Source organism: Eutrigla gurnardus, assembly GCF_963514095.1.
Source record: "Eutrigla gurnardus genome assembly, chromosome: 10".
NCBI lineage: Eukaryota > Metazoa > Chordata > Actinopteri > Perciformes > Triglidae > Eutrigla > Eutrigla gurnardus.
This window is the reverse complement of record NC_139924.1, coordinates 26,505,043-26,770,479: the sequence shown is the minus strand read 5'-3', so window position 1 is coordinate 26,770,479 and position 265,437 is coordinate 26,505,043. Positions and strand designations below refer to the sequence as shown.

The window sequence follows — 265,437 nt, the reverse complement described above, 5'->3', positions numbered from 1 at the left end:
CTCGTCTCTGGTTGTATAGAAGTCTATGAGAAAATGGTCCTACTTCTCTCTGCTGGCCACCAGGGGGCGACTCCTCTCTGATCGTATAGAAGTCTATGAGAAAATGGTCCTACTTCTCTCTGCTGGCCACCAGGGGGCGACTCCTCTCTGGTTGTATAGAAGTCTATGAGAAAATGGTCCTACTTCTCTCTTGATGTATTATCTCAGTAAACATTGTAAACATGAGTTTATGGTCTCAATCTCTAGTTTCAAGTCTTCTTCAATCCAGCATGATGTTCATTTAGTACATTATGGTCCATTTAGAGTCCACCAGACCAGAAAGCAGGGGATGCTTTAGGGGGCGGGGCTTACCTGCTGATTGACAGGTCGATACCACGCTACCAGTTAGCTACTAAGATGACTTATGTGACTTATAAGCATGTTTGAAAGGACACTCAGCTTTCATATAGAATCTATAGGCATCTATATTCTCCTCCCCGTCTGGCATCAATTACTCCTCATACAGAGTCGGTGTGTGTGTGTGTGTGTGTGTGTGTGTGTGTGTGTGGGGGGGGGGGGGGGGGGCTGAAAACCACAGAACAAACAAACCTCTTGTCTGCTACAAGAATCATCAAAGCCTGGCTGACATGCAATTTTGAAAGCTTTCACATTTCTGCTCCGTCTCTAAACGAGAGACTTGTTTGTTGTCTCGGATGTTTTTTTTCCTCAGAAGTTAGTGGAGCGTGATCTCTAATATCAGCAGGGCTGTAGCCGGTATTTTAAAAAATAGAGGTCATGATTCCAAAACTCCTGACCTGATATCACATCTTCACATACAAGCATCTATTTGAATGCCTGCAGGGACCCGAGGGATCAGGCTGCAGGTCTTAAACTTGTAAAAAAAGCAAACTCAGAGTTAGAGATGCAACGTAGAATAGAACATTCCAGTTTAAATCCCACTCAAATGCACACATTGGCCATTTAAATGCTGCCCTGACCTGGTGGGCTACAGGTGCAGACATGCAGTCTGGTCTGCAGGTTGCTTCAAATCTAATTATGTGCTGCCCGGGAGGAAACAGCTTGATATCCCCACAGACCTCCACACACGTGGACGTTACATATCGCAGCATTGAGACCTTCCAGGACTCTCCGTGCAGCTCTTCCCGACTACTTCTGTGTACAAAAACATAATTAGACATGCCTTCCAAAAGTCAATCCTATTTCAAAGGGCTCCTGGGGGAAGATATTAGACTATCCATTCACCGCATGGCCTCAGAGACACTCCTCATTACACTGCAAATTCAATCAGGTGGAAACAAACCACAGCGGTGCAAACTGGTGCAAAAGGTGGAGGTTTCTGCAACAATGAAAAAAAAAAGTTCTATGCAGAGATAATGTTGATTAAAATTCACCTGATGAATGTTTAAAAAGGCGACATGAAATGTGTGAACTGAATGAGCAAGAAGTAAAAAAAAAAAAGAGGTAGACGTTTAAAAAAAAAGAGGTAACCTTGAATTTGAACAGTGAGATGAAAGAGGAGGATGGATGAGATGGATGGAGAGATAAGAGGGAGAGAGAGAGAGCTGCAGGCTGGAGGAGGAGGAGAGACGACTGGGGTTCAGAGTGAAATGTCAGATGAGTCAGAGGCATTCTGGGAAGACGCTCCTGTTTAATATGGCTGCCGTGGAAGGCTGGAAAATTTACAATGACACCATCACCATAATAACAAGCACCTGAAGCTGCATCCTGACAGAGGCTGTCTGCTCCCAATGAAGTGGTGGGAGTGACATTGATTAACCCTGACCAGCCTGTAACACCTCATAACTGATCGGCTCGACGGTTGCCGTGGTGATTTAACCGTGAAATCCGTTTTTGTTTTTTTTTGCACATCCCTCAAAAGACTGTACGAACGCTCAATAACTTTTCAGGTTATGGCACTTTCTGCTCAGATTTATAGAGCGTGACGGTAAATTATGAGCATAGACAGAAATCATTCAGGGACGATGACAGGAGCCGGGGGTCCGATGAGGGTCGTCCGCTCACGAGTTGATGGATGATTATCCCGGAGAAAAGTAAACCAAAGATGCAGCGTAAATCTCCAGGAGGATGCCAGCTGGCTCGTAACGCCGGAGATGTTTATTTCAGTCTGTGCTGGTGTGTGTGTGTGTGTGTGTGTGTGTGTGTGTGTGTGTGTGTGTGTGAGACAGGCCGGTGGATGGTAAGATGAGGACGGGGAGTGTGTGTTTGCTGGTCAGCAGCAGTGGAGATGCTACCAGGCATGCAGTAGGTGTGTGTGTGTGTGTGTGTGTGTGTGTGTGTCTATATAAAGATCCCACAGGTGCCCACATGGCTCCAGCTGTGACGGCTGTAAATAGAAACGGGATCGGAGGGTTTTGCTGTGGCAACATGTGGGGGGGGGGGGGGGGGGGGGGATCAAACACATTCGCTGCTGTGCAAAAGGACGAGACACACACACACACACACACACACACACACACACACACACACACACACACACTGGTTGCACACAAAGAAGAAATAAAGCAGCGGAGGCTTTTCTAACGTCTTATTGCGTTTATTTGCTCCCTTTCTTTCAGTGAGTCTGTGACAGGAAGCACGTACACAGATGGGTGAGGTGGGGGGGAGACGAGGGGGCGGGGGCATGGGGGGAGACGGGGGGGGGGAGGCTCTGGTTAGTCACGACTCCTCTGCCCAAGCACGAGCATCAGGGTGACTGTCTGCCCCCTGCCTCCCCACCCTCTTCACCGCCGCTCCCATACTTCAGCGTGCCACAGCCCTGGTTGCCACGGTAACCTCTTGTATTGATGGGTTCATCACCACCTTGCGATAATGGCAAACTAGAGCACACAGGTGGCTCGTACAGAATTTGTCCCCTTAAAAAAAAACACAAGGCAGAGAGGTGTTGGAGAAAAGCAGCGAAGTAAAACATCAATAAGAGGTGAATATGTTCTTTCCTTTTAAATTCAGCTCACTTTCCCTGTGAAGAGAGATCACACCATCGTGTTCCTTCTTCTCTCTGAAATGTGTTTTTTTTTAATTAAACTACTCCCGGAGATAATTATAACAGACAATAAATACAAATTCTATCATTTACAAACCCTGCAAACCTAAAAGCAGTTTAACAAACACCGTAAACATCCTGAAGAAGTCGCTTAGTGACATCTACATTATATAATTTCCAAAAGCTTGTGATTTATGTTACTAAAGGAAAGTTTCACTCCATTTAACTAAGGCTTTAATAACACATCATATGCTACATGGGTTCTGACCTCATTTATTTAACAAATGTATACAAAACAAGTCAAGAAAACACAGCAAGTACACAGTAATGAGCTCCTTAAATCATTTTTATTTAATCATTTTTGATTAAATGCTGTTAAAATTCATATTTAAACAAACGTTAACATGATTTTGTCAAATTCATTATATTATTAATAACATGTAGTTTAATTAGTCTGGGTTCTTATGGGTCAAATCAAGTAGTATTATTGTTAATGGGACTTTTATTTTTAAGTATTTCTATTATTTACTTATTGTACTATTTCTTTATCATTGTTATACCCAGCTGCTGTTATCTTTAGCGGTAATCACGTTCTACTGGTTATTGTGTCTCCCATTACTGTATATTACTAAAATGTAATTGGAAAACCACACTCCAGCAGCAACATGAGGACGGAAGTTAAATAAAATCGTTGTATATTCCCTCATCTCATTACAAAAACAACCTCCATCCGATAAGCGTTTGTGATGTTAGAGTAAAGAGTCAAGATTATCGTTTGATCCTAAATATCCATCTTGTGAAATGTGGAAAAAATGTGAAAAAAAAAATAGCACCACCAAGTTTTTGCCGTTTCCATTTGGTGGAAACGTGAGTTTCCTTCTTGAAAGGAAGTCGGCGGGGAGTCTGTGACCAGGAGGCGAATAAAGGCGATGGCGTCTGAGGAAGGAGAGCGTGTGGGTGGGGTGAGAAACGTTGCATCTGTGAACGCATGCAGAGCGTTGACACTAACATCTGCTCCACCTGCTCCACCGCCCCTCCCCCGACACCACAGCAGACTCGACAGTGACGGAGACAGAACATGTGCTGGGTCAAACAGGTCTGCTCCTCCTGTCTGCTAATAAAACACATGTATGTGTGGGGAATAGATATGTGGAGGAAACAAAAAGGCTAATTAACTTGTGACGTGATCTCCTTTTATTCCACGGCGTTTGATAGATGGGTTTATCTTCGTTGGCATCCTTCACCTCGAGTCAGAGGAGACACGAAGTGAGTCTCAGACGGGCGTCCTTGAAGAAGGAAATAAAGCTGTCGCATCGGATAGAACACTCGGCTCAACTTGGCGTCCGCCGCTGCAGAAGCTGAGCTCAATGGGGGCAAAAAATAAATAAAAAATCTCAAGCAATGTGTAATAACCGCTATTTGAAATTAATCCTGAAATTTTAAAAAGTAGCGTTTACTTTGTGGGGTGGATCCATGGACGTCATGGTGAAGCATCGAGTTCGGCATTTTTGGCTGTCGCCATCTTTTTTGCACCCGGTGAAAGGAAGTGACCATATTTGGACTGTTTAGGAGCGACGGGTGGATCCGATGAAGATGTCTGATGTTAACGATGTTTACTGAGGTAATAAATCAAGAGAGAAGTAGAGTTTTCTTATAGACTTCCATGCAATCGGACTTCTTTTTACAACCAGAGGAGTCGCCCCCTGCTGGCCAGCAGAGAGAATGCACGTTTAAAGCAACTTCAGCTTTGGCTTCACTTTTTCAGAACTGGAGGTTGCCGCATGCTTGAAATGCATTTATTTGTTTTCTATTCAATGTAAAAACACAAAAATCCCACAAATATATATATTAAAATGTCTTTTGAACTTTCGCAACCAGTGAAGGAAGCGACCATATTTGGAGCTCGAGTGGATCCGATGAACACAAGATGTTAAAATTTGTTTTGGCTCTAATGATGCAGAAATGTAATTAGTTATTATTTATCCTCATATGTTGAATTGTACGTTTGCCGCTAGAAAACACTCAGTTGAAGACTGAATAAAAGATTATCTGACTGGACTATTAATTAACTGGAATTAATTACGGTGCCAGCTGAACCGTTTGCCTGATAATTAGAGCAAAATTACAGTTTTCTCCTTTTCATTACAGGAAACAACGGCCTGTGAAATAAAGGGTTACCAGACAAAGGAGGCGAATCCATTTGGGTGTTTTTGCATAAACATTTTATAACAGGAGAAATAAATACATTTTAGTATGAGAACGTGTTCTTCTGGTGTATTATTATACAAATATTTCAATTTTAGACTAAAAAACACACATAAAAAAAAAAAAGAAGGGAGCAGCAACAATCTATTCAAACAAAAAAACAACAACAGTACCCACAATGCAATCTCCTCCTAGGCCTTGGTGATGTAGCCCTCCTTGATTAGGAAGTCATAGATTTTGCGTGTCTTGTTGACGTCGATCTTAATCAGCGCTCGGGCCTGTGCCAGCCGCAGCCCTCCCTGCCGTCTGCACTCGTTCAGCAGGGCCTGCTTGTACTCCAGGTAGGCGCCCGGCACCAGACGCACAACCTGGCACAGCTGCAAACACCAAACACGGGTTAGTCAGAGAAACACTCACACTGTGTCTTCATTTAAAGTACTCGTCAAATCATCGGAAAGCGTCCGCAAACCTTCCGACTCTGACAATCACAGAAAAACATCAGGTCACTGACGTTTTTATGTCTGGATGGTTTTATTTTAAGGGGTGAGTATTGGCAAGAACCTCACGATACGATACGTATCACGATATCATGATATCACGATATAAATAAAGATGAAAACACAAGTACCTGTATATGTACATCAGATGATATTGATCAAATTGAGTCAAAACTATTTCATTCAAAACAGCCTCTCCATTTTATTAATTCCCAAGAAATTAACTGGAATAAATATGGAAAATAAAATTTAAAAAGGAAAAAGTACTGCATTCACAACACGTCTAAACATGAATCTTGATGTGAAAGAACATGAAAAATCGATACTGTATTGGGAAGCAAAGTATCGCGATATATTGCCGTATCGATATTTTTACCCACCCCTATTTTTAAGTGTTCATGGAGCGGCTAGATGTGAGCATAGAGTAGCACCCATCAATCCAGACTCCATTCAGAAAACACACATTTTAATAGTTATTTGTTTATAGTTTTGTGTACAGACCTAACAAACCATGACTTTGGACTTTTGATAAATTGTCATCATTATGTAGTTATTTCAGCATCCCTTTTTATACATTTATTGCATTAAAAATCACAACGAAACTGTTCATACAGCTGTAATAAACCAGCCGATGTGTGTCTATTGTGCTATTCTCAGTGAATTCACCCAGCACCTCAGGGATTTTGGTTTCCTGGTGTATCTGAGACTCTTTGACGTGTAAACGTAATATAAAACACACCTCTGTGAGCCCTCTAGGACAGACAGAAACAGAGCTGTACCTCTTTCTCCCTCTCGTTGAGTTTCTCCGTCCCCGGCAGCCCGGTCAGGTTCAGAGGAGGGGCGCTCCGCCTACCTGTTGCTGTGGAGCAGAAACCCAACAACAGTCACACAGTGTTGTGCTGCTACGCTACAAATAACTTAATAGCAGGCAGTTAATTCCTCTGCTTGGAAGAGACAAGGGGGGAAATATTTACAATGTGCAAGTAGTGTAAATATAGCTGTGAGGGGAGCGTTTGTCCCGGTGGTTTTCTAGAGGTTAAGGCAGCTCATTTAGAAGGGAAAAAAAGCAAGATTAATATGCATGTAGGGGTCTATTTTCTCAAGTGTAATCACCGAGGCGACAGGAAGGAGGGACGACAGAGGGAAGCTGCGTACCTGACACTGTGATTGTTGTGACAGCTGGCGTGATGCCAGCATCTCTGTAATCAGAAAGACGAGTGTTAGGATCTCTAGCAGTGCATTTATACACACAGCATCTCTGGGCTTTGTTAGTCTCTCCACTCGCTTGGATAGTCGTCCAAAAAAACATGAATCACGGCATTGAAGATTTTTGAAGGTGGACTAATTAGAGGAATTGGATGCCACCCGAAGAGGAACAATCATTAAAAAAAAAAAAGGCTAAAAATACCGGAGAGACTGAAACGTCTGCTCGTGTGCGTGAGTGTGATGACGAAGGTCATCTTTCTATGACACACACTGGATAACGAGCGGGAAGCCTCACATTGAAGCCTGTTTGCTGAGCCACTGCTGGCAGGCTCGGCCGTCCTGGATGTACTGCAGCACGTCACACAGCATGGTCCGCTTCCTCCGCTCCTCCTCCCGCAGCCGCTTCACCCGCTCGTACACCTTGGCACCTTGGGGGAGGCGTTCGCCCAGAGGAGGTCGGCAAGGACGAGGAAAAAGGGACGTGGTGTTAGATGCAGGGTTGCTACACCTTTACAAGTCAAATTCAAGCACTTTTCAAGCATTTCCAGGTGCATTTCCATGCTTTTCCAGCCCCTTCCAGCTGTGGTAAACTCCATCTTTGTACCAATCCAATGGTCAGTATTCAGTCTACTTATTCTGTCACTTGTTCATCACATTAAATTAGATGTTATTGTCCTCTAAACGACCAACATGATGTTTTGGAGAGCTTTTTACAGAAGGACCACAAATGAAAGGAAAACTAATTCCACTAACAGATCCACAGAAATATAATCACCAACTATTTTCATCATCTGTTCATCATCAAAAGTCATTTTTCATAAAGAAATGTCAGAAAATGCTGTTTTCAGTCCCTCAAATATGGAGATCTTCTTTTCTCTGTTCTATCATAGATGTCTCAATCTGCGATAAAATCCTATAACGTCCCATCAATAATGTGCAGTTTCAAGGTGAATAAAGACTTTGAATCACATCTGAATGAATAGAAATACATTTTCCCTGCTTAGGCATGCAGCAATTAAAATGTAGTTGTGTTGAAGTGAGGGGTGAAAAGGTGAAACTAGACTCACTGCAGAAAGACTTGATTCCTGCCTTTCTGTATTCCTGCAGCCTGCGGATCTCTCTCCTCAGCTCGAACTCCACTGCAAAGACAAGGAGACGAAGAGCATACCAACTCACAAAGCTGCTTGAACTCCGACTCCCACGGTCAACGCACAAGTCAGAAAAAACTTTTGTCTAATAAGATAAAGCTTTTCCTCGGTTGACAAATCATTTTTTGTTGCAGGAAAAAAAATGTGTTTGTCAGTCTAGCAGAGAGATGATGCTGTCATGAATAAAGGCACCTGACAAACTGAAATCTTTGGATTAAGTCTGAAAAAGCTGAATCTCGCTGACTCCCCCCCCACGAATGCACATCTGGGGTCATCTAGTCACGACTGGCTCCGTTGTAGTGATGAAAATCAGAGCATTTCCCACCAAAATCCATTTTTTGACCAGATGAAGCCTTATATTTAAATCGACAGATTGGTAGTCATCCAACTCTCCACGAGAAAACAAACAAAGCATAGATCAAAGCAGCATCAAAACTCCAAATTAAGGAATATTAATAGTTTGGAGAAACCTGTTTTGAAAGATTATAGTGGAACAACGTCTCACTTTCCATTTAATTTGTACGTAAAAATATATTCTAGGAATCTATGAAGAAAAAGGAGGGCTCGTCTGACATTAACATGCCACAAAAAAACTAAACAAAAACAGAAAAACCTCCCTTCGGGCCTCAATAATGTCGAGGCAGTTTGGCCAGATCTGCTTGAATTAATCCTCTGTGTCGTGCCTCCCGGAGCCCGTTCATGTGTGCTCAGCCGGATACATACGTGCGTGACTTTCGATGAATTTGTCGTGTTCAATCGGTCCAGCCACTCTGGCAAACCGTCTCATGACATCATACAGCTCCTGCACCTCCTTGGGATAACATCGCTCCAGCACTGAGACACGAGGAGAGGAGAAAGATACAGACATAACACATTAAATATGAAGGAAACATCCACCTCCTCGGGAATGTTACACATCAGTGGCTGAGGGGATTTGTGGCAGCAATTTAGTTGCTTTTTGTTTGCCTGATCTCAACATAAACTGCATTGTGAACTTCATCGCCGGCTCTTAATCAACACTGGGTTTATGTGCGTGTAAATAATATATTGCTAGGATCTATTATCATAGTCATTATATGGCTGCACTACATTATGGTCCTGAGGGGAGTTACAGCACATTTTTAGTTGAGTGATGCTCTGACACGAGAGCCAATCAGCGTCGAGGTTCTCACTGAATCAGAAATGGAGACAAAACGTCATAGTGGTCTGTGGTCTCCCAGAGGTCTACGAGAGACCCTCACATGAGTCCAGAGACCAGACCAGACTATGTGGAGAAACCAGAGACCGTCTGTGGTCCAAACAACAAGGTCGCTGCCGTATTTCCGTCTGAATGATGTTGTTTTAAGTGCTGATGGAGCAGCTACGGTGTTAGCATAACCTCCCTCCGATCGAGCCCAACTCCATTCAGAAAACAAGCATTTTAAAAGTGGTTTGCTTGCCGTCTTGACTTTTTACAAGTTGTCGTTATTATGTTGTTACTTCGGCATCCTTTTTAATCTGTTTATTGCAATTAGAGGACAGGAAAGTGGGGGGAAAACAGACTTGAATCTGTATGGGTGATGATGATGAAGTTATCCAACGTCCCTAATGGGCCCAGAGATTCAGGATTCATTGCTAATTGCAGGCATTTTAGCCAGAGTGTAAATCAGAGCCAAATGTTCTAACTTTATTTTAGTTTTTCCTTTTGCTAATTCAGAGGCTGGTTTACGACGAGGACATTTTATAAAACCATCAGATGGAGCAACGTCGCCACCTGTAAGCTCTTAACTCTGCAAGCAAACACACCCTGAAGAGCTCGCTGCGTTCCTCTCAAAGCATCGCCCGTGTTGCCGAGTAACAGACGAGTGTCAAAGCCAGAGAGGAAATCTGTTGTGTGGGCGTGAGTGTGTGTGTGTGTGTGTGTCACTCAAGTTCCTTCATCAGACTCCCAGGCATGCAGGCGTTAATGAGCAGCTGCCATCTCAGGCTAAACACATGAAGTCACGCTCTAAAACAAATCAGTGGACACACAGAACGACGTTGTCTCTATGGAAACACCAACAACCGGACTTCTACGTGGTCTACGTGGTCGCCCCCCCCCCAAACAAAACAACACCTGAATCGTTAAACGTAACGAGCCCTGAAAGGCTTTCACACAAACAACAACGACGCTGGTCAATCTGCCTCCAGCTCCGACTGAGACATGATACCGTGAGCCTCCCGGTGCTCGCATACTGCCTCCATTATGGCGTGTGCAACACACACACACAGTACAGACACAGTCTTTGACAGTCTCCATGACAACCAGTCTGCAGCACTACCACTACTCCAAGTTCCCTTTTGTCTCGAAAGACTGTGGAGATAAGGGGATGGAGGGGCAAAAGGGAGGAGGGCTAACCGGAGGCTGCATAAATAAAACACGAGGGGAGAGAACTCTTCAACTCCCAAACCACAGACGTTTACAGAAGGAGCACGTGGAGATGTAAAGAAAGGCTGGGTGGTTGGACGTAGAGGAAAAAACGCTCCCCCAAAAGATGCAGAAGCATTCCTCGGCTCTTGGCTCACATCCAACCTGTGACAGGTGGATCAATAAACGAAGCCGCCTGCGCTTCAGTCAGCAGAGCTCATCGCACGGAGATCTATTCGCAGCGAGGCAATTACACCCCGTGGCACACTCTGGCAAACAGACAATTCGCAGCCTCTACTGTAAATGTGAGCTCCATCATCAGTCGCCACGCTCCAGCCACCCGAGGGGGCCGCAGAGGTTAACGGCGGGTTATGACACGCATCCGTGGAAACCCCTCGGCAGCGACTTTTGGCTGCTGGATATCAGATGCCTCCCTGAGTCGCTGAGAATACTGTCTGCGGCCGAGCCCGTGTGGAGTTTCACTGGAGGACTCACTCTGGAATTTGCGCAGGTTGATCAGTCCGTGGTCTCGGATCACCCTGAAAAAGAAATCAAGACTTATTAGTATGCAAGTTAATATTCTGATAGCGGTGTCTCTGCAACAACAAGTTACCCATATTATTGGCGGGACTATAAAAGGCACTACAGGGTTGAAAAACAATGCATACACGTCTGTCTTGAACATAGCAGATAAATAATTGGATTTGAGTGGGATCCCTTTAACCCTCTGAGACCCGCATCTTTAAAAACACGAGAAGGGTGCTGAATGACTCTCCAAAGTTAGGCTACATTTTGAAGGGTTAAAAAGTGCAATTTGAGGTTCAGGGGTCAAATCTGAGGGGTCCCACCCTGTGTCTGCAAGCTTGGAAGCCTCGCCGACTGAGCTACAAGCTAACAGAGATCAAATAAGGATCACGGGAAGAGGAGGGGAGCTAGAAGCCTCCAGACATGCCATCCAGCATGCTTGGAGAGCACAGCCTCGTTAAAGTGGATTTACTGATGGATCCATTACAGCGAGGACTGACTGCGGGTGTCCAAGAGTGACAGCTAACAGGCTGAAGGTGGAGGATGTTCTTCAAACGCAAATTATCTATTTTTTAGATTATCCAACTACTTTGATCCCTGTCTTTACCTGCCTAAAACTGGTAAAATGTCACAGTTTGGCAGAGGCAGCGTTCACTGGGAAACAGACACATTTCCAAAAATCTATTCATGGTTTGAATCGAGGTTCTTGTGAGTTGCACCTGAATGACTCACGGTTTGTAATGAGTCTAAAAAAAAAAGGCTTAAATATGCAATTATAATCTGAACATTCTCCGCTCTCCCAGGACTTGTGTCATTAAAGAGCTTATAACAAAAACGATAATACAGTTTAGATTAGAAACTATAAATATATTAGCATTTGAATTTGAATTGATTAATATCAAGAAGGTACAGACGGGGGTTTAAAATAGTTTACCTTATAAATATTAATTGAGTATTAAATGCATTTGTTCAACCTGAAAGCATAAAAAGTATCTGCGGGACCATGAGGCTCCAAAAAGGTCAATGAAGAAGCTTACAGTGCCATCTAGTGGCCGACAGCCTTCCCTACATTATATATTACATGGAGAAAGAATGAAAGGACCTACTTTTTCCTCCGCTGTCTCTCTCTTAGTCTTGAATGATAAATATCAACAACTGAAAGCTTGAGTGCTGAAACAGAAGAAGAAACACGAGTTAATGTTTAAAACCATCTTCCATTAAATGTTACAGAAAGTCCATTAAGAGTCTACACACCACGTAGGATGTCCGAATCATCGTCCACAAAGTCGATGTCTTTCAAATCCCATTCTGCATAGTTGTCAAATTCCTAGAGAGACGATGAAAATACATTTCATACTAACATGTGCATTAGTGATAACATTTAATAACGAGCCTCCTCGTGGTGATTCTGTTTCTTTCTTCGTGTTGAAGACGTATGAATCCTCTCACCTCCATGAAGTCTGCTCGGGCTGGCATGTATCCGGCCATATCTCGGGACAGCACGGAGTCGAATGTGGGCCGAGGGGGATCATCGGTGGCTGTGAAATCAGAGAAGTACAGCATATGCACAATATTTAAGTATGAAATTAAAACCTAAGATTCCTTCCAAGCGGTCACAAGAAATATCAGAAATGAAAAGTCTCTGGTTTCCGCTGCGTGAACATGAGAGCAAAATGTTTTGAGCTCTCAGACGCTGCGACAGATGGAGACCTGAAAAAGTTCCCGACTCACCAACTGCTTCTCACCAACTGGTCACACAGATTTTTTAATTGTAAATCTTTCTTCTGGCTGCTCTGAAGGCTCATAATAAAACACCACCATCATTTTCAGAATTTAAATCTGAAGAGTGTTTAATATTATAATAGACGGACGATGAAGGAGACAGATGATGATGATACTGACGTTTGAAAGGAATGGCCGTCTCTGCAAAGCGAGAGTCTTTAGTTTTCTGGAGGCTGAGCAACGTGGAAGAGAAGAGCGGGTTGTTGATGAAATTCTTCATGTAGTGGCTCTCGCATTCCTCTTTGGTTTTAGTGCGCATCTGATACGCCACATCCTGCCTGCAGAGGCAAAATGACACAAATACAAAAATCAGTGTGCAACAATCGCTCAAGGAAAGGTGTGTGAATGAATCCATGTTGTAAACAATCGTAAAAACACATCAAGCTTAAAAAAGGCCTAAAAAAGGCCTTTATCTCAAGGTTACCAAGGATTGAATCAAGCCCACTAAATGATTTGCTCTAATCAAGAACTTACAGCAAAAACAAAGATCATTATTATAATGAAAGAGCAAAGAGTTCTTCATAAATCATGATAAACCGCAACCATTTATTCCCAAGAAACTCTCAATTCTCAAGGAGTGATGATTACTTAGTTTTCAGGCAGGAGCAGCACGCTGAATACATTTATAAAATTCACATTCAGGCCAATAAACCAAACATTTTGTATTTCATGTCAGCAAAAATCGGCTCACATGCAAGTGGTTGTGTTCATGAGGAAATACTGTATTAATCAAACACATAATAATAACACAACACATCAGTTTTGAAAGCATCCCAGTCTACAGTCCAAAAGGAAGGAATGTAAAATCCAGATAAACGTGGATTATTGGGTGAACATATTCCAGCCTCAACAAGCCTTTATCTGGAGGAATGGACACTTTGATGAAAACCACATTTTTTTGAGACCGTCTGCCCGAGCGACTGACTCACCAGTTCCCAAAACCACAGTCCATGACGGCCTCCAACAGAGCCATCTCCTCCTGCGCTGTCCACCCGGGCTCCAGCACGGGGAAGTCCGACGTCTGGAATAACAGTAAAGAGTGAGGGTGAATGGTGAGAGCCTGTGTGTGCAATATAATTCATTTAAATGTATTTTAACTTACCATGATTTCATATTTGTGATCACTCTCGTGCTTCTTGTATTCAAATCCTCTGGTGTAACACTGGAATAATAACAACAATAACTTCAGTCTGGGAACAAACATGAGCTCTAATAACATTTGCATACGTGTGTGACGTACTCACCTGCAGGCAGAGCAGAAAAGGTGAGGGTCCACATTCTGCACACTTGATGTAAGGCTCGGTGAGGTACGAGGAGCAGCCTCTGCATGGAGGTTTATCAAAGGGATCATCTGAAATGGACACGATGTGTGTTTTAATCACTACCCACTAATATGACAAATCATCACAATAACATTAGCTGACCTGTGAAAGAAAAAACACACACTGGTCTGTCAAAGCAGCCCAGTTAAAAAACAATCTTCGGCTGTAAACAAATCACTGTATTTAACGTTAGCCTTGAAGCTAACTATGCTAGCGCTGCTTGTGAACGCTACACTAACGTTAGGTTACACTATCTCGGCTATTTAAAAGGTTTTCCAACAATAAACAACGGCGTGTTTCTTTTAGCAACAGCGTTTTTTAAAAGGCTGACAAATGTGTAGAAATGTAAATATAGCTAGTGTCATATGCTAACTCTAGCCGAGCATAATGCTAGCTGCAGTGGAGCTAATGTGACGAGCCGGTGAAAACCTGAGAGGAGGAGCGATGTGTTCGTTTAAAGCTGCAGTTTAAGCCACACTTTACTTTAATAATACTACTTTAAACTTACTTCCAAAAGAAGCAAGACGATCCATCAGAAAACAAAAGTAATTTCAGAAACAGAACGGATGTGGATTTTCTTCTTCTTCTTCTCTCAGATTAACGGTAGCGCAGCTGGTGTCCTCGGTGTTGCATTACTGCCACCTGGTGGAGGATATTCAGATTACTGCGTCCCAGACATTAAAACTCCTCTTTTCTATTTTCTCCCCTATTCCTCCTCAAAGTGTCCACTCTATTTTGACAATAGCTATTGTTTACAATAGTAAAAGTCAAGTTTCACGTTTCTTTATTATACAATTAAGGTGAAAAAATAGTTGTTGGCAATGAAATTTTTAGTTCTAAATCTACCTCCACCAATGCTCATACAAATATATATAAAAAGAAAATCATGCAAGTAACAGTGGTAATCCAAAACCTGAAATAGAACCGAAGTAAAATAGTATAGCAGTAATATATATACACAGTAAAAAATCAACTTATACACAGAAAATTATATTTAAACCACCGAGTAGTTTTTGCTGCAGGTCCATAAACTATATTCCCATAATTTAACGTTGGTATCATGATGTAACAGATAGACCGTTCCGGCTACAATGACATATTTCAAGGATGCAATTGTACAAGTTTTACACTTATCCACAATATTTATATTGTGTTCTCTTCATCTTCATCTTCATCTTCATCATTTTCTTTCAGTATTTCACTATAGAAAAAAAAACACTGAAATTACTTGAACTTTAAAAATCAAACAGACAATCGTCATTGTATTTTTGTTTATTATTTTCATCATACTCCAAGGAATAAAGTGGTAATTCTCCATTCTACCACAAGGTGTCGATATTGCACCGTTTCTGTTAAGAAAACAATAAAGGGTCTTTCTCTTTGTCTTTCTCTGTGCACACACCAACACCTGGGTCTTGTAAAGGCCAATATGTATTAGGTTGGATAATGGACACACACACACACACACACACACACACACACACACACACACACACACACACACACACACACACACACACACACACACACACACATATATTTATTTTATTTGCCCTGAAAACAGTTCTCTCTAATGCAATAAATATCTATGATTCCTGATATTTTCCAGTGCCTGCATGTGTGGAGGTTTGGTCCTTGAATCAAATACAACTCCTGCTACTCAAGGACACCCCTGGTGACTGCACACCAGGGATCTGGCAAAACAAATATCTGAAAACCTTGATACCTAAAACTGCAACACTGCCCAAAACCCAATAAAAAATAAGTGAGAAAGTATGTTTTTTTTCCTTGTATGATTTGGATGAAAAGACCTTTTGATTCAGTGCAGATGTGACATCAGCAGCTTTGCTGGAAACCATCTCACATGACGACAATGTCAAACTGCTCCCGTTACTTTACAACCAAAAAAGGTGCAACTTACGACATTCAGGGAGGAATTAAATTTCTCTGGCTTTCAAATTTGATTAAAAATGATGCCCAGAATGTGTGAAGTACCCTTTATTTATTTTTTTGCAAACCCTCTCAGCGAGAGCTGTAAACCCATAAAGGGGCTCAGTGTGGCTACTAAACCACACTTTGGGTCAAAACTGACAGTTCTCCTTTAATGTTTTTACTCTGAGCCATCTCTGTGAGGATGATCCACGATGACAAGTGAGTCCAGAACCCCGTCTCTGGACCCTCTGGGGTTCCCTTAGACCTCTGGGGAGAGTCTCAGTCAGTGTAAGTTACGACATCGGCTTCCTGGCAGACGGGGCACAATGAAGGAACGTTGCCTTTTTTCCTCTCGGTGGAATTTCCAGCTAACTGCCACAACGCAGTTTGTTGATTTATTTATCTTTAAAAGAGGAACTCTTTTCTGTGACAGTTGGAAGTTTCACCTTGAACGACCCTCACCGAACCAAGATAGTCGGCGCTAACATGCTGCTAGTACAGCCTTTCCTGTTGACTGTGGCGGACCATTGGCGCCCTAAAGGCGAGCTTCCCCCGGCTAACTGCAGGTTTATTCGTCACAAACAAGAACAAGAGAATAGAAAGAACAAGCTGATAAGAAATAACTTAGCTATCAACAAACAATAATAATAAAAAGAAAAAGCGCAAGTGTTTTTTGACCACTAGGTGGAACCATAACACTCAAACCGGTTTTAGTTAAAATTCACACAAATTCAGCTTATAACTGATAGAAACCTGAAAAAAAAGGACAAATTCACTGTCTCATAAACAAGTACAAACAATATACAATAAGTATATTTGATTTTAAGAAAAAAGAACAGGCTTCAAATGTGTTAAATAATCATAATATAGTAAAATATGATTGCCAGCATAGAGAATGCAAGTTTAAGGCACTTCAGCCTCGGCTTCACTTTTCACTGAGGTTGTCATCTGAGTGGTTAATTAATTGATGTTCCCACACAAAGAGCTGTTCCAATTACTGGCACGGTGGTGTTGTGGTGCGCCCGTGGTCGAGGAAACACCCTACGGGTTGTGACCTTTATGTCGCTGGTTCAAACCCGAGGACTCATCACTCTCTCCCGTCAACAATAAACATAAAAATACCAAAAATCTGATCATTTGAAAGCAAAGGAAGGACACTGTAGCCTCTATTATGCCTCTAAAAATCACTGCAAGGCCCGTTTGAAAAGCATATGTGTTCGTCTAAAATCACATCCTGGCAGCGAATGAGTCCATTTTCAACATGGAGACCAAACAAAGAAAGTAACGGAGTGACATGTGCGCCGCCATACGACGGCTGCAGCATTGCCGCCGCCTGTGGGCAGTAAACCTGCTGTCTCTCCAGCCACATGCCACCCCCGCCTACTCACAGTGCCCCCCCCCCCCCCCCCACACACACAGCAAAAGACCAGGCAACCCCCAGCCTGCAGGCCTCACGCTGCTAATGTGGATCAAAGACTGAGGAACCTTGGGGTTTCTCTGTTATAGGCGTGTGCCAGATTATACACCGGCCAAACAAACGCACCCCCCCATCCCCGTTACATCTTTAAAAACTCCCCCAGTCTCTGCCCACTCCTTTGCCTCTTACCAAAGCACTTCCCAGCTGCTGTGATTTGAATACGAGGGCCCCTACGAAGAAAAGAGGGCATCTGGCACACGCCTTAGAGGCGAAGGAGGGGAAAAAAGAAAGGAGGTAAACTGCTCCTGTCATGGAAATGTTCTGAAAGAAGATTAAGCCTCTTTAAAGAGCTAAAATGGACACAAGCGCTTAAATGAGTTCAGACAAAAGGCGACGTGAGGAGACACCTGGGGAACGTCGATGTCCTCACAATGAGAGGTCGTTCAGTCGAGAGCTTTGCTTTGCAAAAACTGTGTTATTGTTGTTGTGAGGAACGTTCAAGAGCAGAAAACCATATTTCTTCAGTTTGACTTGAAGAACACTTGAGCCGCTATAAAGGATGCTTTCAGGTCAGATTTATGAGGCTACCTGCCCCCCCCCCCCCCCCCCCCCCCCCATCTGGGCAACAACTGCTCATTAACATACAGTTGCTGTGTTCCCACAAAAAATACTTTATTAAACATTGAGAAAAATAAGTCTGTTTTGTTTTATTATATATTTGTGGGATTTTTTTATGCATTAAATAACAATTAAATGCGTTTCAAGCAGGCGGCAACCTCTAATTCTGAAAGAGTGAAGCCAACGCTAAAGTTGCTTTAAATTTGCATTCTATCTTCTGGCCATCAGGGGGCGACTCGTCTGATTGCAAATAGAAGTCTGATTGCATGGAAGTCAACGAGAAAATTACCCTACTTCTCACTTGATTTATTACCTTAGATTGTTTCATCAAACGTCTTCATCAGATCCACCCGTCGCTCCTCCACAGTCCAAATATGGTCACTGGTATATATATATATATATATATACAGTGAATTTAATAGAGATTCATGAAACCTCAATAAACAGCATACATATCTCATCAAAATGTTAATTTAATCTAGTTTTCTTCACTAAAATGTCACACATTTAAATATATGAGGGAGCAGAGTGTGCAGATTTATGTGGAATTAATTCTAACTTTTTCTTCGTTAATCTACATAAATTCCTCGTCCCGCCCTCCTGCAAGGCAGCTGCAGAGCAGTTGATAGATGATAGCAATGCAACGCGTTGCATACGGGAGTATTTTAACCATTTTGGTTAACATTAGAGCAACCCTCCATTTATAAAAAAAAGGGGGCACTCCTCCTCCCACTTGGTGTTTAATCATAGTGGCTTAAAAAAAACAAGCAAACATGTAATTTTATCCCAAATGAACATGTATGTCATGCTAGATGCAGTTGTGATGCATTATGGGAAAAGAATCCAGAGGAGTCAGGATCATTGAAACATTTCTATTGAAAATGCCACAACTTAAACAACAAAAACACTCGAGCATCTCTTTAATATGTGGTTTGGACTCCAGGGAATGAAATTGACCCTGTGACCTTTCACTTCCTTTCGGCCTCGTTTCCTCGACTTCTGCTGTGACAAAAAACAAAAAATAAAATCACCAGGCAGTTACATTTTATTACCAGTCACGGAGATCACACACACTTGGCTGCCGTTAATCATAAACTTATCTTTACTGTGTGAGGGCTGATTTTTATGAACGTGAGTCACACGGCGGGAAACGTTACCAACGTTCATGATCCTCACGCGGTGCGAAGGTGAGTCAGGGCAGAGCGACTTTAAACAGAGAGCTCATGTGTTGACGAAACTCGCCTCGATCATTTGTCACGCTCGTGTTTCTAATGATCCAGAATGACTTCCTTCCTTATCTCCAAAAGTACTTAGATGTGAATACATTAATGAAAACCGATGCCTCCCACATAAATGTGTCATCAGTTTATTTCTCACATATGTTCCTCCTCCCCGTGAGCTCGGTGGACATCCTCTCCCCACGGCCAAGGTAACGCCGAGGAGGTCAGGGAGGTCAACAAGTGGGTGTGGAATGTAAGTGTTTCCCACGCGGCGCGACCTCGACACACACAGTCCTGAGAAAAACGCCATCGCCAGGCCTCAAAAAACCTGGAAATCCACGAAAACCAGTTTCATCCCAAGTGTCTGAGGAGCCATCTGGTTAATTCAAACACTATGGGGAGCAGAACCGCAGCGGCGGAGGAAGCACTCAGATCCTTTACTGATATTAACTTAACAAAGTACCACAGTGCAAGTAAAAAACATGGAGCCAGATGTACTTTAAGCATCAAAAGTTACGCTCAAAAGACAATTTTACCAAAAGTTTTACGTCAAATTTTATTATACAAGTTCAAAGGGTCACATTTAACGCAGTGCTTTGTGTCACGTTGAGTCAGTGTGAATGAATTAAATAACTTTAATTACATTTACACAAACCATATGTGTTTATTTAAGTAGTTTATATATATTTTAATTAAACAAAAATAAACACATCAAAGCAAAGAGCGAAGCACATAGCTTCCTCCAGGAATCTCCGTAACTAAGCATATTCATTTTTTTGATTTTATATAATTTAGGAAGATTTCACTTAAAAATATAGTTTCATATTAATGAGAAAGAATTATGTTCACCTATTTAACAACGTATGCAGAAAAAATTAAATTCAAAACGCAATATTTTTTCTTCTTCCTGGAAAGCAAAAATATGACGGGTGAACCAATAATACGATTACATCCATCAATCAATCTGCATCCTTTAACAGAGCGGAGCTTTAATATTTGGGATGATTCCTTCCCAACGTTTATGTCCGGCCTCCGGTTTCATTGGAAATACGACACCGCAGGGATAATAAATACTCTTTAAATGAAGTTTAATGTGTGTATGAGCACAAAAGTAACTCAACACAGCAAAAGTACCAACGATGTGGGAAAATGAAGATGTGGTGAAATGTCCAGGGATCTGAGAGTCCTGTGGCAGAAATGTGGAAATGTTGCCTTCAACACCCAGACAGAGGACGGCCCCGCCGAGGCCGAGCCCCCCGTGTGAACCGCACCGTGTTTCTTATGTTCCTCTTACGGCAGAGCGGCTTTACCACAACACTGTCACAACACATCAGCCGCGGCGGCCATGACGGCTTACACACTCGTTCTCTCCCAGTGGCGCCCTGGAGGGACACCACAGGGCCTGTTGCTTTAGTCCTGCTCCGAGCAGACCCCTTCCAGCCCGCCTGGGTCTCGGTGCATTGCAGAGGGCTCCCTAACACAATATTCCCCGCCCTCGGCTTGATGTGGTGGCGGGGGAAGAATGGCAACGTGCATTATCTAGGGTGGCGTTTGGGAGAATGGACAGAAATAACAGGGGTCACGAGGGACAATGTGTAAAAAAAAAAAAATGTTTTCTTTATAAAAGGCTGATCTGTTGTAGCTGGAACATAAATGGCCTTGAGCCCTAGAGCTTATATGAGAAGAATAATATCCCCAGAGCGTGACCGGATGATCGCCTTTAATCTACAGGGTGGCTACAATGTGTGATGTCATCACCACAGACTGTATATAAGACGTGGATGTAGCCCACAGGTTTGTGGTCTACAGTTTTAAGCCTCGAGTTCGACACTGGAATCTTTGCAACCAGTGAAGGAAGTGACCATATTTGGAACGGTGGAGGAGCGACGGGTGGATCTGATCAACAGCAAACTTACTTGATCTGGATCCATCAATGTTAGCTTCATAATTCAAGGGTCAATTTTACAGCTAAGTGTTGCAGACATCTTAGTAGCTAATTAGCATTGTTGGCGACCTGTCAATCAGCAGGTAAGCCCCGCCCCCTAAAGCATCCCCTGCTTTCTGGTCTGGTGGACTCTAAATGGACCATAATGTACTAAATGAACATCATGCTGGATTGAAGAAGACTTGAAACTAGAGATTGAGACCATAAACTCATGTTTACAATGTTTACTGAGATAATACATCAAGAGAGAAGTAGGACCATTTTCTCATAGACTTCTATACAACCAGAGAGGAGTCGCCCCCTGGTGGCCAGCAGAGAGAAGTAGGACCATTTTCTCATAGACTTCTATACAACCAGAGAGGAGTCGCCCCCTGGTGGCCAGCAGAGAGAAGTAGGACCATTTTCTCATAGACTTCTATACAACCAGAGATGAGTCGCCCCCTGGTGGCCAGCAGAGAGAAGTAGGACCATTTTCTCATAGACTTCTATACAACCAGAGAGGAGTCGCCCCCTGGTGGCCAACAGAGAGAATGACAGTTTAAGGCACTTCAGCCTTGGCTTCACTTTTCCAGACTTTCCAGGTTGCTGCCTGGTCATCACTACATTCTCCTCACAGCGGCTGCCTGTGGATAGAGTGAGAGTATTCCTGGTTGTCACCTGCTCTCTCAGAAGTGAGCGGCCGTCGGGGTCGGAGCAGGAATGCAACGACAACAGCACAAAGACAGACAGTTTTTCGACATGTGCATGTTGGTTGAGACGTCACCAGTCTTCCCACTACAGTGACCTGTCTGCTTTCCACTACACAGCAGATATATGTATAAATATATCTCCACGAGCTCTTCCTGTGTGTCCACTGTGGGTTTTCTGCAGGACCAGATCACTGGAGGGGGGGGATTAGCCAGCTGTTGGGTGGGGGGATTTTCCCCAGAGTTCACAGTTCACGAGAGAGCAAAGTGTGTCTGATTCAGTGGACGAACGACACCAAACAGCAGAGGGACACGGATGACATGCTGCCGCCAAGTCGCAGAACAAAACATTTTACAATTTACAAGTACATCCTAGTGGGGCAGTTAGTGAGGAGGTGTGATACGTCCGGGAAGCGACTGAAAAAGATATAATGAAGAGGTTTTTGTATATAAACTAAATTAAACACAATGTTTTTGCATGTGTTTCATCATAATATGTTATTAAAAATAAGAATAAAATGTGATCTCTGGCTCTATTTTAATCATATTACTTTAGTTATCTCTTCAATGCTCTTTCTTGTCTACTGCAGCTGGTTGCTAGGTGACGGGAGGGGCAAAGGTGACGCAAACAGGAAATCCTCTGTAGAGTGCAAAGTCTCATTTTGGCCTTCAAAAGGAACCCGGCCCGACATGGACCCGTCCTATCTGAAGGACGCGGACACAACAGTCATCCTTAAACAGTTTAATATGAAGCACAATAACAGATCTAAAAGAAGACTCGACCTGCAAACACAGGAAGCTGGAATTTGGCTTCAACATCCAGTTTTCCACTTTTACGTGACTCTGGAAAAATAATATTATTCCTGTCAGACTCGCGTGTGCATGTGTGTGTGTGTGTGTGTGTGTATTCTGTTCTCTTCACTGAAATATAGTCGATGTTAAAGAGTAAATATTCAAAGCCAAGAGTCTATGTTTTTTCTTCTTTTATGACGGAAATATTCCAGATGTCTTGTGCATCATATCGTAAACACATTCCTAAAAAAATCAGTGCGATGCATTTTGGTATCTGTAGGAACTCCGGGAGAATTTTAAAAGAAACGTGTGTGTGTTTAAAGCATCTATAATCAATATGTTTTATATAACATGGAAAACTGCAGCTCCTCTGGGAGTTACGGAGCTTTATAGAAAACCTCACCGTTTTTGGTTCTCATATAGTGTCATTTTCAGGAAAAATGCTGTAAAAACTCACCGTACACAGCAGCAAACAGCAGCAAACAGCAGCGAGACCCAGTCAGCGACTGGCTGGTGAACATAATGGAGCATTTAACAAATATCGCCCCCTCAGGAGCTGGTGGAGACCAAAAACAGAGCAAAAAAAGAGAGTAAAGACCTACATTTACCAGGTGGAAACAGCAACATGACTCTAAGTGAACGATGCCTTATCTCATATTCCCAACATACGCAGGCAAAACTCATTAAAGCTGATTAACATCCAATCAAAAGATGTGGTGACAGACAAATAAGACAACTATTTAACACATCAGCCGATATAATCCGGTATCGCAGGAGACGCTCATCAACCGACTTGGAGAAAGTATGAATACGGAGCCATTGTTTGTGATCTTTAAGGACAAGACATGACTGAAAACAGGGGGGGCATTGAGGTTTTTATAAACCTGGCATGTGGTTCTCATTGCTGCAGCGGAGTCAGGGATGGCTGTGTTACCGGGGCTTTAACTGGCCTCGGCCTCACACGTGAGGCGATGAGAACCACATGTTCCAGTGTGATTGTGTCGGTGGGCTCGTAAAGATGGAGCTCTGGCTGAACGAGCTGCTCCCGGCTCACAGAGACCCTTTTTTTTCCCCTTCTTCCCTCCACTCTTGGCTGATGCAACGTAGAGTACCACTCCCACACGGAGTGTATTTTCACTGACTAAGGGGTCTGGAAAGCTGATTTAAAGTACAGTACATGAACACGCAAGTTATTAAGTAATCTGAGCTATGAGGAAAGATAAAAGATGCTTTAAAGAATAGTCAGTGTGGTGTCATTGGTAGTGACACATCTGGTTTATATTTCCTCAATGTTTCGCTGACTATAGATGATTTTTTAGTGGACTCCGTTTGCCCTCCACGTGATGTCTGGTGACAGAACGCCCTAAATAATAAGACAAAGGTGTATAAGGAAGGACAGGAAGCTCAGCGTAACATAATGTGACATGAAAACTTAAATCTTCATGTCTGGTGTGATGGATGGTGATTAATGAGATTCTGGTGAGAGGGGGAAACGGGATAAAACAAATCCTGGCGTCTCCAAGTTTGACTGACAGGAATAATTAAAAGAAAAAAGGAGCAACCGAGATCAGATTGCCGACCTTCTTGGTCAACTTTATACCCATCAGTCATATAAGACGACCTCAACTAACCTCCGTACATGAGTTGATTTGCTATGGATTATATCAGAGTGGACATAGTTTTACATAGTGGAACTTCAAATGAGAATTTAGGTCATTTTAGTTTAGGTCATTTCTGTCATTGCCATCTTAGTTTTTGCGAACTAAACCTCCAAATAAGACAATTAGGCGGCTAAAAATAACTTTCATGAAGTGAAAACACACAGTGAAAGGGTTTGAGACGTGGTAGCGACCTGTCAATCACAAGGTAGCCCGGCCCCTAAAGCATAACCTGCTTAATATCGTCTCTTCCACTCTAAAATGGGATCATCACTTACAAATCAGACTAAGGAAACTGAAGTCAGAAAGCCAGTCTCCACCGGGCCTTATCTCCGGCAACCAGGATGCTGATTACAGGGAGGCTGTGCACAGGCACGCACACACACACACACACACACACACACACACACACACACACACACACACACACACACACCCTGCTGTGTCAGAGCCAGCGTGGCTGTGCATCTATACCGCCACGGCACCACAGATATGCCTCAAAGTCATTATTATGTCACTCGCCGTAACTGGAGAGCACAATATATACGGCCGTCCTGGATAATTATAGCACCATGTCAACAAAAAGTTATATTTCTATCTTAAATTGTGTGTTTATATCTCAATCTCAAACGGTCTGTCGGGGGTCAAGGCTTCGGAAGAGTCATCTTTTTGTACTTTGGCGTGTATTTGTGACCCTCTGCAGCTGTGGCAGGAAAGCGTCAAGAAAGTGAGTCCATCTTTTGTGTCAGCTGTATCAGTTTCAGGGGAATGTGACACCAGAGGCAGAGTAAGTGAAAAAGAGGCATGAATGTGACCTTTGAACTCCAGTTCATCAGCTAGATGGACCAAACTCTCTCTCACACAGGTGTCTGCCTGACTGTGCAGTATGCAGCGCTCCCTTCCAGACAAATGTCCAGGTTCAGAAGTGTAAATACTGAAATAAAACGGCCGTCACGGGTTAAAGAAACGTGCATTTGATATAAAACTCGGCTGCTGTCGAGAGCCTTCAGCAACGTTCAGACTGTTTGTTTCATCTCATTCCACTCATTTGTTGATCCTCTGAAACAGTTTTATAACCCTGAGAGTAACTGTTCACAATCACAGCTCTACTTTCAAGATCACAGAAGACAAATTTAATTGTGTCCTGAATGAATCACGAAACGATCAACTCTGGCATCGTGTGTTTGTTTGTTTGGAAAAACAAAAGCAGGAGTGGATGAGGAAGCGGAGGGGAGTAGCTACATCCAACTGCATGATGTTAATGATTAAACAGATTTCTTCCCAGAGGATCACAAACAGGGAGCGGTTAGTTTAGTGTTTTCATTTTAATATAGTCTGCATTCAATATAATGGAGATATGGAGGAAGTTCGATTTTGCTATTAAACTAAAATATTCTGTCACAATTTGTAAAATGTGCGGTTTTATTGATCTATATTTTGACATTTAAGTGATTGTGGACCAATATTTAAAAATCTTACTGGCGAGTTTTTCAATCATTTTTTTCTTGTCAGGAAAGTTTTAACCTTGTGAGAATGTGTAGAAACGTTCAGTCACACAATGAGGACGGCTTGAAGACGGCTGTCTGCAGCAGATGCAGCCGGATGACAAAAAATGTGGCAGCACCTGTCGCTGCAGGGAGGTCAGGACCCCGAGACCACCGAGGCCACCGAGACCACCAAGACCACCAAGAACCGCAAGCACTCCTCTTCTATCAGTTATCTTAGTGCTAAAATCCCAGCCGTCTTTATCTCTTCTTTAAAAAGTAATGCCTGAAAAACACACTTAAAGTCCAATCAGTTAAAAACAACACCACCATATGACCCCTGACCTCTTAAATCAACCGCACAACCGTCCTCTTCCTGCATTGCGACAACTTGAGCGGCTTTCTAACAACTCGGCCATGTGCTGGAGCGATTGAGGAGCGTTTCCTCCGTCACTGGCTTCCTGTTTGCACTCGAGCTTCCTGTATAAGCCGGAGAGACTTTCCTCCACGGCGCTCACAAAAAGAAAACGGAGTCTCTCGACGGCCTCCTTATCTGCTCGGCACACGGTCTTGAGATCCGCTGGTGCACGTGCACAAACAAACACACGGCGCCAATAAAGCCTCCTGTGGATCATTAACCAAATAAATGGACAACTTTGACAGTTATTTATAACATATCACATGTCTCTCTCTTGTCTGAACCAAATCTCCCTGAAACGACGACACCTGGTCCAGAACCGAACCAGAACTAGATGTAGGAGCACTACATGTAGCTTCTTTTCATTGGCTTCCTGTTTGTTTTAGGATTGATTGTAAGATTTTATTGATGATTTGAAGGCTCTTCGTGGCCTGGATCCAGACAGTTCAGACCGTTAAATCCCTTATGAGCCTTTATATTATCCGAGCTCCTCGGGCTGTGGTCTACTGGCTGTTCTCAGAGTCCAGGATGAGAACTAAAGGGGGACAGAGCTTCCGAGATGAAGACCCCGAGGGTCTAGAACGACCCACCTGAGGTAATAAGGCCGGCTGAGTCAGTGTCTTCTTTTAAGTCTCTAATTTTATCGCAAAGCGTGTCCTGATTTTATCTGCTTATTTTATTTTATTCCATTTAATTTCTTGTTTATTATTTCAACTTTCTACAATCGTGCAACATGTGTTGGAGTCGGAGTGGAAAGATTAATTCATGAAGATTGTGTGTAGTTTTGAAAAAACGAAAAAAGATTGGTTTATAAGTGTAAAGCTGGAGTTTTAGCAGAATGATTTAGGGGTTTGTTACTTGTATTACTCGTGTAGATGCTATGAATTTATGAAAAATGACAAAATAACATTATTAATTGATGAACAAACCCGTGCACCATCTTCTGCTGCCTTTTACGTCGAGCATTTCTTTCACACTCGTCGTTCTTCGCCACCGTCTGAGCAGCTCGGTATCCGATGACGCTGACATTTTACCGCCGCGCTGACAGAGCTCACCCTGTTTGGACTGCTGAGTCGCCTCTTGTTTACTTCTCCTCAGGGTTCTCGTGGTTTTGGGGACCAGGACCACCAGGGAAGGGGGGGGGGGACCTCCACCACAGCTAACTCACACTGCAAGTTACATAGAAAGAAAAGAGAAGTTAGTGTGTGGTAATTAAAAAGTGCTGATCTCGTGTGTTAATCAGGGGTGAAGAAGTGCTGAGGCTGCATAACGCCTAATGTTTCCAATCAGCCTTAGGATGCACTACAGTGGGTTATAAATACTAAAGTCAGCGAGATGATGCAACTAAAGTGCTATGTGTGACTTTTAAGTTTTGGAGAGCGTCGTACGGATGGAGCCGGCGCTGTTAGCAACGTAGCGCTCCCTCTGGGCTTCATGGCAGCGTGTTTAATTCATGACGAGGCCGCGACTCACACGACGCGAATGTATCGCAGGAGCAAAAGCGAATCCCCGGCTGCACGAATAACACGCGGAAATGTGTCCGCCTTCATTATTTAGACGCCGGAGGGCGGTGACATAAGTGCAGAGCAGAAAAGCTGCACTTTGGCTGAGTGCACGTGAAGTGGTGCTTCTTCCTGAGAGATCGTGCAGCAGCTTCAGGGCGGTTTAGTGACCGGATGTGTTTCAGCATCCAGGAGCTTCTGCAACTCCATCAGTTTGGTTTTAAACTTCCTACACAGGTAGGATCGGGATTTAAAAAACACAATAAACTGATTCTGGTGAATTTGCATCATCGGGTTAAACAGGAATATCTTTATGGGTGAATTGAAAAAGCCGTCTTGCTCGCTATGATGAAAAATCAAAGAGTTTAATATCATATGTACAGTAAAGAAACGTGTTTCTCTGTATAATTAAATTTGCTGAATTCCAAACATTTTAACATCTAAGTATAAAAATAGATAAATACTACAAAAACAAAGTCATTTAAAAGGCGACGTGTGACACAAATAAAACAATAAAAACATGTGCAAACTTTGCAGTTTTTCACTAAAAAGAGATAAAGAGAAAAGTTTTCTCTTTATGTCTTATTAATAACTTGATCCTCAACATCATGATCATAGCATCATAGCTCTTCTGTGATTTTCATCATAGAAGTATTGAGCTGCTGCAACACACAGTAAGCGTACCGAAGATCGCTTTTTTAATCCGATGTTTTTTATCTTCGCTAAAATGCAACGACGTGTTCCCAGAAATCCTGTATCGCAGGCTGATGACGGGACTCTGTAATGATTACACCTATAGCAGATAGCAAGGGGTTTGATGTGCTCACGTGAAACTGCAGCGCCGCACTTTACCCAGGATTACATCGAGTGGATTTCAAAATCGCAGGTGGGGGATTAAGGCCGTTATCTCCTCAATCCCGACCCCGTTGTTCAATATTTCACCCTCAGATTAGCGGGGACGGCCTGGCCCACGTGAGTCCGGGAAAACGTATTCGTCAGCAGCCGCCGGACCGCCCCTCCAGTAAATCTTTTTCACATTTGACACATGATGTAAATCTCTGCAGACGATCAATAATGTCCTGACTGAAGCAAGATGAAGATGTGAGGTGCGTTTTTGGGCGGGCGGGGCGGGGGGGAGGTTAGAAGACATATGGCTGTTTCCCCTGATGAAAGGCTTTTTCCTTACGTTGTTAAAACAGCAGCAGCACACCGGCAGCAGGGAGAACTCCCCCCCTCCTCTCCCTTACAAGAACAGGCAGCTGGGGTCAAAGGTCAGGGCCCTCCCCGCCAGTCAGTTAACAGAGGACTGTGTCCATCTGCAAGATGAAACTAAACCTTCAGGTTTCATCCTCCATCACAGGTTTCTATTGTGTTGTTCTCGTGGTATTATTATTTTTTTCCATGCATCAGCTCTCGTCTTCACGGTGCGTTCTGATGACGGCGACAGGAGACGGATTGACTCGCGGAGCAGTGAGGCACTTCTCCTGCCTATCATCGATCTTTATTTAATCTGTCAGCACAAAGCTCATAAAAGACGGTTCGTGACCTTCCCGCCTCGACTCCTTCATCCTCCGATGTCTTGAAAGGCTCAGTGGACTGAGATTTATTCCCACTCAAGGCCATTACAATGTTATCGATCTCATTTCTCACCACCTTTTTGACGTATATACACTTGTACGCTTGGTGAGCGTGTGGCGGCGTCGCCCGTCTTCCACCACAAACTGCTTTAGAGACTTGAAGTAGATTCCCTGTTTGGGTTGGAGATCCTTTTTTCCTTTGGGGCTTCTGGACAATATATGTGTAAGAGGAGGCCTTCCTCTTTTTGTCTCCCATTGGTTTGTGGATTAATTACGAGTAAAGCGTGGCTTATATGTTAAGCTTTAGCATCCAGTGAAGGAAGTGACCATATTTGGACTGTGGAGGAGCGACGGGTGGATCTGATGAACACAAGCAGCAGAGCAGCATAAAGTCATCTTAGTAGCTAGCATTGGTAGCATGGTAGCGACCTATCAATCAGCAGGTAGCCCCGCCCCCTAAAGCATCCCCTGCTTTCTGGTCTATTTGACTCTAAATGGACCTGTCAATCAGCAGGTAAGCCCCCTAAAGCATCCCCTGCTTTCTGGTCTGGTGGACTCTAAATGGACCATAATGATCAAATGAACATCATGCTGGATTGAAGAAGACTTGAAACTATGTTTACAATGTTTACTGAGATAATACATCAAGAGAGAAGTAGGACCATTTTCTCATAGACTTCTATACAACCAGAGAGGAGTCGCCCCCTGGTGGCCAGCAGAGAGAAGTAGGACCATTTTCTCATAGACTTCTATACAACCAGAGAGAAGTCGCCCCCTGGTGACCAGCAGAGAGAAGGCAAGTGTAAGGCATTTCAGCCTTGGCTTCACTTTTCAGAACCAGAGGTTGCTGCCTGATGGCAAAACAGTCTGTGGTTGTTGTGAGAGATTCAAATTCATGTTATATCTGTACGAAGACAATAAAATTCAGACATTTTATGTCGAAGTTTTGACTATTTTAAACAAGTGATTAACTAAAGAAAATACATCATATTTTTGTTTTAATGGTAGGAAATCATAATAATAAGCTCCTCTCTGTTGAATATAAAACCTGTAATCGATGTAAAACTAAAATAATAAAAATGTATAAGTTGTGGATTTAGTACATCTTTACACATCTGTATGACGACATGTGGTTGAACCGACCCTTTGTTGCAGAAGAAACGACCTCATCTCCATGTTAACTTTTCCAGACTAAAGATAACCATCTCTGACTCACTCGTACGGATGCTTCAAAGCTTCCCACGCCAGCCAAACATTAGCCGCGTCCTCCTTCCCATGCGCAACCTGCACGGCGTGACACCGTCACGGACGCTCCTGACTCGACAAGAGGGCGCTAATATTACCCGAGCAGAGTGGAGCTGCATCTAAAGGAACATGATGGTGATGTGCGACATCCATCGCTGACGTTTCTTCGTGGGGGGAACCGGCGGTGTCACATAGAGTGACTGAGATAACACATCATTATCTATTTTCAGTCGGCTTAACTGACTCGAGGGCTGTTATTATGTATGCAGCGTGGAGACGTGGAGGAGAGAGGTTATAGACAGGAAGGTGACGAAGACCTGATTTTCATCATTTAGGTGCTACAGAATGTAAAAACTCCACTAATTTCAAATATTTATTGTGGGTGTAAACTGTAACAAACTGCTCTTTTGACCCATTTGGTTTTCATCCTGCAAAAAACTTGGGAAACTTTGCTCATATGGTTTTGAAATAATAATTCACACATATATCCTAGTCAAGAAAAAATCTGGCATTAAACACCATGATTTTATACTTTGCTTTGTTATTAATCATTGAGCTTCAGAGATGTTTAAGCAGATTTAGTTCAACCCATTTCCAGTCTTTATGCAAAACAGGTTGCTGGTTTTAGCTTCATATTTTACCATGCTGACACCAGAGTGGGAAAAGCAATGCAATTATTTCTAAAAACTGTCAAACTATTCCTCTCTGCTTCGGACGCCAGAATACAATGGAGGTTAATATGACCTTGTTTGTTAACTGATCTGCATTGCCACAAGAGATAGATATTTCATTTTTTGTAATTTGGGTGAACTGACCCTTTAAGTTATTTGAAAGTCGTTTGTGCTGTTTTTTTCTTCTCTGATTCAAACCCAAGCAAAGAGTTCAGTGTGTTAAATAGCTTGCAATTGGACACCAGGCGTTACACTTTTGTCCTCCGACACTCAAAAGCTCTCACGGCTTCATCAACTCCCCCTTTCGTCATGGGAGTTTTGCAGAAACCCTTGTTTCATCTTTTTTTTTTTTTGCAGTAAGAAGCAGGAGAGCACCTTGTAGTTTCAGCTTCATTGTGTCCAAAAGCTTCCGGGACGGCAGCCAAGTATTCTTTGAAAGGGAGATGTTGTGCTAATAAATGGTTTATCACCGGTGGCTCCTTGTGATTCCTGAAAAAGTCCCTGAGCTGTTCGACTGTTGAACATGGTTTAATGTTTCACTCGCCCGGCTGTAAAAAAAAAAAAAAAAAGTCTGCGTCCGTCCAACAGGAATGCATGATTCATGCTTTGACACAAAAGGACGCTGAAGTCACTGAAGTAAAAAAGTAAAAAAAAAAAGCAAGGAATGTTGTGTGTGCTGTCCAAACTGGAGGTTGTGTGCAATGTACACACCGGCTGAATAAAGCCTCACAGGATTACTGAAGTGTCCTTGAGCAAAACACACAAAGTCCTGGACCACTTCACTGTCACTGACTCTATACTTCAACTCTGAAAGGTTTCCCTTTGGAGGGAACAATAGTGTGTAACACCTCACATAAGTACTGTGCCGAGAGCTTTTTAGAAAATGTACTTTTGCTATGAAGCAAATTCAAGATATATGGTTTCATAAAATTATGTAATTTCAGTAAAAACAGTCAAAATGGTGGCGTTAAAGCTATAATTATAAAATATGTATATATTAACAATGGATACAACTACTGTGTGTACCATTCAAGGGGTTATTTATAGTGAAATCACAGAGATCTATCACTATTTTACCCTCAGAGCATTTTAGAAGAGACATATTTCCCTCGGGAAGTGGAGGAGACCAAAAACAGAGCTAAAAATTGGATATGCATTCTTCAGTTGGCTGGACAAATGACGCCACATAAATGCTAATATTGCTACATGTCTGCTGGATGTGTAAATAAGCAACTGTTTGCCGATGATATGGTGTATAATATGTCAGATTTTCAGCTTGTTTAGATTTAACCCTGAGCTCAACATATTAGCCACGCTTTACTCGTAATTAAATTAAGCTTCTCGTCTACATTAGGTGCCAAATTCCAGCCGCATTCCTCCTTTACAACGGTGACCTCGGTGGCAGTAAACGGGCACCGTCCTGCAACAACAAGTCTTAAATGTACATTGTGTTGACAGAGAAAACAAAGCCGGACCTCCTAACAAAAAAACGTCCCGCTGCTTAGTCAGGTTTGTGGTGCGCGTTGCCGCGTTGCCACATGTATTTAATCCGGTCCATGTGCTTGAAACCCGACACCGCCAGCGGAGGCACAACAGAGCGGATGGCCTTGTCAGTGATGGAGGACTCCCCGGTGACCCATCAATAGAGAAAAGCGCTGCCTAATGATCATATTCTTCATCTTCCATCCACCCCCAAGACCTGCAGCCTTGGGGGGGCTGCACTCTAAGCCGGGGGCCATAAAGTGAGACCACAGGGGCCACAGTCCTGGCATCGCTAGATCGAACGTCTAAAGAGAAATATGACTGATTGAGTTCTAAACAAACATTTTCTGTCAAAGTTAGGAAAGTTATGGTTATTAAAGATGTTTTTTTCTGTGTTTTCTGGCCTTCTTCCTCACTGGTTTGAGGTGGGCGGGACTAATCATGGGAAAGTCCTATGCACCAATCAGAGTTTTGCATCATTTGAAACTCACTTCAAAACAGTCCACATGAACACAGTCCTGGCCAAAGCAGATTACTTGAGTTTTTGAGTGTTATACCTTAAATAACTAAAGATTTGGCCTTTTTTTATAAACCGAGAAACTGATTCTTCCAGTTAGTCGTGAATATTTCATGTTGACGTTTTTGAGCAAAAATATTGTAGTTTTTTGTGACACTACTGTAAAATACTAAGTTGAACACCACTCAATGTGTTTTGATGAATAATTTGTAAACTAAAGCCTAATATTAGTTTGTTTTACAGTATTTCTGCTTCACCTTTCCCTCCATCTCCGTCTTCATGCTAAAGTTAATAGTATATTGACGTGAACACAACTCGGCAAAACATGTGTTAACCATCATGCTGGACACATTTAGACACTGTCCCTGAACAATGGATTCCCATGAAAGTACAAGACTACAGTTTTATGGTTTTAGGGTGGTGTAGGATCAAAATATTCCCTAAAAAAAAAAAGGAATAATCAACCAATCCTGATCCAAACACTGCCTTTTCCACATATGTAATTACCCAGCTGTATTTGGCCCTGTATTATTTTCATTCAGCTGGGAAAATTAGCAATAATCACAACTCTGGGCATGACAGCGACATTTCAGCTGGCCAATCAAGACAATAGTTTTGGATCCCGCAAACCCGGAAAAATGCACCACAGATCTCCCTCTCGGCATCTCGCCGTCCCACGTGGCCGATTCTTAATCAGAACCAGGCAGACTGGATCGGGTCCCACATGTGGAAGACTGGATTATAAAAGCTGTGAACAATTAACATGCATGAGGGTCTGCCCTGCCTCAATGAGAAAGGAATGGTATCTGCTTATGTTAATTTCTTGGGATTAATTTAAGAGGCTTTTAAGGGCACTTCAGTGGAAGGGTTTTTTTTTTTAAAGTGGAGTGACTCTTCTTTCCTGCCGAGTCACGTGAAAACCTTCGCAGAGACAACCGGACATCAGCTTGTAGGCAGCAAACCTTCAGGCGACACCAAACAACCATGATGTCGGGACAAACAGGGATGAGTTTTTGTGGTGTTGGCTCAGCGATGGGCTGGCGCCATGTTTGGCCCCAATGGCTGCAGCTCCAGATGTGAAGGACTGCTCAACACACCCGGAGGGAGGAGGAGGAGGAGGAGGAGGAGGAGGAGGAAGAGTCCACAGCAGGATTGAGAGGGAGGAGGGATCGCTGTAGGGGAAATTGAAACGTGACCCCGTCGTCCTCAAGGTTCCCAGAGCCGCCCTGTTACGACTCAGAGGCGTTCAAGGGACTGTAGGAAAATTATTCTAGTAGGGAGGAGGGGCTGAAATGTATTGTTAATGTCACTTTTTTAAAAAGTAATGTGGCAATATTTACAATATACTTTTGATCCTCAACCGACTGAGGGCGATCACACTTCTCAGTTTTCAGAATTTAGCAGCTCCCCTCGTAAAATAATGAGTTACGAAGACTAGAACTAAAAGTGGTTTTGATATGAAAACAGGAAACTATTATAGCAAATTACACAAATTATTGTTTTAATGCAAATTCAACATCCTGCCTCACACTTTTCATACCAAAACCAAGCCAATGACATCATCTCTCCCGATAGATAAGTGATCAAACTCCACCAGTGGACGCCTGCCAGCGCTGCTGTAAAGCAACCAAATTCCTTTTCGATCTCCCTCTCTTGTTCAGGGGCCAAATATCGCTGATTTACATATGCAATTAGCGGTGCCGAAGGGGCTAAATTTCAGCCTAACAATAGCTGTCACGGTCCAAAAGAGTAATGCAATTAGAGCCAATTGTTTAAGTGCGCCCGCCTGATTCAATTACTCACGTGCACAGCTGACAAATCAGCTGTTTGAGATGCACAACTAATGAATGGCATCAGGACACGCGGCCACCTCGCGTTTCTGCACGCCCGACCGACTCCCCGCCCACGCAGTCGCCAAAACACCACACCGCTTTAAAGTAACACGCGAGGAAGATGTCTGGGACATATTCCACTAAAACAAAATAAAGATTGGTATTATTTGATGCTTGTGAGGTGAGGTCATTTTCTAATCTAGTAAATGAGATTTCATTTTACAATCAGAGGGTTTTTTTATTATCATTTCACGTTGCAAGAAGTAAATAAATAATCTGAAAGAAGGTAAAGGTGAGGAAGTATACTGCTATATGATGAGCTCATTGTTTTTCAACCTTTGCACAAAGAGCTTCAAACAGCCTGAAATCAAAGAGGGATTTTATTACATGACATCCATTTTAACTGCTCCGGTTGAACTATGTAAGTTATTCCATGGATCTGATATTACAAGCCTGAAATGTACAGAATGTAGCTCTGCTTGACATTTTCAGATGAATTTGTTCAGTAATTCTTTTATAAAGAACGTTCATTTAGTTGCCTTGAACCCAACGTTTGTTTTGTTGCCTGAACTCAATGTTTGTTTGGTTCCCTGAACCTTGTTTCATTGCCTGAACCCAACGTTTGTTTGGTTGCCTGAACCTCGTTTGGTTCCCTGAACCTCGTTTTGTTGCCTGAACCCAGCGTTTGTTTGGTTGCCTTAACTCAACATTCGTTTAGTCGCCTGCATCTAACGTTTTTTTGGTTGCATGAGCCTCACTGTACGCAATTATTTTCAGCCCCACTACTTTATTTACTGTTAATTTGTAGTATTGACACTTTTATTGAATAAATACAAAACAAATGTAACTGGATTGTCAGTGACTTAATTCAGAATTTAAAACAATGATTAGTCTTCAACCTCCAGGACTCCACATCTTTTTTTTTTTTAAGTGTCACCTTTTCAAACCTGAGCAACAACCTTTGTTGCCAATAAATGTCAGCTTTGTGTCAGGACAGCTTGGCCCGGCAACAAAACATCAATTGTTTCCAATTGGCGGGATTTCATTCCCTTCAGCCGCGGCTGCGACCAATCAGAGACCGGCTTGGTGGAAACGGAACGCCTTCACCGTGGCAACCGCTCCACTCTACCTCTGTCTCCGCTTGACCCCCCTCCACGGATGTATTACTGCTCCTCACGCCGTCAGATGGACGAAACAACAACAACACCGGGGAGCAGTGAAGTGAGACCGGCCGCTCCGGGACCAGCTGGATCCTCCGATCCGGATCCTCCGAGCAGAGAGGGACTGTGTGCCTTTTCTACCTCCCTGACAAACCTCCACATTCAGGAGGCAAGGTTATCTCAGGGGGTCGAGGGCGGTGTCTCCGAATGAGTAAGACATGAGACAATCAAGCTTGTGCAAGGCGGAGTCCTCCACTTTGAAAGGGGGGGGTGATATTTGAGCCACAGCACAGATGTGGGAATACAACTCGTGTGGGTGGTGCTGTTGTTCAGCTGGGTTAAAAGACAGACCACATGTATTTGAGTAACCCTTCCCTGACCGGCAGACACTGAACACCCCCACAGAGTGGAGAAACCTGTTTGACACAGAGACCTGAATGCTCCACCACTTCCTTGAAACGACAGCCATTAGGGGGCTCAGAGCCACTGGGAAGCCATGTTTAGAGGATAAGCTTGGGCTGGACCATCTGGTCAAGATTGTCTCTCTTTTATTCTGAATTTCATGAAAAATCATGAAGTATTTTGCAGAGTATAAAAGCAACAGAAGCGTCACATGGATTTGATTCTACTTCTTCATGAGTCGGCATTTCTAGCAGAAAAGGGGGCAAAAAAAAAAAGGCTCACCCAAGCCAGCGGTGGACTACATAATCTATACTTATGTGCCATTACTGATCACTTCCAGTTGCTTCGGCCCATCTGGATGCTTCGGCAATCCCGTTGCCCCTCCCAGTATAATCGCTGTTGACACAGGAAATTTAATCTAGATATCTTGGTGATGATGAAAGTGGTTGTAATAGGATTAAACTGGGCTTGACAGGAGTGTGACATCGCTGCTGCAGGGCATTACTCCATTAATACAACACTGAATTATACTGGTGCTTGAATGCAACCTGCTGTGTGTTGACTTTTCACTGAAGAAAATCTTTTGAGTCATGAAAAAAAAGACATTTTATTTATCTTATCTTATTTTTTTTGTTTTAGATTTTCACAGTATTTCGCCCCCCCACCCATAGCTTTCCATTAAACTCCTCACTGTTTAAATAATAATGTATAATCCAGTGATCTCAGTAATACATTTGAATTCATTTCTGATACCATTACATTATTGTTGTGATACAAAATACAATATATAGCCACACATTACTTTATAATAGCAATATTTCGGCCCATTTATTGATGCAACTTCCCTCCATCTCCCATCTTAATTTGTAGATATTTAGACTCAAAACTCACCACACATGCTGCTGATCAAAAAGGTTTTTTATTCTTATAGTTACATTTTTTACTGTAAAGAAACTAATTGCAAGTCCTGAATAAAAGACAAACACAACATTTATGCAATCTTTAAAAGTTTAGATTGTAAATAAACTGTGGGTATAGTTGGAATACTTTTATCTCTGAAGGGCTCATTATTTGAAATATAAATGTATTGATTGTTTTTGATTGTTATTGTTATTTATTGAACAAAAGCTTAAAACTTCTCGCTGTTTTTCTAATATACCAACTGAAGTTGACTCGACCGCAGACACACGACGTGTTGCTGGCGTTATCGTACGTGTGTTTAATTTCCTAATCAGACTAACGCCTCATCTATGGAGGGGGGGGGGGGGGGATAAGAGGATGAACGGATGTGCAAGACAACAACTTCATTGTGCGTCCAGAAATAACTGTTGGGCTCTTTTAGCGAGCCGATACCCGCTACTTAAACATACAATTGAAGTCCCGAAATAGGCCATAAAAAAGACTATAAAATGTCTATTTTAGTGTTCTACTCATGTATCTGCCATGTGGCCTTTTTTTTTTTTTTTTTTTTAACCATACGGCCAGATTATGGGTTACACGGTTGGGGTCACAGAAAGCCATTACTTAAGGACTAAAGGCTGGAGTTAAGATTATCAGCAGGACTTCAGGCCAAAGAGATTTGTTTCCACAACACAACACTGTTTCTCAGTGAGAGGATTCCATGGTGGCAAACGATTAAATCCAAGATTAAGCTAATTTAATTCTGCTCCATGAGCGTTTCAGTCGAGTTTCTGGGGAAATGACACTTCATCTGTGCAGCTTCGAGTTGAGAATGTGATTGTAGAAGCTTCTGGATTTGACTAATAATGAAAACTGATTGTCAAAGCAAGTGAGACATGGATGACTAATAGCTGCAGCACCTTTCAGAGTGGAAAATAGAGAAACAACCCTAATAGACTCAAATCTGCAGGGGGCTCAATCTTAAAACTAGAAAACTAGAAAACCAAAAGGATTCGATTAAAGATGGAGTCTACGATTTTTCACTTTAGCCAAACTTTAGCCAATAGTAGCCATCCGGTCCGCATGGCTACTATTGGCTAAATGTTCCGATCCAATCCTCGCTCACTCTCCTGCTCACGTCAAAACTGAGCGTTTTTTAATACCAAATAATAATGATGAAGAAATATTGCCAAGGGAAGGAGATTCTAACTCCAGAAGGACTCGTCCATGCTTTTATTTATTCAAAAACTGCTGGAAGCGCCTTTAGCTTTAATGCTCCAAGCCGCTGGATCATACTTCCCGTCGCGCTATTGTCCTTGAAAACTAAACTGAATGTGTTAATTATTATTTTATACTTATTTTTTTATGCGTTCCAACCGACGTGTCTCCTTTATTCTTTAGGTTTGTAATCCCTTGTCCCTGTGTCCGTCTGCCTTTGGTGCTGAGAGGGTAGAGCTTTTATTTTGTTAAAAAGCAAACTGCTTCCTGTCGCCATGAGAGTGAATCAACACCAACCTGCCAATTGGACTACAGTTGGAAATTAGTACTATATATCTATACTCAGTCAGTTAAATATAACTTTAAGCTGCAGAAAGTTATCTTCTATCTGTGAGAACTCAAAACCCGAATATTATAATAAGTATTGACATTGGCCAAGTTTAAGCAGAGGAGTCCATTTCACTTTGGATTTGACTGGAATTGAAGATCTGCTCGGGTCGCAGGGGGATTTGAATAAACGACGTAGAGGCCGGCGAGCCACGGGGACGCGGAGGGTTAGCGGAGGGTTTGATACGGACGAGCAGGAAGCCTCCCGAGGTTTCACACGCTGCCGGGAACGATTCGTCATCATGAACGTCGACTCATGCAACGGTCGCTGGAGGAGGCCGTTCAGGTTCAGCGACACAAAACCACAGAAACCTCCCGCGTACACGCTGAACACATGACCATGAAAGTTTAAACATGGCCCGTTTTATCTCAGAAGGTGCTTATTAAAAATGCCAAAACCTGGGAACTGAGTTTTATTCTCACATGTACAAACAGAAAATAGCTTTAAATGAAATGTGATCACACAATGCTGCAACGTTTAACACAGGTGTGTTTGTGCAGCCAGTCACACAAATAAAATAAAATTATGAAAATATCAGGTTGGAGTCTGAAGTTCTTTTGCATGTCATCTTTGCAGCTCATCTTAGTGGTTTCTTCTACTCAGATTTCAGAAAATCAGTGTATTTGTATAAAGTGTTGTCTTTAACTACAACCATCAAAAATTAACAATTTGCAAAGTAAAACAAAATAAAAATAAATTGCAAAAAGTACATTTCCTTCTGAAAGGTTAGTTGAGAAGAAGGATAAAGCAGCATGAGAAGACTCAAGTTAAGTACAAGAACCTCTAATTTGTTTCCAAGTACAGCACTTAGCTACATGACACGGTTGTTAATAACTTTGGTATTTATTGTTATTCAAAGCCACGATGGGCGTAAAAGGAGGTTTTTCTTACCGTGGATGGTTTGTGCAGCAGCAGAGTCGAATATGGAGATGATGATTTTGTTGTAATCCAGCCAAGCCAAGGCAATAAATCTTGGGGGTGAATCGATTGCACTGCTGTTGCACCTTTAATTGTCCAATATTGAAATATAAAATCATATTACATCTGTAATATTATATATTACAGGAGTAACACAAAAAAAGTTTACTCAACATTTGAAAAGGAAACGGGACTGACATTGTAGAGCAAGTTTAACAAAGAGTATCATTTATTAACATGAAAATAAAACAGAAGCAACCAACAAAAGCACCTCAATTAACTAGAAAATTACCTTTATTATCCTACTGGGATAACAGAAGAGCAGCAACAAACAGCTCAAAGGCTGCAAGAGAAGAGCAGCACCACTGATTGGTTAACGAGCTCCAGGTGTAATCAGGTGTGACGGCCCTCTTCCAACAAGAGGACCAATCAGGGGCCGGATACCGTTAATGAGGACCTCTTGTCTTTTTCTACCTTTTCCCCTTTTCTTTGGTGTGTTTACAGTTTATGTCAAAGGCTAAAGTTCATGTCCAAAGGGAAATTAGCATAATTAGTCTTCAAACAAAGCTAGTCAGAGCAGATGTCCTTATATGGACTTCTAGAGGTAGAGGAGCTGAGGAACAAAAGGCGAACATTCAATTCAATTTTATCACTATTTCTCAGCAGAAAATCTCCTGTTATCTGGTTATGGTAAGGGGGCGGGACCTGTCTGACAAACACACTAAGTAGCCGACCAATCACAACAGAGTGGGCTTTTTGGGAGGTAGGGAGGGAGGGGCAGGAGGTCAAACAGAGTGTTTCAGAGAGAGCTGCTGCAGCACAGCCAGGATGGAAAAAGAAAGTGTTTTTTGAGCATTAAAGCATATGAACATGCTGTTGTTGTAACCTGAAAATACAAGTATGAACCAGAAAAAGGAGCAGAAAAGGTCCTCTTTAATAAAAAGAAAGAAATCTTCCACTGCTGTTCAACAGAATGGACCACACACTATTTGTGGCACAAATATTACGATCAATGGGAGATTTCATTGAAGTGTGCATGTGTGAACGCCTCCGTGTTCGCTGCCCTCAGGTGCTGCTGTGTTATTCCAGTAATCCAGCCCAGTGATTGTTCCAAGCCTGGCAGCGTCGGACATGCTGGCAGGTAGCCACGGTGGGTCTGGCTGACCTTTGACCCCCCCCAGGTCACTCCCTCTGGTCTTACTCGGCTGCCTTTTTTCTAAAGCTCGCTGGTGAGACGTACATCAGAGGGAATGCATGAATCAATATGCCGCAGTGGTTGTTTTTTTTTCTTCCAATAATCATATTATATATAATAATAATAAATCATCCAGCTGTATTTTCTGACTTGTGCCAGTCAGCGAGGTCGGACAACCTCATCATGAAGGATTGTAGTCTACGACTCTTTGTCCTCCAGTCTGTGATCCAAGACAAAGGAGAAATAAGTATAAATCAAGCTTTTATCTATAACATCTGTCTACAAGCTTTATTAATGGATCTGAACATGACATCTAGAAAGTGTCAAAAAGGCCTCGTTTTTTTTTTTTTACTCTGCTGATGTCACAATAATTCATCTTTTGCAGCTGCTCCAGGTTGTTGCAGGTAAGTGGATTTATATCGGTGACTCACGGCTAATGCCTGGTGGTTTGAAGGGATGGGTGGAGCTTCCTGTGAGTAATGGAAGATTAGATTTGGGATAATCCAAGACAGGACATGCTAGAAGGTCCACAGTGTAACTAGTGCATATGTGGAGTCAATGACATACTTAGCGAGGGAGGAGGTGAGGGAATGAGAGAGGTTCAGTTAAAGGAAAGCTTTGTATCGTTAGAAGGTATTATGTTTGAACGGTCGTCATCATTCCCTCATTTCCCAGAGACGGAGATCTCCGCGTTTCTGTTCTGAAAAAGAGCCTGCTATGGTTCGAGGGGGTGAGACTACAACACTAGTTAGTTCCTTATGTTTTCAACCCGCCTGTAGGGGGCAGCACCCACTGAGACTACAGACCTGTTACAGACCAGTGATGGGACCACTTCAGATTCAGGGTGTGAGCAGCCGGTCCACTCGGATGAAGATCATGCTGGATTGAAGAAGACTTGAAACTAGAGATTGAGACCATAAACTCATGTTTACAATGTTTACTGAGATTATACATCAAGAGAGAAGTAGGACCATTTTCTCATAGACTTCTATACAACCAGAGAGGAGTCGCCCCCTGGTGGCCAGCAGAGAGAAGTAGGACCATTTTCTCATAGACTTCTATACAACCAGAGAGGAGTCGCCCCCTGATGGCCAGCAGAGAGAAGTAGGACCATTTTCTCATAGACTTCTATACAACCAGAGAGGAGTCGCCCCCTGATGGCCAGCAGAGAGAAGTAGGACCATTTTCTCATAATAATAATAATAATGGATTGGATTTATATGGCGCTTTTCAAGATACTCAAAGCGCTCTGACAGGGTTCCGGGTTCCATTCATTCACACACAGTCATACCGGTGGTAGTAAACTACGATAGTAGCCACAGCTGCCCTGGGGCAGACTGACGGAAGCGTGGCTGCCATTCAGCGCCTACGGCCCCTCCGACCCCCACCTCAAACATACAGCAGTCATACACATTCACACGAGGCAAGCTGGGTGAAGTGTCTTGCCCAAGGACACAACGACCATGACACAGTGACAAGGGCGGGGATCGAACCGCCGACCCTCCGAACATTGGCCAACCCGCTCTACCAACTGAGCCAACTGAGCCACAGTCGCCACAGACTTCTATACAACCAGACTTCTATACAACCAGAGAGGAGTCGCCCCCTGATGGCCAGCAGAGAGAATGCAAGTTTAAGGCACTTCAGCTTTGGCTTCACTTTTCAGAACCAGAGGTCGCAGCCTGGGTGCCGCTCCGGTGGTTTCCCCGCACCTGAACGTTTTTTTTTCAGTGCAGAACGCAGATTCACCGACTCACTCGAACACACCACACAGTTCAACTTCAGCACGAGGGACGACAGCACGGCTCCGCTTCATAAACCACAGCTCCTCTTTGATGTGTTTTTATGGGCGAGGAAAGCCTCATGGGTTCGGCCTTCCTCTGCCTTCTTCACCACCACCACCTCCTCCTCCCTTTAACCTAGCTGGCTTCTGACTTCCATCGCGAACGTTGGAATAGTTTGGTGAGCTCACCAAGCAGGACCAACACTGACTTGTGTGCACAACGTAGACGAGAAAGAGGCTGTACCTGCCGATCATTTACCAAGAGAGCGGAGGGTCATCTGCATGCAAGCGAGCGAAGCCAAAGGGCAGCGCTGTGTTCTGCACGTGACTCCACTCTGCATGGGAAGCTCTCTAACATGTAATTAGCTGTTACTATTTTCATTCTGCATTGCCCCAAAGCGGCAGGGCTGCTGGTTGTACACCCTGCGCCAGGAAAGTTTGAGGCCGGCTCTTCATCTGTGAACTGTCTGTATCGGTCCGAGGAGAGACAAAAGGCGACTGAAATGAATGATCCCTCTCTCACTGCGGGGGAAACTTAAAAACAGCAACGCTGAATGAAAAACAAGTTCAGGTTTTACTTCAGGGACCTTGGCAATATCCTAAAAAAAGGATTGTACAGAAGCAAAGAAAAGTCATGCTGTATTTCTAAAACACATGTTGTTTTCCGTTTTAAAGCAGAAAAAAATGTAGACGGAGAGAGTTGAGATTATACGTTTAAGCCCGGGTTTTTGGACAGCTATTGTTCGCTAAGTGGAAAACCGGACCGTCCTCCCCGAGGGCCCTCTCAGTGACTTTGACGTTAAAAGCTCATTTTCCTCTTCCCCTTAAATCCTGCCGCATCCAAAACGCTAAGAGCTCATGCAAACTCCTGGCATCGCTTCAAAGCGGGGGCTGGTGTCTGCCTTGCTTCCTCTGCTCCACATCGAGCAGCGTCGGTGCAAAGACCACTAAAGAAGCAGGAGAGAAACTGCTTTCACCTCTGACCCAGATCCCCGAGTAGGTGATGAAGGGGGAAATAAAACCAGCTGGCAAATGTGGATTCGTCAGACAGAATGTCCATATTAGAAAAGTGCAGACTCGTGCACATGTGGCAGGTAAACTGAGTGTATTATTAAGTGAATGCTGATTAACAAAATCCTGAGACAGACTTTTAAAACAAGGCAAAGAAACACAGTCCCTATGCTGAATGTGAATCTTGTTGAGTTGAGCTTTGTAGTATTTTGGTATCATTAAGAATTAATACTGACTATACATTTCATCAATAATTCAGTAGTGTTTTAAATCCATGCTCATGTTTTAAAAGCATTCAGTACTCTCTTGGTGGTCAGGATGCTAATTCAGGGAAACAATATGAGGCCAGTCCAAAACCAGATAACTATAAGGAAGCAACAATATCCACACCACCACTAATAAATACGCCAGAAATAGATTTAGTAGTACATGTAGTACGTCACATTTTGCAGTATGCAAGAAGTCCAATTGCATGGAAGTCTATGAGAAAATGGTCCTACTTCTCTCTTGATGTATTATCTCAGTAAACATTGTAAACATGAGTTTATGGTCTCAATCTCTAGTTTCAAGTCTTCTTCAATCCAGCATGATGTTCATTCAGTACATTATGGTCCATTTAGAGTCCACCAGACCAGAAAGCAGGGGATGCTTTAGGGGGCGGGGCTTACCTGCTGATTGACAGGTCTCTACCACGCTACCAATGCTAGTTAGCTACTAAGATGACTTTAACACTTTAGCTGTAAAGTTGACCTTGAATTATAGAAGCTAACTTTGTTAGCAGCTTCTCACCAGAATCCACATGGATCCAGATCCAGTAAGGATGCTGCTCTGCCGCTTGTGTTCATCAGATCCACCCCCACTGCTCCTCCACAGTCCAAATATGGTCACTTCCTTCACTGGTAGCAAAAGAATCCAAGATGGTGACAGCCAAAATGCATCAAAACTGTAGTCCACAAACCAATGGGCGACGTCACCATGACTACGTCCACTTCTTAAACAGTCTGTGGGGCAGATTTACAAACAAAACAAAAAAAGATTAAAAAAAGAGATTTGCCGATTCTTCAGCGGTTGCATAGTATGAAACACAAAGCGGTAAAACGACTATAATATATGGTATTTTATTTCAATTAAGAAATTGACAAGCACTCATCAATCAACATATGAAAACATTTGTGCCATCTGTTCAAACTCACATGACGGCTCCTTAAAATAAATACTTTTAAGAGGAAATAATACAGACAGAATATGTGAGGCTCAAACCACAAGTACAAACAAATCATCCAAATGTCCAAAGAGACGGAAAAAAGCTCTGAAAATTCCCCAAAGTCAACCCGACTCTCCAACAAAAGTGTTTGTATAAAACAGCTAAGCATCTTTAAAAATACAGAATCTTACAAAAAACGTTTTTTTTTTTTTTAATCTTCCTACTTCTTTAAATCACTGTAAAATATCAGCTGGTATTATGACAAGAAATCAGGTTTTTTTTTTTTCTTCCATGTATAATAATAAAAAGACAGAATGTGCTTCTGCATTTTTACATTAGTATTCACATAATCGTGAGTGTATTGTATCATCAAAAAGTCCTCTGACGGAGACGGAGACAGGTGTATCGAGCGTCCCCTCCAACCTCGTTGTGCCGAGCTGAAGAGACGCCGGTGACCATGGTAACAATAAAAGTCAGTCCCCGAGGCACCCACATATTTGCAGAAACCATGTCATTAACTATTTTTTTTTCAAACAGTGCACCAACCCCAGGCTATGTAAAACAATACACTTCACAGCCAAGTGTTCATTGTCTTTATAGGTTATGTTACCGACAGCGTTCACATTTTCTGTATGAAAAAAACTAAAAACTTTCTGACAATTTGTCAACTTTCAAAACAGTAAAAAAAACAAAAAAAAACAGAAAAAAAACAGCCATCAACGGGAGAGGATTTCAAGAATACAGGTACAGTACAAAAAATGTGGTCCAGGTGGTAGCACATAAAGCATGCACGTGTTTATGTCGCCCTGCTCACCCCTAAAACCCCCCATGCGAAGACATACTGTATAAAAAGGCCACATGGCTTTTTCTTCACTATTAAATGCACGTGAACTCCGACAAACTGGCCTCTTTGTCTGCTCTGCTCGTCCGAATACCGACGGAAGGTGCTTTTCTTTCCTTTTTCAACCCCCCTTCCCCGTTTGGACTCCACAACAGTGTGTTTGGTACATCGGCTCCTGAAGCTGTTCACGACAAACGATGGGAGCGGTTATTATCTAGAAGAGACGGGTCTGTAGCTTCAATGTTGTCAGGTAAAAAACTTGTCAACTAAAAAAAAATAAATAAAAATAAACAGCCTTGGTTGAGCATGATGGTTGTTTTTTTGGGCGGTTTTAAATAGTTGCAGGATTTTCTCAGCATTACGAGAGGCGTGTTTAATACTAGTTAAAGGAATAGTTTGACATTTTGGGAAATGCATTTTTTTTTTGTTGGATGAGATGATTGATACCACTATTGTATCTTTTCATAGCAGCTGGTTAGCTTAGCGTAGCATAAAGGCTATAGAGAGGCTAATTCTTCCCTTCTGGTGGACCGCCGCAGGACAGAAAATATGAAACTTGTGTCATGAATAACACGTATGAAGTTTGTCAATTTAAAAAGATAATTTCACATGTCAAGAAAGTCACGTTTTGTAGCATACAACAGTATACAACTGTGAAAATACGTAACTAGAAAGTGACGTATCTCGCAGAAGCTATGAAATTTGTGTGTTTCAACAGGTCTTGCTCTTTCTTCCGCTTCTCGGCTGATAAAAAGAGTCACTGGATAAAACGCATCGGGTATGATGATGTTACATTAGTGATGGGACATAGCTTAGTTAGCTAGCTAGCTAATGTACATCACCGTGTCGGCGAAGTACTTAGTGGTTTCAGAGAAAACAGAATAATAGTACGCCAAAGAGCGACTCTCTTAACTTGCAAATCTATCTTTTAAATGAACAAACATCATAAGTGTAATTCATGGCACAATTCAAACGGGATCAAAAAATGATTCACCGTTAAAACTAGCGCACATATTCTTTCCAACTTCTCCTCTCTATAAACAGAAGGAAACGACGAGCCTGGATCCGGACAAAGATTTTTATACAAAGGAGATATAAAGTGGTTAATGAGCTTAACAGGAGCTTGTAGGTGATTTTTTTGTTACATTTAGACAGAGCAGGCTATCGTTTCCATCCCAGTTTTTTTATGCTAAGCTAAGCTAACTAGCTGCTCGTCGTAGCCTCAAATTGACCCCAAAGCTACTCCCTTTTAAATTAAGGGGGAAAAAATGACCATGATTGTAGTTGCAAGTTTCTGACTTGAAAACATGGATGTTGATATATTGGTATGTACTGTAAGAGCATGTAAACAAAAGGCAGTTGGGCTTGCTTCTTCAAAAACGGGGCAACATCTAACTTTCTCTCTACGCCAAGTGCAGAGGCTAAGTGCAGCCCGTCACCCTCCCCCACCACCCCTTTTCTATTTTTTCATTATCTTTAACATCTGTACTGCGGAAATAACAACAAAAATATAACTTAAGATAAACTCTCTAGGCACTGTTTGATTTCCAAGGCTTTTTGTTGTAGACTGTGATAAAAGGTCAGCAAACAGATAAAAAAAAATAAAAATAATAATAAAAAGAAACACCAGAGTGATGGTTCTGCAGACCAAACACTTTCCACTCTGTGATTTTACATCAAGGTCCTCCGAGTCGGCCAAACAGACTCGCTTGGAGCTCCGCGGCTGCGAGTCTGCGAGGGCAGAAAGTATCTAAAGGGTAAGTGTGTAGAAGTTCTCACGGTTAAGTGTCAGTTTAAACCTATTTCCCCTCCTTTCAATAAAGAGAAAGTCAGATCTCAAGCCATTATCTTCTGGGGGATCTCTATCGAAGCCTTGACGAAGATGCAGTTGTCCCGGACGTAGTTCCTCTTCTTGATCTCCTCGTGGGAGATGAACTTGGGGTAGCCGAACCCCAGGGTGCTCTCGTCCAGCGAGTTGCGGCTGCTGCTGGGCTTCTGGAAGTTCTTCCAGTTGGGGTCCGGGTTGAAGGTCTCCGTGATGTGCTGGGGTTTGGAAAGCGACGGGTCGCTCTGGTCCATGATGGAGAAAGTCACCTTGTAGGAGAAGGGCCACTCCAGCAGGCTGTCGTACTCGCCGGGCAGCACGCGGATGTAGACGGAGAGGTGGGAGCCCTCGCCGCTGCCGTTGCCGTTGAGGAAGGCCGACACCTGCAGCTTGTAGCCGTAGCGGTGGGTGTAGAAGGGCGGGCTGAAGAACTCGTGGTTGCTCCGCAGCTTGGCCTCCTGGAGTTTGCGCGAGTAGTCGCTGAGCTTCCAGATGAGCACGCCGTCGTGGCTGACGGACAGCTCCTCCATCTCCCGCCGCAGCTCCAGGATCTCCTGCCGCTGGCGTCCCACCAGGTTGCACATCATGGTCAGGTGGGACTTGGTGGTGTCTTCCAGGTGACGGCCGATGGCCAGTTTGGGGCACTGATGGGAAGAAAAGCAGAGATGCAACAATTAAAAATGTGAGGAGTAATGATACGTTTATATGCTGACATCTGAACGTTTTTAGTTTACTGTGGGATTCTGACTGTTGTTGTTATTTGTATTTGTCTTTTACTTTGCTATGCTATGATAAATACAGATTTTACACACACATATATACATCTTTTACTTATTCGAAGGTCATTTATACCTGCATGTGTAGTTCAGTTGTACACAAACTACATATTTTAAAGCATGTAGCTACATCAATCTAAGCTACGGCTCACTGAATATGTGACTTCTTTTAAAACACTTCTCAAAACACATTTTTATTGACTTGCTTTTACGTGATGTCGTTGTTTTTTTTATTTAATTTGAATGAATTTTTTAAATTGTCTTTTTACTGTCTTTCTCTTACCAACTCTACCTATCGTTTCTCCCGCTCTGTTGATGTCTATATGTTTGTATATGTATTCTGTTTTTAAAGGTGCTATATAAATAAAGTTCATATTTTTATTATCTAATAATAAAGCATGATTTGCTTTTGCCTTGTTGCATCTTGTTATTTTTAGCTGTAGGTTTGTATTTAACAAGAGGAGGTTCAGATAAATTACAAACAAAAATCAGAGAAAGGACATTTTTCACGCACTTTTGAGACAGTATTTTTGATGTATGTTTGCCTTTGGGCTCAAAGTCAAAGTGTGTGATGCATCTGTTTAAGAGCCCATTATCAAAATAATGTCTTTGTTTCCATCCCTTCACAGCCACAGATAGACAAAGTTCACTGTTCTCTCTTGTTTGGGGAGACGTGTTCTTTAATAAATGTTATATAATGTTATTTTTCCAGATGCTTCGTGATTCTGAACGGAGCGGGAAAGAGCATGACGCTCATATGACGCTCTTCCTTGTGTCCACATTCAGTTTCAAAAATAGATGGAAATGCACAAGTCAGAATATAGAAGCTCTCATTAAAATAGACCCTGCAGGCACATAATGTATGTTTGTGAAACACGCAGAATGAAACATAAAACACAAACACGGAGAGGAGAGGAAGTGGTCGTTGTACCCTGTGTTTGCAGCCGGCGTCTTTGAAGGGGCAGAGGACGAGCGCGCTGCCGCAGTTGTCCTTCACGTGATTGGCCAGGTCCTCCCGGGCGATGTTGGGCGTCCCGCACTGGTTCGGGCACTGGACGGGAAACCGGGGGCAGTGGTACTGGTGGTTCTGCAGGGGGGAGTCACGTGAACATGAAGGCGTTGCACAGTGAAAAATAAATGTCCTTGAAAGTAATAAAAAAACAAGGCTGCAAAAACAGACCAGAAAATATAGAAAAAACACTGATTGTGCCACAGAAAATATTAGGCAAACAAGCTGAAACAATTAATTCACGGACAGATAATTAAGCGGCAGGTAATTTGATCATTTATTGTCTTTTGTTATGGTGATTGCTCAACTTACAGTCGGACAAAAAGAGGCACATATTTCCTATATTTTCTGATCATTTACAGACAAAATGATTAATCAGGAACATAATCCGCAGATTGATCAGTGATAAAAACATAAATCTGCATCTTACGCGTATTTTTATCATCTTCCAACATTTTATTGATTTATCAAATCTGCCAGTCTTTAAAAGTCTTTATAAAACAAAATCGGATTTGTCCGATCGACAGTCCAAAACCCAAAAGTGTTCAATTTAAAATAACATAAAACAGAGAAGAAGCATTATATCTTCATATGTTTGGTGTCAGAGGTCAGGTTATGATGTCAGAGGTCAGGTTATGATATCAGGACAGCGTGACACTCGGCTGCTCAGCCTCTGGCCAGATGTGCTTCAAAAACATCCAGCTGCCGCTGCAGAGACGCCATCTTTACCAGCATCACGCAGGATGGACGTACGATGACACACAACGTGTTCCCCTAAAGGAAAGATGGAGGTGAAACCGACCTGGATGGTGTCGAAGACGAACTCCTTGCCGCAGTACTTGCAGGGCTGCGTGCGTTTGGGACACTCGGCCAGGCCGTGCTGCGACAGCAGGCGCCGCATCATCCTGGCGCCGCACTTGTTCTCACAGTAAACGCTCTCCTGAGGACAAACGCCCTGGTGGTTCTGGGACGGAGAGCGAGACCGGATCAGGGTTAGAAAGCACTTTATTTACTGCAGATTCTCAAAATGGCATTTTAGTCAAAACAAATTTAAAAATTATTCTGAAAATAACGAGGCGGCAGGAGAAGTTGTGACTCGTCTACGATGGATGAATACAAACAGTGAGAAATCTGCAATTATAAATCATAAATTATGATGATAGTAGAGATAAATACATGTTCTTGTTTTCTTATTTTTTTAATCCAATATTACCTGATTGGAATAGAAATTTACTTCATGCTGTGTTGCTGGGAAATGTATCAAATTTACCAACTTTAATTTACTCAGATCAACTCGGATTAATTAATCCAGATCATTTTAAATGTTTTGTTTATGTTGTTTTTAGGCGTATGATTTTTATTTTGTTTTATTTGTGATGAAGAGATGCACTTTATGGTTTCCTCTATAGATCAGGATTCGCCAGATATCACGTAGCTGTTTAGTATAATAGTATTTTTAGATTTTACAAATTTCAGTTTTGTTTCAATTTGTAAAGAAATCTTAAGTAAAGCGGTAAAAGTTAGTTTACATTTTGGATTATGTTGTCATTTCAAGTGTTAATTGCCCTTCACAAGATTAAATACAGAAGCTATTTGTATTTTTTTCCAGGTGCATTGCCTCCAACATGAAGTTTTATTTTTCACTGAATTGAAAATATTTGAGTTTTGGAGGACGTCACCTTGGACTCATTTTCTAGACCAAACAAACCATCGATCAATCTGGGAACAAACATCTACAGATGAATCATTAATGAAAGATTTGAAATGATGAACATGACCGAGTGTGTGTGTGTGTGTGTGTGTGTGTGTGTGTGTGTGTGTGTGTGTGTGTGTGTGTGTGTGTGTGTGTGTGTTGGGGGGGCGACCACGTGGGCCAGAGTAAACAGAGGAGTGGTGGTGGAAATGACAGAGGTGTTAGTGAGGAGACTCGCTGCTGAAAAACACATGCAGCATGAAAGAGCCAGTCAAAGCCTTTTTTCCTCTGCTAACGCGTGTTATTTCAGAAACACATTAGTCTCTCCTGCTGCTTCTCACAAAGAACTCTTTCATATAGGCATGGAAATTATGTGCCGTCACTCTGGGTTGTTTATGTCAAGCTCTCGCCGAGTTGTCACAGGAGAAAAAAATTAATAAATAAAAAAACCAGGCTTGGAGTGTGTTTATCTTTTTACCTCGTAGGCTTCACCGGTGAACTCGCTGCCGCAGAACTCACACTTGACCTTGCGCTTGGGGCAGTCGTGCTGCAGGTGGTCGGGCAGGTCGCGGCGCGTCAGCTTGACGGAGCAGCGGTTGGGGCAGGGAATCACGTTGAAGGCGCAGGTGGAGAAGTGGCCCTGAGGGGGAAAACGATGAAACAGACACGTGTTATGTTTGATAAGGAGGCAGATATTAAAGAACAAAAAACAAAACAAGATGGACGGGCCTCTCACCTGCAGCTGCTTCATCTGGCCGGTCCAGCGGCAGCCCTCCTCGCTGTGGATGCAGCGGATGGGCAGAGCCAGGATCTGTTGCTCCAGCTCCGGGTCCGGGTAGATCTGGAGAGGACAAGCAGGAACAGGTCAGTGTAGCAGAGGGTCCTGTAACAAACCACTGTCATACTGTCGGCATTTAACCAACAATACTGGATTAGCAGGAGTATGAAGCCTTAAAGTCATCTTAGTAACTAGCTGCATTCGTAGCAAGGCCTTCACAAGGTAGCCCCGCCCCCTAAAGCATCCCCTGCTTCCTGGTCTGGTGGACTCTAAATGGACCTGTCAATCAGCAGGTAAGCCCCGCCCCCTAAAGCATCCCCTGCTTTCTGGTCTGGTGGACTCTAAATGGACCTGTCATCAGCAGGTAAGCCCCACCCCTAAAGCATCCCCTGCTTTCTGGTCTGGTGGACTCTAAATGGACCATAATGTACTAAATGAACATCATGCTGGATTGAAGAAGACTTGAAACTAGAGATTGAGAACATAAACTCATGTTTACAATGTTTACTGAGATAATACATCAAGAGAGAAGTAGGACCATTTTCTCATAGACTTCTATACAACCAGAGAGGAGTCGCCCCCTGGTGGCCAGCAGAGAGAAGTAGGACCATTTTCTCATAGACTTCTATACAACCAGAGGAAAGGGTTCAAATAGACAAATATCAATGTGGTGCAAATTCAAAATATATACAGAAAACAATAGAAACACTAAGGAATAATAAAGAAAAAAATATGTTTTCAAAAATGGTGAACCATCCCTATACATTTTGTTTTTAACCATGATGGTAACATTTCTATATCGCATCACACAAACACACTGGAGAGTGAGCTGGCGTGAGAGACGCTGCAGTGATGATGACTTAGCTTACGGGTTTACAGGACCTTTGAGGGAGGCGAGGAGCAGAGGAAAAGATTTATTTTTTCCTCAGTCACTGAGTGACAGGGATGAGTCAGTTTTCTGCCCAAACACCCCAAATCCTCCCCTACAGTTCGCTGTCCTGAGGATTTACAGCCCCCGTCACACGACCAAAGCACTGGTCCAACAAGACATGCCACTTCCTGAAAATGTCACAACAGCCCTCCAAACAAATAGCAGCCCGACCGGCTCACGTGTAGCTGCACGGAAAAAAAACCTGGGAAATAACTAAAAAGTCATCCACATTAAAAAAGACACTTATATAGCCGCGGTGTAAAGAGGGCGATCTGCCAAACTAAACATTAACCTGTTAAATACAGTTAAACATATAACATTAAAACAGACGCTGCCCTTTTTACAGCAGAAGCTATTTTGCTGCCATAATCACATTCTTTCAGGAGAGGCAAAGGGGAGGAAAAAAAAAACTCATTGTTCCAGTCTTGGAATCTGCAGGGAGACGGCAATAATGACCTTTTAATAACTTAGTCCCAGGCAGATCAGAGGGGGGGGGTTAAGCTCTTTGGAGCTCCAACTTGGGGGTTTATTCTGTCTGGTTTAGCCATTGTTAGTCCCCCATGCTACAACTACTACTACCAGTACAGCAGCAGCAGCAGAATCCTTTAATGACTGAAACACTCTCATTCTGTGAGAGCCAGGTTGTGTTTGTGCAGCGAGGGCTACAATAACCCCACCTCCCATGACGGTGGACCACCAGGACGGTGTAATCTGCAGGCGACTGGGAGCCTTGGGTAAATAACAACGTCTGACAGGTGTGTGCCATGAGCACATCCTCCACCCTGCACCGCCAAACAGGCTAATTCAGTGCTAATGCTAACCAACTGCGTGGGAGAATTACATTACAGCGGGCGTTTCGGCGGAAGCCAAAAAGCTGCTCAAACACAGGGACGATCATAAACCGTTGGTTTGGGGTTTTAAGTCTCTCGTGCACAGTTCAGATTTAAGGTCTGATCCTTTTGTCTGACTCTCGCTCTGCGACCGGATAAATGGCCTGTGACAGATTCTCTGACTCGGAATGCAGTTAGTCACTACCTTTTTTTTTTTTTTAACCCTCCTCGGGCAAATCTGATTAACAGCCTCTAAAAAAACCCACAAAGCTTGCATTTAAATACAGTTTTATTTTCTTCTGGGGGAGATTTATTGAAGGGGAAAAACTTTTGGTGGAGATTCACTCGTAAAAATGTTCATTCCGACTTCAAGTCAAAGTCGGAATGCTTTTTTTGTGTTCTAGAGATTTGCATCTCATATCCAAACTTTATCTACAGGACTTTATTTATGTTGAACTCAAGTTTTTAGAGTTATTTTAGACTGGCAGTGCTCAACCAGGGGTCCGGAGTCCCCCAGGGGTCCTCCCGGGAGTTCTTTCCATTCTTTAATTCACTATAGAAGTGAGCCAAATCATAAGAATAAACACTTCCACAGTTAGTTCAACATCCAACAACCAGAATGGGTGTTAATGTGTATAAATGTCGGCGTCCTTGACATCCAAAAGGTTGAGAGCTGCTGCTGTAGACTTTAGAGAAGTCTTTTATAAGTGTAGTTATTAGAAAATGCTGAGTGATTGAACAGAAGTGAGTTGTGAGAGTCGTACCTTGGCATAGTCCAACGGCAGCTGGTCCTCGGGACACTTGAAGACGCCCTCGCTGCAACAAAAACAACAGGGAAATATAGTTTTAAGATTGGAATCACTCCAAATAAAAGATTACTGCAGACAAAAAGACAGTTTGCAAGCATCTCAACAAGGGGCAATCGGACATTTAAAGTCGTAACTCTGACCCTGACTGTGAGCTAAAAGCTACTTCTGGAGGAGCCTTTAGTTTTTACTGCGTCTCTTCAAACGCTCTCAGTATAAGAAGCTCTCTGATCCATCACACCGCGTGACGTACAAACACACTCACTCACACACTGAGCAATAAAGTCAGAATTTTGAGCTCCTGGCTGTAATGACACTGGATCTTTCATCCTCTCCCCTCGGAGGAAAAACGTCTGCACAGATTCTTTTTATTACAACGGAGAACAAAACATTTTATTTATAAAAACGTAAAAGTAGGTGATGACTTCCCAGCTGCTTTTATAGCTTCTTCCCAGAGTGATTGTTTCATTTCTGCCCTTGTTTTGCCGTCTAGATAACAATGAGGTTCAACAGACTTTCCCTGAGAATAAAGCTGGAGGCTTCGGCTTCACGCTCGAGGCTCCTCCTCAGGAAAAAACACAGGATTTGCTGATTCGCTTGTGCTCGAGTGAAAAGAGTGTTTTAAATTTTTATCCTCCAGCAGTTTAACCCAAAAACTTTATTTCTGGCACCCCACTCAGTTTCTTCACAGAGGAGCCCACACTGGCCTGGTTTCAGGGGCCAAATGATGGCTCATTAGGACGTGCCCACCCTGATGTCATCATGAAATATTCATTATAAATAATGGAGGGGGTGAGATGCTACACAAGAATCCAAGACATGCAGCTGCACAGCTAAAACAAAAACACATCCAGACACACAAAGGTTACTTTAAAAAAACCCAGGAAATCAATCGGGTGGCGGATCTCTGGAGATGTCAGCAGCGAAACTGTCTTTAATGACGCCTCCCTGCTGTTCCCGGATCAGAGATGCTCTCGTCTCATTACACAGCAAAATCATTTAAAAAATCATTACTTCCGGCTTCTCAGATTTGCTGCTCTTTTTGGTTTATGTGACAGAAAATGAACACATTTAGGTTTAAAAGGTGAACCCTCCGTATTAGCTGTATTCACTTTGAATGGCAAGACACACATCGGCTGGTTTACTACAGCGGTATGAACCCAAAATATATGATTTATCTGTGATTTCATTGCAATAAATGGACAAAAAAAGGATGCCAAAATAATTACATAATGACGATTTTTACGTTTTTTAAATGCTTGTTTTCTGAATGGAGTCTGGTTGATGCCAGGCTATGCTAACACTGTAGCTGCTCCATCAACACTTCCAAAACAGGTCATCCAGACATAAATAGGGTTCTGGTCCCACATAGTCCGGTCTCTGTACTAATGTGAGCCTCCATCGTGGATCTCTAACCTCTGTGACTGAAACTGCAGACAACAAAGATGCACAGAAATGCGTCACGAGCCCTGAAGCCTGTTCTGACCTCCTATGCAAAGAGGCCTCTCGTCACCACGACGACGCCTAAATCATGTTTAAACTAATTAAAGGGACAACGGCGTGCAGCACACAGTGGGTGTTTGTCTCCTGCCTCCTTTAATATGCCGTGTCACCTGACCGCGGCTGCCTGAGGGCGCAGCACATGTGACTCCGTCCCCCCGTCTACCCAGCTGCTATGAAACCAGGGAGGGGAGGGGGAGCAGAGGTTAGAGGGAGGGAGGGAGGTTAATGCATGACGAGACATCAGTAATTCTCCTCCATTAGGGTCACTGTGTCAGCAGGGAGCTGGAGAGCAATTAACAAGCCACAAAGGGCCGTAAAAAAGGGTCAATCGATGAGCGGCTCCAGTCGGCGTCTCACGTGCAGCGTGAAATCATTTACTGTACTCGCCGCCGCCGCCGAGGACAGAGAGCACCACGACCACAGCGAGAGGAGATGGGAAGCGACAGGATCTCAGCCCCGTACATGGGGTGGGGGTGGGGGGTTCGAGTACATGACGCACAGAGAGCCAGACAGGCGAAAAGAGCCGAGTCACAGACTGTCAGGATGATTCCTGAGAAGCTCCCGCAGCCACACATTCATGTGTTCGGCCACTCCTCTCGGTCGCTCCAGAGTCGAAGCTCGCTGCCGCTTTGTGACAAGCGCGTTAGCGAGCGGAGAGCGACGTCGGGCCGATGTGCAACGCGCCTCGATGACGTCCGTCCTCCAGGAGAGGCCGAGAGCAGCGTGACCGAAGGATAAGTGACTATCACAAATAGTCAGGGCGTCTCTGGGTGAATGCATCAGTTACAGATGTTGTCCGGCGTTCACGGAGATTAAAAACAAAAACAGAAAAAGCTGCAAATACATGAAAAAAGAAGCTTTAGCGTTTTTAGCCGTAGCTTCAAATGTTAGCATGGATTTATCTTAAAGTGACGGAACTTTCACCACATCCTGATTTGATTGAGTTAAATGTTTAACTTAATTTTCTTACTAGTTGATTTTACTTTTACTGCTGTTCAATTTATGTTTTATTAATGTTTTGTAAGGTGTCCTGAAAGGTGCCAACAAATAAAATGTACTATTATTATTATTATTATTATTATTATTATCATTATTATTATTATTATTAAGTCCCCCCTCCCAGGACTTCCTGCATGGCTGTACACTGCATTGCTTGTCGGTTGAATTGTCAGTTCATTTTGTTGTTGATCAATCGATTGATGAGCTCATCTTTTCCACTCCGATCAGTCATATGTAATAGTTATATTAATGGCTGAAAACAATGTTGATTATTGATTCTCTCAGATTCAAACATGCTAAATGTTTAGCTTCTCAAATATACAACATTTCCTCTTTTATGGTTAAAATATTAGGTTTTTTTGGGGGTGCAGATGTCGCCTCAGGCTTTATAACATCAGTTGGCATCATCGTTAGCTACAGCCCTTAATGCAGTCATTAAATGATGAATATAACATAAACATGTGGGAACAAGTCTGTCCCGACCACAGTTCACATCGTCGTCTGGGGGGGGAAACATCGCAATGGCGAGACGCCGATAAACAAGTGTTTCAGCGGCGCGTCGGGGGAGCAGCTTAAAACCCGACAGCAGACATAATACAATCACCTCATTAAAATTTCATCGCCTCCTTCTGTCTGCTGGAAGCTGGGAGACAGAGAGAGCATCGCGATCACGCTCAAGTCGCCTCAAATTCACTGTCACGCGACGGTCGGGAACACATTCGCCGCCTCTGCAGGTGAAAAGCACCCACCGGCATCTTGACGCCCCTCCTTCTCTCCAGATCTAGATTAAACAGCCTCCCATTCACCACCAGGACCGTCACAACATGCTTCGTCACTCAGGCAGACGGTGAGACGTACAAATCCCTCAGGTTTAATCTCACGGTGCAGGAGGAGGACGAGGAGGTGGTGGGGGTTTGTTTTCTGTGTGACAGCCTGCATGGCCACACAGAGGCGGCCATGTTTGGGTGACAGTAACCTTGAAAGCCAGCAGAGAGAGACTCCTGAGCAAACGTTCCCGGTGTTTGCCGTGGAGGTTGAGGGCAGGGCTGCCGAGACTCGCTGAACAAACTCAATCAAAAGGCCTTCGGAGAGTCAGCGGCGCATTAACGCTCTAAACAGACCTCGGTCACACAAGGTCTTTATCCTCAGAGAGCATCGAGGAGCCGATTGAACCGTCCGCTTTCATGCTGAACCGCCTTTTTATGGTTAGAAACGGGATTCATACACAAACTCAGACTTCTCCTCTCAGAGAAGTTGAAGAGGAAATGGGATTTTTTTTGTTTTATCGCAGATTGAGGTCCCATAATCCCCTCAAACCCATCTGGTTTTCAGCTTGTGTGACTCCTTTTCTCAACAATGAGGTGTTATTCTTCAGTTTCCCCTGATTTCTTCTTTCCCCGACTGAAAATATCTCATTTGACTGGAGCTTCTTCTCGGCTTCTGTGCTATATTTTTACACTTATGAGTTTTGGACTGTTGATTGGACCAACTGGACCCTGAGAATTTTTTTCACCAGCAGTTACAAGGTTTTTTTCTCTATTTTCTTACATTTTATAGAGAAATGAATTTGATTAATTGATCAAGTAAACCACCATTACTTGCGATTGTATAGTTGACATGTAAAAACACCACCCGACAAACAAATTCACCCAAACCGGCAAGATTAGTGATCTTCAGAGGCTGATGTTAGCTTCAGACAGAGCCAGGCTAGCTGTTTCCCTTGGATTCCAGTCTCTATGCTAAGCTAAGCTAGCCTACCATACACACCAATTCCACACTATACATTTACAGATATATATATACTAATAAAGTAGCTTATACTCAATGCAGTTTAGTGAAGAAAGAAATATAAATATAAATATGATCTGTGACTCCGTTGCTGCCACATTAATGATTCACACATCATTGTTCCCATCCTTCTCTGGAGTCGTTTCACTTACACTTTGTTGTAATTTCTCCCAAATGAAAATTGAGGATGTCTGTAAGTTTCTGTTGCTCAAATCAAACATTCAGAGGATAGAAACTCATTCAGTACGTGCTCCGTCACCTGTGTGTGGAGTTAATGTATACAAACTATCTGACAGTCCGACCTGGGAACAACTTGTTCTCACTACTACGACTTTAAAAAGCCAGCAGAAGCTGCACGACTCGCCGGATTAGCGCTCTAATGTGAGCCGACTGAAGTGACCCCTGAACGAGGTCGAGTGACGGGGGCCGAGGCCGGCTGCTGTTTCCACCTGTGAAACCCGAGATATACGCCCACAGAGCCGCTCCGCTCGCCCTCGGCTGACTCGGCCGCCGCATACGTCTGAAAAAGGGGGGCGGAGCCAGAGCGTGATGATGACACAACCGCCCCACAGGTGGATGGACGGCTCCTGGATTTAATACCTGCGGTTTGCTGGAGATTATATTGTGTTTAAGCCCCTCTGATGGTTGGAAGGCGATGCTGATGTTCATGATGTTACGTTTTTTTACTGTTGTCCTATCGGCACCCAGCGAAACGCTTCAGGACACGGACTGTAAATCCTCCAGTTTTATGGGCCGGTGTAACCCGCCGTGCTCCCGTCATTTTATTCAGATTTATAGAGGTCATCTCGCATGCTTCATCTTCTTCCAATATGCCGTGTCCTTTCTTTGCAAAGTACAAAATTCTGTCATTAATTACACACCATATTTCACCAAACAGATTATAATGAATATTAGTCGGATCGTTTAGAAATTTAACAAGCAGCTAATTAATGGAGCTCTCCGTCGTCAAATCTGCAGATTTGAGTGAAACGCGAGAATTTATTCGTCACGTGAATTCTGCAAACAAATTCTTGAATTGACTGTTTTTTAATAAAACCATGTATTTCAGGATGTTTGGTCCAGAATACGACACCTGTAAAATCCCACCCGACTGCCTCCGCCGGTCACTAACAGCCACCGGCAGCTGGTTCATTTGAAGCAACAATGGCTGACAGTCTGAAGGTCACGGTCATCAACAAGACAGAAATAAATCACGTCCGACTCGCTGTTAGACAACCCCTAAAAAGACAGGCGGAAAATGTTACGGTTTTCAACGGTGATTACGCACGTTCGTATAAATCAGCCGAACTTTAAGGCGCGAAGAGTTTAATAATTTGTTTTATGCTTCCGTGACCAGACGGATACTATATTATACTATATTATTTTGGTGTTGCTTTGCCAAAGCAGGAAAAAAAATGATGCAAGTGAAAGAAAGGCACTACTACGAGTGTGTGTGTGTGTGTGTGTGTGTGTGTGTGTGTGTGTGTCTGTGTGTGTGTGTGTGTGTGTGTGTGTGTGTGGGTGGATGTCTGGCCTCTTTCCCTGGCTTCATCATCGAGCCCCCACGTAACACTCACTGGGCCGAGATAGAAGAACCATTAAAAAAGGTGTTTTTATTACTAGTAATGCTGCAGACACAAACACAGCCATATTTTTGATGCTTGTGTTTCGTCTCGTTTGCATAACGTTGTAGCGCGGCGTCTCTTTAACGTGAACGGACCGGGACACCTGAGGCCACGTTATGCAACGGTATTCCTCTCTCCTTGCAGTTTCGCCTCGCTGACATTTGTGAGCTCGAGCCATCAGCGAGCGAGTTCACACGCGGCTGGAAAAGCGTCCGAGAAGGTCATCAAATCCTCAGTTTGTGTTTCCTTTAAATGTCAGCTTTCGCTGCGGCTCCGAGAGAAGATAAAGAGTAGCATCGCCGATGTTTTAAGGACTCTGACGGAGAGTATCTGCATTTCAACATTAAAACAAAAAAATTTAAGGGTCATCCTTCATTTAATTTTCTCATGATGGCAAAATCCCAGATAATCTCGTGACACAAACCATATTTTGGATTTATATTTATTCAGATTCTTCTTCAGATCTTTTTTTATTATTGATAATCTTGAGTCTTTACTTTGTACAACAACTTCCTTATTCCTTATCTTAATTGGGATTAATTTCCCATTCATGATAAGGGTACCTATAAATACATATAAAGGGCAAAATTATGATCGGGTCGTTATAGTATCTTCATTTCCGTGTGATCGTAAAAAAAAAAGTAGCTATAAGAGAAGCTGCCTATTTGAATTGTGTAAGCAATTAAAACGACTCATCGAATGCCATGATAGCAAAGAGAGAGGGAGAGGAAGGAAGGAAGGAAGGAAGGAAGGAAGGAAGGAAGGAAGGAAGGAAGGAAGGAAGGATGGATGGATGATGGGAGGGTCAGGAGGAGGAGGAGCGGCCATCTGCAGGCTGAGCACAAGCCTGCGAGTTGCCTTAATCCATCCTTAAGTGTGAGAGGAGGGGAGACGGCGCTGAGAAGTATTTATAATCCCTCGTACTGTCTCCCTCCATCAGTGTGATCGGGCGTTGACATGGAGTCTTTATCAGAGAGGGGAGGGTTTTACAACATGAAATGCTAAATCCAGCTCTTACAGCAAGCCGAGTCGTGCACTTCCTCTGTAACTCGCACCGACAATATTATGAATTATGGAGGCATATAGCTCCACGTTCTGGGAAATCAATTATTTGCTGTTTTTGCAGTTGAGATGATTGCGTCTCGTGTGTCTCGTCTCGTGGCGGGTTTTTCTTATTTTATTGCCTTACAACCTGGAATCAAATCAGGTTTTTATGTTGATTTATTTATTTTTTTTGTGTGTAATGGACCAACATAAAAAAAAATAGTAAAAATTGGTGAAGTGAAATCAAAACAAATGTTTTAAAGAATTAAAACAGCCCCTTTGCTAATAAATAATACATAATGAGGGAAATATAGTCGACCTGTGTGCAGTCTAAGTGTCACATGATCTGTCACATGATCACATGAGACAAACCGGCCAATAGAGGACCAGGATGGCCAGAAAAAAACATGTTTTAAGCCACTTATACACACACATAAAACAGCAAATATAATAGAATGTTGCAGGATCTTTTGTTTCCCGGTCAATTTCATCCCCCAGAGTATATGATGTCTGCAGGAAGTGACAGGAAAACACACCTTCACACTCAGATTCCACAACACTGCCTCCGTACCGTGTCTAGGTTGGTGGTCGAGAGAGAGACAGAGAGACAGAGAGAGAGAGAGAGAGAGAGAGAGAGAGAGAGAGAGACAGAGAGAGAGTCTGCTGGCCCATCAATCGTAATCGGGAGATGAGCTCACGCATGCAATGCAGTGAAGTCACCACACACACACACACACACACACACACACACACACACACACACACACACACACACACACACACACACACACACACACACACACACACACACACACACACACACACACAGAAAGGAGGGCTTGAAAGGAGAGTTTTATGTCTGATCTGAAGGGTGGTTTGGGGAGGGGCGGGGCCGCTTGGAGAGGACTGCAAACGGAGATCAATGAAAGTCCTGAGCTCTAACATGTCGCACATGTGAGAAGGACCCGCCGGTCTGTGAAAAAGAGTGCTAAAGGCTGCTTGTCAAGGTTTGCAGCAAGTGTGAAAAAAACCCCCAGTTTTTTTCACGCATATGCGAAATCACCAACTTCAGGCCCAAATGGAAGCAGTTACATTTTGCTATGAATTCCTTCCAGACACATGTGAATCTTAGCGCCTGCTTTAATCACAGACGGGCCGGTCTAATTTTAGCTCGGCTTCAAGGAGGACGGATTTCTGCTCAAAGAGGGAGACGATGTGCAGCGACGCTGCGACGGCAAACGCCACGCTAATCCCGTGGAATGCCACCGGACGGAGACGGCCAAGGCATCGCCTGGCCTATTAAAGAAAAGCTGCGCGCCAACTGTATGCATATGGCTGCTGGAGAGGCAGCACGAGACGCAGTCGCCTCCCTTTCCCCCCCTTCGAGAGGCTTTAATGAATCAGCTATTCAGGAGTCACAATCGTGGAGAAGCACAGCATGAAATCGCAGCACTAATACAGATTAAGTGTGGAAGCAGCAGCTCTGGGGCCCGTAAACTGGAGAACGCATTTTCAATCAGCATGTGAATGCTTCAATAATCACAATAATAATAAAAAGGTGTCATTCAGAAAACAGTGATATTCTGCAAGCTAGCTTAATTAGCTTAGCATAAAGACTTGACTTTCTCTGATTGGTTAGGATAGAAGCAGATAAATCATGACATCATAATGAGATTCACACATGATTTAAATGTCACAATCTTAAACAATGAAACCTCCACCAGTCGAGACAGGAGTGAGCTTTTAATGGAGTCCCTCAAAGTAATAAAGACAAAAAAATCAACCCTGACACAAAATCCCACGAGGTGTTTGTGTTAAAAAGCCATTGAAAAAAGGAGGTTTTCATGCTCCTTCGACCAATTAAGACGGCGAGTATGATGTCTTCCCATAGCGAGATTATTCACCAGCCCTCTCCCTAAATTATATATATATAAACAATGAAGAGGAATACGCCGATGGTGTGTTCGCTGGTCGTAACGGCTCATTATTCCCAAACAACGACGTCCCTTTTGCTCTTTTTTTGGGGTTCCTTTTTTTATTTTACAAGCTTAAAAAAACCCCCGCCGATCTCTGTTTCAGGCCGAGAGTGACAGTTTCCCTTTAAGGAGAACTCACTCTGCTGTTGGCCATCAGAGGAAAAGCATCAATCAGGGGCCACTTAGAGGTAAAGTTTCACCATTTAGCAGCACCTATAGACACATGAGCTCATGGCACCAGAGGAGGGAAGGGACGAGCTGCTGCTGCTGCTGCTGCTTTGCATGCCCGTAAATCATGAATCACGTTTTATAGCCATTCGTAAGCTCTTTTAGTTTGCTTGTTTATGGAGACGGCTCTCGACGCCAAAAAAAAAGGAGAAAAGGAGTTGTTTTTAATGCATGCAGAAAAGCTGACAGAAAGCGCCTTCGGAGAAACACTGCTCTCCCATCGCCTTGCAATTATAACTATTCTTTTACTGCGGAGTGATTGTCACCTCTTTGGAAATATGTGGAGCAAAAAGTGAGCTGTAAACAAGCCGAGAGGGAAAAAACGACATAATGCCAAGCAACCGCTTTAAAAAAAAAAAAGAGAAGGAAAAAAGCAGAAAAGCAAACCCATAATAAGTCATATCGGGTTCAGGAAGGCAGATTATCTCACCTCATTTCTGCATCGCAGCAACAGGTGGAGCGACGCAGATAATCCCTCCAACCAGTAAACTATCTTATGGACAACAGATCTTTTCATGAACATGCACCTGTTCAAAGAAAAGGACATGAAACACAGAAACCTGCGACCATGACGACAAGTGAACGGGTTCAGTCCACGTTACTTATATTATCCTATTTCAAATGCGTTAAATTGTGAGTTTGCATCCACCTGTTTTCATCATAGAGTGTATGAGAAGTGGACGTAGTCATGGCGACGCCACCCACTACGGTTTGGAAGCCTCGAGTTCAGCATTTTGGCTGTCACCATATTGGGTTTTTTGCAACCAGTGGAAGGAAGTGACCATATTTGGACTGTGGAGGAGGAATGGGTGGATCTGATAAACTGCACCTTACTGGATCTGGATCCATCTGGATTCTGGATCCATCTGGATTCTGGTGTGAAGCTGCTAACAAAGTTAGCTTCATAATTCAAGGTCAAGTTTACAGCTAAGTGTTAAAGTCATCATAGTAGCTAACTAGCATTGGTAGTGACCTGTCAATATGCAGGTAAGCCCCGCCCCCTAAAGCATCCCCTGCTTTCTGGTCTGGTGGACTCTAAATGGACCATAATGTACTAAATGAACATCATGCTGGATTGAAGAAGACTTGAAACTAGAGATTGAGACCATAAACTCATGTTTACAATGTTTACTGAGATAATACATCAAGAGAGAAGTAGGACCATTTTCTCATAGACTTCTATACAACCAGAGAGGAGTCGCCCCCTGGTGGCCAGCAGAGAGAAGTAGGACCATTTTCTCATAGACTTCTATACAACCAGAGAGGAGTCGCCCCCTGGTGGCCAGCAGAGAGAAGTAGGACCATTTTCTCATAGACTTCTATACAACCAGAGAGGAGTCGCCCCCTGGTGGCCAGCAGAGAGAATGCAAGTTTAAGGCACTTCAGCATTGACTTCACTTCTCAGAACCGGATGTGCCCAACTCCTCATATTCACATAACAATAACAAATGGAAATGTGCATTAATTTGCGTTCCCTTCTGCTGATTCTCAGTAAAAATTGCACCACATTTGACTCGTGTCCGCTCGGCATGTAACCGTCCACCATCATTGCTCTTTCGGCGGGTCGGTGTTGACGCCACGCTAGAGTCAAACCGCTGCCAACAACAGAGAGCGAGTCATTAACCAGCAGCCTTTTTTCTTTCTCCTGCCCTTCATAGATAAGTACTCAAACACACCTCTCCAGCTGACTGGCTGTGTGTACGTGAGATAGCAGATGTGGGTAAACCTTTATCAGCTCCACTGTGGGAGTTATTTCAGTCCTTTTCCCACAAGAAGAAGAAGAAGAAGAGAAAAGTGCAACCGGGACACAATCATTAACTAGTTGGAGGTGGAGTAAAACCGAAAATGTTTGTAAATGTGCCGAGCATAGAACGTCTATAAGGAAGTGGTCGTCATGGTGACGTCATCCAGTGGTTCGTGAGTTCAGCATTTAAAGGCACTTCAGCATGAGCTTCACGCCTGGTGTCGACGCACAATGACTCATTGATTGAAGTTCTTGAATCACTCGAACTTTGCCACCGAAGACAAAACAGAGAATGACGATTTGGATTTCCCCTCGTCAAAGTCTGACCTGCCTCGCCGTGATCGGACGTCCATGAGTCACTCCTCTTCCTCCTCGACGCTGCTCACCTTTAAAAAATAAAAAACCCCAGCCTTTGCTAATTCCCCCTCAGACATTATATAATGTGAATTTATCCTTTGGAGTACCGATTCGGGGCCGCTGAGGTGTGCACATCAGTGGCAGTGACAATTTTAGGTCCTGTGCTTTTGTGTCCATGGTAACTGGGAGGGAAGGTGAGGGCTTTTTTTTTTAAGGTGTGTGAACACACGCATAGACACAGACACATGCACTTATTCACAAAAAAAGAAAATCACTGCCCGCTGCGGCTACAATCAGCTGTTATGATCTCAGATATGGCTCCTGCCCCCCCTATCAGATTCGGTGAAGACTAGACCTACATGTAGATTAAAGCAACACAGAAAAGCCGCCCCCGGCCTGAACATGCCCTCCTCTTCGTCTCCTGCAGTTGTCCACTTTTCTCTGCTCGCAATGTCTTTGTTCAGCGAGGCGAGGTGCTGACGTCAAAACGCCTCCTTTGTTTAAAAAAAAAAAAAAAAAAAAGAAACAACGCATCGGCTGCATTGTTCGTCTAGCGTGAAGTCTCCTACCTGCCCTTGTTGCCGGGAGCAACAATGAGATAAATGACAAGATTTTTCAATCAGTGCATAAAAGTACAGAGAGAGGGGGGGAAGCAAAGAAGAAAAAAGAAGATGTCACACATTCCTCTTAGGAATAAATGATTTCTTTACTGTAAAAGCTGCTAAATTTAGTATTTGTAAAAAATATGCAAATCGATAAAACAATGATTCGTTAATCACCACAAACCCGTGCAATTTCCTCCGCCGGTGTTCAGAGGAAGTCTAGAAAACTAAAAAAAGCGCTCCTTCACCCTCGACCTGGCGTCCCATCTGGACGTGCACCTGACAGAGCGACTTCCTGCGGGGAGCGGGAGTTCACGGGGATCAATAGCCGGCCTGTGCGGCGGGAGGAAGACGAGGCTTCAGAGCATTAACGTGTTGACATATGTGAGAATGAGCAACACAAGGGAGTGAGTGTCCTCGCCGGAGTCATTGAGCTGTTTGGTTAAAGGACCTCCACGGTAAACAGCCAAAGCTTGATGGGAGAGGAAGGTGGAAGAGAGTCTTGGCAGGAAGTAAGGCCGAGGAGGAGGAGGAGGAGGAGGAGGAGGAGGGGGGGCAGTGACCTTAACCTCCACGGAAGGAGGAGGGGGGCTGTGGATAAACCACTATAATTCAGAGTGTGTTCAAGTCAAGTGAAGGTCTTAACTGCTCCGCCGACACCTGTTGGCCTCCACAGAGGAGCCTTTCACTGAGGACAGGTGCCTCGGCGGCGAGACGCCCACTTCCACCGCGCTCGCCGCTCCGCTCCCAGCTGCTCGCCGCTCAGATTCCTCACAACCGCTGCAGCCGCCATGCAGCCCGGCAGCGGAGGCAACTCCCCGATATACGGCCAAACCTCGGCCTGCAGCGTCTCATATTCTGGAGGATAAACTGGGGAAAGCTGTGTATAGAAATAAAAACATGTGTCTCAATCTAAGCTAAATGTTGGACGTGTTTGTTTAAGTTGCACTTCTTTGAATAATAACATGACCAGGCATGGGACGATATGGAAATTCATAATATTATCCTGGTTATCATCAAAATATGCTTTAAACTCTTCTTCTACTATGACTTCAACATACTGGAATAACATCCTTTTTAGTGAAAAAAAAGAAAAGAAATCATCACCATTCATTTAACTTCCCGTTTTTCAATAGAATTTGAGTCAAATTCCAGAGAAAATGAATTCAATCATTTCATGGATTCATTTTCTTATTAAAGTGGGAGCGGTAATTGTTGGTTGGGCTAGAAAACAAACAAATATTTCCATAATTTAATAAGTTGAAACTCAATTAACCAATTAATCATTTAAAATGTGACGTCTTCAAATAGCTTGTTTTGTTCCCGAACAACAGACCAAAACCTAAAAAAAAAAAACACGTTGGACAAAGAAGAACAAGTCAGAGAAGTTCAGTTTGAAGAATGACTTAAAAGAGTTAATTGATAATCAAAGTAGCTGCAGATTAATTCTGACCCGAATCTGAAGAAGGCTTCCTGCTGGAATGGATTCTGTGGGAGCTGAACATGTGTGTTGCTGTACGCATATTATCAGCTAGCTGGTTCACTGACCTGTGCACAAGACAAACAGATTGGAGAAGGCTGGCGGCGAGGGGGGGGGGGATGAAATGGTTTCTCAGTGCCTCAAATATCTGCAGTCCAACACCCACACTTCCAGAAACCCTTCTGGAGGGGCTGGCAGGTTTTTTGTGGGAACAGGCGGACAACAACGTGAACGTGTTATAAACACACCTTTATCTGCTGCATAGCACGCATACCCGGACACGTGTACGCACTAGCCATGCTTGTCAGATCTGGGCCAACTGGCTGCGGTCCAGCAGCAGCAGCAGAGGCAGGGCCGGGTCCGGGTCTGGGTCTAGGTCTGGCGGTTAGGGCCCCAGCATGCTGGCTGTGTATGGGGGGCAAGGTGCTTCACTGCATAGCTGGAATGTTTCTGCTTATGGGCCCCAAAAAAAGGCTGAGAGATTAATTTAAAAAGGAGGAGGAGGGCAAGTCCAGGCATGTTTATAACTGGCAGGTTGCATTCAAAATGCTGCTGCTCACTTCCTGTCATGTTTCTGGGATATTAGTATCATCATATTATAAGTTGTTCACATCTTTGCAAGAAAAAAACAAAACGTGAACAGTTTAATTATTACCCAAACTGTCTCTAAAAAGTGTTTTGGTGACTAAAAATGTAATAATTCTTTGCACTTTTGCTTAAAAAGACGTCCAAAACTGAAACTATCTGACTCTTGAAAGAATAAAATAAAAGTTCTTCTTCCTTTGCTCAATTTAATACACTTAAATACAAAAGATGCTGACGAATGTTCCGACTCTTCTTGTGCTTCTTTCACCAATAATTGAATCCAACTAACTGAATGTCAACATATTAGTGCCCGTGGTCTTACTTATTAAGTGAATAATCTTGTCACGTCTAGTTTTCCCTTCAAATAAAGATAATCTGTCTGATAATCTTGCTTCTTGTGCAGCCATGTTCCCAGATCTCAGCAGCTAACGTGGTCGAGTTTGTCCGATATTAAAGCCAAAGCTACAAAGTTAACGTAGCATTAATATACATTTACATTTAGGTCATTTAGCAGACGCTTTTGTCCAAAGTGACTTACATTAAGTAATATAGCAGCAAACATCTATTTGCTGTGTAAAGATAAAGAGGAATAATGTCAATGGCGTGGCTCTCCCTCTGTGTGTGTTGTTATCTGAGCTTCTCCTTCTCCAGAAAACAACAAAAGCCCAGAGCTACAATATTTCTTCTCCACTGAGAGTGATTCAGGTGTGTGGAAGTTGAGTCACGGCTTTTATGACTTTCTGGGAAACCACAAATTGCCTTTTCAACTAAACTTCCACATCGTTGTCGGAGGGAGAAATACACGACGTGTGGTCGCTTGATTCGGACGAACAGTCTCGGTTCACGTAGAAGTCAAGAGGCTTCGCAGCATTTAGGATGTATTTCTGTCTGGAAAGTCAAATAAACGTTCAGAAGCTCAAAGAAGTCACTTTGAGTCACGAGTGCCTCGCTGTCGTTTCTTTACGTTTAAAACAGCTGTCAAAAAAAAAAAACCTCTGCAGCTGCGTTGAACGGTCTCTCAGCGATATCACAGCGGATCATATCATACGAGCTTCCTCCCGGGGGACTCGCCGCAAATGACCTGATCCTGAATCTGGTGTGTGTGTGTGTGTGTGTGTGTGTGTGTGTGTGTGTGAGAGAGAGAGAGAGAGAGTTTCTTCTGCAAAACGTCCAACAAGGAAAGCCTCGTTTGAGTTTCTTTACTTGTGTAAACGAGTTGGACCGTCTGAGATAATCTAACCTCTCTGGTGTTTAGACAAAGAGAGAAGGATTGTGGGTAAAGAAGACGCTCCCAGCAGAGCTCATCTTTTTCTTCATGCGTTCTAAACGCGGGGTAATTGCTGGCTATCCGATGTCAACATCAATTTCCTTACACCCGTAAAACACTGTGATTTTGGGTTTGCGTCCTGCTGTTTGTTTGGATTTCCTCTTTAGCTCGGGAGCAGCGACTTTGATGTGCATCATTGTTCATACTTGAGCAAAACTTTTTGGTTTTTACATCATTTTTCTTTCAGTTTAAAAAACAATTCATAACGGGTGAAAAGTTGCTGCTTTTTTCTCTGTTTTACGTCATCGTAAACGGAATATCTTAATAAAATAATAATAATACAAGTCTTTTTAAATGACTTTCTGATTTCTTATAGAGAAGAAAATAAATCAGTGAAATTGAAATTTTTTTCAATAAATCAGAATGTGCTTCAGCATCTTTTTAATTCATCATGATTTTTTAATGAATGTTTATGTTCTTGACTGCAGTACTTCTTGTTTATTCTTTGTGAACACCAAGGCAAACTCCTTGTATGTGAAAACATATTTAATGTAATAAACTCTGATTCAGGAAGAATATTTTAAAGCAGCGGGAGTTCAACTTTATCATTGGTTTCAAAGTCCACGAGTGAGGCGACGTGTAAAGTTCATTCCGCTGCAATAAGAGGAACGGAGTGGGCGACACAACTTTCCAGGTACCGGAGGTGAAGTAGTGCTGCTGTATCTCCTCCCAGAGTGTTTACCGCTTCCAGCTCCGTCAGCCCGAGTACATCAGCGCTCTGAGAGGCCTTCACAGAACCCCGGAGGGCTTTCACTCAGCCAAACACAACGTCTCTGTGTGCAGTTCACTGACCACCAGGATGGGACATCACAACACCCCCCACTCACATATCCGAACTCTCCGGATCTGGACCCGGGGATGCCTGTGCAGCCCGTGGACACCTGCAGGGGAGTGTGAATGTCTCTGTGATGGGACTGAAGGACGGCGACGGTAATGAACACACAGTCATTCATCAGCCATCCGTGGCACCGCTCCATTCAGATACAGATACCCACTGAGCACACAAAGCCCCAGCTGCCTGGAGTGGCAGACTTACACACAACACTGGGCACCAATGCAACACAGCTCCATTTAGACCCCCTTAAAAAAAAAAAACAACCTCTATACATCCACTCTGCACGGCTGCACGCACAATGGACACAAGTGGATTCATCGTGTGCTTAAAGGAGAGAATGATTATCACATGTTGACGGAGTCAAGCGCCTTTTCAGATTTTTATGGCGCTGCTATTTTCTCGCCGAAGCGACCTCATCGCCCTTTTAAACGGTTAATACATCACTTTTTCCTAAAGCTTCACGCATCATTTATTAATCCAAATAACTTTGACCGTTGCCAAGTTGTGAAAGAGGCGTTTATCCTCCTTCAGCAGACATGTTCCTTTTTAGATGTACGGTCAATGTGAAGCTACAGTTAGCTTAGCATAAAAGACTGGACTCAAGAGGGAAAATGCTATCCTAGCTTCCTCTGGTGGTAATAACATTATTATTCAGATTTCATTTTGGACAGAGCCGGGCTAGCTGTTTCCCCCCGTTTCCAGTCTTTATGCTAAGCTAAGCTAACTGGCTGCATATAGTACAAACATGTGTTACTGCAGACTTTATGGCTTATTTAGAATAAGTACTTATGAGAGGATTACCAACAGCGACAGCGACTACTTTAATGAGAACATTCACTTCATTTTCTTGGTTTAATATCGATGTTAATTTCATATCATGGGTTTTTGGACAAAACTAGACTAATCCGTGAACCAATTGGATTTATTGGAAATTTGCCTCGTTAGTTGCTTCCCCGATTGATTAATTTGACGATTAGAGCGATTGGTTAGATCTGATAAACCTTCATCTTCGAGTAGTCGACTCTAGTTGCCCACACATTCAAAATCAGACAGCCTGCTGCTGCTGGAGGAGAAGATGTGCAGGACTTCTGATGTTGGCGGGAACATTCAGACGATGACGGCGTGGGAGAGCGAGGGAGAGCGAGGGAGAGCGAGTATCACCTGCATGAAACACTGTGCTACAAACAGAAGATGTGTCAAAGTTAAAGTGAATCATTCCAAAAAGAACCCCCCCTCCCCCTCCCAGGCTTTTAGACGGTGAATAATAGAGTCGTGAAAACACATAAATGCTCATATTCGCCCACTCCGGAGTTCCTCGTGACTCGTCAGCAGTTTGCAGCGCTGCGTGGACGGAGAAGCTCCCCGAGCCGAAACCAACCAATTAAACGACAGCGGCACGGCAGCGTTCCCACGGAGACGCCGCTGTCACATCAGTGGGCTGACGAGCCATGAGGACTGGCATGTGTGAGGGCTACTGTGTTACCATGAAGAGTCCATGCCCTCTTATTGAAGGGGCAGTGGTGCTAAAAACAAAAAGGGTCAGCATGCACTCGGTTGCTGAAGCATGTGACTTGATTGTGAGGAGCGTTAAGACCCCCCCCTCGGGGCCGGGGGCCGACCTCGAGCACTGTGAAGTGTTTCAACATTCCTCCAGGGCCGGAAACACAGGCCATTAGCATCACATGCTAACCACGCCGTCGGACGACGGCAAATTAACAACAATCCGCGGCGTTTTTTCCTCGAGAGCCTCTCGGGGGAAGTTTATTTTGAAAAGCTTTGAAGTGTAAAATGCAGGATTAACCCTTTTATTGGGGAACACTTTAGCGTTGATAAGCGGTGTATACATGTTGAATAAAATTGGTTTTAAGCAGAAATATATGTGATTATTAATGTATGAGTCAACAACCATAACTCCTGTGGTGAAGCACACGAGTGGAGGCTTTTACAATACAATACAATACAGTAAAATAATACATTTCTATGTTATATCTGCATTTTATATTACTACGACCCTTATTAATGAGTTATAACATACAGGCTTGATCATTATTAGCATTTATAAATGACTTATTAACAGCTTTCACTGCAGACTTTGCTGATTAAAACTCTTAATTAATGATAAGTAACACTCTTAAACTACAGTTTATGGTTAAAACATGTATTATGACGTATTAAACATAAATCATCTTGTATAACTCATATACATTAATTAACAATTATATCTGCTTAAAACCACATCAAAGTGCGTTATGAATAATTTGTTGTTAGTTAATGTGCCGATGAGTCATATCGAGGACCGACTCACGAAAAAAGACGCGTGCGGTCGCTGAAAGCGGCCTCGGACTGGCACGCTTTGTTAATTAAAGAGGTGACAGAGGAGTGTGTGTGTGTGTGTGTGTGTGTGTGTGTGTGTGTGTGTGTGTGTGTGTTTGTCATGGGACTTCCTGAGAAGTGGAGCAGGAAGTCTGATTTAAAGAAGATTACTCGGCATATCTGGGAAACAAAGCAACGATTATGTGATCTATCTATCTACTCCATCCATCCATCCATCCATCCCCATTGTAGGTGTCTACATGGAGGTAAGTTCCATGCAGATTATTATATTATATTACATATTATGTATAAAAGGTCCCAGATGTGACGTTCCATCTTTCTCCAGGTCAGACAGGTAAGACTCACATCTGCACCCGAGATCCCAAACCAAACAGTGACTCAACAAAACGGGAAACTTTTCGTGACTTTCAGTCCGTCTGTGGGAGAGAGCACGATAAAAAAAAGGGAGTAAAACTTGGGAGGAGGGAGGCGGAGGAGGACGAGGCAGACAAAAGCGCCGGGCCGAACTCATTGATCGGCAATGAGCTGTTCCTCCCTCGCTCTCTTTGTTCATCCCGGTTTCTGCTTCTCGACCAGATGGAAGCGTCTAGTGAGGAAGAGGAGGACTCGAGGAGCATGACACAGCAGCTCATTCACATCCCCGTCAGCCGGCGCAAGGAAAAGCTGATATCTCACAATCAAAAATATAGATAGGCGTCTTTCCCGACAGAGAGTGTTTCTTTCCAAAGAAGAAGTTTTATTTGCTTGTGAGAGTTCTCCCTCGGGGGCGTCGTCAAGTTTCATCAAGTCAAAACTGAAGATGTTTTTGTTTTCAGGGCTGGTTACATTTAAATGTGTGCAACCAGAATAAAACTGCAGACGGCTCAGATTTGATTTGACTCGTCACTAGAAAACACCAGCACGCCGAAAACTAAACCACGACGCTGACTTTAACGATTAACCTGCAACGTTCGGCCACATCTGAGTCTCCCTGTTTCTGTTAGTCACTGATGCACATCTGCAACACAATGATGTGCTCGTCAACCTGCATGAGAAACTATGAACTCACATAAACCAGATCTGGTGAGCATCTTTCAATCAATACCACGATAAAATCCCCCCCAAAACAACTTTCACGGTCAAATCGTCAACGTTTTAACTTGAAAATGTCCAAAAATAATGAGAAAACGTCGTCATCGTGACATCATGACATCATGTGTCTGAGCAACAGTCTAAAACCCCCAAAGATATGCATATTTAGGGAAAAATAACGATTCGTAGATAATTTTTCTGTTACAGTATGAACATAATTTCAATGTTCAATGAAAAGATGCACTAAAATCATCATCAGAGCTGAAATAATTAGTTTTGCTGGATGATTTTGTTTGATTGAATATCTTTGATTGATGATCCAACGTCACCTGGAGCTCTTTTCTTCATTTCTTGCTAAATTCATCGTGATCGGGATAATTATGAATATATTCGTACAGTACAGGAAACATAAGCACGTGTAGGTCTTAATATTATGCAGGGAGACTTTATGATTCATGATCATCTTATCTGAGATCATTTTATCGTCTTTCACGACAAAAAGATGCATTCATTTGAAGAGTTTTAAGCGTATTTTGATGAGGATGAACTGTTCGCATGACATCATACTCACATACATACATGAATATTTCCTAATTTGCCTCCAGAAAGAGCTCCTTGGCTTCAACACAAGACGTATGTGTTCAAACTACAACAAAGAGTTTTTTTAATAACACCCAACAACTAATCATTCATGCGTTCTTTGTCCAAGACGTTTCTGACGAGCATGAATCTGCAGATTAAAACCGTCGTAATCAGTTTGTGTGTTCGGACACCTTCAAAGATAAAACAAAGGCCTTCTCTCTGCACGTCTCCTCACACAGACTTCAGTGTTGAGCAGATTAGGAGGAGGTGAAGGGGTTTGTCAGACACTGCTGACCTATGACCTCCAACTGACACCAATGAAGGAATCCGTCTAATCCTGGACTCAGGGCGCACACACACACACACACACACACACACACACACACACACACACACACACACACACACACACACACACACAGAGAGAGAGAGACTCGGCCACCCTCAGGCCAAAAACCCAGACAGGATGGGGGTTCATGGACCTTCTGCAGGACACAAACATCCCCGACTTGAAATATATTAACGCTAAATCACTTAAAGATGTAATTAGTAATAATAAAAATAATCTACATAATCTGCATGGCTCGGTAGGAAAAGAATCTACCTGTCCTACAACAAAAAAAAACACCTGCATGGCTGCTCCAGAACCTGGACGCATGACATGAGCCCACCTGGACCTGAACCAGGAGGTGTTCACCGTGTTGTCACAATGACTGGCATGAAATACTCACACTAACGTGAAAAAGAAAAAAGGAAAAGGTGAGGACACACCTACACATCCCTTTATTTACTGTTGCTCGACCGAAACTGGAGCTCGTGTCTCAGTATCGCCCGCGGAGAGAGAGGTGGATCTCTCCCAGACGACAACACGTAAAAACACACTGCAGCTCACCTCAGGAATTCTTGCAGACAGGTGTCACAGAACCGATGCCCACAGGTAGACACTTGGACCGGCTCCCGCATCGCCTTGCTGCAGAGCGGACACTGGAAGCGTCTCTTTGGCTTCTCCAGAAACTTGTAATCAAACCCGGGCATCGCTGCAGCAGATTTCTCGGCCTTCAGCTGCACGTTAGAAATGCATGTAAATACAAAAAGGGGGGTTTGAATGTCCGATGTGATCCGTTACGTCCCCCCCCCTGTTTCCCCTCCTCTCCTCCTCTGCAAGCTATTTAGCTGCGCGGCTGTTCAAGCCGATGAGGGCTTCATAGCACGTCCCCTTCCGCCGCCGACCGATCGGGATCGAGGAGGCGAGTCCTCCCCGGTGGTTTTCCTCCTCCGGGAGCAGAAAAGAGCCGCACTTCCCCGCAGAAAAGACGGTCCTGAAAGCACGTTTTTTTTTCTTTCTTTCTTGCAGCTCGGGGTTAAATGGCCCTCTTCTCCTTCTTCTCCTTCTCCTTCGTCTCCTTCCTCCTCCTCCTCCTCCTCGGTGGATGCAGTGCTGACAGACTGAGCACAATGCACAACCCCTCCGTCTGTTTAGGTGCACCGAGCCCCGCCTCCTCCTCCACGCAGGAGGAGTCAAGAAGCTGAACGCACCATTTTATCCCTCTCATCTCTCATTACGGGCCTTAAATTGGGGCTTTTTGTGTTTTTATTTTGTGTGTGTGTGTGTGGCTGCTGATGAAGCACGCTGTTTGATTTCCGTGCCTGTATTTTAATATTAATGCTATAATTATTATTATTTTTATGTCAGATTATATGTGTAATAGTGGCACGCAGACTGACCCTGGCTTTAGAAATAATACAACAATATAATCAGATGTGAGGAAGGTTTGTTGTTGATGTTTAAGTCAAATAAATAGAAAAAGAAATTGACCTAATAAAGCAGCAGTCAGAGGTGACAGACGCCCTCTGGTGGTAGAGCACGCACACGCACGCACGCACACGCACACACACACACACACACACACACACACACACACACACACACACACACACAATAAAATGGTGTTTTTCAGTGTAGGTCATGTTTAAATTCCACATTTAATACATAATAAAAAAATAAAACCTGACTTTAATTGTTGCATAAAAGAATTTGACGTGATCTTATGGCAGCAGAAATAAAGAGCACATGCGTTTATAATTATTCTTTTCACCTGCTGTATTGCCACCGGATTACATCATCATTACATCATCATACAAGACAACAATGTCAACGATCCACTTCTTCAATTAGCAATAATTACTTCAAAAAATAGGTGATTTCTTATCAAAAAACCGGTAGAAAAAAATAATCATTTACAGTATAACTGTAATATATTAGAATATAATAATCGACTGAAAAATACATTAAGTGAGAATATTGGGACTGTGGAGGCAGAATAAAAACAAAGGCAATCAGAGATCCAGCTTCATCATATAATTTGTATAAAACCATCTTCTCATATGTGATTTATCACAGGTTACACATTTCATTTCTGTTTAATACTTCATAAAGTCGTTTTTTTGTGACGATAAAAGCTTTAATACTAGAAAAATGTAGATAAAAACATCACAAATACTGTGTGCAATTGGGTATTTCCTTTTTAAGGTACTTTAACTCCATCTCAGAGCCAAACGTTGTACTTTTTACTTTGCAACGTTAATTTGGCAGCAATTTAGCGATGACCATATTAATGAATCACTAACTATAATCCAGATAATATAATATATATTATTCTGAAATGGGACATTCTGCATAATGAGTGCTTTAAAGATATTAAAAGCTGCACTGGTAACAGAGTATATATATATATATATATACACTGTGGTATTGCTACTTTTACTTCAGTAAAAGGTACTTCTTCCCCTTCGTTTGTAGTAAACGGTCTCATCTTATAAATACAAACCTGTGTGACATCACTCCTTATTACTATATTGTGCACTTTATTCACATTTGTTGTAAAGGTCAGAGTGCGACATTTACGCCCCAAAAGATGAATATTGTCCACGGATATAAGAAACGTATGATCACCGTTAACCTTGTCCATATCTTTGGCTTTACTTTGGTTTTTGTCTTTATTGATATTTTTAATATCGGTGCTTTGACTGCTGCACAGCGATTCCCCCTCGGGATCAATAAAGTTCCATCTCCTCTCATATTACACCTCTTTCTGCTAGCAATCAATGCAATTAAACACATTTCATGGATACGATGAAGGAACCGACCCAGTGGCCTAATGGATAAGGCATCAGCCTCCGGAGCTGGGGATTGTGGGTTCAAGTCCCACCTGGGTCGTGAGACTTTGTCTTTCCTGAAGTATCTATCTATCTAAATAAATGTCTACGTCTCCCTGTTGTAAAGGGAGGAGTGAACGAGGAGGATAGTCATTAAGGCTTGAAGACGTTGAGTCGGCTGAACAACACGTCGTTATCCGGTTTGAACGCTGCCATTCAGATACAAATGTGTTTCAGGGACTAATCCAATAAAGCACAGCGGTGAGATGGACATGAATGCGTTTTTGGTTCATTCGACTGATGACGCTCAAGTGGCTTTCTCTGTTTTCGTTTCACCGCATTGTGTCGTTTCATTCACAGGTGGCTTAAGAGAGCTCAAACCAGTTTGGCTTTTTAGTGGCCTTTATCATGCAAACTGCACAGGAGAGGAGACAAAAGCTCGCCGCACGAAAGCTGCCTAATGACTTCCTGTCGTCCATCTTTGGGTAAACAGCGTTGCCACATTCATTGAACTAACCTGTTGAGAGCCGCACCTGCTGCAACGCACCGGGTTTGACCTTTTTCAGGCGTTTTTCTGCTGCGTGAGATCAAACATTTAGTCCCGGAGAGAGAGAAAAGAAATCAAGACGGAGAGGAAGAGCAAGTGAGAATCCCAAGGCAGCAGCTGCAGCGTCAAAGGGAATCTTTCAGCTGCAGCAAAGGCCTCTGGGAGGAGATATATTCAGAGGAAGCTTCACCTCGTGCCACCGCCGGGCTTCAGGGCGGCGATTCGTTTTTTAGGAATCATCTCGGGACAGGTTCCTCTAAAGCTGGAACACGAGGGAGGAAGGGACAGAAGGGGGAGACATTAGTGAGGGCTGAAATTAATAGTCCTATCACTCATCTGGACTGATGCTCGGAGAAATCCACAAAGTTTAAGATGCCCCTTTGGACATTTATTTACGTTAATGAGGCCGATGGTGGCTGATGGTTAATTAAACATCAATACCAGCTTGTTTACATTTCCCGCCACCCAAAAAAAATAAGATCCTCCCGTTTACGTGGCTGCACAGTTTGACATTTATGTTGTTTTATCTCTTTTATAAAGTCATTACATTAACATTTTAAAGGGGCAGTGTTGTGAGTCCTTGGCAGACAGTAATCCCAGTCACAGCTGTTTCCCATGTTTGTTTGTTATTTGCATTCAGAGTTTTATTGTCCGTCGACTAAATATACACATATTTAAACACCTGACTGCAGGACAAAGACCTCCGCGACAAACTGAAAGTGAATCAAACTCATTTGTGTTTCTATTGTGTTGTTTTTTTTCATCCAAAGATGTGACTTTTACTCCGTCCATTGTGCGTCAAGTTTGTATCTCTGGAGATATTTGTGTGTTTCATACATGAGATCGGTTTGTGGTTTATGTCCTTGTCACATGGTGCAGGTCAATGAAACGTTTAAACAGCCGCCGTGTAGCGAGGATTACCAACATCTCTGTTACTTATTAAATCGTGACGCAGTTTAATCTCTAAATCTGTGGCTAGAGGTACAATTTAATCCCACTTTCACTGTTTTCCCGTTTTCATTGGAATCTGTTGCACCGTCACCGTGGAGACAAAGAGGGTCAATGATTTCAGTCCACAATCAAGAGCCACGATTCAAAATTGGGTTGAATTATTACATTTGGGACGCAGATAGAAAGTTTCTGATCAATGTAAGTAAGGAACTAGATTGTTAACGTTAAGAAAGTAATCCCGAGTTCAGCCAGCGAGGTTTCTAACTTCCAAACGAGTCCTTCCTCAGTTCTCCGTGAACATGCATCTCTGTCGACGCTATCGGGGGGAAGCTTGTCTCACGTTCTGCCCGTCTTTCATCGGGGGATTAGCGGGCCTCTGTCACATTTCACCACCATCCCAACGTTTGTTAACAAAGGCTAATAAGTGAAATATTACGTTTCACCGCCAGCAGGGTGTTGCCATGACAACAGGCCACCGACGTCACCGTGAACGGGTGGCTCTCGTCGAGCTGCACCGCCTTGGGTATCCCAGAATCCTCCTCTCTCCGTCCGAGGCGGCCGCGGGCCCCTTTCCCCCAGGTGTACACCTCCCCGTCTGTGGGGGGAGCAGGAGGAGAAGGAGCCGGTCAGCGATTTTGTTTTTTTTTGTTTTCACAGAAAAATCTTGAACGGACAGATCTGCTGCCTCCTCAGTAACGGCAGCGTAACGACTCCATCTGAAGGAAGTCAAAGCTTGAACAAAGACTTCTCTCAACAAAGAAAACCTGCAGCCGCGGCTGGCTTTCCACACAGGGAGCCACAGGGCACAATGTGATCTCTTTTTAGCATTTTAAACACACACACACACACACACACACAAACACACACACACACACACACACACATCTGTTTCCTATCTGTTAATCCATGTGTTCAAAGGAGCAGACCAACGGTTTTGTATGTTTAGCCCATATTTAGTCGTTTACTTTACTAATCAACTACATGTTCCGTGTGACCGTGAATCCACTTTCTTGAAACTCATTCGAGTCACAAAATGAACAGTTACACGACTTTTGTGTGGTCACGTAGCTGCTCACACGAGGACCGCTTCAAACTGGGCGACTCTAATTAAAATCCTCCCCCGAAGCAGCTAAAACCACAGATATCCCAGCAACGCTGTTTCAGCTCGGAGCCGAAGATGAACCCTGTTGTGTTTGCCTGTGCGACTCCTACTCATAACTGTCTCCAAACAACGTTTATTTGGAAGTGAAGGATTAACAATGAGGTAAAATAAAGAGTTCCTTTGTGCATTTAAGTGCTTGCTGGAAACTCAACACTTTTAATGCAAAACCATAAAATTCATCGCTGTTTTTCTTGTTTGTTATTTAAATGGATGTGCAAGCTTATTATTTGTCTTCACGTATAATAAACCAGACAACATGGATCCTGGATGAAAGGCTTTTACGTTAAGACTGTTAACTTTCAGACATCAAGGTTTCCTTGAAACCACAGTTTCAAATCATTCCCAGAATGCAGCAGCAGCAGCATCTGTAACGGCACCTATATCATTCATTTCAAGTAACCCGGTGACTTTAAAAACAGAGACATTGACATATCAAATACAGTCCCACTCACCAGATCTGATGGCGAGGGTGAAAGCGTCCCCGGAGGCCGCCATGGTGATGCCCTGCAGCCCGGGCACCGGATACGGCACGCGGCTGCTACGACGGGAACTACAGCCCATCTGACCGTGCTGGTTGCTGCCGACAGTAAAACACTGACCCCGCTCTGGAGAACGAGGGTGAAAAGCAGAATTCAGACTTTGACACGGTAACTGTGTGATGTTGGAGAACTAGTCTGACTCTCTTATGTCATATCATTATGGAGGGAATCCCTCAGATATATTTCACACAAGTCTGACACAAACATGTGGTTTGCTAGATCAGTAATGTGAGTATTTTTTGTACCTGTAACAGCAACGGAGTGAGCCGTCCCGATGTCGATGTGAACGATCTTCTCACTGTCGAGTGGAGCTGATTGGACCGGCGTGTAAGAATGGACCTCTTCCACCTGATTTATGGGAGATGGTTCCTCTCCAGCTCCGGTTATCTTATCCAGCCCCAGCTTGTTGAACCTGAGCACGACAGAACATTGTTATTTCATATACAATGTATGCTAATATTATGTATTTTATTCCTCATCTGCTGCATGGAGCTGCTGAGTCGCAGGTATCTGAACAATGCTGCCTGAAACCAACACTTGTGTGTTGACTGTCCTACTCACTCACAGCTCTACAGAGAGTAACAAAATACAAATACTTCATTATTGGACTGAAGTAGATTGTACTTTTCTATTTCTGACAAATTTTACTTTCTACTCCTCACATTTCCAAAACAGGCTTGTTACTTTAGTTTAAATGCATTTGAGGGAGAATCATTTCATTATTATTATGACATGAGATTCAGTTAGCCAGTAGTACTTTTACTTTTGAGGACATGTCAGAGCCTGTACTTCTAATAGTATCATTTAAACAAAAGTATCAGCTCTACATCCTGTCCAAAACCTCTCTGACGGATTAATGACAGAAAAGTGCTTTGTCATTTGAGGAGAATGCTGTCTCACCAGTTCTGTAGCAGGAAAGTATCTCTGTGCTTAAATGTATCACCACCCCTAGACATGAGGTTTCTATACACACACAGTGGCTGAGTGTTCTCATTAAATGTACAATGAGATGGTTGACTGCTGATCTGTCAGTCAGTGACATGTCTATTCAGACTAATGGCCACAGATTTGTACCTGTTGCTTCCACATGCCATAATGCTGTACTGGGTGCTGCTTATCATGGAGCAGTCGACGCCACACACAACCCTCTGGGCCTCAAATTCCACAGGTAAACACACCTGCTGTGGACAGTTGTGAGTGTCTTGGGTGCCAAGCCCGAGGCGACCTTCCAGACAAGAGGAACAGAAAGATCCGTCAAACGGTCGTGACTCAAGTCACATGCAAACAAACACCGAAACGATGATTCAAAAACAACCAGTTTTTGTTGACGATATTTACCGTTGTCTCCTCGTCCCCAGGCAAATACTTCTCTTTCATTGGTCACGGCGAGGACGTGGGAAGCCCCACACGACACCTGAACCAGCTCGTAGCCGAGGAGTGCCTCCACTATCTTGGGCTTGAGTACAAAAACACAAAGAGAGAGGGAGAAAATAAACGTTATGATTGCGATAAATTACAGATGTGAAGGAAACCTGGTTGGCCAGTTTTTAATAGCGATACACCTTTGTTACATGTCAAATGACTCTCTGTCTCTCTATCATTAACTGTCCAATAAAAGTTGTTTTTAACTTACAATGTATGTGTCATAATTTAGAACATTTCTTCAGCTTAAACGAACACAACAGTCCCGCAATAATGAGTGAAGGTTATGATGTAACGTTAAAAAGGTGCTGACTTTGTGGTGCCGTTTAACAGTTCTGCATTATATTGAGATGTGTTTCTAATATTTAGCCTAACTGATATAAATGAGGTGAAGAAAACATTATAAACATTTGATATGAATAAAGCTTGTTTGAATGGTGGACACGGACCTGTGTTACATCATTGAAGTTACCGTGCCCCAGACAGCCGTTGCTCCCACTTCCAAACGTCATAATAATGCCTCTGTCTGTAAAGTGAAAATAAAAAGAAGGGATTAAAGACGCCATTAGTCGATGACTGTAGGTGTGTTCTTATGTCGACCAACACAATGCTTCTAATCCTCATCTAGGAAAACGCTAATCTGTGTCGCTACAGTGAAAAGTGATGAAAGAGAGCCAACCGAGCTGAAAAGGAAGGGTCTTTAATCCTGCGTTATCTGCTTTTCAATACACTGACATCTTCCCAAAGCACTAGGACTAACAGAGAACCACAGTTTGAGCTCAAGAAAAAAACTGCTGGGCAAACATGGAGAGGTTTATTTTGAGGATCCACTCCAATCTGATCTGGGAAAAGAGCTGAGTGCATCCACATGTTCATATGTGTTCAGCCACTGTGTAAGAGCAGAAACGTTTGCTCTGTCTGTATCTTACTTGCTAATTTGCCTGTGGCGGCATCAATTAAGTTCAATAAAGTTGTTTTGTCTTGTCTTGTGTTGTGTTCTCGTGCCTGTAATGGTTATAATTGGCCCACAAACCTGTCATGCAGGTGGTAAAAAGATCTCCACAGGCCACAGACTTGATGGTGACTCCGGACTGACCCTCGAGGAAACGTGAAATGAACTGAGGCTGCGTCTGCTCCACCACACCGGGCAGACCGGCCTCTCCAGACCCCACCGAAGGAGCCTGGGACGATAAAGAATTATCAGTCTTAATGGGGACAAAACTGTGAGATCGAAAACCGTTTCCTGGAAAACATAAGTCAAAATGAAACTCTGCCTTTCTCAAAGTGGCAGGGATGGTTTTCCTAGAATCACTGTTACTGCATATATTGTTAGTGAAACAAAATGACAATGCAGCAGTAAACTCCTCCGCTCGCTGCCTCCGTGTTTGCAAAGTTCTCACAAAGAGGTGAGCTTACCTGAGGTCTGCTTGTTGTGCTGAAGCTCAGACTGGGTTTGAGTTAAATGTTGAACAGAAGTTTGTGTCTAATGTGTGTAGTGCTTCGTGAGAAGTGCAAGTGTATGTGAAGAAAATGCATTATTTGGTAGTATTTTTGGTGCTGTTGTTTAAGGCCCGGTTTCCAAAAGGATAATAAAGGTTTGATGATTTTGTCTAAACATTCACTTTTAGTGTGGAAGCGATCACATTTTCCTCAGCCAGCCTCATTTGACGCCAATCCAGAGAATTGGTGGTGGAATCATAAAAGCAGCTTTGTAAACATTTTAAAATGGGTGAACACATACCTCCCATGTAATGAGGCGGCCAGACTTGGTGACCCCCATCTTCTGGGTGCGGCCCAGAGACACTTGCAGCACCTCGGTGTTGAGCATCGGGAGGCGGAGGGGCGCCGAGATCCCACTTCCCCACGTGTACACCGACGACAGCGGGAGGGAATGCACCTTCCCCGATCCTAGACCGACTGATCCATCTGTTTATGCACCAAAATCCACGACAATCACATTTGTAATTGATCTTCCAGCCAGTTGTGTGGTCAAATAACGGTGTCATATGCCTGACCTCTGGACCTGTTGGTAGGAACCCTCCCTCCTGGTCTACCGTGAGGACCAGTATGCAAAGCAGACAGTGGTTTCTCAATCCTGGATAGAGAAAAAAGGAATGCACAAAATACAGGAAATCTCAAACCATGCGTGTTAAAATGTCTGTCTGGTCATTAGTCGTGCATTCAGGCAGTACCTGCGCATTTTGACATTGCCTATGTCCGTGTAGAGATTAAGCAGGGGCCTGATGCAAATGGGAAGCGCCATTATTTCATTCAGTTGAGGCCGTTTGGATGGATCCAGGTTGAGCATGTTGAGGATCAGCTGTCGGAGTTCTGGGCTGTAGCGGTCTGAAATTGGAGCAAATGTTCCGCTCATGATCCTCAGGACGAGTGCAGGTAGATTCTGTAGGGAAAAATAAAGAGTGTTATACTTTTAGAAATATGAGAAAAATCCTCAATCATCTCCCTAAAATCCTTGTCAAAGGAGTACTACTTTCCCATTAGTGCCCAACTGTGGGATTGGTAGTGATAATATCTCAAACACAGAGGTGGAACTATTTGAAGCACTACATCCGAATAAGCAAGAGATTCCTGGAAAGAAAATGCTCACAGCAGCCTCGAAGGCTCTCTTAAGGCTTGCTAGCTCATAGAGCACACAGCCCAAAGCCCAGATGTCACTCTTCTGGTTGTACGGCTTTCCCTCACACAGCTCTGGGGAGATGTAACACGGGGTCCCGACCACCTGCAGAGATGAAAAGATGGAGGCAGGGATTTGTGCTCGCACGTGTTTGAGGGATTCAACGTGACGAAACGGCAATTCCAGGCGAATCAACTCACCGTGTAAGCTTTGCTCTTGCTGACGAGAATTTTGGAGATACCAAAGTCACCGATTTTGACAATCATCTGGTGCTTGTCGAGAAGGATATTCTGGGTCTTAAGGTCTCTGTGCAGGATGAGTTTGTTGTGGACGTGGTACAGAGCGAGTAAGATCTGCACAAAGAAGTGGAGGATGGTGTCCTCGTCCAGCAGAGAGTTGCAGCGCTTCTGGATGTAATCGGCCAAGGTTCCACCTGCACGAACCAACAGAATAAACAACACGGATGACTTCTGCTCATTAAATCTACAGTAAAACTTTGATCAATGAAAGAAATCGATCGTGTTAATGGGTTGAGTGAACAAGCAGGGAGATTCAACAGCAGGTGCTCCTGTTGCAAATGTTAAAATAAACAGCTCCTGTAATTGATATTTAGATTTTTATCTGCACACTTTGGACTACTCGATCAACCTTTTGTTTTGTTTTTTTAGAGAAAGTCCACCGGACGGAGTGATACTAGATGCTGACATGGGAAGAAGAAAATGTGTGGAGCCCTACAGCACTGAATCATGGGGGAAAAATGTTAGACAATGAACAGAAAGGGGCTCCAGTAATAAGATATCACAGTCAGCTTACCTGGTGCGTACTCCATGGCTATCATGAGGGCCTTGTCTTCCAGGAAGTTCTCGTAGTACTCTATGATATTGGGATGGTTGAGCAGTTTCAGGACCTGACACTCGTTCTGGGCCGCCAGGCGTTCGTCTCGTGACATCTGCTCCACTGGGATCTCCTTCAGGATGACGAAGGCCCCGTCACCTCGCCGGCGGCACAGGTGAACGATCCTGACCGGGAGGGGGGGGTCGAAGAAAACTTAGATGCATATTTTATTCCATAAAACAATAAAGTGGGATGGCTGTTGGTAGTTTAGATCTAGTCTGACCGTTTTGTTTTGAATGCTATTTGAACTAAAATCCTTTAAAACTGAATTAATAACTAATGTACTGTGATGATCACTTTGTGGTCCACTTTAAAATGTGGGACTTTTTTCCTTGTTGATATGTGCTCTACCGTTGTGCTATCCCCCAATAAAATGACTTCAAAAATATTAATCAAATGTGTGTTAAGTGTACAATTTTGATCTACAAAGTAACGGGGGTACATTTATGTACATTTAGTTGTGTGGAGAGTACAAAACTACCCTCTGAGTGTTGTATGGGTCTAACAAAGTGGGAAAACTTTACCAATATAGCGTAAGACTTATTGAAGGCGTATTGAAATAATGGAAGCTCATTGGAAATGTCAGCTTATTATATGTGTATGGTAAATTCAGTTATACATGTAATAGTTTATCGTTTGTTGTAACTTTTCCAGCAACTAACTTCTAACATATTTCCTTTAAAGGGGAGTTAAAGTCACTAGTAATTCAAAGTGATGTGAATGTGAACTCAGACGACTTCGATAACTATAACGTTGATTTAGCTCAAATGTAAAACGCCTGTTTCGTTTGTGCATTAATATTAATGCTAGCTTCAAAATGCTTTTCTAAAATAACGTTTCGTTCCTTTTCTATAAATGTCTTCTTCTTCTTCGGAGGGCGGCGCACATTTGACGGATCCCGTTACATTTTGGGTGAGAAGCCGAGGTTTAGTTTCGTAGTTTACCGCCTGAAAACACCGTGTTTCCGTATTTCGGATCTACGTAAAACAAGAAAAAGCTTTAAAGTGGAGAAAAACGAAGAGTTTACCCGAAAGCTCCTCTTCCGACAACTTTGATTTTCTCGTACTTCTCCATCGCTGCTCCGAAACGTTTCCGCCGTCTCCTGGCAACCCGTCCCAGCTCATACCGGAAGCGACGAGGGACAAACAAGGCGAAGGGCGAAGTCTCCTACAAAAATACAATCCAACGTGAAAAAGGGGGACAAGTATATAGAATACATAGAAATATAGGGAATAAAAAGTTATGGGTTGATATGCATATGCTAAAATGCAGCATGGACATGTGCAGTGGCCTTGATTTAATGCATAACTTTTTATGAGTGGTTTGGTCTACAGCAAAGTCACTATAATACACAAATATACACTATTGATTTCTGAAATGGCAATGTTCTGTACAAAACCAACACACACAAGAGATGAGGTGACTGGACCTCATCTCTTCTCAAGCTGATGCAAACCTTCCCCCATTCACGTGTGCTTTCAGAGTATAAACACGCTGGATGAAGCAAAATAAAGGTGGAAGAAAAACGATCACATTACAGTTAAGGATCTGTCCTAATATCTCAAAGTCACCGTGTCCTGAATTATGTCTTAACAATAAGAAGATACAGGGCGAAAATGCTGCTCATGGAATGGGACCATGGAGGAAAGCATTGAAAACGTGGACCAATTGTCTGTCAACTGACACTTAATAGTTGGGACATTAACATGCTGTCAAACAGGAACCATAAAAAGGCTTAGATTAAGTTCAGGTTATGTTCCGTAAAGTTGCTTGGTTGAAGTCAATCCTGACGTCGAAACAATTCAGATTGTGTTACAGGAACTGAAGATCGGCATTCATGAGAGACATTCCTGAAACATTAATATAATGAAATAGTTCTGCAGAGGAAAAGGTCCAAAACTCCTCCCGGTCAATGAGCAGATGTGATCCGGTTGGTTCACTGCTGTAAAATAAGATTTACAAAACCAAAGGTTTGCTTTCTTTTTCCTGCCTGACTTTAAATGTTCAAGCAAATACTTCAATAAATACAACCATGCATTACATCGGGCAGATGTAGCTCATCCATTACTGTCAATCTCAAGGATATCAAACCACATTTTCTGACTATATTTTTGCAAAAATGCTGAGAAATACACAGGTTCACGTCCTTTTTCTTGGTACAATAGTAAGACATACAGAATCAACAGGTGCATATAATATAAAAGTGCTGTATGCATGGATAGGACGGTAGTATACATATGAATATACTAGAGGTCAGATATGTAACATGTGAGGATATGTATAGTCGTGCAGCCACAGTGAAAACCAGAAAAAGCAAATAAATCTGCTGGTTTTATTATTTGTTATGCTTAATTTTACAATTTCCACTTCTTCCACTGACAGAAACTCAATTTGGAGTATGTCCAATGAGATTTTGTAGCCATGATAAAGTAAAAAAAAAAGAAAAAAATCACATCCAACTAATATAATCTCCTTTCAGTGACAAATTGATTTTGTTCCAGTACATTGGATGTGATTTTATTCAGGCCGACAGGCCAGAAAATGTATCCAGCAGTGTTTGTGGCAGGAAACAATTCAGCCAGAGTGAAAAGACTGAAATGGAGACAGCGAGACGGATGTGATTAGTGTCTCGTCTTGAGCATGGACTTCAGACACTGTAGCCTATACATCCAGACGCCTGGCGATTATGAAGCGCCTTCCCCTCGTCTGAGATAAGCAAGAAGAGCTACTGAGCACTGTTTCCCGTCTCATGCCGCGCTGGGGGATAATAAATGCTTTGTGCTGCGACAAAGCCCACTCTGTGTTGAGCCGAAGTATATACCACCACTATTATCAACAATCTGAGATAATGACACATCACTGCAAACGGTGATCATCGTGTAATTTTACCTTTTTCTCTATAATTTGACGTTTTCTAAATGAAGTTAGTTAGCTCTTTCTCAGGGATATAATATCTCGACAGAGCAGCACCTAAAGGAGCCTTGCACTCCTCAGACCAGCTCGGCGACATATTTGACCTCTGCCGTCAACTCCCGTCTCCAGACGTGACAGTCAGTGATCAGGAATGCACCGTTTTGGTGACGGTGAAACAGACGCTGAACACCAGGTATGAACCGCTTAATCTTTGAGAGATTAATGGAGCCATGACAGGAAGTCGTGGGCGAGGTTGCTTCATCGCAGCGATGCTTTCACCTTTTTTTCACACCAACAACAAACGCAATGCAGGTACAAATTACATAATGAGTGAATCATTTGTGTGGTACTTTGTTACTTTCTTTTTTTTTTTGCTATGCAGGTTTGTCACTGTTCCAATGTTCTTTGTTTTTGTGAAGCGCATTGTAATTGTTTATTTTGTTAAGTGCTATGCCAATCAAAGTTCTCACTATTATAAAGCTATTAGAAATTGTAGAAAATGTAATAAAAACATGTTTTTTCTTGGCCTATTGTATTACAATTATGAATATTGTGGACGAATAAAGTTCTCACTATAGAACCTATAGCAGTTAAAACATGATACATTAGGGGTTATGAACACAGTATAGGCATAAAACATGAATTTATTACATTTTTAAATTACCATTAACCCTGATTTTTCTACACCATGGAGTAAAAGAAAGTGTCGTTTTAATGCTGGAGGACTAAACTGAACCTCCAACCAAGACAGACCTACTCCTGTTTGGCTATTTACGATTGCAACTTGGTGGAAATCAATTAACCCATAGATTTTCTCTGTTGCAGACTTGCAGAGACTCCACAGCACAGCCGTTTCTCCCGACGGCCCTCTGGGAAAAGAAAAAACACCCGAGATCAATACGGTTGAGTGGTGAGCACAAAGATTCCCGTCTCAAACACGTGATATCGGGAGACCTTCACAGCAAACACCAGCCACTGGTGTTAGCTGTGGCCTGTAGGTGCAATAAGAAACATTTATCTTCTGTCAGAAATCCTGCTTTTTTTGGGGGGAGTAATTACACAGAAAGCTTTTATGAAACAATGACAGCAAAAGAACCTCTCTCCAACTACAACAAGATAACCATAGTGAGGCAACCAGGAAACACAATATTAAGTTACATTCATCGCTCTGACATGAGTGTATTGTTGTTGTGTTATCGTTGAACTCAACAGATACACAAAGAAGGTTTCATGTTTCATACTTCAACCTACTTCGACCTATTGATTAGTCCAAGGCTCTTTCTCTTTTATTTCCTTCTCTCTCTCTCTCTCTCTCTCTCTCTCTCTCTCTCTCTCTCTCACCACCATCACCAAATAAATTTCATTCAAATTTGTTCACGTTGTAAGAAATATTCTCATCCTGCCAAATATGCTCTGCATTACAGATTTGCTTAAAGGTTCAATTAATTTCATATGTTATTGATTTTTACCAAAACTGATTCAACCTCTGGTTCTGAAAAAAGTGAAGCCAGCGCTGAAGTGCCTTAAACTTGCATTCTCTCTACTGGCCATGCATGAGAAAATTACCCTACTTCAACACTGTAAACATGAGTTTATGGTCTCAATCTCTAGTTTAAAGTCTTCTTCAATCCAGCATGATGTTCATTTAGTACATTATGGTCCATTTAGAGTCCACCAGACCAGAAAGCAGGGGATGCTTTAGGGGGCGGGGCTTACATGCTGATCGACAGGTCTAAAGTTGACCTTGAATTATGAATTATGAGCTAACTTTGTTAACAGCTTTAAACCAGAATCCAGATGGCTCCAGATTCAATAAGGTTGCTGCTCGGAGTGCAGCTTGTGTTTCTCTGATCCACCTGTCACTCCTCCGCAGTCCAAATATGGTCACTTCCTTCAGGTTGCAAAAATACAAGATGGTGACAATCAAAAATGCCAAACGTGAGGCTTCAAAGACTTATTCCACAAACCAATGGGTGACACCACAATCACTATCTCCACTCATTATATATGCAGTTTAAATGCACACATGTGGCTGAGTAACATAACTGTTTTGAAATCATCTTCATGAAAAAAAAAAACTGCATCCCTATTAATCACAGCACATCTCAACACCATCACTACCCCAGAGAGGAGGGTCTTCCTGGTGGGTTGCTGGGAAGTGATGTCCCCCAGTGGTTTGATGAAGACCTAACTGGGAGCAACTGATCTGAAAAACACAACATCTCTGTATGAAATGCTTGTTCTTCAGGTGAGGTTTCCCTGCCATCTAGTGGTGTGTTTCTGTACTGTAGCCCCATGCTCCGTATGATGATGTGTCTTTGAATGTAGGGAGCAATTAACACTTCTTTTTAGGTATTCTTTGGGTATATTTCATTTCATTTCAAAGGAAAGAAGACAAACATGGGTGAATAATGAATAATATTGCAAATATGCAAAATGTCAATACATCACTTTGTGAATGACCTGAAAAACTTTTAGCATGCAAAGAAAAGTAAACTCCTCCATGTGTGGGTTTGTATTTCCAGTAATGTAGATGGTGATATGTGTGGAGGGTCTTAGCTGTTCTTCCTGGTGAGTTTTTTTACTCACTTCCTGCTCCCCCATCGGGCTGCAGAGAGGCCAGATGTTGGGGGTAGGGAAATCATGCCGTGTTTATGGAAAGAGTTACGGCCCAGGAAGGAGAGAGTAAGCTACACTGGCTTACTGTTCAAACACGCCATTTACATTGTTATGCTCTGAACGCAACAAAGATGTGCTTACATTCTCAATCATATACAAACAGACAAACAAACAACTGACTTCTGGCCTATGTCAGTTTAAAAGAGAATGTTCAGTAGTCCAGAGGATATAAAAGCATGGATTATTATGTGACACTGTTAAAAAAAAAGAAGATTTAAACAATGATGGTAGCCAAGCATCGCTGGCACTTGCTTTGAAAAAAAAAAGATTAGAAAGTCAGTCTGCTACATTAACGGAGAAACCTGGTTTAAGGGTAAGATACAGTTGTGTATCATCAGCATAAGCATGGGAATTTATTTATTTTTTCAAGTTATACTACATGGCTCAGTTGCAGAACACAATTGGAAAAAGTAAAGAGGACCCAAGATTGACACTTGGGGTACACCCTCCTTTCCTTATCCTTTCTTTCATTCTGAGCTGACTGGAGTAACTGGGTTTACTCGAGTACATATGTGAGGTATTATTTACTTCTATAAATATTTCCATTTTATGCCGCTTTGATCTCAACATCAACATCTCAGAGGGGAAACTTTGTGATCTTCATTCCGCTACATTTATTTTACTACAAGCTACAAATTACTCTGAGGTTCATAAAAATGCATAATATTACATAGATATATTAATATTACACTGAAAGGGCGTACTTCTGAAAAAATAGTGCTTTTATTTTGATACTTCAGGACAGTTTTGCTTATAATACATCTGCACTTTTACTTTGGTAGAAGTTGTAATTTAAGATCTTTACTTTTAATGGAGTGTTTTAACAGTGAGGCATTGCTGCTGCTGTTATTATTAATAGACATTCGATTCATGATGAATCTGTGATTTTAGTTACTTGTGTAACGTGATCCGAGTTTCCGCTCCTCCTTGTTTTTGTGGTTTAAGGGCGCAGCAGCAGGAGCAGCAGCTCCACCCGCCCCGTCCTCTCTCTCCACCACTCCCCTTCTCCTTTCTGCACAGACGGGCGGCAGCAGCTCATTACGTTACGAGGCGCCGCGTGCAGACGAACACCGCCCCACTGGAATGAGTCGCTACAAGAATCCAAGAATCCAAGAAATCCCCTCGACAAACTCCGGGCGCTGAAAACGTGAGAATTACAAAAGAAAAAGTCTGCAGCGCTAAACGCACATCAGCTGAGCGGAGAGAAGATTTGTTAAAATAACAAAACAAACTAAAGCAGAAGATCAACTCCCTGCAGCTGCACCAAGCTCTCCACAGGAAAAAAGGACGAACGGAGGGAGGTAAAGGACGCATCTGGAGAAAGGGGGGAGGAGGAGGAGGAGAGGATGGACGCCCTAGTTACTGTGCTGAAGAGTCACCCAGGCCCATCAGTGCTGGCGGTCTCTCTGGTTTTCAAGCTGATCCACAGGTTGCTGCAGAGGCTGCCGGTGCCCAAAGTGGTGCAGCAGGATGACTTCAAGTCGTGGAAGTGGAAGAACCTCTCCGTCTCCATGGTGCACTCCCTGCTGACCGGGGCCTGGGCCCTGACCTGGTAAGTTTCCATCCATCAACCCGTCCATCCACACACACACTGGGGCACCATTGTCTATTCACCGTCCACATGATGCGTTTGTGTGAGTGTGCAGCAGTGACAGTCTGTGGCAGCAGCCCGGAGAAGAAGGGGCATGTTCAGACGGGACGGGGGAGAGAATGCCATTTTTTTAGGTGGGGAGGGGGAAATACCAATGTACAGGAGGAGCCACACTTATTTTGAAATGTGTGTCACTTTCAGAGGTCTGTAGAGAATCTTTGTTTTTCTGGCCTGGCGGTCTGGGTTTCTCAAGCGGCAGCCTGCAGATATAACAACTGGTATAACCTGCTGGATCAACGGTCTTTTGTGAAAGCATCACAAGCAACTATTTTTAAGGGAGGAGACTGTGTTTGTGACTCAACTTGTTAACCGAAGCTTAAATTTCTCGGGCTCTTGTGAATTCTCGCCATAAGAAACGTGTGAAGCATGTGCACTGCATATGTAGGTCATGTATTAACAAGAACTCTGCCGTGAGGTGTTTATACAAGGAGGGGACACGGAGGAAACTTTTTTAGGTGTGCCCCCATGTGCCAATACAGCAGCAAGAAGTGACAAAAATAATGCAAAACCAGAGAGAAGAACTGTTTTTAGATAAAGAGCAACAGATAGAAGCTATAGCTTGAAATAGTATAGTATAGTATAGGTAGCAAATAGTTTGAACACTATTTCTCTACTAAAAAGGGTGGATCTCTATTGGATATCAGTCTACTTATTCAGGAGTGAGTCCATGCACAGTGTGAGGTGAATACAGACTCATCTTATCCATAACTTTTGTTTCTATCTAGTGTTCTGGTTTGGCCGGAGACGTTGCGCAACATTCACTCCTACCACACCCCTCTGTCCTACCTGCTCATCTGCATCTCAACAGGTCAGTGAACGCACCATAGAACAGAACGACACTTCAGGTTAACAAGTTAAAACAACTGCAGTTAGGATTTGGCATCCAAATGAAGACTGCAAAACTTAAAATCTCAAGTCCACCGAATCTCAATCTCAAGTCAAATCTTCCCCAGAAACCAGCATTTTTTTTTTTTTTTTACTAAAACGCTATTGTTATGACGAATCACATTCTCTAGAGTGGAATATGTGGGAGAGGTGCTGATTGAATGCATTCTCTCTCCCCCATCACTGAATACAAGGCTTGAATTTATCTCGGGGGAGTGAATCCACCACTTCTCCAGTCGCTTGCTTTTCAGAGAACCAACAAAAACTTCCCGCCCCTCTCACCTGATACTCAGACGAAGGGGCGTGTCCTCTAAATCACCACGGACAATCCACCGAGGACTTCTGGTTATATGTGGTTCGGTCTAACGTGTTACCATGAAGACACAAATCTGTGACGATCTGCCTTAACAACCGCAAACACACCATTAGCTCCGCCGAGGCCGACGGCGGCAGATAGCGGAGGTCATGTTCACAAGCAGCCACAGAGGAACGGGAGGACCCGCGAATACCTCCAGCTAAATGATCTCCACACGGATTAATTACCGTGGTCATGTTGTGAGTTGTATAATGGGCTTCTTCTAAAAATAACGACAAGAGGATCTCTTGAAACTGCTTTCAGATCAGTTTAACAAACATCTTGAGTGATTTGAGGGGAATCTGGCATTGTAATGAGCTAAAAAAATGTATGTAGATAGATAGATAGATAGATAGATAGATAGATAGATTGATTGTGTTTGGAAACTTGGTTCAAAGTTCGGTTCGCTTCACCTAATAGGTTACATTCGCACTAATATCATCTGGTTGATTGATTAATCACTTCAATGAGGTGAAATCATTTTACTGTACAAACTAGGGATGGAACAATATAGGATTTTAATTGCGGATGTCTAAAAAAAACAGTCATTGTGGTGAATTTCTATTATCTGGAAAATCTTAAATATCATCAAGAGTGACTTGAAAATCCGTCGAGCTCACTGTCGTGGTAGAGAAGTGAAAAATAGAGCACTTTTTCTTCATTTATGTTTAATTTCACTAAAAAGGATGTTGACTTGAAAAAATCTGTGGTGCATGTCGAGCATGTTTGGCTGCCATTTTAAGTGAAACAGACCAGGATGTCTGAACTGGAAGATCAAACAGTAATTTCATCCTCGACATCGTCAACCTCGTCTTCCTCTCACTGCCGTTTCTCTCTTCTCTCCCAGGATACTTTGTGCACGATGCGGGTGACATCATCCTGACAGGACACGCGAGAGAATCATGGGAGTTCTTGCTCCATCACGTGCTGGTAAGACGACATGTTTTTCTTTTTTTAACTCTGAAGTTGCTTTTCTGGTTCGGGTAACGTCAGTATGTGAAGCTCGCGCTGAAACCCTCCTCCGTCCGTCTGTGCGTCTCCTCCTCAGGTGATCTCCAGCTTCCTGTACGCCCTCTACACCGAGCTGTACGTAGCCGCCGCCGTCATCGCCCTCTTCGTGGAGGTCAACAGCGTCACGCTGCACCTGAGGCTGCTGCTGAAGCTGGCGGGCGCTCACTCCTCCTCCATGTACTACATCAACAAGCACGTCAACGTCCTCACCTACGTGACGTTTCGACTGGGCACACAGGCGTACCTCAGCTGGTACATCTTCCACAACTACTCCTGGTTGGACAACGCCTTGTTCTTCCTCATCTGCATGACGATGATGAATATCATGATCCTGATTTATTTCTACCGCCTGATCCGTGCCGACTTCTCCTCCAGGAGTAGGAGATCTCTGGGACAAAACGGGACCCACAACAACAACTCCAAAAAGTTCCCCTGTGATTGACCGGAGAAAGTTTTACGGACCTAAATCCTGTTTTTTTTTTAAGGGTATGAGTTTATGAATTGTGACGACGGGTACCCTTGTTATGTCACAAAAAAACAACAACACCAAAACAACTTGGCGGGACAAGGTCCGGTCTTTTTTAGAAGTCAGAAAGTCACAGCTTTACCAGAAAGTCAAACCTTTGATGTTTTACCACTTTTACTTTATATTGAAAATAGATTTTCAGTACCGTGTAGGCCTATTGTGTAAAATGAAAAAAACTTGAGATTTTGAGAAATATGCTTAATTGCATTCTAGGTAAGAGTTAGATGTGAAAATTGATACCATTCTCATGTCTGTACTGTAAATATGAAGCTGCAGCCAGTTAGCTTAGCTTAGCACAAAGACTGTAAACAAGGGGAAACAACTAGCTTGGTTCTGACCAAAGATTAAAACAAACAAAACAAAAAAATGCAAATCCTCCTGTAACACCACAACTTGTTGTTTTTTTACACTTCATTTTTTTGTATCACATGTTATTTAATGAGCTATTGAGTTTCTGGCAGGTTTTGTTACCTTTGGACAGAGCCAAGCTAGCTGTTTCCAGCCTTAATGCTAAGCTAAGCTAACTGGCCTTATATTTTATATGTATTAACATGAGATTGGTATCAATCGCTTTGTCTAACTCTCAGCAACAAAGTCAATATGTCCCTAAACGTTGAACTATCACTTGAGATTTTGTGGGAAATACGCTTGTTCACTTCCTGTAGCGAGGACACTCTCATATCTGCCCACTAAATATGAAGCTTCAGCTAGCACTGTTAGCTTAGCATTAAGACTGGAAACAAGGGAAAACAGCTAGCCTCCCTCCACACAAAGGTAAACAAACAACATATAGCTTGTTCATTTCTGAGATTCTGAGATTTTTTTTGCTTACGGATAGAGTCAGGCTAGCTGTTTCCAGCTAAACTAAGCTAGCTGGCTTAGCTGGATGTAGCTTTAGAGTATGAATACGAAAGAGGCATTAATGCTCTTGGCTCAGTCCCTGCGAGAAGTGTCAAACTATTCCTTTAGCCCATAACAAAAACATTAGACCCACTCTCTCCGTCTCTATGATGCCACTTGTGGTTGAGGTGATACTGGTCTGTGTGTCTGAACTGGTTTAGGACCAATTCAACTGGTGGACACTGTTACGGTGGAGCTATGAAATATGTCGGTATTTGACAGAAGTGGGGCTGAAGCTGGATCTTCCTTCCATTTAACAGTCTGATCATTGAGCTCATCAGGAAGTGGACATCATCATTCACACTGTTCACAATGAGCAGGCAGCGGCACAATCAATACTGATATTGATTATCACCAGTAGTTCGACTTGAGGCGGAGTGACAGAGGAGTGTGTTCCTTATTTGCGTTTACAGAATCCCTCTTTTCTCAACAATGGACGTCAACGGCATTTTGTAAATAATGTCCTCAGATATCCTCTTTGTTATTGTTAAAGTAATACAAATAAACACCATCGGTGGACTTTAAAGGAACACTTCACCCACAATGTGACCATTTCTAATGATTACTCACCATGCGTTTACATTGAATTCTTGAAGAAAACGCAGAGAAGAGTCTTGATATAATTGAAGTTAAGCTACGAGACCTGTTTTTTTTTTTTAAAAAGCGAGGTTTCCATTTTTTTCTTCATGGAGGCAGGTTAGGAAAACCAAAGTTTTCTATGGTAATTTTGTGGGTGATTTATAAAAAGCAAGGTTTCCATTTTTTTCTTCATGGAGGCAGGTGAGGAAAGCCAAAGTTTTCTATGGTAATTTTGTGGGTGATTTATTCCTTTTTAAATGCTAATTTCCTAATCATGCCATAAATCAAAAGTGCTGACGCTGTCGTTTAGAAATGATCAGTACATTTCATTTTCTATTTCAGCCAAACGAGAGGCGGACTAGATGCTATGCTACAGTGCCTTTACCGCAGTGCCTTTCCAAAAAGAATAAAATCACTGATAATGTTTGAATAAGAAAGTATAGCTAGACTGACGTCTGTAACTCTTGGTAAAAGCTGGGCCAAGTTGGAGATATTTTTGAGATGACCATTAAAAGTAAATTTGTATTTTGTCTTGTTTTAACTGTTTGTTAGGATGGTTGTGATACCATGAATTAAAGAAAAAGTATTTAAAAACATTGAATTGATGTATATGTTTGTAATATATTTTCTGCTGTTTTTTTTTTTTTTGGTGTATTAGTTTTTGAATTCACACCTGAGAGAGAAGCTGCAGTCAGATCTTTATATCCTCAACTGATACAAGGTACAAATAAATAAATAAATACTATAATACTAATATTACAAAAAAAATACTGCATTCAAAGTCTGACTTGAATGAGACTGACTGATCTGTTACATTATAAGAGTGTTACGGCTGTAGCTGGTCAAGGTGGAGCCACTTATTTGGTATTTAAAGTCATATAAAATGCCATATATCACAGAAACATCTGGATGTCAAGTTACAACGGGATCTACTGACGGCCAATATGAACATGATGAAGAAACAACCAAAACCTCTGTTACTGTAAACAAACTCAATATCGACTTTATTAGGTACACTTGTGCAATCTAATGCAGCTGTGCAGCCATAAAGTCTACTTTTAAGATGTCTTTAATGTTCAGTTTTTGTTGATGCTAATAAGAAGCACATCTGAATATAATGTAGTCCAGTTTGTATTGAATTCTCCTGAAATAGTGTTGTTTTTTTTTGCTTCCATCTATAGCAGAATAACTTATGATTACTATGACTCTAATATGCATATGATGTGTGAAGGATATGCATATGAACATGTATTTTATTGCTATTTACTGTATATAAAATATATATTTTGTTCATGCGTTTCTACTGAGTATTATATGTTATTTTTTATCAGACATATGTTTACAACGGCGAAAAGAGACTTTGAGCGCCCTCTATCGTCAATATTTATCACTGAAGGACAAAAAAACTGCCCTTTTTTTTATTCCGGCTTGAGACAAATTATTTGTATTTTACTACAATGAATGACACATATGATGTTTGTCAATTTAAAAGATATTCAAGCAAGGAAATAATGTCGAACTATGTGGATTTTGTCGTAGTATCATATCGTTATGTGTGAAACCGCTCAGCGAACTACATCTCCCGTGTCGCACAATCTACGTCACCAGCACGGCCGTTAGCACGGCTTGCTAGCTAGCTCGTTAACATACAACGTCTCATCATAAATGTATCGTTAATCTTACCTGACGTGTTTTTATCCAGCGACTCCAGTGAAAGAACGTGTTGTTGGTGTGAACATCACGGCAAGAAAACACACCAGCGAGATACGTCACCTATGCGACGTTTGGGTGTGTAGTCCTTCTGGTTACGTATTTTCAGTTACACTACAAAATGCGACTACACAGACTTTCTTAACGTGTAAAATTACATTTTAAATCGATAAACATAACGTGTGTAATTCAGGCAACAGTTCATACCGTATCAAGAAAAATATGTATTTGTTGCAATTTTGACTTACCGTACAGTTTCTTCAAAATAAGAGCCCACGGTGGTCCACCGGAAGAGGCGGGGCTAAACCGCTCTATTGCAAAAACAAGCACAACGGGGAAAATATTGTAAAACAAGTAATATTATAATCTAAAAATGGTAACGTTTGAGTACAAAAATAATAAAAAGGGAGAATAAAAACAATAAAAGGTTAAGAAGATAAATGTCGATTTTTTTCCTACATTTTATTTATTTTTTTCCCGACTGTTCCTCATTTCGTCCAGCAGGGGGCCGAGCAGGGAAAAACCTGGGAGGAAAGAAAGAAGAAATCCAGGGATCTGAGTCAGCTTCTCTTCAGTCTGCTTCTCCTCAACTTCCGTGGATCGATTTCAGCTCTGATCACCATCAAAATCAACATCTTTTACACTCATCAACGAAAATGCACGAGTCGGCATTACAATAAGAAGCAACCTGTGGAAGGAACACAACGAGCTGAAACAGCAGAGAGAGAGAGCGAGTCTGTCTCGATGAGGTAACGTTAAAACACGTTTTTGTTTTTATTCAAATTCGATTTAGTCATGCATGCGTAACGTTAACGTGTTTGTTTCTTAACTTAACGTTGTACGTCTTTTACGTCGTTTTTTGGGGATGTAATGCGGATTTGTAAAGTTTCATTTTTGTGGTGGACCAAACCAAACTCTTCTTCTTTTCTTTAGCAGAAGCTTTGATGAACAAGAGGATTAAAACAGATCGACACAGTAAGTAGATCAACACTGATCACAGCTGTCTGGCTCCGTTGCTATGCGATAAATAACACATTTCCCGTCACTGCAGTCTATTGTGTGGCTGCTTGGCTCTCTCTTTATTTTCCCAGTGAGCTGTAGTCTTCACTGCCTCTTTAAGTCTTATGTTTCTAAATGAAAAAACAGCCCGTGAAGATGGAAGAGAACATGAGCTGATTCAGCCCCAAAATATGAATAAATACAAAGTGGTGAGCCAGGTGATCGGTGCTGTTTGGAGCCAACATCTTAAAGACAAGATTCTTTAATATATGCAAAATATATTTTTTTAAATTCACTCATCATAGTTCAGTTCAGATGTGTTTTCCACAGTATGTCAACAAAGATCTGACTTCACAATTAAAAAAACAACAGAGCAGCAGCTAATTATCATTTTCATTATTGATTTATCTTTTTTGGGGGGGATTGATTGTGTTTAGTCTATATTTTCCCAGAATTAAAAGGTGACATCTTCAAATTTTGCCTTTTGTTCAACCATCAATTTAAAATTAAAATACATTCAACCAGCAGATATTTACTTTTTTTTCATAACGAACTTGTAAGTAAAGTGAGCACCAGGTCCACTATTTTTGCGATGTTATAAAGACTGAACTACAGTGATACCGTCTGTCTCTCTGTCCAGCTGTCTCTCTGCTCAACATTTACCTCCGAGCTCCATGTCCATCAGAGTCTCAGCCATGAGTGTTCTTCCTCCCGTCCGAAGGGACCGCGTCATTGCTCAGCTCCCTCAGGTAAAAACCATTCGCTCTCATCCTCATCCTCATCATGCTGTCCAACATAGTTCTCACCAACTCCTCTTCCTCTCGTAGTATTTCAGGAAAGAGGCGGCTCAACACACTGAGGAGGATTTCAACAACAAAGTGAAGACGGCCTGTCAGGAGCAGCGAACCGGCACTGTGGGGTGAGCACAGGAAGCAGCAGTCAGGTGTATTATCATACATTATTTTTAGTGTGGAACTTATTTACGGGTTTCTTCTCAGCAGATTCAAAATATCCAAGGTCATAGTGGTGGGCGACCTGGCTGTGGGGAAAACCTGTCTGATTAATAGGTAAGCTCAAACACAGACACTGTAGCACCTCTGGGAAATAAATAACATTTACCTCCTTCAAGGAAGCACAATCCTTTACATTTCTGGTTAACTTATTAAAGGTGAGGTGTTAAATATAAATATTAACTTTCCTGTCTATCATTAGCAAAACATGATACTCATGGACGCCTTTCTAACACATTTAGATAAAATACTGAAGATCTTTTTGATGTTTTCAGATTTTGCAAAGATGCGTTTGATAAAAACTACAAGGCCACGATCGGTGTTGACTTTGAGATGGAGCGCTTTGAGGTGCTGGGTGTTCCTTTCAGCCTGCAGCTGTAAGTCTTTTCACTGTTATTCATATGAAAACTAAATAAACCGAGTCAGTCGGACGGCGGCGTTGCTTACACGTCTGCCTCTGTTACAGCTGGGACACTGCAGGCCAAGAGAGGTTCAAGTGCATCGCGTCCACGTACTACAGAGGAGCCCAGGGTGAGAAATGAATTTAAGCCTCTGCTCTTTCTAGGGACTGGAAAAAAAAGTGAAAACTGTTACTTAATGCAACATTTCCTCTTCCTCCAGTTGTGATAATCGTGTTTGACGTAACCGACATCGCCTCTTTGGGCCACGTGAGGTAAGCTTGTTCATGATGGGCAGACTGTTGTTTAGTTTGTTCTCTGGAGGACTCAAACGGGTGTTCTGTCTGCAGACAGTGGCTGGAAGACGCCCTGAAAGAGAACGACCCCACGGCCGTCCAGCTGTTCCTCGTCGGCACAAAGAAAGATCTGAGCGTGAGGCTGTTTTACTGTTTAAAGAGGACATGCCTGTGGACGTGTTGGTGTCTTTTATGTGTTATATGTTTACTATTTGAAATGCATCTCTTGGTTTTACTCTACTATGATGCTTTTTGCAGAGATGGTATGAACTCACTTGGTATTTAGTTTTTGTTTATTTGGACTTGTGTGGCTTTTGTAACAAATTAGATTATTGGATGAAGTAATTCATCTTTTTTTATTATTTCTAGAGTACCAAACTTGTTTGTGAGTTATTCTTTTGCAGCGGAATACAATATTCCAGTGCTCTTCAGTACTTGTACATCTAACTGGTTCTTCTCCGGTTTCTCCCAGTCTCCTGCTCAGTATTCTCAGATCGAACAAGAAGCCGTCAAAATAGCACAAGAGATCAGCGCCGAGTATTGGGCACTGTCGTCACTGACAGGTGAGTAAATACAGAATTAAATTTAAAATAAAAAAACACGCCTTTTGTATTCAGCATTGATCATAAAGGTGCGTTTAGAGGACATCCATCATCAGGGCTTTATTTTCTAGTTATAATAGCTGTTAATAAGTGTGGATCTATACAGTTAGAAGGCATGAATATAATCTCTAATCTATTTTTCATGCTGTAGGGGAAAACGTCAAAGAGTTTTTCTTTCGAGTTGCATCATTGGCATTTGAGACCAACGTCCTCGCCGAGTTGGAGAAAAGTGGATCGAGGCAAATCGGGGGCGTCGTCAGTGAGTATCCAAACTAAATCCCTCTGTGGTCACGGCAACCGTCTCCTTGGTCACGTTTAGTTTTTCACACCCGACTGTTCGTCTGTTTGCAGGAATCAACAGCACGTCACACAGCCCGTGTGCTTCGTCAAAGAAGAAGCAGTCAAACTGTTGTCAGTAAGTTTGAGAACTAAAGGGACGGACTGGACTGGAGGGGTTTCTGTGGTCGGAGCAGGCGGAGGAGTTCTACTTCCTGTTTGAGCTCAGTTTTTCCTGGCCTATGAAAGAGTTTTTCTCCGTGGGTTGTGGATTCTTGTGGTGTTGCCGAGTTTAACTTGTCTGGAGTTACAGAGTGACACAGCAATTATGGAGGGAAGAAAAGACTGTTCTGGTCCTGCAGAGATGCCAAAGAATGACTGTGGGTGTTTTTTAACATGGCGTATGTGCGAATGATTAAATATTCAGTCTTGCTGCTGTAGTTTGTTTATCTTTTCACAATAATACTCTGGTTTACCTTTAAGGACTGCTGTCGACACCTATTTCAGATTATTGTGGATCTCAAGTTCTCAAACTTTCCCTAAGAAGAAAGATTATGCAATAAATCGCAAGGAGGAAAGAAAAACAACAATTTGAAGAAAGTATGGAAAAAAGAAACAGTATTTTATGTCGTAGGGATGTCTGTCTTTCTGCTCTCCGATCCTGATAATTAAACTGGTTGACCCCTTGTGGGGCCCATTCTTGGAGATGCAAACTATTTTTTGTCTACAGTGTTTGTTTTATAGGTACTTTTAACTTTTTGTTTACAATCAAATCAATGACTGAATTTGGATGTTTGATATCAAAACTGAAAGTGTTTTTCTTTAAAATTTCTCCTGGTATGATTTTACATGTATTATAAATAAAAAACAAACATTTAATTGTGGATTTCACTATATTTCTGGGAAAAAAAACATGTCTGTGCAGATAAAACTTTCATCATCACCATCATCTCAGTAATTGAGATTATTATTATTACCCTTTTCTTTACTGAAATTGTAAGAAATCGTGTTTTCTTATTCACTTTTGAAGGAATCAAGATACTTTTGGTCAATTTGACTCTGGAGCTCTTCGGGGATGCAGTGAGAGAATTTGTAGTTTTCTTTAATCCACTTTCCTCCTTCTGTGTTCTCGATGGCCACAGCTGCTACGCCTGCAGGGAAGAAGTATTCAGATCTTTTATTGAAGTAAAAGTAGCAATACTGCACAGTAGAAATAATCAACTAAAAGCCCTGCATCAAAGATAGTACAAAAGTATTGTGAAGCAAAACGTTCCCTCTAATGTTGGAGATGTAGTGAAGAAGCAGTATAAAGTAGCATAAAATGAAAATACTCAAGTCAACCACAAGAACAGTCAGTTGGTACTGAAGTACAGTACATTCCACCTCTGATTACTGCGTAACCATGGTGACTGACCTACAACAGTGGCTCCGAGACTCTCCACCAGCTGGATCGCAGCCTTCATAGTGCCTCCGGTCTCTATCCATTGATCCACTAGCAGCAGCCTCATTCCTGCAGAAAGGACATTACATTTAAAGATTATTATTATGAACACAGTCTGGACATGGCTAACAAGACAACATTTAGAGTTTTATTATTCTGTATCCAAGGAAAAATACAAAGCAAACAACATGAAAGTAGATTCTACTGGAGCTTTATTTTTCTCTCAACACTAGAGGGTGCTGTGTCACAGTGATTTAGGACACATGTTGTTTCTGTTAGGTTGATTTTAGATGATTTGTTCATTATTCAATCAGTCAATCAATAGAATAAGCAACTGTATTAAAAATGCACAATTTTAATCATTTTTGAAGCAACAAAGGTCATTTTTATTTGGTATATTTTAGCCGTCACATGATTGCCAGCTGTGTTAACATTAATCTCCTCAAGAGAAATAACTGACATGGTTAGTGGGTCAAAAAAGCAAAAGGAAGATTGACCTGGTTTTAGAACATCCAGTCTTACTTCCATTGTCTTTTCTCTGCCCGTGTAGTCGCTGTAGTTCTGGTTCTGGGTCGCGACACACAAGTGTCCTGCTTTGCGGACGGCGAGAAATCCTTTTCCCAGGGTGGTGGCGACAGATGCACCTGGAAAACATTCATCAGACACCTTCATCCAGTGACAGAACGATATCTCAGAATTGGTCATTGCCTGTGTTTAACCCTTGGTGTGAAATAGAAATGATCGTGCCGTGTTCCACAAGGAGTCAAAGTATCTAAATATAGTATCATCAGTCTGGGATCAGGTTTCTAGCTAGCTCAATAACTGGATCTTAAAATCACTGAGAGCGTTGTTGCTCTTAAACTACCATTTATTTTCCACCTTAAAACAAATTGATGTGTTTTCATACCAAGAATGAATCCCATTGCATCTATCCCGGCAACCAGGTCAATGGTGTCGCTTTGGAATGGACTGAGAAGGTCTTTGACACAGTCTGCAAGAGCCTGAATTGAGTGTAAAGACAAGACAATGCACATGAAAAGGACTCACAATTAGATTTATGCTGTGTTCAATGAGAGGCGAGACAGTAGAAACAGTTTAAAGTGACTAGAAATCTTCCTTTCCCCCCTCCCATCATACCTGGGAGTTGCAGTAGAGCCTGGACGGGTCCAGCCAGGCAAACGTGGGTCCTTTTGTGTTGGGTGCCATCAGAGAAAGGTACCATCCTTTATGTCTGTCTGCAGGAACGGCCATCACGTCCATTTGAGAAACGACCTGTGCTGTAGAGGGAGGAACTGGGGTTATTTAAGAGGACTGTGAATGAGAGACCCATCTCAGGTTCCAGTGGGGTGAATGGTGGGTGGGAGGAGGGCTGTTAATAACATCAAACTTACTTACTGATCCTGCTCTTCTGCAGTGACATGATGACCCGTCTCAGACTTGTCAACCTATAGAAGAAAATAGTTTTGATTTTTATCGCAATATTGTCGTTGTATAACCTTAATTATTCCTTTCTGTATGACAGTAAACTTTATATTGATTATTAGACTTCTGTGGACTCCTGCTTTCCTTTAAATTCTGCATAATTTCTACCACATTGGTACCGCTGTTGAATTTGGTTACTACTCCATTAATAGTCCATCAATATGCAGTTCCCATGGACTCTATAAGAAGTGAACGTCATCGTGACATCACCCGTGATTCGGATTTCTGTCAATAAACTGAAGGAAGGTGATGAAACAGGATGTGTCCATTATCTCTTTAGGTGCATGTTGTACATCAAAAACAAAGCCAACGCCGTAGTCACTTGATACTAACCGACATAAACACTGAACTGGATAACCAAAATGTTCATTTTCCCCCTTATGCATCAGATTGTTATTGTAAATGCTGCTCAATAGCCAGAGGATCGATGTCTAAATAAACAGCTGGAGCAACAAAAATCCATTATCTGACTGTGTTCTTCGAAGTTCTCAGACTGGAAAGATTATTATTAAATAAACTGATCCGAAATTCCATCACAGTTTTTGTACAACAGAGTTCAAGCTGCGCTGATGAAGAAGAGTGTGCTCCTCACTGCCAGTAGTGACTGTACTTTCCCACAGGTTTGGTCTCACGAACCAGATGAACTCACAGTCAATCTAACTGAGGTGCTCAACATGCTTTCCGATATCATTTTTGCAGAACATTTGCACACTTAAATCTGAGCAAATTATTTATTTAAGGTTTATTTGAGTAGGGACAGAAACAAAATCATAGATGATCTTGAAGTCATCTGATGTATGCATCATAGTGCTTTCAGCCAAAGCTAATTCACGTGTGGTCGCTGCCAGAGACTGTAGATACGGAGGTGACGTAGTTTCCCCCACAATCAGGGCACTTGACATTAAAAAAGCAAATTAGATCCAGCCTTCTTAAATGGTGGAATAATAATCTGCATCAACCGAGGAACTAATCCAGAAGTATATTAATTTCTAACTGTGGGTAACTATACTATGTACTATTATAGAATATCAATAAATGTCATTAAATGGCTCTAGACAGCATTAGTGATGAACTTCACTAAACACATTAACTGTGTAAGAATCTTTGTGCACCTGTAGAGTCTGCATGCACATCATCAATATGGTGCACTGGGCTCCCAGAAACGTCATCAGAGGAACTGACCTGTGTGAAAAGACAGCGGGAATCAATACAATACAGTATCATCTTTCTGTTTCACTGTGCGCCGTTCTCCACATGAACTCCAAATCTTATCAGCAGGATTATCTGCCTCATTTCTTTGCCCCAAATCCCTCCTGCAGTGACCACTTTCATTTATGAGAAACCTTCTCCCGCCCCCCCTCCCTCAAGATTTGGTCGAATGTTGCCTCTGGTGATTTGACATCATTTCTCTCCGCCTTCCAACAATCCGATTTCAGTGCCTTGAGTAGGCTGGATCTCTGCCTCTAGAGCTCTGTGTAAGACCAGCCATGTGACAAAACACTGGGCTGATTAGAAACCCAACCTGCCAAGAGGTTTTTCTTTTCTTTGGGAACAGCCACTTGTTCACAGACGCAGAGGAATTTGCTGTGCATCCCTTTTCTTAGCTCACATGTCAATTTAGTTCGAATTTGTCATAAATAACCACAATTAGGGTATTGTGTCGTCCACATTATGCTGACAACAAATATGCAGTGGGCCAGATCCAGAATGCTGCTTACGCATGTTTAAACAGAAGCACAACATAAGTTCACATAAAAGAGGAGGAAACTCCATCTTGCCTTCTTTTCCAGGCGTTTGACAGATTTTGCAAACTTAAACACATCAAACTCAAACAACCATTACTATATTTGATTATCTGTACACCCGAATGTTTTAGGGTTTTGTCACGACATTTAATGGAAAATGACCCCTCTTGAATTAATTAAATTAACCCTCATTAACCTTTGTACAACACAAAATAATTGGGCTTCTAGATAGGAGAGATTCAGCATGATTCATGTTTATATACTTTTCTTTAATAAAACAATCGTAACAAAGTGTTTGACGGACAGTTAAATATTTGTAAATTATACAGAAGCAATTGCTTAATTGTTTATCAAACACAAATACTTGTATTTATTTAGCCTGAATCCAACCACCAGCTGACTCTTGTTGGCCGTCTGAGGCCCTCGCGTGCGACAGTGCAAACCTTTCTCCACATTCCTCCATGAAAGAGTTTTGTCCCTACATTGTGATTTAGGTCATCACCAATTCAGTGCCTGTTTTGTGGCATTTGAAAGATGTCCAATCTCCTGGGTTGGCACCATCACCCCATGCCTGTTACCATGGAAAACAGGGGCAAGCTAGAACCTCCTCCATGCGTGTTCCCAAAGTAAATCTCAGCATTCTGGGGGGGGGGGGTTAGGAGCTTGAGGGGGGTTGGGAGGTAACTTGCGGTCAGTTCTCTGTGCAGTGAACGATGCTGGAGGTTCATGCTCCACACCCACACATTAACCCTTTCCTCTCTTTCTGTAGCTGAGTAATATCTACTCTCAGCGTTCATCAAGTCCTGTGTAATGGATACAGATTCTCCACCTCCAACCAGGCTGGAAATCTACAGTGGTTAATTCGGCTGACTCCTCCCACAGTACCACTTTTCGTATTAATAATCACACCACTCGAGCGTCGCCTTAAAAGTGGGAGGGCGGCTCGGGAGCGCCGGGGAAAACCGCGAGGAGCTGTCTCCGTTACGCATGGTGCTGAAAGTGCCACTCGCCGAATCATGTGGTCGGTCTTCTTTGTCTTCCTGTCCTATCTGGACAGAAACGTCGTCAAGGGCGACCTGCTGAGTCGCGCATTGGACGCGGAGAGGGAGAGCAAAGAGATGTTCTCCATGCTCAACGGCACCTTTTGCGCAAAGATGTCCACCGTGCGGGAGAGCTTCCTCTACCAGGTGTCGGACGGAGCCGAGGTGGTGCGCTCCGTCGTCGGCCCCACCGGGAAGCTGGTGAATTGCTCCGTGGTTGTGAACCAAATGCTGGCGAAGTCGTTCATGCACGAGTGCAGGCTCGGGCTGAAGGAGCAGAGAGCCGACCGGCAGCTGGAGACGCGCTTTACGCGCATGAGTGAAGCCAAGCTGACGTGCCGGGAGTTTAAAGAGCGGTCGGAGCGCAGCGGCGGCGGCGGGGTGAAAGGCGATGACACCGGCGACTCCGCGCTGCAGGACGGGGCTTTAAAAAGGTCCAAGAGGGGCTTCACTTATCCTGGGACCCTGTGGTGCGGCGCTGGAAACATGGCTGACGATTATAGCCAGCTGGGTGAGTTAGAAATATGACCTAAATATATTTTAGCTACTGAAGTTAATTCCTCGAGTGCGCAATAATAATTTGTCTGACCTCATTGTTGCAGGAGAATTTGCTGAGACCGATAGCTGCTGCCGCATCCATGACCACTGCCCTCATGTCATCCACGCCTTCTCCTCTAATTATGGCCACACCAACTTCAAGTGGCACTCCATCTGCCATTGTGACTGTGATGATGCGTGAGTAAAACACTGACGTCTGAGTATACCATAAACATTTGACCACTGATATGCTTTAAAGTAATCCAACCACTGCGATGAAAATGTATGAGAAGGAAGAGGACAGCCTGTCAAACAATGAAAACATTATTATTCATATAAATTAGCCTTCTTAAGAATCAGCCAATTAAAAAAAACTGCATTAGAATGCATGTTGAAATTTAGAAATTAGGTTCTGACGAACTCATAAAATGTAGTTTTTGCATTGACCATCGACTTCAGTTGAGTTTTATAAAAGGCATAGTTAAAGGAAAAGTTCGGAATTTTGGACATAGGACCTCATTTCCAACTTACCCGAGGTGATATAGGTCGGTGGAGACCGTTTTCAGCACAATTGGTCCAGTCCTTATAGTTGCACAAGTCACTGTTGCTAAACTGGTGTTGAGCTAGCGCACGTCAACGGTAACATCCAGCCTGTCTCTAAAAACAGCTTTAACTGCTCCGCAGAACACCCGAGACAAATGTATTATGACGTCGGACTATCGATGTACATGTCAGTGTTGGTAGAATAATTTTAGAAATTAAACCAACCGTGCATTTTGAGGGACTAGTTTCTCAGCAGCAGCGGAATTTTACTTTGCGTGTTAGTAGTAGTGCGTAAAAACGAAACCTAAGCGCCCTACAGTCGTGACAGCTAGTACTCGTAGCAGCGTTAAAACATTTTTTAAAATGATTCTACCAACACTGACATGTACATCGATAGTCCGACGTTATAATACATTTGTCTCGGGTGTTCTGCGGAGCAGTTAAAGCTGTTTTTAGTGACAGGCTGGATGTTACCGTTGACGTGCGCTAGCTCAACACCAGTTTAGCAACAGTGACTTGTGCAACTATAAGGACTGGACCAATTGTGCCGAAAACGGTCTCCACCGACCTATATCACCTCGGGTAAGTTGGAAATGAGGTCCTATGTCCAAAATTCCGAACTTTTCCTTTAACATTTAATTAAAATGCACCAGAATTCATTTATTTAAATAATGATGCAGCCGTGAGTTATCCATTCAAGATCTTTAGGTGGGTGTTAAATACAAATATCAGCAAATGATGAATGTGTTGTAATTGGTTAGACCAAAGGACAATAATATAACATTACCACGATAATTTGATGCCTGATTTGACACTTATACATTTTATTTATAGGTTAATGCAACATTATAAATAACATTAAGCTGAGAACAGCTTGATTGATATTATATCCCAGGAGCACCTGCATAGAGTTAGTCTACTCTTCTAGATCAAACTACGTTGCCGTCTCCTGAAAGAAAACTGGAGTCTGAATATTCGTTCTCTCTATAGGTTGAGAGGTTGCCTGAGGAAAGTCAACGACACATCTTCCAGGGTGGTTGGTCAGGCGTTCTTCAACGTCATCGGTGTGCCGTGCTTCGACTTGGCCTATGAAGAACAGTGTGTGGAGCGGCACTGGTATGGCATGTAAGTATCAGTGCACACTGGTGTTAAACTTTTAAGCAGATTTGCAACGTACTGAGCTGTATCACTTTCTGAAATCACCACAAACCCGCTCTCTCGTAGGTGTAAACGTTATGAGAAGCTTCCCATTGCTGTGCTGAAAGAGGCGATCCCGTACGACTTTGGCGGTATTGATGTCATCGATAAGCTGAACGTGGCTTCGGAGTCCAAGAAAAGCAAAGAAAAAGAGAAACCGGAGAGTGCAACTCAGTCTACAATGTCAGGTCCTGACGAGCCGTCGCTCGGAAACGTCGTCACCGCTGCAGAGGACTTCATCAAGGTGCTCGCCACCGTCTCCACCTCTCAAAGCTCGGCCGCCGCCGCCACCGACTCCGATAAAGGCGAGACGCAAAGCTCGGAGAAGAAGAGGAAGAACGCGGGAAAGAAGAAGAAACACAGCAAAAAGCAAAAAGGGAAAGGAAAGGGGCGGAAGAGGAAGCAGAAAGCAGAGGAAGGAGCTGCAGTTTCGCCCTCTGGTGGCAAAGTGGAGGAAGTCATGGCTCTGGGTAACTTCATCAGCGAGTCACACAAACACAAGCAGTCGAGTAGAAACACCAACAGAGTCGGCGACGGTGAATACAAGCTTGGAGAAAAAGAAGAGCCCTTCAATGAAGTCATGAAAGATGAACCGGCGGCGGATCAGGACCCCGTTTCCATTACATCACCTAAAACAATACAGAAGAAACCAGCAGAGTCCACGGAAGAAACCCCTCTTTCTACGCCGAAAGCTGTTATTCCACATGAAGCGAACACCAGAATGCTCAGGAAGGGGAGGAGAAAGAAGAGCAAGAAAATATCTCTTCTGTCTTCAGTAGAACTTTTAACGAACACATCAAACAACATGAGCGCCATTTCTGGCCCCCACATTACTACGATAACCTCGACACCACGGCCTGAGCAACAAAGCCTTGTTGTCAGCACAGCCAGTGCCCCCATTATAATCCCCAAAGTCAAAAGGAACAGGTCAAAGGAACAAGGAGACAGAGCAGGGAGGAAAAAAAGGAGGAAAGTCAGCTCGGCTTCTTCCATTGTGGGCGCTGCTGGTAAAAATTCCACCGCAGATAATCTGAAAGTGATCCCTCTCGCCGTACCGCTGGCGCCCACCACAGAGCAGAAGGTTTCACACAAGATGGATGTTTACGGAGGGGGGACAAGCATCCCATTTACAGTTCTCAACTCCTCCTTTAGTGTTTTGAAAAGGCAAAAGTTGAAAGGATCGAGAAGCAGAAGGAGGAAAACAGCTTTGCCTCTTTCCAGTGAAAATCCACTTTTTCACAACAGCTCTGAAAATGTGCTTCCAATACCAACTCCAGAGGCGGGTGATGCACCGAAAACCCCGGCAACCGATTCTGCAGGAGGAACAGAAAGACACGGTGAATGGAGGTTTTATACTACGATCACAGCAGCTACTTCTATCATCACAAAACAACACAGGCAGACAATCAGACAGCAGAGAGAGGAAGCCACGGCCGCTGCTCTCGGGTCTATCCCTAAAACACCCGAGCAAAAATCAATGACGTTTACAACCACGCCGCCCAAAGTCGCCACCACCGAAGAGCTCAATCTACAGAGATCTGAAAAGCCATCTATGACCAGCACGGCAACTGTCGTCATGAGTCCAATTCAGTTATCGATCGAGAGAGCGAAAGCACAATTCACCAGGAAGAAGAAGAGGAAAGCAGTGCTGGCTGTTAGACAACAGTGAGCCCAGCGGTTCAACAGGATAGGCTAAAAGAAAAGTGGCTAGGCTAGCTCTTGTCGATCAGATAAACTTCTACGTCAGTATATTTACAGGATAATCTTTACTTGGTTCAGGATTTAAATCACAGAAATGGACAGAAATTGTGTTTGAATGTAATGTGGGAATCATGTTTTATATGACTGTTTTCTGCATGTCTATAATAAAATTTCCAAATGATTAGCCTATCTTGACAGTGCCCATGTTTTTATATCTAAAGATAAAATAAACGAGTAAAAAAAGTACCTTGTTTGTCATTTTGGGAAATATGCTTATCCATGTTGTAGCTAAGTTCGATGTGTAAATTTATACTTTTGTAGCTGTGTGCGTGTTAACTTAAAACTGTAACACGTTCATATTTTATACTTTCCTTTTGGCACAAATTGATCAAACTAGATCCGACGTGTTAATCAATGAGCTTTAGAGGTGCTGGTTGGTGGATTTTGTTTCCAGTCTTTGAGCTAAGCTAAGGACTGCTGCTGACTGTAGCTTTAAATTTATCATTCAGACATGAGAGAGGAAGCAATCGTTTCATGCAACTCTGCAAGGAAGTTAATTACTATTTCCCCCAATGTCAATCGATTGCTTTAAACATGATGAAATATGAAAATATGCTAGCTAGAAAACTAAATTATCTTTTTCAAATCATGTTTGGAGCACATGGTTATTATCCCAGCTGGAAATGTTAAATCAAAAAAGGTACAAAATTGGAAAGGCTTAACGCTAGCTTAATTCTTTTTTTTTTTTTTTTTTAAACTTAATTTTCCAACACTGCGTGCTCAGATACCGTGCCAAGAAAAACCTGCCAGTTTATGAACGGTTCTCTTTTGTTTAAAGGGGATTTTGGCCTTATACGTGTGGTTTAAGGCAAGGTCACATTCTCCACACAGATTAGGTGCTCACTTTGCACTTTAATTTCACCTCTCAGCACTGAGGGTTTGTAACGCCAAGTGCAGAGGCCGAAATCCTTCGGGATCAGCTGATTCTCACATGCTTGCATGAGATTAATTTATCTGTATGAGTTTGAAAAGGCTGAGATGACCAGATTAGAGCTCCATCACGCCAGATACATAATAAAATGTACTGACGGGACAGATTTTCAGATAAACAGCGTCAGGTTTTCTTGCAAACAGTGCGACACTAATGTAACAATGCAGACTTTCATGCTGCAGCTCAGACTTTTTGGAAGACATTCAAAGGAGCTTAGCATTCAGACACAATCATAAGCTGAAGTGACAGAACGACTAACACAGTTGGATCTGAGACGAGATCATTTCTAACAGGGAGCGGGAAAAAAGTAGCGTGAATTTTCCATTTCATAGGCAAGATTATCATTGTGTTTTGACATCTCCTTACAAATGGAAACTCTAGGTTGACGATGTAAAACTCACATGACTATAATGATCTGCAAAAATAGGGAATATAATATAAGAACTGTATCATTTTACCAGACACTTTCATTTATTTAGGACATTAATGTGTCTGTGTGGTTAACATACATTCTAGCTGCTTTAAGGATCTGAGAGAAGACACCAGCTTGTTCATTGACTTAATGGATTTTAAGATCTGAGACACTGAACGGCAACGAAAAGACACCATCTTGATGTGAACTCCGTGGCACTAAAAAAGCCAAGCAGCAGGTTTTTTCTGTTGCACAGGGAGACAGAAGACTGACTGGATAACATTGCAGAATATGGGGATAAAATATGGAGTTGTGATTGTGAACATTTTCCTCATTTTAAGGTAATCTTACTTAAAAATAAACATTAAAAGCAGTTATTTAAGTACAGTAAGGCTTTCCGGGAGCTATGAGGTAACTTTCTGTGACAGTAGTCTGGGAGTGGCCACCAGTGTTGCTGAACACCTGTGCACAGAACAGAAAAAAATTTAATAATTGAGCCCCATTGCGAAACATTTCTTGAACCTACGTGATAGCAGCTGCTGATGCCGTCTCCTCCTCCAAAGCGCATCGGTTTGATGTCCACCAGGCAGGGATCGTGTGAGGCTTCGGACCCCATGCCCATTACTGCGCGATGGTGATGAAACAAATGAGATGTGTTGGGAGGCACGCTCTGGTCAGGCAGAAGAAAACACACAAAAGGGATATGGATTCCACAGAATATGCCATAATGAGAGGACAGCACGCTCTGTGGCATCCTATTAGGTTGAGAATCCAATAATCCATTAATTTCACACACACAGAGGATGTATTGATTGAGAGAAAATAACCCGTCTTGGTTAGATTGGCTGGTGTGGCACAACAATATACACTGAAAATATAAAACACAAATGTAACCTGTAATATAGTGCAAATATTTTATTAAAAAAAACAGTCAAGTAAAATAGGCGCAACACAAGTGTAAGTGAATTTAAACATACTGACATATACTGAGAACACAACAAGCATGGAATTTCTTTTTGTTGGGATTTTTTTTTGTTTTTTATTTAGGAAACCGGAGCACCCGAAGTGGATAATACAAAATCTATAATATATTTGTATTACAAATTATAGTTATTTATACATTTGGGGCCAAGTACCTCGACGTCGATGCCGTTCTCAAAGCGGCTCTCGGGCTCCGACTTCATCAGCCATCGGTGATGCTGCGGAGATTCGGAGCTCCCGTCGTCCTTCCCCGATGCCGCAGCTTTCCTCTTACCTAACTGACAGCTAGCCGCTCTGGTAGCATCGAGCTAACTGACAGCTAGCCGCTCTGGTAGTGTAAAGCTAACTGACAGCTAGCTGCTCTGGTAGCATCGAGCTAACTGACAGCTAGCCGCCCGGTAGCTTCAAGCTAACTGACAGCTAGCCGCTCTGGTATCTTCAAGCTAACTGACAGCTAGCCGCTCTGGTAGCTTCAAGCTAACATACAGCTAGCCTCAAACAAACTCAATAACCCCCCCTAAAGGAAGAAAATAATTAAATTCAGAGATAACCTTTTTTTTCCAACCGGTGTTACGCGAAATTCCGTGAGCACCCGCTGTTTGGTGGTCATATTTATGGTCCGGGTTCGGCTCATCAGAGACGCTCCAGCTGTCCATCACAGCCGGGACACCGGTACCTCCGTTAAATACAAACCGCTCTCAATAATAAGGACAGCTACACTGAGTTTCGGTGGAGTTAACAGTAAAAGAAAACCCGGAGCTCCTTCAGTCGGGTGCGGGTGGAGGTCGTAACGAGCGCGAGCCCCGAGAGAGTAGCTTTTCGCGGTATTTCAAATTCACGGACACGTCACTGTGCTGCATTCACGTGAACCGCAAACTGTAGGATTTCGCATAACCATGAGGTTTCCAGGATGTTGTAGGCTACTTAAACCCCTTAACAGTTTGTATTCCCTTAATATTCTATATGTCCATGTTTTTATTCTGCATGTATAAACGTTTTGTACTTTATTTTACTAAGTTTATATACTGTATTTTACTATGTATAAATAAAGGCTATAATATACAGTTTACTATGTATATATCTATTTTATTATGTATTTTGAGAACAAATATTGGTATCTTGTCTTATCACTGCGTATCTTTTCATGCATTCATAGCACACCTATGTCTTCTGATGTTTACATATTATATATTACTAGATATATTTTACTGTACACAAGTATGTGTACTGTATGTACATATGTGTAGGCTACATTTCTGCCACATTTTCTTTTCTTTTCTATCTTGTGGAGTTGTGGCACATGAAATACAGCCACATCCATCCATGCATCTGATATTGTTATCAAAGATTTAAAAAAGTAACAATATCAGAAAGAGTAGCCTAAACGTGGCCGCAGTATCGCAGTAACACAATAAGAACCTATGTCTTAATTCAAGCTGTGACTGGTCAGGTCAGTGAATGATGGTCCATTCATTAACTTGTGTATATCAGAGTGCAGATATCACTTGCTGTCTAACTGGACTCATAAAACTAAAGTATGCAATAGGTGGGATGATAGGTTGATCTATCTGTCTTATAACTGAATGATTGAACTCTACATCTTCCAAATCATTCAATGCAAAGCCGACGGACTCGGACCATTCACGATGCTGCTTGCAGCTGTTTTAGTTTTGTTTGCATCTTCCACAAATATTGTTTCAGGGGCAGGTATGTTTTCTAAGAAAATATGTACATTTTGTAAATGTATTCAGTTAAATTGTGGTGTTTTTGTTAAGAAGTTGCATTGACATTTAAAATATGTATTTCTTGTTATTTGCTCTAAAGAGGAATTATCCCTCAGCTGGAGGCTTGTATTTGTTTTGTTTTTCTTCTATTAAATGACTTATTTTCAAACATGTCCTTGTAGATTGGTGCTACCAGTCCCAAGTTACATGCAGTCACACCTGCACAGGTAAAGCTCCCAGTTTAAATCAAATGAACGATTGAAAGAAACGTAAGAGTGGAGTCACCTCCGCTCACCTGCCTTCACAGGTCCAGAGGTGTGGGGAGCTGTTGCACAGCACTGCGGCGGCAGATCTCAGTCTCCAGTCAACGTCGTTACCAGGAAAATGCAACTTGATGAACGTCTCACTTCTTTTGACTTCACTGGCTATCAAGAGGCTTTTCATGGTCGCCTCGTAAACACTGGTCACACTGGTACGTCTTTGTTATAATAAAGTTTTATTTGAAGAACGCATTTTAAATCAGCTTGAGTAAAGTAAAGTGACTGTAAAATAGTCATATGAGGCTAATGTAAATGAAAGCCCTCAATGCTCATAACAAAAATGATTAACCCAAATGTTAATGAGCAACTGTCTCGACATTAAAGCCCGAAGAAGCAGCAAAACATCAGTGATTTTTGACATTTTCTTCGTTATCATCGCCAGAGGGGTCTTTGGGGGGGTCTTGAAATTTGAAACAATTACTTTTGTTTTTCCAGTTCTACTGGATTTACCCTCCAGTATAAAGATCAGTGGCGGGAATCTGTCTACATCATACAAGGCAGTTCAACTTCACCTGCACTGGGGCAAAGATGGAGGACTGGGGTCTGAACACACGATTGACGGAGAACAATTTCCAATGGAGGTAATATAAATATGTATATATATGGGGATGGAAGTGTCTTATAATTATGTGAGAACGCCAAATGAAATCATTGAATTGTTTTATGCCACCTACAGATGCATATTGTCCACATAAAAGAAGAATACGACTCTTTATCCCAGGCTGCAGGAGATCCCACGGGCGTGGCTGTTCTTGGATTTTTCTTTGAGGTGATTTTATTTGATTATCACGCAATAAAATAAAAAAGTGTAAATCTGTTTGAAATGAAAGTGTGATATAAGTAAGATAAACAGAGACTAACCAATATGCCTTTTGCCTCACTGAAGCTATGCAGGTCACACAAAGAAAATGTATTTCTCAAATAAATAGAATAGTCTTTCCAACTTTCTCTAATTAATTTAAGGATGGAGTATCAGACATTAAGGCTGTTTATTAGCTATTAGGCAACCCAGAAAATAGGGTCTATTTAAAAAGCTTCATAAATGTGTTGTTGTGGGCCTTTTCAATATTTCAAAATAATAGTATTAAAATTAAGTAAAAAACAATTAAAATACAAATGACAAAAAGCTCCTTAAATCTGAGACATTGCTTTAATGGAGGTAATGGTCTTACAATTAAATGTGTGTAGGGAATAATCCAATAAAGAATAAAAAGCTTTGGCCCAAGTATATTTTTTAAAGCACCAGGATCTCTTTGGACCAAACCATCCACAGTATGTTGTCTCAACATTTTATTCTTTCATTTCAGGAGTCCAAGACGGCAAATAAGAAATTTGATCTACTTCTTAATGCTCTGAACTACATCACAGAACCCAGTAAGTCATATCTGCTGACATTGAGACAATTATTATGTTCCAGTCACTAAATGTGCTGCTGATTTGCTTCTGTTAATACCACCACTACTGCTAATGCTACTACTACTATACTACTAAATGCAGTTGGAACCCAAGGGTCTGGGCTGCACCAGATTTCTGCCTAAAAGCCTATTAAGGCAGATTTTCTCGCCAGTGTCGCTGTAACGCTTGTGTCCTGAGATAACTTCTGTTGTGATATAACACTATAAATACAATTGAATTGAATTGAATTGTTCCAGCGTTGGGCTAAAGTACAATTGTTAAGCGATAACGCAACATCATAAAACACCTTTTCCAACACCTCCAGCAATAAATAGATTAAAACAAAAACAAAGTGGGCACCTTGAACCTCTTTATTGTTTTAAAATAGCAGATAACTTCATCGTCTTGTTAATATTTTATCAACCAGCCAACAGCACGACGTTGGCGGGAGTTTCCCTGGAAATGTTTATACCTCCGAAGGAGAATATGACCAAGTACTTTCGCTATGACGGCTCGCTCACGACGCCGAACTGTGCTGAAGCCGTCGTCTGGAGCCTGTTTGAAACAACCATCCTTCTCAGCAGGAAGCAGGTAATTATTACCACTATAATGTAAAAAAAAACAAAAAGAAAAAGGATTTAAATACAATGTTGTTATCATACTTAAAAAGCAGCACATTAGCCTATTATTAATACATGTTATTTCTGCCAGAAAAGTAAATAAACATCACAAAATCATACATAGGTGATTTATTCTCTGCAACACATAAGGGCACATCACATGTTGTGGTATTTAATTAGAGATAATACTATTATTATTACTATTTAGTCATTTGACCCATTCTAAATATTAATTATAGAAGATTAGGTAAATAATTAGAGCAGCTGAAGTTTGTTCCACCTGTGTTTTGTGTTCCAGCTCGCTGCGTTCTCCCAGCTTCACTTCTCTGACGGAGGGCTGATGGTCGACACCTTCAGGCCGGTGCAGCCAATGAACGGACGGCAGGTGTTTTACTCCGGAGGCCACGTTGCTTTGGTGAACAGCGTGTTGCTCATCGTGTCAGTGCTGGTGTCCGGTGCTCTCTATACACCTGTCCACCCCTGTCAAATACATGAAATATAATACTGTAGTACATGCACTGTGTGCTTTTTCTCTTTTTGTTCTATACTGTGCATAAAAGATATGAATTATTTAAGCTGTAGATTAAGCATCTTGACACCTCATGAGTCTTTTTTTTATTTCTGCAGAAGCAGGAGGTTCAATGATCAATCAACTGTTTTAAAAAACACTATTTGATTGCAGTTATGTACAGTTAATGGTAGAAGTTATGACAACAAATGTACCGTTGTAGCCTTTTCTTACCAGTTAATCATCTATATGATGTTGTGCATGTTAAAAAGGCTCAGAATTTGGTGTTTCATCACAGCTGTTTGTAAAATATAATGCAATTAATCAATAAATCAATAAATAAAGTGTGATTCCTGCTTTATGTAAAATATTTTTGGGGTTTGTTGTTGTCGACAGAGTCATATACTGTTTTATCAGTCGGAGCGTCAGTACTGTTAACATCCACTGTGTGGCAGCACCGAACAAGCCTGAGTCACTGTTTGAACTCTTGCAATGAACCAGCTGCATGCTGTACAGACAGAATTTAAAAGATAAAATGTTTTTATTTCTATGTTTAAGAGTCCTGGTGAATCATGCTGTCGCTTGAAGCCCGAAGCTATGATGTAATGAGAAATTTAAATGTTGGTCCGGACAGAAACAGGAACGGTGCCTTTTTGTGGTGTGTGTGTGTGTGTGTGTGTGTGTGTGTGTGTCCATTCAACACATATTTCTGCAGTACCAAGAGTTTAAAATGCAGCAGCCATTTTAAAGGGAATGTACATTCACATCTGTTATACGCAGCAGAAGAGGATTGACTGTCTGAGATCAGTCGGAGGTAAAACATAATTCAATCAGGCCTAAGCAGTGGCCCGGGAGGATAAAACCCACTGGTGTCATTAGAGGAATGCGCTTGTTTTTGGCTCGCTGACCATCTACAGTACACCACCTTAAGTACTTGAGGAGATCACTTCGGATATAATCCCATGTTGCACAGGAATAGATGTCTGATACAAGCACGGCCTCTCTGGCTCAACAGTGTTGAGATAATCTGCAGGATGCAGAGTCATGCTCACCTTCTGCAGAGGATCATCAGTTTTCTTGGAGAACATACACAGTGGCTCATTATCTTAAGGAAAACACACCGTTACGTGTGTGTGTGTGTGTGTGTGTGTGTGTGTGTGTGTGTGTGTGTGTGTGTGTGTGTGTGTGTGTTGTTTGACGGGATTTCAATCTGATTATTTGCAGCACATTCAAAGTTTTAAACCCCCTTCTTCTTCTTCTGCTACGTTGCTCGTCTTTTCTTCTTTTTTTCTTTTTCTAACGAGGACATTTCTTTTTCTCAGGGTTTGTGCTTGCCACCCATCCCCCACTTCCTCTTCTATTTCACTTGGCGTGACTCTGAGGTTTGGGTTGTCGTGACAACGGAGGACACAGGGCCCATCTCTATTCTATTTGCAAAGTTTCTGTTGTTGCAAGCGTATTGCACATTTGCTGCTGGGATGGGGAAGAGGCTCGCGCCGCCACCATCCCCCCACCTCACACCTTGGCAGGCGAAAATGAGTTCTCAGAAATACAAACCAGATATGAATCTCTTCCTGTTTAATCTATACAGAAGATTTTGGACCGTTAAAGGTCGACATATTTGAGGGACGGTGCTGAGGACTCCCTTCGCAAAAGTTTAACATTTCTAAACGAAGCATCACTCAATCAATAAGTCTGCTAATCATTTTTGATTGATTTGGATCTTTTATCAATATGTTGCTATTTCAGTCAATGTACGTGCCTCGATGCTGCGTCAGTAAAGAGTACTTTGTCCTGAGATCATTGATCCACGTCCACATTAATTATTAGTGGCATCAATATCCGTCCACTTTAGTGTCTGACTTCTTTTTTTAAAAGCAGGTGTCGTCTTATAAGTGTAGGTCCTTAAAAGGGATGAGCTAACGCTTGGCCTGACTTCGTCATGGTGTAGGTTTTGAATTTGCATGTGTGTGTGTGTGTGTGTGTGTGTGTGTGTGTGTGTGTGTGTGTGTGTGTGTGTTTGCAGATGTGGAAAGTATCTAAAATGTCAGTGAAATTCTTCTGTACTCGACGTATTGTGTATTTCTCGATTGTGAAAGTTTCTGCTGGTGTTAAATGATGAGTAAGATTATACATGAACAATATAAAAATACTCTAAATATAAATATTCTGTATTGTTGGAAACACTACACAACTGTATGGACCTACATCCACCCAGAGCAGCTACAGGTTACGTAAAATAAATCTAAAAAATCTTTCAAGAGACGTATTTCTTTTTAATTGTTTTTAAAATGTTGTTTATTTTACAAGAAATGTGTATTTTCTTCAACTAAAGGGACATTTCAAATACTATTCCCGCCACTGTGTGTGTGTGTGTGTGTGTGCATTCACTTCCGTGCATATATGTGTGTGTATGTGTGTGTGTGTGTGTGTGTGTGTGTGTGTGTGTGTGTGTGTGTGTGTGTGTGTGTGTGTGTGTGTGTGAGTGTGTGTGTGTGTGTGTCTGTGTGATGACTGTTAGAGCTTTTCCTGTGTAAACCACGTGGCTCAGTCAGGGTTAATAAAAGATCACGTTCACTTCTGGGTTTTCTTTCTTCTGGGGAATCCAAAGGCTGGTAAGACCCTGACAGCAAGTGCCTTCATTTTTCTTTATTTTAAATCTGATGATCGTTTTTATTTGCTGTGTTTCTTTAACATTACTCTGAAATGTTGTGCTGTTTCTCAGTTATAGAGTGATGTGAGAGAATGTGTGATTTAATGTGTGGAAACGTGTCTTCACTCAACCCGGCGGAGCGACCAGAAGCTACTGATGTACAGTGTTGTCACCCATAAAGTAGAAAGCACTACTAAACGTCACTATACAGTGTAGTGTTTCCTACTTTATGGATGAGTATACTGTTGGCTGCAGAGAAAAGTACAAGAAGAAACCAACGGACTGGAAAACAATGGAAGGGGCCTCTCATGAAAGCCTACTTCTGAATCTTTTGTCATTTATGTCTGTATTATGTTCATTTATTGCAAATTGAGAGGAAAATGGTGAAAATCTGTGATATTAGAAAACAATTTGTTGTAAAATCAAATACTAAGGAGATGATATATGTAGTTAAAAGAAAGCTTTGCACAAGTTCAAGTTTATTTTCAGTTTCTGCTTTATGTCGGTTGCATTGATAACATGGAGTTTTCCCTATACAAAGTTTCTGTTGTGTTTTTTACATACAAAATTATGCAGAACTAAAAAAAACAACTATGATCCAATAATAGAAAATATATAAAGAATATATAAACAGGATATAAGGCAATTATGAATATACTATAGAAATACACTCTGGTCTGCAAAACAACTGAGACTAAAGTTGTATTATTAAGGCTAAAAATATATAGATTTAATTGAATAAATTACAATTTGAATGTCATCACTTGGCTCATGTTGGGCTTTTTTGGGAGGAAAGTGCATAACGGTGAATTGTTCACACCGGGTCTGATTATTAAATTGTATTTTTAAACGTTTTTTTTACCAAATGATTTGTAATTTTGTTCCATTTACAAAACAATAAAAACAGCTGATTTCTCACTGTGTCCGGGACTTGGCATTTGTAGCAAAACGTCTTTTCCTCCTAATTCCAGGGAAGCGGCTGCAGGTAGTTTGATGGAACCAAACCTCTTCGTCCGTGCAGATCCCCCTAAACGTTGAGATGAAAGTTACATTTTTGTGCAAAAGTTCGGTTTAAGATGATGATTGAACTGTAGAGGTGAACACTCACGTAGTAAAATCCATCTTGATCCATGTCACCTAACACGTAAATGATGTCTCCTGAACCAAAGCCCAGTTCGACCTTTCAGGGACAAAAAAACACTTTAATTTGAAACATTGATTGATGAAAAATCTGGGTTAGAAAATGTAGTTTATTTATCTTACTTCACTGTCCATGTTGGGTGAACTCTCCCACGGATCGTAGTCGAATAAGGCCACCATTCGCTGAACGACCACATCATCGGTGATGCTGTTTACATCGCTCAGATCCGGCGTTGACGACATATCTGTGGGCCCAAACACACAAACACACTCAAATCTCAACATTAATGCGAGAAGAGAGAATATTTTTGTACACTGTAGCCCATAAATGTTGGAATATTTTGTTTTCAGACATAATCCTATGTTTATTCCTAATTAAATGCATCAAGCAATGATTACATTATGTGTCCCAATTAACCAGGTGGAATGAATTAATGCATAACATTCTATAAAAGACAATATATTTGCAAATTAATCCAACTTTATGGGCGATCCTGTATATGACAAAATCAAATCTGATGCACTATTTTTTGTAATACACACTCAAGATTTCTACATACATTTTTTACTTATTCTTAGTTCCTCTGTGTTTTTATTAGTTTAGTAACTTCCTATTGTCACACATTCACAGCTCAGTGCAACCAGCCTCTCACCCCGTATATACGTAGGTGTTCCTGCAGAAACAGAGGTTACCTGTGTGGTCCACGGGAAGGAAGCCCTGCTGCATCAGTAGATGCTTCATGTACTCATCATCCACTGGGATTTCTGCCACCATGTTACTTGGCACGTAACCAGAGAGACCACCGGACTCGCCGTGATAGAAACCATCGGAGTCTTTGTCTCCAAACACCTAAAACAAATCAGAGTTTTATTACTTTATTCGGGGTGTTTTGGAAGAGAGAGAAGAGGGGGAGAAATCATATTTGCATATTGCAGCAGTGAGCAGATTCAGTGAAAGTCACATCAATCAATTGGAAGTTTAGTGACAGGAAATAAAGAGTCTTCAATAGCACAAACAGGAAACACCATCATGTTCGATCAAAGAGGCTTTTCAACTCCATGAAGTGGAGGAAATACAACTGAAACACGAGATACAAACAGCAGCACACACTGTTCACCGTTATACCTGCTCTACTTTTACATCAAGTTGAAAAATTGACCTTGATTATCTGGCCCGGCACAAACGGCAGCTCTTCTGCAGCCGTCTCATGGTTGGGCGACATCGCAGCAGGGTTGTATGGGTAAAGGGCCACAAAGAGCCGGACGGTCGGTATGGACAGCTGGCTCGCCGTCTCCAGCTCCCATTCTGCAAGTTCCTCCGGGGTAACGACCCTCAGTTTATCCGGGTATATCAAAACATCCAACTCCATGCCCATCTCCATCGGAGTGCTCGACGGTCCACCGTGGCAGACAGATGGCCGCTGAACACAGCAGAGCTCCCACTTACCCTCATTCTAATTGAAGGTAACTAAGCTAAGCAGAAGGAACGGTAATCCTCTTTGTAGCAAGTGGAGAGAGTCATTAGTTCAGCACTGCTCGTTGCATTGTAAGACTGCACGGTGCGATGTAATGGGAGTAATGGTTTGTAAAAAAAGAAACCATTAAAGCTGCTTCTAGCTTACAAGTGGCAGCTGAGAGAGCACCTTAAGGTGTCAGGAGTATATGATGTGTATATTACTGGAAATGGAAATACAGGTTTTCCAAATGTGCATTGAATATAAACCTTGATCCTGAGGAGACATTAAAATTATACTATTTTTGCATGGACTCTGGTGATAAGAATAAAAGGCTTGAAGCCACGTTAGTACATATTAATGTAATTTGAAAGCCATGGTAAAGTGTGAAGAGTCAGTATTGTGCTCCTCCTCCTCCTACTTGACCCAGTTTCCACGTCCCTGAAAGTCAACACTTCCTCGGCTGACCTGTGGTCGGGTCAGCAGGTGATAATCTCTCCTGCTGCAGAGAAACAGGAGGCAGGGAGGAGGGTGGACATGTGGGACAGGAGTGCATGCTGGTTTGTTTTTGTGACCAGGTTTTTGGTTCAGACACAAAAAAACTCAAATCTAGGTGGTGGTTCTGTTGATTTGCATCTGAACTTACACTTATGAATACCTTTAATATGTGTTTTTAACTCATGCTCTTTATTCAATGTCAATTCAATTTGTGCTTTCCCAAACCAGGCCCTACATTTTTTTATTTTTTTTTTATTTTGTATTTTGCATTCCTCAGTTATTTGCACTATCCTCTTTGCTGCTGTAAACCTGTATATTTTCCCACTGTGGGACTAATAAAGGACTATTTAAGAATATTAAAACATAATTACCAACATGGACATTTTATATAATGTTTTAATTCTGTGTTTAGTTAAGATGTTAATTTTTTAGTGTGTTTTTTATTTATTTATTTGTCTAATTTCTTCAATGCTATTCTGTTTGTTTTTTTGGTTTTTTTTTTTTTGCAGCCTCATGCTATATTTATATATTTATTAACTAAAATCTGTTACCAATTCCACAATGATTGATTAGTTCCTTCTTTTTCCTGAGTTTGTATATGTTATATGGTTGGCGAGCTGCTGCATATAACTTATCCATACAGGAATCAATCAAATCAACATTGACTGGTTGTCTTTATTAACTTGATAATTGTTTTATTCTCGCAAATTTCAAAACACAGTCCTTTGGATTCAGAAGCTTTTTCACAGCAACAACAACATATTGTACATTAAAACGCCTCCCACTGCAGAACTGTCTGCACCCTCGGATACCGTCATCCCCATGTTTGACCAGAAGAGGGCGCTGTGAACACTTGTTTGTTTCTGCTTTAAGTGGCTCATATTGTCGGTTGGTGAAGACTCTTCCACACATAAACCAGGGTGAAATGTTGTGTGACAAAGTGAAGTATTACATTGAAATGTGTGCGGAAATTAATATAAAACTGCTGCCTCAGATCAGCATAATCTGCTCTCAGTGGATTCATTTTCTAAACAGCTGCACGAATCCAAACTCACCAGCAGAGTTTGCTAACTGCATCGCTCACTAGGCTTGGCCTTGGAGACAGGAAGTGCTGTGATCTCAGATTACAGTCCAGGAACGCCCAGTGAGCTTGTTCTGCAGAAATGATGATGTCATGGTTAAAACACACTCACACACACACACACACACACACACACACACACACACACACACACACACACACACACACACACACACACACACACACAAAAATAGCATCTGATAACATGGATCATAGTCTACATTTAACATATTAGAGATGTGTGGCATTAGGCTTTATTATAGTAAATAACAATAAATATTAACAATAAATGTAACAAAAAAAAATCTATTTCTCTAATACTGTCGTGTATATTTCTGATTGTAAAACAATTTAATTTAAATCTCTCTTGTAACTGTACACCACTCAAATATTCGGTTTCAATCAGGGAATAAATACATAAAGACTGAAGATTCTTTAAATTCAACACAGCTTTTACACCAAACTAACTGTACATTAAAAAAATGAAACAAGGGGTTCTTTGTTTTTTAGATTAGAATACGAGTCTGATTAATACTTATTTTATACAACACAAACTGTTTTCTGAGCATTAAAATCACATTTGTTTTTAAATCTGATGCGACACTCTTGCTTATAAAACATTTCTAACTTTAAAAAATCCAACAATTTTCAAATTTGCCATTAAAAGAAATGTTTCTTTTTCAGTTTTCTTGGCATTTTTATGAGACAGATGACAACGTAGAGGCAGACTGGAAACAAGCGGAGAGAGAGAGAGAGAGAGAGAGAGAGAGAGAGAGGGAGAGGGAGGGAGGAATGACACGCAACAAAGGTCACACGGTCAGAATCGAACCATCGCACTGCCAAGGCAAGATTTAAAGGTGCAATGTTCGACAATCAGAGCATTACATAGCAGCGAACAAGTATCTGCGATGTAAAGATTAAAGTAATGTCAAACTGAGCAGGAGTTGCCGTCCCTCTGTGTGTGTGGTTGGTGATCTCCCTCTGTGTGGTTGGTGATCTCCCTCTGTGTGTTGGGTTGGTGATCTCCCTCTGTGTGTGTGGTTGGTGATCTCCCTCTGTGTGTGTGGTGATCTCCCTCTGTGTGTGTGGTTGGTTATCTCCCTCTGTGTGGTTGGTGATCTCCCTCTGTGTGTTGGGTTGGTGATCTCCCTCTGTGTGTGTGGTTGGTGATCTCCCTCTGTGTGTGTGGTGATCTCCCTCTGTGTGTGTGGTTGGTGATCTCCCTCTGTGTGGTTGGTGATCTCCCTCTGTGTGTTGGGTTGGTGATCTCCCTCTGTGTGTGTGGTTGGTGATCTCCCTCTGTATGTGTGGTGATCTCCCTCTGTGTGTGTGGTTGGTGATCTCCCTCTGTGTGTGTGGTGATCTCCCTCTGTGTGTGTGGTTGGTTATCTCCCTCTGTGTGTGTGGTTGGTGATCTCCCTCTGTGTGTGTGGTGATCTCCCTCTGTGTGTTTGGTTGGTGATCTCCCTCTGTGTGTGTGGTGATCTCCCTCTGTGTGTGTGGTTGGTGATCTTCCTCTGTGTGGTTGGTGATCTCCCTCTGTGTGTGTGGTGATCTCCCTCTGTGTGTTTGGTTGGTGATCTCCCTCTGTGTGTGGTTGGTGATCTCCCTCTGTGTGGTTGGTTATCTCCCTCTGTGTGTGTGGTTGGTGATCTCCCTCTGTGTGGTTGGTGATCTCCCTCTGTGTGTTGGGTTGGTGATCTCCCTCTGTGTGTGTGGTTGGTGATCTTCCTCTGTGTGGTTGGTGATCTCCCTCTGTGTGTGTGGTGATCTCCCTCTGTGTGTTTGGTTGGTGATCTCCCTCTGTGTGTGGTTGGTGATCTCCCTCTGTGTGTGTGGTTGGTGATCTCCCTCTGTGTGTGTGGTGATCTCCCTCTGTGTGTGTGGTTGGTGATCTCCCTCTGTGTGTGTGGTGATCTCCCTCTGTGTGTGTGGTTGGTGATCTCCCTCTGTGTGGTTGGTGATCTCCCTCTGTGTGTGTGGCGATCTCCCTCTGTGTGTGTGGTTGGTGATCTTCCTCTGTGTGTGTGGTTATCTCCCTCTGTGTGTGTGGCGATCTCCCTCTGTGTGTGTGGTTGGTGATCTCCCTCTGTGTGTGTGGTTGGTGATCTCCCTCTGTGTGGTTGGTGATCTCCCTCTGTGTGTGTGGTTGGTGATCTTCCTCTGTGTGTGTGGTGATCTCCCTCTGTGTGTGTGGTGATCTCCCTCTGTGTGTGTGGTTGGTGATCTCCCTCTGTGTGGTTGGTGATCTTCCTCTGTGTGTGTGGTAAGTTTCTCCTTTTCCTTGTTTCTCTGGGCCTTTTAGTGCAAGTTTAGTGTGGTTTGCAATGTTACCGCTGTTAGCATCGTTAGCTACTCAGCTGTACATAATCTGATTTTCAGCACCTTTAAAAAAACAATACACATCCAAATCCTTTGAATGTGAACTCTGATAATCTACCATTATCGGCGGTGAGCCCTCGAGGCGGCAGGGCTCCTCATAAAACTTTATTCGTCCGCCCGTTGCGAGCAGTCCAGGACCACGAGGCGTCTGGCCCCGCTGGTCTGAGGGGTCACTCTCCTGTCGTGTTACAAGCACTTACAGTAAAAAACAGAGTCGGAACTCCTTTGCAAGCCCAAGGGTGCCGTTTCCACATTGAACATCTTTGAACATTGTCCTCTCACTGTCCAGATGAGAGACGATAATGATCGTTGAGGATTTGATACAGAACGGTTTAAGACTTGATTGTGGACTTCATATCCTTTCTAAGTTGTAGAGGTCAAAAACTAAATGTCTTCGTATTTTTAAATAAATATTCAATATTTTTTTCTTCCTGGAAATGAAATTTGAAACGTCCTTCTATCAGCTACCAATTTCAACCAATCACATCATGATCCATCCGTCAATCTGCACCCTGGGCTGTGCTAGAGTCGTGAGCTCATATTTAACGATTAAATCCTCCCTACGTCATGTCCCACCTCGTCATCCTGTCACCATACGGAAGCTAGAAACTCTTGAAATGCCATTTGAGCTCCAATTTAATGCACAAAATGTGTGACAGGGAGGTTAATGTCCATTATTGCTGTATTTAAAATGCTGATTTCACTTATGTGATGAGACTTTACCTACATATTGAGTGTGTGGGACTATAAAACGAGAACGATCTCATGTCAGTGATCCACACGTTGGGATAAAACTGATCCACTGCCCCGCCAGCAGCCCCCACAGTGAGATGCAGGTACCACACCCATGACCCCCCCACCTCCACCCCTCCCATAATCAGTTCATACAGGCCTCTGGCTCCAGCTTCAAAGACTCCATTTCCCACAAGGCCTCCAGCCCAGCTGCTGCCATCCATCCATCCCTATTGGCCTCTGGTTCCCATGTATGGAGTGTTACATCATTGGCACAGACACCCACCTTTCTGAGTGATGACGCAGCCGAGGAAGAGCGTGTGAGGAGGGGTGAGGGAGGGAGGGAGGGAGAGAGGAGAGGGTGTCCCGTCTGCGCGGAGCACAGACAGACAGCAGAGAACAGCTGCAGCATTAGGTTCGCGTAGGATTTCACTGCATTGCGATTTAAAAATATCAATCATTTCATCTCCCAAAATAAAAAAAAAACTCAAGTAGAGCATTTCGATTAAGTAACTAAAATATCATTTAAAAAAATGGTTGATCGCGAGCAGCTGGTGCAGAAAGCCAGGCTGGCTGAACAGGCTGAAAGATATGATGATATGGCAGCTGCTATGAAATCGGTAAGTCCATTCAAACAAATAAATACATTCATTTTAATATTAATATTGTGACTTGTATGAATAACGCTTTTGCTGTCTGTGCGTAAAGGCGCGTTACGCGATCTCGTGTTGGATGTGAATCTTGGGGGGGTTGCACTGCTGGCTTGATGTTACTGCGCTACAAATCTCAGAAGAAAAAATGTATATCTTTATTGTTTTGTCAATTCATCGACAGCTCAGCGTCTTTTTTTTTTCTTTTTTTATCCCCGAGTCCAACTCGTCTGCTCCTTGGGCGGTGCCTTTCTGTCGGATCACTGAAGGGATATTACAATGATCTCCCCGTTAATAAGAGGCTTGTATCATATAATGGCTCTGCTCTATTACATTTGCTGCCCCCCCCCCCCCCCCCCTTTTTTTTTTTTTTTTTTTTTAACCTCCCCTCCCTCCATTATGCCTCATTTATAAAAGCTTCTGCTGCTTGGAGCCATGTGAGGTTGCTGGGAAAAAAGCCCATCAACTGCTGCTTCCCCCCCCTCCTCCTCCTCCTCCTCTTCATCCTCCTCCACCTCCTCTCTTTGTGAGATTAATACAAAAATAATCTGCTAATTTTTCTTGCAAGCATAGGGAGATTTTTTTTTTTTAATTACCACGATTACATAATAAAAATGCTCCAAAAAAGAGCCCCTCAAATCTCTCTTTCCTCTAAACAAACGTAGGAGGCAGCAGAATCTCTCTAGAATATTCTTTGTCATATTGCAGTCAATATGATCAGGATTGTGGGCCTTTTTTCTTCTTCTCTCTCTCACTTTAGTCCTCATACATGCGTGCTGTTTCTGTGTCAGATTCCTCTCGATATCCAGCAGTAATGTGAAGTACTTTATGGTTAATATGTGTAATATATCTCTCTCAGCTCTTATTGGCCAGAAGGTTGAGGACAGAGCCTTTTGTCTGCTTGTCAAAACTCTGCCCCCGGCCTTAAAGAAATTCTGGGAACTGGATTGACCATGGGTTAAAAAAAAACTGCTGTGTCACACCAGCACTTACTGGAACCGATAGCATCCTGGGAGATTCACGTGAGCTCACATAAAATCATCATGCCAGCTTTTAAAGGAGGTTTTTTTGGATGACGTTCCTCAGGGAGGGATGGAGCGAGCCCCTGTGAATCATTTGTCATGGTGTGTGTGTGTGGGTGTGTGTGTGTGTGTGTGTGTGTGTGTAGGGAGGGATTCCTTTCCCTTTAAACAAATCTGCCATGTCAGTGCGGTCCAAACTAGGCCGGGGTGTGTACTCTCACTCTCTAATCAAAAAGGGAATCCCTCGCCATTAAAGCCAGAAATGACGAAGCGACATGGAAATATAAACCGTTTATTCTCATCATAAAAGCCGTTTAACGTGCAGCTTTTCAGATTTATAATTATGGACATGCTAGAGCTGCAATAATGGTTAATTTCTTGTTCAGTCGATGAATCATTTGTTCTAAAGGATGTCAGAAAATAACCAAACATATTTAGTTTGCTAAAGGCTAAAGTACTTTAAACTTGCCTTCTCTCTGCTGGCCACCAGGGGGCGACTCCTCTCTGGTTGTATAGAAGTCTATGAGAAAATGGTCCTACTTCTCTCTGCTGGCCACCAGGGGGCGACTCCTCTCTGGTTGTATAGAAGTCTATGAGAAAATGGTCCTACTTCTCTCTGCTGGCCACCAGGGGGCGACTCCTCTCTGGTTGTATAGAAGTCTATGAGAAAATGGTCCTACTTCTCTCTGCTGGCCACCAGGGGGCGACTCCTCTCTGGTTGTATAGAAGTCTATGAGAAAATGGTCCTACTTCTCTCTACTGGCCACCAGGGGGCGACTCCTCTCTGGTTGTATAGAAGTCTATGAGAAAATGGTCCTACTTCTCTCTGCTGGCCACCAGGGGGCGACTCCTCTCTGGTTGTATAGAAGTCTATGAGAAAATGGTCCTACTTCTCTCTGCTGGCCACCAGGGGGCGACTCCTCTCTGGTTGTATAGAAGTCTATGAGAAAATGGTCCTACTTCTCTCTGCTGGCCACCAGGGGGCGACTCCTCTCTGGTTGTATAGAAGTCTATGAGAAAATGGTCCTACTTCTCTCTTGATGTATTATCTCAGTAAACGTTGTAAACATGAGTTTATGGTCTCAATCTCTAGTTTCAAGTCTTCTTCAATCCAGCATGATGTTCATTTAGTACATTATGGTCCATTTAGAGTCCACCAGACCAGAAAGCAGGGGATGCTTTAGGGGGCGGGGCTTACCTGCTGATTGACAGGTCGCTGCCGCGGTCTCACTACGTCACCACTTAACTGTAAGGTTGACCTTGAATTATGAAGCTAACATTATTAACATATTCACACCAGAATCCAGAATCCAGTAAGATTGCTGCTCAGGGTACCAAATTAGTCGCGGATTAATTTCTCGATCACTTAATTGATTAATCGGCTTGTTGTTTCAGCTTGAGAAATGCATGTCGGGCTTTTTAAGCTCGAAATGCGGATCTTGGTATTTTATCGTGGATTTTACGACGCCCTTGAAATTACGACACTCGGATGCGTTCTCAGCTAATTTTTTATAACATATCAGCACAACTGTAATCCAATTGACACGGCAGTAATCAGTGCATTATAATTAAAGCGATGACCTTTTTGTTTCCCACTGAGTCAAGGTCTACATCTCCGTAGCTCCACCTCCGCGATCCTGCGCCATCTTCGTGCTCCTCGGCCTCGGCAGGAAATCTCAAAACTGAGAAAAACGTCAAGGAGGAGATTTTCAGATAATAAAAAAAAGCAGCTTTTTGTGAAACCCAAGCTATTCATAGTTCTTTACATTTCATTCCCTGTGCAGTTATTGATCTGAGAGCAGTCTCTGATGTCATGGCGTTAGCGTTAGGTAAAAAGGTCAGTTTGAGCCGGGGAGAAGGTCACTGGGACACGTGAACCGCCTGTGCAGTGATGGTTTTCACTTACACTGCAGCTGCTCGTGGGAACACTTTAACCCCCCCACCCCCCCTCGGCTGCTGACTATCTTGAATATTGTTTCTCCGTTCAGTCGCTGTCCACGAGGCCGGAGCTACTGGTGCACTAAATTAGTGAACTGGCTGACTGGGAATTACACATGACACGTGAAATATTGTGCTCTGTCAGTCCAGAGCTTTTCCCCTAAAACGAGGTTGGACGGCAGCTAACAATCTGTCAACGTTGATTTATCGTTTGGTTTGCAAAACTTTAGGAACGTTGCAGTTTCTCTATTCTTTTCCCCAAAAATCCAAAACTAAAAGATTTACAATTAAAAGAAAGTGAATAAAAGCTTCTGGAAAACAAAACGGTATTTTTGCCGAAGCAGATCCTCTTGGATTATATGTCCCTTTTTTTTCTCTGGTGCTGTCAATCAAGACGTTGGTGATTAAACGCTCCGTTGTGTCCGTCTCCTAGGTAACGGAGCTGAACGAGGCCCTCTCCAACGAGGAGAGGAACCTCCTCTCCGTGGCCTACAAGAACGTGGTCGGGGCCCGCCGCTCCTCCTGGAGGGTGATCTCCAGCATCGAGCAGAAGACCTCGGCCGACGGCAACGAGAAGAAGATCGAGATGGTGAGGGCCTACAGGGAGAAGATCGAGAAGGAGCTGGAGGCCGTGTGCCAGGACGTCCTCAACCTCCTGGACAACTTCCTGATCAAGAACTGCAGCGAGACGCAGCACGAGAGCAAAGTGTTCTACCTGAAGATGAAGGGCGACTACTACCGGTACCTGGCCGAGGTGGCCACGGGGGAGAAGCGGGCCGCGGTGGTGGAGTCCTCGGAGAAGGCCTACAACGAGGCCCACGAGATCAGCAAGGAGCACATGCAGCCCACCCACCCCATCCGCCTGGGCCTAGCTCTCAACTACTCTGTGTTTTACTACGAGATCCAGAACGCCCCGGAGCAGGCCTGTCATCTGGCCAAGACGGCCTTCGACGACGCCATCGCCGAGCTCGACACCCTCAACGAGGACTCCTACAAAGACTCCACTCTCATCATGCAGCTGCTCCGAGACAACTTGACACTGTGGACAAGTGACCAGCAGGATGACGAGGGAGGGGAGGGCAACAATTAAAAAGAGAAACCACACTCCGATTAAAAAAAATATATATGAAGGGCCGGTGGACTTTGGCAGCCGCTTTTGCCGATGATACTACCGCAGCAGCAGTTCTTTATTTTTCCATGTGTTAAAAGAAAAGAATCAAAAGAGAGGTGAGAGTGGAGGTTAAATCTTAGTTTAAATATATATAGAAATATATATACAGTTGAAAGGGGCCTCCGTCTTCTTGATTTTCTCTTTGACATTTGCCGCAAACCGCTGATATGTCAGTCAGTCAGCCTGAAGTGGTTGTTGTTGGTTGTTGGATTGAAATGGCAGCCTCACACTGGCACGCGAACTGGTCTTGTTCTGTCGAGATAAGCTGCTTAGTTAGGTTTTTGCGTGATAGAGATGCATTTGAGTCACTTGAGAGAGAGAGAAATGCTTGAATGGGAATGCCTCACACAAAACTAGTTTGCATTGGTTCCAGTGTAGTCTATAGATGAGATACACGAGATGTTAAAGTCACACAAACAAAAAGAAAAATGATTAAATCCACCCACAAAGAAAATAATTTGAATGGATAAAATAAGAATTTAGAAAGAAAATGAGGACTTATAGTGAAAACTGATTCCCTCTCTAAAGTCTGTTATGTCACTGGAACCGTTGATTCTTTTGGAGGTGAAGATTACTAAAAAGGCAGAGACTTAATGATATAAAACAAAAAAAAAAGTACAAAAAAACAACCAAAACAAAATAAAAGCAGCTTCAGAGTTTGTGGTTTACTTCTGTGTTTGTTTTATTAAATGCACTTGCCTACTATACTGTTTCTTCAGTGTAAGATGATGACAACAATAATATCGATTATTCAATATTGTGCATGCTGGTGATGTATTTATATACAGTAGCTTGACTTTATTAACTTATACTGTGGGTGTTAAGTATTCATATGATTGAGAAAAACAGGCTTTGTCTGATGTTGATTTATAATTTATAATTTATTTCATTTTTTTTTTTTTTGTTATGGGTTTTTTGATTTGCTATACCAAAATGGTGATCGTAAAAATTGACCTGTAATGGGCGTTGCTATAGTGACATGCAATATGTGTATTTAATTTGTTGCTGAAAGAAAAAAAAGAAGAAGCTAAAAACTCACCAGTGATCACTTAACCTTATCTGCTGGTGTTCGTCACATTGAAGTGTGATTATGATATATTTTTGTTTTTTTGAACAGTATTTTTTTTTTGGTCATGCTATCCAGTTTTAATAATGGTGAAGTTTTCAGGCTCAATGTTTCTGTTATGAAGTCAACAAACATGGACCATATTTTATTTCTGACAGTATATCTTTTTGTTTGTTTTTATACCTTTTAGCTGTTCCTGAGTGACAAAAAATATCTTGAATGTGAGTCATTATGTAGCAGTTGCACAAGAACCGAAATAATAGCTATGATAATAAAAAAGAATATGACTAAATTATACATGCACCATTTCCGTGGTGGTCTAGTGTATTGTTGTATCATCGCACCATGAGAAAATGTAGTTATTAAGGAAGAACATGTTTTGTTTTATGGCCTGACTTGAGAATAATCTATTTTTTGTGCCTGTATCATTATTTAATATGCCTAACCTTTACAGAAAAAAAGGCTTTATCTGCCAGTATTTTAAGTTCCTGCAAGCATGTGTGCAAGATGTAATATTTTCCTCACGTTGACATGTGTCGGACGGTACTGCTCTCTGTACAGCACATAGATATGAATATTCAACACCAAATGCACGAATAGAGTCACAGGGAAAGCAATTCAAGATATTGTTTTATTGATTAAGAAACTGGATAATCGACGTCTTTGGATGCAGAAAGCTGCTGAACGCATTTATCTTCATAATGCTGCTACTTCTATAAATTATTACATTAATATATTCACACAGATGGCAGTTGACAGGAGTCTATTTTTTGTAATAGATGGCAGGGTTTTTTGTTGGAGGGGGGAGGGGCTTACCTCAGATGTGATGGCTTAAGAGAGAAACCAAAAGCCTTAAGGTCAGTCACACATTGTTCACGTATGCTAATGGTGTCACCCTCATGAGTCAGCCTCCGTGAGCTCACACTGTATGTCACAGCTGCTTTGATTTATTTTTAGTGTAGTACAGAGATGATGAAGGTTCACCAGACAAATAGCGTGAAATCCCGACGCCAAGCTGCTCACACAGTTTGTGAAAGGAGGCGAAACCTTCATTTTCAAGTGTTTAAAAAAAGTGGAAACTCAATTCTTTTTATATATTTAAAAAAAGAAACATCAGGAGACTTTCACTCATTGCCAAGAAAACATGCATTGCTTTGTTGTGTGTTTTTATGTTTTATTTGGTTTCTGCTGACATGAAAACATCCACATTTTTTTATTTTAATCACAAATTAGATTAAAAAAAAAAAAGAGCTGACCTGCTGGGAATTAGCAAGTGGAGGGGATAGGGATGCAAAATGTATGCTCTGAGGTATTATTGGTTGCCATCTGTTGCCCATTAAAGTTATTTGTTTATCCGTATTATTCTATATTTTCATTTCTCGCCGGAGCTCGTTTCTTTTCATTCTTCATTCAACAGATTTCCAACGTTTCTGCTGAGTTTTACAGCATAAACGTTGATGCAGGAAGTCAATGTGACCTCATGTCACCCTTTGTTGTGCATCACATATCAGGTGTGTGTGTGTGTGTGTTTGTATAGAATATGAGCACAATGCCGCATGTATATGAGATGGAGTCTGTGTTATACAGCTGCAGTGCAGAGACTCTGGCATCACACACATCCACAGTATTTCTTAAATGAGGGTTTTTAAGGCCGCCTTGCTCATCATTAACTAAATCAGGGCGTAGATGAAAAAATTAAAAAAGGCTTCACGATCTGAGGCAACGAAATGAAATCCTGCAGCTCACGATGGACAAGGTGAATCTGCTTCTCTCTGGCTTTTTCGTGGTTTTTCCAGCTGAACGTCGAGTTTATCTGCACCGCGTTTCAAACAGTCACACTGATTGATTAGCTGAAGTGGCGCTGCTGGATCGCCCACCGTCAGACTGCAGCCCCTCGCTGCTGCAGCTTGCTGCACTGAAGCTTTCATGAGATGAAATTCTCAGCTTTGAAAGGTCCTCCTCGCCAGCCAATCGCTGACAGGCTCACTCCCCACAGCCACCAATCCTCTTCCTGTTGCTAGGGCTATAATAAGTATCCCACTATTAGCTCCTTGCTGCACTGCTCAGACACCTATTGCATTCTGTTAAAAAAAAAAAAAAAAAAAAAAAGCTCAAAGCACACAGGAGGCATTAGGATTCAGCACCTACCTTCAGCCTGTTTTAATGCACTGCTACACTTTCAGGGACATTGGTGTCATCATTATTGATAAATGTTGGTGACATCCCAAAACACGCAGATGATGATCGCATCTCCAGCAAATACAGATTCAATTCAGCAATTAAAGTAAAAAATAACACCCCCATATAACAATGTGTTTTAAACACAACGCAGCTCGGTTAATTGATGTAATTACATCCATGCTTTAAAAGGTCAGATCTACAGAATACATAGAAAAAGCTTCACTTATAAAGATAAAATAACCCTGACTGATCGCGTTCATCACACGAAGCATGATTTCCCTGAGAGGAGGCCGCGATGACAACGCACAAGAGATCTTTGAGTCATAATTACTTCACACACTCTTCTAACCACTGGATTCTGTTCCTCGTTAGCATCGAACTACTGATGATAAATCATCTTTGATGTTCAAAAATAGAGCGAGGAAGCCAGGTGAGTGTTGGAGATGGAACAGGTCGGTTATTTTTGCCTCTTTAAAGATAATTGTGTAGAAACCCCCGCCTCTTTTTGAGGGAACATAGGATTGAGGAACATAAGGTTGAGGGAACATATGGTTGATGGAAGATTGGCAGAGGGAACAAAGGGCTGAGGGAACATAAGGTTAATGGACCATAGGACTTAGGGAACATACTGATGAGGGAACATAGGGCTGAGGGAACATAAGGTTTATGGACCATAGGACTTAGGGAACATAGTGATGAGGGAACATATGGTTGATGGAACATTGGCAGAGGGAACAAAGGGCTGAGGGAACATAAGGTTAATGGACCATAGGACTTAGGGAACATACTGATGAGGGAACATAGGGCTGAGGGAACATAAGGTTAATGGACCATAGGACTTAGGGAACATACTGATGAGGGAACACAGGGCTGAGGGAACATATGACTTAGGGAACATAGGACTTAGGGAACATAGTGATGAGGGAACATATGGTTGATGGAACATTGGCTGAGGGAACAAAGGGCTGAGGGAACATAAGGTTAATGGACCATAGGACTTAGGGAACATACTGATGAGGGAACATAGGGCTGAGGGAACATGTCTTTCATGTTTGTCTCAGCTTGGGTTGAAACAGCCTTTTTTCTTTTCATTGTGATTTTAGACTTTTTCTTTTTTTAAACAACAACTTCACATGTTCTTAGCCATGCTAACGATGCTGCACTCCAACTCAGTCTCATGGTAGTTAATTAGTTAATTAGCTAATTAGGATCCTTTTTTTATAGTGGACACACATGATAAACACATGTGACGATGCAATGTCCCGATGACTGGACCATGAACACAGACTCACGCTGGAATCAGGCAAAAGTCAAAGTCAAACCATCAGCATAAAGAGGAAGGCCCTCAGCGATACGTGATAAAAGGCTGGACAGCTGGAGATGAAGCATTGAGACAACGAGCGTGAGCAGGTGTTTATATACTGATTGGTGACGAGGTGCAGGTGTGGTGAGTGCAGCGGCGGGAAACTGAACAATGGGAGGAAGTGAAACTTGAATCAATGAACAGAGTGAGTGGAAAACCCTAATAAATACAGGAAGTGAGAGGTCAGTGGGGACATATGATACATCCAATTGACATACATTAGTTTGCTGTGAAAACAGATCATTCGTGTAAATGTACACAAATCACTTTTGTGACATTACTGCAAACTATCATAGCTTTAGAGCCTTAGTTTAATTTAAATCCAACAAAGGTCTTAACAACCAACCTCTTCTTTTGTTCTTTTTTACTTTTAACATCAGATTTCTTGATTGATTGATTTTTTGTTTAAAAAAAGAAAGAGAGAAGGGCTGAGCTTTGTTGCAGTCTATTGATTTCCTTTGTTAAATGCAGCATTTCTTGTCTACAAATTCCGTTTAACCTCCGGTGGATCATCAAACAAACCACATGGCTGTCAAGTCTGATTCAGTCATTTAAACTAACTAAAGCTCATTTACAAAAAAAATGAATAAAAATCGACAGCTTTGTGAGTTTGGACGTCAGGTTCTGAAAAGTGAAGCCAAAGTCGAAGTGCCTTAAACTTGCATTATCTCGACTGGCCATCAGGGGGCGACTCCTATGGTTGTAAAAAGAAGTCAGATTGCATGGAAGTCTATGAGAACCATATCCTCCATTTCCCCATAATTTAATCTGCTCTCCTCCACTTTAACTGAAAATCGTTATTTCTTTCATATCATCGGGACATTTTCAGTCACACACTACCGAGAGTGACATCATCGATGCTAACGAGGAACAATGATTCCGAGATTCGCCAAAATCCAAGATGTCGATGCCCCAAAATGCCAAACTGAGGCTTCAAAAGACAAACCACTAATCAGGTGTTTGTAATAAAATCCTAAATGAACAATTAATTCTATTATTTTCTGCTATAATCACTGATAAAACAGGCAGACGTGTGATTTTTCAAAAAGTTAACAACACTGACACAACGTGATCGCAGCTCAAAGATGCAAAGAAGATAATAGCTGCACAGCTCCAGAAATATCCACCCATTAGAGGAGGGGGAGGAGGGGGAGAAAAGAGAGATGGAGGAGAAAGAAAGGGGACCGATGTAGAAGCAGAGAACAGAGACGGATCTATAAATAGGCCTGCGAGTAGACAGTGAGTAGACCAGAGACATCAATGTGACAGCCACTCCACTATCGAGGCTATCTGCCTCTGTGCGGCTGCTGAGAGTTCACATCTTCCCGTCTGATTCATCAGTTTTTACCAAATTACACGCAAATAATCAGCATCTGCTTCCTTAAAGTTGTTATTATTATCATTATTATGAGTTGAAATCATAGGACGAGGAGCGGTCCTGCTGCTGCTGACAGCTGTTATGCATGACTGCTGCAGAATGAATAATTCAAGACAACATTTAGACTTTGTATTATTTATAAAAAAAAGTGCCACAATGTTCAGCTGAAGGTTTTTAAGGGACTATTTTTAAGGGAGCACGCGTCCCAAAAAACATCGCAGGAAGCAAAGTGTCGTCCCGAATCCCCAAATAAACGCTCTCCATCTGGCTGGAGCGTGCAACACTGCTGTCATCTCAGATGATCAAATCCCCCGAATAATACTGGAAGTGATTATTCATAACTACAGAGGCTTGTGTGATGAAGAGAAGTTGGAAAAAGGTGAGTCTAAAATTAAGTCCCCTCCCCCCCCCCCCCCTCCTCACTTCCTGTCTCACAGTAACGTCACACCGATCGAGGAGGATCTCACTCAACGAAATGTGCTCAAAATCCATGATTTAAACTCTTATTTTAAGTGTTGACTATAACGATGTACTTAATAGTAGATTATAGTCTATTCTCAAACATAAAGCTTAAAACATTTCATCAATTTCCTCTAAAATAAGGTTTCAAATACTTACAATAATGATCATCTGCAAAAACTAATTGAGAAGCAAGCACATCATTTCCACTTCAACATGCAAATGTAAGATATTTCTTTGTAAAGCCAGGAAGAAGATAATTCTGTGGCTATTTAATAAAGTAAATATAGTTTCCTTTAAACCCGTTTTAAACCCCCACTCACCTTATTGTACGTCTTGCATTTCTTGTGTATAAAAGTCGTTACTAAAACCGTATAGTAGTACCTTTTTTCTCTATTTAGCTTCACTTTCAGTCCCATTGTTGAGGAAACATCTAGCGGCTAAAGATCGAGGAGACGATAAGGAAATCATTTGTAATCACTGTGAAATAATCTGTCATTTAGACAATATAAACTACAACATGTTTGTGTTTAAACTCTAATTTTTTACATCATGAACGTCCATGTAAACGCTATATCCCATTTATGATAAAAAAAACTGGATAAAAACCAAAATCAGGAGTCTAGTGTGCAAGTTAACACAATCACATGTGTTTTTATACAAAATCAGATGAGCTTATTAAGGTTTTGACCAGTTCCCGTGTAACCAGAGTCCCCGATGGCGATCATCCTAAACATTCTTCCTGGACGTCTTCGGTGGGAGGACCCGGCACCACCGGAGGAGGTGACCCCTCTGTGTGACCTCCTCTGGTGGAGGGGAGGCGTCTGCAGCGAGGAGGAGGAGGAGGAGGAGGCCACACACACACTGTGTGCTAAATTTAGCTGCATCTGTATGAGAAAGGCAGATTAGATGTGTTTGCCTTCGTGCATCATAAGAATTTGAATGTGTGTTTGGATCCAGCTCTTACAGTTACAGCTCCGTGGCTCTGCCTGATGTACGAGCTGGTGACTCATTATGTATGTGGGCACAGGGGATTCCCAGCAGTGAAGAAGAGAGCTTGAGGGGGATGTACAGCCCGGTCGACCGCGGGGGGGGGCAGCGAGGTCGTGGTGAGTAAAAAGCAGCGAGGGAGAGCGGTGATGTGGAGCTGCAGCGGTGAAACGGTGTCGACAGCGAGAGCCAAGAGGTCAGCGTTTTAGCTAAATATCTGAGACTGACAGAAGGTTCTGGAAACCCCCCCCACCTAAACTACGACACCATAGTTACCGCCCCAATCTTAAAAACACAGCAGAATATAACATTGCATTGAAGCACCGAGGCGGCGAGCTCAGGGGGAGAAAAAGAGCAGTTACACGGTGAAGTTACTACTCTGTATGAGCGCAGTATTGTGCTGTTGCATGGCAACAGTTTCCACAGAAATCTTTGCTCAGAAACACTCCTCTTTGGTCTTCACATAACTGCAACGGCAGAAAAAAACGGGCTGACTGCAGGAATACAAATGGTCTCATGAACCATTTCAGCTCGAAAGAGGCTGAAGGGTTTGATTTGAACGTTTCCACAGAGAATGTGGAAGAGAGTTTATTCTAAAGTCACACATATATTGCAATTCGTGATATTAAAACATGTGTATTCCCTCACATATGAGATACAACTCCCTGCATAAATAAAGGATACATTTAAAAATCTATTTTATCTTTTAAATTGCATTTTCACATCTCTACCATGACAGCGAGCTAGACAGCTTTTTTAAGTCACTCGTGACGATTTTTATTATTTAGATTATCCCGATAACAGAAATACACTCTCAGCAACAATGAATACCATTTTTCCAACTGAAATTTTAAATGTGTCATCATACCTTGATCACATATGTCCAAGTGTGACCAACACTATGATTTAAAGGGGACATATGTGGAAAAACTGTGTGCATAACATTCTAGGATGTGGAGCTGCAATAAATATCGAATAAATAGAGGAATTTTTACCCTAAATTTACATTTTTATATGAAATGAATCATTTTGGCTGAACATTGAGAGCTTTTTCTCAACTCTACGGGAAAACGATCTTGCTGGGGAGAGGCTCCTCCCACACAGAGTTTAAATACAGAGCCCATCATGAAACTGTGACATCTGATTCTCCCAGCCAATCAGAGCGGACCGGTGCTTTTTTCAGGCTTAAAGAGACAGAAATCTGAAAATGAGCCCCCTTTAATCTGAAATCTTGTCTGCTGTTATATCGTACATTTTTATATATTTTTCTTTTGGTATTCTGTTGTCACCAGTTGAATGTTTATAATTGTACTCATTTTAATATAATTTTACATTTTTATCATTTTTCTCTTCACCTGCAGTCACACAACATCAGTCTGCTGTACCAGCTATATATATATATATATAGCTCATTAAAAACCTGCCTCTGTGAAACCTCAACGTAATAAACCTTGAATTTGTGCAGCATCATGTCTCCGACTTATCCTCAGAAGTATAAGGTCTATTTCTGCAGCACGATCAAAGGAGGCGAAGGGAGACGTGTTGACATCTTTTGCATTTGGATAAAATCAGATCATGTTAGATTCATTTTTAGGGTTTTTAGAAGGATATATTTTGGATTGTATTATGATTTTACATGAATATCTTATTGTCGACTCGGCCGTTTTGAATGGTGATTCTGAAGCTGTAATCAACCAATGATAATCAAGAGTGCTATTTTTTTTTTTTTTAGTGTTCCTGGAGCTGGAAGTGTCTTGCTCAAGAGCACTTCAGCCCTCAAACTGAACCTCCTGGTTGGTTGTAGTCCTCTGTACTTGTGACACAATGCTGCCCTCTACTGGCTACCAGAATGCTGCGCATGTGACACTGAAGAAAAAGGTTTTAATAACCAGACTCCAGTTAGCTGGTCACTGCAGAGCTTCTTTTAAGTTGTGACTAGAATACATGGTGATGTATTTATATAAGCAATAAAGCTTTAATTATTTTATGACCTTTCTAAATAGTATTATGACATTTTAAAAGGCTTATAGGATGGGGAACTAACAACAAAGAGAATGCACAAGGTCGCCATCTAGTGTTTCACATTCAACACAACAACGCTGCTGCATGTGACAGAAGATTACACCAACTGTTCAAAGTCACTGATTAAAATGACAACCTTTATTGTCTCCAATAGCACAATCATTATCATCAACAGCTGTAGGAAAATGTAAAAATATATTCTCTGTGGAGCATATTTACATGTTTAACAACAATTCCACATGAAATGCATGATATCACGTCCACCATCTGGAAACAAGCAGAGTGGACAGAATGAAATCTAATCTCACTTTATGTATTTAAAGGTGCAGTAAACGGGATTCTGAGCATTAATGTAGCAGAGAAACCAGAGAATGACTGTAGATTTGTCTTTGTTTTTCACAATGCATGATGGTATGTAATACTTGGTTAGTGACCATCGGTTGTCACTACTTTCCAAGATGAATAAGGCTACTTTGACTCCACTATAGGGTATAATAATTCTCACTATACATTCAAACAGCACTACGACATGGAAAACTCACTATATAAATATATGATAGTGAGTGATTTCGGATCCTTCAGGTCTCCTTCCAACATCACTCCCCCAAAATGATCATCAACATAAACAAATCATAATGACTTCATAATCACACCAGAAGACTCAGGGAATAATTATTAATTAAATTATATGTTAATTATTATCAGTACTGTATGTATTGAGAATTTCAATATTTTTCCAATTTTTTAAGAAAATTACCAACCCTAGCCCTAATGCGTCCATATCTCTATTTATTATCACATAATATCATCTTTATGCACTGAAGTGAGAAATCGCAGCATATAAGCACAGAGCATGAAGCAAAAGTGAAAACATCAGAGGGGAATTAGGACGGAAAAAATAAAGTAAAAAACAAATAAACTTCTGCACGCGCTCCTGTTTTTTATTCTGTGGACTCTATGAATGCATCGTCTTCATACAAGTCCTCCAACTCCTCTCTGCTCCCCTCGTTGCTGACTTTCCTGTGGGGGCGACAAACGCTCGATCATGTTGTCGAAGGCGTTAAGTGACATTGCAGATATTGAGGAGGAGGAGGAGGAGGAGGAGGAGGAGGAGGAGGAGGGGAAGGATGACACTTCTCACCACTTGTTTGTTTGTCTGTTTATTTTAGGTACAGCTCGTTGTTGAGGTTTGTCTCCTTTAAATCCTCTTAAAGGTTGAACAAACAAGTGATGAGCTGTGCCGCGTATGAGGCGTTCAAGCGTTCAAATGTACCTCAAGGAAGGATGAACTGGAGCCGAAGACCCCAATAAGCCCCAAGAGCCGCTGCAAGTAGGAGATGTAGTGTAAGAGGCCAGAATATATAGTCTGTTAGTCACAGTTAATGCCTTCCCACCAGAGTCTGTACAAACAACAAGGTCGCTGCTGTATTCATGTCTAAATGACACTGTTTTAAGTGTTGATGGTGCAGCCTAGCTCCGATCAACCCAGACTCCATTCAGAAAACAAGTATTTTAAAAGTTGTTTGCTCGTCGTCTTGCAGACAGACCTAACAAACCATGACGTTGGACTTTTTAGAAATTGTAGTCATTATGTGGTTATTTCGGCATCATTCATATCTGTTGCAATTACATAATAAGAAAATTGTCAAATTTGGGGTTCATAACACATTAGTAAACCAGCCGATGTGTGTCTTGCTATTCACAGTGAATCCAGCACCTCTGGGTGACGTTATGAACTCAGACAGGACGGCGTTTTATTACCAGGCGTATCTGGGACTTCACCACATGTACAAAGCAGCAACAGTGGTGATTTCAGCCATGATAAGCCCCGCCTCCTCTCCGGCGTGTCTCGTGCTAGTGACGTGAAATGATCCTGCAGTCCTACGACAAATTATTTAATCTGCCCGAGTGTGCTGCTAATTTCATAAGAGCTATAGTCAGTATTCCAGAGATTAGTATTCCTGCGATGGTAGATATGATATATTTATTTTAATACGTGAAAGGATGTAACCAGCTGATCTATTTTTATCCAAGCACCTGCTCGCTGCTTTGTTTCGTCCGAGGCCTAATCCCGCAATCGCAGAGCTGGCAGCTTGGCAGAGCGGAGCAGGTGGGATTTGCAGAGTAGGCCACTTACGTAAGAAGACCTCCAGGGGCAGACATGGACCTCTCCGCCCGTCTGTCCAGACACTCGAAGGGATTACTGAAGGAGCGCTTCCTCAGCATGGACTTCACCAGAATCTGCCGACACGGTACCAACATTAGTACAAACCACTTAAGTCTGCACACACACAGCATTCATATCTCTTTGTGGTGAATATGACTGAATATACGGACTAGAAATATTGCATATTTCACAGCTTTAAAGGCCTTTTGTATTTGAGGAGGCCTTCGTTGAAGCTGCGTCTAAAAAACAATGAGATACAAACTAATGTTAAATAAGTTACTTGTTACCAATAGATGTGTCCTTCACAATACACAGCAGTATTGTTCTATTATTGTATTTTTAATTTATTTATTGGGGGAAAAACATGTATATGAGAAAAAATCAACCATTATTTAAGTTAGTAAGAGAGATTTGACAACTTTAAAGGCAACACGACTAAATAAATGTCTTTTTGTTTCCTCCCATGTCTGTTATTGTCTACACCTTGAGATATGAGGATGTTTTGTCGACTTTCAGAGACGTATTTAGTCTCTAAGATGAATGAGGTTTGAAGCGGTGGTCATTAAAAGTGTTAAACTGAGAGACTCACCACGGTGGAAAGGCTGGGGATGAGTTTGACGCTGTTCTGCACCTCCTCCTCCGTCACCTCCACCGCCGTGCAGTGCTCCTCCTCCAGAGGAAGAGGGTTGGAGCCGTCCTCCGTCACCCAGGCGTGGAGCTGTGGCACCACATTATGACAAAGATGGTGAACATTACACAGTTTTTATGAATATAATATTCATCAGAAGTGGTTTTCCGTATTCAGTCACCTTGATCTCAGGGATGGTGATTCTTGTTTCGGGGTTTTTATCCAGCATCATCTCGATGAGTTCCCTCAGTTTGTTACTTATCGAGGGTCTGTGAAAGAAAAGCTTCATTATTTTACACTTTTATAGTGAAATATGTATTTACTGACAGTCTGATTAACCAAGTTCATGAAATAAAAGGTAAAATGGAATGAGACTGCTGGCTGAGAGGTGGAGGAGGAGGAAGGAAGGGCCTTTTGTAAGTGGATGATTGGATGGGAAGAGTTAGTTAATTGGAAACGTCATGGAACACTAAATAACGTGTTGAAGGAACGACACTGATATCATGTTGAAGCCACATGGAGGCTGAATGACTTCATCACAAGCTGAATCTGAATGTTTGCTTACGTCTCTGGAAACTCCACAGGTTTGTTCTTGATCTTGTTGTGCAGAGAGACGATGTATTCGTCATAAAAAGGGCACTGGAGCAGGAAAAACACCATTATTAAAATGTTACAATGCAAAGGTTGGACTGACCTTTCTAATATATGTTTCCTACCTTCCCATAGACAAAACAGTAGAGTGTGACTCCCATCGCCCAGATGTCCAAGGCCTGTAAGACAAACCGTAAATGATTTATTAATTATTATTTCTCGATCAGAGACATTGTGATTGGTTTCCTCTCACCTTCCCGCTGAAGCTCTGCTCGTGTTCGGCCATCATCTCGGGGGCCATGAAGGCCGGCGTCCCCGCCGTGCTCGACAGGAGGGCGTCCGTCCCCTCGAACTCGTTGCTCACGCCGAAGTCTGCGATCTTGACGTGGCCGTCGTCGCCCAGCAGCAGGTTGGAGGGTTTGATGTCCCGGTGCACGATCTTGTGGTAGTGCACTGGACGAAGGAGTGAACATGAGAAAACACAAGGAACTGCAGAAAGTATATGTCACTACAATAGAAATAACTAGCAATATAGTGATATTTAAATCATCGTTCATTTCTTGTGAACAGATTAATAATCTCTTTAATTTGCTTTTATTATTCATCTATATTATACTTATATTTTACATTGTTTGGTATTCTGTGGACAGCAAATGAAGAATTTCGGGTTTCTTTACTGTGCATATGATAATAAACACTTTAAGTTGGGAATTCCAACAAAAAAAAGCTACTACAGTACGTGGAATTTAAATTAAAGCAAAGGTTACAAGATGTCTATTTAATAGTAACAGTAATTAAAGGGGACCTATACTGCTGCTTTTCTGGTTCTACTAGAACATGTTTACATGCTTAAATACAAAAAAAACAAACACTTTATTTTTCCCATCTCTTGTTTTAGCTCCTGCCCCTCCCTCCCAAAAAGCCCAGTTCAGAAAATGCCACGCCCCCTTTACCATAACCAGATAACACCCGTTGGACGTGGACTTTAGGCTTTGCTGGAGGCCTTTTAGATGCACATAAAACACCATAAACATAGTAAAGGGTCCTCTTTAAATCTGCAGACTTACGGTACTCGATTCCCAGGACGACGTCTCTGAAGCAAGTCCGAGCCTGATCCTCGGTGAACGGGTCGTCTGTCGGCACCTCCATCACCGGGCTGACCGAATAATAAATAATTAATATGAGTATTATATTATATGTGACTATTTAACCAAACATAAACACACAGAAACAACATACCCCTTTGGCATCAATTCGAAGGCTTGAAGACAAATAATCACAATTTAACGATTCCAATTAAAGTGAGGCAGCTCAATTAAATGACTGTAAAGCAGATTAATGAGTCTGTACCCATATGAAGTCCATCTTCATCAGGATCGTCAAGCACCTGTGAGATATACATTTTAAATTCCTCATATTCTGTTCTACTTTAATATTTCAATACCCTCACTATAATGCTCCCATATGCTTTTTCTTACAGACAAATAAGAGCATTATAAACGTGCTGTAAGAATGTGTGCATGACTGACCTCCACTAGTCTAACAACATGAGGATGGTCCAGTTTCTTCAGGATGGCGATCTCCTTGTACACCCGCTCCAGAGGAAACACAGAGTTCGATCCTTGAGGAGGCAGGCGGCCTGGAATTACACAAAAAAACACATCACCACCAACAAACCTCCCGAACGGATGAAAAAACATCATTAGACGTTTGAGCTTTTTTCCACTCACGCATGAATCCACACTGTCTCATCAGCCTCTTCTTCGAAACCACTTTCATCGCCTGAAGAAATGAGACGAAGCGAATCGTGAGTCACGACAAACATGACAAGTAATCTCTTCAAATCGTGAGCTTGGACTTACGTAGTACTGCTCAGAGTCTTCATTGTAAGCTAGTTTCACCACTCCGTATGAACCCTGAGGAGAGGTAAACAGCTTTAAATCAACCCTTTGTCATTTATGGACTTTGTGCAGCACTGACGTATCACCTTCCCAATCTCTTTCTTCAGTTTGTACTGGTTGAGCTGCACACAATCCTGCAGACGATCAAAAACAAAAGTTCAACCACAAGAAAAATATCTTTAATAAAATGTTCATTTGAGCATCATGAAGCCTCCTCACGTCAGCATCCGTGATGGAGACGCGTTTGGTCTCGATGGTGGGCTGCCGGGCCATGCGGCTCCCCCTCTCCTGCAGAGACATCTTCCTGTCTGAGAGCCTGGAGGCCCTCGGGGCGCCCGACCTGTAGCCGTTGGGCGGGGTCGCGCGGTTGGCGGCCACGTTCATGGCTGCCACCAAGTCGGCCAGCTCGCCGTTGTGCTCCGAGTCCGGCTCGGCCTTGCAGACGCCGTCGGCACTCATCGTGGGTTTGGGGGGGTTCGTCGTCCTCTTTGTTCACTCACAGCTGAAGATCCCGAGGCCGGCGTGGCGATGTCCCCAGAGGATGCATCACTGCATTGAGAGGTGTGGAGACAAAAGGAAACAAGTGTAAATGTAATCTTCTGTGTCTTCTTTGAGAGCTTCATTGTAGGCAACTGGACTTATTTCAGATTTCTGAAGATGTTTCGCTTCGAGGCTTCTTCAGTTCTGAAGATTCAAAGGTAACCTGGAGGAGTCTCGTTGCACTGAAGTGCTTCTAGCAGAGCAAACGGGCAATCATGGACCTTTTTCACAGCACATTATGTTCAAGATTCAAGATTTTTATGAATGAAAATGAAATTATTTTGCATTTTCCCTCCACACAGTGACCCTGAATAGAAAATATGATAGAAAAGAATCAAAATATATACTTAAAAACTAAATAAACATATACAAATATGGACAAAAGAACAAAGAGTATTCACAGTTTTTGTATCGTCTCTGAGAAGATATGGATATAGTGCAAATATGAAGATATGGATATAAATATAAAAGGATATAGTGTGATGAACTTGGTGCAAATGTGCAAATATACGAATATGTTGACTTGACATTGCAGCAAAAGCACAGATATAACTACATTAATGAGGGCTCGGTGCTATTAAGTGACACTAAGCCACAAAACACAACAATATCATTAACTTGACTCAAAGTTTTAAATAATAATAGAAGACACTTCTATAACCATCATTCACATAATATAAATTACTTTATATTCCTTCATTGTTTGAGTCTCTCGGCTCCCAAACTGCAGCTTTGAGCTTAAAAACGGTCTGTTAAGAGTTTTATATTCAACAGATGAGAACTAAAGGTATAATGTTAGAAATAAAAACACAAGAAAGTAGAAATCTCCCTCTTAAAACAGTTCAGCAGCCGATAAGAGACAACTCCTTACGAGTACAACCTGAGAACCCAAAAGCTTCTTACGTAACAAGAAAGCTTTAACAAGGCAAGAACATTCATGATAATTACACGATAAACAAGACTTGAAAATAGACGTTATGTTAACCTATTTAAAAAAGAAATATGCCTTTGCAACATGAGCTATAAAGCATGTAATTAAAAACGCAGCAGAAGCCTCAAACTCGCCTGAATCCGCTCCAACACTAATAATGACACAAATAAAATGCAGTGTGATATAAAATATGAGGTAAATGATAATAATTATAATGATTAACTCACGGTGTGGAGGTGTCCTGTATTGATGGCTGTTGAGGTTAATCTGCATGTTGGTCTCAGGAGAGGAGACTCCTCTGTGTCTCAGTGCAGGACTTTCACTGACGAGCAGCAGCGCTTGTCTTTAAAGGGATTATCTGAGGCTGCATATAGCTGAGGCAGAGTTCTACTTAGGCACACACACACACACACACACACACACACAGGACAGGACATGACCAAGGGATAACCCCACAGTGACAGGATGTCCAAAACACACAATAACAATCTTAGAAAAATGCATTATTTTGATAATACACACCAATATTACCTTTTTCTTTTGATTTAATGACTATATTGTATTTAACATATTATTGTGTTATGTAGCATTAAAATAATGAGAATAATTAAAATAGAATGCAAGTTTAATATATATATATATATATATATATATATATATATATATATATATATATATATATATATATATATATATATATATATATATATATAAAACTTGCATTTTCTCTATTTTAATTATTCTCATTATTTTAATATATATATATTAAACTTGCATTTTCTCTATTTTAATTATTCTCATTATTTTAATATATATATATATATATATATATATATATATATATATATATATATATATATATATATATATATATATATATATATATATATATATATATATATATAAACTTGCATTCTCTCTACTGGCCATCAGGGGGCGACTCTGGCTGGAAAAAAGTTTGATTTAATGGAAGTCAATGAGAAACATTGTAAACATGAGTTTATGGTCTCTCAGAAAGCAGGGGATGCTTTAGGGGGCGGGGCTACCTGCTGATTGACAGGTCTCTACTGCCACCTCGTTACCATAGCTACCAGGTAGCAATGCGGTTGGCTACTGAGATCACTTTAGCACATAGTTCTGTCTCTCCTCCACGTTTCAAATATGGTCACTTCCTTTTAACTGGTTGCAAAAAAAAAAAAACAGCTTGATATTGGGAACATAATTAATGATATTAAACACTGTTGGTGTCGTGTTGGGCGTTCTGTTCGCCTTTGTTCCTACAGCCCGTGAACGCAGCATCGGCCCCGCTCACGCAGCGCCCCTACAGGATGGATCGGGAAGTAACAGGTACCAAACTTTGGCGGAAAGCAGAAGCAGTGTGTGTGGAGGGAGAGTCATGATGTCGGGCAGGTTTGCTGCTCTGAGGACCAGAGAGCTGCGGGAGCTGCTGGAGGACGAAGGCAAAGTAAATCACATCATCAGGTGCAGCGAGAAGGTGAATGTGTGACAGACAGACGACAACAACAACAACAACAACAGCTGTCTGTCTGACTGTATGTGTGGTCGTTCCCAGGTCCAGCGGCTGCAGAGGGCTGCAGAGAAGACGCTGGATTCAAGTAGCAAATATGTCAAAATCAGCCTCTCTCAAAAACCGAGATTCAGAGATGCTAAGCTGCTACTCGCAATGAAGTACAGAGAACTGGAGAACCTTAGAAGCATCATCCAGGCCAAACGAGAGCAACTCGGTGAGTTATAATAATATAATATATATTCATCCTATTAATTATAATTCTAAACTGAGTTTCTAATGCCTTTTATTTTTGCTTTGCAGCAGAAAAACACAGTGTTGATTACGCTCAGTGGATTCTCCTGAAGAAGATCAACGATGCAGAGGAGGAGAGTGAGGTAAGTATTCACTTAGATAGATAGATAGATAGATAGATAGATAGATAGATAGATAGATAGATAGATAGATAGATAGATAGATAGATAGATAGATACTTTATTGATCCCCTAGGGTAAATTCGGTTCATAATTTTGCATAACAGGTTCTGAAAAAAGGCCTATTTTCTTTCATGAGCTTATATTCAATGTTTTCAGCACACAGGAGATAATTAGGTAACAAATCATCCAAAAGAAGAAAAAATGCAGCAAATTCAGAGCTCATAACTCATTCGTATTTAATATTAAAATATATATTACAATATTACATCACGTCTCTCTTTTATAAAACAAGGCAGCACTGAAGAACACAAATATCAGACCAGTGGGAGAAACATCTGGTTGACAGGAGAACAAATAACCGCCGCGTTTCAGCAGCAAAGAGGTATTTCCTGATTCAACATGATATCCGTTATAAAGTGACGTCCTTTCTCCCAACAGATGCTGTTCGAGAGGTTTGCAGAAGGGAAAACGCCGCTGGCAGATTTCCTGGATTCCTTCCTCAGCTCGCGGAGACTCCATCACATCAGGACGGTGCTGGTGAAGAAACTCCAGGAAATGATGGCTTTTAAATCAACACAACGGCTGGCTGAGATTCAGCGTTTCACAGCAGAGCAGATCCACGACGCCTGCCTGCCGGCCTGCGGTCTGACCGTCCTACCAGCCTGCTGCCACCCTCCATTCCTGCTGCTGCCCTGTGGAACCCCTGTGAACGCTGCTCACTGTCTACAGCATGCATCATGTCCACATGATTACAAGCTGACTCAAACTCGAGCCAAACGGCCGGGGAGACCGGTCCGTCTGCAGCCCCTGAAGGTGCAGCAGAAAAGGCATCAACAAGCTCCACAATGAAGTCCGGGGTCAGACGCACATCCTGCATGTCTTTGAGGTTAACAAAGTGGAAAGAAAGGGACTGAATGCATCGAAACGAGCATCAGATTGAGATGAAATCTTATTGAAGTTTTTGACATTTCACATCTACTTATAGATTTCCAACAGCCACAGAGAAAAGTTCTGGATACATTTGTTTGTTAAAGAAATAACCTAAAAATGTACATCGCTGAACATTTGGTCACTTTACTGCAGACGGACTGAACTTTAAAAAGCTGACTGCACAAAGAAAACCAACACACGTGTGAAGAACAAATGTGGGTTCAGTGAACTTGAACTGCTCACCGACACTCGATATCTGTGATCGTCTCCCTGCCGAGGTCAGCAGAGGAGCAACACTTTCATTTACCCACAGTTCCCCCTCTCTCTCCCCTCGACATTCACCACTACGTCTTTTCACAAAAAGGTCAAAGGTGATCTTGTAAATCTTCCTTCAACTCGGCGTAAACACACAGCGAGGGTTATCCAGAGTGCCATATGGCCTTCCCATACTGACTCAACCGTGGAGGAAACCCTCACCGGCACTACAGGAGACACTATTAGGAAGGTGGAGCGCGTTCAGAGGCTTTTGTTCCGCCTCGGACTTCAGTTACATCTTTGTCAGCGGCCGCTTTTGTCCCCGCAACACTCAAATTGGGCAATTTTCTCGTCTGTCAGCCGATTGCATTGTGTGTGTTTTTTCTGCTCGTCTGCTTTGTTTGATGGAGAACCCGATTAAATATGTGAAGCATGTATATATAAATATTTACATTTTTAATGGCATGAAGAGGATGGCAACGCATTAACACATAATAAAAGACTCTTAATGGAAACACAGCTGTTCTAAAAAGTCGTGTATGGAAAGCGTTTCATTGTGGGTTAGCGGGTGTTTCACCTGCGAATGAAAGGTCACATGATACAGTCGAGTATCCGTGACGACGTCCAAGCCGTTTATTCCATTCATACTGTATTTCATTGTTGGATTATGTCATGTCGGTGATTTACAGATGCACATGTTATTAAAGCTTTCCACTTATCTAGAAAATATGTAATATTCCTAAATTACAAAATGCATTTGAGGTATTATTTTCGTCAGTATAGAGTGCTTATTTCTAAAAGAGCCGAAATGTAAAGTTCATTAAAAAGAAGACAGCAAATAAACGATCAAATATTCCTCAGTTCCCTTTTCTCAATCGTGAGTATTTGCCACGTGAACAATAAACCAGAATGTCTTTGGGTTTTGGAGTGTTAGTCGGAAAAAACGTCATTTTTCAAAATGTTTAAAGACCGAAAGACAAACTGATTGTAAAATATTATTTACGGTGCTGATAGCGATATACTGTTGCACTTTCTTCCAACAAATGTACTTATTGTAAGTAGCTTTGGATGAAAGCGTCTGCTAAATGTAAATGTTATAACCAGCAGACGAAAATAACCCTTAATTCTTAATAATTCATATGAAAAACTGCATAAAAACAAGTTTCACCTTAAACCAGACATGAAGTAAAAAAAAACAACCCAGAAAATAATAAGTTAAAAACATCCACACGAGCACGGGAGTCGCATTAATAATGGCTCTGTTGTATTGAAGCGTCTCAGTGTGAGCCAGCATGCACAGCTAAATGGAATCCAGCCATCATTCATTTGATCGTTTACTCCTGTGTTTTCTCACCGTTACACGCCCAAAAAGTCAAACTTTTCAACAGGAATCATGCCTGTGCTTCTTTTTTTTTTTGTGCAGTTTGATCCCAGTTTGAGCCGGTTCCGGATCAGCAGGTTCTTCCGACCCGGCTTCAGAGCGGAGACTCCCAGCAGCGCTGAGCTCGTGTGACGGCTCTCTTGATTTGCTCGAAGGTCACAAACATCACAATGTTCCAGGATCCCATACGAAGAAACGAAGGTATAAATCTATAATCAAAGATTTTGATGGATCAAGAACCTGATTTAAACACACGATCAGAAACAGGTGAGACAGGAAACACACATACCCTTTATAGAAAGCCGTGGGTCCCTCTGACATCATCATGGTGACGGCACATTTGGTCGCACCGCTGTACTTCCCCGGCTCTGAATTCATGAAGCGTGTTTTCACCACGTCCACCGGCGACGCCACGATGGTGGTGCAGAAACCTGCGGCGAAGGCGGCCGTGAAGTGACACGGCATGTTGTCTGCCGGGGGGGGGGGGAAACAAAACGGTTCGCTCCGGTTATTTACATCCTGAAACGCTGAGGGCTTTAATGTGTTGCCGTCTCATCACCTGTCATCAGCTTGTTCTTCAGGATGAGCTCCTTGATGAGGTCATAGGTCACCAGCTCCGAGCAGTTCACGATGGCGTTGCGAGTTATATTTGGGAGACAACCTGAGAAGAGAGGTCAACATTTGTTTAAACTTCCTTAAAGGGAAAATGGTGAGTTGACTGTGTCATGGGAATATTCAGAGGAAGGCTATTCTGTGTAACGAATCAAGCGATGCGTTTAGTTTCTATACACCTGTGAATCTGCATGAGGATGGACGTCTAAGCAAGCAAATACTTCCTCCTGTGTATGTTATTAAATTCATGTCAACATGATAATTCTATGCTATCAAAACAAAGTGCTTCTACGTGCTATAATTAATATAAATATATAAATGATTTCCCCCTCGCTCACCTCTCCAGAGGCCTCTGACGCCCTCGTCCCTGGCGATGGTCTTGTAGGCATCGAACGTGTTGCTGTATCTCTTGGCGGCGCCGCTCTCCGACAGGCGGACCTGAGCCTGGAAGCGGATCTTCACCACATCGGTGGGCTGAGCGAAGGCCACCGCCAAAGCCCCCGTGGTGCAGCCTGCCAGCATCCGGGCCCGGATCCCCGTGTCTGTGGTACAAGCAAAGACCCTGTAATCCTCCACAGTACAGGGATGCATGTTTGATATAAGCCCTTAAAAAAATATGTATTCTTCCTGCATTTGCATACTTAAACACCTCAGGTGTCATTAGTGCAACACTGCTGCACGAGAGGAGCACATGAACTTAAACACCTGTCTGTTTGCTTAAACGGGTTTAACTGGTTATGTGCAGCATTTAACCAGTCCTATCTCGTCCTCTCCAGGTAACGACCCCCAGGTGGAACAGGTAACACAAATCAGTTCCCCGAAAGAGGAATCTGCCCTTTCCCCTCCACCCTGGAGCTGGTTTGATGTAAAGCTCAGAATGTAATTTTCATTTGTATTCTATCACATCACTTTACAACTGTACGTCAGAATAAATGTTGATTAGAACTGGGAAGACGATTAAATGATTAGTCAATGAAGGTTTGGTTCTGCGTTTGGACACGTACGTTCGGAGTCTCCGGTGTAGAACTGCTTCATGGAGTCATACATGCCGATGCGGACCGAGGCGAAGCAGATCTGCCTCTGCAGCCCTGCCACCAGGCCGTTGTACAGACTCCGGGGCCCCTCGGTCCTCACCATGGTGTACATGGTGCCGAACACGCCTCTGTATCTCACCCTCGGGCCTCCCGCCGACGCCTGGGATTCACCTTGAATCTGGAGTCACAGGAAAATGACAAACACAATAAGCAATATGCCTTTAGGGTTGCAATAACGCCTTCATCAGTTTCAGGTCGTCATCGTGTGTTTCGGGTGAGCGGTTTGACGTGTTGCAACATGTGTTGAGTTTTAGTGTTCAGGGCCTGAAGAAAAAACCTAAATGTTGTCACCTCCAGGACGGGTCTTGTTTCAAGGAATTTGGGTGTTGAAAGTTATAGAAAACAAGAAGCTACGGCTTGCTAAATCACTTTTTAAAACACATTTTTATAGACTTGATTGTTTGTGATGTCTTCTTTTTCATTTTTATTCTATATTTCTACTGTCTTTCAGCTCTTCTGATGTGTGTGGAGTATTATGTGCTCGGCTTTGCTGTCAAAAGCACTTTATAAACTTCTGTCTTTAAAAGCTGCTATATAGTTATTATTATAAAAAGAAGTAAAATCATGACCCATTTCAGAATAATTATGTGCATTAATATTACTGGATTAGTTCTTGATGTATTGACATCACTTCTATAATAATAATAACCAAGATGATAACACAAGCTTTATAAAATAATTCATCGTTTTAATCACTAATCTAAAAGTGTAAAATAACTCGTTTGTGACTATATTGTTAAATGAGGTGGAGTAAAAATCACTGAGGTCTACCATAAAATACTCTCAAATACCTCAAAACTGTACTTAAATACTGGAAATTCCACCACTGCTGAAGTGCTTTGACGTCATGTGGTGACGTGAAATGTAAAAAAAATCAAATAAATTAGTATAAAAATTGTGTTTAAAGTCACAAATAAGAGGAGAGGATGAATGAGCTGTGTATTCCAACACCACCAGGTGAGAGCGCTCACCTGCAGCCGGACTTTGGCCGTGTCCAGGGGGAACGTGGCCACGTCGGCCACGCAGCCAGCTGTTCCGGCTGAAAAGATCTTGACAGCGAGTGTTGGATTCAAATCCGAAGCTCCTCCGCCGACCATGATTTAAAAGACTGAGCTCAGAGGACCAAGAAAAGTTCATGAAGCGCATGTAGAGCCGCTCCCGTCCCGTGTGCAATAAAGGAATAAACTAGTTAAATCCTACAATTCAAACATCTGAAGTTGCTCCTCTGTCCCCTCATGGCAGATCCAGCTGTCAACTTGCATGTGTCGATAAGTTTTTCTTGGGAAAGCGAAGCCTTCTTGTGCCATTTGTCATAAAAACCCTCCAAACTCCCATCTCACTGATATAATCCAACAGGAGCTGCCGGATTGAAGCCGGTTGTTGACTTTTAAAGGGAACTGCTGCTGCTGCACCGCCCTGCAGGGAAACCAGACCACGTGCAAACAGGTTGCTCCACACAGACTATTGCTGAAAGGGATCCTGATTGCCATGGCAACCAGTGGCCCATTTGGCAAATGTGATTCACCTTATTTTGAAACAGTTTTCATGCCAATCACACAGTAATAGATGTAATAATGGGAACTGCTCTCTAATTAAAGTGGTTCCTTTTCAAAGGAAACAGCTATGCTTGGCCTGTTTTTGCTCCTCCATTAAATCTAATTTCTTTACTGAAACCAGGATGAGTGGAATTAACATGCTGTTGTATTATTCTGCACATGCAACACACCATATTTACTATTTGTAGCATTAAAAGGAGCATTTTAAACCTACAAACCTACGCAGAGAAAACTATGAGAAATAAATTTGACCATCAAAATGTTGATAAAATACAAATCCAGTGTTGAAAACAATAAAGTTAAAATTTATTTCTATAAAAATACCAAATACATTTAAATTACATGATCTGAAACCACAGCACAACAGCAAACAAAAGCTCCACGTACTAGCGACTGTCATCAAAGTGAGCTGCAAATATCTTTGCTATTCTCTCAGTTTCCTTCTTCATGGACGACGGCGACATGTTGGGACGCCGCCGGGGGCCCCTGACATTTGGAGAGCTCGGCCCCTGGGCAAGACGGAAAACAGAAGAGACACCTGCAGTGAGAGCGCTGCCTAGAAACACTCCTTCCTATAATAAGTGCTCAGAACAAACGTTGGGATTAGTCAGACGGTAATTTGAACGCGTGTTTGAGGTGTGAAGCAACATATCGACTGCTCAAACACAGCGTTTCTTTTTGTTTAACAGGCTCGTCACGTGTCTTTCTGTCCTACTCCAGTGATCAGCTCGACATGCGCACGCCTCCATCCGACACCTCCACGCCCTCCTCGACCGGGAGGCACCAGCGCTCACACGAGCACATTATTCCTCTTCAGCAGAAAACACAAACACAGCATACTGTTGATCTGAAGACTCTTTAAACTCATTAGTCAGGCTACATTCTGATGGTGGGGAAGACGACAGTAACCTTTTCCTTTCACAGTGTAAATAATGGGCTGAACAATGAACACCAGATGTACTCACGATCCAATCAAAGTATGCACAACATCTATTTTAAATATTTGTTCAAGCGGAATGGTGGGTGGACACCAATCTGTTAAAGGTGGAAGTTAAATTACGCTGAGCTTTAGTTGGTACACAGTGTCACTATTCTCTGTTTGCAGATATGAAGTGTAAAGTGATCTATTAATAACGTCCCGACTGGAAAAAAACAGTGGGAACAAGTAATACAATCTTAAATAAGAGGCTAGAATTAAAAGATTTGGAGACGAATACTCACCGAGTCTCCGGCCTTCTGGGAGAAAGAAGGAGCTAAACGTATGACTCTCATAGACGCCTCCAGTTGGTGAGAGGGGAGGAAGAAATTAGGGACCTCCATCGGGGCCGAGCTTAATGTGGTATGTTAAAAAAAACATGATGTTAGCGACGTTAGCTGAAAGGAAACTCAAATCTCCCTGCTGGATGAAGGTCCCTGAACTAGTTTTGACATCAATCTGGGATCTGAGATGATCTTCTTAGGACAACAAATCAACAAATACAGATCAAGGATACGGTTGCAATGCGATGTCCAGGGAGCAGGATGCATCATGGGTATCTGTGGCGTTCACTGTGGTGGGTGATCTGTCACATGACCCCTCATCGGGGCTGTTGGGTTCTTCTTCCTCCTCTAAAGCTTGCAGTGTCTTTTCATCATCTCTCTCCGTGTCTGAAGCGTCTCCCGTCGATTCATTAAAGCTTTGTTCATGTTCACTTTCACATTCGTGATTCCCAGGACGGTCACGAGTTTGCAGATTCAGCATCTGCCTCTCCTCGTCCTCGCTCAGATCCGACTCCTCGGCTGCCTCCAGGCTCCCCAGAGAAACCTGCTCGGGGTCTGACAGGATGCTGGTCCAAGGACTGGTTTTGTCCGTTAAAGAGGTCACCTCATTCAGAGGCCTCGGCTTCACCACGACCTCGTCGTAACCTTCGCCTTCCTCTTCATCATCAGTACCCTCATCCCAGGTCTTACCTGTCCCGCCTTCGTCTTCGGTTTCATCCTCGGAAACAGCAGGCTTGTAGTTCTGTGAGTCCTTTTCTTCCTCGGGCTCAGAGTCTGCATGGTCTTCAGACATGTTCGGAGGAGACACGGCGTCTTGGGAAGGATTTGAAGCTCTGTGTGGACCGGAGATCTTCTCAGGGGGAGTCTGAGGGTTGTTGTCTTCAACCGGGGAAGTCGATGAGCTGCCTCCTGGGTCTGAGATAATTGTTTCTAGGTGATGTCCTCGAAGGCCTGCATGAAGAGTACGGTGAAGATTTTAGCAACACTGTCTTGGTAAGTCAGGCTTATTTAATCATTATACTATCTTTGTTTATCAGCTATCATTAAGTGTATTCAAGGAATTTGGAAAACCAAAAGAAAGGTGTACATAAACCCATGTTTTCTGTGTCAAATATTAACAGCAATCATCTAATAAGAATGATGGTAAAGTTTATATATTTTGAACATTAAAAAAGTACCATCCATCGTACATTTTTGAATCACTAAAATTATGAAAAGACTGTTGATGTAGTTGGGAATTTCAGACCCATTAACTGGACCCCTTTAGCACGTGAAAGAGCTCACCGTTGATGATACTGTTGACTTGTCCAACCAAGTGGTTGGACTTGAGGAGAAGCTGACTCGTGTCCGTCTCCGTGCCTCTCTGATCCTCCGGCTCGGCCTGACAGTCCTGCTCACTCGTGGAGGGGAAAGCGGGAGTTGAAAGCTTACGGCTGAAATATCTCTGAATGTTGTCCAGCTCGCCGAGTTTTTTCCTGTGAAACAATGAGACGTCGTCAAACCTACGGTTTAATAATGAAAACAACTCAATCACTGTATGGTTGAAATCTGAGGAACGTTACCTGAGTGCTGAAAACAGGAATGAGCTGGAGGGATTCATGTCACCAGCAGTGCTGCTGCAGACAGAATGAGCTGCTGTTTGCTCCTGCAGACTCTGATGGTAGAGACGTACTTTGTCCATGTGCTCAAAGTGTCGCTCACTCTCACTGGACCTGAACAGATGGAAAGACGAGGAAATACAAATAGGAAAAATAGGGGAGAGTTTTTTTTTTTCAGCATGTGATATTAAATTTATAAAAACTGCAGTTCCTCAAATGGCCACTTGAGGCTGGCTCCAACTGCCCCTATGTTAAAATGCCAAACTTTTACAGCAGAAATTAAAATATTGCCTTGTACAACAACAAACAATTAGCAAATATCCCTGATCATGACAACTACATCCATATGAAGGTAATTGTTCTAGCAACCTTTCAGAGAACAGCCGGTCCGTGTGTTCAGGTGAGGAGATCTTCTGCTCGGTGTGTCGGCTGATGTGGGAAGGGAAGCTGCTGTACGTGGCTGTGGTTTGGTAGCTGAGAGGCAGCGTCTGGAATAAAGTCTGCTGATCAAAAAAAAAATATCCATCTTTATTAAAAATCAAACATAAAACAAGTTGTGTATTTTCTTACTGTATGTGTGAATACTTTCCCTCACCAATGAGTTTTTGGCAGGTTCTTCATGCACAGTTTTTCTCCGTCCTCTAAGATCTTGGAGCCCCTTTAGTGGAGTGATGGACACTTTGAGCTGGCCGTGACACTGACCACTGAAGTCTGAGATGTTGTACCATCCACACACTGACTGGAACCCACAGACTAAGGGGGACAGGTCTACCGAGGCAAATCCAATCACCCTCTCCATTTCTGTGGAAGTAAAACCAAATTAATAAGTCAAACAGATCAATGTAATAAACATCTGGAAGTGAAACTGCTTCCCGTACCTCCTTTGTGCCAGACTTTGAACACCAGAGCCTGTTGTGGATCGACTAGTAGCTGGTTTGAAAGCCTGTCAATTTGAAAACAGCCTGATAAGTGATTGTTCCGATTACAGATATCCTCATATATTTAAGTTAATGTGATGTTTAGCCGACCTGCACTCATGCTGATGGTCCCACACGGGGCAGTCGGTGCTGGCTACGACAGCTGTGAACTCTGGTTCAGCAGAGTCTGCAGTGACGTATGACACGCAGCAGCACGGTGACCCTTCACTGCGATCTGCTAGAGGACAGCCTGCCACAGAAACCATTATTAATGATGACGTTTGCATGAAAACAACGTGGAGGGGGAAAACAAACTCACCCTTGAGATTCAGGTGCATAGCCCGGTCCACTGCAACAGACACAGGGAAAGACTCATCCACGCTCATCGCTAGGTGACGCTCTGACATGATGTCTGGAGGTGTTCTGGAGGATTTGTTCTTCCGTTTGCATGGTGATTTTTTAGGAGTAGTGGGAGAAGGGACTCCATCTGCTGCTCCCATCTCCTCCAATAAGAGCTCCTCCTGGCTGTCCGAGTCCACCTGGGCGTCGACTCCAGCGGGGACCGTCTCCGGGTCAAAACCTGCTGTCAGGGTGATGTGGACCCTGAGGGCAGCCCCTTGTAGATCTGCTGCTGAGCGTCTAAACAGCGGATACACTCCTAGTAAAGAAATACAGCCATACTGTTACTACAGCAATAGTAAGCAGTTAATTTACAACACACTTAATCATTTCTTACCACTGAGAGTAAGCTTCTTTTTGGGTGTCTTTGCAAGAGAGGACAGGTCGACGAACGCTGAACCCACCAGTCGGTCTGTGTCTCGGGGTCTTTGGGTTTTGTCTTTTGTAAAGGCGACCCACACCTGAACCTCCAGCTTCTCCTCTCGAAGATACCACATCAAGGGCTGAGTGCTCCTCAGCTCCACGGTTCTACTTCCCTGGAAAGTCACCGCGGCCGGGCCTCCTTCCCCACCCTCCTCGACGGACGGGTGTTTCATCTGAGAGCAGAAGGCGTCCTGGTCGTAGAACTTGTACCTGAAGTAGCAGTAGGTGGAGCGCTCAAGCTCACTGAGGCCGGGCAGAAGCAGGCAATGGACGGGTATCCACGCTCTGGGCATCGAGAAAGTCAAAGATATTTTTCTCATGCCCTCTCCCCAAGCTTCTTCATCATCTTGCATTTCAGTCTGGGTCATCTCCCAACTCAAACCCTGAGCAGCTTTAATGACTCTTTCCCTCTCCGAGTGGTGGGCGAAGCTGACGGAGAGCTCGAGGCCCCCGACCAAGAAGTGCTGCTGCTGAGAACTCGTTTCCTGAGGTAGATACACTCCAAACCAGCCAGAAATACCTTGATGTTTGGAAACAAATATACAATTACCGCGTGTCTGACAGAAAATGTATTTGACCCAGCAGTCACTACGAGTTAATCATACCCGTTCTTTTATGGATGAGATCAGCGAGAGGTATTTTCACTGTGCCCAACACCACATCCTGAGGTTTCTGAGTGTGCACAGCTGCAACAAATATCACAAATTACTAACTTACAGACACATTATTGACTAACATTACAACTAGCAGAATTACTGCTAATACTGTTGGAATATATGTGTTTGTTGTGTGGGGTCTTGCATGTGCATGATGTGTAGTTGCAGTGACGGCACACTTCTGGCCCAAGACAAGTTTCCCAAAGTATATCTTATCTTAGAATTACTTTTTAACTTATTTAAAGATACATGATGCCCCAAAACTAGAGGTAAAACTGACCACCGTCCTTATTTACAACTTGAAGCAGCTCTGTTAACAATAACAAAATTAAATATGTGGAACAACATACATATTCTTATTAAAGGATAAGACGGATTAGTGGAAAACCCTATAAAAAAAATATCTAAATAGAACAAAATAAGCTTTCTTAAACCTTTGCGACTGTCTCTGTTCCACACAGTGAAGACGGCAGAGGCGTCCTCCAGCTGCTCGGCCAGGCTGCAGGTTTCTCCACCGCTCCTCTGAGACAGCAGATCACAGCACACCTCCATGTGGTGCTCGTACTCCGGGCAGAAGGTCCTGGCCGATACCCGGGTGCACCTCCGTTCGCTCTCAGGCAAGAAGGACAGCTCGACGGTGATGTACGAGTTGACTCCGACGCCGGCAAAGTAGCTGAATCTTTCATCGTGTTCTGATAAAACCCTGAAACAGAGAGGCAGAAGAGACATTATTAGATACAAAAAGACATTAACTGAAGGCTGGATGGTCTGATTCCACCATCTTAAAGCGTAACTACATGTCTTTCTGTTACATTATTTAAGAAAGAGAATGGGTTAACTAACAATTTAGGTGAAAGAAGGATGTTAAAAGCTTTGGCTCATGCTTTTTGGAAGTATTTCACACAAGGATGCAGGTATTGATGATGATTGAACTGACCTACTGCCATGCGCTGTGCACGTTGGGGCAAGGAACTGTGCATGTGATACTAATTAAGGCTTGGTGTGAACGTAGCTTTAATTTGGAGTTAAATATACCCGTTATTATGGCTTATTACTCACCACAATTCCTGTCCATGCTATGCATAGAAGCCATTATAGATAATTTGGATAATTTGGACGACGGTGGTTTTGATTGAACTATGCTTTGTTATATTTGCTTCACTTTAACTGGTACTACATTTAGCAACAAAGGGTAATAATGTCCATTTCTTCCATTTCGTGTATAATGACTTGCTGTGGGTCAATATGTCGTATATTTCAGAACCACACCTAGCTATCCTTACACACCTTCTATACATGGGGACAATAAAGGAACTGTTCAAGTGGATGACCTAGTGTGTGAATCAAGCCCTCAACCTCCTAAGAAACGGTGACTGTGCCGCTTCTAATCGGACAACCTGCAGTGACTCAACTTTCCACACCAGCCGTTGCTATAGCAACTACAGCACATGTTCATGCCGCGGCCGGAAGCTCCTAGGAATTTCTCAAAATGTCTGTCTTAATTGGTTCACGACTAGAGCATTATAACAGAATACACTCATCGACACCAAACGGCCGACCGACCAGCGAGACCATCAGCTATTTCTGCTTGTTTATAAGCTGTTTTTATTAAATGTTTTTTGTTTTAGCTATTAATTAATGTGTATGAATGGTGCACTTGTCTGATTAGACTAATCACGTTCGAGCAGGCTTTGGTTGAATGCAGGTAAACGGTCCGTGTGGAGAACAAAAGAGGTGGAATACATTTGATGGAAATGCACTCTACGAATTGAGCTTTTATTGGTTTAAAATTAGCTTGGAATTTGTCGTTAAACATAGCTTGGAAACTGGCTACTTGTGAAACAATCTGGTTCCAGTCTCGCATCTCATGTTGCTCATCGGACCGTTAAACAAAGTCTTTGCCCAGATGGCTACACTGAAATCCCAGAAAATATAAACCCCTTCGCTCTCAGAGGCTCCAAGATTGACATTCCATAAAAACCAATGAAGTTCCCGAGAGGACAGGTGTAGTGATGTACCTGGCGGCGGCCTGCAGACCTGATGCTCTGTGCACTTGAACCACGAGTGTCACGACACGAGAGGCAGCTCCTTTACCGGTCTGACCTTCACGTCTCACCGGTCGGTGCTTGTAGCGAATGCACACATCTAGTAAGCCTGAGAAACACAACGGGTCAGTCACAACATTTCAGACGCTACATGTGTGTTATACTGCCATGTGTCTGTGTACCTGAGGGCTGAGGCTGACGTCCTGTGGGACTGTCCGTCCTCGGGATCAGGGGCAGGGAAAACATCTGAGCCTCGTCAGGATGCTGCCGCTGCATGGTGACCATGGCACACAGCTTGGACAACGGAAGCACTCCTTTGGCCACAAGCTGGTCTCGGACGTTTGGATAATAATATCTGTAGACACATACAAATCCTTTATGTGTCCACAAAGTGCCCTTTGTCTGAGCAATTTTTTTCAAGTGTTCCCAATGAGGAGAGAGTGTATGCGGCCTGGCACAGGCCCTCAAGTATCATAGCTTAGACTGGCATAACACTTAATGGGCCTGTTATGACATTTTAAGATATGAAATTGGATCAGGATTTATGAAAAGGAAAATTAAGGTTTTGGGGCAATAACGTTCAATAACGACCACAAACCTGCACCAGACTTCAAACTGGACACCCCCTCCACTGCTTAGGCCTCGGCTTGAAAGAGAGCTGAGCAGCAGCCTCTGAACAGGGACTCCTTCAGGAGCCAGAAGTACGTGGGTCTCAGTGTGGCCGAACACCGGGTCGGGGACACAGAGAGTTGTGGTGGTACGAAACGGCTTCAGGTTCACGCCTGGTTGGAGACGAGATACAGGTCAGACTGACGTAGAGGGAAGAAAGAGTTCTTGGGAAATGATTAGGTTGAAGGTTTTATACGATAAAAAGCCCCTTACTGCTCTCTATGAGGTTCTGGTCCACATTTGCAGCAGGGTCGCCCTCCTGACAGGGGAAACTGTACTGGACGTAGCAGTCCGTCTCACCCCACACTGTGGATTGCAGCGGTGTCAGCCCATTTACCTTCTCCACTCTTACAACAAACAGGTGCTCCCTCATGGTCTCTGCTTGTGCTGCAATCACCTGAGGGAGGGACGAGTTGACAACTTGTCAGCACAGATGGTGTGTGGTGTCATTTCTGCACACACACGCATACAGTATACAGTTATGACAGCGTCTTCATGAGCTAAACCAAAACGTGCTTCACCCAAGAAGTCCTTTTTAAATATCTCTATATAAGCAGTGTGACACCTAGTCTACTCACTAACTTATGAGGAATGTTTTACAACCTTTCTATAAGCAACCTCGGAAGGTGCCGTTTTCATAACGCATACTGAGCTGCCCCGGGGCAGAATACATACCTTAGTGTGTGATTGAGGCTGGTGATCGAGCAGATGAACGGGTCTCACAGGATACGACATGCAGTCGTGTCCTTCATCTCTCGTGCGCTGGAGGGAAACTATCTGCTCTGATTGGCCCATAGCCAAAACCACCCTGAGTTGTCCTTTACAAGCACCCGAGAACACATCAATGACTGGCATGTAGCAGTCCACCCCTAGAACGGGGTACTGCGCCTGGAGAAGAAGGTGCGTGATCTTTGGATCCCTGGAGGAGAGAAAAACAGATTCACATTTACACGATGTGTGTGGTGGAATATGTGGTGGAACATTCGCAAATAAGTAAGTAAGTAAGTAAGTAAGTAAGTAAGTAAGTAAGTAAGTAAGTAAGTAAGTAAGTAAGTAAGTAAGTATCTATCTCTTTCTTTCTATCTATCTTTGTTTCTTTCTTTCTATCTATCTGTCATCGGAATTTGAGAAATGTTATGCATGTGTAGGGTAAAGGACAAAAACATTTTCTAGTTGGAGGAGTACAATGGCGCCTCCTAGAGGGCAGGTGAAATAAAGGAGGGTGTGAACGTTTTGCCTGGCTGTAAAATGCTATTAGCATTTCCTTACAGTATAATATTATTATTATTATGAATAATAATCTGCTGACTATTTTCCACGATGAATCATCTGCCTGTTACAAATTCCCTGAAGCCAAAAATGTCACATTCAAGTTGCTTTTTTTGTCCGACAAACGGTCCATATAACACAGATATTCAATTTACTCTCATCCATGACTAATAAGCCAAAGAAAATCTCTTTCAAAGTCAAAACCAGTGAATTTTCTGTACTTTTGCATAAGAAATTAGTTAAACGATTAATCGATCAGAAAGTTGCGGAACTTTTTGTCAAACAAATGACTGATTAACTGACTTCTCATTTCAGCTCCTATTCCACCACAACAGTTGCCAAAACTACTTGAAATATTCAATAATTCACTCTTAATCCAAAATGTTAAACAATCTAAGAAAATGTTTTGTGTAAATGCCACTTGCCTGAATGACACGTAGAATTGGTGGAGAGGTAATTTAACGATGCCGAGGAGTCGATCCTGCCCTGAACTTCCTTTCTTCTGCCACACCTCGATTACCATCACATTATTCTTCATCCGCTCCAGCAGCTTAGTTGTTAAGGCCACAGGAGTCACCTGAGACAAGGGATGGAGAAAACCTCATGTGCGTCAGTGGGAATCTGCATTTACAACTTCTTAAGCCTTATTAAAAAATGGAGATATATTTACAAGACTTCGGCTTACCTGAACAAAGTTGAAACAGGGATTTGCCTGACCCCAGCTGATGGCGGATCTCGCCGTCTCATCACACCAGAGTTTGCAGTTCAAGTACACGTTTGGAGCCTGCACCGGCCCACAGTTGAAGTCCTTTCCATCTGGCGCCATGAGTAACGTATGCAGCAGGACTTCTGGAAGCTCCTCCACCTGCAGCCGTGATTTATGAGGAGTCGTGTAGAGGCCGGGATGGGGAGAGGGTGCTTTCAAGGGTTTCTGAGGACTCCGAGGATTCAGCCGGGGATCTCCACAGGAGCCAGCTGGTAACTCCTCCGTGCCAATGTCAACATGAGATCTGGAGCTGGTCTCTCTCTGTGGACTGGGTGCAGTTTGTGAAGGTGACCCGTCTCTCGCAGCCAACTTGCTTTTGCTTTTTTCAGAAGAGAAATCTTTGTTGCTGCTCGTAAGTTCTAGTGTCACCTGAGAAAAATAACACAATTACTTCTAGGAAAAATGTCATGCTTCCAAACATACATTGTTGGGTTAAAAAAAAAGAAGCACATTACCTTGAGAGGTCCAATCTCCTGTGATTCACAGTTTTCCATCTGTACCGGTAGGACAACAGACTGACTCAGCTGCTTGCTCTGCAACAGACAGCTCAGCGGGTGAACTGCCTTGCCGATGAGAACAGGCTGAAACAACAGATGCCAAGGTGATCACCAGCATTCCATTAGGTACTTTATTTAATTAACTCCTACCTGTGTTTCTGTGTATTTTTTACAAATATATACATGGAAACTCTATTTCCTAAATGACTCCAGTAAGAAAGAACCATGATTTAAAGCCTGAAGGTACGCACTTTCTTCTGGTCGCTGTTCCGTGTGTAGATCTGGAAAATCAGATCAGTTCCCCACCATTTTTTAAGTGTTGTTGTATTGAAGTGGACAGGAAACACAGACTGCTGATGGAACTTCACCGCTAAAAAAACAGAAGAGCGTTATGTCAGATTCAGTCACAAACCTGTGCCAGTGTTTTTCACTCAGCTGGGTTTCATAAAAGCAGATTGTAATAAGCCACACCTCCTCCTGCGGCTTTATTAGAAACCGCTCTGGTCACCTCCCCATCTCCACCCTTATCATGTCGGCTGGAAGTGGAAGCCACTGGGAAGACGTACTCGATAAAATATGTGCTAATGAAAGAGAAAGGTGTGACAAGCTTGTTACTAATGATTGAAATTTGAAAACTGAGATCAAAACGATGCTGAACGTCTTGCCTACCACTTCTTGTTGGTTAATGGTCGAGGAGGTTTGCCTTTGCTTGAGGTCTTCCTCGGCGCGGTGGAACTTCCTGGAGTCACGCTCAGGGAGTCGATTGTCACTCTCGCCAGTCGAATCAAACTCAGCAAGTTCAACTGCTCAGCACTCACGCCAGGAGGGATGCCACCAGCATCTGCTGAGTTTGGCCTGGACACAGTCAAAATACGGTGAACAAGTGTCTTCAATGTACAAAACATGTAGACTACTGGATGAACCCGAAATAAACTATTTAATTAGAATAAACGGATCAAAATGATGCAGAAATAATAGAATAACGACAATGATGTGTAATAAGTCCGAAGTCATGGTTTGTTAAGTCTGTCCACAAGACGATAAGCAAACAACTTTTAAAATGCTTGTTTTCTGAATGGAGTTTGGATCGATCGAGGGTAGGCTGTGCGAACACTGTAGCTGCTCCATCAACACTTAAAATAACGAAATATAGACGGCAGCGACATTGTTGTTTATAAAATATGAAATATGGCTACAGTTGAAAAATACCAAAGTTACCCTCTTAAGGAGCATGTAAAGGCTCTCACCCTCCACTAATCTTGGGTACAGACTGTGTCAGCGGCCTTTTACTCAAAGAAGCTGCTGCTTGGTCCTCCGGCTCAGTGTCGCTTGGTCTGATATCTGACGTCTGAAAAGACAACGAGTACAGAATGAACACTCGATTACACCGATACATAAAACATGCTTTTCTCCCAGACAATCATCAGAGATGGTCTACTCACAGGAGTTTTGTAAAACAAATTTTCCAGTAAGCTCTGATCGTATTGTGGATCGTTGAGCTCGCTGTCCCCACACACACTGCTGTGACCGGACAGAGATTCAGGAAAGGAGCCGTCTCCGTCCCACAGAGGCAGAGGAGACGCGTTCAAGCTTGAAAAAAATTTAAATAAAGTACAAATATTGAGAAAAATACATACTGCTTACATTTTCTGTGACCTTTGGAAGTAAATGTGCACGTGAGTACCTGCCGAGGAGTAGATCCACAGCTCTGTTGTCCATGTCAACGGGACAGTCTGAGACAGCAGCAACATCATCAGAGTGTTTGAAAGTTGAATCAGCTTGAAGAATATTTTGAAGAAACATCCCAGAAGGAGAAGGGAAGGGCCTGCAGACAGAGAAATAAAGTATTATCGACTGTACATTATACGAGGACAGAAAACGTTTCTTTTTCCCCGACAAACTTTGAAACACAAACTTGGAAGGTGTTAGGATGTTGTCCTTTGGGAGAGGCAGAGGGGCGTCTTTCAGAGCCGGAGCAGAATCCATGTCAGACTTCAAAGCTGAAACCACCATAGCATTTCTGAGCTTGTTCCCACGCTCGAGAATCACTGAGATGAGAGAAAATGTTGTTAAAAACAGTCACATTTGTGTGTTTGTGAAGTGTAGTCATGCTGCAACCCAACCTGAGAGGATATCACTGGTTGTTTGACCACCAGGTTCCTGACTTGAAGGATTCACGGCATTCATTTGACCATTTTGTCCGTTTGTTGTCGGCATCCTATTCTCCAGTGACTCTTCTTTGTCTTTCTGGGCATTTTGGAAATATAAGTGGTCTTTCCCTCTGAAAATATTACAGAAATATATATATAGTAAGATTTCTGAACTCTTATCACAAGACACAAATATTCTAACGCAACCACTGATCACAACAGCAACGACACCAACCTTGGAGTGTTTCCACTGCTGCTCCCGGCTGATTCTCTCCCACTGCAAGCGGAGAGCGATCTCGGCCGTGAGGGCACAATCAGAGTGGTGGCTTGAGGTCCTTCAATGCTGATATCTGTGACGGGGCCTGAGCTGCTGCTGTCGTAGGCTTCTGTCAGAGGCTCCAAATTAAGGGAAACCTGAGGGGTTAAAATGTGGAATTAACATTGTTATCTACAGCGGGTGCATAATAATAACACATTGAACATAACAAAGGTGTTTCAATAAATGCACTCTATTATGGACTACCTAAAAGAACATTTACCTGTGTTGTTTATTTGTTTTTTGCAAAGCATTTTGAGCACCATTTCATATTATGAATGGTTCTTCATCAAGTTTATTATTATTATATTAAAATGTTGTTATCCACCCATCTAGCTATCGATGTATCAACTCTAAATGATAATACACAGAAATGTTATTAGGCTTTAGAGCTTTTGAAAAGCATAATACATCCAATGTTTAGGTTCTTGTGCCTTCAAATGTTACTTTTTTTGTCCCTACACAGTAAGTTCACAGTCAATCCCCATTCACTACACTTCAGTATTCCAAACGTGATTCCATAAATGCAGTTGGCAGGTCTATGCGGTTTCACATTTCCACTCACCTGCAACTCCCCCAGCTTCTCAGATGTTGGAGATACAAGGGTGTAAAATCCACTGATGGGGTGCGACAGAGAGAGACGAGAGATGCCCGAAACCTGAGCCCGTGCAACAGGCAAGTGATCCGGTTTTGTCAGAACTTCCAGCACCAGAGAGCTCATATCTGTTCACCAGAAAGAGGTTAGCGGTTGGCTTTCAACAACATTATGAATGCAAACACCTCAAAGCCTTTGTAGTTACCTGTAAGATATGAGGTGAACTGCTTTGGCCCACAGCGGATGGGGAAGCGAGCTGTGGTCCTGACGGTCTTCTGTGAGGGATGTGATCCATCTCTGGGAAAGAAGTGCGTCCCGTTGGATGACTCTCCCCACCAGCGCAGCCGGACGAACGCTGCAGACGGAGGCTTGTGAACGGTCCATAACACCCGGCTAATCGCCACCCGCAGGAAGCATCTTAGCGGGCCCTCGACAAGAGGTGGGAGGCTGGTGGCTGGGGAGACATCGCTGGGGACTGCAAAGAGGGATTTTTATTATAGAAAAGTCAGTAATAGGACGAGTAAGAGTGGTATTTGCTGGATATGTTGGATGTTTCATGCTGTGCTGAACTGTTCATTAGGGCAGTAAATAATCCATTATTATTGTTTATTCCCCTTCTGCAGACAATTATTATGATGATAAGATCTAACCAAATAAGTTACAAAAGTATTCTTTTGTAAAGTTTTACATATATGAAAAGTTAGTTTAAACATTAACTTGATCTTGCAGAAACCTTCTGAGCCGTTGTTTCTATCCATGTAGCAAAATTCGACTTCAAAATCAATGAGGTAAACAATAATACACAAACTTAGGAGTGTTTGAAACTCTGAAACGGTGCGGACACTATTTTGTAGTCAAAACATTTTGAGACACACTAGTTCCCCAATGCTTATAGTCAGGGTGTAACACACCACTTATGTGATTAGTTTGGTTAAAGTGTCTCCCAATGACATAAAGTTATTAAGAGTTAAACCTGAGCTGTAGTATACTGCAATCTGTGTTTGCAATTCAACTTTAGTTGACCAACATTATCTCCTATCTAGCTAACACGCACATGCACTTGTCAACAACAAACAACGACACTGGGAAGTTTAAGCAGGAAATACAAATACAGGAACATTTTAACAGACACATTTCCACCAAACAGCTGAGTAAACAACGACTGATATTAACGCTAAAAGTAGTATGTTATAACGTTACTTCGCTTTTAGCATCCATTGGTAAAACCCAGAAACCAAAGTAAATAATCACGTAACTAAGTCACATTTACGATATTGTCAATACATCAACGCAAACCAGGCGAAAAGTGAAATGTTAAGCAAATTAACGCTACACAACACGAGCTAACGCTACTAAACTAGCATAAGAGGCTAATAATACGAGTCTGACAGCTACTTAACTTAGCTGTATTGCGAGCAGGGTAGCTAAGCTAACAACAGTTTACCTTTCTTTTTGCCGCCTCCAGCTTTGACGGACCGCTGTTTTCTGCTCGTCATCCCGCAGATCAGTAGATATATGTGGTGAACGTCATCCTGGCCATGGCCGACGTTGAACCGCTAGCCGACATTATTTATAACAGTCTAGCTAACTCTGATAATCCGTTTAACAGAGCTGAAACACTTCTCCAACGCAACACTGGGCAGCGCGAGCGCGCTCAACTGTTTCTGGGCAACAGAATCCGAACGTGCCGCCTCCGCTGCCGCTGCTTGTCACAAAGGTATTCTGGGAAATTGAGTTTATTTTTGTTGTGGCGGCCAAAAGGTCACTTTCCTGTAGAAATTCGTCACATTTATTCAGCGATAAGTGATGATAATAACAGTATTACATTTAGGCAGTTTTAACTAAGATCTAAACTATCAAATTACATTTTTACACTCCTTAAATTGTTATAAAATTATCAAAATGATTCCATCTATTCACCCGAAACCAAAATCTTGTGAAAATTAAATCATAATATAATCATATAAATAATATACAGTACATGGTATATTTAGTTTATCAACGGAAATTAAAGTTAAACTCTCTCTCTTTTGTGTTTAACTTTTGAACAGTGAAATCACATTCTCTTTTTAGTTGCTCTAAATTGATTTTAATTTTAAAGAATTTAGATTTTTTTTTCCCCCCACTGTATTTGACACATCATTTAGACCGTTATTTTAATTTAATGGATTTATATGGCACATTTGTTGTCAAGGGGAACAATCAAATAAAACAATAGTTAAAGCAATTAAACACAAGTGGAATTATATTAATGCATCCAAAACATAATCTGCAAAATGTCAATATTATAGTTTCAAGCATTGTGACCCATATAACATAAAATTCACACCTATGGGCAATTTAGAGATGCCAGTTAACCAAACCTGCATGTTTTAGACTGTGGGAGGGAATACCTTTCATTTCATCTACAAAAATAAATAAATTTTAAAAAATATTGTTAAACTTTGCCACAAAAAAAAATGCAATTTACATTTTTATAGAAAATGTACAGCCTTCTTTTAAATCACCAGCAGAGGGAAGCACTGCTGTTTCCATCACTGTACAAAGCTGCTCACTAACAGAAGTATAGTGATTAGTGAGTCTGCAACACACAATCAACTAGTTATGTTGTGCAGAGTTACTGTTTTGGCAATGTGTGTGAGACATATGGTCTAGTCATGTGTGATTGGACATTGCTCTTTCATACAAGTCCCTCTGCAGTCATGTTTGTTGTGGTGATCATGGTAACAGTGAGGGGCCACTGAGGTGAAGAGTGCAGAAAATCCCTTTGCATTCTGGGAAAAGTCAGGCTTCGGGTTAGTAAGACGGACCTGTGAAAACATTTTTAAACCCTGCTTTCCTGGAAGGTTTATTATGTTTCTGATTTCATTGAAATGGAAACTTAAATAGGCCATAGACATGAACCACTGCTTCAAGTTAATCTTACAATATGTGTTACTTTATATACAGTTAGAAAACATTTTGTTGACAATATTGTGTCAATTTCTTTAAATGAAGCACACTTGTGGTCTCAGATAACTGTGAATGCCTGCATTGAAATGATTAGAGCTTCAGAAAAACTAAGCTATCCATCAACTTCAAGGGAAAATAATCAAGTCCTGCTGTTTAGTGTGTACACAGGAATGTGTAATATGCATCCAGTATACAGTCTGTTCTTATATTTGTCAGTGTTTAGGCTACTTGGAGAGCATGTCTGTTTGTATACACTGTGGGGAGCTGGAAGGAAAACGTCACAGAGAGCATGCAGAGTTTTATTCATCCGTCACCCTCTTATTGCTCACTCTCATAGATCCTTCCAATCAATCCCAGGCCGCGTTCCCAATCGCTCGGCTCGTGCAGAGCGTGATTCATGACGGCCTCTAGTCAGATCTGGTTCATCTGTTCCATGAGCCAGCCGGTTATAGAAAGAGTCCCTGAAAGGCAGCAATGACCACATCGTTCAGTCTGCTGGGAATAAACTGGAACACTCACAATGACTGCTTCCTTTGAGTCATCGCACCAGTCTGAGCTGCAGTCCTGAGATCTGACATGACCCATTACGGAAGAACTTACTTACTTTTCTTTTTTTAAACTCAGTGGTGTTGTGGATCTGCTTATTCCGACACTTTTATGGAAATAAAATGGACTTTAAATCCCAAAACTTTATTTTTGGCTACATAAAATAGAAAATGATAGATGCCTCGTGTATTTTCACTATACAATTCAGGCACATTAGGTATCTAAAACCTTCACAAAGTACAGCTGTGTTGATTTGTAATGACGGACCCCCCGAGTGGGCCCAGTGTGGGAGAGGGGCTGCAGATGTCCGGTTTTTAAGCAAGCAAGGAGAGGCAAACAGCCTTGCACAGTTAACTGAAACCAGCACAGAGGCCTCCCTCCATCTGTAAGAGCAGGGGAGCATTTTGGCCAGTGGGGGCTGATTGCCAAATGCCCCAGCTCTCTTTTAACCCGGCCTCCCGGCCTTCCGGCCTCGTGCACATCCACGTCCACTGCAGCACTGTACGCTTCAGGCCTCCCTGGGGGCCATGAGGGCTCCAATCACAGACACAGGCTGCCCCATAACAGCTCTCAACTCTCCTGCCTGTGTGCTCACTTCCCTCCTTCTCTGAGAGTGGCTCTCGGTTATAGGAGGCTGGCTCTTGTACTCCGAAGGGCCCAGATGTGACTCCACCCGTCTCACTCCTCGGGATTCAGGGTGCAGCGATGGTGGAATTCTTGGCCATGCTCATGGATCCATTTGTTTGCGACTGGTGGACACATGGAAAGATATAAATTCTGTTTCAATATCTTAATGACAGGGGGAGAAAATGCATAAATTAAAGTGTTCTTGCCTTTGGATCTTTTAATGTATGATTTTTATGGTTAACCACATGCTTATGCAACTGCCTTGCGATGATTAATATCCTTCTGTTAGTTTAACTGGATCCGTAACAAACATTTCGGGAGTTCAGTGTTCTGGGCCAACCGGCAGCAGATGTTCAGCCGACAAAATGAGCACTCAGTGTCTGAACTGCCCTTTGTGACATCTTTTAACGCAGCACAGATGTTGCCAAACTCTTGTACATCAGCTCCTGTATGACAGGAAAGCTGAACACTGGAAACGGACCATGATAATGATGCAAAAAGGCCTAATTTGTTTTCAAGGACTCGGCTAAATTCACAAAATATTTACATTACTTTTTGGCTCCTTTTGACAGCAGCATCATCATCGCATCAGACTGGATCGACAGACTCTTACCCCATTTGTCCCCAATGAGCACAGGGCAGCCAGCATGCAGCGTGTCTGCGTCTCCTTGGCCATTTCTATGGAGATTCCACCAGAAAATGGCAGCTTTCTATGAATTGAAAAAACAACATAAATCTCTTCCAATGTGTTACAACAATTATTTTCATGGCAATTAATCAGATAGTTATTTCCCTGGTTATTTCATTAATCATTTAGTGGATAAAATGTCAGAAAACTGAAAAATGCCCATTGATTTGTTTTTTCAAAATATTTTCATCTTATTCTGATATAAGACACAGTAGAAAAGTAGAAAATCCTCACCAATGAGAAGCTAAAAGTTGTCATTTTTGCTTGAAAATCCAGATAAATTACGTATTGATTATCATAATGGAATATTCTTCTGTTGAACGACTAATTCATCTTCAATCTAAATATTTTAGGTAGCTATCTTCTGGCAAATCTATCCGTTTTTTAGCATCATTTTTCTGGATAAACAGCCAGGAAGTGAGATCTCAATAAAATGAAAGGTGAGAGGTGAAACCCCCCTGGGGGTGGCTCATTAATCAACCTTAAAAACATGCTGTTCAATAGCAGCATTGTGGCGAGGAGAATCACACGGCTGTATAAGATCTGACCTTTTCGCATTATGACAGCTGCACCAGAGAATGTGAACGAGTGGGTGAAAATAATAATATAGCTTGAGGCGAAAAAAGAAAAAATGACACGAAGACAAGCGAGGCTGCTTTCAGCTGGTCTGAGACATTCGCAGGGCGTTTACCTCCACGACGGGAACGCTGAAGTTGCCGTAGATGAAGGCTGTGGACCCACCTGCCTCGACAGAGCTGAGCTGTGGAAAAGGACATTCCTTCAGTCTTGTGTTTATGTGCTCGTGTTAAGAAAAGAGACCGTTTTCAAAGCCTCACAAAAAGCCATTCTTGTAGTTCACATGGGATTCTTCATGATAATAACAATACGAACAACATGTGTTTAGTTGCAAACTAAAAATGGCTTAAATGAATGGCCGAAATATAGACTAGGCTGTTATAATAGAGTTTGTTGCATGACATAACCTATAAAAGTAGTCATTTAAGCACTGAGGTCACATCTAGGTTGTTCCAAAGTCTTACAGCATTCATGGTAAAAGCCTGACCCGTGTTTTTAATTTAGTTTATTACGTTTATTTAACGTTGGAGCAGCAGAGAGAAGGAACCTGCCCAAGAACCTCTGGCTGCTTTCTGGGTCAAACAGGGTCATAATAATAGATTTCACTCACGTATATCATGAAGGTTGCCACCCGGTTCCCGGTGTTCAGCTTGAACACGGGGCTTGAAGGCGACTGGAAAAATGTAAACAGTTGATATATCACGGTTAATGTAAGCACATACAACGTGCAGAAGGCTATATATGTGGTAATATAATAAAGTTTATCGATCAAACTTACGGTAGCGTGATCAAAGTGAGGCTCATAGTGGCCGCCGATCCCATAGTTCACCACTTGGAGGTACTCTCCATACGGATGCCTCACATTCAGACCTGTGAGCATGGAAATCTTCTGGTCCAGCTTGTCTACCATGGAGTGTGCTGAGCCCTTCAGCCACGCACTAGAAATAACAACATAGTGATGAGTAACAACGTTAAAGCATGGAAGGTTTACTGCGAGTATGTCATTTGTACCTCTTGCTGATGCGATACTCTGCTGTTGCTTGTTTCTCTCCAGCTGCCACCACAGATCTTCTCAACTTATTAGCAAAGAGAGAAATTTATTATAACAGCAGCCAAGTTTTGACATCAAGATACAGGCCCCAACAAAATGTGAGCACAAGCATTAAAGCAGCCGAGAGCAGAAAATCAATAATTCAAAAAAGCTGCGGATGATATATTGCATTCTTTTAATCTTGAGAGTGGGGCTGAGTTCAGATGAGCGTCTTCCCCTGCAGGTATCAGTTTTAGGTTTCATCTCATCTTCACCTTGTCAAAGTGCACCTCAAAGTCTGGGAGGGAGTCTATTTCTGATTAAGCACTATTTCTGATGAAACTCCTGACGACTTCCTTGTGGTCGTGAGAGGCATTACATCATTCAACTTTTATACACAAAAGAGAGAAAAGGGCAAAAAATTACAATGAACATTTCACACATCAATTCTTTACCAAGAAATCTGCACATGACCGACGTGTGTTCTAAGCTCTGGGATCCAGCATGAACAGAGTAACTCAAGCTCAGGGTTAATGAATGCTGCTCGCTGCTCCAAACTAATACCCTACCCCGGGCCTGTTTTCAATAAACCCACAGGCTGACATAATGATGAAATAAGTACATGGGGTTTCCGTCCGAGCAGAGCATGGAAAACTCATTGAACAATGCCAAAACCTCACAGAAACTATAGGGCACCAATAAGAGTTAGCCCATCAAATATTCCCAGAGTCGGCTCGTGTAGAACTGCAGCTTTCCACGAAATGAGCAGAAAAGTGATAGTTTAGCTTTCATGTAGGTACTGAGGCTCCGTGATAGTGGACTGAATATTTACCGCGGGAACCCAGCAGGGTTATTTGGACAGTTTGAGGCGCTCAGCCAAGTTATTAAAGTAATGTATCCCTCATTCCTTTAGGCCTTTGCTAAATGTTTGGAAGCAGACCAACTCTTCCTCCATAGGGTCTTTCCAGGATCTTTGCAGAAGGAAAAGTTTGGCTTAGACCCCAGCAGCCATGCAGCGAGACCCACAGCAGAACAGAAAGTCATATATGCATGTTAGAGGCACTTTTACTCTTAATATAAAGCAATCATTTCATAATGTTGCCCCCTGACTTAAAATAATTCTCCTTTTCAATATAGTTGGTGCCATATAATCAGCAACATTAAGAAGTTACTTATGCATACTGGTTCCATTCAGAGCATTATGCTGTTTTACATATTATTGGATTTTGCATTGATTTAGGCATTTAATGCACTCACCCCTGGCTGGGCTGTCCTCTTGATGTCCTCAGACTCTGCATCGGTGATGAAGTCGTGGTACAGGACCACGTACGGCTGCAGGCTCAGCACTTCACGTCTCACCGGCAGCAGCAGCAGTCCAGGGTTCCCGTTGGTGTAGTAGTCGCAGGTCAGCGTGGGGTTTTCAAAATGCCTTGGCTGCTAAGAGAAACGTGGCGTCTTAAATCCATTGAGAAGATCAAAATAAGATTTTTTTTGTTGTTGTTGTCCACAAACACTTACTCTTAGCATTGTTCTCTCTCCACAAAGCATGACTTCAAATATTAAAACACAGTTACAAACTCAAAAAGTTGTCAAATTTGTAAAAAAAAAAAACTACTTGGAGCTGTTTAAATGACAATGGGAAAATCCCAAACAAAAGCATTAAACATCAGCATGTTAGCATTGCCATTGAGATCAATCTGACTTTAGCATTTAGCTCAATGCACCACTGTTCCCAAGAGCCACTAGCATCACTCTTAATTACACGCTAATATGTTTTTTTCTTTAATAACTCACTCTAATATACTCTGGCTTCTTCTTTTTTTTCCTAAATATTAGTAAGGCCGTTTGGACTCAGTAAATTAGTTATGCATGATGCAATAATAATAAAAGAAATCATCAATTATCACATGCAAGAAAATAAAAGTAAAAAAACTGAACATTTTATAACAAAAACTGAAAAGTACAATTGCAGATGAACAACATATGAAAAAGTAAAGTATTGGTGTAACCCTGAAGGAACAGATGTGCACATTTAGTCAATTGTAGGCATTTAAGAATAATCTGTTGTTGAATTGACTTATCCCTGATCCCTTCCAGATACGTGTTGAGAATGAATACCTGAGAGCCTTGGGTCTGGCAGAGCCTCTCATAAGTGTCCCTGGTCTGTAAATACTCGGAGGTGGGTCTCCTCAGCCCATTGACGCTCATTGATAAGGTGGAGGCTGGACTCGCAACCAGCAGCTTCTCGTATTTCTCAACATTCTGCAAGACTCTTCCATTCATTGGATCTGAGAAGTGCAAAAACATTATAGGTTTCTTAATTACTACACAGGCTTCAGTTAAGTTCACAGAAGTAAAGAGGGTTTTTATTGCAAATAAAAAATAATTACCACGATGCAGCAACTCCTGAGATAAGCTGAGAGCGTAGGACACGTTTCCTGTCTGAAACAACGAGAGGAATGTAGAGCAGAGCAATCCATCGATCATCTTATAAATGTGCGATGTCCTTCCACCTACTTTAAAGTGAGAGAAGGCCAGGTGATCCAGAGCATCCTCTAACGTCCCTTCGTTCTCAGGGCTCCACTCTCCTCCGGCTCCCCTGAAGAGACGCACCGACTCCTCCAACCACGGCACCGAGTGGTAGTAGTCCTCCTGCTCGTAGGCCACCTGCAGCACAACCGCTGGGTTACTTTTAATTCCTACTTTTATATGTTGGACCTGTTTAAAGAGGTCTGTGATTGTTGTGCTTGTGTTTGGCCAACTGTGTTGTTCTTCGGCTGTACTCAGGTCTCTCTTGCTATCTTGATCTTAATGAGATTACCTGATTAAATAAAGGTTATAATAAGAGAAGGAGGATGGGATTTATTCATTTTTTAAAAAAGTGATGACTCGTCTCATCACTTTTTGACGTCTCAAGCAAGTTGACTGTGGATAGAGCAACACGTTTGTCAATCAAGGAACACCTTCAGGATTATTTATATGGTAAGAAAGTCATGAACACTGACCACAGTGTATCTCTTTGCCTGGTCTCAAACCCTTTTTGTAGCTAACTTGACTTGATTAAGTAGGTGCTTTCGACAGGCCTGACAGCACCCAAATAGAAACAGGGTGACAGTGGCTCCCCCAGCATCACAACATTATAACAACAACCCCAACAGACAGCACACAAAAAATGTCAGTGTACTGTCTAAACCCCCAAAACACACACAAAGACTTATCTACCCCACCCAGGCAGCAACCTCTGCTTCTAAAAAGTGAAGCCAAAGCCAAAGTGCCTTAAACTTGCATTCTATCTGCTGTCCATCAGGGGGCGCTTAGTTGTAAAGTTGACCTTTGTTTACAGCTTTACACCAGAAGTTAGATAGATCCAGATCCAGTAAGGGTGCCGCTCTGCTGCCAAATATGGTCACATCCGTTTACTCACCCAAAATGCCGAACTCAAGGCTTCAAATCTACCCTTTACCAACTAACGTCACAGTGACTGCGTCCACAGTCTATGACTCTACCATACGGAAGTTCACAACATTGCACCCCATAATTTGGGAATTTGTTAGTCTCTAAAGAACCAATGAATTCTTAAAAATAGTTAATATTGTGCAAATCTCACAATAGCCTGAGGGAAGCATTGGTTATTATTCTGCTTCAAAGTTCCCTCCAAATGAAACTGTTTAACAAACCCCTGCCAGGTTTCAGGGCCAGTTTATGAAAGCGCGTGCAGGCAGCTCTTTCTCTGACAACACCCTAAAACTAAGCATCTCTGTTCACGTCTCAAATAATCTCAGCCAAACGAGTGAAGGCAAGTTCATGTGCTTTGCTCTAAACCCTTCTGCTGAGTGAGATAATGTCTTTTCCATACAAGAGGATGTCTCTCTCACACACAGTGCCCTGCCCTTACACATCATCTCTGTACGTAAACAGAATTTATAGGCAGGGGAAACCTTTTTTTTCTCTTTTTCTTCTTTCATACGTGTACAGTATATTCATTTTCACATGAAATGGATTTCCAGGAATGCAATGGGAAGAATTCCACTTTTTTTTCCAGGCTGACTGTCTGGATTCCCACCACACAACCACTGACAGGTTTGGAATAAAAGCATTTTTCAGACCTATGGGATGGGACATTTTCCAAGTAAACACCTTCCAAGTGTCTCTCCGTTTCATTACTTCATCCATGCACTTGCAGCTTATATTTTAGTTGAGTGACCAATGATGACAGGCGCGTTTCAACACATTTCGCATTTCCTTTTAGTTTAGGAAATACAGACAGGGTTGGGAAATCAGAACTGCATATAAGTACAATTTTCAAGGTATCTGTGCTTTATGTTTTATGTTACTTTATACATTTACTCTAAAACATTTCAGAGGGGAATATTTTTAGGGCCTCTGATGTCTGTGAGTTAGTATTTCCCCAGCGAGTGATCTCCTCTTTAAACTTCTCTGATGATTTCATTTAAATAGCTGTTTGGTGTCCAAAGGGATAAAACTCTTTAAAAGTAAAAGCAAAGATGAGAGAAAAGTCACGTGTGTTGCAGAACTTTGCTTTTCCCACTTTCTCTGCCACTATTTGACTCTTTGGGCCCCTAGATTGGGAGCCTCTTTTGGACTAAACTACATATAAAGTATGAAAAGCTCCACCTTCAGCAGCTAAGACATTTTAGTACATTTAAGTACATTTTGCTGATAATACTTCTGTTGTTTTACTTCAGTAGACTCTTGAAGACTATTTTTAGATTGTGGAAGACTTACCACCAATAAAAATAAAGTAAAAACAACAGGGAAAGCAATAAAGGGAAGTAATGGATTGAGTACCTTTCCAACCAGAAAGCAGTCATCACCAGACAGCGGGACAGACACCACGGGCCGGCAGATATCAACGGGCTTGCCATTAGTGACTCTCTGGAAACGACCCTTTACGAGACTCGTAACTTGGAGAGCATACACATCCTGAAGCCTCATCAGCCCCTTGGCGGCACCCTGGAGGTCTTCCCGTTTGGGCAGATCGCCCTCTTCCTCCTTGTAACTGGACCTGAGGGCTGGACAGCAGTGTCAAAAGCTGAACTGGGTCGGGGGTTGAGTGGTGGTGACAGCAGAGAAGGGGGAGGAGGAGGGGGAGGGAGGGGTGAGTTATCACCACCAGATGTGTCTGTGAAGAAGGCGGTGAGCCAACCTTGTGCGTTCTCCAGGGCTTCGTTGCTGTAGACTACATTCAGCCACTCTGAATGCAGCCTCTTGATCAGGGTGAATGCCACCAGCGGGTTTGCCATCGCCGCTGTCGGGCCTTCGTAAAGTTCAGCGTGCAGGTCTGACACTTTGGCATGAAAACTGTGGGGTTAGAATGTAGAAAAAGGAAGAAGAGACTGTTTCACATGTAGCCAGTGATTCCTTACAACCATACTGGATCCATCTGGCTTCTGGTGAGAAGCTGTTAACAAAGTTAGCATCTATAATTCAAGGTAAACTTTACGGCTAAGTGTTAAAGTAAACTCAGAAGGCATTGGTAGCATGGTAGCAAGGCCTGTCAATCAGCAGGAAGCCCCGCCCCCTAAAGCATCCCCTGCTTTCTGGTCTGGTGGACTCTAAATGGACCATAATGTACTAAATGAACATCATGCTGGATTGAAGAAGACTTGAAACTAGAGATTGAGACCATAAACTCATGTTTACAATGTTTACTGAGATAATACATCAAGAGAGAAGTAGGACCATTTTCTCATAGACTTCTATACAACCAGAGAGGAGTCGCCCCCTGGTGGCCAGCAGAGAGAATGCAGGTTTAAGGCACATCTAATAATACAGATATCTCAGCTTTGCAGATGGAAAGATCTGCAACTTTCACCACAGTCATCATCATGACATCATTACAAAAGAGGAATGGAGCTAATGCATGAGACCATTTTCCAACCTCACACCACAATGAAGCAAATGTTTCATGGTCAAAGGGGCTCTGCCATATAAAAGGCACACAGAACCTGATGAATCACAAGCATACATTGGTGGGGAGTGACTGGATAAGTCTCATTCCTGTCTCCAACATAATGAAGGTTTCTGGTGCATCTGGAAAAAAGAAAGCTTCTTAAAGAAAGACACTAAAACTTACATGGTGTTATTTGTTTGCACATCTAAGTCCAAATCTCTTAAACTGGAAACCAGACTAATTTTAATTTGATCAAAATGGGCTTCATTTAAATGCAGGATTCTCTGCAGTGGATCTGAAAATGTGACCATACACTTGTTCCATTAGGAGTGTTTGTCTGTTACTTTTCTTGAACTGAACCCCCCCCCCCCCCAAAACATGTGGATTAGTCCTTTAAATTCGACACAGACAGACCCACAAAAACTCACTGGATAGTTTTAACACCATGTTGCTCGTCACTCACCGCTTGATGTCCTGCAGTCTCTCCGACTCGTGGTCTATATACGTTCTCAAGTAATCGATGAGCTTCCTCTCCACACTGATCGCCTGCTTCACGTTCAACAGCGACGTGTACATTTCCCCCACAGACACGTCGGGGATCACAGCCACGGCCAGGAGGCTCCAACTGAAGCAAACACACGCGGGACACTTCATCTCCAGCGCCGGTCACATAAACCACCTTATCTCCCCTCTTCTGCAGGAGCGTCTGCAGTGACCGAGCTGCTCTCTCGCTGCCCTGAACTCCACCGAGGAGCTGCCCCCTTCAAGTCCACACGGGGATCTCCCTTCATCTGCACTGAGATCAGCTCTCTCCTTCTGTTCATAGACTGTCCTACAGGCTCAATCCACCCTGGACAAGTCGTTTCTCATGACAGGTTTATTTGCACTAGAGGAGTTCATAAAACTTTTATGTTTTGCTTTAGTTTGTGGAGGCTGTTTCTGATTAAACGAGCTGTTAAGTTCGAGCTGTGCGTCATGCAAATAAACGGCATGGGAATCATTCACGCACCATTTTTTATTTATATTATTTATTGTTAATGCTTTAAAATGTGTGATTGGGTTGAGTTATTTTTTCTTACTGACAAAGTCAGTGCGCCACCTGCAGGTGTATGATCTGTACAACAACCAAACTGTCTATTAAAAGGCTGCACATATAAAAAACCTGTTGCTCCTACACTTGTGTGAATCTTTAAAAAAAATGTGAATTGGAGAACAGGAACTGCTGTACAGTGTTTAATTCCAATATGTAGGCTACATATAATGTGCTGAAAATTAACAAAATAATCAAGGGATACTAGGGACAAGTAACCACTTTAAAACATTTTCAGCATTTTCTCATAGTTTTCACTTGATGCATTCACCAGAATGCACAATAAAGGAGAAAAATGCAGATTATGTTGTCAATAGATATGTAGAATTTTCTTATTGGAAGTGCAAATATTAAACATTTTATACATACTTAAATTACATGTACACACATATAATATAAATAGTTGGGGCCCTCAAGGAGATAGTTCAGGATTATTGATATTTAAGTACAAATAAAAAAGAAAGCCTGTCCAGTTTATGTCTGAAGGAAGTCCTTGGTATCAGCTGGCATTCTGAAAAAGAACCGAGCCACATTGATTAAATAAAAATCCTTTTATTAAATCATGGAGGAAAAAAACAAGTTTTGACAAATTTTGACCAGCACCAAATATGATGTCAATTAATTCAAACTGTAGTTTTGTCTGCTGTTGCCGAAACTCCACCAAAAACAGGATTTAATGCCTTCCTGGGTGCACAATACACTTCTTTGTGCACACACACACACACACACACACACACACACACACACACACACACACACACACACACACACAAAAACACTTTTTCCACGTTGTTCAACAGCAATACATAACTAATATTGCTGACTACAGCAGGCAATAAAAATTAATTGCAGCATTTATTAAAGACTTTCTATCCCGTAAAATACCTTCTTTGAGGGAACTATTTTACAAGACATACAAAAACCCTGTTAAACATCACAAAAACATCTTTTGACATTTGTGGTTTGAGATCTGTCAGATCAGCCAGTTTAAAAAGCAGGCATGTTTTCCTGCTGCTTGCCTCTCACACCGGGTTGATTTTTTTCTGAGAAGCAGGAGAAAGTTTTCCTGATGCAACCCCTCAGAGTCTGATCTCTAAAACCGTAGATTAGAGGGCTAAGTAAGCGTGGAATAAGGATGAAACAGATATAATTAAAAAAGGCTATGTCCTCTGGTGGCCAGTCGGCATGCAGCACTATGAGAGATTCAGTGATGGGGAGAGTGAAGGCCAACATGCACAGCAGCAGCTGAAGGCCGTGCAGCACCACGGTGTGCATGGCTTTGCTCACAGACACTTTATCCTGTCTCAGCTTCCTGGTTTCCAGCAGGATTCTCATGTATGTAAAGAGGATGACAACAGTCACTAGTGCAAAGAAGAGAATATTCACAGCAGCTTGGAACAATTTCTGGATTGGAGATGAGTTGATAACGGTTCCTTTGCAAAGCACGGGTGTCGAGAGGATATCCATGGCAGGATCACTTTCCCTCATGGAGAATTCAATCATAGGGAAGATGCAGCTGATGAGCCACAGGGACAGAATAATGATCCAGATACGGTCTGAGCGCCAGGCGGCCGGGCACTGCAAGGGATAGATGATGGCAACGTAGCGCTCCAGTGACATGGTGGCAAGTATTAAAGGTGTGTTCTGGGAAGTGGAAGTGGTAATGAACAGCAGAGGAACACAGTAGGCAATAGCAAGTTTCACTTGGCCCATGACAAAGAGGAAGAGCAGCACAGAGCACGAGAGCTGGAGAGTGTCATTGATCAACATGTAGGCAAACAGGATGTAACGTGAGGTGTCCAGGTGCTGCCTGTGAGATGCAAACATGTACAGGATGACAACAACGCAGCAGAGGAAGATGCAGAACAAGGGGATAACCACACAGACCTTGATGATCACAGACAGGCTTCTGTGTGAAGTTGCATTGCCTGGAAATTCTGTCAGATTCTGCATTTTGCAACTGTGCATTAGAGCAAACCTGTTGAAGAGGAAATAGGTTAAACATCCACATGTTTTAGCATGGATAAGAGTGAGAATAGCTGATAAATTAAAAGAGCAGCATGCCATAAATGCTTGATAATTATGAAAAAAAAAACATATAATCATCATATAATTTACTATTTTGTCTTTCCTTATTCAACATTTAAAACTGACTGTACTTCAACTAAATATACATTCAAACTTCAGAATAAAAGAGCCTTCCAATCACCTAAGAGTGCCTTCTGCAGTCAGGAGAGATGACTTTAGATGCAGTTCTTCTTATCATCAATATCAATGTACATGTTGTACAAGATATGTTCTTCCCCTTATCTGATCTGTTCGGTCCAATTCAGATCTGTTTGATTCAAGCCTGATTCCTCCAGAGACTAATTATTAGCATGCTATGGTCTTACAGCTGTTTGTCATTTACCCATATTTCATTGGGGAGATGGGAACACATTGCAGTATGGAAGGAGTTAAGCAGACAAGTTCACAATGCATGATATAAACTTTCCGATATATTTATATCCTTCAACCCTAAAAGAAAATACTGTAGATTTTCTCAAAAAGTGAAGTAAAATTTTAGGTGATGTATTAGTATCCTCACTCTGTGCTAATTTATACCTCTACAACACAGCATTTATCAGTTATTAACTGGCATATTCAGATTTTAAATCCAAAACATCTGATAAGCAGCGGAAGTAATTACTCTTATTTTGTAGGTGCACATGAGTTCCCCTTTTTTAATCTGAACATATTTTAATGATTTAAAATGATAAAAGTAGATAAAAGTGAGTTACACCATGACCATAGCATTTTTGCTTACATATTAACACAGAAATATGCATGTTAATTATTAATTTAATAATTAATAATCAAATAATATCGCATTTTTTTAAATTAAGATGGTATCCATGGATGTAGATCGCGAGCCAATCAAACACGGCACATTTAAAAACGCACCAATCATATGTTGCCTCTAGAACGTTCTAGACGGTGAGAGACGTTAATGCTAACTTGTTAGCAAACTGAAACCTACTGTCTTTCTCTTTAGACAGGGAACAACACTGCCATCCCCACTGAAGTCACGTTTCTGTTCTTCTGACGAAGGTAAACTCAATACCGACTTTCAACTCGTCCTTTTAGTTTTGGTTTGTTGTTTTTGGATCTTCGTTAGAAGTTTGAGTTGTGGCCACAAGCTAAGCACGAGCTAAGTTGCTAACATTGCTAGTAGCGTTAGCTTAACGTTAACGTTTAGCAGGCAACGTTGGTGTAGTTTACAGTGAGTGTGGTGCTTTATTTGTTTGATGAAGAGAGACCGAACAGTACATGTGAAATATATTCAGATTTATGAGCTAAATTAATTGTTTTTTTATTTTATTTTTGATCCCTATCCTTAATGTCTCTGCATGAACACAGTGTATTTATAGTCCAGGGCTGTCAGTAAGCAGATACCTTGGAAAAATAATGTGCCCTTCATCTACAAACAATGTGGGCTGTATTTTTATGGGTAGCTAGTTTAAAAGCAAATATATCTCTTGCCTCATACAAATATACAAATATAGCTCTTGCCCAGTGTGCAGCTATAGCTATTGTTTTTAAATGAACAAAACAATGAAGGGATACTAGGGATTTACAGGTAACCACTTTAAAATGTTCTCCATCAGCATTTTCTCATCATTTTCACTTGATGCATTCACCAAAATGCACACTAAAGGAGAAAAAAAATGCAGATTATTTCTATAGATATCTAGTATGTTCTTAATGGAAGTGCAAATATTAAAACATTTTTATCCATACTTAAATGACATGTATATACACAAGTATAATATAAATAGTTGGGGCCCACAAGGAGATAATGGCATTCAGGGTTATTGATATTTAAGTACAAATAAAAAACAAAGCCTGTCCAGTTTATGTCTGAAGGAAGTCCTTGGTATCAGATGGCATTCTGAAAAAGAACTGAGCCACATTGATTATGAGATAAAAATCTTTTTATTAAATCATGGAGGAAAAAAACAAGTTTAGACACATTTTGACCAGTCCCAAATATGATGTCAATGCATTCAACCTGAAGTTTTGCAGCCGGCAACAACACACTGAAAAGTGTATACAAATATGGTTGTACTAACCTGCCAGAACTTTTGTTATTTAATGATGCAAGGTTGAATCCCAGTAGTAGCTGCCAGGCGTTACATAAGATATCTTAAAATCACTCACTGAATTGAGTAATATTTATTGACGCTGCTGGCACAGAAATATGCTCTGTCTGATTTATGTTTAATAGTGTTTATTGCATGTCTGCTGGTGCTGAAACTCCACCCAAAATAGAATTTAATGCCTTCCTGGGTGCACCATACTCTGAAAAAAACCCACTTTTCCACGTGGTTCAACAGCAATACATAACTAATATTGCTGAATACAGCAGGCAATAAAAAGCATTTTTTTGAGGGAACTACTTTATAAGACATGCAAAAACCCTGTTAAACATCAGAAAAACATTTTTTGACATTTGTGATTTGAGATCTGTCAGATCAGCCAGTTTAAAAAGCAGGCATGTTTTCCTGCTGCTTGTCTCTCACACCGGGTTGATTTTTTTCTGAGAAGCAGGAGAAAGTTTTCCTGATGCAACCCCTCAGAGTCTGATCTCTAAAACCGTAGATTAGAGGGCTAAGTAAGCGCGGAATAAGGATGAAACAAATATAATTAAAAAAGGCAATGTCCTCTGGTGGCCAGTCGGCATGCAGCACTATGAGAGATTCAGTGATGGGGAGAGTGAAGGCCAACATGCACAGCAGCAGCTGAAGGCCGTGCAGCACCACGGTGTGCATGGCTTTGCTCACAGACACTTTATCCTGTCTCAGCTTCCTGGTTTCCAGCAGGATTCTCATGTATGTAAAGAGGATGACAACAGTCACTAGTGCAAAGAAGAGAATATTCACAGCAGCTTGGAACAATATCTGTATTGGAGATGAGTTGAAAACTTTTCCTATACAAAGCACGGGTGTCGAGAGGATATCCATGGCAGGACCACTTTCCCTCATGGAGAATTCAATCATAGGGCAGAGACAGCTGATGAGCCACAGGGACAGAATAATGATCCAGATACGGTCTGAGCGCCAGGCGGCCGGGCACTGCAAGGGATAGATGATGGCAACGTAGCGCTCCAGTGACATGGTGGCAAGTATTAAAGGTGTGTTCTGTGAAGTGGAAGTGGTAATGAACAGCAGAGGAACACAGTAGGCAATAGCAAGTTTCACTTGGCCCATGACAAAGAGGAAGAGCAGCACAGAGCACGAGAGCTGGAGAGTGTCATTGATCAACATGTAGGCAAACAGGATGTAACGTGAGGTGTCCAGGTGCTGCCTGTGAGATGCAAACATGTACAGGATGACAACAATGCAGCAGAGGAAGATGCAGAACAAGGGGATAACCACACAAACCTTGATGATCACAGACAGGCTTCTGTGTGAAGTTGCATTGCCTGGAAATTCGGTCAGATTCTGCATTTTGCAACTGTGCATTAGAGCAAACCTGTTGAAGAGGAAATAGGTTAAACATCGACATGTTTTAACATGGATAAGAGTGAGAATAGCTGATAAATTAAAAGAGCAGCATGCCATAAATGCTTGATAATTATGAAAAAAAAAACATATAATCATCATATAATTTACTATTTTGTCTTTCTTTATTCAACATTTAAAACTGACTGTACTTCAACTAAATATACATTCAAACTTCAGAATAAAAGAGCCTTCCAATCACCTAAGAGTGCCTTCAGCGGTCAGGAGAGATGACTTTAGATGCAGTTCTTCTTATCATCAATGTCAATGTACATGTTGTACAAGAGATGTTCTTCCCCTTATCTGATCTGTTCGGTCCAATTCAGATCTGTTTGATTCAGGCCTGATTCCTCCAGAGACTAATTATTAGCATGCTATGGTCTTACAGCTGTTTGTCATTTACCCATATTTCATTGGGGAGATGGGAACACATTGCAGTATGGAGTTAAGCAGACAAGTTCACAATGCATGATATAAATTTTCCAATATATTTATATATACTGTAGATTTTCTCTAAAAGTGAAGTAACATTTTAGGTGATGTATTAGTATCCTCACTTTGTGCTAATTTATACCTCTACTACACAGCATTTATTGAAGCCTAATTGGCGGAGTTTCAGGAGCAGGTCCACACCTCAACAGCGCCAACTTCCGCATCTCTATAAATAGCCACCTGACCCTCTCCTCCGCTTCGCTCTCGTATCCTGCGCTCGCTCTCGTGTTCGTTCACTCTCGTGTTCGGCCAGAGACGAGAGCACGCGACTTCGCCTCGAGCACAACCAAACTTTCGCATGAACAAACACCAGCTTTGGCTCACCTCGCAACTTAACTCACCTCACCACGGATTTCGTCTCTCCATCCCCGTCCGCCGACGATCCTTTCCATCGAGATCGGGACCATAATCCACCAGAAGCCGACGCCACCTCCGTTCCCGAGACCCCTGACTTCAGTGGCGCAAACGACGTCCAGGACGCAAGCGACTTCGAAGAAAACCAACTCCATCTCATCCACGGTCAGTGTTCAGCCTAGTTCATCCCTTCTCAACAGTCAAGACTACCATAGCTCGCCCGACGAATCCTCTGTGTCTCCCAGCCCACCTCCTTCAGCAGCTAAGAGAGGACGAGGAAACTCACGGACAGAACGTTGCCGCCGCTGTCGCCGGAGTTCGCCGACCCCTTCGCCTCCGAACATCACTCCAGCCTCCCGCCATCGTCCCGACAACACCGGCCGAACAACTCGCCGGTTGCAGCGTCACCACGCTCCAGTGAGATCCCCAGACCAGTCTCCATCTTCAAAGAATCTCCAACCGGAAAGACGCCAAAAGACGTTCAATCGATTGACAATAAAGCAAACTCCATACTCGGCCGCTCGTTCCGTCAACACCAGGTCGCTTCCGGGTGACGTCATCACGCACACACGTACAGGCTGTGACGTCGACGCTCTTGTTAAAGGGACAGTACTGGTACAATTCGCTTTCACCGTGTTCACTTTAGACTCGTACTTTTTCACCGAACCCATATAAATCACTGGTCGTGGTCATCAGTGGTCATCAGTACAGTGTGACCCGCGGGCCGTTTTGCAATATGTCTGCGTCATATTATACATCATTTGAAAGCTGAGAGTCTCGTGAATCGAACGAAACAAGCCATTTTAGGCTCACGGAAACGCATCAAAAGCGAAGACAGCGTGCGCGCAAAAAAAAATAAAAAAATGAAAAAAATAAAAAATAAAAAAATAATAATAATAATAATAATAAATAAAAAATAAAAAAATAAAAAAATAAAAAATAAAAAATAAAATAAAAAATAAAAATATAAATAAATAAAAACCCGAACGCCTGAGGGACAACACTCAAACACGATTCATATTACATTTCCGTTAGCCCACGTCAGAGACAACTGACCAGTAAGACTCGGTTGCGTGAAAGTTTAACTTCCATACGGGGCAGTCCCAGCCCAAGAAGATAAAATGTATCCAGCACCAGGAAACGAGGTTCGTTCCGACCGAGATCTTGTGAGAGCCCTGCCATTCCGAGCCCAGGCCCGCCATACTTTACTGCGGCCTGAACAAATTCTATATTCATGAACTGAGGATTTCTTCGGTTTATCCTTGGGCTTCCAACAAAAGAACCGGGGGCTAATAGTACCATCAAACACAGCCCTAAGAAAACAAGAGCAGTAGCAAAAGCAGAGACAGAGATCCTCTGCCAGATCAAACAACTCCGGAGTTTCCGCCACCACTTCTCGTCATCTCTACAATCCAGAGGGAGCGCCCAGACCGATTCCAGGACCCTCCAACTTCCATCAGGATTGTCATCATCAGCAAAAGCAACCTACAACCCCAAGGGCAAACGCCACAGCGCCCACCGCCATCCAGTTCCAGCCGTCACCGCAGCTAACCTTCGTGGGGGCTCCTGGCACCGGGATGCCAGCGCCCCCCGCCGTTTTTCCAACAACCACAGCAACTCCTTTCAGCCGGTCCCCCTGGCACCGGGACGCCAGCCCCCCCCTCCCCCGCCCCGCCGCGTCTTCCAAAGACCACAGCAACTCGCTTTAGTCGGGGCTCCTGGCACTAGGCCACCAGCGCCCCTCGCCGCTTTCCAATAACCACTGTAGCGCGCTTCAGCCCGGGCTCCTGGCACCAAGATGCCAGTGCCGGGATGCACTAACTACATCGACGTCGCACTCCCTATCTCGCCTTCTCTCCTTCAACCACCCGCAGACAGATTTATTGAAGGATACGAGCACACGTTCCAGAGAGCTTACGCCTACAGAGTTCGCTTGCGCCTTCTCCCTTTACAGAGACGCTCTCTGTTCCAAACTCCCCACGCAACGCAATGAACTGGACGATTACTTGTCCACCATTCTTAATCTGGCCCTCTGCTTTGGCAGCATGGTTTCTATCAATACCACACACACTTCGCCCCCGAAGTTGCAGCCCGCCTCTCACAGTTTAACGAGGCCACCTACTGGGGCGCTCTCGAGAACGAGATTTACTGCCGCTTCTTCGCCGCCCGCACAGCCCTCACATGCTCCCTTTGCGGTGCCCCATCTCACCCAGCCTCTCCTCGCTAAAGAAGTTAAGGAAGGTTCCATGTCTTCCATCCTCCATTTCCTAACTCCGAATCAGTATCGCATCAGTATCGCAACCAGGAAATACTCCGGCAAGAAACGCACCATTATCGATCTTTTAGCACCCCATGGCAGTACTATTCCCAGCACCAATAGCTCGATCCCGAGCGAAGAATTTTCTCTCCACTACGCCACTATCAACCTTGCCATCGCCTTATTAAACCCACTGGTAAAGGGTCGCGGCTCTCAAAAAACCAACATCACCAGCGCCTTCACAGTCCCCCTATCTACCCCGACTTCTGGCCTTCTTCGGTGTCCACTGACGTGGTGCATATTACTTTGCCGTCAGGCTCACCTTCGGCTGCAAGCAGCCCCAAACTCTTTGACCACTTGTCTAAAGCCCTCTGTTGGATCCTGTCCAACAACCGGGATTCCATACGTCTTCCATCATTCGCCCCCCCCCCCCCCCCCCCGTCATCACCACCCGCCTCTGGCCTGGCCACTCCGACTTCAGTCTTCTCCGACCTCGGAGTTACATCATCTGCAGAGAAAACAGAGGGCCCCTCCTCGCCAAACTCTGTCTGTGGCTCAACCTTCTCACTAATCGGAACGGAATCACTTTCGTCTACGACGACCAACGGACTCACCCACATGACATCCATCTGTACATTGATGCTTCTCCTTCAGTCCTTTTTGGGGGCTTCTACAACGGAAGATGGTTCTACCCTATATTAGTCACCGCCATCTTGCGGGGACACAAATGGTCCCGCAAGTCCATCCACATATACTCAGATAAACTTGCAGTCGTCGACATAATTAACAAGGACGCTCCAACTCCCCATCCATCATGCAATTCATACAGAGCCCCATCCAGCACTCCGTTACACATCAATATGTTCTCCGCGCCACTCACGGTCAAACAAACACTATCGCTGACTCTCTTTCCTGCTTCCCATTGCAGAAGTTCCGAAGCTTGGCACCTCACGCCGAAACCTTTCCAAAGCCATTCCTCCATATCACCCTCAACCCCCTCGTCCTACTTGACAACTCGGAAAAGCTTCCACCTCTTCCACGACCGATACAACGCAACCTTTCCGTCGTTCGATCTTATCACCTTGACTCTTTCATCACTTACGCCCATTCCATCAGGGCAATCCAAACACACACCATCACAGCATACCTTAGCGGTATCAGCTTCTTCTCCGAGCTAATAACCGGCAGTTCGGGCCTGGCCACCAGCCATCCCCAGATAACTTCCCTCATTAAAGGTCTCCCACGCCAAGAGCCAGCCACAACCCTTGTCGTCTTCCTCTTACTGTCGACTAACTGTCGACAGTCCACCTGCCTCCGCACGATCCGTTCCAGGTACGGCACTCCTCAAGTCGCCCAACCTCGGAAGCCATGTTCTTGCTTGCCTCGTTGGTTTCCTCAGATGCTTCGCATTCACCTCCTCAACCATTCGCTTCGACTCAAGCCGTCATACCGGCATTTTCGACTCGTCTCGCTTTTCAGACGACCTCATGGTGCTCCACTTACAGCTAAGCAAAACCAATCAATTCGGTCCGCCCACGCCCGTCTCCTTCTTCAAGGTCCAATCACCACTCAATCCCTTCGAAAACCTTGCAAAGTTTCGCAATTCCGCAAACCTCAGTGCACAACATGACAGATCCCTTCTTCATTTCCGAGTCTGGCCAAGTGGCTACACGATTCTAGTCCCACCATCACTTTCACCCAATTTGGCCTAACCTGACTTATTTGGCCCAACAACTACTCCGGGCACTCCTTCAGAATCGGAGCGGCCACTTCGGCCTCCCGTAGTGGCATCCCAGAACACTTCATACGTCCCGTGGGCCGCCGGTCCTCCCAAATGTACGACCGCTACATCCGTTCAGATCCCAAAGATCTCAAATCCGTGCAATCTCTTCTTAAGTAATTGGAGGTTTTTGGGGGTCCGTCGCTGCCCGGGAGCGGCGGCGGATTCTCTACAAGAATCCCCACAAAGCACTCAAACGCTCAAGAACCAAGATCTTCGACACTTCATTCTCCTTGTCAATAATAATAAATCCTTAAACGCATCTCGTTGACGGTGTGGTCCTTGCTAGTGAATCAGTTATTAACTGGCATATTCAGATTTTAATTCCAAAACATCTGATAAGCAGCGGAAGTAATTACTCTTATTTTGTAGGTGCACATGAGTTCCTCTTTTTTAATCTGACATATTTTAATGATTTAAAATGATAAAAGTAGATAAAAGTGAGTTACACCATGACCATAGCATTTCTGCTTACATACTAACACAGAAATATGCATGTTAATTATTAATTTAATAATTAATAATCAAATAATATTGCATTTTTTAAATTAAGATAGTATCCATGGATGTAGATTTCGAGCCAATCAAACACGGCACATTAGGGAATACACCAATCATATGTTGCCTCTAGAATGTTCTAGACGGTGAGAGACGTTAATGCTAACTTGTTAACAAACTGAAACCTGTCTTTCTCTTTAGACAGGGAACAACACTGCCATCCCCACTGAAGTCACGTTTCTGTTCTTCTGACGAAGGTAAACTCAATATCCACTTTCAACTCGTCCTTTTAGTTTTGGTTTGTTGTTTTTGGATCTTCGTTAGAAGTTTGAGTTGTGGCCACAAGCTAAGCACGAGCTAAGTTGCTAACATTGCTAGTAGCGTTAGCTTAACGTTAACGTTTAGCAGGCAACGTTGGCGTAGTTTACAGTGAGTGTGGTGCTTTATTTGTTTGATGAAGAGAGACCGAACAGTACATGTGAAATATATTCAGATTTATGAGCTAAATTAATCGTTTTTTTTATTTTATTTTTGATCCCTATCCTTAATGTCTCTGCATGAACACAGTGTATTTATAGTCCAGGGCTGTCAGTTAGCAGATACGTTGGAAAAATAATGTGCCCTTCATCTACAAACAATGTGGGCTGTATTTTTATGGGTAGCTAGTTTAAAAGCAAATATATCTCATGCCTTATACAAATATACAAATATAGCTCTTGCCCAGTGTGCAGCTATAGCTATTGTTTTTAAATGAACAAAACAATGAAGGGATACTAGGGATTTACAGGTAACCACTTTAAAATGTTCTCCATCAGCATTTTCTCATCATTTTCACTTGATGCATTCACCAAAATGCACACTAAAGGAGAAAAAAATGCAGATTATTTCTATAGATATCTAGTATGTTCTTAATGGAAGTGCAAATATTAAAACATTTTTATCCATACTTAAATGACATGTATATACACAAGTATAATATAAATAGTTGGGGCCCACAAGGAGATAATGGCATTCAGGTTTATTGATATTTAAGTACAAATAAAAAACAAAGCCTGTCCAGTTTATGTCTGAAGGAAGTCCTTGGTATCAGATGGCATTCTGAAAAAGAACTGAGCCACATTGATTATGAGATAAAAATCTTTTTATTAAATCATGGAGGAAAAAAACAAGTTTAGACAAATTTTGACCAGTCCCAAATATGATGTCAATGCATTCAACCTGAAGTTTTGCAGCCGGGAACAACACTCTGAAAAGTGTATACAAATATGGTTGTACTAACCTGCCAGAACTTTTGTTATTTAATGATGCAAGGTTGAATCCCAGCAGTAGCTGCCAGGCGTTACATAAGATATCTTAAAATCACTCACTGAATTAAATAATATTAATTGACGCTGCTGGCACAGAAATATGCTCTGTCTGATTTATGTTTAATAGTGTTTATTGCATGTCTGCTGGTGCTGAAACTCCACCCAAAATAGAATTTAATGCCTTCCTGGGTGCACCATACACTGAAAAAAACCCCACTTTTTCCATGTGGTTCAACAGCAATACATAACTAATATTGCTGAATACAGCAGGCAATAAAAAGCATTTTTTTGAGGGAACTACTTTATAAGACATGCAAAAACCCTGTTAAACATCACAAAAACATCTTTTGACATTTGTGGTTTGAGATCTGTCAGATCAGCCAGTTTAAAAAGCAGGCATGTTTTCCTGCTGCTTGCCTCTCACACCGGGTTGATTTTTTTCTGAGAAGCAGGAGAAAGTTTTCCTGATGCAACCCCGCAGAGTCTGATCTCTAAAACCGTAGATTAGAGGGCTAAGTAAGCGCGGAATAAGGATGAAACAGATATAATTAAAAAAGGCAATGTCCTCTGGTGGCCAGTCGGCATGCAGCACTATGAGAGATTCAGTGATGGGGAGAGTGAAGGCCAACATGCACAGCAGCAGCTGAAGGCCGTGCAGCACCACGGTGTGCATGGCTTTGCTCACAGACACTTTATCCTGTCTCAGCTTCCTGGTTTCCAGCAGGATTCTCATGTATGTAAAGAGGATGACAACAGTCACTAGTGCAAAGAAGAGAATATTCACAGCAGCTTGGAACAATATCTGTATTGGAGATGAGTTGAAAACTTTTCCTATACAAAGCACGGGTGTCGAGAGGATATCCATGGCAGGACCACTTTCCCTCATGGAGAATTCAATCATAGGGCAGAGACAGCTGATGAGCCACAGGGACAGAATAATGATCCAGATACGGTCTGAGCGCCAGGCGGCCGGGCACTGCAAGGGATAGATGATGGCAACGTAGCGCTCCAGTGACATGGTGGCAAGTATTAAAGGTGTGTTCTGTGAAGTGGAAGTGGTAATGAACAGCAGAGGAACACAGTAGGCAATAGCAAGTTTCACTTGGCCCATGACAAAGAGGAAGAGCAGCACAGAGCACGAGAGCTGGAGAGTGTCATTGATCAACATGTAGGCAAACAGGATGTAACGTGAGGTGTCCAGGTGCTGCCTGTGAGATGCAAACATGTACAGGATGACAACAATGCAGCAGAGGAAGATGCAGAACAAGGGGATAACCACACAGACCTTGATGATCACAGACAGGCTTCTGTGTGAAGTTGCATTGCCTGGAAATTCTGTCAGATTCTGCATTTTGCAACTGTGCATTAGAGCAAACCTGTTGAAGAGGAAATAGGTTAAACATCCACATGTTTTAACATGGATAAGAGTGAGAATAGCTGATAAATTAAAAGAGCAGCATGCCATAAATGCTTGATAATTATAAAAAAACAAACATATAATCATCATATAATTTACTATTTTGCCTTTCCTTATTCAACATTTAAAACTGACTGTACTTCAACTAAATATACATTCAAACTTCAGAATAAAAGAGCCTTCCAATCACCTTAGAGGGCCTTCTGCAGTCAGGAGAGATGACTTTAGATGCAGTTCTTCTTATCATCAATATCAATGTACATGTTGTACAAGAGATGTTCTTCCCCTTATCTGATCTGTTTGGTCCAATTCAGATCTGTTTGATTCAGGCCTGATTCCTCCAGAGACTAATTATTAGCATGCTATGGTCTTACAGCTGTTTGTCATTTACCCATATTTCATTGGGGAGATGGGAACACATTGTAGTATGGAAGGAGTTAAGCAGACAAGTTCACAATGCATATCAATTTTCCGATATATTTATATAGACTGTAGATTTTCTCTAAAAGTGAAGTAACATTTTAGGTGATGTATTAGTATCCTCACTTTGTGCTAATTTATACCTCTACTACACAGCATTTATTGAAGCCTAATTGGCGGAGTTTCAGGAGCAGGTCCACACCTCAACAGCGCCAACTTCCGCATCTCTATAAATAGCCACCTGACCCTCTCCTCCGCTTCGCTCTCGTATCCTGCGCTCGCTCTCGTGTTCGTTCACTCTCGTGTTCGGCCAGAGACGAGAGCACGCGACTTCGCCTCGAGCACAACCAAACTTTCGCATGAACAAACACCAGCTTTGGCTCACCTCGCAACTTAACTCACCTCACCACGGATTTCGTCTCTCCATCCCCGTCCGCCGGCGATCCTTTCCATCGAGATCGGGACCATAATCCACCAGAAGCCGACGCCACCTCCGTTCCCGAGACCCCCGACTTCAGTGGCGACTTCGAAGAAAACCAACTCCATCTCATCCACGGTCAGTGTTCAGCCTAGTTCATCCCTTCTCAACAGTCAAGACTACCATAGCTCGCCCGACGAATCCTCTGTGTCTCCCAGCCCACCTCCTTCAGCAGCTAAGAGAGGACGAGGAAACTCACGGACAGAACGTTGCCGCCGCTGTCGCCGGAGTTCGCCGACCCCTTCGCCTCCGAACATCACTCCAGCCTCCCGCCATCATCCCGACAACACCGGCCGAACAACTCGCCGGTTGCAGCGTCACCACGCTCCAGTGAGATCCCCAGACCAGTCTCCATCTTCAAAGAATCTCCAACCGGAAAGACGCCAAAAGACGTTCCATCGATTGACAATAAAGCAAACTCCATACTCGTGGCCGCTCGTTCCGTCAACACCAGGTCGCTTCCGGGTGACGTCATCACGCACACACGTACAGGCTGTGACGTCGACGCTCTTGTTAAAGGGACAGTACTGGTACAATTCGCTTTCACCGTGTTCACTTTAGACTCGTACTTTTTCACCGAACCCATATAAATCACTGGTCGTGGTCATCAGTACAGTGTGACCCGCGGGCCGTTTTGCACTAGTTTCGCATTCATTCCATTTAATGGATTATTTCGAACGTGTCTGCGTCATATTATACATCATTTGAAAGCTGAGAGTCTCGTGAATCGAACGAAACAAGCCATTTTAGGCTCACGGAAACGCATCAAAAGCGAAGACAGCGTGCGCGCAAAAAAAAAAAAAAAATGAAAAAAAAAATAAATAAATAAAATAATAATAATAATAAAAAATAAAAAATAAAAAAATAAAAAAATAAAAAATAAAATAAAAAATAAAATAAAAAATAAAATAAAAAATAAAAATATAAATAAATAAAAACCCGAACGCCTGAGGGACAACACTCAAACACGATTCATATTACATTTCCGTTAGTCCACGTCAGAGACAACTGACCAGTAAGACTCGGTTGCGTGAAAGTTTAACTCCCAGCCCAAGAAGATAAAATGTATCCAGCACCAGGAAACGAGGTTCGTTCCGACCGAGATCTTGCGGGAGCCCTGCCATTCCGAGCCCAGGCCCGCCATACTTTACTGCGGCCTGAACAAATTCTATATTCATGAACTGAGGATTTCTTTGGTTTATCCTTGGGCTTCCAACAAAAGAACCGGGGGCTAATAGTACCATCAAACACAGCCCTAAGAAAACAAGAGCAGTAGCAAAAGCAGAGACAGAGATCCTCTGCCAGATCAAACAACTCCGGAGTTTCCGCCACCACTTCTCGTCATCTCTACAATCCAGAGGGAGCGCCCAGACGGATTCCAGGACCCTCCAACTTCCATCAGGATTGTCATCATCAGCAAAAGCAACCTACAACCCCAAGGGCAAACGCCACAGCGCCCACCGCCATCCAGTTCCAGCCGTCACCGCAGCTAACCTTCGTGGGGGCTCCTGGCACTGGGATGCCAGCGCCCCCCGCCGTTTTTCCAACAACCACAGCAACTCGTTTCACCCGGGGCTCCTGGCACCGGGATGCCAGCGCCCCCCGCCGTTTTTCCAACAACCACAGCAACTCCTTTCAGCCGGTCCCCCTGGCACCGGGACGCCAGCCCCCCCCTCCCCCGCCCCGCCGCGTCTTCCAAAGACCACAGCAACTCGCTTTAGTCGGGGCTCCTGGCACTAGGCCACCAGCGCCCCTCGCCGCTTTCCAATAACCACTGTAGCGCGCTTCAGCCCGGGCTCCTGGCACCAAGATGCCAGTGCCGGGATGCACTAACTACATCGACGTCGCACTCCCTATCTCGCCTTCTCTCCATCAACCACCCGCAGACAGATTTATTGAAGGATACGAGCACACGTTCCAGAGAGCTTACGCCTACAGAGTTCGCTTGCGCCTTCTCCCTTTACAGAGACGCTCTCTGTTCCAAACTCCCCACGCAACGCAATGAACTGGACGATTACTTGTCCACCATTCTTAATCTGGCCCTCCGATTTGGCAGCATGGTTTCTATCAATACCACACACACTTCGCCCCCGAAGTTGCAGCCCGCCTCTCACAGTTTAACGAGGCCACCTACTGGGGCGCTCTCGAGAACGAGATTTACTGCCGCTTCTTCGCCGCCCGCACAGCCCTCACATGCTCCCTTTGCGGTGCCCCATCTCACCCAGCCTCTCCTCGCTAAAGAAGTTAAGGAAGGTTCCATGTCTTCCATCCTCCATTTCCTAACTCCGAATCAGTATCGCATCAGTATCGCAACCAGGAAATACTGCGGCAAGAAACGCACCATTATCGATCTTTTAGCACCCCATGGCAGTACTATTCCCAGCACCAATAGCCTGATCCCGAGCGAAGAATTTTCTCTCCACTACGCCACTATCAACCTTGCCATCGCCTTATTAAACCCACTGGTAAAGGGTCGCGGCTCTCAAAAAACCAACATCACCAGCGCCTTCACAGTCCCCCTATCTACCCCGACTTCTGGCCTTCTTCGGTGTCCACTGACGTGGTGCATATTACTTTGCCGTCAGGCTCACCTTCGGCTGCAAGCAGCCCCAAACTCTTTGACCACTTGTCTAAAGCCCTCTGTTGGATCCTGTCCAACAACCGGGATTCCATACGTCTTCCATCATTCGCCCCCCCCCCCCCCCCCCGTCATCACCACCCGCCTCTGGCCTGGCCACTCCGACTTCAGTCTTCTCCGACCTCGGAGTTACATCATCTGCAGAGAAAACAGAGGGCCCCTCCTCGCCAAACTCTGTCTGTGGCTCAACCTTCTCACTAATCGGAACGGAATCACTTTCGTCTACGACGACCAACGGACTCACCCACATGACATCCATCTGTACATTGACGCTTCTCCTTCAGTCCTTTTTGGGGGCTTCTACAACGGAAGATGGTTCTACCCTATATTAGTCACCGCCATCTTGCGGGGACACAAATGGTCCCGCAAGTCCATCCACATATACTCAGATAAACTTGCAGTCGTCGACATAATTAACAAGGACGCTCCAACTCCCCATCCATCATGCAATTCATACAGAGCCCCATCCAGCACTCCGTTACACATCAATATGTTCTCCGCGCCGCTCACGGTCAAACAAACACTATCGCTGACTCTCTTTCCTGCTTCCCATTGCAGAAGTTCCGAAGCTTGGCACCTCACGCCGAAACCTTTCCAAAGCCATTCCTCCATATCACCCTCAACCCCCTCGTCCTACTTGACAACTCGGAAAAGCTTCCACCTCTTCCACGACCGATACAACGCAACCTTTCCGTCGTTCGATCTTATCACCTTGACTCTTTCATCACTTACGCCCATTCCATCAGGGCAATCCAAACACACACCATCACAGCATACCTTAGCGGTACCAGCTTCTTCTCCGAGCTAATAACCGGCAGTTCGGGCCTGGCCACCAGCCATCCCCAGATAACTTCACTCATTAAAGGTCTCCCACGCCAAGAGCCAGCCACAACCCTTGTCGTCTTCCTCTTACTGTCGACTTACTGTCGACAGTCCACCTGCCTCCGCACGATCCGTTCCAGGTACGGCACTCCTCAAGTCGCCCAACCTCGGAAGCCATGTTCTTGCTTGCCTCGTTGGTTTCCTCAGATGCTTCGCATTCACCTCCTCAACCATTCGCTTCGACTCAAGCCGTCATGCCGGCATTTTCGACTCGTCTCGCTTTTCAGACGACCTCATGGTGCTCCACTTACAGCTAAGCAAAACCAATCAATTCGGTCCGCCCACGCCCGTCTCCTTCTTCAAGGTCCAATCACCACTCAATCCCTTCGAAAACCTCGCAAAGTTTCGCAATTCCGCAAACCTCAGTGCACAACATGACAGATCCCTTCTTCATTTCCGAGTCTGGCCAAGTGGCTACACGATTCTAGTCCCACCATCACTTTCACCCAATTTGGCCTAACCTGACTTATTTGGCCCAACAACTACTCCGGGCACTCCTTCAGAATCGGAGCGGCCACTTCGGCCTCCCGTAGTGGCATCCCAGAACACTTCATACGTCCCGTGGGCCGCCGGTCCTCCCAAATGTACGACCGCTACATCCGTTCAGATCCCAAAGATCTCAAATCCGTGCAATCTCTTCTTAAGTAATTGGAGGTTTTTGGGGGTCCGTCGCTGCCCGGGAGCGGCGGCGGATTCTCTACAAGAATCACCACAAAGCACTCAAACGCTCAAGAACCAAGATCTTCGACACTTCATTCTCCTTGTCAATAATAATAAATCCTTAAACGCATCTCGTTGACGTTGTGGTCCTTGCTAGTGAATCAGTTATTAACTGGCATATTCAGATTTTAATTCCAAAACATCTGATAAGCAGCGGAAGTAATTACTCTTATTTTGTAGGTGCACATGAGTTCCTCTTTTTTAATCTGACATATTTTAATGATTTAAAATGATAAAAGTAGATAAAAGTGAGTTACACCATGACCATAGCATTTCTGCTTACATACTAACACAGAAATATGCATGTTAATTATTAATTTAATAATTAATAATCAAATAATATTGCATTTTTTAAATTAAGATAGTATCCATGGATGTAGATCGCGAGCCAATCAAACACGGCACATTTAAGAATACACCAATCATATGTTGCCTCTAGAACGTTCTAGACGGTGAGAGACGTTAATGCTAACTTGTTAACAAACTGAAACCTACTGTCTTTCTCTTTAGACAGGGAACAACACTGCCATCCCCACTGAAGTCACGTTTCTGTTCTTCTGACGAAGGTAAACTCAATACCGACTTTCAACTCGTCCTTTTAGTTTTGGTTTGTTGTTTTTGGATCTTCGTTAGAAGTTTGAGTTGTGGCCACAAGCTAAGCACGAGCTAAGTTGCTAACATTGCTAGTAGCGTTAGCTTAATGTTAACGTTTAGCAGGCAACGTTGGCGTAGTTTACAGTGAGTGTGGTGCTTTATTTGTTTGATGAAGAGAGACCGAACAGTACATGTGAAATATATTCAGATTTATGAGCTAAATTAATCGTTTTTTTATTTTATTTTTGATCCCTATCCTTAATGTCTCTGCATGAACACAGTGTATTTATAGTCCAGGGCTGTCAGTTAGCAGATACCTTGGAAAAATAATGTGCCCTTCATCTACAAACAATGTGGGCTGTATTTTTATGGGTAGCTAGTTTAAAAGCAAATATATCTCTTGCCTCATACAAATATACAAATATAGCTCTTGCCCAGTGTGCAGCTATAGCTATTGTTTTTAAATGAACAAAACAATGAAGGGATACTAGGGATTTACAGGTAACCACTTTAAAATGTTCTCCATCAGCATTTTCTCATCATTTTCACTTGATGCATTCACCAAAATGCACACTAAAGGAGAAAAAAATGCAGATTATGTCTATAGATAAATAGTATGTTCTTAATGGAAGTGCAAATATTAAAACATTTTTATCCATACTTAAATGACATGTATATACACAAGTATAATATAAATAGTTGGGGCCCACAAGGAGATAATGGCATTCAGGGTTATTGATATTTAAGTACAAATAAAAAACAAAGCCTGTCCAGTTTATGTCTGAAGGAAGTCCTTGGTATCAGATGGCATTCTGAAAAAGAACTGAGCCACATTGATTATGAGATAAAAATCTTTTTATTAAATCATGGAGGAAAAAAACAAGTTTAGACAAATTATGACCAGTCCCAAACAGATGTCAATGCATTCAACCTGAAGTTTTGCAGCCGGGAACAGCACACTGAAAAGTGTATACAAATATGGTTGTACTAACCTGCCAGAACTTTGTTATTTAATGATGCAAGGTTGAATCCCAGTAGTAGCTGCCAGGCCTTACATAAGATATCTTAAAATCACTCACTGAATTGAGTAATATTTATTGACGCTGCTGGCACAGAAATATGCTCTGTCTGATTTATGTTTAATAGTGTTTATTGCAAGTCTGCTTGGGACTCAAACTCCACCAAAAATAGAATTTAATGCCTTCCTGGGTGCACAATACATTTTGGAAACACCCCACTTTTTCCACGTTGTTCAACAGCAATACATAACTAACATTGCTGAATACAGCAGGCAATAAAAAGCATCATTAATTGCTGCATTTATTAATCAAATTAAAGACTTTCAATCTCGTAAAATACCTTCTTTTGAGGAAACTATTTTACAAGACATGCAAAAACCCTGTTAAACATCACAAAAACATCTTTTGACATTTGTGGTTTGAGATCTGTCAGATCAGCCAGTTCAAAAAGCAGGCATGTTTTCCTGCTGCTTGCCTCTCACACCGAGTTGATTTTTTTCTGAGAAGCAGGAGAAAGTTTTCCTGATGCAACCCCTCAGAGTCTGATCTCTAAAGCCGTAGATGAGAGGGCTGAGTAAGCGAGGAGTAAGGATGAAACAGATATAATTAAAAAAGGCTATGTCCTCTGGTAGCCAGTCGGCATGCAGCACTATGAGAGATTCAGTGATGGGGAGAGTGAAGGCCAACATGCACAGCAGCAGCTGAAGGCCGTGCAGCACCACGGTGTGCATGGCTTTGCTCACAGACACTTTATCCTGTCTCAGCTTCCTGGTTTCCAGCAGGATTCTCATGTATGTAAAGAGGATGACAACAGCCACTAGTGCAAAGAAGAGAATATTTACAGCAGCTTGGAACAATTTCTGGATTGGAGATGAGTTGATAACGATTGCTTTGCAAAGCACGGGTGTCGAGAGGATATCCATGGCAGGATCACTTTCCCTCATGGAGAAGTCAATCATAGGGAAAATGCAGCTGATGAGCCACAGGGACAGAATAATGATCCAGATACGGTCTGAGCGCCAGGCGGCCGGGCACTGCAAGGGATAGATGATGGCAACATAGCGCTCTAGTGACATGGTGGCAAGTATTAAAGGTGTGTTCTGGAAAGTGGAAGTGGTAAGGAACAGCAGAGGAACACAGTAGGCAATAGCAAATTTCACTTGGCCCATGACAAAGAGGAAAAGCAGCACAGAGCATGAGAGCTGGACAGTGTCATTGATCAGCATGTAGGCAAACAGGATGTAACGTGAGGTGTCCAGGTGCTGCCTGTGAGATGCAAACATGTACAGGATGACAACAATGCAGCAGAGGAAGATGCAGAACAAGGGGATAACCACACAGACCTTGATGATCACAGACAGGCTTCTGTGTGAAGTTGCATTGCCTGGAAATTCTGTCAGATTCTGCATTTTGCAACTGTGCATTAGAGCAAACCTGTTGAAGAGGAAATAGGTTAAACATCCACATGTTTTAACATGGATAAGAGTGAGAATAGCTGATAAATTAAAAGAGCAGCATGCCATAAATGCTTGATAATTATGAAAAAAAACATATAATCATCATATAATTTACTATTTTGCCTTTCCTTATTCAACATTTAAAACTGACTGTACTTCAACTAAATATACATTCAAACTTCAGAATAAAAGAGCCTTCCAATCACCTAAGAGTGCCTTCTGCAGTCAGGTGAGATGAATTTAGATGCAGTTCTTCTTATCATCAATATCAATGTACATGTTGTACAAGAGTTGTTCTTCCCCTTATCTGATCTGTTTGGTCCAATACAGATCTGTTTGATTCAGGCCTGATTCCTCCAGAGACTAATTATTAGCATGCTATGGTCTTACAGCTGTTTGTCATTTACCCATATTTCATTGGGGAGATGGGAACACATTGCAGTATGGAAGGAGTTAAGCAGACAAGTTCACAATGCATGATATAAACTTTACATACTGACACAGAGATATGCAAGTTAAACCTCAGGGTCTGCCGGCACCCTTTTAGGGCTTTGCAAGTTTATTTTTTGCTCTCATTTCGCCAATTTTTATGCTAAGATGATGATATTTGACAAAGATGTGCATTTTTTAATACATTTGGGGATTTCAGCATCAAAACTGAAAAAAATAATAATTTTCCACTGTCTAGACCATTTACTCCCATTCATCCTCTTAGAGCCCTTAGGGCGCATTGACAACCATTAAAAACACTTATTTTCATTGTACTGGAATCACAATACAGAAATGTGAAATCATGTTAATTCCTCTGTAACCCCGTCCTTCAGAGGCTTAAAAAAAATGCACACACAAAAAATCACCAAATTACGCCATTTCCTCATATTTGCGGAGATGCATTGTGGGAGATAATCCTCTTGTTGGAACTGATAGGATATAACAGTGACTGTAGGCCAGTGGAATAAATTATTTCAACTAAAACTATTTTGGATGTGTTCTATGGATGTCAGAGTATGGTGTGTATGTGTATTGAAAAATGAGTGTTTGTGTGTGTGAGTGTGTAAGTGTAGCCAAAACACACACTGAAATCTGTTGAAATAAATGTATGGATGAAAACCAAGAAAAAACTGTATTTTTGTATCTCAAAGCCATCCATCCATTTTCTACCGCTTATCCTGTATTTAGGGTCACGGGGGGGCTGGAGCCGATCCCAGCTATCATTGGGCGAAGGCAGGGTACACCCTGGACAGGACGCCAGTCTATCACAGGGCCGACATGGAGAGACAGACAACCATTCACACTCACATTCACACCTACGGGCAATTTAGAGTCACCAATTAACCTATCCCCATCCTGCATGTCTTTGGACTGTGGGAGGAAGCCGGAGAACCCGGAGAGAACCCACGCTTACACGGGGAGAACATGCAAACTCCACACAGAAGGGACCCGGGCCGACCCGGGAATCGAACCCAGGACCCTCTTGCTGTGAGGCGAGAGTGCTACCCACTACACCACCGTGCAGCCCTATCTCAAAGCCATGGTATATATTTATTAAAAAAAACATTATGTTGGGAATGCATCCTGGACGTAGGCCTTCAAATTTGTAGTTGTTAGTGTTTTTTATCTGATCCACTAATTTCTTATATGATTTATTTGCAGAGACATTACATGGTATTCCCATTATATGGCACAAAATGCTATTTTCATGGTTATAGTAGTTTCTAGGCCATTGAAGCAAGTTTATTCATTTGAAAATTGTATATTTGTATTCCTATGCATGTGTAAGGTTTGTGTGTGTGTATGTGTATTTGTGTGTGTGTGTTTGTGTAAGTGTGTGTGGGGGGGATGCAAAAGAGATGAGATCTGCAAAATCCATGGTTCTCACAGCATTTTCTTTGATTCAAGTGTCTGAAGTAAAACATAAAAAGGTGAGCAAAGTCCCCCTATATCAACATGACCAATGCAACCATGTCTGCATCATAATTCATCATAAAATAATAAAGTTTGGGATCAAACGAGCAGTGAACCCGAATGTAAACAAGGCAGCCAGGCGCCTCCATTTGTTTATGCAGGTGCACCTAAGACTCTCCGGTTCTCTCAGGCTGAGAGAAGTAATAAATAGCCAGGGCCAGAATTCTACATTTCTACCTGTCTGCAAACATAGAATAACGTGCTGCGTTTCAACCTGGAGCAAGCAATAGAAATATTCACAGCCGTGATTGTAACTTCCAGAAGCACTCGCCGCGGCCGGGGTGCCCGCCCGACGCAGCGCCAAGCTCGGACTTCTACGCTACGCTCTGCCGCCCCTGGAGACTTGGGACTTGGGGAAGAGCTTCTCAGAAAAAAAGATTGCTATGGTGGGAACCATGAGGAAAAGCAAGCCCGGGCTGCCTCCGAAGCTGCTGGAGGTCAGGCAGCGGGCCGTTCTCCTCAGTATTTGCTTTCTCCGGTACCCACACCGCGGTGTCCTACGTTCCCAAGTGGGGGAAAAACGTCATCCCGCTGGGCACGAAACACCGCAAACCCGCCATCAGCGATGAACCCCACCAAAAGCCCATAATTATCATGGACTACAACAGGAACAAGGGCGGTGTCGATTAATCTTGATAAGGTAGGCTTTTATCATTATTTGCGGTTATTCACACATTTACATGATTGTTACGGTACCGGAGCTTCCACGGGGAAGGCTGGAGTGTCGTGCGGGCATTAGAGGCCCAAGAGTGGGGCGCACACTTGCGAGTCACGTATTTATTTTCCCCCTCCATCAGGTTGTCGGGACCTAAGGCTACCGACGGAAGACCCAGAGGTGGGCGCTGAAATTACTCTACAACATCCTGGGTGTTTCGGCATACAATGCGTTTGTCATACGGACGTGTGTTGCTCCACTGTGGGGGGAGAGGGGAACACGCAAGCGGCTTGTTTTTGGAGGAGCTGGGAAGAGCGATGGTGACCCCAATAATGAAGCAGCTACAACGGCTACCCCGCGAACCAAGTGCCGTCACTCTAGTGCATGCGGCGCGGGGAGGGGAGCCGGAGGAGACCATGCCTCCATGAGCTGCAGCAGCTGCTGCCCCTAATTTCCGTACTGTATTTCGGTTTATTACATTCACGTTGTTGGTATTTTGTATGTTTGTGTAAAGTACTTTATTATTTACATGTTTGAAATAAATGTAATTTCAAAGTTCAACATTTTTCATGTTTGATAGGCTATTCATTTATGGTATCCCTTTTAGGGCTTCTAGAGGGAGAGTGTGATATTTATATATTTTTTGTAATAACTCAAAAAGTAATAATCTATCAAAATCAGTGTTGTTGCAAATCATTGACATATCCCAGACTGATAATCACTGCAGAAAAAAAATCCACTTTGCATTCACAAAAAAAAAAAAATACTTTTTTATCTAAAAAAAAGTGCCATTATGTATATTAACTGGCATTTATAGGGTTAAAATTATGAAAATGAACTCACATTTGATATACATGATGAGAACAGGAGTTAATGACCAAAAAAAAAAAAGGGCGTTAAGAGGAAAAACGGGATTTCTTTAAAGGAGGCCAATTTAATAATTAATAATCAAATAATATCGCATTTTTTAAATTAAGATGGTATCCATGGATGTAGATCGCGAGCCAATCAAACACGGCACATTTAAAAACGCACCAATCATATGTTGCCTCTAGAACGTTCTAGACGGTGAGAGACGTTAATGCTAACTTGTTAGCAAACTGAAACCTACTGTCTTTCTCTTTAGACAGGGAACAACACTGCCATCCCCACTGAAGTCACGTTTCTGTTCTTCTGACGAAGGTAAACTCAATATTCACTTTCAACTCGTACTTTTAGTTTTGGTTTGTTGTTTTTGGATCTTCGTTAGAAGTTTGAGTTGTGGCCACAAGCTAAGCACGAGCTAAGTTGCTAACATTGCTAGTAGCGTTAGCTTAACGTTAACGTTTAGCAGGCAACGTTGGCGTAGTTTACAGTGAGTGTGGTGCTTTATTTGTTTGATGAAGAGAGACCGAACAGTACATGTGAAATATATTCAGATTTATGAGCTAAATTAATCGTTTTTTTATTTTATTTTTGATCCCTATCCTTAATGTCTCTGCATGAACACAGTGTATTTATAGTCCAGGGCTGTCAGTAAGCAGATACCTTGGAAAAATAATGTGCCCTTCATCTACAAACAATGTGGGCTGTATTTTTATGGGTAGCTAGTTTAAAAGCAAATATATCTCATGCCTTATACAAATATACAAATATAGCTCTTGCCCAGTGTGCAGCTATAGCTATTGTTTTTAAATGAACAAAACAATGAAGGGATACTAGGGATTTACAGGTAACCACTTTAAAATGTTCTCCATCAGCATTTTCTCATCATTTTCACTTGATGCATTCACCAAAATGCACACTAAAGGAGAAAAAAATGCAGATTATGTCTATAGATATCTAGTATGTTCTTAATGGAAGTGCAAATATTAAAACATTTTTATCCATACTTAAATGACATGTATATACACAAGTATAATATAAATAGTTGGGGCCCACAAGGAGATAATGGCATTCAGGGTTATTGATATTTAAGTACAAATAAAAAACAAAGCCTGTCCAGTTTATGTCTGAAGGAAGTCCTTGGTATCAGATGGCATTCTGAAAAAGAACTGAGCCACATTGATTATGAGATAAAAATCTTTTTATTAAATCATGGAGGAAAAAAACAAGTTTAGACAAATTTTGACCAGTCCCAAACAGATGTCAATGCATTCAACCTGAAGTTTTGCAGCCGGGAACAGCACACTGAAAAGTGTATACAAATATGGTTGTACTAACCTGCCAGAACTTTTGTTATTTAATGATGCAAGGTTGAATCCCAGCAGTAGCTGCCAGGCGTTACATAAGATATCTTAAATTCACTCACTGAATTAAATAATATTAATTGACGCTGCTGGCACAGAAATATGCTCTGTCTGATGTCTTTCTGTTTAATAGTGTTTATTGCAAGTCTGCTGGTGCTGAAACTCCACCAAAAATATAATTTAATGCCTTCCTGGGTGCATAATACACTTTGAAAAAAAACAACACGTTTTCCACGTTGTTCAACAGCAATACATAACTAATATTGCTGAATACAGCAGGCAATAAAAAGCATCATTAATTGCTGCATTTATTAATGAAATTAAAGACTTTCTATCCCGTAAAATACCTTCTTTGAGGGAACTATTTTACAAGACATGCAAAAACCCTGTTAAACATCACAAAAACATCTTTTGACATTTGTGGTTTGAGATCTGTCAGATCAGCCAGTTTAAAAAGCAGGCATGTTTTCCTGCTGCTTGCCTCTCACACCGGGTTGGTTTTTTTCTGAGAAGCAGGAGAAAGTCTTCCTGATGCAACCCCTCAGAGTCTGATCTCTAAAGCCATAGATGAGAGGGCTGAGTAAGCGTGGAATAAGGATGAAACAGATATAATTAAAAAAGGCAATGTCCTCTGGTGGCCAGTCGGCATGCAGCACTATGAGAGATTCAGTGATGGGGAGAGTGAAGGCCAACATGCACAGCAGCAGCTGAAGGCCGTGCAGCACCACGGTGTGCATGGCTTTGCTCACAGACACTTTATCCTGTCTCAGCTTCCTGGTTTCCAGCAGGATTCTCATGTATGTAAAGAGGATGACAACAGCCACTAGTGCAAAGAAGAGAATATTCACAGCAGCTTTGAACAATATCTGTATTGGAGATGAGTTGAAAACTTTTCCTATACAAAGCACGGGTGTCGAGAGGATATCCATGGCAGGATCACTTTCCCTCATGGAGAAGTCAATCATAGGGAAGATGCAGCTGATGAGCCACAGGGACAGAATAATGATCCAGATACGGTCTGAGCGCCAGGCGGCCGGGCACTGCAAGGGATAGATGATGGCAACGTAGCGCTCTAGTGACATGGTGGCAAGTATTAAACGTGTGTTCTGGGAAGTGGAAGTGGTAATGAACAGCAGAGGAACACAGTAGGCAATAGCAAGTTTCACTTGGCCCATGACAAAGAGGAAGAGCAGCACAGAGGACAAGAGCTGGACAGTGTCATTGATCAGCATGTAGGCAAACAGGATGTAACGTGAGGTGTCCAGGTGCTGCCTGTGAGATGCAAACATGTACAGGATGACAACAATGCAGCAGAGGAAGATGCAGAACAAGGGGATAACCACACAGACCTTGATGATCACAGACAGGCTTCTGTGTGAAGTTGCATTGCCTGGAAATTCTGTCAGATTCTGCATTTTGCAACTGTGCATTAGAGCAAACCTGTTGAAGAGGAAATAGGTTAAACATCGACATGTTTTAGCATGGATAAGAGTGAGAATAGCTGATAAATTAAAAGAGCAGCATGCCATGAATTGATAATTATGAAAAAACCCTCATATAATTTACTATTTTGTCTTTCCTTATTCAACCTTTAAAACTGACTGTACTTCAACTAAATATACATTCAAACTTCAGAATAAAAGAGCCTTCCAATCACCTAAGAGTGCCTTCAGCGGTCAGGAGAGATGACTTTAGATGCTGTTCTTCTTATCATCAATATCAATGTACATGTTGTACAAGAGTTGTTCTTCCCCTTATCCGATGTGTTCGGTCCAATTCAGATCTGTTCGATTCAGGCCTGATTCCTCCAGAGACTAATTATTAGCATGCTATGGTCTTACAGCTGTTTGTCATTTACCCATATTTCATTGGGGAGATGGGAACACATTGTAGTATGGAAGGAGTTAAGCAGCCAAGTTCACAATGCATGATATAAACTTTCCAATTTATTTATTTCCTTCAACCCCAAAAGAGGAAATACTGTGGATTTTCTGTAAAAGTGAAGTAAAATTTTAAGTGATGCATTAGTATTCTCACTCTGTGCTACGTTATCCCTACTACACAGCATTTATCAGATATTTATTGCCATATTCAGATTTGACATGCAAAATATCTGATAAGCAGCGGAAGTAATATTATAATATAATATTCCGATATATTTATATTTCCTTCAACCCTAAAAGAGAAAATACTGTGGATTTTCTGTAAAAGTGAAGTTAAACTTTAACAGTTAAAGACGATAATGCTAACTTGTTAGTAAACTGAAACCCTTCTAGCTCCCTTTAGACAGGGAACAACACTGAAGTCATGTTTCTGTTCTTCTGACGAAGGTAAACTCAATATTCACTTTCAACTCATTTTTTTAGTTTTGGTTTGTTATTTTTCTTCGTTACACGTTCGAGTTGTGGCCACAATTTAGAAGTTCTTGCGAGCTAAGTTGTTAACATTGCTAGTAGCATTAGCTTAACGTTAACGTTTAGCAGGCAACGTCATGGGGGTCGCTAGACACTTTGTACTGGGGCACGTGCCCCAGTATTGATCTGCCGTGCCCCAGTAAAATCTCACGTTTTAACGAGCTACTATATTTGGCAGTCGATTAATTTCTATTGATAATAACGGTAAAAGAATGGATTTTCTTTTTCATCCACAATTTCAAACCAACGCACTTTAACCCAAAATACAAGCTGAGGCGTGCACCTTGTGGTTCGGGTCGGCAGCGCACATTACGTCCGCTCACGGCAGTGTGCATGTCGTAGCCGGTGCACCGCTCTTTTTTGTGATTTTAGTAATAGGGGGCCTGTGCCCCAGTAGAGCTTTATGTCTAGCAACGCCCCTGGGCAACGTTACAGTGAGTGTGCTGCGTTATTTGTTTGATGAAGAGAGACCGAACAGTAAATGTGCAATATATTCAGATTTATAAGCTGAATTAAGCTTTTTTTTTATCCCTAGCACCCTAAATGTCTCTGCATGAACACAGTGTATTTATAGTCCAGGGGTGTCAGTTAGCAGATACGTTGGAAAAGACATTATTTTGACAGTCAAAATAATGTGCCCTTCATCTACAAACAATGTGGGCTGTATTTTTATGGGTAGCTAGTTTAAAAGCAAATAAAGCTCTGGCCTCATACTTGCAGGTGGGTAGAAAGTGGCCAGTGTGCAGCTATAGCTATTGTTTTCACATGTTTTACAAGCAAATAGTAATCCATTTTGGGAGATTTGCTAACAGTCAGTTAAACATACAAAATCAAATATATGTTATTACCATTAGTTCAATTATATAATGTAAATTATCCAAATGAAGCCAGTAAATGATGACCAGTAAAATACGTCTTAAGGGGTAACAACACCCTCAAATGCTACAACCTTCTCTATCAGTATATTTGAAAACAGTGAATGCTTACCAGTGCCACTGGCACCTAAGTGTGGGAGACCCAAACCGGTTTTGGTCAGCCAGTGTTAAGCTTCATATTTTGTACTTAGACATTGACCTCCGGGTCTATTTTGCAATATCCACGAGGGAAGATTGGCCGAAACGAATTGAGCACAGACAGACTAAAAACCTGCCGCAAAGAACCCCTGTGAACAAACATTTCAAGTGTAAATCAAACTTTAAGTATTTTCTTTTTTGCTGATGCGGAGCAGTTTCACTTAACTGGGCCTTTTCCAGCTGGAGGACATATTGATCGCTGGCACTGGTGTGATTTTGCTGAGTTGACACTTTGAAGTGAGCTGGGTCAGTTGTTCCAGTTGTGTCTTGTACAATGCAGTTTGTGAACTGTTGAGCAAAGTGTTTTGGCAGCGTCCCTCACTTTTTTTCTTTTTTTTTTCGTACTTAGTATGACTGCTGTACTGGACTGTATTGTTTGGACTGTCCTAGTTTTGCTCTTATATTAGTCTAATGCAAGTAAAACCTTAATCAGTTAATAGCGGTGGAAGGTAACTACGGTAATGTACTCGAGTAGCCTACTTAATTACAATTTTGAAGTACTTTAATTGTACTTGGGTAATTCCATTTTATGCTACTTTTACAGTTCAACTCCACTAAATATTAGAGGCAAATAGTGTACTTTTTACATCAACCGACTCATTTTAAGCATTTAGTAATACGTTACTTTGCAGATTCACATTGTTAGTATGAAATAAAATAAAACATTTCAATGTATTGTTTTAGATTGAACTAGCATATATAGTAGTTTTAATTATTCCACCTGGATCCAGATCAGCTCAATAGCAAAATAACCCTAACCCTAAATGTCAACAGTCAGGTTTCAACCAGTAGAGGGCAGTCGCTATGCATGAACACGAGATGTAGAATTCAAATGCTTCACTAGAGCCCTAGGCAAGATGCATGCCTGACAACAACAAAAGTTACTGTCAGTTGCATGACTGGTTCATGGTTTTACGTCAGGGTTAAAGGACCTTGCACTTGAGATGGCTGATAAAGTTTGTTTGGGTGAACATATTTTACCAGACAGAGGGGGTATGATGTTGACAGTCAAAGATTTCAGGACTCCGTGTTCCTTCTTATTATCCTAAAATTATGCTCATTGTACCTCTAAATTGCTTTGGATTAGAGAATCACGAAAATATGCAAAATAACAAATCTTCGATTTTTGGGCTTTATATTTACTCTTTATGAATCATGTTTCATTTGAAAGGTTGGGGTTAATTCCCTTTCTGATTATACTGCTTTAAGAAAAACAAAGATATACAGAATTATCATCCATAAAAGGCTGAGGAGAAAGCTGTATACTGATATACAGTAAATATCTATGGGCTGGAGATGCATATGTTGAAATACACTTTAGTGGCCACAACATGGCCACAATGTATAGCCGCTTACTCAATGATGATAAATTGACCCTTTCAATCTCTCAAGTCACCCATGAGAGAAACGGGCTAAGGAGCTCACTGACTCAGGAGAATCATATGTACAAGAGGTAACTCTGCTTAGGCCCGGCTGGACCTGGACCAATGTCAATGCAGGCTAGCGGGGGACTGGGGCGGGGGGACAAAGGTGCTTCAACAGTACGGGGCAACAGGGCCTAGTGTGAATTCCCCTGCGGATGTCGGGAGGTCAGAGGCCGGCATGATGTGCCGTGTGTGTTCACATTGCCAAAGAGGTTTAATATGAACTGGAGGCTACAAAAACTGTTCATTGTATTGTAGCAGAGTATTTTTCCTCCAACTTTTGTTCCAAATTTGACGTCAGATTTGTTGCTGTATGTGTAATGCTGCCTAGATGTTTGTGAGGTGCAAAAGGTGCACTTGAAAAATCCCAGTAGAGACGTAGGCTTAACTTCGGGTGCAACATTTCTACTGTTTTGAAGAAGATGATGAAACCCATGAAGGGATATTTCCATGATGTAAGTGACATAAGATGTGCAGCACTGGAGTGCGGTTGGAGAGCATGTCTCATATCCCTTGCTTAGTAATTAACAGACTGGTTGATTATTAACGTGAAGCTCCCGAGTCTAATTGTGCAACCTGATGCTCATTTGTTTTGCACACAGGTTGTTGAGAGCAGCTCACTGGGGCTCGTCAACTCTTTACGCAAGTTCTGCGTCAGTAATCAGGGCTGCAGGGGATTGGTCCAAAACAAACTTTCTGCCTCTGAACCCCAGTGGACCCTCCCTGGAGCAGATAACGTATTTGAAAGTTATCACACAGACGGAATGAATGCTATTGCCAAACTTTTAGGAGTTGGAGTTACAGTAAAACATTAAATGACATGGAGAAGTGACGCATACAATTTAGTTATATTCAATAAATATAACAGGAGTAAAATAAGAGTGCAGTTTAATTTCAGTGTGTATTAATATGCACATGCTCTTATGTATAGGCCATCTAAAGGTAAAATGTTTGTCATGTTTGTTAGAAAAAAACAAAACACTTCCAGTTTTGTGTCCCAATGTTAAGGATAATGTGACCGTAGTCTGAAGTTTTGTCCTCTTACACACACGCACCCATGCACACATGCACGCACACACACACACACACACATGCAATAGAGCGAGAGAGAGAGAGAGAGATAAACCTGCACGTACTTCGTCTCTCTGACTTTTTTTCAGATAAAGCCAAATACGTACATTTGCAGGTAGAGTCAACAGATCAATACCTTTTACGCAATACAACGGGACAGAGGTCTTACAAATACCAGCAGGACATGACAGTTGGTCATCATCGAGTATAGACAGCAAGCCTCAAGCAAGATTATTTAACTGATTTTACAAAGAAAACTGAGTGCACGGAAGATAAGTTTGAATTGCGTTAAACAGAAAATCTACAATCAGCGGCTGATTTTACATATCACATTAAATACATTTTCGAAGAGCAAAAGAACTAACTAAGCTGCAAAATGCAAGCTGTCGGTCAGTGTTTGGTGTGTGCCAGCCGTGCTGCCGGAGGACTTCGGCGAAATCAGACAGACTTTTCACTGCTGCGGACCAACAAGAGTGTGCTCAGGAGAGGAGTCGCCTGTATCCGTTTTCCCAGGTATGTTATGAATAGCAAGCAATGTAGCATATAGCATGTAGTTGGAGCAGAGCCTAGATATCTGCTGCTGAGTGCTGCCAGTTGTTTATCCTTTTAGCTTTTGACTTTTTTTTTTTTAATGGTTTGACTTCTCAGACATTGCCTGTATATTTAGCAAATCAAAACTGAGATTGTAACTCACAACACTGCAAACCTTGAGCCGAAATACGGTTGATCATGATTAATAGACTCTCTATATTCCGTCCAATTTCTCTACAGCAGTTCTGAGATTGCCGTGTCGAGCAGCGGGAAGCCCGGAGTCCAGAAGTTGGGGCAACGAACAGATACTGCGCACATGAGCATAGCGCCTTTGAGTGTTGGCCGTGGGCTTTATGCTGTCCCTGTTACACAGGTAAGTCACTCAACAACAAGAGATCAAAGGAAACGTTCTTGTTCTTCATATTTTGTACATGAAGAAGTTAAAATACTGATTTTTTTTTCTTTTGTAGCAAATGGAAAACCTCTCTCACGACTCCCTGATAAGAAGAGCTGCCTCCGTGGTTACAGACAGTTCAAGTACTTTCCTCTCCCAGACCTCCTTGGCTCTCATAAATGCCCTTACAGTCTACTCAAAGGTAGTTTTTAAAAACATTTTTTCTTATCTTTGATTAAAAACATTTTGTCCACAGCTTGCAATTCCCAACTTTCCTTAATTTTATTGTGAGGATAACACCAGAAATGCCACTTGCGAGAGTTTCTTTGTGCATTTTGACCAGACCGTTGCACATGTACAAGTCCTTTCATTTTAAAAGTTGCCCTGTGCTGTCCCTGATTGTCTGTCCTCCCTCTGTTTGCAAACAGGCTGTGCACACGCGCATTGCTGTCCAAAGACGGTATTTAGCCTCATTGGGAAAACTGACCCCAGCAGAGGAGGATTCATTCCTGGCAGTCATCAATGGCCAGCGTACAGAGGTAAGTTTGCATTGAAAACACACTTAAATGTACTCGAGCGTTTATCAGTTTTCATACTTTGCAAAAAAACAATTTTCAAAAACATACATTTATTATATTGCATTGGTCTCATCTCTTTGTCCTCGCAGGCTAGTGAAAGACTAAGTGAATGCAAACGTTTTGAGTCAACCTGGAGCTATGCTGTCAACTTGTGTAAAATGGCAGCCGAGGCAGCACACACTACTGGTGAGTAAAATGCAAACAGCTTTATCTCTTGAAGCTTGATGCAATGCTGAAATGCCGTGATGGAACTTTCTCAGCTATATGACAAAATGCGCATTCGCATCCTTGTGTGTTTTCCAGGAGCTGAGCAGGCGTCCATCACAGTGAGGACAAACATTCAGGTGGCCCAGTCGCAGGTGGGGGAAGCTCAAAAACTGTCAGCGGAGGCAGAAAAGAAGTTGGCCGAGACTAAAGTGGAAGAGATCCAAAGGATGGCAGAATATGCTTCTTTTCTAGAGGATAGCGACGAGCACGAGGTGCACGAGGCTTATCTACGAGAGGACTAAGACAAATATAAATATTGGAGACTGTGCATGCTTTCACCTTTTGAAAGCTTCAGTCTATGTTTGATTTCCCTATGATGTCCCTCTTCTCTTTGTCATTAAAATACATTAATGTTGATTTAATCATTATTTAAGACTATTTATTTGATTAGTGACTGTCAGCTGCTTTTTGAGAAATTAAGGAGTTATGATTATTGAATCTCCAGTGGATATTGTATCGCAATGGGCTTATCCAACATCATATTACAGTGTTGTTTATTGTATATTTTGTTGTAACAAAGACATTTTTATATAGCTATTGTTTGCATCATTGTTTTGTCACTGTTCATATAATAGCAACAATAAAATGAATTTCATTAAATATACGTGTGATGATCCTTGTCTGATGCCATATCACTTGATCTTAAATCAATGTAATATGGCTACGTGTTTGCTGGCACTACACAACAAGAAGGGTTTGAAGTCGGACTAATTGTCATGATTTCTGTAGATTTAAATATCTTAATACGAATATTGCTGCCATCACACAAGCCTTCTTGTGAACCGATGAATGTCACTGAAATAGAATTAAAAAGCACCATTCAGCTTCAGATAAGGCCTTTTCATCCTACCCTGTCATCACCATATGATGCCATTAAAGTTATTCCCCAATAAGGTTCTCTTTTGTCCTTGTTCGATTTAAAGTCCCCAGCCGAGACCTATCCAGGACGCCATCTAAAGACACTGAACTGTTGTTTTGGTGCATAGAAACGTATATCGAGAGCCCATATCTCTGTAGGCTTTGATTTATGGTTCAGCATCAGATTTGACCACCACAGCACTCAATGAATGTATTGTATGTGATAAAGCCTTGCTTATAGTGTATGCTCCCACATTAACTACGTTTACATTATTTACTTCATTTTGTAATGCAGAGTGGTGATGGTCTACGCAGACTCAGATCTGGAGTTGCAGTCAAGTTAATTCTGTTTCTCCATGTCTTCTTGTTGATAAGGAGACTACTGCCGTGTCCTCATGCTGAGCAACTCCCGAAAAGAGGGAAGTCCTCTTCCACATCCTGGATAACATCCATGCTGCGTTAAGAGCTGGTTCTATGCACAAAAGTGAGCCTTATTATATTCAACTAGTACCACTCCAACTCCTGCTCCAGTTATAGCAGACCAGAAATGACTCTGCCTTATATGTTTGATTGTAATCTTCAAATAAAAATAATCAACAACCTTTCCTGCACAAAACCCCCCATTAATTTGTAGCCGTGAAGAGAAACCATGTAAGTAGGAGGGGTTGTCAGTTAAAATGAATTCCAAGTCCAATATACTCTTTTTGTAATAAAACATTTATTACCACATAAATCTGTATATATTTCAGTGACAATACACATTTTTGTGTAAAGGAACCGAATGCAGAATGATATATTGTGGGCCTTCAAAATCACATAGACAGTACAAAGTATTATGGTGAATGATCTTTTTTCTCCTTAAAATCCATCAGTATATCAATGTATGGCTTTACTACAACCAAGACAACATTTATTCAATGGAAAACCTAACAGCAACAGTTGCCAATAATAGAGCTGCAAATTAATTTCAAACACATGTTCGATGACCAAAGAATGCCACTGAGTTATTGGGATAGAAAACAAATATGGGGCATAGGAGTTACTTACTGTTAATACCTGAAAAACAGTCTCCTTATTTGAACAATGCTGCAAGAATACAAAAACAGTGTTCAGCTTGATTTGTTGCTTGAATAGCAATACAATCACGGATATGCTCAGTTATGAATAAAACATCTAAAAGTGAATTGCAGACATGCTCAGTAGAATTATTACTATTTTGGTTGTGTAATTTATTTGTGAAAGAAATATGAATCTTTCAAATATTTATTTTATCCACGCCACAGAAGACATCATTTTTCAGAGCATGAAAAAATAATTCATCTCTGAGGCCGTAAATGAGAGGGCTCAGACATCTTGGAGCGAGACGAAACAATATGTAATTCATGTACCTGACCTCGATGTAAAGTCTTAGATTAATTTGAAGCAAAGCAGCTTCTATTAAGGGACACCACAGCTGGATTAAACAGAGCAGCTGCTGGAAAGTATGAAGCATTACTGTTTTGAGCGCTTTCCGTGTTGAGTTTTTGTTCTCTCCTGATGCATTTTTGGCCACTTTCATTATTTTAACATAGCAGAAGAAAATGACGATACACAAAATCAAGAAGTAAAACTGATACATTGTTGACCTCATATGTCTCTGCCATCTGTACACAATGAAAACCTCTACAGAACATAGATTGGATTCTTTGTAAAAGCTAAGCGGGACTGATGCAAAAAAGGTGGAGAGAAACATAATACAGGGCACGGAGCTGACGCCGTGAATGATGAGGATGCAAAACACTGTGCTTCTCGGGGAGCACAGCTCTCCGTGGCGCAGCGGCTCGCAAATAGCCACATAACGCTCCAGGGTCATTGCTGTCAAAGTAACAGGTGTGATTGTCATATACAGAAGCGCTGCAACAGAGATAATGACACATAACCAAACTGGCAAGACAACGCCAAAATAAGTGAAGACGAGCAGGATATCAGACACAAATAAAATGAAGCTATCAGACAGTAGTGTAACAGCAAATAAGATATAGCGTGTAGTTGTGTAGAAGCAGTCCTTTCTTAAAAAGGTTACAAAGAGCAAACAGTTGACGGAAAGGAAAATTATCACCAGGAGTTGCACAACAATGACCCGGTGAATGCTCTGCTGATGCACGACACGACCACCAACCGATGAGTTGTTATAAGCCATCACTTTTCTAAGCAAATACACATGTTGCTGAGTTTATGCCAAATGCTGTCATTATTTGTTGTGGCTTTCAAAATAAAATTAGGTTGTTATCACAAAAAGAAAAAAGGTTAGTTCAAGCTTCTCTGTGGTGTGAAAATTAGGATTTATGTATACAGATGACCAAATAATCGCCCGCGTGCAAATACGCGCCTGTGCTCTAATAGCCGCCGGGGGTCCGACCTCATTTGGCATAATAAACGCCGGTTCAATTATACCATAGTCTTGCACAGAAAACAAAAGTTTTTTTTTAACAGCACTTCACCGGCTCTCACCTCTTCTGTCAGTCAGCCCCTCCTCTCGCGCTCTCTCTCTCTCTCTCGCATGCAGGCGCGCGCGCACACACACACACACACACAGACACACAAACACAGGCGTGCTAGACTGAGGGATATAGGGATATAGATAAATGCGCTAATGTACAGTGTTGAAATTACCGCGATCGACCCCCCCTTCCGTTATCATTCATTACACTGCTCTGATCAGCTCCCTGTGTCGCGGTAACAGACAAACTGTCTTTGTATTTATTGTCTGATGTCAATAAAGATGCGTCGGGGGGAAAAAGTAGTTTTGTTCCAGTGGTGCTATGGTGAGCTCCTTGTTCTTTGCATGATGGTCTGGTGCTGCTCATTGCAAAAATAAATTGTAGCCTGTTGCAAATACGCGCCTGGTTCTTATAAACGCCTGGGCTCCAAGTCGATTTAGCATATTAAACGCCCGGGCTACTAAATGGTCATCTACGTAGTAAATTTACCAAATCCTCCCTTCAGTGCTGTGCATGAAGACTCTATAGACTGAATCCAAGCACAGAACCACGCACTCGAATGTATCTCTCACCACTTTGTGTAAGTGGTCCTCAGGGGCCCTCTGGACGAATCCATCTTGTAGGTGGATACTAATAAGCAGTGTTGGGAGTAACGCGTTACAAAAGTAAATGCATTACTGTAATGCATTACGTTTTGCTGTAACGCGGTAATGTAAGGCATTACAAAAAAAAAAACTGGTAATATTTTACTCGGTACAAATCTCAGTAACGTGCGTTACAATGCATTTTAAACCCGAAATCAATTGACTCTACATTCGCGATCGAGAGATGGGCATACGCTCCACTTTTGGAAAAGTGAGAAAGCCGATCCATGTGACTCTACACTATGTTAATTAAGCGCTGTTGTTAGCAGGCTCCATGAGCTGGACACCGACTCACGGAGCGGCTCCCGGTCGGTCAGAGAGCAGCCGACCCCGGCAGTCACACCGAGGATCAACAGCTGAGGGGCGGCGGCGAGGAGGCGGAGGCTCCGCTTTTATGTCCGCGTCATAACGCTTTTGGTGCGTGTTTAAAACAGTAGGTTTACTTCAAAACGCGAGCGTCAGACGCTGTCAGAGCGTTTATGAACAGTGTTTTAGAGCTCCCCCTAAATGTCTCAGGTAGGCTTTCAGGTAATTTCGCAGCATAACACAGCGCCTTCTGGGTCATTAAAAAAGACGTACGGCAAATCTGGAATGAAAAATGTCACTGTTATTTCATCCCCGAATCCCATTCATGAACACAATATCTAATATCAGTTAACGAGTCATTTTCCGTTTCTCGTTTTCCGTTTTTAAAACGAATAACGGGATACGAGTCATTTTCCGTTTTTTGTTCTTTTATTTTGAAACGAAAAACATCACATCCTGCTGTGTAATTAGCTGCATTGAACACAAGAAGATCTATTGAGAACAAAAAATCCATATTTCCTTTTATTTTGGCGAAAAGTAATGCAAAAGTAATGTAAAAGTAGTGTAATGCCTTACAATTCAAAGACAGTAATATTGTAATGTAACTAATTACTTTGAAATGACAGTAACAAGTAATAAATAATGCATTACGCTTTTGAAGTAACTTGCCCAACACTGCTAATAAGCAACCTTTGCTGCGGTGGCATCTTACTTGTCATCTTCGATGTAACACTACAATGAATGTAAAGCAGAGATCTTTTACAGGGGGTCCACCGAGTTACTGCAGGGGTTCCCAGAAATGATTAGATCCCAAACTTTTTTTCTTCCAAAAATTGAAATATTTCCAATAAATACACATTCACCGTGAACGAGATGCGTTTAGGAATTATTATTATTGACAAAGAGAATGAAGTGTCGAAGATCTTGGTTCTTGTAGAGAATCCGCTGCCGCTCCCGGGCAGGACCCAAAAATCTCCAATTACTTAAGAAGAGATTGAGCGGATTTGAGATCTTTGAGATCTGAACGGATGTAGCGGTCGTACGTTTGGGAGGACCGGCGGCCCACGGGACGTATGAAGTGTTCTGGGATGCCACTACGGGAGGCCGAAGTGGCTGTTCCGATTCTGAAGGAGTGCCCGGAGTAGTTGTCGGGCCAAATACCAGACAATGAGAGCGTGAGGCGAAAGTGATGGTGGGACTAGAATCGTGTAGCCACTTGGCTGGACTCGGAAATGAAGAAGGGATCTGTCATGTTGTGCTCTGAGATTTGCGGAATTGCGAGAGTTTGGAGGTTTTCGAAGGGATTCAGTGGTGATTGGACCTTGAAGAAGAAGATGGGCGTTGGCGGACCAAATTGATTCGTTTTGGTTAGCTGTAAGTGGAGCACCATGATGTCGTCTGTAAAGCGAGACGAGTCGAAAATGCCAGCATGACGGCTTGAATCGAAGCGAATGGTTGAGGAGGTGAATGCGGAGCATCTGAGGAAACCAACGAGGCGAACAAGAACATGGCTTCTGAGGTTGGGCGACTTGAGGAGTGCCGTACCAGGAACGGATCGTGCGGAGGCAGGTGGACTGCAAGTCGACTGTAAGAGGAAGACAACGAGGGTTTGTGGCTGGCTCTTGGCGTGGGAGTCCTTTAATGAGGGAAGTTATCTGGGGATGGCTGGTGGCCAGGCCCGAACTGCCGGTTATTAGCTTGGAGAAGAAGCTGGTACCGCTAAGGTACGCTTTGATGGTGTGTGTTTGGATTGCCCTGATGGAGTGGGTGTAAGTGATGAAAGAGTCAAGGTGATAAGTTCGAATGACGGAAAGGTTGCGTTGTATTGGTCGTGGAAGAGGTGGAAGCTTTTCAGAGTTGTCAAGTAGGACGAGGGGGTTGAGGGTGATATGGAGGAATGGCTTTGGGAAGGTATCGGTGTGAGGTAGCGAGAAGAGGCTGGGTGAGCTGGGGCATAGATAGGGAGTGCGAGGTCGATGTAGTTACCGTCGATTGGCTGCCTACGTAGGCTGGTGGGAACGGGGAAAGCTCGGATATAGTAGATCCCTGCATCCCGGCATTGGCGTCTTGGTGCCAGGAGCCCGGGCTGAAGCGAGCTGCGGTGGTTATTGAAAAGCGGCAGGGGGCGCTGGCATCCCAGTGCCAGGAGCCCCGGCTGAAACGAGTTGTTGTGGTTGTTGGAAAACGGCGGGGGGCGCTGGCATCCCGGTGCCAGAAGTGGTGGCGGAAACTCCGGAGTTGTTTGATCTGGCAGAGGATCTCTGTCTCTGCTTTCGCTACTGCTCTTGTTTTCTTAGGGCTGTGTTTGATGGTACTATTAGCCCCCGGTTCTTTTGTTGGAAGCCCAAGGATAAACTGAAGAAATCCTCAGTTCATGAATATAGAATTTGTTCAGGCCGCAGTAAAGTATGGCGGGCCTGGCCTCGGAATGGCAGGGCTCCCGCAAGATCTCGGTCAGAGTCTAGTGTATGCTCCCACATTAACTACGTTTACATTATTTACTTCATTTTGTAATGCAGAGTGGTGATGGTCTACACAGACTCAGATCTGGAGTTGCAGTCAAGTTAATTCTGTTTCTCCATGTCTTCTTGTTGATAAGGAGACTACTGCCGTGTCCTCATGCTGAGCAACTCCCGAAAAGAGGGAAGTCCTCTTCCACATCCTGGATAACATCCATGCTGCATTAAGAGCTGGTTCTATGCACAAAAGTGAGCCTTTGTGGAGTCGAGTAAATGATGAGACAAGAGACGGAGATGGGTCGAGTCAGCTTTACTCTCCACATCAAAACAAACGAGTCTTACTCACACATGAGTTCAAATCGTAACTGACGTAAACCCGAACTGTCGTAAACCGGAACTGTTTACCTTAAAGGTACAGTCCCTTGGTGAATGTCTCACACAGCAATTGTGGGTCACCACACAGGCCCCTCCAGAATTCACCCAAACCAACAGGTCCAGAGCGAACAGGCAACACACAGAGAACATCGGACACCCACTAGCGCCAAACAGAATACACTAGTACGAAACAGTCCCTAGAAAAATCAACGCCTAGGCGGGCGGACCAGGCGGCCAGAACGGCTGCGCCTAACAGGAGAAGGGCAAGAGGCAGGAGCAGGGGTCGAGGCCGCCGCAGGACCAGGGGTCGAGGCTGCCGCAGGCGGGCGCCCCCGTCGCGGGGGCTGAGCCAGCTGGAGCGGTCCACCAACATCCACATGAGCAGGCTTGAGCCGGTCTATAGCCACCCGCTCAGGCCTGCCCCCCATATCCACCACAAAGTTCTTAGGCCCACCCTCCAAGACGCGGAAGGGCCCATCGTAGGGGGGCCGCAGCGGGGTACGGTGGCCATCGTGGCGGATGAAGACGTACTTGGCCGACGGTAAATCCCTGGGAACGTAGGACCGGGGGAGGCCATGGCGAGACGTCGGAACGGGAATGAAAGCGTCCGCAATGTCCCGGGACGCAGCACGATGGGAGGCAGCCGACCACGGGGCCGTGGCGTCCGGAAGAAACTCCCCAGGGACGCGCAGGGGCTGGCCGTACACCAGCTCTGCCGACGAGGCCTGAAGATCCTCCTTGGGGGCGGAGCGAAGGCCCAGCATAACCCACGGGAGGCGGTCAGCCCAGTCGCCGCCCGTAAGGCTGGCCCTGAGCGCGGCCTTCATGTCCCGATGAAACCGCTCGCAAAGCCCGTTGCTCTGTGGGTTATAGGCCGTGGTGCGGTGGACCTTCACTCCCAGGACACCGGCGACCGCAGTCCAAAGCTCCGACGTGAACTGCGGCCCCCGGTCTGAGGAAATGTCTGACGGTGTGCCGAAACGGGCCACCCAAGCCATAACGAACGCCCGGGCCACCTCAGCTGCTGTAGTGGAGGACAGGGGAACCACCTCTGGCCACCTGGTGGTCCGGTCCACCATGGTGAGGAGGTAGGTGTAACCACGGGAGGGTGAAAGCGGGCCCACCAGGTCCACGTTCACGTGGTCGAAACGCCTCTCCGGCACTTTGAAGAGTGCCAAGGGGGCTTTGGTATGCCGAGTCACCTTCGCATGCTGGCACGCCACACAGACAGCAGCCCAGGCCCTGACGTCCTTCCGCAGGCCCGGCCAGACGAACTTGGCCCCCACGAGCTTGGCAGAGGCCTTCACCCCTGGATGGGAAAGGCTGTGGATCGTGTCGAAAACCTTACGCCTCCAGCCAGCAGGCACCATGGGGCGCGGTTGGCCAGTAGAGACGTCGCAGAGGAGCGCAGTGTTGGCCGTGCCAAACACCACATCCTCCATGAGGAGTGCCGTGGGGGCTGTCCTGTAGGCCTGCACCTCAGAGTCAATAGCCTGATCCCCAGCCATAGCTGCGTAGTCGAGGCCCAAGTGGACGGAACCAATAACCACCCGAGAGAGGCAGTCGGCCACAAATTGTCTTTGCCGGCCACATGCTGAACGTCAGTGGTGTACTCCGAGATGGCGGAGAGCTGACGCTGCTGTCGACCAGACCATGGCTCCGAAGACTTGGCCATGGCGAACGTCAGCGGCTTGTGGTCCACAAAAGCCGTGAACCGACGGCCCTCCAACAGGAAGCGGAAATGACGGGTGGCGAGGAAAAGAGCCAGGAGTTCCCTGTCAAAAGCGCTGTATTTCCTCTCGTTGTCGCGGAGCTTCCTGCTGAAAAAGGCCAGCCGCCCACCCACTGCTCACACACAGCCCCCACGGCGTAATCAGAGGCGTCCGTAGTAAGAGCAACAGGGGCGGTCGGAGACGGGTGCGCCAGCAGAGCAGCGTTGGCCAACGCGGTTTTGGCAGCATCGAAGGCAGCCGTCATTTCCGTGGACCAATCCAACACGTCTGCAGGCTTCCTGCCCCGTAAGGCGTTGTACAAGGGTCGCATGAGCTGGGCCGCATGGGGAAGGAAACGGTTATAGAAGTTCACCATGCCCAGGAACTCCTGCAGGGACTTCACCGTGCGCGAACGTGGGAAACTGGCGATGGCGTCCACCTTGGCCGGGAGGGGAACCGCCCCCTGCGGAGTGACGTGGTGGCCGAGGAAGGTGATGGATGACCGGCCAAACTCGCACTTGGCCGGGTTGACAATGAGACCATGCTCACTGAGCCGACCGAACAGCTGCCGTAGATGCGTCAGGTGGTCGTCCGCGGACGCACTGGCAACGAGGATGTCATCCAGATAGACGAACAGGAACGGCATGTCCTGCAGCACAGAATCCATGAGGCGCTGGAACGTCTGCGCTGCACCCTTGAGGCCGAAAGGCATCCTCAGGAATTCAAAAAGTCCAAAGGGCGTGATGACCGCCGTCTTGGGGACATCCTGCGGGCGGACGGGCACCTGATGGTAACCGCGTACCAGGTCCACCTTTGAAAAGACGGCGGCGCCAGCCAGGTGGGCGGTGAAATCCTGAATATGCGGTACCGGGTACCGGTCTGGAGTGGTGGCGTTATTCAAGCGACGGAAATCACCACACGGACGCCAACCGCCATCAGCCTTGGTCACCATGTGCAGGGGGGAGGCCCACGGACTTTTGGAACGGCGTACGATGCCGAGGCGCTCCATGGTGGCGAACTCCTCCCTGGCGATCGCGAGCTTGGCAGAGTCCAGGCGGCGGGCCCGTGCATAGACCGGGGGGCCAACCGTGGTGATGTAGTGCTCCACACCATGCTTAGCCACAGCCGATGAAAACGTTGGCGTGGTGATGTCAGGAAACTCAGCCAGCAGGCGTTGATACAGGTCCCCGGTGGCAAACGTGTTCGCAAGACAAAGCCCCCCCACCCCCCCCAGCGTGCAGGGGAACGAAGCAAAGGAGAGGGCGTCGATCAGGCGGCAGTTGGTAACATCCACCAGCAGCCTGTATGCGCAGAGGAAATCCGCCCCCAGGAGTGGCGTAGACACGGCAGCCATGACGAAATCCCAACCAAAACGCCGGCCGCCGAAACACACATCCACATACCTCGTGCCGTAGGTACGAATGGGTGTGCCGTTGGCGGCGTCCATCGGGGGGCCATGGCCGCCAGCCATAGTGTCCACAGGCGTCGCCGGCAGGATGCTGCGCTGAGCCCCAGAATCGACCAGCAGCCGCCGGCCGGACAAGGTGTCAGTGACGAACAACAGCCTGCAGTCCCGACCAGCGCTCACAGCTGTTAATGAGCGCTGGCCCGGGCTTTTCCCGGGGCCCCAAAACTGCAAGGCTGGCGACACTGCTTGGCTTTGGCCCCGAACCTGGCGTGGTAGTAACAACACCCGTCGTCATGCTGTCGGCGGGCGGTCACAGCGGCTGCGGTGTCCGGGTCGTACCCCTGCGGCGGAAACGGGGCCGATGTGTGCTGGGGAGGCAACAGCGCATGAACAAACTGCTGCCTGTTGGCGAGGAAAATCCTGTCGGCCTCTACAGCCACCGCCCGGTAGTCCTTGGAGGCAAAGAGGGGTGAGCTGGCCAGAGCAGTGCGCACGGGCGCTGGAAGCTGCCGCAGGAAGATGTGGGCGAAAAGGAAGGAGGGATCCGCCGAGCCCAGCACAGCCAGCATCCTCTCCATCAACTCAGATGGCTTGCCGTCGCCCAGGCCGTTCAGGGAAAGGAGGCGGTCCGCCTTCTCCAGCTCCGACAGTTCAAAAAGGTTCACGAGGAACCCCTTGAGCGCGTCGTACTTGCCGACAGCTGGAGGAGCCTCCAACCACGCCATACACCTGGCCGTCGTCGAGGCATCTAAGGCTGCTACAACGTGGAAATATTTAGTCACGTCCTGTGTTATTCCCCTCAGCTGGAACTGGGCTTCGATATGTTGGAACCACGACCGTGGGTTGTTCTGCCAGAAGTCCAGCAACTTGACGGTGGCAGCATAGATAGCGCCGACGTTAGCCGCGTCGATAGCCGCACCGCCAGCGGCGGCCGGCGCCGCGGCGGGCGCGTTGTTATCACCGTCGATGTGAAACATTTTACAGTCGTATCCAACTCGCGTCGGGGGTCACCAATTGTGGAGTCGAGTAAATGATGAGACAAGAGACGGAGATGGGTCGAGTCAGCTTTACTCTCCACATCAAAACAAACGAGTCTTACTCGCACATGAGTTCAAATCGTAACTGACGTAAACCCGAACTGTCGTAAACCGGAACTGTTTACCTTAAAGGTACAGTCCCTTGGTGAATGTCTCACACAGCAATTGTGGGTCACCACACCTTATTATATTCAACTAGTACCACTCCAACTCCTGCTCCAGTTATAGCAGACCAGAAATGACTCTGCCTTATATGTTTGATTGTAATCTTCAAATAAAAATAATCAACAACCTTTCCTGCACAAAACCCCCCATTAATTTGTAGCCGTGAAGAGAAACCATGTAAGTAGGAGGGGTTGTCAGTTAAAATGAATTCCAAGTCCAATATACTCTTTTTGTAATAAAACATTTATTACCACATAAATCTGTATATATTTCAGTGACAATACACATTTTTGTGTAAAGGAACCGAATGCAGAATGATATATTGTGGGCCTTCAAAATCACATAGACAGTACAAAGTATTATGGTGAATGATCTTTTTTCTCCTTAAAATCCATCAGTATATCAATGTATGGCTTTACTACAACCAAGACAACATTTATTCAATGGAAAACCTAACAGCAACAGTTGCCAATAATAGAGCTGCAAATTAATTTCAAACACATGTTCGATGACCAAAGAATGCCACTGAGTTATTGGGATAGAAAACAAATATGGGGCATAGGAGTTACTTACTGTTAATACCTGAAAAACAGTCTCCTTATTTGAACAATGCTGCAAGAATACAAAAACAGTGTTCAGCTTGATTTGTTGCTTGAATAGCAATACAATCACGGATATGCTTAGTTATGAATAAAACATCTAAAAGTGAATTGCAGACATGCTCAGTAGAATTATTACTATTTTTGTTGTGTAATTTATTTGTGAAAGAAATATGAATCTTTCAAATATTTATTTTATCCACGCCACAGAAGACATCATTTTTCAGAGCATGAAAAAATAATTCATCTCTGAGGCCGTAAATGAGAGGGCTCAGACATCTTGGAGCGAGACGAAACAATATGTAATTCATGTACCTGACCTCGATGAAAAGTCTTAGATTAATGTGAAGCAAAGCAGCTTCTATTAAAGGACACCACAGCTGGATTAAACAGAGCAGCTGCTGGAAAGTATGAAGCATTACTGTTTTGAGCGCTTTCCGTGTTGAGTTTTTGTTCTCTCCTGATGCATTTTTGGCCACTTTCATTATTTTAACATAGCAGAAGAAAATGACGATACACAAAATCAAGAAGTAAAACTGATACATTGTTGACCTCATATGTTCCTGCCATCTGTACACAATGAAAACCGCTACAGAACATAGATTGGATTCTTTGTAAAAGCTAAGCGGGACTGATGCAAAAAAGGGGGAGAGAACCACAATACAGGGCACGGAGCTGACGCCGTGAATGATGAGGATGCAAAACACTGTGCTTCTCGGGGAGCACAGCTCTCCGTGGCGCAGCGGCTCGCAAATAGCCACATAACGCTCCAGGGTCATTGCTGTCAAAGTAACAGGTGTGATTGTCATATACAGAAACACTGCAACAGAGATAATGACACATAACCAAACTGGCAAGACAACGCCAAAATACGTGAAGACGAGCAGGATATCAGACACAAATAAAATGAAGCTATCAGACAGTAGTGTAACAGCAAATAAGATATAGCGTGTAGTTGTGTAGAAGCAGTCCTTTCTTAAAAAGGTTACAAGGAGCAAACAGTTGACGGAAAGGAAAATTATCACCAGGAGTTGCACAACAATGACCCGGTGAATGCTCTGCTGATGCACGACACGACCACCAACCGATGAGTTGTTATAAGCCATCACTTTTCTAAGCAAATACACATGTTGCTGAGTTTATGCCAAATGCTGTCATTATTTGTTGTGGCTTTCAAAATAAAATTAGGTTGTTATCACAAAAAGAAAAAAGGTTAGTTCAAGCTTCTCTGTGGTGTGAAAATTAGGATTTATGTATAGTAAATTTACCAAATCCTCCCTTCAGTGCTGTGCATGAAGACTTTATAGACTGAATCCAAGCACAGAACCACGCACTCGAATGTATCTCTCACCACTTTGTGTAAGTGGTCCTCAGGGGCCCTCTGGACGAATCCATCTTGTAGGTGGATACTAATAAGCAGTGTTGGGAGTAACGCGTTACAAAAGTAATGCATTACTGTAATGCATTACTGTAATGCATTACGTTTTGCTGTAACGCGGTAATGTAAGGCATTACAAAAAAAAAAACTGGTAATATTTTACTCGGTACAAATCTCAGTAACGTGCGTTACTATGCATTTTAAACCCGAAATCAATTGACTCTACATTCGCGATCGAGAGATGGGCATACGCTCCACTTTTGGAAAAGTGTGAAAGCCGGTCCATGTGACTCTACACTATGTTAATTAAGCGCTGTTGTTAGCAGGCTCCATGAGCTGGACACCGACTCACGGAGCGGCTCCCGGTCGTTCAGAGAGCAGCCGACCCCGGCAGTCACACCGAGGATCAACAGCTGAGGGGCGGCGGCGAGGAGGCGCTTTTATGTCCGCGTCATAACGCTTTTGGTGCGTGTTTAAAACAGTAGGTTTACTTCAAAACGCGAGCGTCAGACGCTGTCAGAGCGTTTATGAACAGTGTTTTAGAGCTCCCCCTAAATGTCTCAGGTAGGCTTTCAGGTAATTTCGCAGCATAACACAGCGCCTTCCGGGTCATTAAAAAAGACGTACGGCAAATCTGGAATGAAAAATGTCACTGTTATTTCATCCCCGAATCCCATTCATGAACACAATATCTAATATCAGTTAACGAGTCATTTTCCGTTTCTCGTTTTCCGTTTTTAAAACGAATAACGGGATACGAGTCATTTTCCGTTTTTCGTTCTTTTATTTTGAAACGAAAAACATCACATCCTGCTGTGTAATTAGCTGCATTGAACACAAGAAGATCTATTGAGAACAAAAAATCCATATTTCCTTTTATTTTGGCGAAAAGTAATGCAAAAGTAATGTAAAAGTAGTGTAATGCCTTACAATTCAAAGACAGTAATATTGTAATGTAACTAATTACTTTGAAATGACAGTAACAAGTAATAAATAATGCATTACGCTTTTGAAGTAACTTGCCCAACACTGCTAATAAGCAACCTTTGCTGCGGTGGCATCTTACTTGTCATCTTCGATGTAACACTACAATGAATGTAAAGCAGAGATCTTGTACAGGGGGTCCACCGAGTTACTGCAGGGGTTCCCAGAAATGATTAGATCCCAAACTTTTTTTCTTCCAAAAATTGAAATATTTCGAATAAATACACATTCACCGTGAACGAGAGGCATTTAGGAATTATTATTATTGACAAAGAGAATGAAGTGTCGAAGATCTTGGTTCTTGTAGAGAATCCGCTGCCGCTCCCGGGCAGGACCCAAAAATCTCCAATTACTTAAGAAGAGATTGAGCGGATTTGAGATCTTTGAGATCTGAATGGATGTAGCGGTCGTACGTTTGGGAGGACCGGCGGCCCACGGGACGTATGAAGTGTTCTGGGATGCCACTACGGGAGGCCGAAGTGGCCGCTCCGATTCTGAAGGAGTGCCCGGAGTAGTTGTCGGGCCAAATACCAGACAATGAGAGCATGAGGCGAAAGTGATGGTGGGACTAGAATCGTGTAGCCACTTGGCCGGACTCGGAAATGAAGAAGGGATCTGTCATGTTGTGCTCTGAGATTTGAGGAATTGCGAGAGTTTGGAGGTTTTCGAAGGGATTCAGTGGTGATTGGACCTTGAAGAAGAAGATGGGCGTTGGCGGACCAAATTTATTCGTTTTGGTTAGCTGTAAGTGGAGCACCATGATGTCGTCTGTAAAGCGAGACGAGTCGAAAATGCCAGCATGACGGCTTGAGTCGAAGCGAATGGTTGAGGAGGTGAATGCGGAGCATCTGAGGAAACCAACGAGGCGAACAAGAACATGGCTTCTGAGGTTGGGCGACTTGAGGAGTGCCGTACCAGGAACGGATCGTGCGGAGGCAGGTGGACTGCAAGTCGACAGTAAGAGGAAGACAACAAGGGTTTGTGGCTGGCTCTTGGCGTGGGAGTCCTTTAATGAGGGAAGTTATCTGGGGATGGCTGGTGGCCAGGCCCGAACTGCCGGTTATTAGCTTGGAGAAGAAGCTGGTACCGCTAAGGTACGCTTTGATGGTGTGTGTTTGGATTGCCCTGATGGAGTGGGTGTAAGTGATGAAAGAGTCAAGGTGATAAGTTCGAACGATGGAAAGGTTGCGTTGTATTGGTCGTGGAAGAGGTGGAAGCTTTTCAGAGTTGTCAAGTAGGACGAGGGGGTTGAGGGTGATATGGAGGAATGGCTTTGGGAAGGTATCGGCGTGAGGTAGCGAGAAGAGGCTGGGTGAGCTGGGGCACCGCGAAGGGAGCATGTGAGGGCTGCACGGGCGGCGAAGATGGGGCAGTAAATCTCGTTGTCGAGAGCGGCCCAGTAGGTGGCCTCGTTAAACTGTGAGAGGCGGGCTGCAACTTCGGAGGCGAAGTGTGTGTGGTATTGATAGAAACCATGCTGCCAAAGCGGAGGGCCAGATTAAGAAAGGTGGACAAGTAATCGTCCAGTTCATTGCGTTGCGTGGGGAGTTTGGAACAGAGAGCGTCTCTGTAAAGGGAGAAGGCGCAAGCGAACTCTGTAGGAGTAAACTCTCTGGAACGTGTGGGTGCTCTCACTTTAGAGTGGGGGCACCCTCGTATCCTTCAATAAATCTGTCTGCGGGTGGTTGATGGAGGGAAGGCGAGATAGGGAGTGCGAGGTCGATGTAGTTACCGTCGATTGGCCTACGTAGGCTGGTGGGAACGGGGAAAGCTGGGATATAGTAGATCCCTGCATCCCGGCACTGGCGTCTTGGTGCCAGGAGCCCGGGCTGAAGCGAGCTGCGGTGGTTATTGAAAAGCGGCAGGGGGCGCTGGCATCCCAGTGCCAGGAGCCCCGGCTGAAACGAGTTGTTGTGATTGTTGGAAAACGGCGGGGGGCGCTGGCATCCCGGTGCCAGAAGTGGTGGCGGAAACTCCGGAGTTGTTTGATCTGGCAGAGGATCTCTGTCTCTGCTTTCGCTACTGCTCTTGTTTTCTTAGGGCTGTGTTTGATGGTACTATTAGCCCCCGGTTCTTTTGTTGGAAGCCCAAGGATAAACCGAAGAAATCCTCAGTTCATGAATATAGAATTTGTTCAGGCCGCAGTAAAGTATGGCGGGCCTGGCCTCGGAATGGCAGGGCTCCCGCAAGATCTCGGTCAGAGTCTAGTGTATGCTCCCACATTAACTACGTTTACATTATTTACTTCATTTTGTAATGCAGAGTGGTGATGGTCTACGCAGACTCAGATCTGGAGTTGCAGTCAAGTTAATTCTGTTTCTCCATGTCTTCTTGTTGATAAGGAGACTACTGCCGTGTCCTCATGCTGAGCAACTGGAAGAGGGAAGTCCTCTTCCACATCCTGGATAACATCCATGCTGCGTTAAGAGCTGGTGCTATGCACAAAAGTGAGCCTTATTATATTCAACTAGTACCACTCCAACTCCTGCTCCAGTTATAGCAGACCAGAAATGACTCTGCCTTATATGTTTGATTGTAATCTTCAAATAAAAATAATCAACAACCTTTCCTGCACAAAACCCCCCATTAATTTGTAGCCGTGAAGAGAAACCATGTAAGTAGGAGGGGTTGTCAGTTAAAATGAATTCCAAGTCCAATATACTCTTTTTGTAATAAAACATTTATTACCACATAAATCTGTATATATTTCAGTGACAATACACATTTTTGTGTAAAGGAACCGAATGCAGAATGATATATTGTGGGCCTTCAAAATCACATCGACAGTACAAAGTATTATGGTGAATGATTTTTTTTCTCCTTAAAATCCATCAGTATATCAATGTATGGCTTTACTACAACCAAGACAACATTTATTCAATGGAAAACCTAACAGCAACAGTTGCCAATAATAGAGCTGCAAATTAATGTCAAACACATGTTCGATGACCAAAGAATGCCACTGAGTTATTGGGATAGAAAACAAATATGGGGCATAGGAGTTACTTACTGTTAATACCTGAAAAACAGTCTCCTTATTTGAACAATGCTGCAAGAATACAAAAACAGTGTTCAGCTTGATTTGTTGCTTGAATAGCAATACAATCACGGATATGCTCAGTTATGAATAAAACATCTAAAAGTGAATTGCAGACATGCTCAGTAGAATTATTACTATTTTTGTTGTGTAATTTATTTGTGAAAGAAATATGAATCTTTCAAATATTTATTTTATCCACGCCACAGAAGACATCATTTTTCAGAGCATGAAAAAATAATTCATCTCTGAGGCCGTAAATGAGAGGGCTCAGACATCTTGGAGCGAGACGAAACAATATGTAATTCATGTACCTGACCTCGATGAAAAGTCTTAGATTAATGTGAAGCAAAGCAGCTTCTATTAAAGGACACCACAGCTGGATTAAACAGAGCAGCTGCTGGAAAGTATGAAGCATTACTGTTTTGAGCGCTTTCCGTGTTGAGTTTTTGTTCTCTCCTGATGCATTTTTGGCCACTTTCATTATTTTAACATAGCAGAAGAAAATGACGATACACAAAATCAAGAAGTAAAACTGATACATTGTTGACCTCATATGTTCCTGCCATCTGTACACAATGAAAACCGCTACAGAACATAGATTGGATTCTTTGTAAAAGCTAAGCGGGACTGATGCAAAAAAGGGGGAGAGAACCACAATACAGGGCACGGAGCTGACGCCGTGAATGATGAGGATGCAAAACACTGTGCTTCTCGGGGAGCACAGCTCTCCGTGGCGCAGCGGCTCGCAAATAGCCACATAACGCTCCAGGGTCATTGCTGTCAAAGTAACAGGTGTGATTGTCATATACAGAAACACTGCAACAGAGATAATGACACATAACCAAACTGGCAAGACAACGCCAAAATACGTGAAGACGAGCAGGATATCAGACACAAATAAAATGAAGCTATCAGACAGTAGTGTAACAGCAAATAAGATATAGCGTGTAGTTGTGTAGAAGCAGTCCTTTCTTAAAAAGGTTACAAAGAGCAAACAGTTGACGGAAAGGAAAATTATCACCAGGAGTTGCACAACAATGACCCGGTGAATGCTCTGCTGATGCACGACACGACCACCAACCGATGAGTTGTTATAAGCCATCACTTTTCTAAGCAAATACACATGTTGCTGAGTTTATGCCAAATGCTGTCATTATTTGTTGTGGCTTTCAAAATAAAATTAGGTTGTTATCACAAAAAGAAAAAAGGTTAGTTCAAGCTTCTCTGTGGTGTGAAAATTAGGATTTATGTATAGTAAATTTACCAAATCCTCCCTTCAGTGCTGTGCATGAAGACTTTATAGACTGAATCCAAGCACAGAACCACGCACTCGAATGTATCTCTCACCACTTTGTGTAAGTGGTCCTCAGGGGCCCTCTGGACGAATCCATCTTGTAGGTGGATACTAATAAGCAGTGTTGGGAGTAACGCGTTACAAAAGTAATGCATTACTGTAATGCATTACGTTTTGCTGTAACGCGGTAATGTAAGGCATTACAAAAAAAAAAACTGGTAATATTTTACTCGGTACAAATCTCAGTACCGTGCGTTACAATGCATTTTAAACCCGAAATCAATTGACTCTACATTCGCGATCGAGAGATGGGCATACGCTCCACTTTTGGAAAAGTGTGAAAGCCGGTCCATGTGACTCTACACTATGTTAATTAAGCGCTGTTGTTAGCAGGCTCCATGAGCTGGACACCGACTCACGGAGCGGCTCCCGGTCGGTCAGAGAGCAGCCGACCCCGGCAGTCACACCGAGGATCAACAGCTGAGGGGCGGCGGCGAGGAGGCGGAGGCTCCGCTTTTATGTCCGCGTCATAACGCTTTTGGTGCGTGTTTAAAACAGTAGGTTTACTTCAAAACGCGAGCGTCAGACGCTGTCAGAGCGTTTATGAACAGTGTTTTAGAGCTCCCCCTAAATGTCTCAGGTAGGCTTTCAGGTAATTTCGCAGCATAACACAGCGCCTTCCGGGTCATTAAAAAAGACGTACGGCAAATCTGGAATGAAAAATGTCACTGTTATTTCATCCCCGAATCCCATTCATGAACACAATATCTAATATCAGTTAACGAGTCATTTTCCGTTTCTCGTTTTCCGTTTTTAAAACGAATAACGGGATACGAGTCATTTTCCGTTTTTCGTTCTTTTATTTTGAAACGAAAAACATCACATCCTGCTGTGTAATTAGCTGCATTGAACACAAGAAGATCTATTGAGAACAAAAAATCCATATTTCCTTTTATTTTGGCGAAAAGTAATGCAAAAGTAATGTAAAAGTAGTGTAATGCCTTACAATTCAAAGACAGTAATATTGTAATGTAACTAATTACTTTGAAATGACAGTAACAAGTAATAAATAATGCATTACGCTTTTGAAGTAACTTGCCCAACACTGCTAATAAGCAACCTTTGCTGCGGTGGCATCTTACTTGTCATCTTCGATGTAACACTACAATGAATGTAAAGCAGAGATCTTGTACAGGGGGTCCACCGAGTTACTGCAGGGGTTCCCAGAAATGATTAGATCCCAAACTTTTTTTCTTCCAAAAATTGAAATATTTCCAATAAATACACATTCACCGTGAACGAGATGCATTTAGGAATTATTATTATTGACAAAGAGAATGAAGTGTCGAAGATCTTGGTTCTTGTAGAGAATCCGCTGCCGCTCCCGGGCAGGACCCAAAAATCTCCAATTACTTAAGAAGAGATTGAGCGGATTTGAGATCTTTGAGATCTGAACGGATGTAGCGGTCGTACGTTTGCGAGGACCGGCGGCCCACGGGACGTATGAAGTGTTCTGGGATGCCACTACGGGAGGCCGAAGTGGCCGCTCCGATTCTGAAGGAGTGCCCGGAGTAGTTGTCGGGCCAAATACCAGACAATGAGAGCGTGAGGCGAAAGTGATGGTGGGACTAGAATCGTGTAGCCACTTGGCCGGACTCGGAAATGAAGAAGGGATCTGTCATGTTGTGCTCTGAGATTTGCGGAATTGCGAGAGTTTGGAGGTTTTCGAAGGGATTCAGTGGTGATTGGACCTTGAAGAAGAAGATGGGCGTTGGCGGACCGAATTGATTCGTTTTGGTTAGCTGTAAGTGGAGCACCATGATGTCGTCTGTAAAGCGAGACGAGTCGAAAATGCCAGCATGACGGCTTAAGTCGAAGCGAATGGTTGAGGAGGTGAATGCGGAGCATCTGAGGAAACCAACGAGGCGAACAAGAACATGGCTTCTGAGGTTGGGCGACTTGAGGAGTGCCGTACCAGGAACGGATCGTGCGGAGGCAGGTGGACTGCAAGTCGACAATAAGAGGAAGACAACGAGGGTTTGTGGCTGGCTCTTGGCGTGGGAGTCCTTTAATGAGGGAAGTTATCTGGGGATGGCTGGTGGCCAGGCCCGAACTGCCGGTTATTAGCTTGGAGAAGAAGCTGGTACCGCTAAGGTACGCTTTGATGGTGTGTGTTTGGATTGCCCTGATGGAGTGGGTGTAAGTGATGAAAGAGTCAAGGTGATAAGTTCGAACGATGGAAAGGTTGCGTTGTATTGGTCGTGGAAGAGGTGGAAGCTTTTCAGAGTTGTCAAGTAGGACGAGGGGGTTGAGGGTGATATGGAGGAATGGCTTTGGGAAGGTATCGGCGTGAGGTAGCGAGAAGAGGCTGGGTGAGCTGGGGCACCGCAAAGGGAGCATGTGAGGGCTGCACGGGCGGCGAAGATGGGGCAGTAAATCTCGTTGTCGAGAGCGGCCCAGTAGGTGGCCTCGTTAAACTGTGAGAGGCGGGCTGCAACTTCGGAGGCGAAGTGTGTGTGGTATTGATAGAAACCATGCTGCCAAAGCGGAGGGCCAGATTAAGAAAGGTGGACAAGTAATCGTCCAGTTCATTGCGTTGCGTGGGGAGTTTGGAACAGAGAGCGTCTCTGTAAAGGGAGAAGGCGCAAGCGAACTCTGTAGGAGTAAACTCTCTGGAACGTGTGGGTGCTCTCACTTTAGAGTGGGGGCACCCTCGTATCCTTCAATAAATCTGTCTGCGGGTGGTTGATGGAGGGAAGGCGAGATAGGGAGTGCGAGGTCGATGTAGTTACCGTCGATTGGCCTACGTAGGCTGGTGGGAACGGGGAAAGCTGGGATATAGTAGATCCCTGCATCCCGGCACTGGCGTCTTGGTGCCAGGAGCCCGGGCTGAAGCGAGCTGCGGTGGTTATTGAAAAGCGGCAGGGGGCGCTGGCATCCCAGTGCCAGGAGCCCCGGCTGAAACGAGTTGTTGTGGTTGTTGGAAAACGGCGGGGGGCGCTGGCATCCCGGTGCCAGAAGTGGTGGCGGAAACTCCGGAGTTGTTTGATCTGGCAGAGGATCTCTGTCTCTGCTTTCGCTACTGCTCTTGTTTTCTTAGGGCTGTGTTTGATGGTACTATTAGCCCCCGGTTCTTTTGTTGGAAGCCCAAGGATAAACCGAAGAAATCCTCAGTTCATGAATATAGAATTTGTTCAGGCCGCAGTAAAGTATGGCGGGCCTGGCCTCGGAATGGCAGGGCTCCCGCAAGATCTCGGTCAGAGTCTAGTGTATGCTCCCACATTAACTACGTTTACATTATTTACTTCATTTTGTAATGCAGAGTGGTGATGGTCTACGCAGACTCAGATCTGGAGTTGCAGTCAAGTTAATTCTGTTTCTCCATGTCTTCTTGTTGATAAGGAGACTACTGCCGTGTCCTCATGCTGAGCAACTGGAAGAGGGAAGTCCTCTTCCACATCCTGGATAACATCCATGCTGCGTTAAGAGCTGGTGCTATGCACAAAAGTGAGCCTTATTATATTCAACTAGTACCACTCCAACTCCTGCTCCAGTTATAGCAGACCAGAAATGACTCTGCCTTATATGTTTGATTGTAATCTTCAAATAAAAATAATCAACAACCTTTCCTGCACAAAACCCCCCATTAATTTGTAGCCGTGAAGAGAAACCATGTAAGTAGGAGGGGTTGTCAGTTAAAATGAATTCCAAGTCCAATATACTCTTTTTGTAATAAAACATTTATTACCACATAAATCTGTATATATTTCAGTGACAATACACATTTTTGTGTAAAGGAACCGAATGCAGAATGATATATTGTGGGCCTTCAAAATCACATCGACAGTACAAAGTATTATGGTGAATGATTTTTTTTCTCCTTAAAATCCATCAGTATATCAATGTATGGCTTTACTACAACCAAGACAACATTTATTCAATGGAAAACCTAACAGCAACAGTTGCCAATAATAGAGCTGCAAATTAATTTCAAACACATGTCCGATGACCAAAGAATGCCACTGAGTTATTGGGATAGAAAACAAATATGGGGCATAGGAGTTACTTACTGTTAATACCTGAAAAACAGTCTCCTTATTTGAACAATGCTGCAAGAATACAAAAACAGTGTTCAGCTTGATTTGTTGCTTGAATAGCAATACAATCACGGATATGCTTAGTTATGAATAAAACATCTAAAAGTGAATTGCAGACATGCTCAGTAGAATTATTACTATTTTTGTTGTGTAATTTATTTGTGAAAGAAATATGAATCTTTCAAATATTTATTTTATCCACGCCACAGAAGACATCATTTTTCAGAGCATGAAAAAATAATTCATCTCTGAGGCCGTAAATGAGAGGGCTCAGACATCTTGGAGCGAGACGAAACAATATGTAATTCATGTACCTGACCTCGATGAAAAGTCTTAGATTAATGTGAAGCAAAGCAGCTTCTATTAAAGGACACCACAGCTGGATTAAACAGAGCAGCTGCTGGAAAGTATGAAGCATTACTGTTTTGAGCGCTTTCCGTGTTGAGTTTTTGTTCTCTCCTGATGCATTTTTGGCCACTTTCATTATTTTAACATAGCAGAAGAAAATGACGATACACAAAATCAAGAAGTAAAACTGATACATTGTTGACCTCATATGTTCCTGCCATCTGTACACAATGAAAACCTCTACAGAACATAGATTGGATTCTTTGTAAAAGCTAAGCGGGACTGATGCAAAAAAGGGGGAGAGAACCACAATACAGGGCACGGAGCTGACGCCGTGAATGATGAGGATGCAAAACACTGTGCTTCTCGGGGAGCACAGCTCTCCGTGGCGCAGCGGCTCGCAAATAGCCACATAACGCTCCAGGGTCATTGCTGTCAAAGTAACAGGTGTGATTGTCATATACAGAAACACTGCAACAGAGAGAATGACACATAACCAAACTGGCAAGACAACGCCAAAATACGTGAAGACGAGCAGGATATCAGACACAAATAAAATGAAGCTATCAGACAGTAGTGTAACAGCAAATAAGATATAGCGTGTAGTTGTGTAGAAGCAGTCCTTTCTTAAAAAGGTTACAAAGAGCAAACAGTTGACGGAAAGGAAAATTATCACCAGGAGTTGCACAACAATGACCCGGTGAATGCTCTGCTGATGCACGACACGACCACCAACCGATGAGTTGTTATAAGCCATCACTTTTCTAAGCAAATACACATGTTGCTGAGTTTATGCCAAATGCTGTCATTATTTGTTGTGGCTTTCAAAATAAAATTAGGTTGTTATCACAAAAAGAAAAAAGGTTAGTTCAAGCTTCTCTGTGGTGTGAAAATTAGGATTTATGTAAAGTAAATTTACCAAATCCTCCCTTCAGTGCTGTGCATGAAGACTTTATAGACTGAATCCAAGCACAGAACCACGCACTCGAATGTATCTCTCACCACTTTGTGTAAGTGGTCCTCAGGGGCCCTCTGGACGAATCCATCTTGTAGGTGGATACTAATAAGCAGTGTTGGGAGTAACGCGTTACAAAAGTAATGCATTACTGTAATGCATTACTGTAATGCATTACGTTTTGCTGTAACGCGGTAATGTAAGGCATTACAAAAAAAAAAACTGGTAATATTTTACTCGGTACAAATCTCAGTAACGTGCGTTACAATGCATTTTAAACCCGAAATCAATTGACTCTACATTCGCGATCGAGAGATGGGCATACGCTCCACTTTTGGAAAAGTTGGAAAGCCGGTCCATGTGACTCTACACTATGTTAATTAAGCGCTGTTGTTAGCAGGCTCCATGAGCTGGACACCGACTCACGGAGCGTCTCCCGGTCGGTCAGAGAGCAGCCGACCCCGGCAGTCACACCGAGGATCAACAGCTGAGGGGCGGCGGCGAGGAGGCAGAGGCTCCGCTTTTATGTCCGCGTCATAACGCTTTTGGTGCGTGTTTAAAACAGTAGGTTTACTTCAAAACGCGAGCGTCAGACGCTGTCAGAGCGTTTATGAACAGTGTTTTAGAGCTCCCCCTAAATGTCTCAGGTAGGCTTTCAGGTAATTTCGCAGCATAACACAGCGCCTTCCGGGTCATTAAAAAAGACGTACGGCAAATCTGGAATGAAAAATGTCACTGTTATTTCATCCCCGAATCCCATTCATGAACACAATATCTAATATCAGTTAACGAGTCATTTTCCGTTTTTAAAACGAATAACGGGATACGAGTCATTTTCCGTTTTTTGTTCTTTTATTTTGAAACGAAAAACATCACATCCTGCTGTGTAATTAGCTGCATTGAACACAAGAAGATCTATTGAGAACAAAAAATCCATATTTCCTTTTATTTTGGCGAAAAGTAATGCAAAAGTAATGTAAAAGTAGTGTAATGCCTTACAATTCAAAGACAGTAATATTGTAATATTGTAGTAACTAATTACTTTGAAATGACAGTAACAAGTAATAAATAATGCATTACGCTTTTGAAGTAACTTGCCCAACACTGCTAATAAGCAACCTTTGCTGCGGTGGCATCTTACTTGTCATCTTCGATGTAACACTACAATGAATGTAAAGCAGAGATCTTGTACAGGGGGTCCACCGAGTTACTGCAGGGGTTCCCAGAAATGATTAGATCCCAAACTTTTTTTCTTCCAAAAATTGAAATATTTCCAATAAATACACATTCACCGTGAACGAGATGCGTTTAGGAATTATTATTATTGACAAAGAGAATGAAGTGTCGAAGATCTTGGTTCTTGTAGAGAATCCGCTGCCGCTCCCGGGCAGGACCCAAAAATCTCCAATTACTTAAGAAGAGATTGAGCGGATTTGAGATCTTTGAGATCTGAACGGATGTAGCGGTCGTACGTTTGGGAGGACCGGCGGCCCACGGGACGTATGAAGTGTTCTGGGATGCCACTACGGGAGGCCGAAGTGGCCGTTCCGATTCTGAAGGAGTGCCCGGAGTAGTTGTCGGGCCAAATACCAGACAATGAGAGCATGAGGCGAAAGTGATGGTGGGACTAGAATCGTGTAGCCACTTGGCTGGACTCGGAAATGAAGAAGGGATCTGTCATGTTGTGCTCTGAGTGTTAAAAGAATTTTTCCGTAAACGAATAAATTCAACCAAGGAGGAGATCGGAGACATAAGTAAAGTCGACATCTGACTTTAATCTTGTACAAGAGGAGCAGTTACAGTGCAACAACGTGTGAGGATGCTACAGAGGAAGTGCTCAAATCACTGTTGTGACTTGAGTCTTTTAAAGGCACAGGAGATGATGCGTCATTGACAGTTAATCTTCATGCAGAACTAGACATCATGACTACCAGGCCTCTGATAACATTTAGGTCAGCAATGGGGAGACTAAAGTAATAAACAGTTCAACACATAAAGCTGTAACCTGAACTAAGAAAACTTTAAGACATGAGGTTATACAAAATTCTTATAACATTCCCTCCTGTTTATGCTTATCTTAAGCATAATCATTAGTTAAATTTTGTGGAGGGTGAGAGCGAAAACCCTGTCAGGCAGTGCCATAGCAACTTCGATACCATCTTTTACATTCAGGCAGGGAAATTCTCTCACGGCCCCTCTGCCTACAGGCGACCGCCTTGTGGTCCTCCAGTCCAATTGGGAAAATACAATGATTCAATTCAAACAAGGTTATACATCATACATCTAGCAAATCTAATCTCTAACAGTCTAAAGCTTAATAGGAAGGAAGAATAGAAATCAAACAAAATGTCCAACGCAGGCTGGTCAACCCATCGATCCCGTTAGTCGAACCTGGCCCTGTCTAAGAAATCTCACCCTAGACTCGTGGAAAACAATAAAACATTACAGACTTCCTTCCATCATGTGATTAACATACAGTGGAGATAACATCCTTCTCTTAGGCTACACTCGTAATGCTTATCAGTATCTTACATCTTCCTTTTGGGATTTTCTGTAAATACATCATTGTGCTGTGGAATTTATGTTTTTATTTTTATTTAAACTACTAATCATAGAAATCCTCCAAGTCTCCGTGCATGTCCTCAGCTTCCAGATCACCTGGAACTTTCTGCTCACCTAGGAGTCGGGAAGCACACTTCACAGGGGTTATTTCATCGTCACTGTAATCTGATAGATATGATGTTGCATCACCTTTATCCTCCTCATCCGGCACTCTGGTGTACAGTAACATCTTGTTCATGGCAACGTCAATCAGCCTCTGAACTAAGTCTCTCAGGAATGGAACACAACAACAACACAACGCAGTCATAATTATGGTCATTATATTTATGGTTATCAAAACTGTATGAGCCCTGACCACCTCCCGAACATGTTCTCCATCCATGAAAAGTAAGGGTGTTCATCAATACCTGAGTTTTCTGCAAACTCCTCGGATAGCGATGTCAAACCTGCCAGCGCCCTAGTCCCACTGCTGTCAGGAGCGGTGTTATTGGGAATGAAAGTGCAACACATATCCCCAAACATCTTACACACGCCTCCCTTCTCGGCCAGCAGCATGTCCAGCGCCAGCCGTTTCTGCCATGCCAAGAGACTAGTCCTATCTAATTGTGAAGACAACCCCTTGATGCTGTCTCTGACATAATTGATAAACCTTTGTTGGTTATAATACATATAGTTAATCCAATCAACATTTTTAATGTTGGTCTAAGTGTCTTACCACCGCAGAACCACCAGATGTCCGCCCTGGTCACAAGTTGTCTTCTCACCCACACATTCTGCTCACCCCCTTCTCCTGCTGATAACTTCAGGGTTAGATTACAGGGAGCCAAAGTTCCTACACTAACTGTACCTTCTTCTCTAGACAGACAGGTGTAGTTGCCGTCATATGGCTCAAACCAGGGTGGCCGCGTGTGAGTTGGCACAGGGGGAAACAAGTGGTGTACAGTGGTGCAGTTCCTGTCAGTGGGTAGAGACACAGAGTTATACAATTTGCGGTCTGATTTCTCTTTTAGCTCTTAATTTGGCTGGTGTTGAATTAGCTAGCGTTGTATTGGCTAGTGTCGAATTTACAATCAGTGATTCAGCTGCGGTGCGATTGTTGTTGCCATTCGATTGTTGAGACTGAAGTTTGTGTACCCAGAGTATCGGAGCTACCACTATCACTGCTATCAGACTGATTAGACACAATGTTCCTCTCATGCTGCATCCCGTCCTTCGAAACAGATGCCACAGTCTATCTGCCATGGTGTGGTGTTTTTACTTATCCGTCCCCTCCGGAGTGCTGTATGCTCTCTTACAGTGTGTCAGATGAACCCACGTTCCTCTCTCAGCGATGTGGACGGCTGTCGGTGTAGATAGCAGAACCTGATATGGACCTTCCCAGCTAGTAGATGACCAGTGATAACTGCAATGAAACTTTTAGTTGAATGTTAGACATTTCTGATAATTTAGCCATGACTTGGTTTCTGAAATATGGACTGTTTTCACAATAAATTGTTTCTGGGAATCCGAATCTTAGTGCAAAAATAGTAGCAAACATTTTTGCTACCACTATAGCGTTGTTTGTTGCTGTTGGTGTTATTTCAACCCATTTTGAAAACATATCTCCTATTACCAGACAGTATTTCTTCCCCTCTGATTTGTTTAGTTCGATGAAGTCCATGCATATTGTTTGGAAAGGATATTCAGCTTTCGGGAACGCTCCTCTTTTAGGTCTCATTCTTCCTTGTGAATTGTGCTTGGAGCAAATCAAACAGGATGCACAAAAATTTTTAGAGTAATTTTGGAATCCATATGTTGTAAAACATTTACTTATCATTGTCACCATCCCTCCTGTTGAGACATGGGTAATCCCATGACTCAAAATAGCCGCAAATCGATAGAGGGTTTTAGGAAGGATGGGCTTACCCTCAGGTCATCTCCAGATGTCGTCATCTGTTTGTTTTGCTCCTTTGTCGCGCCACAGTGATTTCTCAGTGTCTGGTGTTATAGCCTGCATGTCCTTCAAGATATCATGGTCAATGTGCTCTGTGTCAGTATCAGCTACACAAATGTAATCTGTGCCCCGTCCCTCTGTCGCTGCGCGTTTAGCTTCTACGTCTGCTTTGCGGTTTCCCCGTGAAACTGGTTAATATCAAATCTTTGTGTTGAATAGCTTTGCCTGTAGATGTTACCATGCCTCTGTTTTTCCACTGTTGTGCGAAAACATGCAGTGTGGAGAATGCATACTGGCTATCTGTGTAGACTGTGATAGCTTTCCCTTCCCCCAATCTACATGCCTCCATCAAAGCTACTCTGTCTGCTGCCTGTGCTGAGAAATGTGATGGCAAAGGTGAGGATTTCAGCACCCTCCCCTGTGTCACCACCGCACACTACTGGCATTCCTGCCATCTGGATTTTTCCTGCAGGAACCGTCAACAAACATTGTTATGTCTGGATGTGTGAGTGGTGTATCAGTCAGGTCTGCTCTCAGCAAAACAGTCTCCTCAGTTTTAACTAAGCAGTCATTTTTATCACCGTCCTGTTCGTGTGGCAAAAGTGTGGATGGATTCAATGTGTTGCAGCGTTCGATTGTCAAATGTGGCTGCACCATTAGTATTGTCATACAATTGAGATGCCGTGCTGGTGACATGAAAGCTACTTTGTTTTGCATCAGAAGTACAGAAATCGCATGTGAAACCTTCAACGTCAATGGATGAAACAACACGAGTGAAGCTGAACTTTGTACAGCAATAGCTGCTGCCTGCACTGCCTGTAAGCATGGAGGCCTAGCTCTTGCTATGGGATCAAGTTTAGAAGAGTAATAAGCTACTGGTCGTAGTTTTTGTCCAAAAGGCTGTTAGAACGCTAGTCTTGAATCCTTGTCTCACGTCACATGTTTGGATGAAAGGTTTTTTGTAGTCTGGGAGTGCTAATACTGATGTGCTCACTAAAACCTGTTTTAGTTGTTTGAAGGATTGTTCTGCCTCCTGTGTCCAAATAATCTTATCCCCGGCTGCCATAGGTTGATCATAGATTACACCCTGCAGTGGTTGTGCTAATTCAGCGTAATTAGCAATCCATTGCCTGCAAAAGCCTGTCATGCCTAAGAATGACATCATTTACTTTGTGACCTTGTTCAGCTAAAAACTTCAGCAGTGCTAAAGTGTCTATTTTACAGTCAGCTTGAGTTTTTGCCATCAGAATATCATCAACATACAATAGAATTTTGGTGGGTTAAATTTGGCTAAATTTGATGACATCGCCTGTGTGCTGTGTATGTGTGTGTGTGTGTGTGGGTGTGTGTGTGGGTGTGTGTGTGTCTCAGCATGACCTGTCCGTTGAGATAGCCACGCAGGGGATGATTCTCGGTTCCGGGGAGATGAGTCTCGATGCCGTCTGAGTCCTCTGCCTCTTGCCCCTCGTCCTCCTCCGGACCTGCAGCCTCTCACCCAATGTCCAGTTTTAGCAAACATCGTTCCTGTCTCTCGACCTGCTCCCCTCCACGCCCCCTCCCTCCTTCTCCTCCTCTCCGCCATCCACCCCGCTTTCTCGGTGCACCCTCTCGGTAAAACACATTGCAATCACTCCTCCAATCATCACCATCATCATCAAGACAAAGTAGTCACTTATCTCCTCCTTTCCCTTGTTTCTGTGTATGTGATGAAATAAGAGGATTGAATGTCTTACCGCTACGGGTTTTACCCCCTTGTTCTGCGTCCCATGGGTGCCCTGGTATTTGCGGAGCGGAGGCTTCTGGCGGTTCGGAGGAGACCGGACCATGTGCCGGCCTGGGGTGGAGTGGAGGTGGCCGCAGATGAGGCTGATCCGGGTAGGGAGAGGGACAGGCGTCGGACCCAGAGGGACTTCGTCATCATCTCTCCGTTGTTCTCGGCGAGAATAAAGAACAGGTTAAAGATTAGAACTTGTCTGTTTGTGTACTTCTTTTTCTTTTCACTCCTGCTCTAGCCTAATTTCCTTATCTTCCTGCTCCCAATCTTTTAGTTTCCTCCACATTTAGTATTCCCCGAAACCCATATTTGGTTTTCCACAGCTTAAGATATTTGACGCTGTCTTTATCTTTTTCCTGTATATACTTTGAAACTCCTGTATATCACCTTCCGTGTTCCGGCCGCAACACGAATGGCTGTTACCCATTTTTATTTTATTTATATTTAGTTCACCCTATCCTATTTTATTTTAAATAGGTTGTATATATACTCACAAACAAATAAAATAATAATAATAAGAAAAACATACACGGCAGAAACTCACAAACAAATATAATACGAACGTGCTCAGCAAAAAACTAATGTTTGTCTTACCTGAATGATAGCGCTTTTTCCCTTTTTGTTAACACAGGCGGCCTGGTGGATCAAAGTAGTTTACGTCGTTCCAAAGACATGTTACTGGCCTCCAGACCCAGTACTTTGAGGTAGGAATCAAAGTAGGTCCCGTCGTTCCAAAGACGTACACCTTATACTGTTCTCAGGCCCAGTACTCCGAGGTGCTTGTTTGACCTCGGGTTTTTTTACTGACTTGGCAAGACTCCCTCCTAAATCAAAACTACCCAATAGGAGAATCCCTCCTCTCCCCTTTTTTTTTTTTTTTTGTAACTGGTCGACTGTTGTCAACACAGTTCTCTGTGTCTTGCTAAATGAGTAGAAAAACCTTTTTACCCGATCTGGTAAAACTCTTTCTCGGCAAGTTGAGAATCCTGGATTGCCTTGTTGCTTCTCGGGCTTGTGGCCCCCGGACTTTAAACCGTGCAATCCTAGACAGCTTCGCGGCACTTTTTGGGTCTCCCACCCCCTCAACGCTTTTCGGACCTAAGCCTAAGCCCCCCGGATTTTAAACCCCACGCTTTTTTGGACCGTAGCCCCCGGACTTTAAACCTGGCTGTCTATTACTGGCACCAGACGCAGTCTTCGAGATCCCAGATCTCAGTTGTTTTACCAAATGGTGAAAATCCCCTCATTCAGGAATTTTGTGTTTGCCCGATTTGTTTTAGATGCCTCAGATTCCTCCTTCGTTCGGACCCCGTCACTGCTCTCCTCTCCAGCCGGGCCCGCCTTGCAAGGTGTTCAGGTCCGGTAGTTGGAGAAAAGAAACAGATATTGGGCCCCACGTTGGGCGCCAAATGTTAAAAGAATTTTTCCGTAAACGAATAAATTCACCCAAGGAGGAGATCGGAGACATAAGTAAAGTCGACATCTGACTTTAATCTTGTACAAGAGGAGCAGTTACAGTGCAACAACGTGCTCAAATCACTGTTGTGACTTGAGTCTTTTAAAGGCACAGGAGATGATGCGTCATTGACAGTTAATCTTCATGCAGAACTAGACATCATGACTACCAGGCCTCTGATAACATTTAGGTCAGCAATGGGGAGACTAAAGTAATAAACAGTTCAACACATAAAGCTGGAACCTGAACTAAGAACACTTTAAGACATGAGATTATACAAAATTCTTATAACACTGAGATTTGCGGAATTGCGAGAGTTTGGAGGTTTTCGAAGGGATTCAGTGGTGATTGGACCTTGAAGAAGAAGATGGGCGTTGGCGGACCGAATTGATTCGTTTTGGTTAGCTGTAAGTGGAGCACCATGATGTCGTCTGTAAAGCGAGACGAGTCGAAAATGCCAGCATGACGGCTTGAGTCGAAGCGAATGGTTGAGGAGGTGAATGCGGAGCATCTGAGGAAACCAACGAGGCGAACAAGAACATGGCTTCTGAGGTTGGGCGACTTGAGGAGTGCCGTACCAGGAATGGATCGTGCGGAGGCAGGTGGACTGCAAGTCGACAGTAAGAGGAAGACAACGAGGGTTTGTGGCTGGCTCTTGGCGTGGGAGTCCTTTAATGAGGGAAGTTATCTGGGGATGGCTGGTGGCCAGGCCCGAACTGCCGGTTATTAGCTTGGAGAAGAAGCTGGTACCGCTAAGGTACGCTTTGATGGTGTGTGTTTGGATTGCCCTGATGGAATGGGTGTAAGTGATGAAAGAGTCAAGGTGATAAGTTCGAATGACGGAAAGGTTGCGTTGTATTGGTCGTGGAAGAGGTGGAAGCTTTTCAGAGTTGTCAAGTAGGACGAGGGGGTTGAGCGTGATATGGAGGAATGGCTTTGGGAAGGTATCGGTGTGAGGTAGCGAGAAGAGGCTGGGTGAGCTGGGGCATAGATAGGGAGTGCGAGGTCGATGTAGTTACCGTCGATTGGCTGCCTACGTAGGCTGGTGGGAACGGGGAAAGCTGGGATATAGTAGATCCCTGCATCCCGGCACTGGCGTCTTGGTGCCAGGAGCCCGGGCTGAAGCGGGCTGCGGTGGTTATTGAAAAGCGGCAGGGGGCGCTGGCATCCCAGTGCCAGGAGCCCCGGCTGAAACGAGTTGTTGTGGTTGTTGGAAAACGGCGGGGGGCGCTGGCATCCCGGTGCCAGAAGTTGTGGCGGAAACTCCGGAGTTGTTTGATCTGGCAGAGGATCTCTGTCTCTGCTTTCGCTACTGCTCTTGTTTTCTTAGGGCTGTGTTTGATGGTACTATTAGCCCCCGGTTCTTTTGTTGGAAGCCCAAGGATAAACCGAAGAAATCCTCAGTTCATGAATATAGAATTTGTTCAGGCCGCAGTAAAGTATGGCGGGCCTGGCCTCCGAATGGCAGGGCTCCCGCAAGATCTCGGTCAGAGTCTAGTGTATGCTCCCACATTAACTACGTTTACATTATTTACTTCATTTTGTAATGCAGAGTGGTGATGGTCTACGCAGACTCAGATCTGGAGTTGCAGTCAAGTTAATTCTGTTTCTCCATGTCTTCTTGTTGATAAGGAGACTACTGCCGTGTCCTCATGCTGAGCAACTCCCGAAAAGAGGGAAGTCCTCTTCCACATCCTGGATAACATCCATGCTGCATTAAGAGCTGGTTCTATGCACAAAAGTGAGCCTTATTATATTCAACTAGTACCACTCCAACTCCTGCTCCAGTTATAGCAGACCAGAAATGACTCTGCCTTATATGTTTGATTGTAATCTTCAAATAAAAATAATCAACAACCTTTCCTGCACAAAACCCCCCATTAATTTGTAGCCGTGAAGAGAAACCATGTAAGTAGGAGGGGTTGTCAGTTAAAATGAATTCCAAGTCCAATATACTCTTTTTGTAATAAAACATTTATTACCACATAAATCTGTATATATTTCAGTGACAATACACATTTTTGTGTAAAGGAACCGAATGCAGAATGATATATTGTGGGCCTTCAAAATCACATCGACAGTACAAAGTATTATGGTGAATGATCTTTTTTCTCCTTAAAATCCATCAGTATATCAATGTATGGCTTTACTACAACCAAGACAACATTTATTCAATGGAAAACCTAACAGCAACAGTTGCCAATAATAGAGCTGCAAATTAATTTCAAACACATGTTCGATGACCAAAGAATGCCACTGAGTTATTGGGATAGAAAACAAATATGGGGCATAGGAGTTACTTACTGTTAATACCTGAAAAACAGTCTCCTTATTTGAACAATGCTGCAAGAATACAAAAACAGTGTTCAGCTTGATTTGTTGCTTGAATAGCAATACAATCACGGATATGCTCAGTTATGAATAAAACATCTAAAAGTGAATTGCAGACATGCTCAGTAGAATTATTACTATTTTTGTTGTGTAATTTATTTGTGAAAGAAATATGAATCTTTCAAATATTTATTTTATCCACGCCACAGAAGACATCATTTTTCAGAGCATGAAAAAATAATTCATCTCTGAGGCCGTAAATGAGAGGGCTCAGACATCTTGGAGCGAGACGAAACAATATGTAATTCATGTACCTGACCTCGATGAAAAGTCTTAGATTAATGTGAAGCAAAGCAGCTTCTATTAAAGGACACCACAGCTGGATTAAACAGAGCAGCTGCTGGAAAGTATGAAGCATTACTGTTTTGAGCGCTTTCCGTGTTGAGTTTTTGTTCTCTCCTGATGCATTTTTGGCCACTTTCATTATTTTAACATAGCAGAAGAAAATGACGATACACAAAATCAAGAAGTAAAACTGATACATTGTTGACCTCATATGTTCCTGCCATCTGTACACAATGAAAACCTCTACAGAACATAGATTGGATTCTTTGTAAAAGCTAAGCGGGACTGATGCAAAAAAGGGCGAGAGAACCACAATACAGGGCACGGAGCTGACGCCGTGAATGATGAGGATGCAAAACACTGTGCTTCTCGGGGAGCACAGCTCTCCGTGGCGCAGCGGCTTGCAAATAGCCACATAACGCTCCAGGGTCATTGCTGTCAAAGTAACAGGTGTGATTGTCATATACAGAAACACTGCAACAGAGATAATGACACATAACCAAACTGGCAAGACAACGCCAAAATACGTGAAGACGAGCAGGATATCAGACACAAATAAAATGAAGCTATCAGACAGTAGTGTAACAGCAAATAAGATATAGCGTGTAGTTGTGTAGAAGCAGTCCTTTCTTAAAAAGGTTACAAAGAGTAAACAGTTGACGGAAAGGAAAATTATCACCAGGAGTTGCACAACAATGATCCGGAGAATGCTCTGCTGATTCAATACACGACCACCAACCGATGAGTTGTTATAAGCCATCACTTTTCTAAGCAAATACACATGTTGCTGAGTTTATGCCAAATGCTGTCATTATTTGTTGTGGCTTTCAAAATAAAATTAGGTTGTTATCACAAAAAGAAAAAAGGTTAGTTCAAGCTTCTCTGTGGTGTGAAAATTAGGATTTATGTATAGTAAATTTACCAAATCCTCCCTTCAGTGCTGTGCATGAAGACTTTATAGACTGAATCCAAGCACAGAACCACGCACTGGAATGTATCTCTCACCACTTTGTGTAAGTGGTCCTCAGGGGCCCTCTGGACGAATCCTTCTTGTAGGTGGATACTAATAAGCAGTGTTGGGAGTAACGCGTTACAAAAGTAATGCATTACTGTAATGCATTACTGTAATGCATTACGTTTTGCTGTAACGCGGTAATGTAAGGCATTACAAAAAAAAAAACTGGTAATATTTTACTCGTTACAAATCTCAGTAACGTGCGTTACAATGCATTTTAAACCCGAAATCAATTGACTCTACATTCGCGATCGAGAGATGGGCATACGCTCCACTTTTGGAAAAGTGTGAAAGCCGGTCCATGTGACTCTACACTATGTTAATTAAGCGCTGTTGTTAGCAGGCTCCATGAGCTGGACACCGACTCACGGAGCGGCTCCCGGTCGGTCAGAGAGCAGCCGACCCCGGCAGTCACACCGAGGATCAACAGCTGAGAGGCGGCGGCGAGGAGGCGGAGGCTCCGCTTTTATGTCCGCGTCATAACGCTTTTGGTGCGTGTTTAAAACAGTAGGTTTACTTCAAAACGCGAGCGTCAGACGCTGTCAGAGCGTTTATGAACAGTGTTTTAGAGCTCCCCCTAAATGTCTCAGGTAGGCTTTCAGGTAATTTCGCAGCATAACACAGCGCCTTCCGGGTCATTAAAAAAGACGTACGGCAAATCTGGAATGAAAAATGTCACTGTTATTTCATCCCCGAATCCCATTCATGAACACAATATCTAATATCAGTTAACGAGTCATTTTCCGTTTCTCGTTTTCCGTTTTTAAAACGAATAACGGGATACGAGTCATTTTCCGTTTTTCGTTCTTTTATTTTGAAACGAAAAACATCACATCCTGCTGTGTAATTAGCTGCATTGAACACAAGAAGATCTATTGAGAACAAAAAATCCATATTTCCTCTTATTTTGGCGAAAAGTAATGCAAAAGTAATGTAAAAGTAGTGTAATGCCTTACAATTCAAAGACAGTAATATTGTAATGTAACTAATTACTTTGAAATGACAGTAACAAGTAATAAATAATGCATTACGCTTTTGAAGTAACTTGCCCAACACTGCTAATAAGCAACCTTTGCTGCGGTGGCATCTTACTTGTCATCTTCGATGTAACACTACAATGAATGTAAAGCAGAGATCTTGTACAGGGGGTCCACCGAGTTACTGCAGGGGTTCCCAGAAATGATTAGATCCCAAACTTTTTTTCTTCCAAAAATTGAAATATTTCCAATAAATACACATTCACCGTGAACGAGATGCATTTAGGAATTATTATTATTGACAAAGAGAATGAAGTGTCGAAGATCTTGGTTCTTGTAGAGAATCCGCTGCCGCTCCCGGGCAGGACCCAAAAATCTCCAATTACTTAAGAAGAGATTGAGCGGATTTGAGATCTTTGAGATCTGAACGGATGTAGCGGTCGTACGTTTGGGAGGACCGGCGGCCCACGGGACGTATGAAGTGTTCTGGGATGCCACTACGGGAGGCCGAAGTGGCCGCTCCGATTCTGAAGGAGTGCCCGGAGTAGTTGTCGGGCCAAATACCAGACAATGAGAGCGTGAGGCGAAAGTGATGGTGGGACTAGAATCGTGTAGCCACTTGGCCGGACTCGGAAATGAAGAAGGGATCTGTCATGTTGTGCTCTGAGATTTGCGGAATTGCGAGAGTTTGGAGGTTTTCGAAGGGATTCAGTGGTGATTGGACCTTGAAGAAGAAGATGGGCGTTGGCGGACCAAATTGATTCGTTTTGGTTAGCTGTAAGTGGAGCACCATGATGTCGTCTGTAAAGCGAGACGACTCGAAAATGCCAGCATGACGGCTTGAGTCGAAGCGAATGGTTGAGGAGGTGAATGCGGAGCATCTGAGGAAACCAACGAGGCGAACAAGAACATGGCTTCTGAGGTTGGGCGACTTGAGGAGTGCCGTACCAGGAACGGATCGTGCGGAGGCAGGTGGACTGCAAGTCGACAGTAAGAGGAAGACAACGAGGGTTTGTGGCTGGCTCTTGGCGTGGGAGTCCTTTAATGACGGAAGTTATCTGGGGATGGCTGGTGGCCAGGCCCGAACTGCCGGTTATTAGCTTGGAGAAGAAGCTGGTACCGCTAAGGTACGCTTTGATGGTGTGTGTTTGGATTGCCCTGATGGAATGGGTGTAAGTGATGAAAGAGTCAAGGTGATAAGTTCGAACGATGGAAAGGTTGCGTTGTATTGGTCGTGGAAGAGGTGGAAGCTTTTCAGAGTTGTCAAGTAGGACGAGGGGGTTGAGGGTGATATGGAGGAATGGCTTTGGGAAGGTATCGGCGTGAGGTAGCGAGAAGAGGCTGGGTGAGCTGGGGCACCGCGAAGGGAGCATGTGAGGGCTGCACGGGCGGCGAAGATGGGGCAGTAAATCTCGTTGTCGAGAGCGGCCCAGTAGGTGGCCTCGTTAAACTGTGAGAGGCGGGCTGCAACTTCGGAGGCGAAGTGTGTGTGGTATTGATAGAAACCATGCTGCCAAAGCGGAGGGCCAGATTAAGAAAGGTGGACAAGTAATCGTCCAGTTCATTGCGTTGCGTGGGGAGTTTGGAACAGAGAGCGTCTCTGTAAAGGGAGAAGGCGCAAGCGAACTCTGTAGGAGTAAACTCTCTGGAACGTGTGGGTGCTCTCACTTTAGAGTGGGGGCACCCTCGTATCCTTCAATAAATCTGTCTGCGGGTGGTTGATGGAGGGAAGGCGAGATAGGGAGTGCGAGGTCGATGTAGTTACCGTCGATTGGCCTACGTAGGCTGGTGGGAACGGGGAAAGCTGGGATATAGTAGATCCCTGCATCCCGGCACTGGCGTCTTGGTGCCAGGAGTCCGGGCTGAAGCGAGCTGCGGTGGTTATTGAAAAGCGGCAGGGGGCGCTGGCATCCCAGTGCCAGGAGCCCCGGCTGAAACGAGTTGTTGTGGTTGTTGGAAAACGGCGGGGGGCGCTGGCATCCCGGTGCCAGAAGTGGTGGCGGAAACTCCGGAGTTGTTTGATCTGGCAGAGGATCTCTGTCTATGCTTTCGCTACTGCTCTTGTTTTCTTAGGGCTGTGTTTGATGGTACTATTAGCCCCCGGTTCTTTTGTTGGAAGCCCAAGGATAAACCGAAGAAATCCTCAGTTCATGAATATAGAATTTGTTCAGGCCGCAGTAAAGTATGGCGGGCCTGGCCTCGGAATGGCAGGGCTCCCGCAAGATCTCGGTCAGAGTCTAGTGTATGCTCCCACATTAACTACGTTTACATTATTTACTTCATTTTGTAATGCAGAGTGGTGATGGTCTACGCAGACTCAGATCTGGAGTTGCAGTCAAGTTCATTCTGTTTCTCCATGTCTTCTTGTTGATAAGGAGACTACTGCCGTGTCCTCATGCTGAGCAACTCCCGAAAAGAGGGAAGTCCTCTTCCACATCCTGGATAACATCCATGCTGCAATAAGAGCTGGTTCTATGCACAAAAGTGAGCCTTATTATATTCAACTAGTACCACTCCAACTCCTGCTCCAGTTATAGCAGACCAGAAATGACTCTGCCTTATATGTTTGATTGTAATCTTCAAATAAAAATAATCAACAACCTTTCCTGCACAAAACCCCCCATTAATTTGTAGCCGTGAAGAGAAACCATGTAAGTAGGAGGGGTTGTCAGTTAAAATGAATTCCAAGTCCAATATACTCTTTTTGTAATAAAACATTTATTACCACATAAATCTGTATATATTTCAGTGACAATACACATTTTTGTGTAAAGGAACCGAATGCAGAATGATATATTGTGGGCCTTCAAAATTACATCGACAGTACAAAGTATTATGGTGAATGATCTTTTTTCTCCTTAAAATCCATCAGTATATCAATGTATGGCTTTACTACAACCAAGACAACATTTATTCAATGGAAAACCTAACAGCAACAGTTGCCAATAATAGAGCTGCAAATTAATTTCAAACACATGTTCGATGACCAAAGAATGCCACTGAGTTATTGGGATAGAAAACAAATATGGGGCATAGGAGTTACTTACTGTTAATACCTGAAAAACAGTCTCCTTATTTGAACAATGCTGCAAGAATACAAAAACAGTGTTCAGCTTGATTTGTTGCTTGAATAGCAATACAATCACGGATATGCTTAGTTATGAATAAAACATCTAAAAGTGAATTGCAGACATGCTCAGTAGAATTATTACTATTTTGGTTGTGTAATTTATTTGTGAAAGAAATATGAATCTTTCAAATATTTATTTTATCCACGCCACAGAAGACATCATTTTTCAGAGCATGAAAAAATAATTCATCTCTGAGGCCGTAAATGAGAGGGCTCAGACATCTTGGAGCGAGACGAAACAATATGTAATTCATGTACCTGACCTCGATGAAAAGTCTTAGATTAATGTGAAGCAAAGCAGCTTCTATTAAGGGACACCACAGCTGGATTAAACAGAGCAGCTGCTGGAAAGTATGAAGCATTACTGTTTTGAGCGCTTTCCGTGTTGAGTTTTTGTTCTCTCCTGATGCATTTTTGGCCACTTTCATTATTTTAACATAGCAGAAGAAAATGACGATACACAAAATCAAGAAGTAAAACTGATACATTGTTGACCTCATATGTTCCTGCCATCTGTACACAATGAAAACCTCTACAGAACATAGATTGGATTCTTTGTAAAAGCTAAGCGGGACTGATGCAAAAAAGGGCGAGAGAACCACAATACAGGGCACGGAGCTGACGCCGTGAATGATGAGGATGCAAAACACTGTGCTTCTCGGGGAGCACAGCTCTCCGTGGCGCAGCGGCTTGCAAATAGCCACATAACGCTCCAGGGTCATTGCTGTCAAAGTAACAGGTGTGATTGTCATATACAGAAACACTGCAACAGAGATAATGACACATAACCAAACTGGCAAGACAACGCCAAAATACGTGAAGACGAGCAGGATATCAGACACAAATAAAATGAAGCTATCAGACAGTAGTGTAACAGCAAATAAGATATAGCGTGTAGTTGTGTAGAAGCAGTCCTTTCTTAAAAAGGTTACAAAGAGTAAACAGTTGACGGAAAGGAAAATTATCACCAGGAGTTGCACAACAATGATCCGGAGAATGCTCTGCTGATTCAATACACGACCACCAACCGATGAGTTGTTATAAGCCATCACTTTTCTAAGCAAATACACATGTTGCTGAGTTTATGCCAAATGCTGTCATTATTTGTTGTGGCTTTCAAAATAAAATTAGGTTGTTATCACAAAAAGAAAAAAGGTTAGTTCAAGCTTCTCTGTGGTGTGAAAATTAGGATTTATGTATAGTAAATTTACCAAATCCTCCCTTCAGTGCTGTGCATGAAGACTTTATAGACTGAATCCAAGCACAGAACCACGCACTCGAATGTATCTCTCACCACTTTGTGTAAGTGGTCCTCAGGGGCCCTCTGGACGAATCCATCTTGTAGGTGGATACTAATAAGCAGTGTTGGGAGTAACGCGTTACAAAAGTAATGCATTACTGTAATGCATTACGTTTTGCTGTAACGCGGTAATGTAAGGCATTACAAAAAAAAAACTGGTAATATTTTACTCGGTACAAATCTCAGTAACGTGCGTTACAATGCATTTTAAACCCGAAATCAATTGACTCTACATTCGCGATCGAGAGATGGGCATACGCTCCACTTTTGGAAAAGTGTGAAAGCCGGTCCATGTGACTCTACACTATGTTAATTAAGCGCTGTTGTTAGCAGGCTCCATGAGCTGGACACCGACTCACGGAGCAGCTCCCGGTCGGTCAGAGAGCAGCCGACCCCGGCAGTCACACCGAGGATCAACAGCTGAGGGGCGGCGGCGAGGAGGCGGAGGCTCCGCTTTTATGTCCGCGTCATAACGCTTTTGGTGCGTGTTTAAAACAGTAGGTTTACTTCAAAACGCGAGCGTCAGACGCTGTCAGAGCGTTTATGAACAGTGTTTTAGAGCTCCCCCTAAATGTCTCAGGTAGGCTTTCAGGTAATTTCGCAGCATAACACAGCGCCTTCCGGGTCATTAAAAAAGACGTACGGCAAATCTGGAATGAAAAATGTCACTGTTATTTCATCCCCGAATCCCATTCATGAACACAATATCTAATATCAGTTAACGAGTCATTTTCCGTTTCTCGTTTTCCGTTTTTAAAACGAATAACGGGATACGAGTCATTTTCCGTTTTTCGTTCTTTTATTTTGAAACGAAAAACATCACATCCTGCTGTGTAATTAGCTGCATTGAACACAAGAAGATCTATTGAGAACAAAAAATCCATATTTCCTTTTATTTTGGCGAAAAGTAATGCAAAAGTAATGTAAAAGTAGTGTAATGCCTTACAATTCAAAGACAGTAATATTGTAATGTAACTAATTACTTTGAAATGACAGTAACAAGTGTTATGCCCAGCTCGCTCAAGAGCATAACCAAGGAGGGAGGACCACACAACGACCAGGTCAATTAACCATAAATTTATTAACGGAACACAAGTTTTAAGTGTAAGTCAGTAATCTGTAGCGTGGTGAGAGGTGCTGGATGTGTGTGTGCAATCATAAGGTAACAAAAGGCTAACAGAACATAATCAACCAAAACAACGCTGAGGTGCCTGGGTGGCACCAGCCATCCAAGAGGGAGGAAGAGGCCACCATCTTGGAAAGACCTCCTCTTTATAGACACAGCCACAGGTGGAGTTGATCCCTCTGACGAGGTAGGAGGGACACAGGCAGAGAACCTATGGAGGGGAGATGAGACAGAGAGACACAGCAGCAACACAACATGGCCGAGGGCCATAACACCCCCCCCCATAAAACACAAGACCCCACTAATAAGGTCTTGTGTAGAATCAACAGGGCGCACGGGAAAGCGCGTCAGCCAGAACATTATCTTTACCCTTGATGTGACATACATTCAATGTATAAGGCTGCAAAAACAGCAGCCACCTCATGAGCCTACTATTGGCATTATACATGCTGTTCAAAAACGTCAAGGGATTATGGTCCGTGTAAACAGTTACAGGCAAAGACGGCCCAACATACACTTCAAAAAATTTTAAGGACCAAATCAAGGCTAGAGTCTCCTTTTCAATGACTGAATAATTCAGCTGATGATGATTAAACTTACGTGAAAAATAGCACACAGGGTGGTCAACTCCCCCCTCCCCTTCTTGCAGGAGCACGGCCCCAGCACCAACGTTGCTCGCATCCACCTGGATTTTGAACGGTTTGTGGAAGACTGGAGCAGACAGGACAGGAGCAGAGCATATCAAACTTTTTACACACTCAAATGCAGCATGACAGTTGGAGGACCAGTCGAAAGGTGTGTTTTTCTTAAGTAGGCTGGTCAACGGAGCCACCACAGTAGAAAAGTTGGGACAAAAACTGCGGTAAAACCCCACCAACCCAAGGAACCGCATCAGGTCCTTCTTGGACGCTGGCACTGGATAATTGAGGATGGCCTCCACCTTAGCCTGCACTGGCCGAACCTCACCCTGACCAACCACCTTACCCAGATAGGTTACTGTCGCCTTAGCGAACTCGCATTTTGCTAAATTAACCGTCAAATTAGCCTGGGCTAACCGGTCAAGCACTGCACCCAAACGCTGAACATGGGATTCCCACGTCTCACTGAAAACAACAACGTCATCCAAATAAGCTGAACACCCTGCCAACCCTGCTAACACCCTGTTCATGAGACGCTGAAAGGTCGCAGGGGCATTTCGAAGACCAAATGGCATCACAGAATAAGAAAACAAGCCCCAAGGGGTAATAAATGATGAAATTTCCTTGGCCCTGGCTGACAATGGCACCTGCCAATAACCTTTCAAAAGGTCCAGTTTAGTCACAAATTCTGCCCCACCCACTTGATCAATGCAGTCCTCAATGCGAGGGAGGGGATAACAGTCAGGTTTGGTGACTGCATTGACCCGTCTGAAATCTGTGCAAAACCTGTCTGACCCATCCGCCTTATCTACCAACAGACATGGAGAGGACCAGCCTGAGCATGATGGCTCTGCTAACCCGTTTTGCAGCAAATACTCAACCTCCTTCTCCATACGCCCACGCTTTTCCACCGGGAGCCTGTAAGCACGCTGCCTCACAGGCGGAGCATCTCCCACCTCTATATCGTGCTCGATCATGTTCGTGCGTGATGGTACATCTGAAAAAAGAGACACATGAGACAGAAGCAATTTCACCAGATCGTCCTGCTGGGTATCTGACAGATAACTAACTTGACTGGGAAGACAGTTCAAATACTCAGAGTTCTTAAGTTTCCCAGTCAGAATGGGCTCAGAGGGAATGTCAAAATCATCTGAAGGCCCAGCACCAACTGCAGCCACAGACTTAACGCCATCACCCACAGGAAGCGTGTCACCGCCCTTAACAGCAGAGGAGGTCAAAAAAGATTTCAACAAGTTCACATGACACCATTGCACTGTCTTCCTCCTGTCAGGTGTGACAATCAAATAGTCCCTGTCAGACATCCTGCTCTTCACGGTGTAGGGCCCACTAAATCTGGCCTGAAACGGTGAACCAACCACAGGTAACAAAGCCAGAACCTGGTCCCCTGGCTCAAACAGCCGGCCCTCAGCCTTTTGGTCAAAATCTTCTTTCATTTTCTTTTGAGCTCCACCAAGATTCTTATGAGCAGTAGCACAAGCAATGTGCAATCGACGACGAAAATCATTCACATAATCCAAAACATTTTCAGGTGGCTCATTAAGTTTCAAATCAACCCCCAGAACCGCTAATGGGCCCCGGACAGAGTGTCCGAACACAAGTTCATTTGGACTGAAACCAGTACTAGTCTGTGACACCTCCCTAATTGCCAACAACAACCATGGCAGGCCTTCTTCCCAATCCTGCGAGAGCTCAGTACAGTAGGAACGTAACATAGATTTCAACGTTTGATGGAAACGTTCCAAAACACCCTGAGACTCTGGATGATAGGCACTAGACACATGATGTTCAACCCTCAGCTGTTTTAACACCTGGGAAAAAGTCCGGGACATAAAATTACTGCCCTGGTCTGTCTGCACTACCTTAGGAACACCAAAAGTTGAAATAAAAGCAGTCAGAGCTTTCAGAACTGGCTTAGTCTTTATAGAACGTAGTGGAAAAGCAGCAGGATAACGTGTACTCTTACACATTATTGTCAACAGGTACTGGTTACCCACCTTACTTTTTGGAAGCGGGCCCACGCAGTCAAGCAACAGATATTCGAAAGGTTTTTCCACCACAGGAATTGGGTACAGGGGAGCTGGCTTCAGCTTCTGGTTGGGCTTTCCTGTTAACTGACATGTCTTACAGGTTTTACAATATTCAGCAACATCCCTTTTCAACCGAGGCCAGAAAAAATGGCGGAGCACTTTGTCATAGGTTTTCTTCACACCAAGATGGCCTGCCACACCATCATGTGAAGTGCTCAACACCACCTCTCTGAACCGGGAAGGAACCACAACCTGAACCACACTATCCACCTGCACCCCACTTACCACGCGAGCCCACTTCCTCAACAGTAAGCCATCACTGAGAAAATAACCACCAGAGGCCCCCTTGACTTCACTCTCTGGACCAACCATCGCAAACGCAGGACCCAGCGTAGGATCCACAGCCTGTTCCTTGACACACTCCTCCCTAGAAAACACAGGCAAAGGCATGGAAAAAAACTTGCACAACTCCTGTCTCTCAGAAAGACCTGCCTGAGAAGACTGGGCCTGTTCAGAAAGCTCCAGCTGTTCTGCCAGAGCCTTACTCCTAGCCCGGGTCACAACACAAGAGGACAACACTGTAGGGCCCCCTTCAGCACCTCCTTCAGGCTCTTTAGGCACCTGCAAGACTGAACTCACATACACACAGGGTGGACCATCCTTCCAGACCTTTGACCCTGCCAAATCATTGCCCAAGATGACATCAACCCCCTGAATTGGCAGCTGGGGACGGACGGCCATGTCGACTTCACCACACACCAACTCAGAGTCAAGGTGGAACTGATGCACAGGCACCAAGAGTGTAACCATTCCAACACCCAGTACAGGGGCGTTCCCACCAGTAGCTGTACGGGCTGAAAATGGCAGAACACTACTCAAAATGAGACTCTGACTAGCTCCGGAGTCCCGCAGAATCTTAACAGGTACCTTCCCCTGTCCACCTAAAGACACAAGACCATCGGAAA

At 43.0% G+C, this 265,437-nt stretch overlaps 21 protein-coding genes and 5 pseudogenes across 33 annotated transcripts; 7 read left to right on the top strand and 19 right to left on the bottom strand.

Annotated features, from left to right (window-relative positions):
- Window positions 1-5,383: 5,383 nt before the first annotated feature.
- tada2a (transcriptional adaptor 2A) lies at window positions 5,384-14,713 on the bottom strand. The gene is made up of 15 exons (XM_084020434.1): window positions 14,581-14,713; window positions 13,995-14,101; window positions 13,853-13,912; window positions 13,680-13,771; window positions 12,871-13,028; window positions 12,418-12,506; window positions 12,223-12,295; window positions 12,075-12,138; window positions 10,939-10,982; window positions 8,781-8,891; window positions 7,977-8,048; window positions 7,205-7,337; window positions 6,859-6,902; window positions 6,483-6,562; window positions 5,384-5,583 (listed from the first exon to the last, which is right to left on the bottom strand). Exons 1-15 carry the CDS (start codon window positions 14,603-14,605, stop codon window positions 5,398-5,400), a joined length of 1,338 nt encoding a protein of 445 aa, XP_083876560.1. The 5' UTR covers window positions 14,606-14,713; the 3' UTR covers window positions 5,384-5,397.
- Window positions 14,714-45,145: 30,432 nt separating this feature from the next.
- Window positions 45,146-76,249, bottom strand: traf4a (tnf receptor-associated factor 4a). Its single transcript, XM_084019554.1, has 7 exons — window positions 75,709-76,249; window positions 54,695-54,746; window positions 52,128-52,232; window positions 51,870-52,031; window positions 50,501-50,662; window positions 49,621-49,776; window positions 45,146-48,557 (listed from the first exon to the last, which is right to left on the bottom strand). The coding sequence occupies exons 1-7, from the start codon at window positions 75,849-75,851 to the stop codon at window positions 47,925-47,927; spliced, it is 1,413 nt and encodes a 470-aa protein (XP_083875680.1). The 5' UTR covers window positions 75,852-76,249; the 3' UTR covers window positions 45,146-47,924.
- A 568-nt stretch (window positions 76,250-76,817) lies between these two features.
- On the bottom strand, window positions 76,818-150,275 carry nek8 (NIMA-related kinase 8). The gene is made up of 16 exons (XM_084020311.1): window positions 150,272-150,275; window positions 87,150-87,203; window positions 86,042-86,247; window positions 85,429-85,661; window positions 85,202-85,333; window positions 84,786-84,994; window positions 84,609-84,688; window positions 84,335-84,519; window positions 83,627-83,774; window positions 83,043-83,119; window positions 82,510-82,627; window positions 82,246-82,396; window positions 81,417-81,583; window positions 81,085-81,237; window positions 79,907-80,065; window positions 76,818-78,781 (listed from the first exon to the last, which is right to left on the bottom strand). The coding sequence occupies exons 2-16, from the start codon at window positions 87,194-87,196 to the stop codon at window positions 78,756-78,758; spliced, it is 2,091 nt and encodes a 696-aa protein (XP_083876437.1). The 5' UTR covers window positions 87,197-87,203; window positions 150,272-150,275; the 3' UTR covers window positions 76,818-78,755.
- On the top strand, window positions 92,750-98,222 carry tlcd1 (TLC domain containing 1). The gene is made up of 4 exons (XM_084020092.1): window positions 92,750-93,266; window positions 94,091-94,173; window positions 95,453-95,535; window positions 95,654-98,222. Exons 1-4 carry the CDS (start codon window positions 93,061-93,063, stop codon window positions 96,056-96,058), a joined length of 777 nt encoding a protein of 258 aa, XP_083876218.1. The 5' UTR covers window positions 92,750-93,060; the 3' UTR covers window positions 96,059-98,222.
- On the top strand, window positions 98,271-103,791 carry rab34a (RAB34, member RAS oncogene family a). Of its 3 annotated transcripts, none has more exons than XM_084020089.1 (13): window positions 98,271-98,342; window positions 99,833-100,080; window positions 100,268-100,306; window positions 100,971-101,079; window positions 101,158-101,249; window positions 101,329-101,397; window positions 101,616-101,717; window positions 101,807-101,871; window positions 101,962-102,013; window positions 102,089-102,170; window positions 102,507-102,597; window positions 102,788-102,895; window positions 102,988-103,791. In XM_084020089.1, exons 4-13 carry the CDS (start codon window positions 101,005-101,007, stop codon window positions 103,053-103,055), a joined length of 804 nt encoding a protein of 267 aa, XP_083876215.1. In that variant the 5' UTR covers window positions 98,271-98,342; window positions 99,833-100,080; window positions 100,268-100,306; window positions 100,971-101,004; the 3' UTR covers window positions 103,056-103,791. The 3 variants fall into 3 exon arrangements, with proteins under 3 accessions (XP_083876215.1, XP_083876217.1, XP_083876216.1); XM_084020091.1 differs by having other exon boundaries at window positions 100,265-100,306; window positions 101,332-101,397; XM_084020090.1 differs by having other exon boundaries at window positions 100,265-100,306.
- LOC311020184 (adenine phosphoribosyltransferase) lies at window positions 103,800-105,654 on the bottom strand. Its single transcript, XM_084020093.1, has 5 exons — window positions 105,491-105,654; window positions 105,261-105,354; window positions 104,851-104,997; window positions 104,327-104,422; window positions 103,800-104,063 (listed from the first exon to the last, which is right to left on the bottom strand). The coding sequence occupies exons 1-5, from the start codon at window positions 105,611-105,613 to the stop codon at window positions 103,927-103,929; spliced, it is 597 nt and encodes a 198-aa protein (XP_083876219.1). The 5' UTR covers window positions 105,614-105,654; the 3' UTR covers window positions 103,800-103,926.
- proca1 (protein interacting with cyclin A1) lies at window positions 107,965-112,827 on the top strand. The gene is made up of 4 exons (XM_084020310.1): window positions 107,965-109,131; window positions 109,223-109,355; window positions 110,691-110,825; window positions 110,925-112,827. The coding sequence occupies exons 1-4, from the start codon at window positions 108,597-108,599 to the stop codon at window positions 112,564-112,566; spliced, it is 2,445 nt and encodes an 814-aa protein (XP_083876436.1). The 5' UTR covers window positions 107,965-108,596; the 3' UTR covers window positions 112,567-112,827.
- ca4b (carbonic anhydrase IV b) lies at window positions 115,879-119,686 on the top strand (the record flags this gene model as incomplete). Its single annotated transcript, XM_084019299.1, has 9 exons — window positions 115,879-115,897; window positions 116,889-116,933; window positions 117,014-117,178; window positions 117,462-117,607; window positions 117,703-117,795; window positions 118,334-118,400; window positions 118,849-119,012; window positions 119,340-119,489; window positions 119,669-119,686. The coding sequence occupies 9 exons, from the start codon at window positions 115,879-115,881 to the stop codon at window positions 119,684-119,686; spliced, it is 867 nt and encodes a 288-aa protein (XP_083875425.1).
- LOC311019779 (RIMS-binding protein 2) lies at window positions 122,161-124,811 on the bottom strand. Its single transcript, XM_084019351.1, has 5 exons — window positions 124,503-124,811; window positions 124,036-124,192; window positions 123,466-123,587; window positions 123,311-123,382; window positions 122,161-123,229 (listed from the first exon to the last, which is right to left on the bottom strand). The coding sequence occupies exons 1-5, from the start codon at window positions 124,722-124,724 to the stop codon at window positions 123,164-123,166; spliced, it is 639 nt and encodes a 212-aa protein (XP_083875477.1). The 5' UTR covers window positions 124,725-124,811; the 3' UTR covers window positions 122,161-123,163.
- ywhag2 (3-monooxygenase/tryptophan 5-monooxygenase activation protein, gamma polypeptide 2) lies at window positions 129,893-134,203 on the top strand. Its single transcript, XM_084018631.1, has 2 exons — window positions 129,893-130,109; window positions 133,533-134,203. The coding sequence occupies exons 1-2, from the start codon at window positions 130,023-130,025 to the stop codon at window positions 134,187-134,189; spliced, it is 744 nt and encodes a 247-aa protein (XP_083874757.1). The 5' UTR covers window positions 129,893-130,022; the 3' UTR covers window positions 134,190-134,203.
- On the bottom strand, window positions 144,442-150,825 carry camkk1b (calcium/calmodulin-dependent protein kinase kinase 1, alpha b). Of its 2 annotated transcripts, XM_084020312.1 has the most exons (17): window positions 150,715-150,825; window positions 149,236-149,565; window positions 149,103-149,150; window positions 148,978-149,031; window positions 148,846-148,897; window positions 148,645-148,754; window positions 148,466-148,502; window positions 148,355-148,376; window positions 148,183-148,271; window positions 147,369-147,568; window positions 147,241-147,294; window positions 147,090-147,163; window positions 146,706-146,793; window positions 146,486-146,614; window positions 145,867-145,970; window positions 145,003-145,053; window positions 144,442-144,749 (listed from the first exon to the last, which is right to left on the bottom strand). In XM_084020312.1, exons 2-17 carry the CDS (start codon window positions 149,473-149,475, stop codon window positions 144,671-144,673), a joined length of 1,431 nt encoding a protein of 476 aa, XP_083876438.1. In that variant the 5' UTR covers window positions 149,476-149,565; window positions 150,715-150,825; the 3' UTR covers window positions 144,442-144,670. The 2 variants fall into 2 exon arrangements, with proteins under 2 accessions (XP_083876438.1, XP_083876439.1); XM_084020313.1 differs by lacking the exon at window positions 145,003-145,053.
- Window positions 150,826-151,856: 1,031 nt separating this feature from the next.
- LOC311020322 (vacuolar protein sorting-associated protein 37B-like) lies at window positions 151,857-153,558 on the top strand. The gene is made up of 4 exons (XM_084020299.1): window positions 151,857-151,982; window positions 152,061-152,232; window positions 152,319-152,392; window positions 152,870-153,558. The coding sequence occupies exons 1-4, from the start codon at window positions 151,884-151,886 to the stop codon at window positions 153,278-153,280; spliced, it is 756 nt and encodes a 251-aa protein (XP_083876425.1). The 5' UTR covers window positions 151,857-151,883; the 3' UTR covers window positions 153,281-153,558.
- Window positions 153,559-154,942: 1,384 nt separating this feature from the next.
- LOC311020321 (dicarboxylate carrier UCP2-like) lies at window positions 154,943-158,392 on the bottom strand. Its single transcript, XM_084020298.1, has 6 exons — window positions 157,675-158,392; window positions 156,614-156,821; window positions 155,948-156,151; window positions 155,557-155,658; window positions 155,287-155,467; window positions 154,943-155,206 (listed from the first exon to the last, which is right to left on the bottom strand). The coding sequence occupies exons 1-6, from the start codon at window positions 157,798-157,800 to the stop codon at window positions 155,092-155,094; spliced, it is 936 nt and encodes a 311-aa protein (XP_083876424.1). The 5' UTR covers window positions 157,801-158,392; the 3' UTR covers window positions 154,943-155,091.
- Window positions 158,393-158,538: 146 nt separating this feature from the next.
- c2cd3 (C2 domain containing 3 centriole elongation regulator) lies at window positions 158,539-173,447 on the bottom strand. Of its 3 annotated transcripts, none has more exons than XM_084020295.1 (33): window positions 173,264-173,447; window positions 172,025-172,294; window positions 171,790-171,947; window positions 171,144-171,322; window positions 170,882-171,039; window positions 170,674-170,806; window positions 170,443-170,583; window positions 170,201-170,348; window positions 170,006-170,106; window positions 169,428-169,613; window positions 169,230-169,339; window positions 169,010-169,128; window positions 168,717-168,842; window positions 168,181-168,630; window positions 167,921-168,072; window positions 166,902-167,145; window positions 166,440-166,623; window positions 166,156-166,339; window positions 165,740-165,912; window positions 165,531-165,666; window positions 163,947-164,215; window positions 163,462-163,542; window positions 162,771-163,376; window positions 162,354-162,692; window positions 162,146-162,284; window positions 161,996-162,060; window positions 161,713-161,918; window positions 161,487-161,620; window positions 161,082-161,231; window positions 160,804-160,994; window positions 159,753-160,470; window positions 159,481-159,589; window positions 158,539-158,768 (listed from the first exon to the last, which is right to left on the bottom strand). In XM_084020295.1, exons 1-33 carry the CDS (start codon window positions 173,313-173,315, stop codon window positions 158,646-158,648), a joined length of 6,534 nt encoding a protein of 2,177 aa, XP_083876421.1. In that variant the 5' UTR covers window positions 173,316-173,447; the 3' UTR covers window positions 158,539-158,645. The 3 variants fall into 3 exon arrangements, with proteins under 3 accessions (XP_083876421.1, XP_083876422.1, XP_083876423.1); XM_084020296.1 differs by having other exon boundaries at window positions 161,487-161,617; XM_084020297.1 differs by lacking the exon at window positions 158,539-158,768 and adding an exon at window positions 158,777-159,070.
- Window positions 173,448-175,542: 2,095 nt separating this feature from the next.
- On the bottom strand, window positions 175,543-184,989 carry p4ha3 (prolyl 4-hydroxylase, alpha polypeptide III). 2 transcript variants are annotated; one of them, XM_084019119.1, is made up of 13 exons: window positions 184,616-184,989; window positions 183,406-183,560; window positions 183,048-183,271; window positions 180,756-180,905; window positions 180,629-180,680; window positions 180,357-180,526; window positions 179,496-179,675; window positions 178,220-178,284; window positions 177,987-178,146; window positions 177,819-177,881; window positions 177,324-177,392; window positions 176,558-176,654; window positions 175,543-176,066 (listed from the first exon to the last, which is right to left on the bottom strand). In XM_084019119.1, the coding sequence occupies exons 1-13, from the start codon at window positions 184,804-184,806 to the stop codon at window positions 175,996-175,998; spliced, it is 1,647 nt and encodes a 548-aa protein (XP_083875245.1). In that variant the 5' UTR covers window positions 184,807-184,989; the 3' UTR covers window positions 175,543-175,995. The 2 variants fall into 2 exon arrangements, with proteins under 2 accessions (XP_083875245.1, XP_083875246.1); XM_084019120.1 differs by having other exon boundaries at window positions 179,496-179,672.
- Window positions 184,990-186,229: 1,240 nt separating this feature from the next.
- On the bottom strand, window positions 186,230-187,195 carry LOC311019728 (odorant receptor 131-2-like; the record flags this gene model as incomplete). The annotated part of the gene is made up of 1 exon (XM_084019298.1): window positions 186,230-187,195. One exon carries the CDS (start codon window positions 187,193-187,195, stop codon window positions 186,230-186,232), a length of 966 nt encoding a protein of 321 aa, XP_083875424.1.
- Window positions 187,196-189,765: 2,570 nt separating this feature from the next.
- On the bottom strand, window positions 189,766-190,731 carry LOC311019727 (odorant receptor 131-2-like; the record flags this gene model as incomplete). The annotated part of the gene is made up of 1 exon (XM_084019297.1): window positions 189,766-190,731. The coding sequence occupies one exon, from the start codon at window positions 190,729-190,731 to the stop codon at window positions 189,766-189,768; it is 966 nt and encodes a 321-aa protein (XP_083875423.1).
- A 7,127-nt stretch (window positions 190,732-197,858) lies between these two features.
- On the bottom strand, window positions 197,859-198,824 carry LOC311019726 (odorant receptor 131-2-like; the record flags this gene model as incomplete). Its single annotated transcript, XM_084019296.1, has 1 exon — window positions 197,859-198,824. One exon carries the CDS (start codon window positions 198,822-198,824, stop codon window positions 197,859-197,861), a length of 966 nt encoding a protein of 321 aa, XP_083875422.1.
- Window positions 198,825-206,084: 7,260 nt separating this feature from the next.
- On the bottom strand, window positions 206,085-207,050 carry LOC311019725 (odorant receptor 131-2-like; the record flags this gene model as incomplete). Its single annotated transcript, XM_084019295.1, has 1 exon — window positions 206,085-207,050. The coding sequence occupies one exon, from the start codon at window positions 207,048-207,050 to the stop codon at window positions 206,085-206,087; it is 966 nt and encodes a 321-aa protein (XP_083875421.1).
- Window positions 207,051-212,395: 5,345 nt separating this feature from the next.
- Window positions 212,396-213,361, bottom strand: LOC311019724 (odorant receptor 131-2-like; the record flags this gene model as incomplete). The annotated part of the gene is made up of 1 exon (XM_084019294.1): window positions 212,396-213,361. The coding sequence occupies one exon, from the start codon at window positions 213,359-213,361 to the stop codon at window positions 212,396-212,398; it is 966 nt and encodes a 321-aa protein (XP_083875420.1).
- Window positions 213,362-218,118: 4,757 nt separating this feature from the next.
- diabloa (diablo, IAP-binding mitochondrial protein a) lies at window positions 218,119-220,262 on the top strand. Of its 2 annotated transcripts, none has more exons than XM_084019627.1 (6): window positions 218,119-218,441; window positions 218,703-218,832; window positions 218,930-219,055; window positions 219,282-219,392; window positions 219,521-219,617; window positions 219,735-220,262. In XM_084019627.1, exons 1-6 carry the CDS (start codon window positions 218,305-218,307, stop codon window positions 219,938-219,940), a joined length of 807 nt encoding a protein of 268 aa, XP_083875753.1. In that variant the 5' UTR covers window positions 218,119-218,304; the 3' UTR covers window positions 219,941-220,262. The 2 variants fall into 2 exon arrangements, with proteins under 2 accessions (XP_083875753.1, XP_083875752.1); XM_084019626.1 differs by having other exon boundaries at window positions 218,700-218,832; window positions 219,735-220,260.
- A 1,549-nt stretch (window positions 220,263-221,811) lies between these two features.
- LOC311019722 (odorant receptor 131-2 pseudogene) lies at window positions 221,812-222,735 on the bottom strand (annotated as a pseudogene). Its single transcript has one exon. The product of its transcript is annotated as an odorant receptor 131-2 pseudogene (transcript).
- A 9,188-nt stretch (window positions 222,736-231,923) lies between these two features.
- LOC311019721 (odorant receptor 131-2 pseudogene) lies at window positions 231,924-232,847 on the bottom strand (annotated as a pseudogene). Its single transcript has one exon. The product of its transcript is annotated as an odorant receptor 131-2 pseudogene (transcript).
- A 4,474-nt stretch (window positions 232,848-237,321) lies between these two features.
- LOC311019720 (odorant receptor 131-2 pseudogene) lies at window positions 237,322-238,245 on the bottom strand (annotated as a pseudogene). The gene has a single exon. The product of its transcript is annotated as an odorant receptor 131-2 pseudogene (transcript).
- Window positions 238,246-242,715: 4,470 nt separating this feature from the next.
- LOC311019719 (odorant receptor 131-2 pseudogene) lies at window positions 242,716-243,639 on the bottom strand (annotated as a pseudogene). The gene has a single exon. The product of its transcript is annotated as an odorant receptor 131-2 pseudogene (transcript).
- A 10,435-nt stretch (window positions 243,640-254,074) lies between these two features.
- Window positions 254,075-254,998, bottom strand: LOC311019718 (odorant receptor 131-2 pseudogene; annotated as a pseudogene). Its single transcript has one exon. The product of its transcript is annotated as an odorant receptor 131-2 pseudogene (transcript).
- Window positions 254,999-265,437: the final 10,439 nt, after the last annotated feature.

What these genes read in the sequence shown, in the direction of transcription:
- ywhag2 (XM_084018631.1), top strand. Translation starts at nt 130,023, where the DNA reads ATGGTTGATCGCGAGCAGCTGGTGCAGAAAGCCAGGCTGGCTGAACAG. An exon ending in TGGCAGCTGCTATGAAATCG is followed by an intron (nt 130,110 to 133,532) that starts GTAAGTCCATTC and finishes TCCGTCTCCTAG; the next exon opens with GTAACGGAGCTGAACGAGGC.
- tlcd1 (XM_084020092.1), top strand. Translation starts at nt 93,061, where the DNA reads ATGGACGCCCTAGTTACTGTGCTGAAGAGTCACCCAGGCCCATCAGTG. An exon ending in GCTCATCTGCATCTCAACAG is followed by an intron (nt 94,174 to 95,452) that starts GTCAGTGAACGC and finishes CTTCTCTCCCAG; the next exon opens with GATACTTTGTGCACGATGCG. An exon ending in TCTTGCTCCATCACGTGCTG is followed by an intron (nt 95,536 to 95,653) that starts GTAAGACGACAT and finishes TCTCCTCCTCAG; the next exon opens with GTGATCTCCAGCTTCCTGTA.
- traf4a (XM_084019554.1), bottom strand. Translation starts at nt 75,851, where the DNA reads ATGCCCGGGTTTGATTACAAGTTTCTGGAGAAGCCAAAGAGACGCTTC. An exon ending in TGTCTGCAAGAATTCCTGAG is followed by an intron (nt 54,747 to 75,708) that starts GTGAGCTGCAGT and finishes TTTTTGTTGCAG; the next exon opens with CGAGGGCGTCTTCAAGTGTC. An exon ending in TCGTCTTCGACACCATCCAG is followed by an intron (nt 49,777 to 50,500) that starts GTCGGTTTCACC and finishes TCCCCCCTGCAG; the next exon opens with AACCACCAGTACCACTGCCC.
- LOC311019779 (XM_084019351.1), bottom strand. Translation starts at nt 124,724, where the DNA reads ATGGAGATGGGCATGGAGTTGGATGTTTTGATATACCCGGATAAACTG. An exon ending in TGCCGGGCCAGATAATCAAG is followed by an intron (nt 124,193 to 124,502) that starts GTCAATTTTTCA and finishes GATTTGTTTTAG; the next exon opens with GTGTTTGGAGACAAAGACTC. An exon ending in ATCAAGATGGATTTTACTAC is followed by an intron (nt 123,230 to 123,310) that starts GTGAGTGTTCAC and finishes CTCAACGTTTAG; the next exon opens with GGGGATCTGCACGGACGAAG.
- proca1 (XM_084020310.1), top strand. Translation starts at nt 108,597, where the DNA reads ATGTGGTCGGTCTTCTTTGTCTTCCTGTCCTATCTGGACAGAAACGTC. An exon ending in CATTGTGACTGTGATGATGC is followed by an intron (nt 109,356 to 110,690) that starts GTGAGTAAAACA and finishes TTCTCTCTATAG; the next exon opens with GTTGAGAGGTTGCCTGAGGA. An exon ending in GAGCGGCACTGGTATGGCAT is followed by an intron (nt 110,826 to 110,924) that starts GTAAGTATCAGT and finishes GCTCTCTCGTAG; the next exon opens with GTGTAAACGTTATGAGAAGC.
- diabloa (XM_084019626.1), top strand. Translation starts at nt 218,305, where the DNA reads ATGCAAGCTGTCGGTCAGTGTTTGGTGTGTGCCAGCCGTGCTGCCGGA. An exon ending in ATGCTGTCCCTGTTACACAG is followed by an intron (nt 218,833 to 218,929) that starts GTAAGTCACTCA and finishes TTTCTTTTGTAG; the next exon opens with CAAATGGAAAACCTCTCTCA. An exon ending in CGAGGCAGCACACACTACTG is followed by an intron (nt 219,618 to 219,734) that starts GTGAGTAAAATG and finishes TGTGTTTTCCAG; the next exon opens with GAGCTGAGCAGGCGTCCATC.
- camkk1b (XM_084020312.1), bottom strand. Translation starts at nt 149,475, where the DNA reads ATGAGTGCCGACGGCGTCTGCAAGGCCGAGCCGGACTCGGAGCACAAC. An exon ending in TGAAGATGGACTTCATATGG is followed by an intron (nt 148,377 to 148,465) that starts GTACAGACTCAT and finishes TTTGTCTTCAAG; the next exon opens with CCTTCGAATTGATGCCAAAG. An exon ending in CGTCCTGGGAATCGAGTACC is followed by an intron (nt 147,569 to 148,182) that starts GTAAGTCTGCAG and finishes TCCTTCGTCCAG; the next exon opens with TGCACTACCACAAGATCGTG.
- c2cd3 (XM_084020295.1), bottom strand. Translation starts at nt 173,315, where the DNA reads ATGACGAGCAGAAAACAGCGGTCCGTCAAAGCTGGAGGCGGCAAAAAG. An exon ending in GAACAGAGACAGTCGCAAAG is followed by an intron (nt 163,543 to 163,946) that starts GTTTAAGAAAGC and finishes TATTTGTTGCAG; the next exon opens with CTGTGCACACTCAGAAACCT. An exon ending in CAAAGTCTGGCACAAAGGAG is followed by an intron (nt 161,919 to 161,995) that starts GTACGGGAAGCA and finishes TTACTTCCACAG; the next exon opens with AAATGGAGAGGGTGATTGGA.
- p4ha3 (XM_084019119.1), bottom strand. Translation starts at nt 184,806, where the DNA reads ATGAAGTGTCCCGCGTGTGTTTGCTTCAGTTGGAGCCTCCTGGCCGTG. An exon ending in CTCACTTTGATCACGCTACC is followed by an intron (nt 177,882 to 177,986) that starts GTAAGTTTGATC and finishes ACATTTTTCCAG; the next exon opens with TCGCCTTCAAGCCCCGTGTT. An exon ending in GCTCATTGGGGACAAATGGG is followed by an intron (nt 176,067 to 176,557) that starts GTAAGAGTCTGT and finishes TGTGTCCACCAG; the next exon opens with TCGCAAACAAATGGATCCAT.
- rab34a (XM_084020089.1), top strand. Translation starts at nt 101,005, where the DNA reads ATGTCCATCAGAGTCTCAGCCATGAGTGTTCTTCCTCCCGTCCGAAGG. An exon ending in AAAACCTGTCTGATTAATAG is followed by an intron (nt 101,398 to 101,615) that starts GTAAGCTCAAAC and finishes TGATGTTTTCAG; the next exon opens with ATTTTGCAAAGATGCGTTTG. An exon ending in GCAAATCGGGGGCGTCGTCA is followed by an intron (nt 102,896 to 102,987) that starts GTGAGTATCCAA and finishes GTCTGTTTGCAG; the next exon opens with GAATCAACAGCACGTCACAC.
- tada2a (XM_084020434.1), bottom strand. Translation starts at nt 14,605, where the DNA reads ATGGATCGTCTTGCTTCTTTTGGAA. An exon ending in CTTTTCTGCTCTGCCTGCAG is followed by an intron (nt 13,913 to 13,994) that starts GTGAGTACGTCA and finishes TTATTATTCCAG; the next exon opens with TGTTACACCAGAGGATTTGA. An exon ending in CACAACAATCACAGTGTCAG is followed by an intron (nt 6,563 to 6,858) that starts GTACGCAGCTTC and finishes TCTGCTCCACAG; the next exon opens with CAACAGGTAGGCGGAGCGCC.
- LOC311020184 (XM_084020093.1), bottom strand. Translation starts at nt 105,613, where the DNA reads ATGGACGTGATGGCCGTTCCTGCAGACAGACATAAAGGATGGTACCTT. An exon ending in TGCAATGGGATTCATTCTTG is followed by an intron (nt 104,998 to 105,260) that starts GTATGAAAACAC and finishes AATGTTTTCCAG; the next exon opens with GTGCATCTGTCGCCACCACC. An exon ending in ACTGGATGTTCTAAAACCAG is followed by an intron (nt 104,423 to 104,850) that starts GTCAATCTTCCT and finishes TCCTTTCTGCAG; the next exon opens with GAATGAGGCTGCTGCTAGTG.
- LOC311020321 (XM_084020298.1), bottom strand. Translation starts at nt 157,800, where the DNA reads ATGGTCGGCGGAGGAGCTTCGGATTTGAATCCAACACTCGCTGTCAAG. An exon ending in CGGCCAAAGTCCGGCTGCAG is followed by an intron (nt 156,822 to 157,674) that starts GTGAGCGCTCTC and finishes CTGTGACTCCAG; the next exon opens with ATTCAAGGTGAATCCCAGGC. An exon ending in GAAGAACAAGCTGATGACAG is followed by an intron (nt 155,468 to 155,556) that starts GTGATGAGACGG and finishes CCCCCCCGGCAG; the next exon opens with ACAACATGCCGTGTCACTTC.
- nek8 (XM_084020311.1), bottom strand. Translation starts at nt 87,196, where the DNA reads ATGGAGAAGTACGAGAAAATCAAAGTTGTCGGAAGAGGAGCTTTCGG. An exon ending in AGAGAGCCTTCGAGGCTGCT is followed by an intron (nt 84,995 to 85,201) that starts GTGAGCATTTTC and finishes TTTTCCCTACAG; the next exon opens with AATCTACCTGCACTCGTCCT. An exon ending in TCCTACCAACAGGTCCAGAG is followed by an intron (nt 84,520 to 84,608) that starts GTCAGGCATATG and finishes GTGCATAAACAG; the next exon opens with ATGGATCAGTCGGTCTAGGA.
- LOC311020322 (XM_084020299.1), top strand. Translation starts at nt 151,884, where the DNA reads ATGATGTCGGGCAGGTTTGCTGCTCTGAGGACCAGAGAGCTGCGGGAG. An exon ending in GGCCAAACGAGAGCAACTCG is followed by an intron (nt 152,233 to 152,318) that starts GTGAGTTATAAT and finishes TTTGCTTTGCAG; the next exon opens with CAGAAAAACACAGTGTTGAT. An exon ending in ATGCAGAGGAGGAGAGTGAG is followed by an intron (nt 152,393 to 152,869) that starts GTAAGTATTCAC and finishes TTCTCCCAACAG; the next exon opens with ATGCTGTTCGAGAGGTTTGC.